The sequence below is a fragment of the Peromyscus leucopus genome, chromosome 9, assembly GCF_004664715.2.
Source record: "Peromyscus leucopus breed LL Stock chromosome 9, UCI_PerLeu_2.1, whole genome shotgun sequence".
Lineage (NCBI taxonomy): Eukaryota > Metazoa > Chordata > Mammalia > Rodentia > Cricetidae > Peromyscus > Peromyscus leucopus.
This window is the reverse complement of record NC_051070.1, coordinates 52,818,248-53,069,668: the sequence shown is the minus strand read 5'-3', so window position 1 is coordinate 53,069,668 and position 251,421 is coordinate 52,818,248. Positions and strand designations below refer to the sequence as shown.

The 251,421-nt window shown below is 45.1% G+C and overlaps 4 protein-coding genes and 2 pseudogenes across 10 annotated transcripts; all 6 read right to left on the bottom strand.

The window, feature by feature from the left end:
* Nucleotides 1–4,250: 4,250 nt before the first annotated feature.
* On the bottom strand, nt 4,251–77,002 carry Ppp3cc (protein phosphatase 3 catalytic subunit gamma). The gene is made up of 16 exons (XM_028877587.2): nt 76,712–77,002; nt 53,680–53,877; nt 52,999–53,123; nt 44,175–44,286; nt 35,575–35,720; nt 33,839–33,978; nt 29,609–29,686; nt 29,443–29,537; nt 25,971–26,096; nt 23,465–23,515; nt 12,474–12,491; nt 11,222–11,248; nt 10,120–10,198; nt 9,456–9,553; nt 5,702–5,731; nt 4,251–4,634 (listed from the first exon to the last, which is right to left on the bottom strand). The coding sequence occupies exons 1-16, from the start codon at nt 76,758–76,760 to the stop codon at nt 4,462–4,464; spliced, it is 1,545 nt and encodes a 514-aa protein (XP_028733420.1). The 5' UTR covers nt 76,761–77,002; the 3' UTR covers nt 4,251–4,461.
* Nucleotides 26,788–27,447, bottom strand: LOC119088560 (annotated as a pseudogene).
* A 19,212-nt stretch (nt 77,003–96,214) lies between the features above and the next one.
* Nucleotides 96,215–142,504, bottom strand: Slc39a14 (solute carrier family 39 member 14). 7 transcript variants are annotated; one of them, XM_028877592.2, is made up of 10 exons: nt 142,369–142,476; nt 120,216–120,294; nt 109,104–109,382; nt 106,905–107,091; nt 106,158–106,327; nt 100,836–100,955; nt 99,968–100,156; nt 99,645–99,852; nt 98,582–98,766; nt 96,215–96,881 (listed from the first exon to the last, which is right to left on the bottom strand). In XM_028877592.2, exons 3-10 carry the CDS (start codon nt 109,365–109,367, stop codon nt 96,735–96,737), a joined length of 1,470 nt encoding a protein of 489 aa, XP_028733425.1. In that variant the 5' UTR covers nt 109,368–109,382; nt 120,216–120,294; nt 142,369–142,476; the 3' UTR covers nt 96,215–96,734. The 7 variants fall into 7 exon arrangements, with proteins under 7 accessions (XP_028733425.1, XP_037064307.1, XP_037064304.1 ...); XM_037208412.1 differs by lacking the exons at nt 106,158–106,327; nt 142,369–142,476 and adding exons at nt 104,123–104,292; nt 120,766–121,301; XM_037208409.1 differs by lacking the exon at nt 142,369–142,476 and adding an exon at nt 120,766–121,271.
* A 5,084-nt stretch (nt 142,505–147,588) lies between these two features.
* Nucleotides 147,589–218,031, bottom strand: Piwil2 (piwi like RNA-mediated gene silencing 2). Its single transcript, XM_028877595.2, has 23 exons — nt 217,877–218,031; nt 215,234–215,470; nt 212,471–212,558; nt 212,167–212,305; nt 203,862–204,065; nt 203,019–203,129; nt 193,503–193,620; nt 192,754–192,878; nt 191,696–191,776; nt 191,292–191,405; nt 182,448–182,636; nt 181,693–181,777; nt 180,097–180,186; nt 178,102–178,242; nt 175,795–175,908; nt 174,460–174,648; nt 172,808–172,909; nt 171,496–171,612; nt 170,093–170,181; nt 167,812–167,917; nt 151,591–151,844; nt 150,909–151,016; nt 147,589–149,375 (listed from the first exon to the last, which is right to left on the bottom strand). Exons 2-23 carry the CDS (start codon nt 215,423–215,425, stop codon nt 149,219–149,221), a joined length of 2,913 nt encoding a protein of 970 aa, XP_028733428.1. The 5' UTR covers nt 215,426–215,470; nt 217,877–218,031; the 3' UTR covers nt 147,589–149,218.
* On the bottom strand, nt 211,707–211,795 carry LOC114698817 (annotated as a pseudogene).
* A 12,692-nt stretch (nt 218,032–230,723) lies between the features above and the next one.
* Nucleotides 230,724–235,502, bottom strand: Polr3d (RNA polymerase III subunit D). Its single transcript, XM_028877597.2, has 9 exons — nt 235,396–235,502; nt 235,020–235,189; nt 234,379–234,422; nt 233,346–233,497; nt 233,079–233,203; nt 232,101–232,269; nt 231,473–231,738; nt 231,163–231,315; nt 230,724–231,023 (listed from the first exon to the last, which is right to left on the bottom strand). The coding sequence occupies exons 2-9, from the start codon at nt 235,182–235,184 to the stop codon at nt 230,901–230,903; spliced, it is 1,197 nt and encodes a 398-aa protein (XP_028733430.1). The 5' UTR covers nt 235,185–235,189; nt 235,396–235,502; the 3' UTR covers nt 230,724–230,900.
* Nucleotides 235,503–251,421: the final 15,919 nt, after the last annotated feature.

Sequence of the window (251,421 nt, the reverse complement as noted above, 5' to 3'; positions counted from 1 at the left end):
TGTGAAAATCGAACAAGAGGGAAGTGCTTTTGGCATCTTTAGGATATAAGGGAAAGATGAAATGAAACAGAAAGGCTTTGAAAATCCCAACACTGGAGAACTTCGCCAGCACCTAAAACAGAGTGGTGGCCCTAAGCAGAAATAGCTGTCCAGGGGCAAACCTAAGGTAGGCATCCAAGAGGAAAATTTGTTCAGATTAAATCTGAAAGAGGTCAAAAACTCCAAATGAAGTTTAAAGTGAAGAAACAGTAGCTATTACAACAGACTCCGAACGAAGGCCATCCAAATGGGCCTCTGAACTGTTTGTGGTTCCTAGGGATTTGCAGAACCTCGACCTCTGCCTGCTTTACAGGGTCCTTAGGAGTGAGGGACACCACCGGTGGACTGTGTCACAATATCATCTACTGTAGGACTGACTTTGTAGGTGGGTTTCCAAAGAAAGGATCTTTTTTACCACTGGGATCTCGGGAGAGAAAAGCAGAAGATACAGAGAAAGGACAGTGGGAGAAGACAGCTACTCAGGCCTTGCCTTCCTCCTTCAGGCTTTTCTCAGGACAGTTAAGCTCCTGTCTTCCTCCACAATGCCCTCTCCCCACCTCCCATCAAGACAGGGGCTCATCTAGCCCAGGTTGGCCTCAAACTCATTCTTTTGTTTGTTTGTTTTTCAAGACAGGGTTTCCCTGTGTTGCCCTGGCTGTTCTGGAACTTGTTCTGTACACAAGGCTGGCCCTGAACTCAGAGATCCACTTGCCTCTGCCTCCCAAATGCTGGGATTAAAGGACTGTGTCACCATGAGTGGCTGAGATAAACATTTTTAATAATTTTATTCTTTTAAATTTAAAGTATATGTGCATGTGTGTGAGCTTGTACATGTGTGTACAGTGCCCAGAGAGGCCAGATGACGGTATGAGATCTCCTGGAGCTGGAGTTACAGGCAATTTTGACCCAAATGGCAAGGGTGCTGGAACCAAACCTGGGTCCTCTGGAAGAGCAGCTAATGCTCTTAACTACTGAGCCATCTCTCTAGTCACCTTTTTTTTTTGTTTTTGTTTTTTTTTTCAAGATAGGGTTTCTCTGTGTAACCCTGGCTGTCTTACAACTCACTCTGTAGACCAGGCTGGCCTGGAACTCAGAGATCTGCCTACCTCTGCCTCCCGAGTGCTGGGATTAAAGGCATGTGCCACCACCACCTGGTGTCCAGCCAACATTTTGAAAAATTATTTTATTAAAAATTTTTTATATTTACACATTTTGTGTATGCACAAAGTAGTGCCTATGGTGACCAGAGGACTAGTAGAAGTTGGTCGTCTCTTTTCACTAGTGTGTTCCTGTTAACGGAATCAGATCATCAGGCTTGAAGATAAGTGTCTTTCCCTGTGGAGCCATCTTACTAGCCCTTCATTACTATTATTATTATTATTATTATTATTATTATTATTATTATTGTTCATGAGTGCAAGCATGCTCATGCCATGGCTCATGAAACCAATCAGAGGACACTTTCATGAGTCAGTTCTCTTCTCCCACCATGGATTCCAGGGTCAAATTCAGGTCATCAGGTGCTTATGTGGCAGGTGCTTTTCCCTGCTGAGCCATCCCACTGGCCCTTGGCCTTGGAACACATTAGGCAGCTAAGAACAACCTTGAACTTATTGATCTTTCTGCCTCCACATCCCCAGTGCTGGGAATGTGGGACTACGTCATCACACTTGGCTCTCTTTTATGAACAAAGCAATCCATGCAGGAAGACCACGATTACAAAAAATGCTTTGATCTCTGTCATGAGCAAACTGCAAAATGTTAGCAAAGGTATTTAAAAAAAAATACAGATGGGGGCTGGAGAGATGGCTCAGTGGTTTAGAGTACTTATTACACTTGCAGAGTATTGGGTTCAATCCCAGCACCCATAAGGTGGCTCACAACCATCTGTAACTCTAGTTCCAAGGCTTCAGATACCTTAGACACCCTCTTCTGACCTATTTGTGCACCAGGCACACACATGGCACACATGCATATATTCAGGCAAAACATTCAGACACATAAAATAAAATAAATCCAAAAACCCCCCACAGATAAACAAGCTAAGCTTTCATTTTCCTCATGAAAATCATAAATTCTTTTTTTTTTAAAAAAAAGATTTATTTATTAATTATGTATACAGTGTTCTGCCTGCATGTATGCCTGCAGGCCAGAAGAGGGCACCAGATCTCATTACAGATGGTTGTGAGCCACCATGTGGTTGCTGGGAATTGAACTCAGGACCTTTTTGGAAGAGCAGCCAGTGCTCTCAACAGCTGAGCCATCTCTCCAGCCCATAAATTCTTAAAAAGTAAAAATTACTGTTGTTTTTATGCTTTCCTCAAACCTCCCAATATGCTGTATTATTGTTTGAGGTACCCGCTTTAATGCTAGACTCCCACATGACATCAGAGAGTTCTACAGATCTGCACTTTCCAAGCTTTGATCAAGGGTGCTCAGAATCCAACAGTCATTATAAAATTCATCAGTGAGTGCTGTGACATGGCACCTATGATCAGATTGAGCCAAAAGTGAAGCCTAAGCAGCCCCAAGTCTTCTATTAGTTAGGACATTTTTTAAGAAGTTAAAAAAGCCCAACAAGCTAGTCAGGAGTGGCGGTGCACAACTGTAATACCTGCACTCGGGAGGTAGAGGCAGGAGGATCAGGAGGTCAAGGATAGCCTCGTTACATAATAAGTCTGGGGCTGGCCTGGGCTACATGAGACCTGTCTCAGAAATTAAACCAAAGCCAGGTGGAGTGGAGCATTCCTTTAATCCTAGTACTCACAAGGCAGAGGCAAGTGGAGTTCTGTGAGTTCCAGGCCAGCCAGGCCTACATAGTGAGACTCTGTGTCAGAAAAATAAAAATCTTTGGGACAATTAGATCTGAATCCCTAATGTTGGGTTCCAAATTTTGCTAATCAAGGTTCCACAGAGTTCAGCCTAATGACCACTGAGAGATGAAGCACCAGTTATTTAGAAGTTAGTTTTCTAATTAACTCTAGGAGACCAGAAGCCTTCACTCATCTGATCCCTTTAAGAAGGTTACAAGGACCCCATTCCACTATCTAATAAGTTCCTTTTAAACATATTGACAGTAGAAAACAGAAGCATGCTAGGAAAAACAGATGCAATGCCTGACGTGATGACACAGAAGGGCAAGAACAGGTCTCGAGACCGCATGTCCTGAGGGCCTTCAGAAAATACTCCAGTGTAACTTCCTTTGCAGATGGGTTCATCTGGGATTAAAAAAACGAAAACAAAAGAATCTGGCAACACTGAAACTTTGAAAACCTCCCTTAAACTTCTGAGGGGACTTTAAGCAATTCTAAGAAAACCTCCCAGTATTATTATTTCAGTTTTCCTACTCTCCATGCTTATTTATGTGTGTCCCACGGTGCTTGTGCAACAGTCAGAGGACAGCTTCTGTGAGTTGGTCTCTCCTTCCACCCGGGGATCCTGAGGATCCAGCTCAAGTCATCAGCGTGGCCATCTCACTAGCCCACACTCATTATTACTTTTCAGGAGGAACTTTACTAGAACTCATTAAAATGAATCGATGAGTGGAGGGATAGCTGAGTAGCAGATACTCTCACGGCATGTGTGAGGCATGGATTCAATCTCATGTATCACAAACCAACAAACAAAACCCCACAATCATGGAACTGAAGAGTCTGAAAGGAAATTATTATGGAAGCCAGTTCCACCTAGATCTTAAAATCACTAGGTTTAAGTTGTTCTCTTGGAAGTCAAGTTTCCCACTGACACCTGAGGTTTTCTTCAATTGTACCAAGCAGAAAAGACACGTTGAAGTTAGCAAAGTTACAAGTCTTTTTTTTTTTTTTTTTTTTTGGTTTTTCAAGGCAGGGTTTCTCTGTGTAGCTTTGGCGCCTTTCCTGGAACTCACTCTGTAGTCCAGGCTGGCCTTGAACTCACAGAGATCCGCCTGCCTCTGCCTCCCGAGTGCTGGGATTAAAGGCGTGTGCCACCACTGCCCAGCTCAAGTTACAAGTCTTAAATGAAAGAAATCACCTCCTCAAACAAGAGAAGGGCTACCAAGTAGCCTGAGTCAGAAACCCAGGTTGAGGTTTCCAAGTCCCTTTTTTATTAGGGTAAAGTCTCCTTTATAGCGTAAGACTTCAACACATACACACACACACACACACACACACACACACACACACACACAGACAACAATTAGATCCATTCCTGAAATTAGGACGGGGATGGGCTGGGAAGAAAACAGAAGTACTTTATATATATATATTGAACATAAATTAAAGAATTTATAAAATGGTCACCTTTCTTACAGAATAAACCCGACTGAATTACAATGCACCTCCACGTTTAAGCTGTTTGAGTTGTTTCTGTTTCATTTCCAATAATAAATAAACGCGATTTGATCGCAGGGTGGGGACTCCTCTGTGCTGCACGGGCTCTGAGTCACTTCAGGGCTTTCTTTCCGTGGTCGCCCCTTCGTGCAGCGTGTGAGTGTACCATCTTCACTGGCCCATCAGGATGCCCACCCTCTCTTCGGGGTGGCATTCTCTCATTAATTCGGTCTAGACCTCGGGCTTCTTCAAAACTCCGGATCTTGGCTGGATACCCTCTGATGGCTGCAGAGAAACAAGAGGGGGGTGCTCAGTGGCCAAGTTAACACTCAGCCGAGTTTCCAAGCACACAGCAATCTCCTAAGAACACACAGGAAGGCGGCCCAGAGCACACATCTGATGACAGGCAACGTGATTAATCAGCCCTGTCCACAACCACTGCTTCCACACAGCTCAAAGTGTGGTAGAAACTGTCCTAAGAGTAAAAACTCTGGCAGAAATAAACTTGACGAAAACAGATTAGTTCTTAATTAGCTTCCACACGTGAAATGCTCAGTTCTAGGAAAGCGACACCAGGCGAGCACAGCACACAGGTCGCAGCTTTGAGCACCAGCACCCCCCTGACCATACACAAGTGGCAGGAGCACTATCTGCTCAAGACAGCTTTTCATCTTCACAGCCAGGAGCCGAACATCAGATAAAAACCAACAGCCAGCTTCTAGATCCTGCCTATCTGATCCAACTGTGAAATTTCCTTCTTGTGGTATTGGAGATTGAACCCTGGGCCTCACACATTCTAGGCAAACATTCGACCACTGAGCGATAATTCCAACCTGATTCAATTTTGTATCATCAGAGAATGAATTCCCCTTTGAATCACCTTATCTAATAAAATTACTAAATCTACAATACTGGTTTATCAATTCCAATGATATTATTTAAAATATGTCTCCATAGAAACAAAGTCACCTTAGTTTGAATGCCTTAGGGCAACTTCAGAAATGGAGCATCTAAATTCTAGTCTGCTTTCGCCTCCACACCTGCTACCCTTTTGAGTCGTTAGGTAACAAAGCATGCCTATCTGACTCTCTTAATAAAGAACAAACTACTTAAATCATGTGACTTCTGTCATCATTACCAGCTGCACAAGTTTCAGTCATTACAGAAAAAGACTTAGGACATAAACTGTGTGAAGGTCATCTGAGGAACAGGGGGACATGTGGCTACACTGAGGGCCATCTTCTCCTTTTCCGTCACAGTTCTGCAGATGCAAGTGAGTTTAGAAATGCTGATGAGGCGTTGAGACGGGTGCACAGACACAAGGGCATTCCAACAGAGTGATGTGGCCATACCTTCCCGAGCCTCTACCGCTTGTACTGTGGCTGCAAGAAGGCAGGAGCAGTGGCATGCAAAAATGAAGACAGAGAAAGGAGTGAGCCAACTGCAATGCTGCCAGCACAGACCCCCCCCCCAGCCCCCCACCAGCATACCCACCCATAACCAAAGGCATTTCTGAGTTCTAAGAAATGAGGGGATTCCTGCAAAGAACTGGAGGAGGTGTGGACATGAGGTGGGCAGAGCTAACGTTTCTAACATTTCTGGTGGCATGGGAATGCTGCTCTCTTCATTTGAAATAGCCAGCTGCTAGTTCATGTCTTGTGATCACACATCAAAATGACTTGTCAAATCAGATAATTTAACATCACAATTGTGTTTGAGTTTATAACTGCTCAGATCCTATCAGGCGAGCTGTCGCTGGGTCCTATTTAAAAATCTAGCTTCTTACTGTTCTCAAATGACTGATGTACAATCCAACTGTCCTTAACCATTTAATAAACAACAGCAACAGGGCAGTCCCTTGAACAGCTCCGGCATTTGGAAAGGGAGAAAAATAGGTTATAAGTGAGGTGTTACTTCTGGTCTGGGGTAAATGGCCAGGCACTGATTGGAACTGAGATGGGAGGTATGCAGAAGTTCACATTGATACTCATATGGCTTCTGTTCTTTGTGCAGGACAGCAGTCAATTACTAAGAAAGCCCTCTTCCCATCTCAGTGACAAAAATGAAAGCCTTTTAAAAATGAGCACCAACAGGGAAACTTCCTCCTGCCATTCTTTATCAGACAGTAACACTGTAATACACAAAAAGGTTCTAGGATACAGCTAGAATCCTGCCAACTCCTCCAATGGCAGTTTTCCTATGGAAGGGAGGAAGGCCACTCAGCAGCAAGACCAGTGTGAGGCTTTCCCCATCACTACGAGAAGGGGAGAGCTGTAAAGCTACCTACCCTCCTACAGCAATGTGAGAGCCTACATCTGCCGGCAACCCAAGTGCCTGTGTTTGCCCTAGGAAGGCTCCTGTTAAAAGCACTGCCACAGTCTCCCTAACCTCAGATGGGCCTGATTAGCCACACAAGGCAGTGATAACATCTTCTCACAGCGCAGGGCATTACTCATGCAGCTGTGAGGAAGTGGGAGTCAAACCTTTGTCTAAAATTCTACGGACAGTGCTGATCTACTTAAGAGTTTGAATTTGTGTGATAATGTATGTACCAGCACTACATTTCAAAGAAGAGTATTTTAGACTTATTTATTTCATGTGCATGAATGTGTGACCTGCATATATGGAGGTCAGAAGAGAGTGTCATATGCCCTGGAACTGGAGTTAAGGATGACTGTGAGCCATCATGTGGGTGCTGGGAACTGAATCTAGGTCCCCTGCAAGGATAACAAGCGCTCTTAACTGTTGAGCCATCTCTACAGTCAGTCCTCCAGTATCACATTTTTGGGGTTTTCATAGAACTGTTCTTTGTATTGGTTATTAGCATAGTAGTCTGAACAAGAGACATGGTAAGAAAAAAAGTCATGAAACTGTTTACTAACATATAATTCCTATACCATAAAATTCAATTGTTTAGAGTATGTAAGTCAATATTTTAATTGTTTTTTGGTTTTTGAGACAGGGTTTATCTGTCTAGCCCTGACTGTCCTGAAACTAGCTCTGTAGACCAGATCACAGAGATCCACCTGCCTCTGTCTCCCAAGTGCTGGTATTAAAGGCGTGCACCACCACCTCCCTGCTTTAGATTTATTTTTATTTTATAGGTATGATTGTTTTTCCTGCTTGTACATATGTGTACTATTTGCATGGTTGGTGCCTGTAGAGATCAGGAGAAGGTGTCAGATCCCCTATAACTGGAGTATGGATAGTTGGAAGCCACCATGTGGGTGCTGGGAATCAAACCTGGGTCCTCTGCAAGAACAGCAAGTGCTCTAAACTGCTGAGCCATCTCTCCAGCCCCTTCAGTGTTCCATTATATTGTGTGTGTGTGTGTGTGTGTGTGTGTGTGTGTGTGTGTGTGTGTGTGTGTAAGTGTGGAATTGTGTATTCATGAGCATGCCACAGCACTCATGTAGGAGGGAGGTTGAAGAGTCCTTTCACCATGTGGGCTTGAACTCAGGTCATCAAGTTTGGCAGTAGATATCTTTTATCACCCACAGAGTCATCCTGCGGGTCATAAACTATTTCTAGTGCACTCTCAACCCAATGGTCGCAGGATTTTTATTTTCACATACATGATGTATATATTCGCCTCCTCTCACCTTCATGACTGCTCCTTTTCTTGTTTAATAACTCACTGAATCTATTTAGTGCTGGCCCTCATAAACATGGCTATGAAGCCATCCACTGAAGGAAACATGGTCAACCCACCGAAGGTCAGACCCCTAAAGAAATGTGCAGGTTTTTGTTTGTTTGTTTTTTTTTTTTTAAAAAGATACGTATCCACTTTTATTTTATTTGTTATATGTCTTGGGAAATTTTCTGTGAACAGCTCTGATGAGGGTGTTTTGGGGTAAGAGGAAGTAACTTGGGTGAAAAAAAGAGAGAGAAATGTCTATATAGCTTCCTTGAAAACTTGAAAATTTACTAATCCACAAAGTTGCTTTAATCTAATTTTTTTAGGTTTTTTTGCTAGATCTTGAAAGAACAAATCTTTCAAGGGCAGCAAGAGAATTTTCCAGATGTGTTGACTTGGGATATACATGTTTCTTCACACCTTTTTGGACTTGGTCCCAATATATTTTATGCCTCTTCATTCCTGGTTTGAATCGGTGTTTTAATCAATTTAGGATTACTTATATGTTATTTCTTCAGGAAAGTCACCGACTTTCGGAGCTCATTACTCACTTACTGATAGACAGGAGCTTGTGCTCTGATGTCAATGCAACAGCCCACTGTATCAAAATATTGTACAACTTACTCACTTCTAACAGGCAGGGGAGCTGCTTCTGATTTGGGGTTGCCATGATAAAACTACAGTAAACATCTTTATGCATACCCTCTGATAGACATGCATGTTAATTCCTCTTGGACAGTCTTGGTGTGGAGTTGCAGGGTGTGAGTACAAATGTGTTTCGCTTTACTGGCCATCAGCTGGTCAAAGTGGTAGCGTCTATTTATTAGCCCACTAGCCTATATCTAGTCCAGGCCTCCACAGACATGCCAATACTCGATTTTGTCAGATTTTTTCATTTCAGCCATTCGTACGGGTATGCAGTAGTATTTCACTATACTTTAATATTCATCTTCCAGATGAGTAACTATGTTAGGTATCTTCGTAGATGTTTGCTGGACATCTTAAAATCCTCTTTGGTGAAATAAGCTGAAAAAAATCATTGAGCTGTATTTTAAGCTTCTTTTTTATTATTATTTGTTGTCTATCCTGAAACAAGGCCTTTGTCAGACATGGATAGTGTAGAAATCTTCTCTGTGGCTTGCTTTTTCCTTCTCTTAATTATGCATTTTCATAAGGGTAATTTAATTTTAATAAACGTTATTTTCTTTGAAGGTCAGTACTTTCTATCTTATTCAAGACCCTACCTACTCCAATGCCTATTTGCCACACTTTTTTCCCTGAGTTTGTTTTAACTTTTGCATTTAAATTAAAATCTACTTTGAATTATTAGTTTTTTGAATACAGAAAGAATAAGGGTCATGATTCATCTTTCCTTAGGTAAATCTCATTGCTCTAGTACAGGTTCTAAACAAAGTCACTGAGGGCTGGTGACGGGGCACACGTTTTGGAAGGGGCATCTACATACTCACCAGTCTCAATGGTCTGCTTCCCTCCAGAGAGGACCCCCAAGGGGAGTGTACCTGTGGGAGTGAGGCCCTTGAGGGTCAGCACACTCTCACTCTCCTCCCTGCAAAGGAACATGGAAGCCCTGGTTAATGCCAGGGCGCCTCAGCACACCAAGCAGTGACATCTGAAGGAGAGTAACAGGAAGGCAGCGGCAGATGAAGACAGGTCCCCTACCTGCATCTGACCCAGGCGTTCTGCAAACACTCAGACAGAGACAGTGAGCCAGTCCTTCTTTTCAACCAGAGGCACTGGTAGTCAGGCACTGGTCCCCACATTATCCCATCTGACTCTTCTAACAACATGTGAGCTAGGTCCTAGTAGAATCTCCATTTTATAGACAAGGAAACTTAAGACCCAGAGATTAAACCCAAGACAACACAGCTAAGGACAGCCAGAATTTGAACATGGGGAATCTGGTTCTAAAATCCACACTAAACATCTATGCCAGTACCAAATGAATGTTTTCCAAACACGGTTACTTTCCCATGGAAGTCTGGTTCAACCTGTACTCAACCAGAAGACTTGTAGTTCTAGCACCAGATTGCAACCTTAAAAACACTACTCTAAGCTAGCTTCTAACCTACTTTGCAAATGCCTTCATCCCACAATGTAATGACAGAACCTTACCGAAGAACCGAAAAGACCCGTGCCATTTTCCCAATGGCTCTGATTTTATTCTTGATGATCTCTTTTCGAACGGAAGTGCCTTAGAAAATACAAAGAACAAACGAGTTAAAGGGATGTGGTTAACAGGACAGCTTTTTCAAATGCAGGATGGAGTGTCTTTTGTATTTAAATTAAAGAGAAACTTAAAAAAAGAATCAAAGCCTAATTTTTAAAAAACAACCATCTGGCGGTGGTGGCGGCGCACGCCTTTAATCCCAGCACTCGGGAGGCAGAGGCAGGCCATCTCAGTCAGTTTGAGGCAGCCTGGTCTACAGAGTGAGTTCCAGGACACCTAGGCCTACACAGAGAAACCCTGTCTCGAAAAACCAAAATAAAAAAAATAAATAAAAAAAAAATCCAAGGAAGTTGCAAGGAACAAGAGGAAAACACCCGAAGAGAAGAAATGAAGTAAAGAATGAATGAAGGGGCCCCCAAAAGACATGGAGAGTCATCTATGGGGGGTGGGAAGTTTTATAGGTCTGAAATGCTGTCCACAGTGAAGGAGGAAACACAAAGACACAAACAAAGCTCACAATGACAAGCTGCTACAAGCTAAGATCTATCTCTTCTGAGAACGCTAGGTGCCACCTTTGGATGCAGGGTCTGGTCTGCCGAAGGGAGCCGCTGTCCTGAACTCAGGAAGGGCCGCTTGCCTTCTCTAATCTCCATACTCAAACCAGTTACTTGTTTCTTTGGAATACTGCCACAGATTACAAGGATGGGTACAACACTTCAAAAGCAACATTGAAAAGTTCATGTAAGACTTTATGGCCTTTTCTTACTCAAGACTTAGGAAACAGCCCAAACGTGAAAGGTAAGCTCCAGGGGTACACCAGGAGATGGCATCCAAAAGTCAGACACAGATACACAGGCTTCCCTTCCTCTCTCCCACCTCTCAGGGCTGCTGATCAAGCCACAAGCCCCCAGAAAACAGCCGTTCCCACCGAGAGAGAGGGAGGAAAGTCCCAGGAACTGCTCCACTACCAATTCCAGACGACTAGCCAACCAAGGGCGGCAGAGCAGACAGGAAGAACTCAGTTCACAGCACAGTTCAGTTGGATACCTTTCGGACAGCTTGAAATGTAGTGATCTTCAGGGAAGAGACACCAAGAAATAAGGAGATGAAGACAGATACATGGGAGGAGGGTGCGAGTTTCCATGGAAGAGAAAAAAAAATCTGAGTGAAGTGCCTGGAGAGGAGCAGGCTGTTAGCTGGGCAGCTCAGAGACTGCCTGCTCCACGAGAGCTAAATACAGACTCCTTTTTTGTCCTTTCTTCCATTTCTTAACAATTTAACCTTTCATATCAATTCCCATCTACTATTATCTACCCCCATCATGAAAATAACACAAAGATACTGTTTCTGAGACAACACAAAGAACAAAAACAATGGACAAGAACAGTTTGCAGATCTCTCAACAGAACACTGCACTGCTGTTCGACATGCTAGCACATCTCACTTTTCAGGAGACATTTTCCTTTTTATAGGTTTGAGCCTTCAGGACTTTCTGTGGCTTCTGTCCCGTGAAGGCTTTGCTTTGGGGCCTGATGCTCCTTGGTGTTCACTCATGGTTAACAAAGAGAGGGAATTAGAAGCTTCCGGAGCTGGGAGAAACAGCTGGCACCTGATGCTCTGAGCACTGCATGCTGGGCTTCTACTGGGAACTGAGTGTGTGGTTTGGTCATTTACACCCCAGAACTCCTTTGGTTTTAGAGATCAGCTCCAGACTTAGAGAAGGGACGGTTATCCCACGGCAAACAGGGTTTTCACAGCCTTTTCAAAGGTTCTCACTGTTTTGCTTGGGTGAGCTCAGTGTCCCTGCCTGCTCCTCTATTCTCAAGTCTAGCAACTGGTACTGACATTCAGCACCCCCTAGTTACTAAATAGGGCTTTAGTGTTCTCAAACAAACTAAGTGAATATTACTACTGCATTCTAAAAAGAATCTGTTACCCTGTTCCATCTCTAACATCTCTTAACATTTGATGGACCTTTCTTACAGCAGGAAAGACCTCTGGTTTGGTTTTTTTCTTTTTCTTTTTTCTTTTTTTTTTTTTGGTTTTTTCGAGACAGGGTTTCTCTGTGTAGCTTTGCGCCTTTCCTGGAGCTCACTTGGTAGACCAGGCTGGCCTCGAACTCACAGAGATCCACCTGGCTCTGCCTCCCGAGTGCTGAGATTAAAGGCGTGAGCCACCACCGCCCGGCTTGGTTTTTTCTTTTAATTAATTTTAAGGTTACCATACAAAGTGGCAGGTCTCACCCTGGCATTTCCATGCATGGGCTGTTATGTGTCTTCTAACTCGCCTCCCTCTCCACTGTCCTCCTCCAGTGAATCTGGTTTCTCGACTCCCAAAAGCTCTATCTCCCCCTTTTTGTAGACAAGTAGTTTTTACCTTTTTACTAAGCATAATGAGTTTTCTGTATTTATGCAAAGCAAACTAGTCACTCTATGATTTGTTAGGAAGCACATGCCTATAAAACTAGTCACCCAGGGCCGTCACCCATATTGCCCACAACCCACCGTACCTCTGACACCTGACACCTGCAGCCTCTCCTGTCTAAAGGATACCACTCTTTTGCTTTTCACTGGGATTTTTTTCTTCCTATTATTGAAAGTTTTACTATGCATGGATACATCCATATGCATGATAGTTTTATTGTTTTAAAAGTTATATTTACCTATTTTCTCTTTGTGTGCACACTCAGCAAGAGGAGGTCGGAAGACAAACTGCAGTTGTTTCTTTTCTTCCATTGCATGGGTCCTCAGGCCTGGCAGCAAGCCTCTTAATGCACTGAGCCATCTCACCGGCCCACTTTTCAGGTTTGGGATTTCATATAATTGAACTATTAAACATTGGCGAGGTGTGGGGTGGGGCGTCTGGCTTATTCTATTCAACATTATGTTTTAAGACTCATTCACATGTTCACTGTGGCCTATTTTTATGGTCACATATGGTTCCCCTGCAGCACTATGCCACCATTTTGTTGTTTTGTTTTGTTTTTTAAGACAGTTTCTTTACATAGCCCTAACTGTCCCAGAACTAAGTAGATCAGGCTGGCCTCCAACTCAAAGAGATCTGCTTGCCTCTGCCTCTCAAATGTTGGGATTAAAAGTGTGTGGAACCATGCCCATCCACTTTGCCACAATTTATCACCTGTACTGCAACCATCATTTGGGCTGCTTCTAACTTCTGGGAACTGCATGTGAAGCCCTTGTATGTGTTTCAATACATCTGCCTTTGCTGAATATAAACACGTTTCTGGTATGATCCCAGGATATCCGAATGCTCAGCTCTAGAGCATGTGTATGTTTAACTTGGATAACAGTTTAGCACTGTCTATTAAAGTGGGATCTACCAAATTATAGTTGTGTGTGTCAACATTCCCATTATTACAAATGCTAGCTAATACTGGACATGGCTTATTTTTAATTCTGGCCAGTCTGGTAAGTATGAAATCTATTTGAGGCGGTTTGGAAGAAAATGGCCCCCAAAAGGAGTGGCACTATCAGGAGGTGTGGCTTTGTTGGAGTAGGTATGGCCTTGCTGGAGGAATGTGTCACTGTGGAGGCAGGCTTTGAGGTCTCATATATGCTCAAGCCATGCCCAGTATCTTAGACTACTTCCTGTTGCCTGCAGAATGAACTCTCAGCTCCTTCTCTAGCACCATGTCCTCCTGCACACCACTGTGCCCCACCATGATGATAATGGACTGAACTTCTGAAACTGTAAGCCAACCCATTAAGTGTTTTCCTTTATAAGATTTGCTTTGGTCATGGTCTCTTCATAGCAATAGAAACCCTAACTAAGACATATCTCATTATGATTTTAATTTGCATTTTCATGATTACTAATGTGGCTGAATATCTTTTCACATTTTTTGTTAATCATTTGGGCATTCTCTTTGTGCTAGGCCTATTCATACCCCATCATCTTAATTGGTAGTAATTCAGTCTTTTGTCAGTGGGCCACTTGTTGGTTTATTGCAAATATCCTGTCCTTCTGGGCAGCTGGCCTTTTCACATGCTGAACAGTCTTTGAATAAACAAAAGCTCTTATCTTTACTTTATTTATTTAGGTTTTTTTGAGACAGGGTTTCTCTGTGTAGCTTTGGAGTCTGTGCTGGAACTCAATCTGCAGACCAGGCTGGCCTTGAACTCAAGTGCTGGGTTTAAAGGCGTGCACCATCATTGCCCAGCTATTTTATTTTTAAAAGATAGTTTTGTTTTATGTGTGTGAGTGTTACCTGCACGTATGTAAGATAACCACATGCATGCCGTGCCCTCAGAGGCCGGAGAGAGCTTCAGATAAGATCCCCTGGGATCAGAGTTGGATCCCGTGGTGGCAGCAACCACGTGGGTGCAAGAGCTGCAAATGTTCTTATCACTGGGCCATCTATCCAGATCTCACTATCTAAAGCTCTCACTTTAATTTATCTAATTTATTAATAGTTTTCTGAATGGCTAGTGTTTTTTGAATCCTGTTTAAAGAACTTTTTCCATTTCAAGTTAATTCTATATTATAAATACTACAAATTTCAATATTACAATTTCATTGCTTTGCATTTCACTTTTTAAAACTTCTGCTGTTTGTTAAGACGGGGGCTTTCTGTGAAGCTCAAGTTAACCTTGAATTCAGAACATAACCCAGGCTGGCCTCAACCTGGGATGACAAATGTTCATCACCGCCTTGTTCTTATTTGTCTGTTTGTTGCTGTGATGGTAGCAAAGCTAGAGATGCCGCCCAGGAACTCACAGGTGCTCGGAACGTACTCCACTACAGAGCCACACCCTCAGCCCCCTCTAGCTTTCATATCTGAATGAAATATAAAGCCACAAAAGTAAGTATTTTGGACCAATAAAATAAATTCCACCTAAGATTTTTTTTCAAAAGGGGGTGTTCACTAAGTATTTATTTTAAATGCCATTATTAGCTAGGTGTGGTGGCACACACCTTTAATCCCAAAGCTGGTGGATGTCTGACTTTAAGGCCAGCTTGGTCTACATAGCAAGTTCTAGGACAGCCAGAGCTACACAGTGAGACCAAGTCTTTAAAAAAAAAAAAAAAAAAAAAAAAAAGCTGTTCTACAATACCACCTCTGATATTAAAATCAAGTATACATGTGGTTTAAGTCTGGATTCTCTATTCTGTTTCAATGCTTATCTACCCTTGAATTAATCATTCTGATTACTGTAGCTTTACAGTAAATCTTGACATCTATAGAGCAAGTCCTGCTATGGTATTCTTTAAGCCTTTAGCCATTTCCCTATGAAGTTTAGAATCAATCAAGGCTAGGTGGTTGTGCTGACTAGTTTTATGTCAACTTGACACAAGCTAGCATCATCAGAGAGGAGGGAGCCTCAATTAAGAAAATGCCTCCATAAGATCAGGCTGTAGGAATCCTGTTAATTACTGATTGATGGGGGAGGGCCCAACCCACTGTGGGTGGTGCCATCCCTGGGCTGGTGGTCCTGGGTAGTGTAAGAAAGCAGGCTGAGCAAGTCATAAGGAGCAAGACAGTAAGCAGCACCCCTCCATGGCCTCTGCAGGTAGGTCCCTGTCCTGCTTGAGATTCTGTCCTCACTTCCTTTGATGGAGAACTGGGATGTGGAAGCATATGCTGAGTAAACCCTTTCCTCCCCAAGTTTCTTTGGTCCTAGTGTTTCCTTATAGGAACAGTAACTCTAACTGAGACAAGTTGGTACCAGAATAGTGAGGTATTGCTGTGACAGACCTGATAATGTTTTGGGGAGGACTATGGGAGGACTTTGGAATGTTGGGCCAGAAGAGTCATTGAGCGTTAAGAGCTCAGTGGGCTGTTCCGTGGGAGCTCCGAAGGTAAGAACATTGAGAGCAGTACATTGCAGAGGGAACCAAAGACTCTACCAAGACTTTGTGTGATGAATCTGTGATGTCTGGTCAGCTGGAACTGAAGAATCAGCTATGATTATGAACCACTAGAGACCAGAACCACTCAAGTAAAACCTTGGTGTTACTAGGAGAATTGATGCTGGTCAGCTGGGGTAGAAGAATCAGCTGTGATTAAGAAGAGACCAGCATTGTGGAGGTGAAATCTTCTGGGAAGTGTTTCCTGAGAGTCAGCACACAGGAGCTGTGTTCCAGACATGGACAAGATTGTCCCTTGCACTGGCAGTCGAACTTGGTAGTGTACGAGTCACCCAGGTGGTACTGGTTTTGAAGGCACGAAGGGGTCATGGAGAGCAGCTGAGGCTTGGGACTGTGAGAGGCCCGGAGAGGCCATTGGTGAAGAAGGTGCAGCCTCAGTAGCAGGTGAAGACCCAGGACTGAAGGGCTCATGCAGAGAAGTTGAGAGCCTATGAGAGGCTGTTGGTGAAAGTGCAGCCCAGTTGCAGCACAAGACCCCAGCGTTTTGGACATGCCAGTACCATGGGAAGACCACCAGGAAGAGCAGCAGCAGTGGAGTGGAGCCTGCCGGAACTTAGAAGACAAGCTGTGTGTGCTGCAGAAGGCAGAGCTGGAGAGGTGACCCAAGCCCTTTGGCGGAACCCAGAAGATCATGCGTGAATTCCAGACACTGGATATTGAGTTATTTATATTGTTGGATTTTGGTCTTGCTTGGTTCAGATTGTGACTGTACCCTGGTTCTTCCCTCTTGAGAAGGTATTAATTTAATTTTGATTTTTACAGGAGCCCACAGCTGAAAGACTTTGAACTTTTAAAAGGTATTTTGGATCTTTAGAGATTGGATATTTTAAAGAGACTTTATTTTGACTGTATTTGAATTTGTAAATACTGTGAAACTTTTAAAGTTATGTTTTATATTGTGATATTAATATTAATGTGCCATCTTGGGGATGAGAAAGAAAAGGTTCTAATTGAAAAGTGATGTTTATGTGTCAAGTTGACAAGGGGTCAATACTGGCTAGTTTTATGTCAACTCGACACAAGCCAGAGTCCTCAGAGAGGAGAGAGACGTGATTGAGAATGAATCTGTAAGGCTGGGCTGTAGGCAAGCCTGTAGGGCATTTTCTTAGTGACTGATGGGCGAGGGCCCAGCCTTTTGTGGGTAGAGCCACCCTGGCCTGGTAGTCCTGGGTTCTACAGGAGAACAGGCTGAGCAAACCATGAGGAGCAAGCCAGTTAACAGCACTCCTCCATGGCCTCTGCATCAGCTCCTGCCTCCAACTGTGATGTGGAAGCATAAGCTGAATAAAACCTTTTCTCCCCTGTTGTAGAGTATTACTTGAAGGTGTGTTACTTTTGTTTTTGTTGCATTTGTTTAACTCTGTGAAGCTGTGCTACTGTGCCTGTCTAAAACACCTGACGGTCTAATAAAGAACTGAATGTCCAATAGCAAGGCAGGAGAAAGGATAGGCGGGACTGGCAGGCAGAGAGAATATACAAAAGGAGAAATCTGGAAGGAGAGAGAAAAAAAAAGATGGAGGTGTGAATGGAGAAGCAGCCAGGGAAGGAGAACTCCAGGGGCCAGCCACCCAGCTACACATCCAAGCCACGAACGGAGTAAGAATAAGATTTACAGAAGTAAGAGAACGGGAAAAGCCCAGAGACAAAAAGTCAGTCAGGATAATTTAAAGATAAGAAAATCTGGCAAGGAACAAGCAAAGCTAAGGCCAGGCATTCATAAGTAAGAATAAGCCTCTGTGTGTGATTTATTTGGGAGCTGGGTGGCAAGGCCCCTCAAAAGAAGCAACAGCACCCGCACCACTCCCCAGGTGTCTTTGGTCATGTGTTTCATCACAGCAATAGCAACCCTAAGACAGTGGTGCCTCTGTTACTCTCCAGCCCTTTGCCTCTTGCACTTTACCAATGAACCCATTTTCTTAAAATAGGATTAGATGTACATTCTCCTTCTGTTATTTTTCTTCATTTCATTTCCCTGTAATTTAAATGTTATATAACAAACTTTTTTTTTTTTTTCTGTTTTTTGAGACATGGTTTCTCTGTGTAATATTGGCTGTCCTGGAACTCACTCTGTAGACCAGGCTGGCCTCGAACCCAGAGATCCACCTGCCTCTGCCTCCCAAGTACTGAAATTATAGGTGTGGGCCACCACTGCTCAGCTAATAAACTATTTTCTTACAGCTGAACCTAGAGATTGCACTATGAATTATTACTTAAGTATAATGCCAAAGGCTGGGGATATAGCTTAGAAAAGAACTGGTTTATCATGCATGAAGCACTGGATTTGATCAGAATTTATAGTTCCCCATACATTTAAAATTCATTCATCACAGTATTGTTTTTATAATCCACTCTTATTAGCATATGTTTTATTTATTCAAGTCCGACAAGAATCTATGTTCACATGGTTTCTGCACATGCTCTCTACTACTTTTACTCTTCATTCTTTCCTAGGTTTATAAATTTCTTTCCAGTACTTTCCTTCTGCTTAAATGCCATCCTTTAGAATTGTTCAGTATACATCTTCTGCCAATTCTATTAGTAAAAAATTTTAAGGAATAATGTGGTATCTACAAATACTTATTTCATCTTTACTGTTAAAAGTATTTTTGCTGAACGTAAGATTCTAAATTACTGGGCATGAACTTCCACCAGCTTGAGTGTGTCACTCCATTCCCCCTTGCTGCTTCAGTGAAGAGCCTGCCTGTGCAGCTTCTCCTCTAGGGGCAATCTGCATGTGGGCAGCTGCTCTCAGATCCATCTTCCATCCTGAGGACTTCCACAAGCGGCTAGGAGTTGTTCTTAGTGTCACTCCTGCTTTGTTAAGGGCTTCTTTCGTTCAAATTCGGTGTCGTCTTGGTTCTTGGAAGTTTTTCTCTCTGGATCTTTCCAAAGACTGCATCGTTCCCATTTTCTATGGTCTTCCAGGCATACATCTGCTAGGGCCTGTCATCAAATGTCTAAGTCTCTTAGCTGTTTCTACACCCTGCTTCTCATCATGATTTAGTTACTTTTATTTACTTTATCAGCCTGACTGATATTCCAGATCCCTTAGTCTGTGTTTTGTATTATCAAATTTGCTAATTTGTTATCTTATTTTTCAGTCTTATAATTTCACATTTGATACTTTTTCAAATCTGCTACACTCTTATAATTCAGTTATTTGCCAACATTTTCAATCTGGTCTTTTTTAAATATATTTTTATTATCTTTAATCTATGTATATGTAAGTGTGTACAAGAGCTTGTATCAACAATGTCAGATCCCCTTGGGGCTGAGTTACAGGCAGTAGTGAGCTGCCTGATGTGGGTGCTGGGAATTGAACTCAGAGCCTCTGGAAGAGCAGTACATGCTCTTAACTACTGAGCCCTCAACATGGTCTTTTAAGTACTTGAACAAATTAAGCCAAGGATGGTAGTGTACACCTTAATCCAAGGGCTCAGGAGGCTAAGGCAGGTGGATCTTAAGTTAGTTTGTTGGTTTTTTAAGTTTCACCTGACAAAGCCAATGTCTGTAGAATCTGAAAGGCCTATTTTTCATTTCTCTTGCTCCTGAAAATGCTTTTGTTGTTGTCTGAGACAGGATCTCACTATGTATCCCTGGCTGGCCTGAAACTTTTAAATAGACCAAGCTGGTCTGGAACACACACACTCTCTCTCTCTCTCTCTCTCTCTCTCTCTCTCTCTCTCTCTCTCTCTCTCTCTCTCTCACACACACACACACACACACACACACACACACACACACACACACACACACACACACGCTTCTGCCCCCTAAGTAGTAGAATTAAAAGTATATATATATGCCTTTAATTCCATGCGTGGTTGGAATTATTTTTAACATTTTATATGTATGGGTAGTTTGCCTTCTTTTATGTCTGTGTACCACTTGTAGGCCTTGTACCCATGGAGGCCAGAAGAGGAGTAACAGAAAGTTGTGAGTTACCGTATGGGTGCTGGGAATCGAACCTGGGTTCTATGGAAGAACAGCCAGTGGGCCTAACTGCTGAACCATCTCCAGCCCCTGGAAATTTGTTTTTAAAAAATCCTATTTCTGTTGTTGTTATTGCACATTTGTGTGTACTGGGGAGGTTTGTGTCACAGTGTGAACATACAGGGCAGGGAACAACTCTGTGGAGTTGGTTCTCTCCTGCCTTGACATGGGTTCTGGGGATCAGATCTAGGATGCAGGCTTACGCAGTAAGCCCCTTTACCCACTGAGCCATCTTGCCAGCCCTGTTTCTGGGAACCCTTCCTCTTCCTCATCTTGTATCCCCTCATCTGCTTGGTTGTTTTGGTTGCCGGCCATATACTGTATTGACAGACTGCTTGTTAAGATCTTACCCACTGTTATTTTACAGGGATACGGTCAGGTGTCCAAGGCTGAAATGATGAAAAGATGGTATAATTCCTTCTAGTTTATCCTTGCTGTTGAAGATTCGCCCTCAAGGTCCCAAATTAATAAGTAGAAACTTATGATCATGTACATCTTCCTTGGGAAGTCCTAAAACCCATTTCTTTATTTATGATTTTAGCTTAGCTACACAATGCTATAAAAAATTGCTCTTCAACTTTTTACCCCCTCCTTTGAAATTTATGAGTGTTCTAGAGAAAGAAATAGTCTCAAACCCTGGTTCAACTGTGTTTCTGTATTTTTCTGTTCTCATCTTGTAATTCTTTTCTATCTTGTCTGCTTTCATATGAATTTAAAATTATTCAAGCCAGGTGGTGGTGGCGGCGGAGGTGAACGCCTTTAATCCTAGCGCTTGGGAGGCAGAGAGAGATCTCTGAATTTGAGGCCAGTCTGGTCTACAGAGTTCCAGAATGGCCAGGGCTACACAGAGAAACTGTTTTAAAAAAACAAAAACAACTAGCTTTTCTAGCTGTCTTAACAGGAGGGCTGAAGTAGAAGTCCTTAGGTTCTATGACTTATTTAAAACCTAAGTTTTGAGACAGAGAGATGGGCTCAGTGGGTAAGGGTTCTTGCCACAGCAGGACTGAGTCAGAGCCCCAAAACCCACCTGGTGAGGAGAGGGCGCCAACTGCACACTGTGCAGTCTGGGTGTAGAAGTCAGAGAGCAACTTGTGGGAACTAGTTCTCATCGGCCATGTGGGTCCTGGGGATGGCGCTCAGGTCATCAGGCCTTTGCCAGGAAGTCACCTCACCAGCCCAAGAAATTCTTCTTAACACATAGCTTTGGTGATATTTTGTTTGTGATCTAACAAATAAAGCTTGCCTGAAGATCAGAGTGTGGAGCTAAGCCACTAATCAGCCACACAAAGGCCAGGCAGTGGTGGCTCCCACCTTTGATCCCAGCACTTGGGATCTCACGCCTTTAATCCGAGCACTAGGGAAGTGGAGACAGGAAATGATATGGCTGGGCGGAGAGAGGAGTATGGGGGGGGGGGTGGGGGGGGTGGTGGTGAACAGGAGCTCAGTCTTCTGGGCTGAGGAGTTGGTGAGGTGAGAGGTGGCTGTGGCTTGTTCCTTTGTCTCTCTGATCTTTCAGGATTTACCCCATATCTGGCTCTGGGTTTTTAAGACCAATTAGGATTCGTGCTACATATATCATAGAGCTTATAATCATTTCCATTTCTATTTAGATTTGTATATAAACTTAATTAGATCTATTTTTTTTTTTCATATTTCACCTTCCCTAACTTAAGTTCTTTTTAAATCTTCTAAACTTCCTCAAAAGATCTGGCTCCATTCAACAATCTCTGATCCAAAAAAAGGAACTCACACAAGCTGTACTCCATCTGCTCACAACCTTCCATGTAGAATCTAATAAAAATATGTTTGGGAATCTCTTCTAGATTTCCAATGGGAGCTATGCATTCTATACCATCCTATATTATATGTAATAGATAAGTGAACTGTCTTGGCACAGGTCTGCAAAGAATGTGAACTGGAGGTTTGTGATCATGTGACACTGTATTTCCAGAATCTTCCATATCCTCAGAAAGTTAGAGCCTGCCTTTCAAATCAAACCATTGGAAACACACTAGACACACCTGGCTACAATTAATTTAAACAACATCTAAAGGCAACAAATAATCCACAGTGACAGAACTGGGGGGGGGGGAGCACAGGGTTACACATACAACCAATGTTACTATACAAAGACACAATACAAAGATCTCTTACACACCAATATGGGAAGAAGCAAAACATGCATATAATCCACTATAACTAGTAATATATAAACTGATATTCACAAAACAGAATAAATATGGTCAATAAACACAAGAGAATGTGTTTATTATCATAAAGTATCAATTTTAATAAAATGTTATGTTGGGGCCAAAAAAGAACAAATTAAAAATTAGGGCTGGGGATATGGATCAGTGGTAAATGCTTGCCTAGTTTGCACAATGTCTGGATTCTAGCCTTGGCACTTCGAGTGTGCGTGCGAGTGAGTGTGTGTGTGTGTGTGTGTGAAAACTTACAGAAAAAGTGCTAGAAAAGGCATGTGAACTGTATCACAGAGAGATACAAATTAACATAGTCTTTTAAAAGGCTATCTGTATCAGATTAAGCTTTAAGTACTAACTGATATATATATATGCAATTTCTAGACATTTAACCTATAAAGAAGAAAATGTTACTCTCAGATTTTCTAATATTGCATTACTTCCTCCATAGCATATATCAGTATCTGCATTATGTTTATTCCTTGTTTGTCTTCCTTATATTACAATAAGTTTATTGAGAACAAAGGCATAAACAGTATTTGACACACATCAAGCATATAACAAAGACTGATTGTTGATAGAATGCATAATGATTTATCTGTAAGAATTTGAATTTTTTTTTCCTGTTATAAAGTTTGTCTCTGTGGCCCTGGCTGTCATACAACTTGCTCTGAAGACCAGGTTGGTCTTGAACTCACAGAGATCCGCCTGCTATTGCCTCCCGATTGCTGAGATTAAAGCGTGCACCACCACTGCCTGGCAAAAAATTGTAGCAATTTTAAAACCTGAAGTTGAGGAGGAAAAAATCTAATATCCAGCAGCATGTGTTCAGCTAGCACAATGAATGATGAACATGGACAACTACGTAACCATGAAAACTAGACTTCAAAGGAAAATGAGAATAGATATGAAGATATGATACCATCATGTCACCTCATTTTTGTAAGTAACAAAAATGAAAAAAGAAAAAAAATCTATGCAAAGACAAAGTTTGCACAGAGACACTAGCAGATATCTGAGGTGGCAGAGTAACAGTGACTATTTTCTTCCTATTTATTTCTTCCTACAGTTATCAAACTTTTTCTACAATGAACATAATTCTTTTCCAGTAAGACCAAAAAAAATTCATAATAAATGAAATCCCAATCAGAACTCATTAGTTTCTAGTTTGAATAAGAAGTTTACCTTCTGCTTCATCATCTGAAACCAAGTTCATCATCAGAGCATATGTTGAGAATATTGACCAGCATCTCTGTGACTGTATGACAAGGTAATGCAGAATGGACACGGTCAATCGGGCACTTTTAAAGGTGCATAAATAAAAATACAATCAGGAAACACTGACAGATGACTTATATATTATAAATAGCTACAAAAGTAGCATTAAAAGTAGACCATAAGGTTCAGAGAGAACTTATAATCCATACTTGTTCCTAGTGTTAGATGAGCACTGGAGAATTCTATCACAGAATTACTTGATTTTATTAGATGGCTGTTTCAGAACCTTTGGCTCAAGTATGCACAGAAAAATTGTCTTTCCCATTTTTACAGAAGTCAAGTACACAAACAGGCCTACATCCAATGAGACTTGGTTTTTATGTCTGCACTGCTCACTTGGGTCACTGTTTATGTCTGTACTGAGCTGGTGCAGCAGTGTTTCATGTCTGCATGCACTGTGCAGCAGTGTTTCATGTCTGAGCTGTGCAGCAGTGATGTCTGTAGCACCTGTGCAGCAGTGTTTCATGTCTGATGCACCTGTGCAGCAGTGTTTTATGTCTGTAGCACCTGTGCAGCAGTGTTTTCATGTCTGAGCACCTGTGCAGCAGTGTTTTTATGTCTGAGCACCTGTGCAGCAGTGTTTCATGTCTGAGACTGTGCAGCAGTGTTTTCTGTTGAGCACTGTGCAGCAGTGTTTTATGTCTGCACTTGTGCAGCAGTGTTTTCTGTCTGAGCACCTGTGCAGCAGTGTTTTATGTCTGCACTGTGCAGCAGTGTTTTATGTCTGAGCACCTGTGCAGCAGTGTTTTATGTCTGAGCACCTGTGCAGCAGTGTTTTATGTCTGAGCACCTGTGCAGCAGTGTTTCATGTCTGCACTGTGCACCTGTGCAGCAGTGTTTTATGTCTGTGCACTGTGCAGCAGTGTTTCATGTCTGCACTGTGCACCTGTGCAGCAGTGTTTTATGTCTGAGCACCTGTGCAGCAGTGTTTCATGTCTGCACTGTGCACCTGTGCAGCAGTGTTTCATGTCTGCACTGTGCACCTGTGCAGCAGTGTTTTATGTCTGCACTGTGCACCTGTGCAGCAGTGTTTCTGTCTGACTGTGCACAGTGTTTATGTCTGCACTGTGCACAGTGTTTCATGTCTGCATGGCACCTGTGCAGCAGTGTTTTATGTCTGAGCACCTGTGCAGCAGTGTTTTCATGTCTGAGCACCTGTGCAGCAGTGTTTTATGTCTGAGCACCTGTGCAGCAGTGTTTCATGTCTGCACTGAGCACCTGTGCAGCAGTGTTTCATGTCTGAGCACCTGTGCAGCAGTGTTTTATGTCTGAGCACCTGTGCAGCAGTGTTTTTTTCATGTCTGCCTGAGCACCTGTGCAGCAGTGTTTCATGTCTGAGCACCTGTGCAGCAGTGTTTTCTGTCTGAGCACCTGTGCAGCAGTGTTTTATGTCTGAGCACCTGTGCAGCAGTGTTTCATGTTATGTAGCTTGCAGCAGTGTTTTGTTGCACCTGTGCAGCAGTGTTTATTCTGCACTGTCTGTAGCAACACTGTGCAAGCAGTGTTTTTGTCTGTGATGTATGTCTGAGCACCTGTGCAGGGCATGTGTTTCATGTCTGATGCACCTGTGGCAGTGTTTTATTTTTTCTGTGCACGCTGATGTCTAATTGACAGTGGTTTTTATGTCTGAGGCACCTGTGCAGGCAGTGTTTTATGTCTGAGCACCTGTGCAGCAGTGTTTTTATGTTGTCTGAGCACCTGTGGCAGCAGTGTTTTTATGTCTTGAGCACCTGTTGCAGCAGTGTTTTATGTCTGAGCATGACCTGTGCAGCAGTGTTTTTGTTGATCCTGTGCAGCAGTGTTTTATGTCTGAGCATGTGCGAGTGTCTGTGTGCAGCAGTGTTTTAATGTCTGCTGAGCACCTGTGCAGCAGTGTTTTATGTCTGACTGTGCAGCAGTGTTTTATGTCTGCTAGCACCTGTGCAGCAGTATGTTTTATGTACTGAGGCACCTGTGCAGCAGTGTTTTATGTCTGGCGGCATGAGGCACGTGTGGAGCAGCTGTGCACATAAAACTCTAAGACAACAAATCCTGTCTAAATCTCTTTAGCACTGATGATTCATAAAGAAATAGGATAGTGACCATATTTATATCTTGATCACCCAGGACAGTTGCTTTAAATTGATATTTCGGATAAGGAAAGCATGACAGATGACTATTTCAGAACAGTTTACTGCCATTTAAAAATCTCTGTGGAGGGCTCAGTGGATCCAAGTGTTCCTGTGCAAACCTGGTGGCCCCAGTTCACTCCCTGAGACACGTGAGGTGGGAGGAGAGGCCAACTCCACGAGCAGTCCTCTGCCCTCCACACACAATCTCTGTAGAGAACAAACAAAATAGGCACACACTTCTGATAAACTTTGGGAATGCAAAGGTGTCTCATGGCTGGTCAGGAAAGAGCTGGTGGTGTTCAATGCACACTGGGATTCTCTTACCTTTTTCTCCAACAAAAGGCAAAGACCACGTGAAAACATCCATGAAATTTGGGAGCCAGTAGGGGTGTGGAGAACAGTTAAACTGCCTGATGTTCATGACATTGTTTTCATATTTCAACACTGCAGCTAAAAAATAAAAAGTGTGACGTGAGCACAGAAAACCATGGCATAGCAGCTTGTGCTCTGTCCAGCTGTGAACTGATCACAGGTTTTTCAATAATTATTCCCATTTGTAAACTCAGGACCGGTCAGGACAGCTTGACAAGTTTAAAGAATTTTGCAGGGGTCATTCTCTTAGGGATTATCACAAGGGACAAAGTTACCTGAGGAGTTCACATGACTGAAGCATGGAGGACAATTTGCTCTGAAACACCAAGGGTGTGCTGTACATGAGCTATTAAATAAACTTCCCATAATTTCCACTTACTGGCCAAACAGCTGTAATCACAGCTTCCCTCTAAGTGCAAATATCACCCACTGCACGGCATAGACTATTTAGCTAGTCATGAGCCACAGCCAAAGTTTCTCATTAACTCTCCAGAATTAACTGGTCAATTCACAGTGGGGAGCTGTAAAATGGGAAACCTGGAGCAATTTATAATCAATGTTTAAGGGTAGAGTATATAATCTCTCTTCACAGTGGATTTAAAAAATACCAGTTTCTGCTGGGTAGTGGCAGTGCACACATTTGATCCTAGTACTTAGGAGGCAGAGGCAGGCAGATTTCTGTGAAATGGAGGCCAGCCTGGTCCACAAAGTGAGTTCTAGGACAGCCTGGAACTGTCACACACAGAAACCGTCTTGAAAAACCCAACAAAACAAAACAACCAGTTTCTTCTATTCTCAATATTCTGAGATGCCTATAAACATTTAACAGCAATCATGTCATATAGGTGAATGCCTACTTGTGCCAATCTGATTTTCTGTATATTTTTTGTTTTGTTTTTAATGAACCCTGGCAAAGTTTTATTAGAGAAAGACTTTCCTGGTTTACTTTTCACCAATCTGTTCTGGCATACTTCTAATACCATCAGAATCATGTGAGTCAATGATAGCCAGTGTGCCCAATTCAATATCCTTGCCACTTTAGTCATGGATACCAATTTTGGCCAACATGGTATAGTATTCTATTTCAGATTTTCTTGGGCTGGGCAGTTGTTGGTGAGGATAACCAATTTCACTTCGCCCTGTCTAAGCATCTTCAGAGTCTGTTTGTCCCAGCACATACTTTCCACTTTTCATAACAAGTTGAAGCCTAGAGGCCATCAACTCCAGACACTTTTTTTTTTAAAATTTAAATATGGTTTTTCAAGACAGGATTTCCCTGTATAGCCTTGGCTGGTCTGGAATTTACTCTGTAGACAAGGTGGGCCGCAAACTCACAGAGATCTGCCTGCCTCTGCCTCTGGAGTGCTGGGATTAAAGGTGTGCAGCACCACCACTTGGCTAGAGACTTTTTTGTCTTTGCGGCCACCATCTTCCTGCCTCAGGTGAGGGACAACCCCCAACCAAGAGCAACTGCCAAGACAGCTGGGGAAAGCTGAGAAAGGCTTCTTTATAGTTTTAAGAGTTGTTTATTCTGCATCACCTGTGCTGTAGTTTATACTATTCTTTCAATTATTATTGTTTGGTTGGTTGCTTTTTTGGGTGTTGTTGATTTTTAGATGTGAGTTCTCTCTTTTTACTCCTCTCCCTCCTTCTCTTTCCTTCTCTCTCTCCCTATAGCTCTGGCTGTCTGGAACTCACTATGTAGACCAGGCTGGCCCCAAACTCAGAGATCCACCTGCCTCCTGCCTCCTCCACACAGGAGCCCATGCAAATGAACACACACACACACACACACACACACACACACACGAAAAGTAATAAATGTAAGACATATTTTTAAAGAGTGTCAAACTCACTTCTAATTAGAAATGCAAATCAGAACAGTATTTTTCATTAGTGAAATTATAAGGAAAAAGTATATGAAGGCCAGGCTGGGGTGGCGCACACCCTTAATCCCAGCACTGGGAAGGCAGAGGCAGGCAGATCTCTGAGTTCGAGGCCAGCATGGTCTACAGAGTGAGTTCCAGGACAACCAGGGATACTCAGAGAAATCCTGTCAAGAAGAAAAAACAAACAAACAAACAAAACCCCACCAAATGGGGAGCCAGGTATAATGGTAGATATCTAAATCCCAGCACAGAGGAGGCCAAAGCAGGATGGTGAGTTTGAGGCTGGCCTGGGCTATATAGTGAGACCCCATTTTAAAATACCAAACAAACAAAACAAAGTATCACCAAATGGTGACTTTTTTTGAGGTAATATTAGCTTATGCTAACTGTTCTAACATAACTCTGAAGTTATTTATTAGTTTTACATTTTGATTCAGGCATTATCATCTACTTTGATCACTATATGCTAAAGATCCAATCTCTTAGGAGATGAAGGCCAGGCAGCAGCTTATACTCTAAATTTATCGACTTTTGTTCCAATAAGATCTCTTTATCTAGATATGGTAGTGCATGCCTATAACCCTACCACTTGGGAGACTGAAGCATGAAGACCCCAAGTTCAAAGCCAACCTGGCTTACATAGCAAAACCCTGTCTCAAAACAAAACAAGAAGGGGGTGGGTAGGGGGAGAGAGGGAGAGGTGTCAAGATCTGTAGAGGCAGAGCAGAGTTAGATAAGGAGACTGAAACGAAGGTCTCTCCCAAGCTAAACACATGCTTTACCACAGAGCCATATCCTGTACCCCAGACCTTTTTACCTGACTGAAATTTTGTATTTAATAATATGTGTTCAAGATATAGCCCAGTGGTAGGGTGAGTGCTTCCCAAACATAAGGTCTTGGGTTGTGGTGATATATTGTGTACCCTAATAAAATTTGCCTGAAGATCAGAGAACAGAACAAGTCACTGGATTAAACAGAGGTCAGGCAGTGGTGGCACATGCCTTTAATCCTAGCACTCAGGAGGCAGAGGCAGAGATCTGTCTGGATCTCTGTGAGTTCAAAACCACGCTGGACTACAGGAGATTGACTCAGTCTAGGAGAAAAAAAGAGCCAGGCAGTGGTGGCACACATTTAATCCCAGTACTTGGGAAGCACACACACACGCCTTTAATCCCAGCATTAGGAAAGAAGTGATATGGCTGGGCAGAGAAAGGTATATAATGCGTGAGGAGACAGGAACAAAAGGCTTTTCAGCTGGAGAGACGTTCAGTCAGAGGATTCGTGGAGTTGGTGAGGTGAGACGTGGCAGTGGCTTGTTCCTTTGTCCCTCTGATCTTTCAGCATTTACCCCAATATCTGGCTCTGGGATTTTTATTAAAAGACCATTTAGCAATCCGTGTTACATTGGGTTCAATCCACAGAACCAAAAATAAAAATAAGTAAATGAACACAATAATAAAAATAAAATGCAAAATTAAACTAGAGCTCACAGTTACTAACAAATTCACATTCAAATATTGTTGAGTTTCTTTACCTTTATTGTTATAAACATCGAGGTAATTAGGGGCAGAGAAAATCGTAATGAGTGATGGAAAGCCCGTTGATTGGCTCTTCCTGTACATTCGGTACCTGGAAAAGAGATGAGAGCTCATGCATCTTTACACTCTTCAGGGGTATGTCAAAGTTTTAATGCAACTTACCCAGCATCCTGGGCTTCATGGGCTCTGATTATTGATAATAAACTGTTGTTCTGTAAAAATTCACAAACTGCAGGGTAACTGAAAAAGAAAATGAGAACATATAAGACCAGAATTACAGCAGTCATGTTTTAATAAGAATAAAGGAAAAAACTAACCACAGAGTTTTAAGATTATAGATACTACAGACTGTTGAATTTTTTAAGACTTATTTTATATGTACGAGAGTTTTGCCTGCTTGTATGTATGTATGTAAGCCACATGAGAGCCCAGTGCCTGCAAAGGCCAAAGGAAGGTGGTAGATCCCCTGGAGCTGGAGTTATAATTATGACCCACCATGTGGGTGCTGGGAACTGAACCCAGGTCTCTGGAAGAACAGTTAGTGCCTTTAACCACAGAGCCATGTCTCTAACACCACCACTGAACTTTTATTAAGAGCTCAGAAACCAGTGATTTCTATTTCAATAATACATATTACTATTAAACCTGAAGATTATGCCTTAGAATAGAATCAGTTTCTCCATCTTTTCATTTATTTTATCTTAACACTAATGATACAACTTTAATACTAATGATACAATCAAAACTTTTCTTGGTATTTTGATATGAAAATATACCACAACAGCATGGTGCATGTATGTGTACACAGTAAGTGCTACAAAATGAGTGCATGTCTTTCTTCCATCATCAAAGCTTTAGAAAAGTAAAAGAATCTACTTATAGCTTTATATGTAATAGCAATGCCAAGATAATACTATGCATAGCTATTTTAGGAGTAGATATAAATATTATAGACCACCATGTTATGTATATGAATGCTCTACTTGCATGTATGCCTGCATGACAGAAGAGGGCATGGGATCCCACTATAGATAGTTGTGAGCCTCCATGAGGTTGCTGGGAATTGAACTCAGGACCTCTGGAAGAGCAGCCAGCTCTCTTAACCACCGAGCCATCTCTTCAGCCCTAGACCACCATATTCTAATGATATCTGCATATACTCCCAAAACAGTCTTAATATTTTTACTTTTCTGGATAACAAATAGGAAGAACTAGAGAATATAAAATTATCCTGAGAGTGTATAAATGTTAATTACTTGCCTTTTTTTTTTTTTTTATTAATGTTTGTTTCTTGAATTGGGACAGTACTTGCCTAGCATGCACCAAGTCCTGGGTTCAACCCCCTAACCCACATACTAGGGATGCTACACACACTTGTGATCCTAGTACTTGGGGGGCGGGGGGAGAGAAGAATCACAAGTTCAGGTCATCTTTTCTTGCATAGCAAGTTGGAGACCAGTTTGGGACACATGGGATCCTGTCTAAAAAGAAGGGGGCAACTTTGCTTTTCACTCTGCTCAATGGAAATGTCTAATTTTCAGATCAACATTGTCACCATCACAGAACAAGAAGTCCCTGCTCTTGACTGCCACAGGGACAATAAACATAGCCATTCACAGACTATGGAGTGGGTTGATGGAGGCCCTAGGGATGAGGTAGGAAGTTGTAAAATCTTGGTGAAGCCTAAGTCCAAGGAGTCATGCCATGAGTTCCTAAGGGCTCTATGGACTCTAAGATCCCTAGCAGCCTTCAGCCACAGTATTTCCATCAATCACTTACGTGTTTCAGATGTTCCTCCTGCATAAGGACCGTTTATGGAAATACACTATAGAATCATTAACACTGAACTCATGGTTAGCGATACAACTCATACCTGACAAATCTAGCACAGACCCATTTTCTCTCTAAGTTACATCATAGCCCCAGTGTGCTCACGAACACTGGACAGCACTTTGGCACTGTGTTTGAGTACCACTGTCAACACTGAAATAAATGGCTGATAGAAAGTGCAAAAACAGTGATAGAATGCAAGATGGGGCTGAAGAGAATTCAGTGATTAAGAGCACCTCCTGCACTTGCAGGAAACCCAGATTTGGTCCTCAGCACCCACATCCATAATTCCAGTTCCAGTGATCTGATACCCTCTTCTGGCCTCCATGGACACCAGACAGACATGGTGCACAAATATATATGTGAGCAAAACACTCATACACATAAAACAAAAGAAAGGAAGATTTAGGGGAAAAAAGTCAGAGCATGACTTCTAACTTCAGCTGCATGCCTGTCCATGGGGTGACTCAGACACTGTTTGTTGTTCTGCATAGTGTATGTCCATGAATGCTTGTAAGAGCTCTGTGGGGACGGACTGGGTAACCCCAGTGAACCCTGGTGAGTGTGGGGATTCGCTGCAATTCCCATCCCCAGGCTAAGTTTTAGAAGGAGGATTTCTGAGTGGAAGGCCTATGTATTTTAAGAGGTGCTGGGAAGTAACCAGAGGAACTGTACCAAATGACATTCAGCCAACAATGCTAAGTTCTTAAGCAATGTCAAAAGAAGGAAAAGTTAAATTGTTTCACTACATAAGTCACTAGAAAGGCTAGCAGAGAAGAATACAGGAAGATTATTTTTAAAATGTTTAAAGGCAAATAAATTAAAGTTTCTTTTGTATATGTTTACTTCATTTAGTTACTGTATTATCTTAGCCAATCAGCAAGTGTTTTAGTGAACTAAATAAATGCATTATTTGTCATAATAAAACACTGGAATTAAAAATAATTTCAAACTTCCCTATTTTCTATTCTTTTCTTTTCTTTTCTTTTCTTTTTTTTTTTTTTGCTTGGCAAACCACACCAAAATGTCACATGTGAGCTTTAGGACAATAGCCAACTTCCAGGAAATGTCCTAGGCTTAGATCACAGTGTCCTGTTCATTTTTTATTTTTGTCTATACCAGAAGTTCCAAAAGCTGGAGAGCTTTTCACTATATAATATGATCCCCTGACCACCCCCTCTCTCTCTATAGGATTCCTCTATGTAGCCCTTGGCTGGCATGACTATATAGGTCAGGCTGGCCTGTAAATCACAGAGATCTGCATGTCTCTGTCTCTCAAGCATTGGGATTAAAGGTGTATACTATCATGCCTGCTCACTGTCTAGAGATGCTCAGTGGTAAAGAGTACTTCCTGCTCTTATAGAGGACCTAGGTTCGGTTTGCAGTCCCCACAGGTGGCTCATAATCATCTGTAACTCCAGCTCCAGGGGATCCAATGCTTTCTTGTCTCTGCAGGCACCAGGCACACATGTGGTACGTGTACACACACACACACACACACACACACACACACACACACACACACACACACACAAGCAAAATGCCCTCATACATAAAAAGAAATAAAATCTTTAGGTAGTGTCTAGATGATAATTAGGAACAAATAATAGATCATTTACAGATGATAACATCAAGACACTGGAAGGCAGCTGTGTTCACTATACTACACTAATGGACTAATGTCTAAGAAAACTTGAAGTGTTCTGCTTTTAAGGAACTGAACAAGTGCTTGCCCAGCATGTGTGAGGTCCTGGGTTTGATCTCCAGCACCAAAAGGGAAGGAAAGAAGGCGGGGGATAGAAAAAGAGAGGAGAGAAATAAGAGCAGAGTGATTGAGATTAAACAGAAATCTCTATACTTCATGTTTAAGATCTGAACCACTTAAGAATAATTTCATAAAACTGGGCATGGTAGCACATGCCTTTAATCCCAGTACTCGAGAAGCAGAGGCAGGTGGATCTCTGAGTTCAAAGCCAGCCTGGTCTACAGAGCAAGTTCCAGGACAGCCAAGGCTATACAGAGAAACCCTGGCTCCAAAAAAAACAAAAACAAAAACAAAAAAACCAACCAACCAAACAAACAAACAAACAAAAAAAAACCGAGGGCTGGAGAGATGATTCCGTGGTTGAGAACACTTACTGCTCTTTCAGAGGAGTCGGGTTCAGTTCCCAGCACCCACCTGGCTGGCGGCTCCACAACTCCAGTTCTAGGGGATCTAATGCCCTCTTCTGACTTGGAGGGCACCAGGCACACAGAAGTACACAGACAGACATGCAGGCTCAGCACTTATACACAAAAACTAATAATTTCCTAAGACAGATCACAGGGGGCTGGAAAATGGCTCAGTGGTTAAGAGTGTACTCCCCTTGCAGAAGACCCAAGTTTAGTTCCCAGCACCCACAATTGATGATTATGTCTCTAGCCTCCCTCTATGGGCATCTGCACTCATGTACATATACCCCCCCCCCACACACACACACATATAATTAAAAACAGTAAAAATAAGGCTTAAACCTAACATCCCAGTTTGTTTCACGGCTTCTCCTCTGAGGACCAGCTTACCTGAAGAAGTAGGAGCAGCCTCGGACAGTGTTATGGGTATAGTGCTCCAGGGTCTTCTCACTGCCATACTCCTCTGAGGGATCAGACCAAAGCAGGTCACACACTGGCCCAAAAGCAGGAGGTTCAGTAAACCTATCTAACTAGAAGACACACAAGAGCCAAAAGGGGAAACAAATCAGGAAAGCAAAAGGGTTCTTGGAAGCAGGCACGTCAAAGTCCCCTTCCACCTACAGAAATGTGTGAACCAGGAGGCAGTGGGCCCCGAAGGATGGTCCTGTGAGAGAACGGTGTTCTGTAACAGAGGTCTGTAATACCCTGTCCTGTCACTGAGACCCTGTAGAAAAGGCCGGGCCTTCTGTGCTACTCGTCACACTCTTCCAACTCCACCGTGAAATCAGCTCCCACAGACTCTTAGAGACCAATCTCAAGTTCATTTCAGTTTTCTATGGGAAACAGCGGTACAGGAAAGCTTGGCAGTCGGTCTCCACTGCTTCCTTTATTCCAATAGAGACGTTTTCTTTCAATTCTATGCAGTGGCAACACTTAATATTTGTTATTAACTTACATTTTTAGTCACTGCTGCTTTAACTAAAAACAAAAAAAAAACAATCAAAGAATATAACTACTTAGGTTTTGAACAGACTGGAACATCTGAGAGTCAAGAAGAGGGCTTCTGCTGCGTGAGAGGGGAGCCTTTTTATCACAATTGACTCATAAATGTTCAACACAAATCTACTAACGGAGAAAGGCTAGATGCTTAAAAGCCAGCACACAGTGGACCTCTTCCTGGGGAGACTGCTGTGGGCTCAGGGCCATCTTGCTTTGTATCTCTCTGTGGGAACTGAGAGAAAGTGAGAGTGAGGAGGCGCCATGAGCAGCAGCGCAAGTGGACAAGGCTGCTCCTCTTTCCTCAACCAGGAGACACAGAATCCTGGAAATAATCACAGTGTAAGGAAAATGGAGCAATCAACCCCTACCATTTAGGATGTTCAAGTCAATGCATTCAGAGCTGGCAGGGCTTGGAGGACTTCTTCACATTTCCTCATTTTACAAAGACAATGTACTCAAAGGTTAAGGGACCTGGCGAAGGACGCTTTCATGTTTCTTGCACACTGGAACGTAATTTAAAGTTTTCAAGCTGGGCATGGTGGCATATGTTGAATAATTCTGGCATATTAGTGGATGAAGCAGGAGAATTGTTTGAGTTTAAGACTAGCCTGGGCTTTACAGAGAGACCCTGTTTAAAATACATAAATTTCATATGTGTTTAAAATATATAAGTTTCAAAGTTATAGAGTAAGAATCGTATACTTTTAGTCATTATGATTTAATTTCAAGGCCAGGTGGTGGTGGTGGCAGCGCATGCCCTTAATCTCAGCACAGAGACAGAGGCTGGTGGATTTCTGAGTTTGAGGCCAGCCTAGTCTACAAAGTGAGTTCCAGGACAGGCAGGGTTACATAGAGAAACCTTGTCTCAAAAAATAAGACAAAAGTTTTAATTTTAAAAAGAGAAAGAAGTGAGAAATATATGTATCTCAAGTGTTAATAACAGTTATCCAACAATGACAAGATCGTGAGTAAGTTCGGTTTTTCTACTTCTGATTGTCTTTTCTTTTAATTTTAGCTATTTTTATATGTTATATATAATTATATATATGTTATATATATATAATTGGCTGGGATAAAGAACAAAAATTTAACAGCAGACTCTATGAAAACAACAAAAGGTTACTTACCTTCCTTATGTCATCTAAAGAAGTAATTTCAGGTGACATTCCTCCGTGTACACAGAGAAACTGCTGGTTTAAGAGAGCAGCGAGCGGAAGACAGTCGAATGTGTTCATACACGCTTCGTACACCTGCTCTGAATACTTAATCCGACCTACCAAAAGAGGACAAAGTCAAAGAACAAACAGTGTCATGCCTAGAAGTCGGAAGGTGAAGCCAGCTTAGAAGCCACTGGTTTCAGGCAAGTCTAAAGGTCCCATTCATGAGATGATGTCTTTCAAGAGTTGCAGACAAGGGCTAACAGAACTTCCTTCCCTTTCTAAAGACAAGTATTTCCTTAGATTAACTTTCTAGCTCTGTTGCCCTGGAAACCTGAAAACACAGCTGGCAATTATTAGGCAGCATCATATTACCTGGAGGGAAGCTATGGCTTTGGGCTTCTCTGAGGGTCCTTCTAGGATCCTCAAATTCTGCCAGCAAAGCTTTTACAAAGGAAGCCTGGTATTTGTGATCCATGGGGCTTCTAAGACAGAGTGGGTCCCTGCCCCACCCCATGTGGAACTGTCCCCACAGTACTGAAAACTATTTCTGTATCAAAAACCTTTCTGTTCATTCTGTTTTACTCTTTTTAAAAGATTTATTACTTTTATGTGTATGAATGTTTTGCCCATGTGTATGCACACGTATGTACACACAGGAGCATTGTAAGCTGCTATGTAGGTGCTAGGAACTGAACCTCGGCCCTCTGCAAGAACAGCTTTAGCCACTGAGCCATTTCTCAAGCTCCTTTTTTGCTCATTACTTTAAAGATGTGTAAGTAAATTATTATTATTATTATTATTATTATTATTATTATTATTATTATATTATTAGAGTTCATGTAAAAAAATGTTTGAATTGCTGGGCAGTGGTGGCACACGTCTTTAAATCCTCCAGCACTCCGCCCGGAGAGGCAGAGGCAGGTGGCTCTACAGAGTGAGTTCCAGGACAGGCACCAAAAAACTACACAGAGAAACCCTGTCTGGAAAAACAAAACCCAAAACAAAACAAAAAACAACAAAAAAAAATGTTTGGATTATTGAACTGTTTTGTATTTTTTACTTCATTATTTTGCTGTTGTTGTTTTGAGACAGGATTTCTCTATAGTCTTGGCTGTCCTGGAACTCTCTCTGTAGACCAGGCTGTCCTCTAACTCAGAGGTCCACCTGCCTCTGCCTCCTGAATGCTGAGATTAAAGGTGTGGGAATCTTAATCTTGGCCAGAGTTCAGTGACTAGGTAAGAGAAAGAGAAGAGATCCTAAAGGAAAGTGTAAACCATGGATTATTTCAAGTGAGAAGGCCTTCCATTTATGAAAATCTGGGTTTTCTCTTTGTGGCAAATACTGTGTGATTGGGGTTTGGCCTTAAGGGAATCTGTGGCTTCTTTTCACACTTTATCACAGAGGTAGATAAACCTTTTATTTTATAGCATATGCTACTTTAATATGAGCTTGGAGTTTGTAAGAACCATGTTTTGTACCTTTTTGTTTTTTCTTCTTTTTTAAAGACAGGGTTTCTCTGTGTAGCCCTGGCTGTCCTGGAACTCATTCTGTAGCTCAGGCTGGCCTCAAACTCAGAGAGATCCTCCTGCCTCTGCCTCCTAAGTGCTGAGATTAAAGGAGTGTGCCACCATAGCCCAGCACTAATTTTATACATTCTTATAGTTACATCCTTACTTTGCTATTTCAAAAGTAGATCCAGATGTAAGTATAACATATGTTCAAAATAAAAGCAAACAAAAAAATCTTTAATATATGGTCAGTGTTGGACATTTTCTCCTGAAAGTCCAAAGGCAGACTCCCTTTGTTACCAACATCAATAGAAATTCCTTTAAATAAAAGAGTCCTAACCCTGCCTATAGGTTAAGAGTTGAAGTGGAATAGTCCTCCACGCTCCACACCACCATCCAGCACTGACACCTTGTCTTTCACAGTCCTCCACGCTCCACACCACCATCCAGTACTGACACCTTGTCTGTCACAGTCCTCCATGCTCCACACCACCATCCAGCACTGACACCTTGTCTGTCACAGTCCTCCATGCTCCACACCACCATCCAGTACTGACACCTTGTCTGTCACAGTCCTCCACGCTCCACACCACCATCCAGTACTGACACCTTGTCTTTCACAGTCCTCCACGCTCCACACCACCATCCAGTACTGATACCTTGCTTTTCACCCTAACAATGACTTGGAAAAAGCCCTTAGCTTACTTCCAAATAGATGCCAGATCTGGGGAGAGTCATTCTGTAAATCAAAACAGGAGGCCAAAAGCCAAATTAGGGGAAAAGAAATTCATGGTGCATTAGTATGTGAGTAAAATAGGTGGTCATATGTTACCTTTTTCTCCCCCCCCCCCCGCCCAGGGATTAGACTGGAGACAGTATCTGTAATCCTATTTTGCCATATTTTCCTAATTTTCTGTAATGACTACATATCTATAGATGTATAGTTAGTATACATATGTATAGTGACCACAGTATATATCAGTGAGCTAATCTCCTGACCCAGCACGGTGATCAGATAAATGATCTGTAACCTAACTCTCTCAGTTTGGACCTCAGATCTGTTAGCTTTAAGCTTGGAACCTTGGGAGAATGTCTTCATTTCATGTGCTTTGGTTTTCCCAACTATATAATGAGAATGATAATCCTTACAAGTCATGATGCTGTGAGGATTAAAGTGTACTCAGATGTGTGTAAAGTGTAGTCACGCCTGGCACACAGTGGTTTAACTGAGTGTTAACCAATCATCTTCACAGAATCCCTAGAAAGGAGATACCCTTTCTATGTTCACTTAAAAGCTGAGGAAGGCAGCTGGAGGTGGTTCAGCTATTAAGAGCACTAGATGACTTGCCATAAAACCAGGATTCAGTCCTCACCGTCCACATGCCAGTTCACAACTGTCTGTAACTGCAGGTTGATGAAACAGCTCTGGGGTCAGATGCCATTTCAAACAGTACAATTAGCTCTAACGTCACACAGCACCCGACAAGTGACAAAGAACAGGTGATCTACGCACTGAAAAGAAGTCCTAGGAGGAGGCGTGGCTGTAGGAAAGAAACTGAATGACGAGATCCACAGGCAAGAAGACACAAACATGTTTCACTGTGTGAAAAGGAAGGGACACTGGGGCTTGAGGATGGCTCAGCAGTAAAAGTACTCAGTGCTCTTCCAGAGGACCTGGGCTCAGTTCCTAGCACCCACATGGTGATTCACAACCATCTAGAACTCCAGTTCCAGGGTATCTGGTGCCCTCTTCTGGCCTCTGAGAGCACCAGGCATGTATGTGGTGCACAGACATACATAGAAATACATGTATAAATACAAACACAATTAAATAAAAGGGGAGGGAACTGGGCTCAGTGGCCAGAACTGCAAGCTTATCAGTGACAGAACTCAGGCACGTTCATGTTCTTAAGCATTCTCACAAACTCTTCCTAATCAGAGTATAGGGATTGGAACCGACAGCCTTAAAAATGCTAGGCAAGTGCTCTACCAAATGGTTACCTCCCTATCCTGTGAATTTTCAACATGGGATCTTGCCATGAAGCTTAGGCTGGCCTAGAACCAGCAGCCTCCTGAGTTCTGGGATTACTGACATGTGCCACTGTGTATACCATTATTTTTAAGTTTAAATTAAACAGAATCTAAATATCCAAATTTATAATTCCTGAAGGTCAAATTAGCTGATTCAAAATTTTATTTTCATGAAAAATTAATGTCTATATTGTAGGATAAGACTTCTCTAAAATAAAGGAGAACTAATTACAACCACAGGGTCACATTTATACAAGTTTTAACTATTGCCAATAATACAACAGAATGGAACAAACTTTTATATGTAATTAAAAGAAAAGAAGGTCTCATAGCCCAATCTGACCTCAATTCACCTCCTAAGTACCGGGATTACAGGTATGCATCATCCATGGACAGCAATAAAACAAAATTTTGAAAGAATTCTAGGAAGAGTTTTGAGAATCAGCATTACTTGTAAGAAACCACAACCTGCCTAGCCACTGAGCATATATTTTCTTAATTTTTCTTTGCATTCACTAAAATGCCCTCTGTCTGTCTTTTCTCTCTCTCTGTCCCTCCCATCCCACTAGAGACCCACTTGCCTCTGCCTCCTATGGCAGGATTAAAGGGGTGCAGTGCTGAGCCAACTGAATTTCCTAGCCTAGCTGAAGAATCCTGAGGGTAAGATAAAATTCTGTCATCCTTCTAAGAGCAGCTTGATAATAATAATTAAAAAAAGAAAAGAAAAAAGAAAACAAACTACACAGCCCTTGACTTTATGAATACGCCAGTCTAACCAGGCCAATCTGCTACTTTAAATGATGCTGTTCTCATTAAGAAATTATAAGAGTTTCTGGAACTTGTCAGTAAGCTATCAAAAAACAGTTCATGAAACAACAGACTACTCTGCCTGAGAAATCTGGATCCAGAACTATGAGATGGGAACAATACATCCAGATTTCTTGCTTTCTAAGTACATAACAATAAAAAGATAGTATGTAAAAAATTATCTGTTAGCCAGGCATGGGAACACATGCCTAGAATCTCAGGAGGATAAGGCAGGAGGCTCACTGAGAGTTTGAAGCCAGCAGGGACTAAATAACAAATTTAAGGCAAGTCTGGGCAGCCTAACAAGCCCTTGTCTTAAAAACACCTCTCCCAGCCCAGCAGTGGTGGCGCACACCTTTAATCCCATTACTCGGGAGGCAGAGGCAGGCAGATCTCTGTGAGTTCGAGGCCAGCCTGGTCTACATAGTGAGTTCCAGGACAGCCAGGGCTACACAGAGAAACCCTGTCTCAAAAACAAAACAAAACAAATTTAAATCTCCCAGTATAAATAAGAATGAATGTGATGAAGGCCTGGTAACACAGGCCTGTAATTCCAGCTAGCTAGGAGATACAAGGCCAACCTGGGGAACTTAGACTCTCTCTCAAAGTAAAAAGTAAAAATAGGACTGTTAAAACACACACACACACACACACACACACACACACACACACAAATATTGATATGAGACAAGAAACGCTTCTGCCCACACTCCTTAAAAACATTAACAAGCCTGCAGCTGCGCACTCTGCAACTGATGCCACTTAGCATTAATTATATGGTTGTGATTCTAAAAGCCACAGTGGCCCATAGGCGAAATCAGCTTATCAGTGAGCACCCATGCAACACCCTATGCTTTTCCTTATATAGGAATAACATCACATTTGTACTTTAATGTGTATGCTTGCTCCAAGATTTATCTGCATCTTGCATGCAGCATTAGAAATGAAGTGGGAGACGCTCTACAGGAAACGAAGTGACTGGGCTGAAGTATATCGAGAAGCACACTGAAAGCAAACAGAGACAGGAGGTAAGAAGCTCTGGGCAAAGTAAGACGCTCAAAGCATTTCCTGAACCTATTGTTCCATCTTCTAAAAATAGTCAGAACCAATTATGGAACCAATTATGCTGATCACAAAAGAAATCTACTTCACTCTCCAGCACCAAAACCCCACAAAAGAACAAAGGAAAACTCTACTTAAAGGGGGAGAACAGGTGGGAGAATTACAGTAAAGGTTCCTTAAAAACCAAACCAAACAAGAAGCCTGCGTCTAAGCCCAATGAACTGCTGTGCACAGCCTGGCAACGCAGAGGACCCGTGTCACACCAAAACCACCACACCCACTTCACTCAGAACAGAACATCCACAGGCAATTTTCTTGCCACTCACTCAATTCTAAGTACAAGTAGCTGACTTCCATCAAGCATATTCCAGGGCCTTTATCAGCTGTTTTATACATATTATTTCATTTTCTAGGCAAAAACAGTGATGTATTAGAGAAACTGCAAAGTACTTTCCAATCTTAAAAGTAGATGAAGGTGAGAGAGTAGAAAGTTTTTTCAGACATTGGCACAGTCATTCTTTGATTTCTTTTACATCATGTGTGCACATGCACAAACATACATAATGTCACAAATATGGAGGTCACAGGACAACTTTCAAGGAATCGATTCCCTGCTTCCTGGGGATTGAACTCAGCCCATTAGGCACAGGAACAAGTGCTCAGACATCTCACTGGCCCTGCAGTCATTCTTAATCAATTGCATCCATCTGAGTTACTAGGAGGGCTTCAAAACCTATTTGTGGGGTTGGGGATGTAGCTCAGTGGTAGAGCGCCTTGCCTAGCAAGCACAAGACCCTGGGTTAGGTCCTCAGCTCCAGGGGGGAAAAAAAACTATTTGTGAGCCAGGGAAATGGCTCAGTGGGAGACAGCACCTGTTGCTGAGCCCAAACCAGAACTCAATCCTCAGAACTCACTTGGTAGAAGGGAGAGTCCATTCAAGAGCCTCCACAAAGGCAGGGCATGCTCATTCCCATGCACATACACAAAAAAAAAAAATATTTATTTATAGTGCTGAGGGTTGAACTCGGGGCCTTTCACATGCACTGAAGTATACCTGCAGCCTTCAAACACAAAAACAAAAAACTACAACAAAAGCCTGTAAGAGCCAGGAGTGGTGGCATACATCTACTCAAGAGGCTAAAGGACCTAGGAAAGTTTGAGGACAGCCTATATATAGTGAGTTTGAGGTCAGCAAGGCCTACATAGCAAGATCACATCTTTAAGAAAACAAAACAAATAAAAAGTCCTTCCAAAAAAGCCCTTCCAATACTTGGTCCCCAACTGAGTAGTTTTTAAATTAGCAGCTTGAAAAAAATTACTAAGTAGTACATAATGATGGCAAAAAAAATAATAATTTAAATAGTACTAGAGAGGATATTAAAGTAAGACCTTCTGACCCAGCACCCCAGAAGTAAACACTAATGCCAGTTTCTTCTGCACACAATGGCCAGCAAATGGTTTCTCTCAGCTAACAGCATATTTGAGCATCTCTCCAGACAGCACATATAGATCCCTCAATATTTAAATAGCAGCCAAGCATTGCTTTAAAAATATTTTGAGGGCCAGAAAGATGACTCAGCAGGTAAAGTACTTGCTGTGTAAGCCTGAGGACCCAAGTTTAATCCTGGGAACCCACATAAAGGTAGAAGCAAAGACTGGATCCACAAAAATAATCTTCTAACAGCCACACCCACACCCCAACTCCAATACTAACATTTTGTATTTAATCGGCCCTTTATTGACAATTATTTTCTGATTATAATTAACACTGACATGAACATCCTTAAGAAGCAAATATCTTACTGGTTTTCATCCATCTATCTGTGTTGGGCAAACTGCAACTTGACTCCTACTGGCTTCCACTTGGTATAATCATCCACTTTTTCTGAGTCCATGGAAACTCTGCCTATGATGAGACTCTCACTATTACACTTCCCTAGACAGCAAAGGGAAGATTCACAAGGATGGACATGGCCCAAGCACATGAACGTTTAAAGAGCAGAGGCTTCCTCCTGCTAGCTGACTATAAAAGTCAGAGACTCATTCAAACTGGGCCAGAAGAAAACCAACGCCTACACTAGGAACTCTCTATGGGACCCGTATGTCAAAAACCTGAAAGTAGTCTTTAAAAACCAAGAGTGACCCCCAAGTTAGAAGCTAGCTGGAAAAGAAAAACTTAAACCCACAGTTTTAAGGACTCCAAACAACTAGTGATCTCAGAGGAAGACTCTCACAGTCCTCACAATACCGTGATCTCAGCTGAGCAAAACTTACCAGGATCCAGACTTCTGACCCTGCTAAATGTGACATGATTCATATGTGAGCTCACTGAACTCCTGACAGTGCTTTAGCATCAGTATACAGTCTGCATGATAAATTCTGACAAGTCAAAATATTGAGCAAAGGGAATGCATGCCTGCAATCTTCACAAATATTGCAAAACTGCTGTCTAAATACTTGACACCAATTCAAATACCTACCAAGAGTAAATCTAATTTGAAAACTTTCCTGGTCATTATCTGATGGTGTGTTTATTTCAATAAGCTTCTGAGGCTGTTATGATCTGAAGAGCCTTTATTTGCAACAGACTTTAGTGTCTAAGGAAATTTTTTTTGTTCTTGTTTTTTGAGAGCAGGTCTCATGTAGCCCAAACTGACCTTGAATTCACCACGTAGTCAAGGCTGGCCTTCAATTCATAATCCTGTTTCCACCTCTCAAGTGCTGGGATTACAGGCATGACCACTAGCCCTGGCTTACTATTTAAATCTTTTCATAACTCTGACCTCTCCTTGCAGGCCCTACTGGGAAGAAGGTTGCCATTAACCCCCCATATCCAGTACAGGATGTCACTGGCAAGAAGATCCAATAGGAACACATGGAGACCAATCTATCAATCAGTAAAGTGATGTGTGTGTCTCATTCTCTGATAAGAGTAGGGGTACCTAGTTTTTCGTCTCTGTTTCTTTTAAACAGGATCTCAATCTATAGTCCGAGCTGGCTTCAAGCCTGAGGTGGTCCTTCTGCTTCAGCCTCCCAAGTACTGAGTTACGGGCGAGAGCCACCAAGCCTGGCTTCATTTTTGTATTTTGTTAAGTATGATCTTAACTGAGCATGGCAGCACATGAGATACCTAAACATTCTCCAGAGATGTATACTTACATTCCTGTTTGAAGGTGAAGTACTCTGTAAGATGCCTGCATTCATGATTTCCTCGAAGCAGAAACAATGTTTTAGGATGGTTAATCTTTAAACTCCATAAATACAGCACACACTAGGAGACACAATTAAAGGATAAATGTTCTTCATGACCATGACAATACATAAAGACAATGTGACTACATCAAAATGATGTTCTATATGGTGTATCTCACTGTAAACCCCAAGTTGAAAATGTAATCTAGCTTTCGAATGTTACCCTTAAATTTGGTAGAATAGGCTTCATAAAAATCTCTCCTAAGCATCTAAACACTGAGAACTCTGGGCACAGCTACCAACACACATACTATAGTCCTAAAATCTGCATCACTGCTTTACGATGGAAAACACTAGGACCAAGAACAAGGCAAGATTCTTAACTATCTGTCACTGTTCAGTGTTGCAATAGAGGTGTTAGCCAATATAATCAGACAAATTAAATCAAGTAAAGGCTTCAGAATGGGTAAAGGAAAAACTTAAAAGTATCATTATGTGCAGACGATATAATTGTATAACTGAAAAGAAAACAGAAAAATTAATACTAAAAGGAGCTTAAATAATAGAAGAATTCAGCAAAATAGGATATAAAATTGAATACAAAAAAGAACAAGCTTTTATATAGAAATATGAAATAGGGTACCATGGTATAAAACTTTCATTTAAAGCCGGGCGGTGGTGGTGCATGCCTTGGCGCACACTTTTAATCCCAGCACTTGGGAGGCAGAGGCAGGCGGATCTTTGTGAGTTCAAGGCCACCCTGATCTAGAGAGCAAGTTCTAGGATGGCCAGGGATACACAGAGAAACCCTGTCTCAAAAAACTAAAAAAGAAAAAAAAATTACATATAGAACAGCAACAAAAAGCTAGAGATATAGCTCAGTTGGTAGAGTGTCTGCTTAGCATGCACAAGGTTCTGAGTTTGAATCCCAGCACTCACAAATAAAACATAATGTGCCAAACCCATAATACTAGCACTTCAGAGGCTGAAGCAGAAAAATCTGTAAGGAATCAATAGTTCAAGGTCAACCTTGGCTACACAGTAAACGGAAGCAGCTTAGGCTATGTGACACATTGTCTCAAAACAACAACAACAACAAAAACCCCACAATGTCCTTAGTAGACATGGTAGCATAGGCCTGTCATCCCTGTACTCAGGCAAAGGATCATGAATTCAAGGCTAGGTTAGACTACAGAAGGAGTTCTAGACCAGCCTGGTTGCATAATAAAACTTAAGCTCATTAAAAATAATATAAAAAACTTGTGTGCCACAATATACCAGTATTTTATCACAGTCCAGAAACAGATCCACGTTCATGAATATCTGTATACAAGAAAGGTGGCATCACAAATCACCAGGTGAAAGCTGGGCATGGCAACTCATGCCTGGAGTCCCAGCAATGAGTGGGCTAAAGCAGGGGGACTGCCTTGAACTGGAGGCTAGCCTGTGCTACAGTATAAAATCTTGCCTCATAAAAACAAAAAATAAGACCACTGAGGTAATGATGAGCCTTTAAATAAACAGCTCTGGGGTCAGATGCCATTTCAAACAGTACAATTAGCTCTAACGTCACACAGCACCCGACAAGTGACAAAGAACAGGTGATCTACGCACTGAAAAGAAGTCCTAGGAGGAGGCGTGGCTGTAGGAAAGAAACTGAATGACGAGATCCACGGGCAAGAAGACACAAACATGTTTCACTGTGTGAAAAGGAAGGGTCACTGTGGCTTGAGGATGGCTCAGCAGTAAAAGCACTCAGTGCTCTTCCAGAGGACCTGGGCTCAGTTCCTAGCACCCACATGCTGATTCACAACCATCTAGAACTCCAGTTCCAGGGTATCTGGTGCCCTCTTCTGACTTCTAGGGTACCAGCCATATTCATGGTGAACCCATATACATGCTGGTCAACATTAATATACATAAATAAATAGATATAAAAAAAGAAAAGAAATTGCATGGTAAAGACAATGCAGCAAAACCTTACAAAACTACATTATTTACTTAACTCTTGACCCATTTTTAAGTCATGCATTTCCACTAATATGAAAATACTGTAAACATGCTACAACACTGTCACAGCAAAATATTGGCAATCACCTACATGAACATTTGTGCTCTCTCTCTCTCTCTCTCTCTCTCTCTCTCTCTCTCTCACCTACATGAACATTTGTGCTCTCTCTCTCTCTCTCTCTCTCTCTCTCTCTCTCTCTCTCACACACACACACACACACACACACACACACAGGCTAAGCAATACCATGACACTATAAAAAAGAATGAGAAAGACTGTTTTATCTGTTACTGGTATCTCTTATCCATGTTACAGACTGATTATAAATTCCAAAATCTGAAACTTTGTGTCAACATGATACTCCAAAGATTTGACTTTTGGATGAGGGATGCTCCACTGGTAAAGTCTATGCAAATGCTTTAGTTCCTGAAACCTCTGCAAAAAGAAACAAGCATTTCAGACACAAGGACTCAAACTATACTATGATTCCTACCTGGGTCTCTCTACCTGCCCTAGGCTCCAGCAGTCAGTTTACTATAAAAGAGTCAGAGTTCTGAGACACAAATATGGCTGTGCTTCTCCTCTCAAAGTCCCCCAACCCATAAAAAAGCAACAGCAATTAAAATAATAACCCAGTAGCTTCATAACACATTTGGAATGAACCTAAACTCCCTGGCTAGGTTTGCAAGGTCTGCCGACACCTAACCTCTGTCTGTCCCTCTGCTACGCTTCCTAACCCCCTTACTCATGACTGTGCTCACGACCCTAGCCTTGTTACTATCTGGGCCGTTCCTGCCATTGATCTTTCCTAGTGGCTATGCCCTCTGTGTAGACTGGACTCTCTACTTACCTGTGCTTGCTCTCGAAGGTCTTTCCAGTTTCTAACCAAAGGTGCTGTCTCTGAAAGTCCTGCCCTGACTGGTTCTTCCTATCTCCCTTTACCCTTTTACTCTGATTTCAGCTTCATGGATGGTAAACAAATAATATGCTCCTACCCCTCAACAGAAAATCAAGAACTTTTAAGAATTTGATTTAAGGAAAAGTCAGACATGCTATTAGACATATATCAAAGTGAGAGGACTGGTGGGTAAAAGAGCTTGCTGTGGAAGTCTGGTGACCTGAGTTCCGTCCCAAGAACTTACATGAAGGTGAAAGGACATAACCTTCACGAGATGGTCGGCCCTCTGACCTCTGCCACACACGGTAGCATGCACACCCACCCACCTCACCCCCATACAGTAATAGGTGTTTTTAATTAAAGGTATATTCAATAAGACACTAAGTTCGGCAATGTACAGAACCAAGTGGAAAATAAGCCTGTACCACTTTCAGTACAGTGATACAAAATCCAATTCACTGGGCCTGAGAGAAACTCAGTGGGTCAAGGCATCTGCTGCCTAACCCAACAACCTGAACTCAACTCTCGGGACTCACAGAGTGGAGAGAACTGACCCCTACAAGTTGTCCTTTGACCTCTATAGGAGTTCACAAGTCACCTTGGCTTCACAGTGAATTCAAGGCCAGTCTGGGCTTTCAGAGATTCTGCAACAAACAAAGTAAAAGAAACCTCAAAGTTTTAACTTTTCTAGAGCCCTTTCATATAGGCAGGTGTCCCTAAGACAGACACGCAAACAGGAGCGAGAACGGTGCCAGAGAGCTGTCACCAGGAGTGGGCGGCAGGGGCCTATGATTGTCCTTAGGCTGACCAGAGGGGCAGCACTGGATCTGCCCTAACGATTCAGACCAATCAGAGTCATCGCTGGCTTGGGATAAAAGCCTTCCTTCTTGAGTCTGAAATTCCCCTTGCAATCCCAGCCCTACTTTCTGGAACAAAACAGGGCTTTTGTTACTAAGGAAGGGGGAGGAAAAGGTGCTAAGCAACTGTCTATAAGCCTATTTACCCAACACTAAAGGAATGGTAAAAATAAATTATGGCATTTATGCCGCTAATACGCCTTTGTAGAAAAATTAATGACAAAAATGCTTTTAATATGATGTTGAGTGGAAAAGATTACAAAAGGAATAACCGTGGTAGTCCTCATTTTCTTTTTAAAATGCATACGAGGGGCTGGAAAGACGGCTCAGCAGTTAAGAGTGCTCGATTATCTGGCACTCTTAACTTATCTGGCACTTATCTGGCAGATCCAGTTCCCAGCCCCCACAGTGGCTTACAGGGGTCTGACTTCCTCTTCTGACTTCCATGGGCATTTGCACACACATTATACACAGACTTACATGCAGGTAAAACATTCATACTCATAAAATAAATAAATTAAATAAAAAAGGACTTAGAATATTAAAAAATACATATAGGGCTGGAGAGATGGCTCAGTGGTTAAGAGCACAGACTGTTCTTTCAGAGGTCCTGAGTTCAATTCCCAGCAACCACATGGTGGCATACAACCACCCGTAATGAAATCTGGTGCCCTCTTCTGGTCTGCAAGGGCACATGCAGGCAGAATACTATATACATAATAAATAAATATTTAAAAAAATACATATAAAAGATTGCAACAACCAACAAAAAGTTGAGGGCAAGGGAATAGCTCAACAGTACAGTAGCTAACAGTGGTGTGTGAGGGACTGGATTTCCTCTCCAGCTCCCGAAGAAAAATGAAAAACAGAAAGACAATGGCTGGAGAGATGCTCAGCAGGTCAGAGTGTGAGCTGCTCTTCAGAGGACCTGAGCTCACTCTGCAGCTCCCTCATCTTGCAGCTCAAAACTGCCTGGGACTCTGGCTCCAAGGGAACCTGAAACCCTCCCTGCCCCACAGGCACTTGTACACAATTGGCGTGATCTCCCACCTCCAGCCCCCTCTCTCACACACAAATTAAAAATGTTGAAATAAAATAAAAAGTTAAAACATTTTAATTATGTGTCCGTGCATCAGGGTATGGTCTGTGCATGTAAGGTGTTAAAATTCTTGGAGTTTGTTAAATTTCAGGCAGTTGTGAACCATCTGACGTGGGTGCTCGGAACAGAACTCTGGTCCTCTGACAGAGCGTACAAGCTCTTAACCACTAAGCCATTTTTCCAGCCCCCAAAACAAAAATTTTAAAGATAATGTCCAAAAACTAAAAACCACATAGTGGTTTATGCTTATACAACCTCCTAGCACTTGGGAGGTGGAGACAGGCACATCAGGAGTTCAAGGTTAGCCTTAGCTACATAACAAGTTTGGGGCTTTGGCTATATGAGATGCTATCTCAAAAAACTGGGAGGGGATGTGGCTGGAGAGATGACTCAGCAGTTAAGAGCATTTATTGCTCTTGTAGAAGACCCGAGTGCAGTTTCCAGGACCCACATATGGAGGTTCGAGTTCTCCTACAACTCCAGTTCCAAGCATCTCATGCTGTCTTCTGACCTCCTTGGGCACCAGGCATGTACTTAAATACATTCAGGCAACATTTATACACATAAAATAAAAGTAAATAAAATCTTAAAAAGAAAAAGAATTAAATCACCACTGTACCTAAAATTTTCAATTCATTTATGTTTTAAGTTATTAAAAAAAAGTTAAGTTAAAAAACCATCAAATATCAAAGTCAAATACAAACTACAATTTATTAATATTCATTCACTTAACAAACTGGGTGCCTATTATATATCAGGAGACTAGGCTAGCTCTTTAAGGTTTATTTTTATTATTTTTAATTACGTGTGTATGTGTATGTCTTTGTGCAAGAATATGTACATGAGGGCAGGTGCCCAAAGAGGAGTTACTTGGATCCCTTGGAGCTGGAGTTACAGACAGTTGTGAGCTGCCTGATATGTGTGTTGAGAACCAAACTTGGGTCCTCTGCAAGAACAGTACATATGGGACTGGAGAGATGGCTCAGCGGTTAAGAGCACTGGCTGCTCTTCCAGAGGACCCAGGTTCAGTTCCCAGCAACCACATGGCAGCTCACAAGTGTCTATAACTCCAGTTCTGGGGATCTGACACCTTCACACCAATGCACATAAAGTAAGTTAAATAAATATTAAAAAAAAAAAAAAGTACATGCTTTTACCCACTAAACCATCTTACTAGCCTCCTGGGTAAGGTTTCAATATGAAAATTATTACTGCTAATTACAGGAACACTTCTCCTATTATACAGAAAGATTTATTCAACAAGGAAACCTTTGGCAAACTCCTGCAGAGAATATGAATCTTATTCTTTCTGTGTGAAGATGGGGCTGTAACTCAGAAACTCATGTATGCTAGGAAAGTGTTCTACTGCTGAGTGACATCCTCCACCTGAAATTCAGTCTTGATTTTATCTTTACAGCCTGTTAGAAAGTTGGTACTCAGGAAATTATTGATAAAGGAAGGGGAAAACATGTAACACTATTTCCTGAAAATGGCATATAGGTACAAAGCTCACTGTGAATTTTAAAATATAATTTAGTAATTGTATCAATGAAGTGAAACTATTTAAAAACCAGGAACTAGAGCTGGAGGAGAGCAATGTCCTAGCTATTTGGAGGCTGAAGCAGAAATTCAAGACCAACCGAGCCTACACAGCAAGTTCCAGGACAGCCAAGGCTACAAAGAGAAACCATGTCTCGAAAGGAAGAAAACACCAGCTTAGGGAACATAAAGACACCTGCCTCCAAGATGAAACAAAGCCCATGTGCTGAGTGGGAGAATTCAGGCTGGGTTTAATCCCCAGCACCAAAATATAAGTAAAATTATAACTTTAAAAGTCTATTTTTAAATTACATAAGTGATAGTAATAGATAATTAAAAGTTATTTTGTCACACTTAAGATTTTTTTTTTAATTATGCATCTATCTGTGTCTGTGTGCACATGAGATCAGGTACCCATGGAGGCCAGAAATGTCTCATCTTTTCCGGAGCAAGAGTTAAAGATGGTTGTGAGCCGCAAGAAGATGCAGATACTGGGAACTGAACCCAGGTCCTTTGCAAAAACAATCTGTGTTCTTAACAGCTGAGCTATTTCTCCAGCCCCAATATTTATGTTTAATAAGCTGCTCCAGAGGACAGGGATGTAGCACAGTTGGTGGAGCATTTCCCTAGCATGCACAAAGTCCAGGGTTCCATCTTCAGCACTACATAAATATCAAGGAAGCATGACACAGGAGGATCAGAAGTTCAAAGTCATCCTCAGCTATATAGCAAGTTTGAGGCCTATCTAAGTCACATGCAACACTGCTTACATAAAAACAAAAACAGCAACAACAATACATTTCATTAAGTAAAACAATGAATAAATTATTGAAAACATTCTGTATTCTTCCCTTCTGCCTCTTAAATCATCTCATGCTAACAAACCCATAAAGAAATAAACCCAGTATAAACACCCACCCTTTTGGCCACTCCCTACTGAGATGATGTGCTGACCATGAGGAAAGCCTTCAATGACAAAGTCTAGAAGCATGACCTCCACTCACCCAGTACCTAGAGGATATCCATGAGTGCCACTGAGCAGCAGGACAAGGCACAGCAGTAAGGTGGACTTACTGTCTTAATCTACAGCGTCAACTCTTGTCCTTCTCAATCTGACACTAAAGGAATTTGAGGCAGTAGCAGATAAAACTGAACTTTTCAGATTTAGAATGTCTACTCCCACCCTCTTTTGCAGACCTGAGAATTAAATTCAGGGCCTTGTGCATGCTAGGCAAGCACCATGTCACTAATTGCATCCCTAGCTCCCTACACTGCCATTTAACTGAAGAGTAAAATTATTTTATTGTTCATTCTTTTTTTTTTTTAAAAATTTATTTATTATGTATGACTGCAGGCCATAAGAGGGCGCCAGATCTCCTTACAGATGGCTGTGAGCCACCATGTGGTTGCTGGGAATTGAACTCAGGATCTTTGGAAGAACAGTCAGTGCTCTTAACCTCTGAGCCATCTCTCTAGCCCCTTATTGTTCATTCTTCCTGGGACTTCAGAACTGACTCTTCTTTGAACACTGGGTAAGACAGATAAGTTACATTTAAGAACAATGCTATGAGAAGAAGAAAAACCTTTCTCTACCAGGAGCAAACTAGTACAGTGAAACTCTCGTGCTGTGAAGAGCACACAGCCTAAAGTCACTAAAACACTATAGAATTTGCCATCTCGTGGTTTTTCGGGGCATATTACAAACTTGATGATGACGACTTCTTCAAAAGGATCCTTTCCTTGTGGATGTAAACCCACAATACAAACAAAGCATGAATGTGCTGTAACTGCATGGCACTCAAGCATGAATTAGGTCCCAAAGTAAGTTTATGTTGACACACAAAAGCATATATTTGTTTTTAATTCTACTCGTGTTTCCATCATCTGTTTCTTAAAATATATAAAGGAATTGTCAGTTTTTATTAGCTCCACTTTATGTTTTGTCTTCTGGTGAATGCTATTGTCTGCCATGTGCAACAGGACCTGTAAGGAGCTCCGCGATGCTGGGTTCTCACAGGAAGTTCACCTAAGAGTCAACTGCAGTCTTCTAGTTAAGATTACCTAACCAGACACTGTAGAGTGAAAAGCTATGTCTGTCCCTTCTATATCACCCAGACAGCATCTTCAACAAGGAAAACTCAGCAAATACTTATTTTCAAAATTAGCTTAATACAGCCTTCCATATGACAAGTTTTTACAGGTTAAAAAAAAAAAAAAAGATTGTTTTTAAAATAAAATGAGACATTTCTCTATTAGTTAAAAGTCAAACGTAACAAAGTGGACAAATTCTACCAGTGTTCAGATCTTAATCTCATCTGTGTCGGAATGGAGAGCAGATCTTAGTAGAAGGCGATACGATAGGGGCAGCAGAGCCAGGTTAATTTTACCTCTATACTGAAATAGCCTCTGTCCACATAGTCACCCAGAAAGAGGTAGCGAGTATTACTAGGTGATCCCCCAACTTCAAACAGCTTCATCAGGTCAAAGAATTGTCCATGAATATCACCACACACTAGGGAAGAAAGACATGAGGTGAAAATTATGAATCAGAAGGAAAAGGACATTAGAGCAACTGAGACCAAGTTTAACTTTTAATTCAATCACTTTGGCTTCTGACTGGACTTCTGTATAATTAGTTACTCAGTCAGTACTAAATACCCCTCCTAGAGATATTACAGTTAATAGTGTACTTAATTTTTAAGTGTGTGTGTGTGTGTGTGTGTGTGTGTGTGTGTGTGTGTCTGTCTGTCTGTCTGTGCGTGGATATGTATTTGAGTGCAGGGGTCCACAGAAGCCAAAGGTGTGGGATTCTCCCTATAGCTGGAGTTACAATGGTTGTGAACCACAGGCCAGACACTCAGAAGGAAAATCTGGTCCTTTGCAAGAGTAGTATGTGATCTTAACCATCAAGCTTGAGCTCCTTATGTTGTTTGTTAAGGAACAAAAGTCATTCTAACCAATCTTGAGATTGCTTCAAAATTCCTAGAAATATTTATCACACTCACTTTTGTGGTCATTTCTCAAAATTAGTGCAAATCTAAGGGCCACCGTGCAAATGCATTTCATACCTGTGATTGGAGCATCCACTTCTATCATAGTCTTCTCTTGCCTCAGGATGGCAGCCCCATCATTGATTATCTTTAAGGCTACCTCCTCTTCCACCCGGCCTTCTTTTACCAAATGGTTTTTCAAAACATCTGATTTAGGTTTCCCATTCTCAAATACTTCCTTCAAAGTTAGCCGTTGGGTTGGAGGAAAGGGGACAGCTAAAAAGACAAAAATAGTTTAAAATTTTTAAAGGCACAGATAACAATCACAAACATACTTTTAAAAATAAACTAGGCCAGGAGGCAGAGCCAGGCGGATCTCTGTGAGTTCAAGGCCAGCCTGGTCTATAGAGCGAGATTCAGGACAGGCACCAAAACTACACAGAAAAACCCTGTCTTGAAAAACCAAAATAGATAGATAGATAGATAGATAAATGAACCCAATAACTTCATAGTATTAAAATAATGTGAAAAACAGTCTAAGACACTGTGTATCAGAATTGGTAATTCTAATTTTAAAACAGTCACAGTTCAAGTCATATCCCAAGTCTGTACATTTATGTCATACACACACAGACGCGCGTGCACGCGCACACACACACACACACACACACACACACACACACACACAGAATATTAATGAATGGCTGCAACAAATATATATGTTTTTATAAAGTAGATGACTGAAGATGTAGCTGAGTTGGTGGAGTACTTTCTTGAAAAGACAAATCCCTGGGTTCAATCCCCAGTATCACATAAAACAGGCTTGGTGGCTCCCATTTGTAATCCCATTGCCTGGAATGTAGAGGCAATTGGGACAGAAGTTCGAGGTCATCCTCAGATATAAAGAGAGTTCAAAGCCAAACTGGGCAATATAGGACCTTATAGCCATTTAGTGCCCACTTTCAATGTTTGACCTAACATAACTTTGAACTATCAGGTAAAACTTTTGGGCTTCATTAATTTAGCAGGCTGCTAGCTTCCACCAACCCCAAAGCTAAGACTTTCATTCAGATAACATCTAAGACCTATAACTTTGTTGTAACCTGCAACCTTGATGGCTTGATTTTTTACTGTTTTCTTTTGCAACTATAAAAAGTCCACATAACCTCTTCCACATGAACACATTATTCAGAGTGTAAAGGTTAATCTTGTCCATTTGACAAGACTTAAAATCACATAGAAGACAGACCTCTCAGTGTATCTGTGAAGGTGCTTCCAGAGAAGGCTGAGGGGGTACAACCCATCCTCAAAGTCAGTGGCACGCTCCAACAGGAAACCAAGGATAAAGTGACCCAAGGAAAAGGTAGTGTGCACCTGCCTTGCCCACCTTCATGTCTTCCCAAGCGGAGCATCTATTGCTACTGTGGCCACCAGAGTCTAGTGTCCTCAGCTTCCCAGCACGGGCTCTTCCATGGGTACTGCTAAGGCATCTAGCTCATGGACTGAGCAGCTACTGAGTTCCCAGATGACCACCACTGGCCCCTATTATATAAGTCAACCTAAGAGATCTCCTTTAATAATATATATACCTATTTTATTGGCTTTGTTCTTCTATAGAATCCTGACTATATGGAAACTGGGACTGAGAAGTGGGGCTATTACTATGACTACTTGGCCATGGGGCTCTTAGACCTCAAAAGTGGTTTGCAAGAGGAATTTAGAAGAGTTTGGAGCCATAAGCTACAAAGACACTAGAGTGCTGTATGCTGAGCTTTAATGTGGAATATGGAAAACCAGAATATTGATAGAAATCTAGCCAGTAATGTCTCAGCTCTTGAGTTCTCAGAGAGAAACAAGGACTTGACTAAGAACTGGCACAGGGCTAGAGGCCATTCACAATACATTCTGAAGGGGAAAAAATCTGGGTGCTTTTATCCTGTGTCCTGAAACTTTGAGTGAAGATGAATTAAAAGGTAATATACTGGGGCTGGATAGATGTCTCAGCAGTTAAGAACACCTGCTGCTTCTTGCAGAGGACCTGGGTTCAATTCCCAGCATCCACATGGTAGATCACAACCATCTATAACTCGAGGAAGGATCTGATGCCTTCATCTGACCACCAAGGGCACCAGGCATGCATGTGAACATATAAACATGAAGGTGAAATGCCTTTACACACAAAATAATAGGAAATAAATAGATTTTTTTTAAAGGCAATATACTAAGAATTTTCTAGTAGAGGATATTCCAAGACAGTTTAACATCCAGGCTATGGCATGGTTACTGCTTACTGTTCTTAGATCTACAATGAGAGCAGAAACATAAAAACATGCAGTCTGCTGAGGAAGGAGCATGGGCAGGTTTAAAGTTGCAGACAAGGTGGTGCACACAAAGCAGCTGTAATTACTGTAAGAGATTAGCATCACGAGAGAGGAACCTTACTTACAGTTTGCACTGGGACAACAGGAAAGATACTCAACAGCCCAGCTTATAAAAATAGAAAATCTTTTGAAAGAAGAGGCTGAACTAGGACAGCAGCTGAAGGGGTTCCCTGCTAAAAACAACCACCTAGAGAAGTGTTTCCCAGTTCAGCCACAAAGGGCACAGCGTCTACAACAGCTGCAGCAGGAGGAGGCCGCCAGCAGAACTCAGCAGCACTGTCCACGGGGGAGTGAGGAGACAGTGGAGGCTTACACCCAAGGTCAGAAAGCTTCCATCCCTGGCCTCTCTCTCTCTCTGCTCCCTGACTGGGCACAATGGGACCAGCTGCCAGCACCTCTGCCACAGCTCCTGCTGCCACATCTTCCCTGCTGTGGCACACTACATCCTCCAAGTTGATACCTGGCAGGTAACTGGTCACAGCAATGAGAAAATAATACAGAAGCAATCTGGATCTTTATTCCTAGGGTTTGATCACTCATATTTGGCTCAGAATCAACTATCTCTTATTTCCTTTGAGGCGAGAGATGGGTTTTATATTAACAGTGGGTTAATGCAGAAAATAAGAATAATAATATAGTAATAATAATAATAATGTAAAGGGGCTCTATTTAAATAAAAAATGAAATGCAAAATTTGTATAGGAGTTTAGGACAAGGCCCTGACTTGAAGGTTTACAACAAAGTAGGTCTGGCCACCTGTCCCAAAATGTCAACTTGAGACAGATTAGTGGTGAAAGGCAGGAAAGAGCTCCATTCCCTGGGGCCACATTTGGAAGGGGTCTTATAGAAATGAGGAGGAGGGACCCAGCACAGCTGAGTCTTTGCACAGCAATCTTGATCAGGGTGGTCTGGTTGGCCATTTTCTTGGTCTATCCTGCAAGGTTCCGCTGGCTACAAGGAGGTCTTTACTGCTTGAGGAGGCAACAGAGTTCTCACTGTGAGATCATTCTTACATAAGAGCAGCCTCAGTTCCCTTCATGGGGTAACTGCTCCCACTTAGTGGGGTAATGTCATCACAGTGTGACCTGCCTATAAAATTCTGGAATTTAAAAAAAAGTATCTTGAACGCCTGTGTCTTGAGTCTTGTATTTTATAGACAGGTTAGGTAAGGCTAATGAATTTTATATTAATTTAAGGCTAATGAATTTTATATCAGTAGTTTTTAGATATACACTCCTTAAGTAATCAGTATGTCTATGTGCAGAGCCGAGCAGGAATCTGACTTGAAGTTTAAGAAAACAAGAGACATACTAAATGAAGTCAGAGATGCCAACACTTTGTTCTGGCTTTAGTTACCAACTGTGCACCTACAAGTGAAGGGTTGGTGCTTTTTAGCAAAGCCATTCTTTTAAGTCCCTATATGATCATAAAAGCTGTTAAGATTCAAGAAGCTCGCTGGGCAGTGGTGGCGCACGCCTTTAATCCCAGCACTCGGGAGGCAGAGGCAGGAGGATCTCTGTGAGTTCGAGGCCAGCCTGGTCTAGAGAGCGAGATCCAGGAAAGGCGCAAAGCTACACAGAGAAACCCTGTCTCGAAAAACAAAACAAAAAAAAAAGGTTCAAGAAGCTCAACACTGATCCAAGAGGCTTGGTGGAGCATGTGTGGAGCTCTAGAGTTTGAGTTTCAACATTTAAAAAGCTAAAAAGAACCAGAGTAGGGCTGGAGAGTTGGCTTAGCGGTTAAGAGCACTGGTTGCTCTTCCAGAGGACCTAAGTTCAATTCCCAGCTACCACATGGTGGCTCAGAACCATCTATAATGAGATCTGGTGTCCTCTTTGGACGTGCAGGCAGAACACTGTATACATAATAAATAAATCTTAAAAAACAAACCCCAGAGCCAGGGTTGGAGAAACAGATCGAATGCAGCGGAGAGGGGCTGGCACTTCTAGCGCTGTGTGCTCTGGACAATCTGCACAGTTCTTTTAGTTGTTCAAAATCAAACTGGTCTAAAGAGGAAGGTCTCATGAAATCTGAAGCCATGATTTTCAAAGTTAGATAATTAGGGCGATCTCCTGAAGAAGTTTCCACTAAGAACACACACACTGCATGCAGACAGCTCTGAGCTGAAGCACAGCTGTATGGATAAACTTGTTAGTTAAATGCATTCCAGCTATCATGTATCAGGTCACCCTGCGCCTTCCTCTTTTTCACTTGTTGTTTGTTGTGGATTTTGGCAGTGCTGGGGATCAATCTAAGGCCTTGCTCCTGCTAAGCAAATCTCTATTGATTAGCTACATTCCCCAGACCTACAATTGTTGTTGTTGTTGTTCTTAATCATCCTTTTTTTGTTTTTGAGACAGGGTTTCTCTGTGTAGTTTTGGTGCCTGTCCTGGATCTTGCCCTGTAGACCAGGCTGGCTTTGAACTCACAGAGATCCGCCTGGCTCTGCCTCCCGAGTGCTGGGATTGAAGGCGTGTGCCACTGCCGCCCGGTGTTATTAATCATCTTTATTAACATGTGTATACACTTTGAAATTGGTTTTAACAAAACTGACTACAAAGGAATTAAAGTTTCCTTCCTTTTGAAAATAGATATTTTTCTTTATGAAAAGTGTGTATCATAATTTATCTAAACATTTTCTTACTGTTGGGTAGACTATTTAAAAATTTTTTACTTATTGTTACAGATTTATATTGCTATGAACATCCTTGGTTTGTTGTTGCTTTTGAAACAGCACCTCTCTCTGTAGTCCAGACCAGCCTTGAAGTCTGGACAATCCTGTCTGAGTGTGCCAAGAGCTTGAGATCTAGGCCTGGCCCACCACACCCTGCTAACTTCCTTGCATATTTCTTTCCCAAAATCTTTGATTTGTTACCCTTTGATGGATATCTGGAAGCCAAATATATCAATTATCTAATGCAACCTAACAAAATGTTCCCCAACACAGTGACTTAAAACAACAACTCCTTATTGTCTCTCACAGACTAGGGACACAGCAGGACGGCCTGTCTCTCAGCAGGGCACTAGTCAGCCCAAGGTTAGAATCACCTGAGGCTGCTCACTCACTCATCCAGTATGCTTGTCGGCTGAAGCTCAGTTCAGGTTTTTGATGAGAGTACCTGCATGTGGCCTTTCATGTGACTGAGTTCCAAGGACAAGCATCCAGAAAGAGCAAGCCAGAAGGAAGCTGCGTGGGTCACACCATAGCCTCATATGCCACATCACATCATTCCCAACTCAGACTGTTCCAGCATTCTCAAACCCACCCAGGTTCAGGGGAAGAAAAGTAGATTCCACCTACAGCTGGAGAGTGGGACAATTCTGTGAAAGCCTGAGGTCAGGGCCGGTGCTGAGGCTGTTTCCTGGAAGTAAAAGGACTGGGGCTGTGGTTCAGAGGTAGATGAAGCCCTGGGTTCAATCCCCAGTACTGCCTACCCCTACTCCCAAAGGAGAAAAAACTACAGGCCCTTGGCTAATACAGGCCCTTGGCCAATCCTTGAAGTAAAAATGTTCTTTTCATAGCCTTACAATAATTACGAATACTTACCTTTGGGTTTGGTTTTGTTTGGTTGGTTGGTATTTATTGTTTTTTAAGTTAGGGGGTCTCATGATATCATAGCCTTGGATAGCCTGAAACTCAATACACAGGCCAGGCTGGCTTCAACCCTGCTTTGATTCTCTTGTCTGCCCGCACAGTGCAGGGATTACCAGCATGCCCAGCTTACAAATACACTGTTCTGCTACATACAAGTGGTGGACCAAACTGATGCACAGTCTTGAAGCATGCTAAGTATGAAGTATGAGCTCTACCATGAGGTGCACCCCAACCCCACACATACACAAGAAACTAACACTGGCTGCCTTCTTTAAATTAAAACCACAACTTGTACTACATGATGACTCATAGAACAGATAAAGTAAAAACGCCAAGCCAAAATGTGCATCACAGATTATCAAGACCCAAGATCCATGTCCCAAGATAAGAAAAAATGTCAAAGGCAGCTGCAGCCACGAGACTCAACCTGACACTGGAGCTTTGCAATTTCTAGCAACTCTCTAGTTTACACTCTCACTAGTTCTTGCCCAGACTGCAAGCTTCTACCAGAACCTGACAGTTGCTTCTACTGCAGCAGCAGTATGTGATGAGTGCCTGTCCTGTCATCTGAGGAGTGCCTGCCCCTAACGGCCTCCCTTTCTCAGAGAATCAGTCTCCTCTGGATCTCTCTGTTTGTTGACATGTGAAATAAACCTAGCTCCCCCTCCCCTTTTCTAAGAGTTTGAGAGAAAAACAACAGGGCAATCGAACTGTCAACCTCTTGTCTCTTTTGCTCTCTTCCCTGTGGTTCACAGTTCTAGACTGTCATAGGCCCCACACCTTCCTTTACTGTTGGCACTATCAAGACCTTTACCCTTGCCCGTCATCAAATACAGAATAGTTATTCAGGTACTTGTAAAGGTAAACGATGCAAATCAAATTTTAAAAGATTATTGGTGATATCTGGCTCAGCAGGTAAAGGTGCTTGATGGATAAGCCTGGTGAGCTGAGAGATATCTCAGGAACACTCAAGCCTGGTGAGTTGAGAGCTATCTCAGGAACACACTTAATGGTGGAAGAAGAACACTGCCTGCACAAAGTTTGGACCTCCACACACATCATGCACACACACATATAAATAATATTATTTTTTTTACTAGTTTGTTTAATTGCTTGGCTATCAAAAGAAGCTGTCCCTAAACAAAACAAGCAGATGAATAAATGAAAAGGAAGCTCCAACTGATTATGGGGTATATGGAAGATTAAATACGAGTTCTTGTCCGAGTCTCTGTCTGGGACACTCCACGTGTCATCTCCAGAACCTTAAATGGTGCTATGCTGTCTCTGTCACCCAGATGACAGAACAAGTCGTTATACAGGAAATGGGCCAGCACTTGAGGTCACAATCTATATCATGAAAGGCTTGATAAGCATTTACAACCTATCAAGAAAGGGTACAGCTCTCAATGGTAAATGCCTGGTTTGAATAAAGAATGATCAGAAGTAGAGACAGCGAAAGAAAACAGAAGCCACAAACTGCATGAAATGTCCAGGACAGACTAAGCCAGAGAAACTGAACTAAAGTAAACCCCACTGTGCAGCGCAGGCGGCCCGAGCTCCAGCATTGTTCTGCAGCCTCGGACCCTTAGACAGACTCTCCACCTTCCTGATGCTGAGACTCTTTAATACTCTATCATGTGTGGTGACCCCAATCAGAACATTATGTTTGTTGTTACTTCACAACTATAGTTTTGCTACTGTTATGAATCATAATGCAAACATCTGATATGCAGACATCTGCTATGTGACCCCTATGAAAGGGCTGTGACCCACAGGTTGAGAACCACTGTCCTAGACACTCAAGACCCTACTCTACAAACTGATCTGCAACTTTGAGGGAGCTCATGCAGACTAAAGGCAAATCCATTCAAATTAGATTGTAATCACCCCCTGACTGCTAACTTTACCTCAACTCCTTTACACCTTTTACAGACTTTCTGACTTTTCTTTGCAGAGGATGACATTACTTTCCACAATAAGCTAAATAAATAAAGGTTGTTTTTCACCCCTGGTGTTCTATAGTGGTGGGCTTTATACTTTAAGGAAGCAACTGATAAAATGGATAAGAAGAATTTTTACAAAACACCTTTTAAAATTATTTAACAATATAGTTATTAATAAATAAAAAATAAATGACTTTAGACTTGTATTTCATTCCATTATAAGTGAATCAATCAACAGCAATACTAGTAATATTCAATCTAGTTGGAATTCACCTAATATTCAATCTAGTTGGAATCTGAATATTGCTGGATGTCAGAAGATAAGAAATTCACTGTTTCTATAAGACTAGAAAATTATCAAGTAGTTCGAGGTGGTAATGAGTTTGAGATTTTGAACTTATTGAAAGCAAACCACAGGTCTAGTGAGACAGTTCAGTGCCTTCCAAGCACAAGGTCTCAAGCCCAGTACTTAGAACCCACACAGAAAAGGTTGGCACATATAATCCCAGTACAGGGGGGCAGAGTCAGGTGGACCCCTGGGGCATACTACCCTGCTAGCATAGCCACTTGGTGAGCTCAAGGCCACTGAGAAAGTCTCTCTCAAGAAGGAAAACCAGGGCTTCACGTGGTGGTGCCTTGGTTTCAATGTGATGATCTCAAGCGCTGGGATTAAAGGTGTGGGCCACCACTGTCTGTCTGTTTCTCTCCTAGACTGAGTCAATCTCATTCCAGGGTGGCTTGAAACTCAGAGATCCAGACATCCAGACAGATCTCTGCCTCCCAAGTACTAGGATTAAAGTTGTGTGCCACCACTGCCTGGCCTCTATGTTTAATCTAGTGGCTTGTTCTGTTCTCTGATGTCAGGCAAATTTTATTAGAGTACACACTATATCACTGTGTGTGTGTGTGTGTGTGTGTGTGTGTGTGTGTGTGTGTATGCACAAGCAGTAAGAGATTTTAACTGCTGAACCATCTCTCCAGCTCCCAAGGATTTTTTAAAATCATAGATATTATATATTGGGCAGGGGATACAGCTCAGTAATAGAACCCTTGCTTAAGAGGTACAAGTGCCTGAGTCCTGAGTCTGATCCTAGCACCACATAAAACACACACACACACACACACACACACACACACACACACACACACAGAGAGAGAGAGAGAGAGAGAGAGAGAGAGAGAGAGAGAGAGAGAAATGTAAAACTATTTTTTTAATTAAGGAGCATCAAAAAATAGCACAAATCTCTTCTAATCCTACCAATTAAAATGACCACTGTTAATATAATAGATGCATTTTTTTTGTTACTGAAATAACAAAATCTTTTATCTTTCTAAAGCAATCTACTTATCTCCACACAGAGGGGCTGTTTGTCTTTTTCTTTCAGACTTTCAGTTAAATTTCTCAGTAATCTATCAATACCACAACCTCATTTTAACCAAAGTAAGTTATCTGCATGAAATCTGCATCAATTTTATAGTATAGCCTCCAGAACTACTTTTTAAAATAAATTTATTGTTTTTTATAGTCTGTAGATGTTTACAGACTACTGTGTCTGACAATTTTTTACACATGTATATACAAACAATATACAAAACATTCCCATCGCCCCCCAAATCTCTTCCTCTAGAAGGAATTGTGGTTTACACCTGTAACCCTAACATAATCCTAGCACTGAGAAGGCTGAGGCAGAAGGCAGAATGATTGGGAAAGTTTTTGGCCAGCCTAGACTAAACAGCAAGACCCTATCTCAAAAAAGTAAATGAATAAATAGGGCTGGAGAGATGGCTCAGTGGTCAAGAACACTTTTCAGAAGACCAAGTTTGGTTCCCAGTACCCATTACGGGGAGGTTCACAATTGCTCCAGGGGATCGAGCGCCCTCTTCTGGTTTCCTTGAGTGTGTGCATGCGTCCCAAGGGATTACAAGTGCTAGCCACCAAAGCTGGCCTTTTACAGGAGTGCTAGTAGTTAACCCACTGAGCCATCTCCCAGCTTCCTACTCCCTGATACATAAATCAGAGCATTATGCCATGGGCTGGAATGAAAATAACCTGAGAGATCAGTCATGTCTAAGTGTAAACAACAACAATATAGGCAGAAAAGGACAAATAGTTCAGATACAAGATGCAAAGTAACAGGGAAGTGGTTATATGGTATAAACCTGAATCCAATCCAATTCTTACAGACACTAAAAAAAAGTCAACTATTATTAAATTATTTTCAACATTACTTCGCACCTGAGTTACACTAAAAAAAACTATAAGAAACTTGTAGCTCTAGTTTAAAAGAGAGCCAAGATAAAACGAATAAACCATTGCATTTACCTTTCTGGTGTCAATTTCAGTATGTGAAACAGGACATAAACTCACTGAAATAATGGGGCATTTTATTCTTCTGTCATCTTCATCCAGATGAAGATTACTGACCTCCTTAATTTTATTTAACAGCAACAGACTTGATCAGGCACGAATCGGAAGCATACCCTTGTAAGCCCAGCACTGGGGAGCGAGAGTGGTAAGGATCAATCAGTTCAAGAGCCTCAGCTACTTAGCTACTTTCAGGCTGCCCTGGGCTATGTGAGACTCTGTCTCAAAACAAACCAACAAAAACACAGCAAGCTTAGAGAAATAAACCCACTGGCCACAACTAACATCATCTTCCTTACTAATGAAAGCTAGGAAAGATGTGTGTGGGTCACACTCCATTTCTTTATGAAGCTTCGACATCACACTTTCATCTCCTACAATTCAAGTCCAGTCATCCAGTATCATCCTTTTAAAGGCTGATAGAGTACACATTACTAACACAAACACTCAATACCTAACAAATCTATGTTTCTATTTCCAGCCTAGAATTCTGGGTAATAATGATATTTGTAAAAGGGAAGTTCTGGAATCTTTGGTAAACAATGAGCTAGAAGGATTTTCAAAGTAAAATCTAAAATGCCAAGGGAAAAACACTAGGGAAATAACTACATTATTGTTAAATAATTACATATTTATCTACTACTATCTCACTGTGTGGTGGCACATGGCATATGTAAGATTAACACAGGAGTCTCCCTTGAAGAAGCTTATAATCTAGTTAAGTAAGATAAAACAATTCACATAAAACAAGATAGAAAAGACCATATATGGCTGGGCAGTGGAGGCACACGCCTTTAATCCTAGCATGTGGGAGGCAGAGGCAGGAGGATCTCTGTGAGTCTCAGGTCAGCCAGGTCTACACAGCAAGTTCTAGGACAGCCAGTGCTACCCAAAGAAACCCTGTCTCGAAAAACCAAAAAAAAAAAAAAAGAAAAAGAAAGAGAAAAGAAAATACCATGAATGATAGCACATGCCTATAATCTTGGCACTTGGGAAGCAGAGGCAAGAGGCAGACGCAGGAAGATCACCTCAAGTTTGAAGCCAACCTGGCCTATGTAGCAAGTTCAAAGCCAACTACCTACCGAAGAGTCGACCTGAAAACAAAACAAAACAGAAGCTATAACCACAAATGTGACGTTCCCAAGTGCAGAAGACCACACACCGGGCCTCTCAGCACAGTGGCAGTACCACCACTAGTCAGCCTAGGACAGACCGTAAGCACGGGAAATTATATAGTGAGGGAAGAACTAACGATGGCGGCAGAAACTTGAGCTTTAGGGAGCACCAGATTCATTTATGATATTAAAAGAAAATCTGTTTAGCTGTCCTTCAACTCTTGCACAAAAATAAAAAATAAGATATACTAAAGGGGAGAAAAGAAAAAATTCCAGACACATATGTAATACATTGTATATATGGAGACTTTACATTTTTTTAGATCTATATTATTTTACATGTATGATGAATGTTTTGCCTGCAGGTATGCATATGTACTATGGGTGTCCCTGGTGCCTACAAAGGTCAGAAGAGGGAGTTGGATCCTCTGAAACTGAAGTTATGAATGGCCATAAGCCACCATGTGGGTGCTGGGAATCAAACTGGGGTCCTCTGTATACAGTGGTACAGCAAATAATATAAATACCACATGCCAACTGTGTAAATATAAAATATTCAACCTTTCCATACCCATTTCAAAGATTTAATTTAAATATTAATTTATTTATTTTTGATTTTTTGAGACAGAGTTTCTCTATGTAGCCCTGGCTTAATTTCATTTTTAATTATGTGTATGTGGGGGGGGAGTGTATATGAGTGCACCAGACATCCTGGAAATGGAGTTATAGGCGGTTATAAACTGCCTAATATAAGTTCTGGGAATTGAGTTGGGTCCTCAGGAGGAGCAGCCAGTGCTTTTAACCACTGAGCCACCTCTCCAGTCCCCATTTCAATGAATTAAAAAAAAAAAAAAACAAACCAGAATGCATCTTTCCCCTACAGGTTAAATAGTACCTTAAAGTGGTATGTTCTTCTCATGTGTATATAACTTTACTAATGTGTATTTTGATTTGTTATACAAACATCTTTTTATCTAAGTTGTACTATACTGTGCATCCTTTTGCAACTTACACTTTTAGACTAACCAAGGCTTTCAACACTTCTCTGGAATGAGGCCAAGGCACCCTTGTTTCTCATTCATGGTTTTTGCGAACTCCACAGGAAACCTAGCTTTTAACCACCTGTCGGTTTTGTTATATTACTTTACAGCACTTCCAATTCAGAAGCAAAATCTTAATCAAACCAGACTTACAAATGACTCAAACTATAAAATTGAATTTTTGGTGGGAAAAGTTACTGGTATTGCTGTAAAGGAGAAATATTATAAGAAGTTTTATGTTGCTGGTACTGTTGAATAGCATTTTATTATTTTACATATGTAAATGCTAAGCAACTCGTCAGCCACTGAGCTAGGCTCCCAGCCCACTGATCTGCATCTTGATTGTGCTGTTCTGTAGGCAAGATCACAGAAGTAAGCAAGGCATATGATGCATAGACACACACACACAAACATACATGCACACACACACACACACACACACACACACACACACACACACACACAAATAACTACCTCTGGATTTATGCAATGCCACCCTGTTGTTTAGGGTATAGGACTTGGTGGTGTGTAAAGTTGACACTATGGCAAACTGGGACTTAGAAGAAGGGTGGGGGGTCTTCTGTACATTTTCTTGTAACATTTGTGTATAATTATCAAAGTGAAAATTAAATTTAAAACTAAGTTTTTAAACTAAAGTACACGGAAAAAAATTCTGCAACCTTCTTGTCATCAAATTCAAGCTGTGGTGCTATAATATAAACCTAGCATCTAAACAGAGTAAGTAGTATAAGCAAATAAAAATAAAATCAAATGAGGCAGACCTGCATCAATGAGAAAAGGCCATATTGGAGATGACCACTTTAATCCTAAGGTACAAAGATAGATCTGAAAAGCTACGGGCCTATAGGTGGCTATTTTTAGATTACTGTATGTCCTTACCCTCATGGACAGGAGGATTTATCTAAATAGCTATCTCTGTTCACCACAAACAACTCTGCTTCATCTCTATTTTAAGCCAGCAAACCTGCCCTACATTTGCATGCTCCTTTCCTAATCTACTCACCTGTCTTTCCAATCATGAACTATTCACTACTGAGGAGGTTGGATTAAATACTGAAAATCATATGTTCTTTTTAGATTCTTACATAACTTACTGGGACAAGAAATTTACGTCAGTGACCCGACAGGAGTTCTTGGGAGACCATTCCCTCTGTTCTGATGCTCACAGAATTCACTGTCAAAAAACAGCTAAGAAGTAGCCCTTCTATCGCTAATAATCAGTGACAGTTAACAGAAACAATAACTTTTTTTCTAGAAGGCATAGGAGAATTTTATGCACTTAGGAGGCTAAGACGGGAAGATAATGCATTTGAGGCCAGCCTGGGTAACTTAATGAGATGCTATCTCAAAAAGAAATAAAAATCAAAGGAGGGACTAGAGAGATGGCTCAGTAGTTAAGAATGCATATTGCTCTTGCAGAGGACCCAATTCCAGCCCCAGCACCTACACTCTGAGTGGCTTACAACATTAATAATTCCAGCTCCAGGGATCCATTACCCTCTCTGGACTTCACTGACACACTCACTCACTCACTCACTCACTCACTCATTCACTTACCCTCCCTCCCTCCTCCCTCCCTCTCTCTCTCTCTCTCTCTCTCTCTCTCACACACACACACACACACACACACACACTGAAAAATAAAACAAATCTTTAAAAAGGAAGGCTCCATTGAGTGTTACAGGATATTAAGTAGATGTAGTTATTTGGATAAGGTGTTTGATTTTCTAAGAACTGGGATTGCTGGGAGTAATCTCCCATCTCTGTAATGCCTGTAGACACCTCTAGCACTTGAAAGGCAGAGGAGGCAGAAGGCAGGAATATATTAAGTTCAAGGCCAGCCTGAGATACATAGTGAGATCTTGTTTCAAAAAGCCAAAGACAAAAGTCGGCAAGATGGCTCAGCAGGTAAAGGCTCTAGCTGCCAAGCCTGGCCACGTGAGCTCCACCCTAGTAATCCACACGGTAGGAGAGAACCAATTCCTGAAAGATGTCCTCTGACCTCCAAAAGCATGGCCCAGCCTTCCTGTGTGCACCCCACCACCACCACTAGCAAATAAATACATTACTGTAACCCTGTGAGTTTATTTCAGTCACCCAGATATGCAACATCAACCTCCTTTCTATCTCAGACTCTGCACCCTCTGACCAACAGCTCTACAGTGATACCGTGTTCTCCATAACAGTGTAGGGTAGTCAAAATAACCAACTAGGGGGTTGGGACAGCTCAGTCAGTAAAGTGCTTCTTTGAAAATCTCCATCTGATCCCCAGAATTCATGCAAAATGTCTGTGTATAACTGGTAATCCCAGCACTAGGGAAACTCTCTAGGGATCGCTGACCAAGCCAGTCTAGCTTAAGGAGAGACCTTGTCTCAAAGGTTGATGAGACTTCTTTCTCAGGATACCTGAGATTTTTCTCTGGCCTCCACATACAGGCAAACCACACCCACATACACCCTGTAAACACATGAACTTCCACATAAAACAACACAATATTAATAATAATAAAATATTAAAATAATAACTTTATGCCGGTCAGTGGTTGCCTACACCTAATGCCAGCACTCAGGAGGCAGAGGCAGGCAATGAGCTCCAGGCCAGCCTGGTCTACAGAGCGAGTTCCAGGACAGCCAGAGCAGTTACACAGAGAAACCCTATTTCAAAAAACAAACAAACAAAATTAATAACAATAACAATTTTGTAATAGCCTAGAGTGACCAAGTCCACCTTTATTATGCCAACCTACCTCACCTTACTTTTAAACAAAGCCTAGCCATCCATAGAAAAATGCAAATTAAGACTCATCTTTTTAGCCACCGATCATAACCAAAGTTTAAAAGATTATCAATTTACAGAGTGTGGGAGTAAACCTTTCACACCAGATGTGGTCTAGTTTAGTCATCCACTTTTTCACAAGCATTAGTCACAGGCAGCTCCATGGTCCTAATGTTCTGTTACATTTTGGGGAGGCTATTAAGTGCTATACTCTGTGAGTACATTCCAAGCAGTGTTTAAGCTTCTAAATATAATCAAAAATGTGTGCAACATAGTAAGAATTCATCAATACTTGTTTATGAATAGACAGATTTCCAAAATCCTATGTATACTACGAAAAAGACACTTCACCATTCTTCTTCTGAAGTATTTTAAGTTGAAATCTTTGCGAAGTGAAGGAGAATAAGGTTGGAAAGCACAATATATTGCTTTCTTTATTTCATATGCCAGTTTACACAGAACGGGTTCCCTGTCAAATGTCATCAAGATTTACAGTTAACACCCACTTCTGTGTTGGGGCCTCAAACATGCTAAGCAAGCTCTACCAGTGAACTACACCCCCAGCCAAAGAGTAACTTAATGAGTAACTGCTAGCATTTATTTACTAAGTGCCTGCAATGGGAACTGTGCTAAGCACTTCCCATACACTACTCTTTGAAGTCTGAGGTCAGTACTAGCTCCTACTTTAAATCTACAGCAAGCAATAGTAAAGAAGAAAAGCCACACAGGCTGTAGTGAGCAGAGCGTACTCTCTTTCCTATACTGCTACCCAGAAATACAGGTTCTTATAGTTTCACTTAAACATTTCCTAGGTCCAAGTCATGAGCTAGACACTGTATTCCACTTTAAGGAGTCACACTTATTGTCCCTGAAAAAAGTTTAGTGTGAAATATTTGGGAAGGGAGAGTGGTACTCAACAATGGACCCAGGATTACATGCATACTAGGTAAGTGCTCTACCACTGAACTACAGTGTCTACATCCAACACGAAAACACTCCCAAATGTTTGTAAAACTGGGGCTGGAGAGAAAGCCTGGTGGTTAAGAGCACTTGTTGCTATTGATGAGGACCTGGGTTCAGTTCCCAGCACCTACAAATGTGGCCCGCAATGATCTATGACTCCAGTTCCAAGGGATCCAACACCCTCTTCTGGGCACACATGGTGCACATACATACATGCAGACAAATGCTCATACTCATAAAATAAAAAGAAATGAATCTTTTCCAAGAGTTTGTGGAGCAGTAGATTATTGGTGGGAGTTCACAGGAAATAATAGCCAGCAACAACGGCGGAGGTGGTAAAAGCAGCATCTGATACACACACATACAACTTATGGTGTGCCTGCCACTGCACTTTGGAGAGTATTAATCTTTCCAATTACCTTCTAAGTTTTTCATTATCCCTCTTCTAGACAAGCAAACTGCCCAACTGGTTTGTTCATGGCGTGCAGCCACTTACTAAAAGGAAGAATTTGAATCCAGGCAAATCTGACTTTGGAGCCATGACCTAAAGCCATTTATTTTATTTTATTTTTTTTGAAACAGGGTTTCCCTGTGTAGCCCTGGCTGTCCTAGAACTAGTTCTGTAGACCAGGCTGGCCTGGAACTAAGAGAGATCCTCCTGCCTCTGCCTCCAGAGTGCTGGGATTAAAGGCCTGCATCACCATCACCCAGCTAAAGCCATTATTCTTTACATACAGCCATCTAGTAGAGGAAAAAAATTTTCAGAAGTTCTCTCAGCTCAATCTTGAAAGATAAATGGATGAGGCAGGTTGTAGGACAAATTCTACATGGAAGTAATGCCCAGTCACAAATGCAAAACACCCAGGGACCTACGAGCAGTGGTTAATAAGTTGGAGATGTGAGGTGTTGAAGAGGAAGTGGAGAGGGAGGTTAGAGAGGTTTAGCATGCAGGGCGATACTGTTCACCAACTCAGAACCTATCCTTCAGGCAGGAAGAACTCATGAAAGAGTCCAAGCTTGAGAAGAGTTCTTGACATTAGTCACAGATCCTGGACGAGCATGGAGAATAAACAGCTGGAGCAAAAGGCCCTCAATGGATGAGGAAGCTGAGAGAGGGATGAAGCAGGCTATTCAGAAACCAGAAGTCCAGTTTCCCTCAGCTGGTGGGACCTGCTCTGCAGCGAAAAGGAGAAGAGCTGAAATGACTGTTAGCTTGTCACTTGAGCCAATTCCTACACTGGTAAGTGGTGTGGCTAACAGAACAGGAAGTAAGCTTAGAACATCCTTTCTCCTCTACGCATGAACAGCTTTTAGTTTGTTTTGTTTGTTTGTTTTTGGTTTTTTGAGACAAGGTTTCTCTGTGTAGTTTTGGTGCCTGTCCTGGATCTTGCTCTGTAGAGCAGGCTGGCCTCGAACTCACAGAGATCCCTGCCTCTGCCTCCCGAGTGCTGGGATTAAAGGTGTGTGCCACTGTCGCCCAGCTTCATGATGTTTTAATATCTATCCTCAACCATTTTCCTTCACTCTAGTCTCTTAATAAAATAATAAATTACCACTGCACATCATTTATGTAATTTTTAAAATTAGGCTGATAAGACTATTTTTAAATATATCAAAATAACTTGCTACCCTTTTTTAATTTTTTAAATGTTTTAATTTTATTTTATGTGTGTGATTGTTTTGCCTGTGTGCATGTATGTGTACCATATGCATGCCTGATGCCCACAGAAATCAGAATCAGATGCCCTGAAACTGGAGTCACATGTGGATGCTGGGAACCACGCCTGGATCCTCGTAAGATCAACAAGTGCTCTTAACTGCTAGGCCACCTCTCCGGCTTCTTAACAGACTCAGTCAGTTGCCTCGAACCCTAATCTGTACTTCACCGCTATCTCTGGCACTTCTGATTTACCTGCTTCTCTTTCATCTCTGGTGAAGTGCAGATGTTTCTCCATGCATTAAAACTTGAAAACTGTTACATTCTACAAATGTTTGTACCATGAGGGCAGTAATGAGACTGTGAGACATGCTTTCATTTCCACTAGTCATTTGGCAATTAAGTAGCTCCAAATAAGACACTCCAAAATGACTACAAGTGACACAATTAGCTGAATAATTCTCTTACATATGTAAATCTAAACATTAAATTTTTTTCCAAAAATGTTAGCCTAAAGGAAAAGTGTTCTATTCCTATTACCAAATATGGCCTAAGAAACGGCTTTAATTACTTGTCTCTTTGAGTCCTTATTATTTCCCTCTTAACTCATCTGGTAACGTAGAAACTTTATAGTAAAAGTGGTTGTAAGTTATTAGACTGAGCACATAGCTCAGTGCCACAGTGCTTGCCCAGCAGTCACACAACTCAAGGCTCTATCTCCAGAACTAAAACAAACAAGTGATAATGTTGCTTGTAGAAAGCTGTACCATCAAATGTCTAATATAAAGCTTTGGTCACACCCAATAACATAGGCTAAAGAGAGCAACTTATCCCCACTCACAAAAAGAACTAGGTGTTTACAATGTCTGAGTTCTATTCAGATGCATGAATCTCAATAGCAACAACTTCAAGTGTCTTAAGGTTTGCAGTTATTATTGACTACAACTGCAAATCAAGCCTGAACCAAACCCTGCTGGCAAGCACAAGCATACACCCTAAGTCTTACTTACATTGGAAATTCATATAGGAAGAGGTTTTTCAGGATTGGTATTGTGCTACCCCCACTGAAAACTTAAGGTGCCAATGTAGCAGCTAAAAGACTTTCAAACCATGCTCATGCCGTCTGCAAACTTCATGGAAGCATTTCTGTAAAACTACAATGTTTATGTTAAAATATGAAAGATTTGTCTAATGAAAGCTTTAGTGTGTGTGATCTGTTTTCTTTTTAATTCAAAATTCCCAGGAAATGGAAATGCAGGAGAGTATTAATAGCAGCTGTTTCGGGCATGAAGTTTTTGTTTTCTTCTCTTTCTGCCTTCCAAGTTTCATGATTAGCAGGGTTCAGACTACATAAAAGAGAAAAATACTTAAAAACCCCTGTGACATAAAAGAGGATGACACCAAGAAAAAAAAAACAAAAAAGACCTCCAAACAAGAAAAGAAACTTGAAAATGGGGGAAGAGGATTGTTAAATGGAAATATCTCTTAACTCAGTTATTTGAGTTCCTAGTTCTCTGCCCCAGATGCTAGCAGCAAGACCCCAGTTCAGAGCCTCTGCCTTAGAGGTTCATCGAATTGTGACTTTCAAAGCAGAGAAACAAACGAACAGTTAGGGGACACTGTAGACAGCACTTAATGAGTTAGATCCTAAGAGGTTTTAAACATAAAATAAGCTGCAGAAGAAGTCAGCCACCAGACAAATGCTGGACAGAAGTTTGCCTCTTCACCCACGGACAGGAGTCCACTCACATAACCTCTGCATTTTGAAACAGGTGTTTCCAGGCTAGGATGAGGCTGTTTCGGTTTGGGTTTCTCTGTGTAGCTTTTGGAGCGTATCCTGGAACTCACTCTGTAGACCAGGCTGGCCTCAAACTCTGCCTCCCAAGTGCTAGGACTAAAGGCATGTGCCACCACCGCCCGGCTCGGTTTGTTTTTTAATCCTGTTATAATTTAATCTGCTTCCTAACTTTGGTGGTTTTCAACTGCTAATGAATTCTCTACTAACCACATATGTAGCTAGAGATCTAGCAGGAAGTTAGGTATGATGGCACACACCTGTAATCACAGTACTTAGGCGGTTGAGACCAGAGGACTTCAACAACTTGAAGGCCAGCCAGGGCTACATAGCAAGACCAGGGGGCAGAGGGATTGATTATGCAACTGCTTTCATGTTTCTTAATCATCTTTAAGTTTCCAAAGTCATTTATATGATGCAGGCTAGACAAGAAAATTACTACAAATGAGATTATTAATCAGAAACAAGTGTCAATAAAAAGGCAAAGTAAAAAGCCAGATGTGACATCAAATGTCTTTGACTGAAGCCCTGGGAGGCAGAGGCCAGCCTTGTCCACATAGTGAGTTCCAGTCATGGCTAGCTGCACAGTGAGACCCTGTCTCAATAAATCGATAGATAAAGTTATGATGACAGGTGGGCTGGAGAAATGGCTCTTCTGTTCCAGGCTGAGGCTCACAACCAAAGGATAAAAATATTCAAATGAAACCCATTATTTCTGATACTAACCGAAAAACACTACTAGTACACACACACACACACACACACACACACACACACACACACACACACAAAAGGCAACTCCCAAACTAAGGCCCAGAAGCCAAGAGTAAAGCAGGTTTTCTACCCCCTTCAGTTTCAGAAAGCTGCATTCAAAGGACATTCAAAATACAATCACGCCCACCCACCCACTCTTCTTCAAGATTTGCTCTCACAGAACAATTAAGTAGACTTTAAAGTTAACAGGAAATAACACAACCAAAAATACCGGGTGTGGCATCACCTCTGACACAGCTTTGGAGCTGTGAATAAACGCAGACAACTGTCCAGGCAAAAGAGCATCAGCTCAGGACCTGGAGGCCAATACAATAAGCCTTTCCTGCTCACACAGTCGTGCCTGGCTTGCTTTCCTTTCCTCCTTTCCTTCCTTCTTTTCTTTTTTTAATAATGGGATCTCAAGCTGCCCAGACTAGCCTTGATCTCACTCTGTAGCTGAGAAAGGCCTTGAACTCCTGATCCTCGTCCCTCCGCCTCCCCAGCCCTGGGATGACTGGCATGTACCACCATGGTTGGTCTCACACCCAATTTTGTTAAAAAGCAACTTCAACTATTTCAAACTCTAGAAAACCCAAGAAAAAAGTTACCCAGAATCCAACATTGCTGAGGTCAAGTGATTACCCTAAAGTTGTTTTATTTATTTATTTTTGGTTTTTCGAGACAGGGTTTCTCTGTGTAGCCTTGCCTGTCCTAGAATTCACTCTGTAAACTAGGCTAGCCTCGAAATCACAAAGATCTGCCTGCCTCTCCCTCCTGAGGACTGGGATTAAAGTTGTGTACCACCACAGATCCAGGACATCCAGGACTAATAGAAAAATCCTGTCTTTAAAAAAAAAAAAAAAAAGGCTTAACCTAGGTATGTAGTTTTTCACCTGTAATTCCAGCACTTACCACTGTGATAGGAGGGTAACCTTGAGTTTGCCTGGCTGGACAACAGAACAAAACTCTGCTTAATCCCTCACACACAGAGAGACACACAGGTCTTGAAAGTATACAGCATGCGGTAATTTGTAATTCTGCTAAAGAACAAGTTTGTATCCTACGCACGAACACTTAGCTGCAGACAGACCTAGCAATAAACAGCACCTACACTTTAACTGCCTTTCATTCCACTTCTGCTTAAGGGTAAGAAATGGTGGTCATTTTAAAACGTCCTGTGTACATTATGGTGGCGATAACTGGTACAAAAGAGATGAGATGAAATTCTGGAAGGTCTGGTCTGAGGGTGCCACTAAGCCTGGCTCAGACCTCATTTACCCTGACTTGACACGGAATTCAGGTTTAACTGGTTCCCTTGCCTACTTCAGCTGAGAAAGAGGCGTATTTTGACAGAGAAAGGTACTAGAAAGAAAAGGGCGGATGAAACACTACGGTGGTACAGTGGTGAGAAGTCATTTTAATGTAGGAGGAAACTGCCAACACCCTTACACAGTTGGCTGTACTGGTCATAGTAACCGTACAGTTCAGAAATTAATGTACATAATGCTCCATCAGAAAAGGTCGTGTGAAGTGATTGGTGTATTAAAAGAGGCATATCTCCTCCTTACGGGTTAGATGCTATGAAGACTTACACTAAAGCGGTCAGGACACTTTAGCTGTTAAAAGACTAATCCATTACATGAGCAATTACTTAAATCCCTAATGATACCAAATTCTAAGGACATAAGTCTCAAAAATACCGTTATGTACTGTTCGGCAAGGCAGATAGCCAACATTTATGACATTAATACTGTCCTTCTCTCTGTCAGCACGCAATAGGCTCCCCCCTTAAAAAGATTATCACTACTAATCTTTGTTTCCTTTCTTCTAATATCAAAATGAAATGGGGGAAGAAGGTATTTTAATAGTTTTCTCCCACTGTGATGAAAACCACCTCGCCCAGAAACAGCTGGTCTAACATACTACCTTCTTAGAAAACAGTGCTTTCACACCAACTATGATTACGGAGAGAGGAGGAGGTCTTACAGTCGGACAATAGAAGCACATGAATCAGTGGTTATGTTTGACAGGTCCTATTGCCTAACGGGCAGAAACTACACCATAAAATCCTGCAAGATCGAGAAACAAGCATTTTTATAGTTTCTTCTTCCAATAGCAATGAAAATAAGATATAACGGTAAGACATCTCAATCGGAGGTTATTGTTCACCAAGTTCCTACAGCCAAAGCGAAAACAGAGAAGTCCACATGTCAAGAAACCGGTAAGCCCCTTAAAAAGATTTGTGTTACGTTTCTTTTAGTAAAAGCAGTGACTTGTGATATCTAGAGAAAGTGGGCCAAACGTGCACAGTATACCCACCACACCCCTCAAGAAAAAAAAATTGTAAGGGTTAGGCAAGGGGCTGTCAAGAAAGAGCTGAGCCGAAGGAAAAAAAAAACCGACTGGGGTGCGTCAAGTGAACTCTCTCTGCTCACACAACCCCAGACCGCGTCCCTAGACAGAAGCCGAGGCAAAAGGAATGAGGAGGGAGCGCCTGGATGCTGGGGAGTGGATGGCGGGCGCGGTCGCTCTACCCACCTCCCGCTAGGTACCCGTCCAGCAGTCACCGAGGACGCCGGCGGCCGGCCGGCCGCCCGGTCCTCCCCGCGCCCTGCAGCGCCTCCCGCCGCTGCCTCCATCCCCGCTCCTCCTCGAGTCCCCGAGCCGTCGCCCGGCGAGGGCCGTTCCCCGCGGCGCGCTCGGCACCTTTGATGACGCGCTCGGTCGTGGAGAGCTGAGGTTGCTTCCCGGACATGGTCTCCTCCCGGCTCCGGCGGCCCACAGGACGCGAGCCGCCGCCTTCCTCCCCAGCGGGCTGCGCTCGGCGAGCCGGCAGCCACCGTGCCGGGCCCCGGAATACGGGGCGTCCTCGGACGGCGGCGGCCGCGGCGCCGCTCCCTCCCTGCGGCGGCGGCGGCGGCGGCGCCCGCGGCTCGGCGGGGACGACCGCGTCGAGAGCGACGGCGACCGCGGCTGAGGGGACACAACTAGGGAGACCGCGGCTGCGCGCGGCCAGGGCCCCCGCGTGCGCGCCTCCGCGCTCACAACTTCCCGGCGGCCCCGCGTGCCGCCGCCGCCGCCGCCGCTGCCGCGCTCTGCGCACGCGCGCCTCCCCGCTTTCCGCTCTGGATCCTTTGCTATGCTACCCGCGGTCAGGGTGGTGTTGGGCGGATGCTCTTGGGCTGGTGCTGGCCACCCTTAACCCCGACCTGGAGCGGCTCAAACCAGCCTCTGGGGCTCCAGAGGCAGCAACGATCTTGGGGCCGGCCGGCGTCCTGACTCTCGGTGGTACCGAGTCTGTGTCCCCCCATCAGAGAGAGCCCAGTCTTCTCCTTACCCCTGGGTTCCCCACCCACTTTGTCTCCAGAAGAAATTATCCATTCTACCCCGCTCCTCGGATTACTCTCTCCCATTTTCCAGCCCCCAAACCTTGAAACTCCCTAAGTCAACTTTGTGTTTGTTGCATGCAGCTTGTACCTGGTATCCTAAAGACCTTCGAGCCCATCCTAGTTATAGTCCGGCACTTGGGAGGATGGGAGGGACTGTTTCTACTTCCAAGAGAAAGCAGTGACTGACTTCTAGGACTCTAGCCTAGACCTCCTTGAGGAAGGGAATTGACTTCTAACCGATCTTTCCTTAATGGGCCACCAGCCTACTGGACGCATTTATTCCACCGTGGTACAGTAACACCGCATCTGCCTCCCCATCGCGTCTGTGTGCGCGTGCGTGTGCATTCGTGTGTGTGTGTGTGTGTGTGTGTGTGTGTGTGTGTGTGCATGTGGCTGCGTGAGGTGTTTGCATTCGTGTGTGCTAGTGGGCTCGCCCATACTAGCGCAAGTGGAGGCCAGAGATCGAGGTTGGGTGGTCTACAGTGGCCAATAAGTTAATCACACGTCGCTATGTAAATTAAAATTTAAGTAGTTCAGTTTCCTTCTGTGTACTGGCCACATTTCAAGCGCTGGCTACATTATTGGCTGTGATAGGACATTTCCATCATTGCAGAAAATTCATTGTTTTGTTTTGGGGATTTTGTTTGTTTTGTTTTTTGAAACAGGTCTCGAGTCACTCAGGTTGGCCTAGAACGTGATATGTGGCCAAGAATGATCCTGAACTACTACTGATCCTCCTGCCTCCACCTCCCAAGAGGATATGTACCACCATGCCCAGCCATTGCAGAAAGTTCTATGGATAGCTTCTCGCTAAGCGATTGCAGGGTAAAGACTACGTCTTCCCTAGTATAGATTCATTTACAGAAAGAAGGCCTGGAGATATGAACTAGAATCAGACCCTGCATTGTCTCTTGAGGTTTTGACCTAAGATCTTTCACAGTAAGGCACACTTGAGGCAGGAGTACTTTGGGGAATAAATAGAATATGGCTTTGTTTCCAAAGAGCCTGGTTTCAGGCTTCCACAGCAAGAACGGTTGAGATATTTTAAGAAAGTTCTCCATTAGAGAAGCAATCAGGGTGCCATATCTCTGTCAGTCAGGCTCTGAAGGATGGCATTTGCTAACACTCACAGGACTGCTAAAAACAAAGTTTTCAGAATCTGTAAAGCACTTTAAAATCATTTCATATGCTCTTGTAAACAGAGGCTAAGTGAAGTGTTAGTAGATAATTGGAATACTGTCTTAGGTAATGTTTCTTTGCTGTATTAAAACACCATGATCAAAAGCAACTTGGGGAGGAAAGGGTTTATTTCAGCTTACATGTCCTGGCCACAGTCCTTTTGAAGGAAAGTGAGGTTCAGAAACTCACAGCAGGAACTGAAACAGAAGCCACTGAAGGAGTGCTACTTTCTGGCTTGCTCCTCACAGCTTGCTCAGCCTGCTTTTTTATACACCCAAGAACTACCTGCCCAGGGGTGGCACCACCCATGTCAATCACCAATTAAGAAAATGCACCGCCCTCTGGCCAATCTGGCAGGGACACTTCCCCAGTGAAGGTTCCCCCTTCCTAAATGACCATAACTTGTGTCAAGTGGACATAAAACTAGCTAATACAAATATCTAAAAGGCTAAAGCCTAAGGATCCTCTTGGACCAACAATATTATATTAACAGAGGAAGAAAATAAGCATACAGATGTTGAATAGATACTGTCATGGAGAACTACAACTTGAATTCAACTCTGCCCTTGTATTTTTGTTTAAAAAATTTTAAAAAATATTATCTATCTATCTATCAGCATTTGTATGCAGTGTTGATGATTGATAATATATTTTTATGATATATGGCCATAACTTTAAAAAATTAAGCTGGGGGGTTGTGGTGCACACCTTTAGTCCTAGCACTCGGGAGGCAGAGCCAGGCAGATCTCTGTGAGTTCGAGGCCAGCCTGGTCTACAGAGTGAGATCCAGGACAGGCTCCAAAACTATACAGAGAAACCCTGTCTCAAAAAAAAAAAAAAAAAAAAAAAAATTACAGGGCTGGTGATGTAGCTCAGTAGAACAGCACTTGTCTGGAATGTGCAAGACCCTGGGTTCTATTTCCAGCACCATGAAAAAAAAAAAAAAAATAATCCCAAAGATACAATTAAAGTATCTTCAATTTCTGGTGCTCAGTGCCCAGTTTCTTTCTTATATAGTCTATTGCGATTGTTTGTATCCGTATTCATTTAGCCAGGCATGGCGACATACACCAGTAATCCCAGCACTTGGCAGGTAGAAGCAGGAGGATCCAGAGTTCAAAGCCAACCTAGGTTACAGAGAGCCTAACAACAACAACAAAAATAAATAAATAAAAATAGGGCTGGCAAGATGGTTCAGAGAACTGGTAATGATACCTGCAACCTGAGCCTGGGAATCTGAATTGTATCTCCAGAATCCACAAAAAAATGTAAGCAGAGTAGCCAGGCAGTGGTGGCGCATGCCTTTAATCCCAGCACTGGGAAGGCAGAGCCAGGCGGATCTTTGTGAGTTCATGGCCAGCCTGGTCTAGAGAGCGAGATCCAGGAGAGGCACAAAGCTACACAGAGAAACCCTGTCTCGAAAAACTAACATATATATATAGAGAGAAACTCTGTCTCACCACCCCCCCCCACAAATGGATACATCTACATACACATGTAGGTATGTGTACAGAATTCTGTGGTATATTAATATGTATTTCTTATGGCTTGAATATGAACTGCCTCTGTAAGGCTCATATGTTCGAAGCTTAGTTCCCAGACAGTGGCACTCTTTTGAAAGCGGGTGGAAACTTTAGGGGGTGCGCCTATCTGGAAGAAGGAGGTCAATGGTAGACATCCTTTGCGGGGCATATTTGTAGTCCTCTGCCTCTGTTTCCTGGCTGCCATGTGGTCAGCAGCTCTCTCCACGCTGTGTTTTGCCTCACCATGGTCTGGAAAGAACAGAGCCAGCCAACTGTGGGTTGAAACCTCTGAAACAGTGAGGCCAAGGCGACCATTCCTCCTTTAGGTTGTTTTGTTTGGAAATTGACCACAGCAACAAAAATAATAGCACATTATATATACAAATATTCATGAATGTATGTATTTATTTACTTGTTTTTACCCATATTAACAGTGACATACTGTACCATGATTGTGATGGCTATTCTTGATCATCAACTTGACTACATCTGGAATTAACTAAAACCGAAAAACAGAGAGCACACCTGCGAAGGATTTCTGCTTAATTTGAAGTTGGAAGATCTACTTCTAATCAGGATCTTGGAGGAAGGAAGACTCACCTTTAATCCAGATCTAATCTGGGCCACACCTTCTGCCAGTAGCCTATATAAGGACATGGAAGAAGGAAGCTTTTGCTCTTTCCTGCTTGCTCTCACTTTTGCTAGCAAGTCCATTCCTTCACTGGCATTAGGGCCTACTTCTTTAGGCTTCCAGCATATACTGAAGACCAGCTAAGACATCCAGCCTCATGAACTGAACAACTACTGGACCTTCTGTTCACAGGCAGCCAGTGTTGGATTAACTTGATCACAGCCTGTAAATCATTCTAATAAATCATATATATGTGTGTGTATGTGTAAATATATATATACATCAAGAAATTCACTCTATAAGTTCTGCTATTCTAGAAAAGCTTGACTAATACGATGGTGTATAGGTTGTATTCTAGAAGTTAATAGTTTATCAAATCAGTCAACCACAAATGACAAAGAATAGACTGAATGTGGCAGCACATTCTGTGGAGGTACATAACTATCATCTCAGCAGTTGGAAGACAAAGGCAGGAAGATCAAGAGTCCCAGGCCAGCCTGAACTACACAGACCCTCCCTGTCAAAAAATAAATAAATAAAATATTGATTAGCTAGCGAAATGGATGGATAGACAGATAGATAGACAGATAGACAGATAGATAGAAAAGAAAGATGGCTGTGGTGGTTTGAGTGAAAATGGCCCCCATAGGTTCATAAGGAGTGGCACTGTTAGGAAGTATAGGCTTGTTGGAGTGTGACCTTATTGGAGGAAGTGTGTCACTGGGGTTGGCTTTGAGGCTTCAGATGCTCAAACAAGGCCCATTGGCTCTCTCTCTTCCTCCTGTCTTCCAGTTCAGATGTAGAACTCTCAGCTACCTATTCAGCACCACATCTGCCTGCATGCCATCATGCTGATAATGGACTAAACCTCTGAACTGTAAGCCAGTCCCAATTAAATGCTTTCTTTATAAGAATTGCTGTGGTCATGATGTCTCTTCACAGCAATAAAACCTAATACAATCAGAGAGCTTGTCACACAGAAAAATCAAGTATTGTTTTAAGAAAACCTCTGTTTTCTATTATTTTTTCCCCTTTTTTGTTATTGTTTTTGTTTTGATGCAGGGTTTTATTTATCCCAGTGTGACCTCAAACTCATGATGTAGCTGAGGATAACCTTGTAATTTTATTGGAAAGATTTATTTCATCATCATTTTTTTATAATTATTTGTATGCTCCATTGCCTGCAGAGACCAGAGATGTTGGACAGTATAGTGTTCTGTCTGCATATATGCCTGCATGCCAGAAGAGGGCACCAGATCTTATTTCAGATGGTCGTGAGTCACCATGTGGTTGCTGGAACCTCTGGAAGAACAGCCAGTGCTCCTAACCTCTGAGCCATCTCTCCAGCCTGCAATACACATTCATAACCCCTAGCCATCATCTCTCAAATCCCAAGCCATCTCTTTAGACCCTGAACTTCTTTTTAAATCCATTTTATTAATATTTTGAATTGCATTTATTTATTGTGTGTATGTATTTGTCCATTCAAGCTTCACTGCACACAGATGGAAGTCAGAGGGTAACTTACAGGAGTTGATTCCAACCTCTTTCCTTAGTGTTGGTCCTGGGAGTCGAACTCAGGTCATCGGGCTTGTTAGCATGTGACTTATCCACTGAGCATCTCAAAGTCCTGACCTTAGCTTTCTGACCCTCCTCTCCTTCTCTACTCCCTGGGTGTGTCATGCACCCAGGTTGCTGCCACCAAGTTTCTGTGGCTGTAGGATGGAACCCAGAGCGTTGTGTGTGCTGACTAAGTACTCCACCAACGGAGTTATTTCCCCAGCCCTCAAGAAAACTTGTTTCAGTTCTAAAGATTGAGGTATAATTTGAACATAATATAAATTCACCCTTGTTTTAATAAGGGAGCATGTGATTGCATGAAGTACATGAAAGAAAAAAAGAATCTATATAAAATTAAGAAATTATCCCGCATAAAAAAAAAATCTAGCCCTAATGAAGGCCTGTAGATGCTGACACCTCTTCCGTGTGCACATTTATCAGCTCAAAATAAATTTAGCCAGGCAATGGCAGTGCACACCTTTAATTCCAGCACTCGGGAGGCAGAGGCAGGCGGACCTCTGTGAGTTCAAGGCCAGCCTGGTCTACAGAGTGAGATCCAGGACTGCCAGAGCTACACAGAAAAAAAAAAAACCCTGTTTGGAAAAAACAGAAACAAAACAAACAAATAAACTTAGTCCAGTCAGATGTAGTGGTGCACACTTGTAGTCTTAGGACTTAGGCAGAGGACCAGGAGTTCAAGGTCATCCTGACTACTTATCAAGGTTGAAGGCAGCCTTGGCTATGTGAGCTCTAGTCTCAAATAGCAAAACAAAACAAGTCAGTAGTCGAGTATTTGACTGGTGTAACAAGCCCCAAGTTGGAGTTAGAGCACCATGAAAACAAACAATGGAACTAAGGATGTGGTTCAGTGGTTGCCTACCCTGCAGGAGATCCTAGATTTGATACACACACACACACACACACACACACTCGCCTAGACAAAACCAACTCAGTGATTTCAGATAAGGCTTTCCTAAGCACAAAAGTAATTAAAGTAATAAAAGCTTACTATGTTTGACTACTTGAAAAAGATAAACATAATTAAAAGGCATAAAACAAGAACGTATTTGTGTCTCATCTGTGAGTATAAAGAATTCCCCGTTTTAAGAAACAAAAACAAAAACAGCATCGCACCGCAATACAAGTGTAGAAAAAGGCCAAGACCAAAAACTTCATATTTTTAGACACAGTGGTGTACAGCTGTAATCCCAGCACTTGAGAGGTACAGAGAGAAGATTCACCATAAGTTTGAGGCTTATCAACACAGCGAGTTCTAGGCCAGCCAAAGCTACATGGTGATAGCCTGTCTCACAACAACAAAAATCAAATGAATAAAGTGTTGGGGAGATGCTTCAATGGGCGAAAGAATTTGCTATGAGAGCATGAGGACCAGAGTTCAAATCCCTGGCCCCCAATTATAAAAGCTGGGCATGCTACCTGTCCCTATAATCCCGACACCGACGGTTGGAGACAGGAAATCCTGGGAACTCACTAACCTGCTAGCCTAGCCCAAATGGCAGGCCAACTGTAGTTCAGTGGGACACAAGAAAGTAAGGAGCACTAAAGGAAGACACTGAATGTCTTCTTTTGGCACCCACATGTACACATTCAATGTATACACCACATACACACACATACACACACACACATACACACGTACACACACAAACACACATGTCATATGCACACAAAAGAAGAAGAAAAATAAAAATACATAAAGTACTAAAATTTAAGAATGGGACCTGGGCAGGTGGTGATAGTGCCTGCCTTTAATTTCAGCACTCTGGAGGCATTGACAGGTAGATCTCTGTGAGTTTGAGGCCAGCCTGGTCTACAAAGTCAGTTCTAGGACAGCCAGAGCTACACAGTGAAACCCTGTCTTGAAAAACCAAAAAAGAAAAAAGAAAGAAAGGAAAAAAGGAAGAAAGGAAAAAAGAAAAGAATGAGACCTATTGTGGAATAGTGTTTTAAGATGTGTTACATTTGTTTATGCTGTGGAATATTTCTTTAATGATGCAAAGATGTGTTGCATTTTTTTAAGTTTCATTAGTTTAACTCTGTAAAGCTGTGTAGCTAGAGTTTTCTGGCCTTGCCCACAGTTAGGACAAATCTTTGTCACCTGCCAGTCCCACAGCCGCTCAGACCCAACCAAGTAAACACAGAGACTTATATTGCTTACAAACTGTATGGCTGTGGCAGGCTTCTTGCTAACTGTTCTTATAGCTTAAATTAATCCATTTCCATAAATCTATACCTTGCCACGTGGCTGGTGGCTTACCAGCGTCTTCACATGCTGCTGGTCATGGCGGCAGCGGCTGGCAGTGTCTCTCTGCCTCAGCCTTCCACTTCCCAGAATCCTCCTCTCTCCTTGTCCCACCTACTTCCTGCCTGGCCACTGGCCAATCAATGTTTTATTTATTGACCAATCAGAGCAATTTGACATACAGACCATCCCACAGCAAAGCTGTGTTACTTTGTCTAAAACATTTGATTGGTCTAATAAAGAACTGAACAGCCAATAGCTTGGCAAGAGAAAGGATAGGTGCAGCTGGCAGGCAGAGAGAATAAATAGGGAGAGAAATCTGGGGAGTGAAAGATCAAGGAACGAGAAAAGGAGAGGAGGACTCCAGGGCCCCTCCACCCAGCTACACAGCAAGCCACGGAGTAAGAAGTAAAAAAAGGTATACAGAAATAGAAAAAAGTAAAGCCCTGAGGCATAAAAGGTAGACAGGTTAATTTAAGAAAAGCTGGCTAGAAACAAGCAAAGCTAAGGCCGGGAATTCCTAAGAAAGAATAAGCCTCTGTGTGATTAATTTGGGAGATGGGTGGGGGCCCCCCCAAGAGCCAAAAGAGTGAAAAACAAACAACTACAGGCACCAGCCTGGTAGTCCAGGCCTGTAATCCCAGCTACTGGGGAAGATGAGGCAAACTAGAAAGGTCCAAGTCGGCCTGGGCTACAAAGGAAGTTGAAGGATACCTTGAACCACTCAATGAGACTATGTTTCAAAATTAAAAGCAAAGAGAGGGCTGGGGGTGTTTCTCTGCGGTGAGCACTTACTGTAAGCACCTCTATTAGAATCCTAGCACTTGGATGGCTGAGACTGGAAGGGGAGGAGTTCAAGACCAGTGTCAGCCACATAATGAGTTCAAGACCAGTCTTGGATGTAAGAGCCCCTGTCTCAAAAGACGGGACAAAAGAAAAACAAACCAAGGCAAGAGCTGTATTTCCAGCACATGGGAAACAGAGGAAGACAGCAAGTTCTCGGCCAGCCTGGGCGGCACAGTGAGATCCTGTCTCAAACAAACAAGTAGAAGATTCATTGAGCTAACCACCACCCATGTCTCTTTCTTACTTTCTGCATGGGACAAAAATGGCAAACACATTTGAAATGACCAAGATTAACATTCAGCTGTATGTGATGATGCATGCCTGCAGGCCCAGCCCCTAGAGCAGGTGTTCTCAACCTGTGGGTCGAGACCCCTAGGGATGGAATGACCTCTTCACAGGGGTCTCCTATCAGACATCCTGCATTATGATTCATAACAGTAATAAAATTATAGCTGTGAAGTAGCAAATAATTTTATGCTGGGGGCGGGGTGCTCACTACAACATGAGGAACTGTATTAAAGGGGTGAAGCATTAGGAAGGCTGAGAATTGCTGCCCTAGAGGCTGAAGCAGGAAGGTCAGGAAGTCAAAGCCAGAGCGGGGTGTAGTGGGTATGCCTACAGCTTTGGAGGAGGCAGGTGGATCAGGAGTTCAAGATCACCCTCAGCTAGATATGGAGAAGTCTGGCCTGGGCTACACTAGATTCTGTCTTAAAAAAATAAAAGAAAGAACAAAAGAGTTTGAGAGCAGACTAAGCTACATATTGAAAACTTGTTTCCAAAAACCAAAAGGGATTCATGTTTCTCTGGATTTCTATTAATTACTTTAAATTTAGGTTTCCACCTCAGGGCTTGTGAGACTTGGAGTGTTCCCCTAGGAACTCCCTAATCGCTGTATAAATCTTAATTAATGACCTCTAGAAATAAATGATTTTGAACTCCTTCAATTTAAGGAAAGAATAAGGAGTCACTGTTTCTACTGCTCTGTAAAACTAACCTGGCTTCACTTTCTATTTATATGAACCCATGAAGAACTCTGTAGAAACTAGTAAAACAAGCATTTCTAATGATTTTTTTTAAAATGTGCATTGGTGTTTTGCGTGAGGGTGTTGGATCCCTTGGAACTAGAGTTACAGACAGTTGTGAGCTGCCATGTGGATGATGGGATTGAACCTGGGCCTGCTGAAAGAGCATCCAGAGTCCTTAATAGCTGAGCCATCTCTGCAGTCCCGCAGACAAGTGTTTCTAAAGAGCTGCACAGTTGTTTTGTAGTGCATAGCCTGGGATTGATGTGGAAAGTACTACATACTGCACGGTGTATGCACACGTATGTGTGGGTGCAGGTGCACATATGCAGGTGTCTACACAGAAGCACCAGGAAGCCATTGTGTCTTTTTCCTATCGCTCTCCACTTGTGGCGGTTTGAATAAAAATGGCCCTCATAGGCCCATAGGGAGTGGCACTATCAGGAGGTGTGGCCTTGTTGGAGTAGGTGTGGTGTTGTTGGAGGAAGTGTGACTGGGGTGGACTTGGAGGTCTCAGATGCTCAAGCCAGGCCAGTGTGTCACAGTCTCTTCCTGCTATCTGCAGATTCAGATGTAGAACTCTCGGCTCCTTCTCCAGCACCATGTCTGCCCACATGCCGCCATGCTTCCCACCATGATGATAATGGACTAATCTCTGAACTGTAAGCCAGCCCCAATTAAATGTTTTCCTTTATAAGAGTTGCCGTGGTCATAGTGTCTCTTCACAGCAACAGAAACCCTGACTGAGACACCACTTTATTCCTTTGAGACAAGGTCTCTAACTGAACCTGGAGCTACACTGGCAGCCAGCAAGCTCCAGCAATCTCAGGATTTGAATTCGGGTCTTCCTGCATACACAGTAAGCACTCTTACTGACCCATCTCCCTAGTGCTTTTTGTTGTTGTTTAACTTTTCTTTAAAAAAAAAAAATTCCTGAGTACCAATATAGGTTCTTTTTTTAATTTAATTTTGAAATTGTATGTGTATCAGTGCTTTTCCCACATCCATGGATGTGTACCATGTGTGTGCCTGGTGCCCAAGAAGGCCCAAGGATGGTGTTAGATCCTTTGAAACTGGAATTATAATATGTTATAAACTGGGAGTCAAATTCCATCCCCTGCAAGGGCAGCAAATTCTCTAAATGCTGAGCCATCTCTCCAGCCTAATATTACTGTTTGCAGTTAGGGAACAAAGCACTGTTTCTTTAAGGCATCTTTATAAGCATGTATCTACACTTTGTTCTAATATATCCCCTTTATCCAGTTTACTTTTTATTTTGAGGCAGGATCTTCCTAAATTTCCTTGTCTGGCTTTGAATTTACCCTGTAGCCCAAGCAGGCCTTAAACTTCCAACCCTGATTGCCTTGGCCTCCCAAGTAGCTTGGATTATAAGTCTGCACCACCAGTCCATGTTAAAATATATATGGTGGAGCATGCCTTTAATCTCAATACTCGGGAGGCAGAGGCAGGCAGATCTCTGTGAGTTTGAGGCCAGCCTAGTCTACAGATTGAGTTCCAGGACAGCCAATGCTACACAAAGAAGAAACTTTGTCTTGAAAAACAAAGAAAAATAAAAAGAATTCTACATATATGTGTATTGTAATTAGAAAAACGTGTATGTGGTGTATATATGTGGGGAGTTGGGGGTCTCATGAGTCCTGGCATGAGTACAAAAGCCAGAAGAGGACACCATAATCTACCTTAGGTTTTAGAGATGGAGTCCATTAATGAACCTGGAGCTAGGCAGGCAGCCAGCAAGACCCACTGAACATGGGCCATGCCAGTAATTCCAGCACTTGGGAGACTGAGGTCAAATGTTAGTGAGTTTGAGGCCCACCTGGACTGTACACTGAAATCTTGTCTTTACAAAAAAGAAAGAAAGGCCAAGAGGTGGTGGTGCACGCCCTTAATTCCAGCACTCTGAAGGCAGAGGCAGAGGCAGGAGGATCTCTGTGAGTTCGAGGCCAGCCTGGGCTACAGAGTGAGTTCCAAGAAAGGCACAAAGCTACACAGAGAAAGCCTGTCTCGAAAAAACAAAAAAACAAAAAACAAGGAAGAAAGAAAACCAAACCTATTTAGACAATTCTAAGAAATGAAAAATTGAAGAAAGTTCTTCCAATTGGTAAACATATATTTGCAGGTTGATATTCCGGCTGTTGTTTCTGGGGTTATGTGAAAACCTTAGCGGCATGTTATCCACTGGTCTCCTGGGAGAAACCCATGTATTAGTTTGCTTTCTGTTGCTGAGATAAAACAGTGACCAAAAATAACTTGAAAAGCCAAGTGTGGTGGCTCATGTCTTTAATCCCAGCACTCCAGAGGCGGGCAGATCTCGATGAGGTGGAGACCAGCCTGGTCTACACAGTGAGTTCCTACACAGGCCAGCCACTGTCTGGAGGAGTTCCTTTGGCTTACAGGTTACAGTTCATCCTTGAAGGAAGCCAGGTCAAGAACTCAAGGCCAGAACTTGGAAGCAGAAGCGGAAGCGGAGACCATGGAGAAATGCTGCTTACTGGCTTGCCTCCCCAGGCCTGCTCTGCTACCCTTCTTATACAGGCCAGGTCCACAGGCCCAGAGATGGCACTGCCCATTGACAGTCTTAGTGTCAAGTTGACGAAACTAATCCATAGAACCCCTTCCCTTCATGGACTGTAGCCTGTCAACTTACTCCCCCAACAGTTCATTTTTATGTATCGCAGATATTTGTAAGAGCACAAAGCAGCTCTGCCATTTTGGCTTCAGAGGCTCAGGTGCTAACTCCCTCTTCCTGACATGCTCTGAGTCCCATCGACTTCACCAAGCCTGGCACGGCTCCTTTCCTCTGAGGACTGTTCCAGTTAGGGCAGCCCGGGCTTCTTGTACATCCTGACCTTAAGCCCACCAAGCTTCTACCTGTCCCACCTCTTGCTTCACTGGCCCTTTTAGCTCGAAACTTCTTCTTCTCTTAGACTTTCACAGAGCTACAACTCAAATGTCCTCTGTGCTGGGCCCTTCCCTGAGAGCCAGCGGGAGGACCCAAGTTTGAATCCCTAGCACCCAAGTAAAGTGTGCCTTGTAACCTCAGCATTGGGGGTGGGACAGGAGGGGGTCACTGGGATTGCTGGCTGCCAGCCCAGCTCCAGGCTCCAGGCTCAATAATGGACCCCATCTCAAGAAAATAAGGTAGACGGTGATGTTCTCTTTTGGCCTCTGTACTCATGCAGGGATTCATGATCCCCTAAACACACATACATACACCACACACACATACACCACATACACACACACACACACACACCCCAAAAAAAATCCCAAATAAACTATCATTCCTAGGAAAGAAAAATCTAAATACCAGTCCTTCACTATTCACTCATTTTCATAATAAGAAGGGCAAGAATCAGTCAACCAAAACCAAAACCAACCCCAAAGCATATACTACTTGGCCTTATGCTATAAACTGTGACCTGGGCCTTGTGTCTAGGACACCACAGACCACAGCTTCAAAGAGTCTGCTATGTGAACTGTAAGGTAGAGGGAGCAACCGAGAGGACAGGCATGATCAAAGCACATATTCTGCTGGGCGGTGGTGGCACACACCTTTAATTCCAGCACTCGGGAGGCAGAGACAGGCAGATATCTGTGAGTTCGAGGCCAGCCTGGTCTACAGAGGAAGATCCAGGACAGGCACCAAAACTACACAGAAAAACTCTGTCTCGAAAAACAAAAACAAACAAACAAAAGCACATATTCAATGCATGTATCTGAATGTCTCAGCGAAATCCACTACTTTGTACAATGAGTAGAGACTAATAAAAAAGACAGTTGCAGGGCACTTGAAAGAATCTCCTGTTTGGGGAAGACATGATGAAAAAATTTTTTTTCTTCCCTATTAGCATCTATAATTCACTAATTATATATTACACGCGCACACACACACACACACACACGCATGCACACCAGTCAAACTCACTATGTCCCTAAGGCTAGGCCTTAAATTGCTGATCCTCCTGCCTCCACCCCTCAAGTGTTGCAATGCTGGAATTACAGACCTGGACTCCATATCCCACCAGAAAAAATACATATTTTAAGAGAAAACACCTCATTTACAATGACTTCAGCAGAAGATTTGTCAGGGGCCTCCACTGAGACGACCTCATGCGTTTGTGAAAACTCAGGTGGACCCGGTTTATTTGTTCAAAACCTTAGTGTTTGGAGTATCTATGAGCAAACCACAGGTACAGAAGTAAACCCCAGAGCCCAGCAGAAGAAGTACTTCTTGGCTTATGATTACCAGGGTCAGAGAACTTCTAGTTACCCCTTAACTGTAATTGATGCGACAACCATCCTGGCCGCCTACCTGCTGCCAGGGTCAAAGACTGCTGTTATCCCAGAGGACTAGTCTGTTGATTCACTTCCTTTCAAAGGAACCGTGGAAACCAATTGGTGAGAAAGAGGTAAGAAGAGGCTGTGATGTTGAAAACACATGGATCTCTGATAAGCCTTTGCATCTTTCCCAACTGCTGCTGTTTTTCCAAATATATATAAAATTATGATTTCCTTAGGCTTAATTTTTTTTAGGGTTGGCTAGGGGATGGAGAGTGTACTCTCTTGAAAAAGACCTGAGTTCAGTTTCCAGCAGCTCACAACCAGCTCCAACTCCAAGCGATCTGATGCCCTCTTGTGGCCTCTGCGAGCACCTGCATCCACATGCGCAATGCCCACCTCCCACATACACATAATTAAAAATAAAAGTCTTCTAAAATTACTTAAAATTTTATGTGTATGCATGAGTAAAAACACTTGCCTGTATGTATGTGCAGCATGTATGTGCAGCATGTATGTGCCTGGTGCCTAGTGCCTGCAAAATCCAGAAGAGGGTGTCAGATCCCTTGAAAATGGAATTGACTGTGAACCACCTCATGGATACTGGGAAACAAACCTGGATCCTAACCAGGGTGCCCCAGATTGTTATTTATTTAGAGGTGAGGGGGGCACTCACATACACCATAAGCACTTTTGTAGAGGTCAGAGGATAACACACAGGGGTTGGTTCTCTCTTTCCATCATGTGGGTGCCAGGGCCTGGCTCAGGTCATCAGGTGTGGAGGCATGCCCTTTACCTCGAGTCATCTCACTGGCCCATACATACACACATGCACACACACACACACACACACACACACAGACACACACACACACACACACACACACACACTTTTAAAGCTGTCTGTAAGACACGGATTGTAATTTGATGTATTCCAGAAGAATGAAGACATTGACTTTCAATGGGTATTGTATAGGTAAACCATCAGTCTTCAGGAGTATGTGTATCCCCATGCGAGACCACAAAGTGCACATGCTCTTTAAAATAGGCATTTGTTTTTCTAATGTTATGACCTGTGTCCACATGGAGCATCTTTGCCATTTCTCAGAATGGATTTTGCTCAAATCAGACCTGGGTACCACTGACTAGAAACGCAGCAGTGAGGAGGGAAGCCTAACGACTTACTTCCGCAGACATGTCCAGTTTTAGTGCATTTCAGCCCCTCCCCCAACGGGCTTAGCTGGCTAAGAGTATTACAAAGAGATGTCAGCGGTGACCGTTCTAATCATCTTAAAGGCCTGTTTACTCCGGGGCCCATTGTCTCCGGTGCCATAATTTCACCTCTTTTAAGTAAGTTTCTACATGAACGTGGGCCAGATGAGGAGACAGCAATGCCATCCCTCAGAAACCAAACCCAGCCTAGGAAAGTGGTAAGAGCACGTGGAGGAAGAGTCCCAGAGAAGGGATCGATGCCAGGGCTGCGGCCCACATCCTTTGTGACACCACCAGCACACGTGCTGAAAATGAATGCAAATTAAAAGACCAACGGGAGGGGCTGGAGAGATGGCTCAGTGGTCAAGGGTCCTGGAGGGTCTCCCGAAAGACCCAGGTTTGATGCCCAGCACAACTGTTGGTGGCCCACAACCCTTTGCTACTCGGGTCCCAGGGGATCTGATGATCGATCCTCAGGCACTGGGCATGCAGGAGGTACATAACATGTACATGCAGACATAACACCCATTCACACACACACAAATAAAGACCAATATGATCTGTGGATGCTCTCCCAGGATAGGTGGCTTTGCAGAGCTATTCTAAGCTTGGGGGGGGGGGGCAGGGATACTGTTTTGCCTCAGGCTGGGGCTTAGAGCAAGTCTACTACTGCATCCCAGCACCACCAGAATAAATCTTAATGGGCTCTTGCTGAAATCTTAAGGTGGCGGGATACTATTAGAGGGTTCCATTTGTTAATGAGCCGACTCTGATACTCGGGATACTGCTAGTAACTGCTGACAATTCACTGTAAGATCTTAAAAAGCAATTTTTAAAATGTTTATTTTGTGTGCACTGGTGTTTTACCTGCACGTATGTCTGTGTGAGGGTGTAAGATCTCTTGGAACTGCAGTTACAGACATTATGAGCTGTCGTGTGGGTACTGGGAACTGGACCCGGGTCCTCTGGAAGAGCAGTCAGTGTTCTTAACCCCTGAGCCATCTCTCCAGCCCTATCACACTATAAGATTTATTCCTCAGCAAACTATAATGAGATCTCTGGGTAACCATTAGCATACGAGTCCCCTGGAAGTGTCTCACCCAGTAAGAGCTAAACCAGAATGGTGTGACATTTAAACACCACTTCAAGAACCTACACAGAGTAATTATCCATAAAAACAGCCCCTCATTTTTCAAAAAGGGGCAAGATGGCTCAGTGGGTAAGGTTGTTTGTCATCAAGCCTGATGACTTGAGTTTGATCCCCAAAAACCGCATAGTAGGAGAGAACTAATACCTGTACACACACCCTGGAATGCATGAGCATGCCTACTCAAACACACATGCACACAATAAACGTGACGAAAAATAAAGGAAAAGTAACATAGAGTTCTATACAGAACTCTATACATACAGTCTTTACTCTTTCCAAGGCCTCATCCACAGCTACGTCCTTTGTTCCTGAGTTACACACTTGACCCAAAGTGAATCATTTTAAAAAGAAGTGTATTATGGGACATACGAAGTCCCTTCTAAATTCCCATATGCAAAATATAAGCCAGACCCGGCAAAAACCCTTTGTAAATCAGCAACACACGATCGCCACCTTGTGTCAGGGATTCTTCATTACACCCCAGATCCTCAGGCCAAAGACCACACTTGGGACTCTTACCAATTCTTACAGAATATAGCTTTATTTATAGAATCTTACAAATAAAACACTTACAGTCCACATGACATAAGTTATTTTATTTTCTAATTCTTCTCATAACACCTGAGTTATTTTAAAAAATACTGTGATGGAACTGTAAAGGGAACTATGAATAAAATCCTCTTTCTTTTTGCAAAAAAATCACCCAGCTTATCTGCATCTCTTTGGAAGAGGGTTCACTAAAGCTGGATCCTAGGCGACCCAAACAGAGAACTCGTTTAAAACCCAGGGTGAAGGGTTACTGAAGAATGCTCCCCTGCTGACACCAGACACCAGACACTAAATATTGGGGTTAGGGGGGGTGACAAAGGTGAGGTCAGGGATGAGGTGCGAAGTGACAGGACCCTGTCCCTGGCTAAGGGCTCCTCTGTGTGACAAGTACTTTCCCTGCTAGTGTTAGCAGGGGGCAGGAAGCTACAGGCAATAAGGCCAGAGGGGGAAAGTCTGCTAAACAACCTACCACCCCTTGGACTTCTAATATGTACAAATGCTTAAAACAGCAAGTTCAACATTTGACAGTCAGAAAGATTCAGTGGCCACAATTTCAACTCGCTGGGCAAATCTGCTGCCAACAGCCACAGATAATCAGATGGACCGGAGCACCCCACCCCCTGAAGAATGAGGCTCCAGGATTTCCCTTTAAAGGCAGCTGTCTGCACAAGAAAGTTCTCGAGTTCCTGTGAAGTGTGCATGGCAAGCACCCATCTCATGTTTAAAACTATTCTTAAGCTCTTCTAAAGCCACCGTCCTCCTTCAGCATGAAGGGGATTTAAGGAATAATAGCATCTAGAGGGGACTCTAAAATTAAATTCTAGTACACAAGAACGTGAACTAAGCAGAATCTTCCAATCTTTTTTGGGGGGGGTGTGGTGGTGCTGGGAATGAAATTCAGGGTGTCACACACACACTAGGCAAAAGCTCTACCGCCGAGCCACACCCTCAGCCCACACATAAAAGAGTACTAAGTTTTATGTTTTTAATCTTCATTTTGTCTGGCTGACACAGGAGCTCACTATGTAGCCCAGGCTGGCCTGCGACTGATTCTCTATGAAGCCCAGGTTGGTGCAAAACTTGAGCCTCCGACCAACTCTGCCTCCTGAGGGCTGAGATTACAGGTGTGAGCACCACACAGTGCTCAGTCTTAGAGTTTGAGTGTCTATCTCTGCTAGCTCCTGACGTGGTTGTCGGAAAAATAAAACAGAAAAGATAAAGACTCTTCAAACAGTGACAACGGTGAGGACGACGATGACGATGACATGAACTATTAGATTCTAACGTGGAAGGAATTGGTTCTTTGGTAAAACTGGACCCCAATCCTACCAGGACTTGGTCCTGACATTCAATCTAGAACCGTGATTGCTGAAGTTTCCTCTTCCTCCTGCCTCTCCTCAAACCCACCCAAGGCAAGAGAGGTAAGTGCGGGAGAGAAACTGAGCAAATCTCTGTGTCCGCGAGGTGTGTTGTCAGGGTTCCTGGTTGCAAGCATGTTTCCCCAAGAAGAATGGACACATATATACATACACATGTGTTCATATGTGTATGTATATATGTATATATATACGTATGTGTATGTGTATATATATGCTGTTTTTAATGGACAGTTTTCCTGGGTAAGAACAGAAAGACTCAGGTGTTGGCAATGAACCAGTACTGTCAGCCATGCAAACAATGGCCCCTGGGCTGTGACTGTGGGCACCACTAAGAAAGGCTCCGGGAGAGACTGGCTCCCCAAAGTGGCTAAGGAATCTGCGTTATCAATATGATAATAATATATGAATTCACTTAGTGAACCTGGAGATTAGCTCCCCTGGAAGCCAGAGTTCTGAGGAGGGGGCTCCACAGTGTCTGAGGCCGGCCTGTGGTGTGAAATGTCAAGCATAACCATCCGTTTTTCCGGAGCCAAAGAAAGCGAGTTACACTCAGTTCAATTCAGGCTTCAATCCTGTTGCCTGGGACCAGGGAGGAAGTGGTAGCTAGACAGTGTTGCCCCTTTAAAACTCACCGGCAGCAGTGACGTCCGCAGCCCTGACCTCAAGGTCTGACCTCAAGGTCCAGAGTTCCTTGGTATTCAACTATTATTTCTGCAATTAACAAGTCCTAAGTCTGGTCAGCACTGACCCCATTTCTGAATACCTTTGTCACAATAAGGCATAACAACTGTGTGCCGATTCTGCGTCAGGTTCACCTAGGCAGAAGGCTAGACCAGGGGAGATTAATTTGTGCAATTTCCCCACAAACATCTTAAATGTGCTCCTAGTGAGGCATCTAAAAAGTATCTAGAAAAGGAAGCCAAGAGGGTGTGTGTGTGTGTGAAAATCAGGGCGAAGTGGATTGATTTAGTGCAGACCTCTTGCCACTCTGGAGACTGTCCACAGTGGCTCACCTGGCTGCCTGTGTGACGCAGATGCTGCATACAACCAGCATCCAGCATCCTAGTGGGGGCCAGAGCGCACCAAGGAGACAGGACATCCACCACTAGTTCTACCTCCTTGTCACTCGAGGTGATCCCCTGCCTCAACTGCTCAGAATGCCAGTCTCTTTCAGAGATCAGTTAACTGAACAGACTGAAAAAAAACCAAACAAACCAGGATTCTTATCTTCTGTCCTTTCTCTGTAAAAACTCGAGAACCCATGTCAAGATGGACTGACCTGAGGTCCAGGGTACACACATTCAGAATCACAGGCCCCCAAAGCTGGAAACCACCCTGATATTTCTAACTAAACCATGACCATTGGCTTCATCTTTACATTGTAAAAGATTCAACATCTCTCGGTGCTTCCTCCGAGAGAAAGAGATAGACGAGGGTGACCAGAAGGAAAAGGGAGGTGTGTCCTACGTGAGGCATTTCAGTTCCAGAATCACACATGGAAAGGGTCGGGGAGACGGTTTGAGGCACTACCTAGAGATTCCCGGGGCAGGTTCTTCCTGGGACAGGATATTTTGAAACAGCTGACATCTGAATGCAGGCAGTCTGTGCCAGTGTGTAAAGAACTGCCTCCTCCATGATGCTTCATGGATGCTGAGTCCTCAGGCCGGGGACGTAAGGCCCAGAGTCTGATGCGAAATGCCACTGGCTCCCCGGGGGGCGGGGTCCTACCCAATCTGAATCTGCCCTGAGTACATCGTGAGGACCAGCATGATGGAGAAGCCGGTCAGGAGGCCAAGATTCTGGATGACAAAGGGGACCAGGAAGCTGTTCTTCCTCTCATCCTCTTGACAGACCTCGTTCATCTCTGGGAACTGAGAAAGGAGAGAAAAACGTGAGGGTTACAGTTTCCGTTATCATCTTACCAGCTGTGGTGATTGGGGCAGGTTATGGTTTGAATCCACCCCACCACCACCCTCCAGTTTCCGGTGGTGGTGTTTTGGAGGTTCTAGTGACTTCTCTAGAGGAAGTAAGTCATTGGGGGCATTATCTTTGGCCGTTCCCTGTAGCTCTCAACAATATGGCTGCCGGAACCGGGACCGGAACAGCGCCAACACCAATTGCCACATCAGCATGGATTGGAGGAAACCTCACAAGCCCCACACATAGATGAGGAGTTCTAGGAAATGACTACTCAGACTTCCCCAGGGATGAGCCCTCCAGTTGGATATCCAATACACATTATACATACAAGCAACATGAAATGGACTCAGCAGTTTGTGTTTGTGTGTACATAACATATATGTAATATATATATATATATATATATATATCAGTAATAATTAGAGAGAAAGAGGCTATGAATTTGAGAAGGAGCAGGGTGGGAGAAGGACACCACAGGAGGTTTGGAGGGAGAAGGGGCAAATGATGTAAATACAGCACTCATGAAATTCTCAAAGAATATTAAAACTTCAGAAGAGACAATGTTACCATTATTTGTGATAGACAGGTTATAAGTAATGTTCTTTCTCTTTCATTCTTTTCTTTTTGCCTACACATTACACCTTTTCTATCAAATTTTTAATAAGGACCCTGGACCGAGCACAATCAATTTTCTTTAATGACACGATAACAGAAGGACCAAAGTTCTCCCTTTTAAAGCCAATGATGGATGGGCTGGAGAGATGGCTCGGTGGTTAAGAGCACTGGCTGCTCTTCCAGAGGACCTGAGTTCAACTCCCAACAATTACATGGTGGCTCACAGCCATCTCTAGTGGGATTTGATGCCCTCTTCTGGTATAAAGGTGCACATGCAGCTAGAGCTGCATATACATAAAATATACATATGCATAAAATAAACAAACGTAACAACAAAAACCCCAACCAATGACTCACTGGGAGAGTAGGTTCCACCTGCATGCCTAGCACCCAGAGGCTAAGGCGAGGCTACAATGACTTCAAGGCCAGCCTGGGCTAAAAAGCGAGACTCTTGTCTCAAACACAAGAAACTCTAATGCTGCTTGAAACTGTTGATTCTATCATTTTAGATTTTTACAAGTGTGTTTGATGTGTATAGACATTTTGCTTGCACATATGTCTATGGACCACATTAGTGCTTGGGCCCTCGTAGGACAGAAGAGGTTAGATCCCCTGGAATTGTAGCCTCAGATGGTTCTACGCCACTACACGGGTGCTAAGAATCAAACCTGGGTTTTCTTCAAGAGTAACCAGCGCTCTTAACGGCGGAGCCGTCTCTCTGGCCCCAAATTGTTACATCTTAAACCAGCAAATCGTGTGGTATGTGAAAGAGACCTCAATGAAGCTGTTATTAAAAATAAAATAGGGGCTGGCAGGATGGCTCAGCGTGAAAGAGAATTTGCTGCCAAGACTGAGGACCTGGGTTCGACCTCAGGAACCCGTAAGATAAGGAAAACCAACCCCCACAAGCTGTTGCCCACAAGAACGAACTCACACCTACACAAAAATCAATGTAACAAGAATGAAAAAGCAACCGTTCTAACTTGTGCCCTGTCCCTCCGATTCAAGAGTCAATCATAAACCACGGCACACTTACCATATCAGCCAGAGCAATATACAAGAACATTCCTCCAGCCAGTGCAAAAATCCAGTTGGCAGAGAAATGACTTCCAGCCAGGATGCCAAAGGCCAGCCCCACATAGCAGCAGCAAGCAGAAAGGAAGTTGAAGAAGAGAGCCTGCTGGATGCTCATACCAGCATTGAGCAGGATAACGAAGTCTCCTACAACAGGGGCGAGAATGGGAAGGGAGTTGAGCCAGGACACGGAACACTAATGCTCCAACTACGGAGGAAGCGTGGGTTAGAATCCAGGCTCAAGGACGGTCCTGGGATGAAGGCACCTCCACCTTCCATCTCTGGCTATGACCTCCCGGCACAGGGGCCGGAAAGAACTCACAGGGTTTTGAAAGTCCAGAAATAACCAGCAGTGGCCTCATTGCTCCCCACCTAGAGGCTGGAAATAATTCACAGGCTCTTAAAAGGGAGGACCCACTAGCCACGGCCTCGTTTCTTTTTCGACTGACGGTTGAACTAAAAATAGCTCCCTTTCTTCTAACGGGTGGTACAAAACTGAGAGAGGGAGATGTTAGTCACAAGCCAATGCATGCCCAAGTTAGGACCCTGAGTTATCGCTGAGTCTTAGTCCTGGCTTCTCAGTCTTCCTCTGTGAAACTACATGCATCCTTAAGCTTTGTTTTTCATTCGCCTGCCACACTTGAGCTGACTCCCAGCTTCCGCAGGATGAAAAGGTCATATGAGATGATCATCTTCGCTGAGTACCAATAGCGTATGGCACCTGGTAAGCCCAACATTTGTTTGCTAATAATCCCCTTGAGGATTCTAAAAGGCGGGTGCAGTTATTAACCACACTACACAGGTGAAAAAATTAAGCCACAGTATATGGGGCTCATGGAATAAAATCTTCCTGTAAAAACCTTCACCATTCTAAGCTACGCCCTAGTCAACTGTTTTAATTTGGAAGTTGGTCGGAACACGGTTGAGGCGGAAGAGGGGAGAGGCAGCAGGGAGGAGACCCAGGAAGGGTGTCTCAGCCAACAACTGAGGCAGCTGGCCCAGAGGGATAGGGAACGTGCACTCACCCAGCTCGTGTGGGAATTCCTCACAGAGAATGGCCACCGACGTGCTGATGCCTTGGAAAACAGACACAGTGAAGGAGGCGCCAATAGCCAGGCCGTCGATGAAATTGTGGAGACCGTCGCTCAGGGTGATCATCCAGGCCAGGGTACCAATGTCAGAGTACCGGACCCCTTTGAGCCAGTAGCAAGCACTCTGGGATGCCTGCAGGTCCTATGGGAAAGCACATCTCAGTGGACTTGAGATTACAGGGTGGCTCCAGTAAGCCTGACTCAAAGAGGCCACGGCTTCCTGAAGGCTGCTCCCCCGGGAGCTGACGGCTGCTGACCTGCACAGACATCGAGCCTACGATGACCTTCTCGTCCACGCCGGGTGCCTTGCCATCCAGGTCACTGTTGCAGTGCTGGGGGATCATGTGATCCAGGTCCCCGTTCTGGAGCTTCTCCGTCACACCCTCCTCCTGGTCCTTCTTGGAAGGAAGAGTCTCAGAGGCAAAATGGTTATGCCCATGATGGTGCTGGAGAACCGAAAGGGGATTGGTGTTACTGACCAAAACCACCAGCCCAACGCAGTCCGTACCCGCTCAGAGGAAGCATGCTAAGGCCAGGGAGATCTCATTCCCACATCCAAGGAATCCAGCCGGCCACACACGGGGATGCGGGGAAACGGTTGTATCTGAAGACTTGGACATGAAGATAAGGACTTCCTATCAGACAAAGAAGTAGTCTCCCGATGTCACTGGATCCAGTGAGGTGACCACTACTCTCAGTACTTAAGATTCCTCCTTCAAGAGGGCCACTTCACTCAACTCTAGCAGGCAGTGACCCCATGCCAGGCACCGGAGGCCTCTTATGGGAGCTACACTAGCCAGCGCTGTTCCTGGGGCATGTCACCAAGCCTCTTTATTCTCCTCTATGCAGAGACTGCCAGGCTTGCCCTGCAAGTGCCTTCATGCACTGAGGCATTTCACTGACCCATGCCAGCATTTATTTATTTGTTTGTTTGTTTGTTTTTCAAGACAGGGTTTCTCTGTATAGTTTTGGTGCCTGTCCTGGATCTTGCTCTGTAGACAGCTGGCCTCGAACTCCGAGATCCACCTGGTGGCTACCTACCAGTGGTTTTTTTTTTTTTTTTTTTTTTTTTTTGAAGTTTAAGAGTTTTCCCCCAGCTATTCCATCACTACCCCAGGGTCTCACCTCATTTTTCTGCTTCAGGAGCATCTTCAGGATCTTCTCTGTAAAAAAGAAAAGGTAGAAGCCCCCAAACACCACCGCAGACTTGGAGACATAGTTGTCCTGAGGGTTGAAACCAAAAGCCTGTGGGCCCAGGAGAAGAGAGTGAGTGTAAGTAAACAGCCTTTCACCTCTCCCTGTCGCCTGCTTTACCAATCTCTCCGCTCTAGGAAAGAGGCAGCCCGGGGAGCTCTGCTGTCTGCACATTCTCTTGCCAGCAAAAAAACAAAACAAAAAAAACAAAAACAAAAACAAAACCTAATCTTGACATTCCCCGATGAGCCAGCACTCGCTGGGTGGGTTGGGTATTCTCTGCTGATACAAAAGCAGACCAGCTTTAGGATTTCCTGACCCTGGGGTTTGGAGCCAAGACCTTACGCGTGCTAAGGTCTACCGCTCTACCACTAAGCTACACCTCTGGCCTATATATCATGATACGAACCATACATATATGACATATACGATTTATTTATATGTATGTGTCTGGGTGTTTGCGAATGTGCGTGTGGGTGGCCATGAAGGGGGCATCAGGTCACCTGAGCCTGGGAGCTGCAGGCATCTGTGGAGCCATGTGGATGCTGGGAACCAAACTGGTCCTCTGAAAGAGCAGCAAGCATTCTTAACTGCTGAGCCATCTCTACAGCCTCGAGCTAGGGAAAAGACACTGCAGGTGGTTTCTACTTTTTTGTTTGTTTGTTATCAGTCTCTTTTGAGACAGGATTTCATTCCATAGCCCAGGCTAGCCTCAAACCCATGGCAATATCCTACTCAGCCTCCTAAGTGCTAGATTATAGGTGTGAGCTACCACACCTCGCTTGGCTTTCCTTCCTTTCTTCCTTCCTCTTTGACTAGGTCTCACTACAGAGACCATGCTGTCCCAGACTCAGACATCTGTCTGCCTCTACCTCCCCAGCCCTGGGGATTAGAGGCTGCTTTTCTCTTTTAATGAGAACACTGCCTTAGTTTCTGTCAGTATTTAGCCACACAGGCACTCAGTCATCAAATCCCACATTTAAAGGGAGGCCACTGGCGTTTATTTTTGCCTCATCTAGTGTCCCTGGTTGATCTGCCCATAAACACAATGGGAAGTGGTTTAGTGAGGATTGCTAAAAAGGGAAATCCATTCCTGCTCCATAGCAAGAATTGCAACATTTTCCTGACCACAGAACCTTGAAAGGACCACAAACCAAAAAATTGGGCTTCGTCCCTGCAGGCATCTATCTTGGGGTGGTTTAAAGCCGGTTCTGCAGTTTCTGCAGCTCCGGAGGATGAGGCAGGAGGATCCCGGAGCCCAGGAATCTAAGGCCAGCCTGCCTAACAAAGATTCCATCTCTTTAGAATATAATAAAAAATACGTTTGAAAAGAATGGAGTGAAGGTGGTATTTCTTTGAGTTCCTTCTGGAAACTTCACTTATTAAATAAGGAAAGGAGAAGAGAATTCATTGACACAGAAGACACGGGTAGCCAGAAACTAAATTCGGCTCCTGGTTTATGGTGCCAAGTGTCCAATGGCCTGTTTGTCTCTTCTCTACCGGAAAACAGGCTCACAGAAACTCCATTCCCAGAACTCAGGTGGCTGAGGCAGGAAGACAGAGCATTCGAGATCATGGAGTGAGATTGCCTCAAAAAATAAACTTCAGCCAGGCGGTGGTGATGCACGCCTTTAGTCCCAGCACTCGGGAGGCAGAGGCAGGCAGATCTCTGAGTTCGAAGCCAGCCTGGTCTACAGAGTGAGTTCCAGGACAGTCAGGGCTACTCAGAGAAACCCTGTCTCAGGGTTGGGGATTTAGCTCAGTGGTAGAGCGCTTGCCTAGCAAGTGCAAGGCTCCGGGTTCGGTCCTCAGCTCTGGAAAAAAAAAAAAAGAAAAGAAAAGAAACACTGTCTCAAAACATTTTAAAAAACTAATTAATTAATTAATTAATTAGATTAAATAAATAAAAAGACCTCCAACTCTCTCTGGGACATGACAGAGGCAGAATCTGATCCTACTGAAGGGGAACCCCAAAGTCCTTTGGGTGTTTAAAGTACCACACTTAGTCACAGCCCTCTAGCAGCATCTTCTAAGAAACCTGGAGGGCAAATGCTAAAGAAGTCCCACATTCAGGTGAGCTCTCCTGGAGAAGAGGTGCACCCTGGGGGAAAAAAATGTGAAGGAAAAGAGCCAGGAGGTGAGGTGGGACTCAAGAGCACGGGACTCAGACTCGTGGGCCCTGGGCTTGGGGCAGTGGCCTCCCGTGCAGGTCAGACTCTGTGGGTAAAGATGACTAGGTAGATAGGTATCACAGCTGCTCCACTGGGAACACAAACCAATACTGTGGAAAACAGTGTTCTCAGAAGCATGTGCAAACCGTCTCTTGCCTTTGCTCAGGCCTGTCAGACCACCTACAAAGAAATGCCTTGTGCTCAATCATAATTAGCAGCTCTGCTGAAGGCATCTCACTAAGTCAGATGGAATGTCTCTGAAGCTGACTACTGAGGCTTGAAAACATCGGCTCCCTCCTCTTCTGTGAAAGATCATCCACACGAAGGTGCCACAGACATGCTGTTTCCTTTGGATGTCCTCTGCCCTCAAGCTCCCTACCAAAGAGAACTGGGTTTCTACTGAGGCCCGTGGATTCTGTTGTGGTTTTTGTTTCTCTGAATTGAAGTCTCCACACTTGAGAGTCAGAGCTACATTAGCTTCTTTTTCTTTTTCTTTTTTATTAAAAAAAAAAGTGTGTGTGTATGTATATATGTATATATATATTTTATGTGTATGAGTGTTTTGTCTGCATGCACCACAAGTGTGCCTGGTGCCTGCAGAGGCCAGAAGAGGGCATCCAATCCCCTGGAACTGGAGTTAAGAGTTTGTAAGCTCTGTGTGGGTGCTGAGACTCAAACCAGGGCAGGTCTTAACCACTGAGCCATCTCTCCAGTCCCAAGACACTGGCCTTTCACTTAACAGCCCCAGCACTTTGGAGGCACTCGTGTGCCTTTGAGGTCAATCTTACTGTTTGCCATTTTGTACAAAGAACAGAGAGGTGAATGGCTGGTCCAGGGTGTAAAATCTGGAGATAGAAAAGATGGGGTTTCAACCCAGCTCTTTAACCTCTCCTAGCTCCTGCCTTGGTCCTAGCTTTTCCAAACGGAAAGCACCTTGGGAGCTGGTCCCTACGCCTTCCATGCGAACGGAGGGGCCTCCCCCTGTGCTGACTGTCCCCTAGCAGACAGGGGGGGTGCTTTGGGGGCGAGTGCTGCAGCTTGCCATACCTCGGGGATGAGCTGGAAGAGGGCGTTGGAGTAGAGGGTTCCAATCGCCAAGGCTATGAAGTAGAGCAGCAGCCTCTTGTAAAAAGTCTTCTTCATGAAGGGCACCACGCTGGCCCCCATGAGGGAGCAGAGGGAGATGACGGTAACGCAGAGGAGACCGTACCCCCATACTGCCAGCCCACCCAGGACAGGGAGCAAGGCAACCACCGTTAGGGAAAGGAGGTGGAGAGGAGAGTTGTGGGTATTAACGAAGGAACCCGAAAAGAAAAGCCAGAGACAAGTAGGGAGGGAGAGAGAAACAGGAAACTTGTTAGTGATTCGAGTCTGATGCAATTTCTTCAATCATTGCAGGAGGGTATGAGGAGGAATTTGAGGTGGCCTTGGAACCCTGTGACTACTGTCCCTGCTCCTGAGGTGGCCGGGTCATACCCGCCAGCTGGTGTGACTGGCAAACAGGGCGGGAGGCGGCCTCATCACACACACACACTGCGTGCCCAGGACCAGCACAGACTGTGAACTCAAGGTCTTTTACCAGGGCACGAGGGCAAATGGGAAGAAGATGTTTGGGGTGTCGCTGGCTTTGCCTCTGCATACTGAAGCCACGTCGCGGAGGCACACGTGACGCTGCCCACGGATGGGGTGGTCTGGGGAAGGTGTAACAAAGTCACGTGCAGGGCGGGACAGGTAAGGCTCGGTGCCCATCAGGTGTGGCTTCTGAACAGTTGTGTCTGTCTGTTCCTATGTGCTCTGGGAGGGACCCGGTGTAGAAAGCGGAGTTCCAAGGCCAACCCATCATTGAAATCTATTTCAAAGGCATTTTCCAAAGGTGACACATTCTGGGTTGTGAGCTCAGCCCTCAGGAGGAGGCAGCACAAAACCGTACCAGGATGGCAACCCTCGTGCGACCCGAAGGGCGCAACCCGGACAGTGGCAGTAGTGCCGGCCGAGCGGGCAATGAATCGTGTCATTTCAAATCCTTAAAAACAATTAGTAAATTCAATGGCTGGAGCTGAAAAAAAATAGCCCAAGATGAGGTCTCCCACGAGAAGAACTTCCTAGGTCCACGTCAAGTTTTGAAACTGTTAAGGGAGCTGACCTTAATTCAGTGCTTCCCTCGTGTAGAAGGAGGAGGTGGGTGGGGCGTGACACCTCATAGGGAAGCTTTCCTGGGTCAGTCTCTCGGTTGAGGAGAGCTGGGAAGCCAATGACATGAGGTTTTATGAACGCCTTCACGCCACCAAAGGGGTCAACCAGGTAGCTACATACTAGTTCTCCAAGAGTAGCACGTGACTGGGCTGAAAAAGGGCAGACTGTCAACTTGGGTCTCATTTTTGCAGCTCCTCAGTGATGACAATTAACAAAACAAAATTACTGGACATTTAAAAACAGTGGGTGAGTTACCAGGAAGTCAGACCTGTCAGGGAAAGATCAAGATGCAAGGTACCAACGATTGAGCTTCCCTCTCGTGTATCGAATTTGTTTTGGTGGGAACAACATATTTGCTAAGTTGCCCAAAAGCTGTGATCCTCCTGCCTCAGATTTCCAAGTGCTGCCACAGCTGCCTTGATTAAAAATCGGGGCTCACGCTTTTGAGGCCAGTTCTCCACACGGCCGCTGTAACCCCCCCTTCCTCCCGCCTCATTTCTCGTGGACGATCAAATGGAGTCCACACATGAGCAACCCCACGATTTCCCTTAGGATACAGGGCCTGCCTTGGACACCGCCCCCCACGAACTGCAACTTTCCTTTGGATGCCTATAAATGGGGGTTCTGGTGTGCAGCCAAAGGAGATTCCCCAAGAGGGGGGCACAAATGTTAAGAACCTTGCATCTGATGTCACCCCGAAGAGGCCAGAGGCCAACCTGAGTGAGCAGAGGAAGGAGAGAAGGTATTGGACCCCCTGATAGGAACGGCAGATTCATTGTCTGGGGCGGCAGTTATTGGGAGCCTTAGAGCATAGAGGGAGGATGTCAGCCAGAGGAGGGCTCGGCTGGGGCGGCCCGGGAAAGGTGAACGCGCGTCTGTTCTACTGCACCTCTGGGATGAGCTGGAAGAGTGCGTTAGAGAGCAGCGTTCCAATGGACAGGGCGATGAAGTAAGTGAGCACACGGCTGAAAAACGCTTTCTCCGTGCACGGCAGGACCAGGACTCCCAGGAGAGAGGCCAGGTTAATCAGTGAGACACTGAGGAACCCAAAGCCCCACACTGCGGAGGAACAAGAAACAGACGAGGGCCTCCATTACTGAGGGCGGGCGCTTCTGCTGCTGAGCGTGATCTAGGCACATAGAGGTCCAGCAGCCCCTCAGGAAATGTTGGGTGACTCCATCTCTCGCTAGGGAAGCCTCAGAAAAACAATGTCAAGGTTCCTCTTTTAGAGGAAGAGACTCAACATGGAGGGGTGAATACCATGGCTTAGACAGCACATGTACTTATGACGGCAACACGTTAGGTCTGGTAGCTCTTGCTGGCTATATAGGACTTCTGAAAGGCACCCAAGGACTCAGACAGGGTGAATCCACTCTAGCTAGAGGGGCGGTACTAGGAGGTGGGGATAATGAAGTAGCCAAGGGAGGTCATAAAGGTTGGTACTCTTACAGTGTAATGAAAACAAAGAGTTTAAAAAAAAACAAACAAACATATTCACATGCTGGCCAGGGCCCAATGCCCTGTGCTCACCAGCCAGCCCACCCAGGGTCTGGTGATGAACTGGTGGAACAGTCTGGTGCACGTGTCAATTATCCAAATCTACCCTCACTCCGCTCCCCCTCTCTTCCTTACTTACCTTCAACGGCACTAGGCTTCCCCTCCTCTGTCTGCTCGTTTTCCTCGTTCTCCTGGTTTTCTGAGGTGCAAGCCCTGGAATCCAACTGCTGGAGAATGGTGGGGCAGAACTCGCGAAACTCACTCATCCCGATCTGAGACCGCTCACTGAAATTGTGGGCAGCAAAGAGGTCTCCCGAGCTAAAGCACTGAAACCAGAGGAAGAGGCGGGAGGGCTCTTAGAACCTAAAAGTCGCGCTGGGCCCTCTGAGGAATAAAGAGAAAAAAACGGACGCGGCCAAACTGCAGAGACTCTGGAGATGCATCTCCAGGGACAGAGGAGTCAGGAATCCCTGCACTTGAAAAGGTCAGCCACCAACATGCTTAGTACACGCAGCTGAAAATGGACGCAGGAAGGAGGTTTGGGGACATTCAGATCCCCAGGGGGACCTTCATTAACCTCAGCTACTTGGGTGGCTGAGGCCGGAGAACTGCAGCTTCAAAGGATGTCTGGGCGACAAAGCAAATTCAAAGCCGGCCTGAGCAGCTCAGCAAGACCCTCGCTCTAAGCGAAGAGAGAATACAATCAAAAGAGGTCGGGGGATGTAATTCAGGCATGGCGTGTCTGCCCGGCGTACGCCTGGAAGGTCCAGGTCCAGTCCTACTGGGAGCGGGGTGGCAGTGGAAGACACGCTCCCAATCACGTGACCAGGGTGTGCGTTCAGAAAAAACTGGATTCTATCTGCAAACCTGATGTCAAAATCTGGCTGCAGGTTACAACAGCTCAGGAGATTATTCTGCTAAAATGCAAATTCTAGAAACTTCTGCTGGAGTATGGACGTGTGCTGGCTAGCAGTCACAGGCCCCCGCCGTGACCTTGGGGAAGTCTTGTACATCATGGGAAATTGAACTTGAGAGTCTCCCCACGCCCTCTCTCTGTGCATCCGTGCGTGCGTGCACGTGATGTGCACACGTATTCAAGAGGCCGGGAGAGGACGCGGGGTGTCCTATCCTTCTAGTCTCCCTACTTTACTCCCTCGAGACAGTGTCTCTCATTGAACCTGGAGCTAGGCTGGCAGCCAGCGGAAAAGAGCACTGCCATGACAGATATTTCACCTGGGTGCTGGGCATTCAAACTCGGGTCCTCAAGCTTTCAAAGCAGGGGCTCTTACTACTGAAACACGTCCTGAGCCCACACTACCGTTTTACTAATTGCTCTTTATTCACATAAACCACAGTCCTGTGCTTTTATCAGGGTCTACCCATGAGAGCCAGCCCTCTGGGAATGCCTGCAATACAGGTTTTTAGACCAATAAAGTCTAAGTCCTGCACTCTGTTGACCCCAGAATACTGCTGCAGACCCTAAGGCCCATGTCCAAGTCCCCGACGGCAGGCCTGCCTCTTAACCCACTGCCCACGTGGCACCCTCGGCCTCCTCGGTGATGCTGACACTGGTCACACTTGAGCAGCTCTGCGTGCATGCTACACGGTGCCCTGTCCACTTTCTCCTTTCAAGCCCCAGCCTCTTCATCCTTCTGGGTGTGGCTTCAGCATGCCTCCGGCCCAAACCCTCAACTATGCTGGCACCCTCACTTCTCACAGACGAACCCCGTAATTACAGCGCGGCCCACAAAATGTGGTACTCTGCTTTCATTCCCGCTAGATGAGCTCCTCCCTAAACCATGGTAGGCAGGTCCTCTGCAGAAGCAGCCAGCGCTCTTAACCACTGAGCTCCCTGACGGTGACTTGTGTTTCTCCACTTCCCACAATGCTCTGGGAGGAGCAGAACAGAAGATTAGGACTTTGCTGGCTGACTCCTACTGGGCTGCCACCAATAGCCCCTGATTCCAAGTAGCTGTGATAATACGAAAGAACACAAAGCCAAGCGCTAGAAGGCCCGAGTTTTAGCCAAAACTAGAGCCGAGATGAGTAAAAATCTGAGTCTCAGCCCCTATCCCAGGAACCCTTATGAAGCCACTTCCCAGAAAAACAATCCCTCTTGCATCTGAGGCGCATCTGGCGTGGTGTGTGAATAGCAAACTCTACTGCCTGCGCTGTCCTGGGAGCCATGGTTTGCGAGCGGTGAGTGACCCAGGCGCGGCAGGAAACTAACAGGCAGGTAGGTGGTCAGGAGGCCTCACTGGACCTGCAGAATGTGTCGATCCCAACAAAGGTGGGAGCTGACCGCCACCGAGGCCTACCCGACAGAGAGGAGCCTTACCGTGGAGAGGTTCCTGTGTCCTTCCCTGGGCTGGGTAGCATTATCCCGGCCTACTCCCACATCCAGGTGGTTGAGCAAGGCCTTCAGCTGTGGCAGGGTAAGGCTGTCATTCTCCCCATAGCGGTTCATGAGATTTTCCAGGAAAGAGGTGGCGCTGAGGGCTGGCATGGCAGCGGAGGAGGCGTGAGTCTGGGGGACCGTCCTCCATATACCAAACAGCACCAAGAGGAGGCAGCCAGGGAGGGCTGGGTGCAGGGGCTTCATGGTGACCAAGTACACCTAGAAGAACACAAAGCCAGGTGAGGGCAAGGTCTCTATCTCTTCCCCCAACACCCAAGTGACTGCCAACTCACCACCCCCGTGCCAAGGACCAGGGTCCCCTTCCCTCAGACTCTGAGTAGGACAAGCATCTAAGTGTGACGTAGTCTCCCTCTCCGCCTGCTCCACCTGGCTTTGGCAAAATCCTTTTGAAGGGGTAAAACGACAAGAAAAGGGACATGTGCCTCCCAGCATGGAGGAGGAAGGGGCAGGAGGATTAGGAGGAGTTCAAGGCCAGTTTCAGCTACACCGTGAGCTTGGACTATAGAGGAACCTGTTCCCCCAAAAGGGAGATGTAGGGATGGAGAGCTTTCTTTCTTCAGGTGCCCAAACTCCTGTAAGAAACCCTGATAAAACTGAGTCCACACACACACACACACACACCCCAAATGGAGAAAGGGGACTAGTTGGGAAGAGAAAGGGATTCAGTGGGAATGAGACAAGAGAGGGTCCTAGAGAGTGAATAAGATCAGAATGCATTATATACACATATAAAAATGTCATAATGAAACCCATTACTGTGCGTAATTGCGTACAGTAATGGGTTTCATTATGCTAATAAAAATATTGTGCTAATAAAAATTTATTATTATTTTAGGTGTTTGGGTATTCTGGCTGCATCTCTGCCTGTGTACCATGTGCATACCTTGGTGTCTCCAGAGACCAGAGGAGGGCATCATGTCCCCTGGCACTAGAGTTATGGACAGTTGTGAGCCACCATGTGGGTGCTGGGTCCTGTGTAAGAGAAGCCAGTGTTCTTAACCACCGAGCTGTCTCTCCAGCCCCTAATAAAAAGTTTCAAAAGGAAGAAAAACAGCCAGGTGGTGATGGCACATGCCTTTAATCCCAACACTCAAGAGGGAGAGGAAGGCAGATCTCTATGAGTTTGAGGCCAACCTGGTCTACAAAGTGAGTTCCAGGACAGACAGGGCTACACAGAGAAACCCTTCTCAAAAAACAAAACAAAGACCCAACAGCAAAAACCTAAAAGAAAAAAACAGAAAAAAAGAAAACAGAAGAAACGCTTATCATCTCTGTCTAATATTGAGAACACATATTCGAAAGCCCAAGCTGGGGGCGGCAGCACATCCCTACAATCCCAGCACTCAGCAGGCCAAGACAGGCCAGTCACAAGTCCGGGCTACACAGTGAAACGTCATTAAGACCGTGCAGCAAACTTAGAAGCTCTAGGTGCAGAAAATTTCCTAAGTGAAAAAAAAAAAAAAAAAAAAGCCCTGGTTCTATGTCCAGAACTGCAAAATACAACACAAAGACTTCGTGTTCAGGGACCAAATCACAGAATTTATCTCTTTCTAGAATTTACGTATTTCAGACTTCCAGAATTTACTCTAATCAATGCAATTTTAAAAATAAGATAAGCAGCAGCTAGGGGCTGGACAGATGGCTTAGTGGTTCGGAGCACTTGTTGATCTTGCAAGGGATCAGGGGTCAGTCCTCAGTACTCACAGGTCAGCTTGAGCCATCTGTAACTCCAGTTCCAGGGGATCTGGAGCCCTCTTCTGGTTTCCATGGGCTTACATTCAGTATACTTAACATACATGCAAGCAAACATCTATACACATAAAATAAATAACCCTCACAGAGACCCACCTGCCTCTGCCTTCCTCCCAAGTGCGGGGACTAAAGGTGTGCGCCACCACCGTCCGGCTATAATATCCAATTTTAAAGTAGAATTATTTCACACAGTTAAAAACTTCACAAGGAACAAAGAAATATGAGAACTGGTTACGATTTTCCTGTTAATCATTTACTTCCCTTAGTCCAGTTATACCTTAATTAGTGACATCAGCACATTAGGAACGCCAGCCAGCCCAGCAGAAGTCTATCACTGTGATGGTCTCCTCCCTGGGGAGGTGGAATCCAGCACCAAATGCTTCACCACATACTGCTCCACCTCTGTCTAAAGGAATAGCGTCCCATGTCTAAAGGAACAGTATCTCCATGTCTAAAGGAACAGTGTCTCCATGTCTAAAGGAACAGTGTCTCCATGTCTAAAGGAACAGTGTCTCCATGTCTAAAGGAACAGCATCTCCATGTCTAGAGGAGCTGCATCTCCATGGCTAAGAAACAGGCCTGCCTGAACCCTGGCCCTGCTGTTTGAATTACCACACCGTTGCTTACAAGAGAAAAGGCATTGGGCAAGTCACTCAGCCTCAACTATCTCCATTTTCTCATCTGTAAAGGCAGTACCCATCTCACAGGATGACCGACCCTCAAGATTTTAGGGCTAAAGTGATGGCGAGGCCCTTGTCACTAATTACCTGAACTAAGACACTCGAAATCTGGCTCTACCCGTTCAGACTGGCCTGAGTTGCACAGTGAGACGAAAGGAAGAAAGGAGGAAGGCAGAAGAGGAAGGGAGATGACCACCCCTGGAGAAAGGCGAGGGACTGCAGCTCAGCCATAGAGCACGGGCCTCACACGTACAAGGCCCTGGACGGGATCCCTAACACTGGAAAAAGAAGAGAGGCTGGGTGTGGTTGTGCACACCTTTAATCCCTGGGGAGGCAGGTAGAGGTAGATGGATCTCTGTGAGTTCGAGGCCAGCTTGGTCTACATTGTGAGTTCTAGGACAGCCAGAGCAAATAGTGAGACCCTGTCTCAGAGAGAGAGAGAGAGAGAGAGAGAGGGGGGAGGGAGGGAGGGGGGGGGGGAGACAGAGAGAGAGAGAGAGAGAGGGGGGAGGGAGGGAGGGAGGGGAAGAGAGAGAGAGAGAGAGAGAGAGAGAGAGGAGAGAGAGAGGAGAGAGAGAGAGAAATGAGAATGAAAGAAGAAAAAAACAAAAGCTAACCAGCGAGACAACAAACACCTGGCTATAATCATTCAAAGACAAGATTGCTTTGCCAAATTTGATTTTCAGTTCAAACATGAAGCTTTAACAAAACTGTTCTGAGACCCTGTCATTGCCTTTACATCAACTAAGACTCACAACTCCTGTATCCTGTCAGTCAGTCACATAAGTCACAACACACCTGAGGGTACTCTGGCTTTAGACCCCACACATGGGACCCCAAAGCTGGGGACAAAAAGAACGTCATTCTTCAGTCAGGAGGCAGAAGCAGACAGATTTCTCTGACCTCGAGGCCAGCCTGCTCTATATAGCAAGTTCCAGGTAGCCAGGGCTACAAAGTAAGACCCTGTCTGAAATAAGTTAAGTAAACAAATAAATAATTTTCTAAGGGTTGCTCTTTGGTGGAATATACTTTCAGCCATACAACAGGAAGGACCAGACAAGGGCAAAAAAAAAAAAAAAAAAAAAAAAAAAAAGGCAGTCTGCAAAATGATTCTTTTCCAACTCAGTACTCTGGGTTCACCACCAAGAACCAGGTTAATCTATGCTTTGTGGAGTGGATCTTAGGCAAAAATTAGACTAAAACCCACTTCAAAAGATGTTGTTTGACTGCCATGGTAGCATATGCCCACACTCCCAGGATTTGGGAGACCAAAGCAGGTGGGTGAGGAGTTAAGGCCCAGCCTCAGCTACACAGTGAGTTCAAGGCCAGCCTGGGCTACAAGAGACCCTCTCTCAACAAAGAAAAATGGAGGGAGGAGTGGAGACTGGCCGTGAACCGTCTGTGCTCTCTTGGCTGTCAGCACGAGGGCTGGGCGTGCGAGGGGCAGAGGTCTAAGCAGGACCTAGTTAAAGGAGCCGTGGTGAGCAGCAGTTAGTCAGCCTTTTCGCAGGGCAGATCTTGTTCTGCCTCTGACACTGACTCACTGCTCCCTTTCAAAGAAGCTAGGGAAGGTATCCCTGCTCAACAGATAAGGAGGCTGGGATCAGGAGCCTCGCAAATAGATCCAGTGGCAGCAAAGTCAGGAACTGAATTTTTCATGGACCGAAGTCAGGTCTGAAAGACATCCAAGCCCTGGCATCCAGTGGGGGCCCCGGCACGAAGACAGAGAGTCTGTGCCCTGGACGCCATGGAGAACCACGGAACTAACTCTGCAGGCCGCTGCACAGAGACCTGCCAGGTTCCCAGTGGGGACCCTAGATCCAGGCTGGGGACGTCCTGAAGATCTGGGGGAGGACAGCCGGGGTGCTGTCGAGGCCGGGCTGTCTTACAGGGCTCCTGCTGTTGAATCCTCGAGGAGAGCCCTGTTCCTACTTCAAATACCTTTCTCAAATTTTCCTTCATCCAGCAACTTCAAAACACGACTAGAAAAGGAACAAAAGCCCTTCAAATGTGGGCGCCACGGCGTGATTTTACTTTGGCAGCTCCACCTGGGTGGGCATTCAGGTGGAGGTTGGCATTTACGATGGATTGGTTTTCTGGTGGCCTAGTGGCCCCTTGATGCCTCCCATGGCTTTGAGGGCATCCTGCAATGCTAGACAACTGGCACCTTCTGGCTGTGCCCTAACACAAGCCTGGGGCCACCCGGGTTTCTCCAGGAAACCTCTTCTCTCTCCCTCTGCTGGCACGGTGGCTCCCTTCTCTAGAAAACACTGCTTTGGGCTTTGCAGACGAGACAGTGTCAGGGCTCTGAGGTGCAGGCCAGTCCCTGCAGGTGGGAAGACGCAGTGAGCAGAGTTCTGTCACCTGGCCCAGCCCTTGAGCTCATCTCTCCGGGAGTAACGGAGTCTAAACACAAGGGGGCCCTCAGGAGTCCTTGTCCGGAGTTCTAGGAACTGCTGAGGGCGCTCCAAACTCCAGTGACCCTGGCCTTTGGGTAAGCATGAAGGGCGCTTTCTGCTCCGGCAGAGCTCTTGGTTGCCCCCCCCCCCATAAGGGGAAAAGTGTTTCTACAAGACTCTTTGAAATCAGCCAGGTATGGTGGCTCACATTTGTAGTCTGAGCGCTTGGGAGGTGGGAGGATTGCTACTGGATCTACACAACTGAGTGTGAGAGCACTCTCTCTCTCTCTCTCTCTCTCTCTCTCTCTCACACTCACACACACACACACACACACACACACCCCAAAAAGCAAGTAAATAACAAAATCCAGGTACCTTGGAGGAAACAGAGAGGCAGGAAGCACACACAGCTCTTACCAGAGACCCTCACTCTGGCCTCAGGGGAGCCCCTGCAGTCCTCCCGGAAGTGCTAGGAAGAGTGGGGCAGGGGCAAGGCTCTGGTGTGTGGCCACTCAGGCCAGGCCCCGCTCACTAAAGAGCCTCTGGAGATTCCCCCCCCTCTGACCACTGGGCTCAGGGTCGAAGGAAGTTATCCTAAAGCCTCGGGTCCGTCCCCAAGCACTAGACCACAGCCTCAGGGGAACACAATATATAAAAGGAAGTCGACGTGACACTCATCCTAGAATCCTGGAGCACTGTGACGTCCCCTTGCCATCCTCAGTCTCCTAAACGGGAGTCCTGCTGACCGTCACCCCCTCATGGGGTCCGGAAGCACCTACAAACGGCAGTTCTGTCTGTCTGCTGGCACACGGCGGCACTGGTTACGGGGTTCAGTCTTTCTAGACTTAACCAAGCGAAGGGAAGCACTTGCTTTACTTTGAGGTAACTAGGTGGTAACTTGCCACGCTGTTCAGTCAAGAAGCTGACCACTGAGGAGGAGAGAGCAGAAACCTGAAGGACCGTGGAGTGGCCAAGCCTCCCTTCCCTGGTCCCGCCAGCTGGCCAGGAGACCCACTACTCCGTACGCAGACTCCCCGGAGCATGGCCATTAACACAGACACACAAACACACGCACACAGGCTCCGACACAAACTTGGCCAAGGCAAGAGTGTTTCCGAGGCCACCGAGAGGTAGGTAGGGGTACTGATGACCCTTCCCCTCCCTTGTCACACGGACGACTTCCTAGGTGACCAGGCTGAATTGCAACCTCATCTAATCTCGTTTATCTCTGAGGACAGGATGCCTGAAAGGCCAGAAGTTCCATTTCAGGTGGGCCAGCCAGAACTGGTTGGTGCTAAGATGGCTGCCAGAGTGACCGGACAACCGAAGTCACTACAATTCCAAGTGTCTGCTGAATGACACACCTCCCAATTGCCTTAACCGTGACGAGAAGGCACGCCGCTCTCCTCCTGCAGCCCCAACCGTGACAACCTAAATGATAGGCCATTTCTCACCAACTGAGGGTTATGGGGACAGCTCCTGGAGGGATGGGGGAGAAGAAACTGGGACAAGGAGATCTGCCTCTCTCTGGTAGAGGGGCTCCAACATGCACACCGACCTGGGGTCACCTGCCAGTTCCAGGGGAGTCCTCCTCCTTCCAAGAGAAGTGGGAGGTACGCTACCAAAATAGACGGAACCACATCTGCACTACAGGGAACATTCAGAAAAATCCCAGAGCAGAGGACAGAGCCGCCTTCCTGCCTCGCTTCCATTCTCCAGGCCCGGAGCACAGACCTGAACACCCTCTGTATGCCTGGGGGAAGCGGGAAACAAGTCAGCCACACCGGGTGGGAAGAGAGCCCGTTTCCTATTTTAGGGACAAGGAGCATCAGGCAGACACAGGCAGAGCCAAGCATACAGGCACCACAGGATCTAAGGACGACGGTTCTGTCCATTGCCAGAAGAGAGGGCCACCAGATAACAACAGCATTTGTGAGAGAGACGGAGGCAGGAGAGCCACGAGTTCTGGGCCAGCCTGGTCTCAATAGTTAAACTCTATCTAAAAAAAGAGAGAGAAAAGGAAGGGAGAAAGGAATGAATGAATGAATGAATGAATGAAGGAAGGAAGGAAGGAAGGAAGGAAAGAAGGAAGGAAGGAAGGAAGGAAGGAGAGAGAGAAAGGAAGGAAACAAATTATAAAATAGGCCCAGGGAGATAACTCAGTCCCAGCACTCAGGTAAAAACCAGTCAGGTACACTCCAGATTCAGGGAAAAACCCCTCAAAGAATACTGCAGGGAACAACTAAGGAAGATGCCCAGCATTGACCTCTGGGCTCCAGACACTCCTACACACACACACACACACACACACACACACACACACACACACACACACACGAGGCATGTGCCCAAGTATACATGACACACACATGCAGAATGGAGATAACAGCATACAAAAAAAGGAAAGGCAGGGAAAGAGGAACCAAATGGTACCACTGAGGCACTAATGGATTATAGTTGTCAGAGAACCAAATTTTGCCAGTAACTCAGATCAGAAATACCAACAAAGGAAGCTTGAGAGGACCAATGTAAACGGGTGAAAAACAGTCATGAAAGCAGCTGTGGTAAAGACGGGCAACACAAACTTCCCTGAGAAGAAGGGAAGCTACACCTGAAGACTGAAGTAACCCCTGCCCTCCAAAACTGTTCAAGACAGAGACACTGCCTCCCTCAGACAGAGAACTCAAGGACCAGACAGGATTCTCCCAGGATTCATAGACTTTAAAAACAAACAAAGCGGGGCAGTGGTGTGGCGGCAGCGCATGCCTTTAATTGCAGCACTTGGGAGGCAGAGCCAGGTGGATCTCTGTGAGTTCGAGGCCAGCCTGGGCTACAGAGTGGGTTCCAGGACAGGTACCAAAGCTACACAGAGGAACCCTATCTCAAAAAAACAAAACAAAAACCAAAAAGGCTTTGGGGCTGGAACAGTGATCAGGGGCTAAGAGCACTTGTTGCTCTTGCAGGACAGGGGTTAGATTCCCAGCACCCACATGGTAGCCCACAATCATCTGCAACTCCAGTTCCAGAGAATCCAACACCCTCTTCTGACCTCCACAGGCTCTTGCGCACACACACAATGCACACACATTCACACAGGGCAGACATATATACACATAAAATAAACCTTTACATTAAGGTGTAGCGGGGAGGTCTTGGGAGGTAGCCCAGGCAGATTTGGAATTCATGGTCCTCTGGCCTTGGCTCCCGAGGGGAGGTGTATTGATGTGTACCACCATGCCTGAGTAAAACGGTTTCTACATGGGAGTTTAATTCTGACAATCTCATCTTCCCTATAGGAACATTAGATATTAAAGATAAACAGGAATGTCCGCACTACTCTCACAGAAAAGCCTGGTGGTGCACAACTCTGATCCCAGCACTCAGGAAGTAAAGCAGGAAGATCAGGAGTTCAGGACCAGCCTTAGCGACATAGTGAACTTGAGGCCAGTATGGGTTACACGAGACCCTTTCTGGAGGAAAAACAAAAACATTTTCCTTGTTGAGCCTTGAAGCTCAGGCTTATAATCCCAACTACTTAGGAGACTGAGGCAGGAGGATTATGAATTCAAGGGAAGCCCGTGGGCCACAAAGTTGAGTCCAAGTCCTACCAAGTATATTCAAGGTTGATTTACTCAACCTATTTAAAAAAAAAAAATAAATTTTTTTTTTTTAAAGTGGGGATAGAATTTGGCAATAAATTGCTTGTCTAGCAACCGTGAGGTCCTAGGTTCAATTCCTAGAAATTGAAAAAGAATTTTTTAAAGTATTATCCCTTGCCAAGATATAATTAAGCTAACAGGTAGAGATTCCCAAGCATGAAAGAAATTCCCTTGACAGGGAAGAAAACTTTACAGTGAAATGTACCCCCTCCCCCACCCCGGGGGAGGGAGAGTTGAGGGGGGTGCAATAGAGTCCAGGGAGTAAGGAAGACAACAGGCCCTCAGCCTGGTGCAAAGACCTGAGTTCAATCCCCAGAACATATGTAAAAATGCTGGTTGTTGGGGCTGTAGGGATACCTTTAGTTAAGGGCACTTTTTCCTCTTCAGAGGACCGGTGTTCTATTCCCAGTACCCACACAGCAGCTCACAACCATCTGTAACTCCAGTTCCTGGGATCTGTGCCATCCTCGGGCCTCCACAGGCACCACATGGTACACAAACACACAGGCAAAACACTCGTATACATAAAACAAAAATAAATCTTAAAATTTTTTTTTTTTTTTGGTTTTTTGAGACAGGGTTTCTCTGTGTAGCTTTGCGCCTTTCCTGGAGCTCACTTGGTAGCCCAGGCTGGCCTCGAACTCACAGAGATCCGCCTGCCTCTGCCTCCCGAGTGCTGGGATTAAAGGCGTGCGCCACCAACGCCCGGCAAAAATTTTTTTTGAAAGAAGTTGATTGTGGTGGGGCCCAACTGTAATTCCAGCACTCACACATCAGGAGAGAGGCTGAGACAGGAGAACCATTCAGTAGCTCATGGGCCAGCCAGCCTGGAGCACCCAATATGCAGACCCAGGAGACCCTGCCCCAAGCGGAGGGAGAAGGAAAATGCCGTCCTCTGACTTCCACAACGGCACACGTTCACATACACACAAAAATAATAAAATAAATTTTTAAAAAGGAGAGAATGCTTACAAAGGCAGAAACCAGGGGTAGAAGAAATCCTTAAAAAACCAGACAATCCAATAATGTAATTAGCATCATCAGGGTGTGGGTGAAACGAGATGGGGGCAGGGTGGTAAGGCAAAAGTCCTCCTTTGAAATAGAGCAAGAGTCAATAGGTACTGTCTAAAGAGAAAACAAGTCATTATGGATGACTCACAAACAATTAACTCTGCTGAGAGAAAATTAGCTCTTGCAAGTAACATATTTCTTTAAAACTTAATAATTCCCTTCAGTTTACTGCAGTTTCTGCTGCTGCTGCTACAGTCAAAGAGATGCGAAGCGTTCCCACAGGAGTATTTACATCTACTTTTCAATATCCATTTGTATATGAATATGCCTAGAAGGATATTTGGAATATTAGAAAAAAGACAATGTATGCTTTTTTGTTTGTGTGTTGGAGAGACAGGGTCCTTCTACATAGCCCTGGCTGTCCTGGATCTCACTATATACACAGGCTGGTCTTCAGCTCTCAGAGATCTGCCGACCTGTGCCTCCCAAGGGCCGGGACTAAAAGCATGCACCACCATGGCCCGGGAAGAGGGTGGATTTTCTGAGGCCCGGAGTTGATTTGGTTTTGCTTTGTTCTGCTTCAGTCTACCCCAGGAAGTGATGTTGGGACGCAGTGATGTCACAAAAGACAGGAGCATCACCAGGGAGCAAAGCCTGACTTCCTCCTTCCTCCCTAGCTCGCTCCCTTTGAAATGGTCTCTCACACAGCCTAAGCATCCCTCAATTGATATGTAACAGAGGCTGACCTTGAACTCCTGATGCCCCTGCCTCCGCCTCCTGAGTGAGAGGCTTCTCAGAGCCACGGGGATTTATGCAGTGCTGGGGATCAAACCTAGGGCCGTGGGCATACATACTAAGCAAGCTACACCCCAGCCCAAACTTTCCAAGTATGGCATAAAATCTAGAACCCTACAGACACACTTCACTATAATATCCTCCATATTTATGGCCCAACTAACAATGACACTGTCACCTGTGTAAACCTCAGTATCCAAAATTAGAAAGCTGGCAATTACTCCTTTTTCCATGTCCCTTTATGGAGGTGAGGGCCTCACATACTCCAGGCAAATGCTCTACCCACCGACAGGCTATGACCTCAGCCCAAGCTGCAGCCTTAAAGCCCTATATTCGGGTAAATACTGTCTCTGGAGCTTACAGAGCTTTAAGGAAAACTATCTGTGATCCCAGTTCAAGCACTGCCTGGGCTACAGAGTAAGTTCAAAAACAGCCTATGCAACTCAGCAGGACTCTCTGTCGTAAGACCCAGGTGAAGTGGTACATACCTGTAATTCCAAGCATTTGGGAGGCAGAGGCAGGAAGGTCAGGAGTTTCGTTAGGGCCAGCCTTAATCATTATATATGGAAGCTAGCTTGGGCTACAGGAGATCCTTTCTCACCTCCACTTCCCCCAAACGGACCCTCCCCCCCCAGAAAAGAGGCTAAAAATGTCCTAGGATTGACCCCCCACACTCCCCACCCCCACAAAGAAGGAAAGGGAAAGGGGGGGGGAGGTGACAGAGGCAGTGCACACCTGTAATCCCAGCTCTCGGCAAACTGAAGCAGGGGGATGACTCTGAATTCACCGGCAGCCTAGGCAACCGAGGGCGGTCCTGTGAAACAGAAGTGAAAAAGAGGAAAACTCTCCTGACTCCGTCCCTTTGCACTCACCGACTGAGCGTGGTCCAGAGCCCACACACACCCAAGACAAGCTATCCTGGGCCTCCACCCAAGTACAGCTAGGACACAGCGTGGCTCGACCACAGCCTTACTCACCCGGACCAGGCACTCAACGGTCACTCAATGGTCGTATTATTCCAGTCCCTCCCACGGAACCACTTTACAGTTCCTGGTTCCTATTCCAGGCCCTGAGCCTCAAGCTATAGCATGCCAAAGGCCACCCAGGATGGGAGACTTCCACACAGCACAAGAGGGGCAGGGGCCTACTCCTTCACCCCAAGAAACCTCAGGGGGAAGGATGGAAGAACACACACACACACACACACACACACACACACACACAAAGAGTCAATGGTAACCCAGAAGCAGGGAACAAAAATCAGAACCAGTAGCCTGGGACTCACCACACACACGTCTGCTGATCTCCCCTTGTGTGTGTCAGCACAGTAGAGAGGAGGTTATAAGGCTAGAGACCAGTGATCAGGGCCTGGGGCAGCCTCATGGGCTGGAACAGGAAGGCGGTTTTTAGCCCCAAGCTGAGCCGGAATGAGTTTAATGACGGCCAAGCCCAGTGTTGGAGCCAGGAGGCGGGAGGGGAAAGCATACTTCAGAGCTCAGGGGCCACCAGAACTTTCCAAAATTTCTTCAGGCAGCGGAGACATGGAAGGGGCCCCGGGGAGCGGCCAGCGCTTCCCGCCAAAGCCTGGGCAAAAGCTGCTCCTATTTCCATCACCTGTCCATGACCATTTCCCAGACACCCGATTGCAAAAGTGTGGCCTGTTGTTCATGACTGTTTGCCAGACCACAGTGTCCTACGTGTGGCCTAAGTAACCAACGTGGTGCTCACTCACATCTCTCACTTACATCACCTGCTTGAGCCAAGGCTTCCGGCTTGTTATTCAGGGTCAAATAAAAAGCAAGGCCAAGTAACTAAATCGTAAACGCTTTTTCTCACAAGCATCTCAATGACCCCCTCTTCTAGGGGGTCACAGCCCACTCTTAGTCCCCCAACTATTTTGGATGCTACTATATTTCTTTGTCTTTCAACAAGTCTGTTTAGGGTTGGGGATTTAGCTCAGTGGTAGAGCGCTTGCCTAGCAAGCACAAGGCCCTGGGTTCGGTCCTCAGCTCCGGGGGAAAAAAAAAAAGATGAAAAAAACAAAAAAAAAAAAAAACAAGTCTGTTTAACTAGATTGTCATTCATTAAAGGCAAGGAGGGTCGTCTAGCATCCCTTTGTCAACATGAGTCTGGCATGGTGCTGGGTACACTCAGGCTAGACGCAGAGAATTTCTGATCAAGGATGAGAAGTTTAACCTCCTGCTGTACCAAAATCTACAAGGCCCCTACAGCCCAACACACCTTTCTACAGACATTCTATGTCCCTAGATGTCCCCACAGATGCGTGTCTCTGTCAGACATCTGTTTTCCTTCCTCTAAACCTTTCTCTTATCGTAAACACACACACACACACACACACACACACACACACACACACACACACACACACACCAGCACAAATGTGCAAGCACGTTTGTTTTGTCTTTTATTTTTCAGAATAAACCATGTAACCCTAGCAGGCCTGGGACTTCATGCAGCCCAGGCTAGCCTTGAACTCAAGGCAATCCTCCTGTCTCATCCTACTAAGTGCTGAGGTTATGGGTAGGCACTGTCACACTGGGTACTTCTCTTACGTTAAATAAACTGAAAAGCTAGTTTATACTTATCGAACCTAAAACAGTCCCAGCCCAGCACACACCAGCTCTCAAAGAGAAGGAAAAAAAAAAGGAGTTCAAGCCTGACTTCAGCTACCATAGCAAGTCCACATTACATGAGATTGTCTCAATAAATAGAGACATAAAAAGCAAGTACAACAAAAACCTCTCTTAGCCTGAGTTCATTCATTCAAGAAATGGTCACTTCCTGCCCATGACCAAGAATAATGTGAGTCCCTGGTATGTACCTTCCCTCACACAACATGGAAGGTAAGTCCCGGCCAAGAAACTCAGCAGTATGGCAAAGCCAAGAATAATGGGCAGCTCAAGGGTTACCTGGCCATACTGAGCCCACAGAGATCCCACACAGAATGTTAAACAGCCTGGAGACTCATCGGAAGGGCTGAAGAAACGACTCTGAGCTGAGCTCCCAGGGCCTACTCCCAAGATCGTGTTGCTGAACTATGCTACAAGGGGCTGCTACTCGGGCATCTGGTAGCTATGGCATTAAGACATCCCTGCCAGGGAACCATTTCAGGGAAACAGATGTCTATCCTAGGGGGGAAAAAAAGGCCCAGCCTCTTCCCACAAAACTGTTACACATGTGCTGAGCACATCTAACTGGCAGAGTCTGAGTCACACCGGGAATTTTAGTAGCACAGGATCTCTGAGTAGAGTCTGGTTTTGTTTTCTTATGCAACGCTGAGGCTCTAACCTAGCGCCTCCACCAGTGAACTACACTCCCAGGCCATGAACGTGTATTTTTTTTTAAAGATTTTTATTTTATGTGTATTTTACGTGTTTGCACGAACGTTTGTCTGTGTGCCACGTGTGTGCCGTGCGGTGTGCAGTGTGTACAGCGCGCTGTGCCTGCTGAGGCCAAATGAGGGCACCTGATCCTCCGGGACTGGAGTCACGGATTGGCTTCGAGCCACCATGTACCTGCTGTGAATGGAGCCCAGGCCCTCTGAATGAACAGCTTGTGCTGTTAACCACGGCGGCCTCTCTCCAGCCCCAGGAACGTGTATTTTTGATTCTCTACCCGTAGGGAACAAGTTAATGTGTGCCCCACCCCTGACAGATAATGGAAAACATAACAGAAGAGCAGCCTGGTGTCAGAGGCCAGGAGGGCTCCCCTAAAAGAAAGCCCAGAACCCCAGACCATGTAAAAGTAAGCTGGGGAAGGGAAAAGAACAGTCTATGAAGCTGTGGCCATCCTCAGGAACTCAGTGAAGACAGAGCATCTAGAACTTGAAGTCCACGGTGGTTAGACACACAAAAGGCCACACAGGGGAGAGGATGACAGGCTAGAAATATGGGCCTTGAAGGACTCAAGGAAACATCTGATTTGGCTGTGGTGGGAATCAAACTCAAGAGTCTCCAGCATGCTAGGCAAGTGTTCTGCCATTGAGCTATTTTCTTTGTTTGCTTGTTTGATTGTTTATTTATTTTTGATTGTTTATTTACAGTCTTACATTGTAGTCCAGGTTGGCTGGGAACTCAACTACGTAGCCTAGGCTAGCCTCGAACTCCTGGCAACCCTCCACCATCCAAGAGCTGGGGACACGAGCCTAAGCTACTAGGCCTGACATCCACATGTTTTTCATACATCCGCCTGCCTGGCTGCATCGTGGAGACTGGGCCGGAGGCAGGCAGAGGAGGAGCAGGAGATTAAACAATGGGCTACCATAGACGTCCAGGTGGAGACACCACCAGCTTGGCCCACAGGGCAAAAGTTCTTTGTGTTGGCTTCAGACCTAACAGCAACCCAGGCTATTGTGCAGACCTCCGAATTCTGCAAGCAGAATCAGAAAAGAGACCACCCCGAAATTCAGGCTAAGACAAGCCGGCTCAGCCGTCCTGCTCCAACAGGTAGGTAATTTAAGAAATGTGCACTTCAGCTCTGCCGTAAAACAAACCCCAAGGGCCTTTGGCGGCACTGCTTGGTGGATGGCCAAGACTACCTGCCCCGGCACCCTATCCCCAATCTTACAAGCCAGTTCAAGCCTGTGTCCTCCTCAAAGGCTCTGGCTGGTCGGTCTCCACAGCTGAGACACCCTGGCATCCCATCATTAGCTGAGGGAAGTGTGGTTTTTTTTTTTTTTTTAAAGTGTATAATCTTCAACTGAAAACCTGCTGGAAGGGCAAATTCCCAGCACCACCTCTAGGTAAACCGGAAACTCAGCTGGCCCAACTGTGTGAGTTTTCCTTGGGGCTCTGGCAATGTTCCAGGACACTAAGGCCCGAGGCTTGCCACCCTACTTCCATGAAAACCAAAGGGGCAATAAAAAAAGGACCACATGGCCCTTTCCACCTCGCACCCAATCTTCCTGACTGGTGACTGCTCACTGCACACCGCCTGGACACCCTGTACCCATGGGAGAGAGGGCTACTGAAGGAAGCAAAGGAAAATACTTATTTCCCAACTGGGGAAGAAGGCGGCAGAAAGAGCCAGAAATGACATTCACCAATCCTAACCTTCTCCCACTTACCCAGTCTCTTGCATAGCATACTCTCTGGCCAAGGTCATAACCAGCCATCGAGTCATTGATTACTAAGATGTAAGGCTTTCTCCCACATCCTCTGGCTTCCTCAGTGCATGACCACAAACCAGAGCATCTTGCTTCCTAAGATCCCAGGCACCAAACAGAAACAACCCAGTCTTACTGCCCCTCGCTCTAGCCGCTTGGACTCTCCTTCCTCACTTCCCTGCCTGGCTTCGCCGCCGCACCCCATCCCACCCCCCCCCCCCCCCATTTGATAGTCAGGATTCTCTCCCTTTAGGATCCAGCCTGCCTGCCTGCCTTCCACCTTTATCTGCTATTATTCTTTCTGGGGCTCTGGTCTCCAAGCAGAATGTCACACACAGATACACACACACACACACACCACCCACTTCACTCCTGCGCCTTCTAGGCCCACTCCTCTGGACTCAGAAGCCTGATGAGGTGTGAGAAAGCTACATGTGCATGCTCACCGTACCCACAAGATGAGGAGGAACGAGAGGGTCCTGCAGAATTATGTCACGACTCCATCCCGTCCTCCCCAGCACTGCCTCAGCCCATTCTCACCTTCCTCTTGGTCTCAATGTCATGGCGCCTAGAACGACGGGCGTATATTTCAGGTTAACTGCCTTGGCTGTTTCTCAACAGTCCAGGAGGTTGGCAGGCCCTTCACTGAGCACTTGTATACAAAGTATAAGGGAACATGCTTCTATGCTCTGGCGTAACCGCACCCTCCCTAGGCACGGCAGAAAGTTGAGACTCCACCGCGGAAGCACTGGGTAAGGTCACGACGGACAAGAGAATCAGCACAGCAGCATCTTCTGGAAGCTCCCTGTGTTAAAGGGGGCCAAGGAGACCATGAAGACTCTGGTCCTCCCCCGACCCCTGACATTTACCCATCTCAGTCCTGACCAGAGCTCTGCTGTCAAGTTCAAGCACAGATGGAGTCCAGAGCAAAAGCAGGCAAGGTTCTGGTTCATCTCACAGTAAGCTGCAGATCAGCACAGGCTGTGAATGAGGTCACATGAGCAAAGCTGCAGATCAGCACATGCTATGGATGGGGTCACATGAGCAAAGCTGTAGATCAGCACATGCTAAGGATGGGGTCACATGAGCAAAGCTGCAGATCAACACAGGCTATGGATGAGGTCACATGAGCAAAGCTACAGATTAGCACAGGCTAAGGATGGGGTCACACAAAGCTGCAGATCAGCACATGCTAAGGATGGGGTCACACAAAGTTGCAGATCAGCACATGCTAAGGATGGGGTCACACAAAGTTGCAGATCAGCACATGCTAAGGATGGGGTCACACAAAGCTGCAGATCAGCACAGGCTGTGGATGGGGTCACACAAAGCTGCAGATCAGCACATGCTGTTGACACACTGCCATCTCCAGGCAATATGGTACAAAAATGAGTTCCCTAACAGGGTAGCTATTTATGCATGTATTTCCACTGCCTCCTCGACCTCCCACAAACTGCTTGCCTATTAAAAAAGGATCAACATTCTAGCCAGACTTAAAAGCTTACTCTTCCAGCCAACACTAACCCTAGCTCCGGTTTAGGTAATTTTTAAACACGGAGATGAAAGAAATAGACATTAAAACAGTTATAGGTGCTGGAGAGACAGCCCACTTGTTAAATGCTTGCCTTGCAAGCATAAGAACCTGAATTCAATACCTAGAACAAGGGGGCTGGAGAGATGGCTCAGTGGTTAAGAGCCCTGGCTGCTCTTCCAGAGGACCTGGGCTCAGTTCCCAGCACCCACATGGCAGCTCCCAACTGTCTGTAACTCCAGTTCCAGGAGATCTGACACCATCACACCAATGCACATAAAATAAATTAAAAACAAACAAACAAACAAACAAAAACCTAGAACAAGTGTCAAAAGAGCCCAGGTGTGGGGGCATGTGCTACAGAGGTGGGGACAGGTAGATCCCTGAGGCTCTCTGACCAACCAGGGTAGACTACTTGAGAGACCCCCATCCCCTGGGGGGGGGGGGACGGGTGGAAAGAAAGGAAAGGGCAAAGGCTGGGAATGGCTCAGTGGTTAAGAGTGTATACTGCTTTGCAGAGGAACAGAATGCTGCTCCCAGGACCCACATTGAATGGTTGAAAAATCACTCCAGCTCCAGGGTGTCTAGCACCCTCTTCTGGCCTCCACAGGTATCTACACACCCATGTACACACACACACACACACACACACACACACACACACACACACATACACATAATTAAAAATAAATAAAACCAGCCAGGCAGCAGTGGCACACACCTTTAATCCCAGCACTCGGGAGGCAGGTGGATATCCATGAGTTTGAGGCCAGCCTGGTCTACAAAAGGAGTCCCAACGCAGCCAGAGCTGCTACACAGAGAAACCCTGTCTTGAAAAAGCAAACAAACAACAACAACAAAAAGAGTGGGGACACCTAGATAACAATTCCAGGTTGTCCTCTGGCCTCCACACACATGTGCATGCAAACACATACACTGGTATACATATATACAACACACCAAAGAAATTAATTATAGAGGTACCAATCATCAAAAAGCCTATAGACAACCCAAAGTCCCACCCCCCCCCCCCCCCCCCGCCCCCAGAAGGAAGGTAGAAAACCTTCAGGAATTTCTCAGGACAGAACTGGATGTGAGTGAGTGCACTCAGAGAGCTTTTAACAACATGTGTCCACTGAGTGCAATTTATAAGAGACCCCTTCTAGGAAGACCTGAAGAGCCTGTCTGAGTCTGGAACACTGCACTGGAAACTTCTGGTGCCAAGAGCCCAACTAAGTTTTCATAGTAACATCAAAGGAACAGGAGGAATTGGAGAAGAAATGTTGACATGTTGGTTTTGAAAAAAAAATCTCTGACCTGGCCTTCCACCGGGTATGTACCTACAAATACATACAAACATTAATCAAAGTAGTACTTCACCAGACTGATTACATAATGTTCCTGGCTTTAACCCAGTTAATGTTCTCTCAGCAAAACTGGAATGAAATTCTAACCTTTTCCTGGGCTTTAAAAGTTACTGTGTTCAGCCAGACATAATGGTTCACGCCTTTAATCCCAGCACTCAGAGAGGGAGAGGCAGGTGGATCTTTGAGTTCGAGGCCAGCCTGGTCTACATAGCAAGTTCCAGGACAGCCAGAGCTGCTTAGTGAGACCCGGTCTCAAAGGAAAACAAAACAACAGGAGATTGGGCGATAGGTAGGTTCAGGTAGGTCCCTCCCCTCCCCACATCTCAGAACAAAGTGCCCAGGGTGGCGGCCATCTGATGATCTCACCAAAAATAACATCTCACTTTCCCCTCATGGTAGGGGAAGTGTAAGGAGCCCCAGTGCTGTTTCTAGAATTCCTCAGCAGCCCACGGAAACTCTGAGTTTGCCTCCCATTACGCACACAACCCCTCAATGTGCCGACTGCGCGGCATGCCTGGGGGAGGGGCTAGAGTGGCTGCCCGGAAGAGGGAGTGGACGGTAACAAGGTCACAGCCGCGCACGCGCGCGCGCGCACACACACACACACACACACAGAAGGCAGCTCACAGTGGTCAAGGTCTCTGTCATGGGTCTGCTGGATGTCAGAGGGTGTCAGGAGAGGGAGGTGCAGAAACAGGAACACAGGGACTTTGTTCCCGGGGCTGGACAGGCTGTCCCACGGGGCATTTTGGTCAGCTGCCCGGGGCCTGGGGGGAGTGGGGTGATTGTACTTTTTGCACCTTTCTGGGAAAGGGGATGGGAATAGTCATGGCTTGCTGCCCTGGAAACGACCCAGGGACCTGGTTATCCTGAGAACTTGCCCGGCCTGTCACATGGAAAGTGTCCCAACACTGGGAAAATAGCACAGGGAATACCCACAGGCTAGAGATGTTCTCTGGACCAGGGAGGGCAGAGCAGGGGTCCAATCCACAGGGAACAGAGCCAGCCTCCCCAAAGGCCACTGAGGCTGCAACTAGCCCCCAAGCTTTGTACTTAGTTCTCTAAGAAAACACGTGTTTGTACGGGCTGGCAAGGGTACCCTCTGACTTCCAGGAAAGGCCAGAGAAAGCATCCACAGTAGAGGGCTCTCCTGACTGGCAGAACAGTTTGGGCTTCCAGTAAAACACACACACACACAGAGAGCTGGCTAGGTCAGCCACCCTCCCTAAGAGGCCTCTATCCCTGGTGGAGAACTGGCAGCCCCTCCTGCCCCACCCCAGCAAGACACGTGTACAAACCATAAGAGATTAAAAAGGGTCTTACCAGAGTGGGTGGAGAGTGAGATCCAGGAACAAGTTAGCAGTCAACAAATAGTTATTTTAGTTCGGTAACAAGGACTGAACCTATGGTTTGTGCATATGCCAGGCCAGCACTAACCACTACATTATGTTCCTAGCCCTCTTTTTATTTTTGAAGACACTGTCTCATTAAGTTGCCCAGCCTGACCGCAAACATAAGACCACCCTGCCTCTGCCCCGAAAGTGACTGGCATTACATGCCTGTGCCATCAGGTCCAGAAACAAATACTGGATAAAGGGTTAAGTACCACTTACTCAAGAGTCTCGTAGAGACCAGGTCGTAGCCTCCTGCCTCCACCTCCAAGGATGACAGGCATGTGGCTTCACAAATGCTAGGCAAGCACACTATCATGGAGCCGTATGTGCATCCTTCTGCATCTTTAGCACATTTCTTTTTTTTTTTTTTTAATGTCTATCTGTGTGTAGACTTAAGTGCCACAGTGCACATGGGAGTCTGTCCTCTCCTTCGCCCTGTGCCTTCCAGGGATCTAGCTTGGGTTAGTTACCACATCTGGAGACAAGCATCTCTACACATTCACTGGCCTTGCGTTTTATTTTATTTTTTTGACTCTCCGGATGACCAAACACTCTTAGGTTTGCAAACAGTTATGTTTTTGTTTGCCCATTGCCTACTCTCCCCTCGCCTCGTTTTTGCTGAAATACAAGCATCTCTTTCTTGGTGCTTTATTTACGAGTGCATTGCTGAGGCCAGAGAACAGCTCAGGTTAGCTTTTTTCCTGCTTTCCCAGAGGACTGGTGTTCGATTCCCAGCACCCATGTTGAGCGGCTCACAACTATCTATAACTCTAGCTGAATGGGATCTGGCTCCCTCTGCTGGCTTCTACAAGCACATATCACACACACACACACACACACACACACACACACACACACACACACACCCTTGGTGTTTAAAGAATCTGTGCCCCTTATTCCAGAAAAGAAAAAAAAGATTCATTGTGTATTAAACTTTGTCACATGTTCAAATGTTTTCCTAATTCCTTTTTAATTTTGCTCAACTGGAATTAGCAACATAATATTCTATCTTCTTTATGTATTTATTTTCATGTACACGTGTGTGTGCTTGTATGTGTTCATGTGCATCATGTGCATGCAGCAGCCCATGGGGGTGTGGTACTGTATCCACTGGAACTGAGGTTGCAAGCAGTTCTGAGCTACCATGTGGGTGCTGGGAATCAAACCCAGGTCCTCTGCAAGAGCAGCCAGCGCTTTTAACCACTAAGCCATCTTTCCAGCTCTGGTGACAGACACAGTTATCAGAGGTCAAAATACAACTTCTCTTCAAGTGTCTGCTTTTACTAGCAGGATTAGAGGAACTTTCTCCCGGCCAGGCATGGTGGGACACACCTGCGGCCTCGGTGCTTGGGAGCAGAAACCCCGGAGATCATCACTAAGTCTACACAGCAGGCTTCCGGCCAAGCAGGGCTCCAGAGAGACTGACTCCGGAAAATAAACAAACAACAACAGCAACAAGAGCTTCCCACTATGTGATTACAGCCAACAGGAATGTCTTGCATTTAAAAACTTCCATCTCGAATTCACCCAGAATTTAGTTTGGCCTAAGAGAATCTATTTTTTTTTCCTTAATAAATAGCTAGTTACCCCAATATTCCTAAAGCACAATTTACCTCCTTTCTAAAGTTCAATGTGGGGTTCAGCATCCGAGAATCAGGGTCTTTGGGACCAAACTTAAATCATCAGGCTTGATGTCAGGTACAATTTTCCCACTAAGTCATCTCGTCAGTCCCTCAAATTTTTTTTTTCCTTTTCTTGAGACAAGAACTCTATGTATCTCTGGCTGTCCTGGAACTCACTATGTAAGCCAGTTGGCCTCAAACTCAACGGAGATCCATCTGCCTATGGACTAAAGGCATGCACCACCACAGTCTATTTTTTTTTTAAGTTTTAGTTTGAGATATGAGATAGGATCTGGCTTGCTTATTAAGGCCCTAGATTGAACCCACCCCCTTCCCAGTTCCACCCCAAACAGACCAATCACAACCCACCAAAGACAGCAATCTAAAACTACAACAGCAAGGATTGTTAAAATGAAGGTAATGGCCGGGCGGTGGTGGCGCACGCCTTTAATCCCAGGCGGATCTCTGTGAGTTCGAGGCCAGCCTGGACTACAGAGTGAGTTCCAGGAAAGGCACAAAGCTACACAGAGAAATGTCTCGGAAAATAAAAAAATAAATAAATAAAGGTAATGCCTGTAATACCGTACATACAAAGGTTAAGAGTTAGGAGGCCCAGCAAGATGGCTCGGTGTGTAACAGTGCTGGGACTCAAAGCTGGCGACTGGGTTCAATCCCTGTTGCCCACACAAATGGGCAAATGGTAAGTGAGCTCTGATCTCCACACATGAGCCATGGCAAATGTGCCCCCCTCCTCGTGCACACATATGTAAAATAATGCTAAATAAAAAGAAGACTTAAGAGTGCTCTGAGCCACACAGACCTCTCCCTGAATCCTAACTCTACATTATATCAGCTTCAAAGATCTAAGTCAAGACTCAAGCCAACAGGACTTAGTTACCTTGTAGAGAAAAGCAAAGGCTGTAACAGTCCCTCCCTCAGGATAGCTGAGAAAAGTGAGGTAGGGAATATTACATATAATACCTGCTATCCAGAAACCACCCCATAAATGTTAATTAGAGACAGAATGAGGTGGGCGAGAGAAACGAAGAAGGCTTGGAGGTACAGCTCAGAGCCAGAGCACTCAGCCCCACCCTGCACTTCCTACAGGGACACTCACACTCAGTGTCCTTTGCAGCCATTGGTACTGCGGAGCATCTGGTCCAGAATGCCATGCCTTCAGGCCCGAGGGACTCTCTGCTGCCGCACCAGGGAGCCCGGGGGCCTAGGCTTGGGCTCTGAGCCAGAGCATCCAGTCTGGCACTCTGCCTCGGGGCTGAACAGAAGTATCCTCCGCCCTCCTCCGATTTACAAAGTTCCCATGAGCGAATGTACCAAATCACCTCTATCTGAAACCTCAGAATGGGATCTGAGTAGGAATGGGGCCTGCGTTGCTGAAGTCAGGTGACGATCTCCAGAGGGAACCAGTGTGGTATCTGGATGGGTCCCAAATCCAGTGACTCTTGTCTTTGTCAGAGAAAGGAGGTTGTATGAGGGCCGAAACAGAGGCTGAGGTAAGCACACGAGCCCCAAACCAAACCCCACCCCGCCATCACCACCTACCCCCAGCCCCCGAGCCCCCACCCCGCCAAAGCTGGAAAAGGAAAGAAGGATTCTTCTAAGAACTGTTGGAGTAGAGTCTCACCCACACTGGATTTCAGACTTCTGGCCCCTGGAATTTTGAGAGAATAACACTACTGTTGTTTGAAACTACCAAATCTGTGGCAACTAGTAAGAAAAACTAAAACTAGGTAAACACTTTGGTGCTGGAATCAAAGCTGGATCACTTTAGTAGTGTTCTAGGATGACTCCGGTGACCCTGGCTTTATTTGTGGGCAGAACTTGTAAATGACATGGCACCCCTGTGCTTGCGCTGCAGCTGGTGGTTGACACATAGGAAGCAAGAGTGGTGGACGTACTCACCAGCACACAGAAAGTAAAGTTAGGAGAATCAGGAGTTCAAGGTCATCCTCAGCCACATAATGAGTTCAAAGCCAGTCTGGGCTACAGGAGACCTTGCCCCAAAAGTAAAAAGGGAGAGAAAGACCTGGGCATGTACCTTCGTCAGCAGAGTGCTTGCCTAAGATTAGAACAAAAAACAAAAAAAATGTGGCTTCAATCCCAACAACAATGGAGGTGGAGGCAGGAGGATCAAAAATTCAAGGTTTGAGGCCAGCCTATGACATGTGAGAACCTGTCTAAAAACAAAAAACAAAAACCAAGAGAGAAGAAAATGGGAGGAGGGAGTTTCTAGGAACTGAAAGTGGTCCATGACTAGCAGCCAGAGGAGGGGAGGAATCCATCCTGATGTAGGATGCTGACTCCTGATGTAGGATGCTACAAGGAGCTGACTCCTTCCCAACCTTGCCAGCCACCCTTCCGGAAAAGAACTGTGGTTGGCTCCTCGATTTTAGCTTTGTAGGACCCTCAGCAAAGGAGCGAGTCCATCAGTTGCCTAGCCTGGCCAACAGAGATGGACAATCACAAAACATGTTGTTCTTCGTGCTGCACTACCATGCTTGTCTGTTTTCATAGACAACACCACACAAGTGTGGCAAGCTCTGCTGCAGCGGGGTCTCTGAGCTCCTCCCTATTCTAGAACTTCCATTAGCCCACCCTACTGACAATGCTAAGCACAGGACCACCAGAGCAGAGCAGAGTGGGTAGGGAGAATGACTATGGCTGTTGTCCACAAGTCCTCACCCACGTGTCCATTCTGCCCTTTAAACATCAGGACACAGCATGTTCTGAGTTAAAATAATTCTGAAGCTACGACACTAATTAACAAGACTGTTGCTTAAGACAGATGCCAAGCTAGGCACCTGTCACGCACCTACAAGCCCAGCACTGGGGACACTGAGGCAGGAAGATCTCTGAGCCTGAGACCAGCCTGGGTTAAAGAGAGACCCCCATCTCAGGATGAGAACTTAGGGGAACGGGAGGTTCGAGCTGGAACAGAGACAGAGTGGGAGAGCAAGAAAGAGACACCATGATAAATGAAGACATCATGGGAATAGGGAGGAAGAGGGTGCTAGAGAAGTTTCCAGGAATCCACAAGGATGACCCCACCATTGACTACTGGCAATAGTTGAGAGGGTGCCTGAGCTGACCTACCCTGGTAATCAGATGACTGAATACTCTAACTGTCATCATAGAAACCTCACCCTGATGGAAGCAGATGCAGAGATCCAAGGCCGGGTCCCAGGCCCAGCTCCAGGAGTCCAATCGATGAGAGAGAGGAAGGATTCTATGAGCAAGGGACATCGAGACCATGATGGGAAAAAGTTCAGAGACAACTAGCCAAACTAGTGGAAGCACATGAACTATGGACTAATAGCTGAGAAGCCTCCATGGAACTGGATAGGTGAGACAGCTGTTTAGCTTGAACTATTTAGAAGGCCCCCAGGCAGTGGGACCAGGACCTGTCCTTGGTGCATGAGCCAGCTTTTTGGAGCCTAGTGTCTATGGTGGGACACTTTGTGCAGACTTGGTGCAGGGAGGAGGGGCTTGGACCTGCCTCAGCTGAATGTACAAGGCTCTGCTGACTCCCCATGGGAGACCTTGCCTTGAGGAGGTGGGAATGGGGGGTGGGTTAGGAGGAAGACTGGGGAGTGGCTGGGAGAAGGGAGGACAGGGTAATCTGTGGTTGGTATGTAAAATGAATAGAAAAATCTCTTAATAATAATAATAATAATAATAATAATAATAATAGTAGTAGTAGAAGAGTGAGACTCCCATCTCAAAAGACAGATGTGGACTGGGGGGATGGTACAGCAGGTGAGGACACTGGCCCCAAGCCTGATGACCTGAGTTGCACCTTCAGAACCCGGAAGGGAGGCAAGAACCGGTTCCAGCCAGCTGTGCTCTGACCTCTGCACAGGTGTGCGCATGAGCACACGCAATCAATGCAAAAAGAAACAATTTAAACAGATGTGGCAGCTGCTTACCATCTTCGACGCTGAGCCTACCCACTTTGCGGAGGTCCAACTCAAAAGTATAGATCGCTTTTCCTTTTTCCTTTCCTACCTCTTCTTTGCATACCAGCCAAAACCTAAGCAAACTTGGCCTGAAAACCCAGGCTGTTTTTTTCTGAAGACCCTCCCCACGGCTGTTGGAAAATCTCTACAGCTGCAATGTCCAAAGACCTGAGTTTCTTCCTCTTCTCCTTCCAGCAAGTGTCTGTTTTGTAGCTCAATTGTCCTGTTTTTCTCTCAAATGCTAATAAAGTGGTCCTTGCGCTGTAAAAGGAGGGAAGGAAAGCTGGGAGGGAGGGGAAGGGAGAGAGAGAGAGAGAGACAGACAGACAGACAGACAGACAGATGTAAGTGGCAGAAGGAGGGGGGCGGTGGTGTGAGGGCAGAGTGGGACAGTCAGAAGGGACGATGTCAGCGGCATCCACTATATCCTGATGCCGCTGTAGGCACGAACGTCTGTGCTCGCCGGGGACACTGGCTTCTACCCTCTGGATTCTGTCATGGAGAAGGTCATCAAAGTCAAATCTACAGTCCGCAGAGAAGTGTGTGTTTCGGTCAGTGTCGAAGGGGAGCGCAGTCAGCAGATAACCTACAACCCGACATTCTGACAAGGGTTGAGTTTTTCCATTGTTGAAGAAGGAAGGTATAAGTAATGGGAAACACTTAAAAAATAAAGTGAAGGTATGGTGGTAGGCTGAAGTAAGAGGTATCAGTACAGACATGGTTTAAAATATAAACAGGGGGTTGGGATGTAGCTCAGCTAGCATGCATGAAGCCTTGGGTTAAAGCCTAGGGCTGAGTAAAGCAGACGACTGTGTTCCCAGCAGGATCAGAAGTTCAAGGTTATCCTCAACTATATAGCAAGTAAAGGCCAGCCTTGGCCACACGAGACCCCGCTCAAGATGCTTCTAAATCATACAACAGACAGAGGCAGACCCCTACGGGTTAGCATCATTATACACTTCCCGCTTTGTCCGCTGAAAGGGCCTAGAAACAAAGGCAAGCCCAGGAGTGATTAAAGGCATGCCTGCCAAGTAAACCTCAGTCTCTCTACCAGGCAGAAGTGGTTGATTCTAGGGCTAAAGAGGGAGGCGTCAAGATGAACGAGGACTGTCTTGTGACATTAAAAAGGTGATTGCTGGGGGGTGGGAGTGGGGAGAGGGGGCTTATCCGAAGAGCAGGGATGACAAGGAAGCTCTTAAAAGCCATTCGTGGGGCAGGGACAAGACGCAGCTCCTCCTCACATGTGTGCTCCTCCTCACATGTGTGCGGCCCTTGGTTCAATTGACAGTACCACAAAAGGCGGGAGGGAACGGGGAGAGTGAGTCATAAATAATGACCGTGAGATCCTAGCCAGAGAAAAAGGCTAGCACAAGAGAAGGGTCACTTCCTCCTTCCAGCAGAATCTCAACTAATAAATGCAGCAGGAAAGAGGCAAACAGAAGCATTAGGCAAACACCGTGATCACTCCAGCAAACAAGAGCCACGGACGGACGGACGGACGACGGACGGACGGATGCTCCAGGGTGATGGTACTAGGAGAAACAGGACTGTACAGTCTCAGAGCACTGCCTGTGCTGGCAAAGGGGAAGACAGTAACTTCTAGGTGAGCTGCAGCACACGCCAGTTTAACCAAGGTATCAGTAAACGTCACAGGCACGGGCCTCTTCCCGCTCCGCTGAATTCTGCAACAAGGGCTGATGTCTCTGTGTGGGAGCGGCACCGGTGTGTGTCCCGGGCCTCGGCCTGAGATGACCACAGAGCAGAAGGTGCTTTTCCTGGGATGAGCTGACCTGGCTCCATGCCACCTCTCCTCTGTCCTCCCTAGGTGGTAAAGGAGATCCTAGGTCCATGATGGTCCCTACGCTGGGCCCCTGGGTCATGAAAACTCACTGGAGGGTAAACAAGATCACTCAGCAAGTCAAAACGTCAGCCTGCAAGCCTAACATCCTGAGTTCAATTCCAGAACCCCCATAGAAAAATCCGGATAGAACGGTGAGTGTGTGATGGCATGCGTCTGTAATCCTAGCATTGCTGCGGTAAGATGGGAGACAGAGACAGGGGAATCTCCCAGAGGCTTGCAGGACAGCTAGTCTGGAGTATGCAGCATGGGCAGAAACAAAAAAAAGACTCTGCTTGCAGAGGTGGAAAGAAGAACAGCCCTGAAGCTGTCCCCGGACCTACACACACACACACACACACACACACACACACACACACACACACACACACACCGTCAACATTCTTGGACAATGTTCTTGCTCAAAATGCATGAGCACAATCTAGAAAAGATCAGGACACCTATGTCAGAGACTGGAGGGGACACTAAGGAAAAATATCAACTCAGTGTGATGTGTGCACACCAGACTCTGAACACAGAAAAAGGATATTAGTGTAGGCACTGTGACACATTAAAAAGGCTTACGGTTTATGATGCTATGTCAATATTTGATTTCCTGGTCTTGGTAAAGGAAGCCCCAGGGAAGGAAATCTATTCCTATAACTGTTTAGTACATCTAAAGTCAATATCAAACGTTTAAAAAAATAACAGCTGGGTACGGTGGCTCACCTGTAATCCCAGCATTCAGGTTGATCACTATAAGTTCAAGGCCATCTGGGCTACATATGAGTCCCAGGCACGAGGTCCTGCCTCCGAAGGAAAAGACAAGACCTGAATACTACTCCATCTTCAGGGAATCTGACACCCTCCACCTGCACCTCCACAAGCACACACATAAATTGAAAAAAAGAAAAAAGAAAAGAAATCTCCAAAATAAGTAAATAAAATGAAGTGTAATGGGAAACGACACCCAACAAGCCCATTATGTAGTGGCGCGCAAACATCTGTAACTCCAGTTCCAGGGGAACGCTACGCCCTCTTCTGGCCTCTGTGAGCACTGCATGAAAGAGGTGCACAGACATACATGAAAGAAAAACCTTCATACATATAAAATTATTATTTTCTGTGTAACAGTCCTGGCTGTCCTAGAACTCGCTTTGTAGGCCAGGCTAGCCTCGAACTCACAGAGATCCACCTGCCTCTGCCTCCCAAGTGCTGTGACTGAAGGCGTGCACCACCACCGCCCGGCTAAAATTAAATTTTTTAAAGTATGAAAATGAATAACCTACATAAGTTACAAAAGTAAAAATAAAGAATTACAAATTTAAATTAGGTGTTACCTAAAAGACATAGGATTCTAAATACAGTTTGCAAATGTCATTTTTTAATGAATGCTAACTAAATTTGAGGCTGTATCTAACCTTTTGCATAGGCTATAGTTATCCATTTGCGTAGGAAATCCACTTCACAAAATTTATCCTATGCGGACATGCTTAGGAAGTGCCACTTGTGTGCAGAGTTATACCTTGCAGCCCCATATGTAATGGAAAAATGAGGAAAATTCGGGAAGGTTAAGGCAGATGTAAAAGATGACAGCGCTTTCACTAAGGAACACTACTCAGCTGTAACAGAGAATGTGAACACATGCGACTGAATGGCAGGGTGCTAATAACAGCCGCTAGAGAACTGGTAAGCAATGTCTGAAACGCTTCCTAAGAACCTTCATTTTAAAAAGGCAGAGTGGGGCCGAGCGGTGGTGGCGCACGCCTTTAATCCCAGCACTCGGGAGGCAGAGGCAGGCGGATCTCTGTGAGTTCGAGGCCAGCCTGGGCTACCAAGTGAGCTCCAGGAAAGGCGCAAAGCTACACAGAGAAACCCTGTCTCGGAAAACCAAAAAAATTAAAAATAAAAAAAATAAAAAAATAAAAAGGCAGAGTGGGGAACAGGATGATGAGTGCTTTCATTTTTGACTGTAGTGAAAATTATTTCACGGAGAAAACAAAGAGGACTGGAAACGCACCTCACTGGCAGAACACTGCCGAGTGTACACAAGGCCCAGGGTTCTGTCCCCGGCACCACAAACCAAGGAAAGCAAGGGATCACAGGTGACGCCTTCTCTCTGGCACCTGGATTATCTCCTCCTACTTCCTCTCTCTCTGCCTGGAAGTCCCGCCTATACGTCCTGCCTCGCTAATGGCCGTGCAGCTTTTTATCACATCCATCACAGAACTACACCTCCACACAGTGTACAGATACACAACACGTAGGTGTGATTTTTGTATACAATCTCCAAGCCTAATCAGGAGACTAAACCAGGGTTTAGTTGTTGTAGGAGGCAGTGTCAGCCTAGCATAACGGGAGCAGGTGGACCTAAATGAGCACAAATAGACTTTTAAAAAAATATTATTATTATTCCATTTATTTTATTGGACTGGTAAGATGATGACTCATAAGTCCTTGGTCTCTATTTATGCCCACGGACACACACATGCACACCAAGTCAATAAATCACGTAATTTAAAAACAAAACAACAAACAAAAAAATACCTGTGGTTCAAGGGAGGAAACCCAGGACTTTGTACATGCTAGGCAAGTGTTCTACCACTGGGCAACACTCTTACCTCCCTCGTTTTCTTTATGAAATAATTAAATAATAATAAAAGCAGCCAGGCAGTGGTGGTACACACACCTTTAATCCCAGCACTCAAGAGGCAGAGGCAGGCGGATCTCTATGAGTTTGAGGCCAGCCTGGTCTACAGAGTGAGTTCCAGGACAGCCAGGACTGTTACACAGAGAAACCCTGTCTCGAAAAACCCCAATAATAATAATAATACCACTCCACTCAGAGCTATACTGACTACATACTCTCACCCCCTTAATTCACAACTTTCAATGGATGTTTTTATAATAATATAGAACTCCCTGAGAGTTCTAGGGCTCAACCATAATACAATTAGGAGCATCACTTTATTTCACCAAACTCTAGGCCCTCCTGGGGCTGTTCTGGCAGAAAGTTAGAAGGCTTGTGAAACTCCGGTTACCATGGCTAGGCATGGGGGCTCCCCTGCCAGGCCTTCTGGCCTGATATAAACTGGAAGGCCCAGTAGGGGGCTCTGCTTCCCCACCTGGGCTGGGCCCAACCAAGGGCCCCCTCTGGAGACTCCATGGCAGTCGGGGGTTTGGAGTTCTTGGGATGGACAAGCATGAGGCCCTGGCTGGCACCAGTCCCGAGTTAGCAGACTCTGGACTTCTTATCTCCTGGCATTCTGACAGCCGCCAGCATGGAGGTCAGAGAAGGCCCACTGTAGACTCTAAGGGGGGGGGGGGGTGACAGCATGACCCTTTCCTCCTTCCCGGCTTGTTGTCTTTGAACCCTCTCTTTCCTCCAGGGTCTGCAAGAGAAAGAAGTACGCGGCTTCCCCAGACCAACTACTAAGGCAGAAGCAGAAACCTCCTCCCTTGGTCCATCCAATATGCTGAGCAGTAACTGAGCCCCTTCCCAGTGTTTCAAGGAAAACACAAGATTATCGGTCAATTCACCATACTTAAGGGGCGGGGAGCAGGACACTTCTTTGGTGTTCCCCAGCAAGGCTCTGCCACTCGCAAGCAATGTGACTCTGGGGATACCAACTAACCTCTCTGGATCCAGTGTCTTTAAAAGTCACCCCAGATAACAAGCCAGCCTGTGGTTCTGCAAAATGGCAGGGTGTTACTTTCTTCAGGCATTAAGTGGAATAGAGAGACTATAACTGGTAGAGTTGAGTGAGGGGACCACATGCAATACCTTCCACCCCACGAGCAAGAGAGGAAGGGAGTAGAAAATCTTTGAAACCAGGACCCATCCTGTGACTGACAAGCATCCTACACACACAAGGGCGCTGTGGGGGGTTGGGGTGGAGTCCTTCCTGGCCATCACTAAACCCTGAGGAGGAACAGACTCATGGCAGAAAAACACCTATTTTCCCTAAGATTGCCCAATGGATCTGTGAGCTATTCCCCGGCAGGCCACAGAAAAGCAGTCTCCCCAGGAGGACAAGGGACACTTTATATCCTGCTAAGAAGGAGACAATTCACCTTATGTCTGCCTTCCAACCATCCTTCCAACCTAGCCTACTTGAGCTGCTGAGACTCTAAACCCACAAAATGGTGGCGCTACCAAGGCGTCAGCCACATTCCAGACATGACCACAACGTCCCACCAGGCGGTGAGAACAGACTCACTGTTGGACAGAGAACCACCCAGCTCCAAAGACCCGAGTACTCCGCCACTGTGCCCCACCTCTAACAGGGCGCCCCCTCCTCTAAACTGCTCCAACCAGCAAGGAGACCTCTGGGGTTGCCACCTAATTCTTCACTCCCCACTGTCTTCGCCTGAAAGGCAGAGCGGGTGGCCCGCGAAGGGTGCAAACCAAACACTGACCAAGGGACCTGGGCTTTCGGCATCAACACTGAGTCTGCGACAGAGCTCTGGGTCCCCGGGAGTCTGTAATTCTCCTCCTCTTGTCTAAATGAAAGACCAATTACATAGCCTCCCTCAGTCCTCGAGTTAGCTGGCTGCTTAGCCAATTTCTGGGTTCTTTTAATCCCCATATTGGGGCCTCTGTACTGTCCAGGTGAACAACCAAAAGACAAATATGGCAGCAAGAAGTGTTCTGGCATGGTCCTTCTGGAAAAACCCATATCCTGGGTCAATTCAGTGCCTCTGGTCACACCAATAAAAGTCACACGAAGAGGACCCATCTCCTGACTGGCACCACTGGCAAAGAGCTCACCTGAGTCACCAACAGAAAAGGGACTTTTAATTCTAGTTGTTGAAAGTTGTGATTCTGGCCATTCCTCTGGCTGCTTGGCCAAGGAGGCATGTTGGAACCGCTCAGTGTTTAAGGGTTGTTTTCATAGGTAAGGATTATGGAATTGTACATAGTTCAGATCAACAATTCAGGCTGGCCTCAGTACTAACCTGAACACTCCCCCAAGGTCGCAGACCATGTTAAGAACAGGCACTGAACAGAGGTCAGGGTGGCTGGCTACTCTGGGGCCAGTTTCCACTATCCCCTAAAATCAACAACCCCAGCAAGTACTGTATCCCAGTGACCGGGGGCTGGCTGGGTAAAAAGGACTCATGCCACAACTTCAGATCCAGAGGTTGCTTCCTTCAGGAAGAAGTGTTCCGCCAAAGTTGCTCATGCCCTACCCTTCCATTTAGGTCACAGGAAAGCACCCTGTCCCTTACCAAACCAAACTCAGAGTCATCTTGAACACACAGGACACATTAGCTATTTGGACAAGTCCAATCAGTTTGGAATCTGGGCCCGGGGAGATACAAGATTCTTAAAGCTGAACCCACAACTGAGAGGGGCACTTTTCTGGTGTGATCCCACTTCAGGATCACAAGGTGAATCTGAATGGCTATTTGGGCCATCGTCCTAAAACTCCAAGAGGGAGCCGCGGGTAACCAGACCACCTAATTTGGTCAGTCCCGACCTAAAAGAGTCCAAGAGCCATTCCTGCCGTTAGCCAAGTGGGAAATCAGCTCGGTGCGTCCCTAGCGGTTCTCCATTCCGGCCCAACCTAATCAGAAGAATTGGGCATCACTCTTCAGCCGGAGGGTGGCCTGGCAGGGGGCAGGGAGGAGGGCACACAGGTTCCTGGAATGTAAGGTCCAGGCACCGGAGCCACAGGCGAGCAGCCGCCACCGCAGAGCATCCGATCTGATCATCTACTCCGCTTCCTCTGCGCTCTGTGTCCCGGGCTCTAAAAAATCCATCTCAGCCTTTCCGCGCAGCTATCGACCTCTCCGGCGCCCTTCTCTCGCTCAACACATCCCAGGCCCTCTAGCAGAAGGGACAGCTCTGTGACCTCCTTCCTCTCGCCACCGTGGCACGGCGATCAGGTGCCACCAGGACCGGGCTCGGGGAGTGCGCGGCCTCCTGAAAGGATCCCGGTCCTCGGTGTGCCTGTGTCCCCAACCCCCACCCGGTGTCCCCCAGCCAGGAGGTGCGCGGGTTCCCATCCTGCGTGCGCCCGCTCAGTCCTCACCTGCAGTCCTCCAGCCGGCAGTCGGACCCGCGCAGCCTCACTAACCAGGCCCCGCGGCAGCCGGCGACACAGCCACTGAGTGGGTGCGTCCCCGCCGACAGCCACGCGCCCCCTCTCTGCGTCCGGCCCCCGCCGCGTGCGCATGCCCGGCCATATACCCCGCGCGCGTCACCGCAGGGCCCGCCCCCGCCTGCCGCCCCGCCCCGCTCCCCAGGGCATGCCACGTGGGGCGGCCAGGGAGCAGCGTCCAGTTACCCCAGCCAACCTGGTCCTCTAACGCTATGCATCCCGGGCTCGCATCCTACCTCTCACGGCCTCATCCACCCTTCCTCTCGAATTCCATCCTTGACTCTCAGAGGCCCCGCCGGCTCCTCTATTCTCTGGAAACCTTCCATCTGTCCTTCTGTGCCCTTTGTGGGAAACTCTCACAGCCTGGCCTCCACCCTGAAGTGGAGTGCCCTTCTCTTGGTAGGCATTTGTGTTTTAACACTGCTGATGAATCTAAGAGGCGTCTCTCTGTTTTCCCCCAATTCTAAAATGTTCTCTAAGCAGGATGGAGCAACCCATAGCCTGTGTTTCCTTTGCATGTCTCAGCCAACCAAAAGAACCAAAATGTCTTGTCACGATCCAAATAAAAGATTATATTCACATTTCAGATTTTTTCAGATTTTCGCATCACTTTCTCGCAGTAATCAGATTCCTAAAGAGTCAGTCCAGCCTTAGGTTTTGTTTGAGGAATGTCTCGGGAGGGAGTCTCTTCCCTGTAGGAAAGACCTATTGTGTTGGGTGTCGAGCCTCGGATATGCAAATTTCTTGAGAAAAATAAACCACCCACTAAACTCTTATTGTTCTATTCAGCGGGACGTTCTTAGGATTGTTTCCTCTATGGCTTAACCAGCTGTCACCTGGGGCTGGAAGACCCAGTGGCTAAGTCCTTTCAATGGCACAGGAGCCAGTGAATACCCATGCTTCTGTCCTGGCACAGGGAAAGTGCCCAGCTGCCTGGAGTAGCTCTAGATTAGTGCGGTAGAGACCGCATCCATGTGTTGGGGAAAGTTCCCTCGAGAGGGAAGTCATGGGAAAGGAACCCAATGTTCCTAGAACAGGTGGCAGCAAGGACCCAGTGCTCAATGGCAGCTTGCTCTTCAGGGCTGCCTAGAGAAAAAAGGGGAAACACTCTAGTGGGTGGTGGTGGATGGGGGGTAACAGCCAGTCCTGGTGCAGACCTATCATCTCAGCTACTCTGGAGGCGGGAGGATCTCAAGTGCAAGACCAGCTGGGGCAATTACGTGAGACTCCTTCTCAAAATAAAAGGTAAAGGGGGACTGGGTACATGTTGGTCCAGTGCATGCCGAAGCCTGCATGAAGCCATGGGTTCCAGGACAGCAAAACCAGGTCTGGCAATGTACTCTTCTAATTCAGCACTTGAGAAGTGGAGTCAGAAGGATCACAAGTTTAAAGTCACCCTTTGGTCTCATAATGAGTTTGAGGCCATGCCTGAGCTACCTCTGTCTGTAAACCGGTTGTGTCTTGCCTAGCATATACAAAAGATAAAAGTACAGAGGCCAGTCAGATTCTTCTGGTCACTCTGTGATTTTCTAAAATTCAGTTATCTCCACTCTGTAATTACAGTGCTCCAGTGGGTACGGGGAGAGCTGTGATAGCCCTCTCATTTACTTTCTGAGTGATTCTGAGGTAATGATTGCTCTTGCAGAATTTCCTCCAGAGCCCCTTCGACTCTGTAATAACACTGACTATTTGTCTTGGTTAAACTTAGAGTTTTTCAGACATTATGTCATCCACATGGGACTCCAAAGTGCAATGGGCTGTAGGAAAGGTCAGTCTCCCATCAGGCCTTTCCTCGAAGGCCTATATAAAAAGAGTGAGAAGCCCACCTGGAGAGAAGGTATCAAATACTTCAAATACACAGATCTCTGAATAGGAGGAAGCCCCTAAGTACATATCCCACAGGACTGCACGCAAGGTGTCAGTACCACAGCTGCGTCAAGTGGCTGTCAAAGACTGCGCGGAGTCCTCGGTGGGAGCTGGCCACCATGTATGCAATGCCAGCCCTCGGTCTGTGAAGTAAGAGAGTCAAGGGGTCAAGGCCAGTTCAGCTCCACAGTGAGAGGCCAACCTTGGTTACCAGAGACCCTGTCTACAAACAAACAACAAACAAACAAGCAAATAGAAAGCACTAGCGGGAAAGAGAAGAGTGAGGGACACCCCATCTCAGGGCCTATCTGTGTGGCACTGTCACTTGTTTGTAGAACTGTCAAAGTCCACAGGGGCAACTGGAGGAGTTGATAAGCTATCTCAAGCTGATAAGCTATACACAAGAGAAATACAATTAATCATTAACATAGCTTAAAATCAAAAGGTCCTAAGTCTCTGTATCCGCCCCCACAGACATTTCTTCAGGAGGCATATCCTGATTAGATGTCATACCCTGACTAGGTCCTACCTTGTCCGTGACAGTGATGTTTACCACACATAGTAACAGTTTGAAGCCTGGGTCCTATGTCATAACCCGTGTCCCTGCCCCCCTTACTGTATTGTCCCCCTTTTTCCTCTCATCCCTTCCTCTTAGTAAGTTTCCTGAGTGTTCTGAAGTATATTTGATCTATTCTTTCAGACTTTTCAGAAACCCGTATTTTTAAAAAAGCTATATACTTGGTGTCTCACAATCCTCTGTAACTCCAGTTCTGGGGGGATCTGATCCCCTCTTCTGGTCTTCATAGGCACTGCACACACATGGTGCACTTCCAGCATGAAGGCAAATCACTCATACATGTAAAACTAAAAATAAATAAATAAATCATAATATAGTGCCACAACTCCAGTATAAATAATATACCAAGCAAAAATTCCATAAAACAAGGTCTAAGAGTATAGTTCCTTTGGTAGAACATTTGCCTAGCATGCTTGAGGCTTTGGGTTCAATTTACAGGACCACAAAACAAAGGGCCAGGCATGATGGTCCATGCCTTTAATCCCAGCACTCAGGAGGCAAGAGTAGTCAGATCTCTGTGACTTCAAGGCTGGTGACAAACTCACTAAATATGATTTTGTGACCATTATTGGCTTGTGATCTACAGAATTAATATGACTTATGGAACTTGGATTTTTCCCTTGAGAGCATTTCATTTCTAATACGAGCTTTTTATTATTACATTTATCTGTTTATTTATTGTATGTACGTGTTTGTTTGTACTTGGGCACCATGACATGTGCGTGGAGGTCAAAGGACAACTTGCGGGGAGTTGGTTCTCTCCTTCCTCCATGTGGGTCTCAGGAATTGAACTCTGGTTGTCAGGCTTGGAAGCAGGTGCCTTTACCCACTGAGCCATCTTGCTGAGACCCAAGTATTTTATTTCTATCCCTAACCTTAGACCTTAACCTGCCTTGATAAGAGATCCCAATGGGTACCTGAACCCCGTAATAGAGCAGTTTGCACATAGCAGGTTCTCTTTAAATATTTGTTGGCCTGGCTAGCAGCTCCCTGGAGATTGGATGTTGGGCAATATTTAAGGGAAACTGACATGGTCATGGCCCTGCCAATATATGCAGACAGATTTCCTGTAGGAGGTGTGAGGGAACAGCCCTGCAGGAGAAGCCAAAGAAATGAGACACCCATCGTGTAGTGTGGGGGGTCTGGCTGAAGACTCAGAAAGCCACATTCCCGAGTCAGCTGTGCTGACAGGACAGGCAGGGGATGAGCAGGGCAGACAAGACTCCTCATCCTTCCCGTCAGTTCTGAACCATATTGGTTTGGCCAAGAGTCCACAGCTTTTCTCCAGACTATTAGATTAGTTCATTTCTCTGGTTTTTTTTTGGGGGGTGGATTTTCTGGTTTTGGGTTTTTTGTTTTTTGTTTTGTTTTGTTTTGTTTTTGTCTATGTTCTGGTAGGACTTAACAATTTAAGAGGATCAGAGAAAACAGGACGGTGTCCCTCACCTCAAATTCAGGCTGAAGGACCCAAGGACCCATGTGTTAACACCCTGTGCTGCCAGGCAAAGCTCAGTTGCTGGCCAGAGGCCTCAGCTGTGAACCGCATGTAAGCTCCGATCCAGTCAAACAAAAGGGCAACTGGGAGAACACTCGGCTCTGGAGTAATTGCCAGTGGGAACTCTGACTGGACAAACAAATGTTACCAGTATTCCATAACCTTTTTTTCTCCATGCTTTTGGTAATTTGATTCTTCTTATTCTGTTTTTGTTTTGGTATTTATTTTAGGTGTATGAGCACTTTTGCCTGCATGGACAGACATGCACCAAATACACATTTGGTACCTGCAGAGGTCAAAAGAGGGTGCTGGATTCCCTGGAACAGGAGTTAGAGAAGGTTGTGAGCATGTGAGTGCTGGGAACCTAAGCCAGGTCCTCTGCGGAGGCAGCCAGTGCCCTTCACCTCTGAGTCATCCCTCTTTTCATTTTTTTTACGTTTATTTTGTGTATGGCAAGATGCTACAGTCAGTGTGTGGAGGTCAATGGACAACTCAGGGGGAACCAGTTCTCTCCCTCCACCATGTGAGTGCAGGGACTGAACTCAGATGGTCAGGCTTGGTGGCAAGTGCCTTCACGGACCGAGCCATCTCACTGGCCACCCCATTTATTCTTCACCAGTCTAGCTAAAGGTCTGCCCATTCTGTTAGGCTTCTCAAAAAGACAACTTATGGCTTTGCTGAGTTTTCTCTCTTTTTTTTTTTTTGTCTTCTATTAATTTCTGCTCTGACCTTTATTTTTAGATTAGCTGGGTATGTGGCACACACCTAAATGTAATTCAGCTGGCTCCCGGGGAAGCTAAGGAAGAAGGACCACTTAAGTTTAAACATTCAAGATCAGCTTGGTCAACACAGTGAGACCTCCATCTCAGAAATTAATTTTTTTTACACACTGTGGCATGTGTTTCTCCCTGCCTCCCTATATATAGTAAGTAAATGTAATTTTTAAGAACTTTTTAACGATAGAGAAGGCACTTGGAATTGAGCTTACTGGCTCCCCGTGAGCTGATGACAACTGTTAAGACCGACAAACAGCTCAGGCTCATACACACAACTTCAGTGCCTTACTGTCTGATCCCCAGACTGCTCAGGGGAACCACATGGCTACTGGTGGTGGTGCTGCTCTCGACATGCAGAATAACAGATGAATAAATGCTAACTTGTGCTTCTCTCTGAAGAAGAAGCATTATCGCCATTTAATAAACAAACCGTATTCTTTCAGACACAACTACACACATAGATGGTTTTTATTTCACACTACAGGGCTCAATTACTTGGCACTGAAACTGAAAAACAAGGCAAGAACATCAGGTATAGAAAAGCACAGACATTCTGGCATTACGTTACGTACCTGCTCTACCTAACGATAAAGAAGGGCTAGAGACGGCAACTTCTAGGGACAAACCTAAATACTTCCAAAGAAATCCAAGAAGTAGAATTTGTTCAGCTAAAGACCCATTTTTCAGTCTGTTCTGTTTAATTCTGTGGCTTTTACATTTCAGATCTCAGCCTAGCCTTGGTCACAGACTCCAAATAAAACCAGGGGTGCATTTGAAGAAATTTGAAGATTTTGAAACAGAAGGGAAAAAACCACACAGAAAACCAATGTTTCCCCCAAACACTGAAGCCCACAGGCCTGAGGACAACTTCTTAGATGGCTCACTCAAGTGAGACATCACATTTGTCCAAGCCAACTTTGGGAAGGAAGCCTGAACCTGGATTTTGAAAATTTCAAGCAACATCAGCCCACAGCTAGAAGAAACTCTTGCAAAATCTCATTTACAGACATTTGTAGAAAAAAATCTACACTCCATCTATAATGTTCCTAGGCTGAGTCCTTCTCATGTCTTCTGATCAAATTAATGAAGATCAGTCACAAAGAGCAAAGGTGTGTGTGTGTGCATGCATGCTTCTGTCAGGGGCTGAAAGGTGCATGTGCATGCATGTATGCATCTGTCAGGGGCTGAAAGGTGCAGAGAAGCAGCTTTTGCTGGCCTCTCAGGAAGCCAGGGTAGCTGTACTCACACCCCTGGGACAAGTGGGTTCAAGGGCTCAACTGTGCCTTGTGCTGGTTTAACTGCGTGTCTTTCACACATGCTCACAGCTGCGCTCTCTGAAGCACCATGCTGCACAGGCCTTTCTATAGCCCTCCCCAGCTGCCCAATAAAGTAACTCTCTCATTTAGATGTCTGCAATGACTTCCTGCCACTTCTGGCACCAGAAATAGGATGGTCCTGTAGGCATGACCTCCAGGTATCACCAATGCTCACGCTGCCTTGGGGGGCTATTTTTTTTTTTTTATCTTTACTTATTTTGGTAGGAGGATTGCTGAGGACTGGACTCGGGTTTTACATGCTAAGTGCATGCTTTATCACTGACCTGGCCCCCTAATGCTGCATTCCTGATGCTGCGTTTCGCACAGGAGCAGCCCTGCTGACACCACTGTGCTCTACAAGGGCAGCCATGCAGCCTGCAGCTGGTACCTAGAAACTTGCTTCCTTGACCGACAGCAAGGTTTGGTTTTGTTGTGGGCTTTTGGGATGGGGGTTTTGTTTTTTGAGACAGGGTCTCACTCTGTAACCTTGGCTAGCCTGGAACTCACTATGTAGCCCAAGTTGGCCTTGAACTAAAGATCCTTCTGCTTCAGTTTCCCAAGTGCTGGGATAACAGACATGCACCACCACACTCTACTGTAATACCAGGGTTAAAAGAACAGAAATCTAATTCTACAAGGATGGAGAAAGAGAAAATGCCAACATAAAGCCCACTGCCGTTTCTGTTGATTCTGTGAGAGTGAGCAGAGCTGGAGTCCAGGTGCCCCTTGTAGCCAGTGTCCACGCTGCCAGTTACAGGAAGAACAAGTTCTCACATAGCTGGATGGCTGGTTCATGATGCAGAATCTGTCCAGACAGGAAGGCTAGCTTGTGGGCATACTTGCAAGGAGCTGGAACTCGGATAGTACCAGGCCAATTCCAGTACATGTGGCACAGTTTGAAAGTCAACCTAAAGTTAGGATGAAAATGTGTTAACACTTCCACCTTCACCTAGGGGTGGGCAGGGTTTCCCTCTCTTGGGGATACAACACACAGCACACTCACCAACAGGAGTCCAGGAGTCCTGGAAACCTAATGCCATTTTCAGGAACTATTGGTTTTTTATTTGCTTGGTTGGTTTGTTTTGGAGGTACATGCTCTCAACTATCTAGCCTAGGCTGGCTTTGAACTGCCAGGGATCTTCCTGCCTCAGCCTCTCAAGTGCTAGGATTGTAAGTGTGAGCCACTAGGTCTGAGAGAGTAATCATTTTTTTAAATCTGGAATTGTTTACATTTCCACTTAAGCCAAAGGACAGGTACCTTCTCATTTTAGTTATTTCCCTTTTTTTTGTTGTTTTTGTTTTTAATTAAAAAGGGGGGGGGGGCTGGAGAAATAGCTCAGCAGTTAAGAGCACCTGCTGCTCTTCCAGAGGACCCAGGTTTGGTTCCCAACAACCACGTGATAGCTTACAACCATCTCTACCTTCAGTTCCAGGAGATCTGATACCCTTTTCTGGCCTCCACAAGCATCAAGCACACACATAGTGTACATATATTCATGTAGGCAAAACACTGTACATGTAAAATACAATACAATAAAAGAAGAAAATCATCGCAAAGGGAAAACTTATTTTGTCTACAGGAAAAGGCTAAAAGGGCATTTACCAGTCAACTGGGTCAGTACATCATAAACATGGCTATATGTCCTAGTCATTTGCAGTGGTTATCTATCTATCTTTCCATCTAGCTAGCTTTTTGAGATAAGGTCTTGTTATATAGTTGGGACTGGCCTGGAACTAACCATGTCCTTCAGGCTGGTGATTCTAGGTGATTTTCTGGCTTCAGCCTCCTGAGTGATAAAATTATAAGCACGTGCTACCACATGCAGCTGGAGCAGTCTGTTAAAATATAAATGCCCGTAGGCATGGTAGTGTGTCCTGTAATCTCTGCTACTCAGAAGGCTGAGTGTTAGGAGCATGACTTTTGTTCAAGAGTTTGAGACCAACCTGGGCAACATAACAAAACCAGTGCTTTATAACACACAGGAGTGAAGGCTAGCGGGCACCCACATTTTCTTAAAGCTCTTCAAGTGATTTTAATATAAAACAGGAATACAAATCACTCCTCAAAAAGATAACTACTATATCAAGATCTGGGAGAGTCAAGGGGTATAAAATACTGCTGCCCGGTTCAGTTGGTGAAATGCTTACTGCACAAGTGAGGACCGGAACTCAGTTCCCAGCAACCACATGGTAAGTGCATGTAATCTCAACACCAGAGACAGTCCTTGTCTAACTGGAGTTCTAGATCCCAGTGAGAGATACTGTCTCAAAAATCAAGGTAGACAGCTGCTGAGAAAAGACACCTGACGCTGATCTCAGCCTCCAGACCTGTGTTCATAAGAACACACACAAAGGGAATGCTGTCTTGAGGGACAGTGACTCACGACTTAGCTATCAGTTGGGACAAACAGTGAGAATGAGTACATTTCTGACAGGCTCACCTCTGCATGTGATCGGGGCTCAGATTTGCAGTGTTCAGGACACAGATGTAGTGTGTAGGTATGCCACAGCCCTGCCGCACATGATGGGCAAGAAGGTAGAAATCCACCCTAGCAAAGAAAGCACCAACAAAACTTTTTTAGCTCAGTGGTGGTAGAGCGCGCCTTTAATCCCAGCACTCAGGAGGCAGAGACAGGAAGATCTCTGGGAGTTCGAGACCAGCCTGGTCTACAGAGCCAGTTCCAGTACAGCTAGGGCTACAAAGACTCCCTGTCTCAAAAATAAAAATTTTAGGCCTCTGAACAAAGCTTTGTGTGCCTCATGAATGCTAGACAAGGTTATATCCCCAGTAATAAAATGTGTGTGTATGCCGCGCGTGCGCATGTGTGCGTGTGTGTATGTGTGCGTGCATGTGTGTGTGTGTGTGTATGTGTGTGTGCATGTGTGTGTGTGTGTATGTGTGCATGCATGTGTGTGTGTGTGTGTGTGTGTGTGTGTATGTGTGTGTGTGTGTGTTTGACAGAGATGCGCTTGTGTTCATGCAGGACTATTACTCCACCACTGAGCTCAATCAAAGCTTGCTTTCTTCAACACCCCAATGAGGATTCCATTCTACACCTCTCCAGGAATATTCAGGCAACAGGCAACTTCTCCAGTTTACTCTTCCTCATCTTATCTACTTACCACTCACAGCTGGTTATGGTATGATCAACCACAGTCCCAGGGGAGGGGGTCACAAAGTGATCAGGAGCGGCAAGGTACAGATTGGTGCTGATTTTCTTCTGAACCACAAACACCACCATCTTGGGGTGGTAGTTCTCAAAAGCTTCAAAGCACTTCTGCAGCTGAGGAATCTCATAGTTGGCAACTGTCTTCAGCTGGCCATCAGACACTCCATCTCGGTAGACCACGATCTTCTCTGGGAGACAGTGGTTCACCTGCAATGACAGCTGGAGGAGGTGACTCCAAGGGCCCTTGGCTCAAGGACCACAGTGAAAAGCTCACAGTCATTGTACAGGCTGGAGTCTGGGCAGGTGGGCCCTGTAGCAGTTAGCCCAAAGCACATGACTGCCAAGCATGCCATTTCTAGATTTGTTCAGAGTGGCCAACAGGCTTGATACAGCCGAGGTGCTATAAAATATGAAGGGAAACTCGGCAATGAGTGACATGCTCCCAGCCTACCCTCAAAAAGAGCTAAAGCCGTTAAAAGGCAATGTCAGGAACCTGACATGGTGCACACATCTGCAGATCTGAAAGGCCGAGACAGGAGGATCACCATGAGTTCTAGGGCACCTGGGCCATATGGTGAAATCTTGTCTCTGGAAAAAGGAAGGAAAGGAGGGAGGGAGGAAGGAAGGAGGGAAGAGGAAGGAAGGAGAAGGAGGAAGCAAGGACTCAAAATTTTTACAAAGATAATGGCTAGAAATGGTAAGTCAGTGTTTATCTGACTTGGATTTAATGCTGACATCTGTCCAGAAAAGAACCCAGAAGTGTTAAGGAAGGTCTAATACATGAATTAAGACTCAGATTTTAACACACAAGTAACATCCCAAGTTGCTGACCGGTGACAGCTTCTTCACTGAATGTCCCCTGACCAGTAGAACATCAGATACACTTATGATACCTAATAAAGTAAGTGGGTTCTCACTGCACCAGCCCTGAGAGTGCATTTGGTTACATTCAGTTCTGATTACAATTTAATGTAGGTTCTTGTCCCTTAAAAGATAAATCACGAGTAAAGCTTAAATACTCATTACATTCTGTAAAGACGGCTCTATAAGAAAAGTTTATCTCAAAAGACTCTTCCAAAAATGATCTTGCTGAGCATGGTGGCTTGTAATCAAAGCTGTCCAAAGTCCAAGGCAGGAAGACTGCTGTGAATTTAATGCCAGCCTAGGCTACACAATGAAGTGCAGGTTAGCCTACGTTGTGGGTAAACTCTGGTCTCAAATTTCCTCCCTTCAAGTATCTTTTTAAAGTTGTCATTCAATGTTTCAAGCTAGGTGGTGATAGTACATGCCTTTAACCCCCACACTCCAGGGCAGAGGTAGATGGATCTCTGTGAATTCAAGACCAAGTTGCCTACATGTTGAGTTCCAGGGCAGCCAGGGCTATATAATGAGACCCTGGTTTCAAAACTTTTTTTTTTTTTTTCTTTTTTTGAACATTTCTCTTGTCTTTCTTTCTAACTCTTGGTAGCACTCTCAATACAGAATCGTGCTTCTCCGATGCTGGTTAAACTCCACCCCCCTTAGATTTTTTATTTTTTATTTTTTTTTTTTATTTTTTTTTATTTATTTTTTTTTTTCCCCTTTTCTACAGCAGACACCATTCAAAATTTACAATTCAATTAATAATCTAAAGATCATCTTAACCTACACTCCACCCTGATGACTAAAATTAAAAAAAAATTTTTGAACACTCAAACATTTCAACATTTACAAACATCTTCACAATCACTGGAGCTACTATCCAGTCTGTGGTACTTTTTTCTGCCTCTCATCTCCCCCCTTTTTTTTTTAATGTAACAGGACTTCAGTCCCCTCCTCTTAACAGTCTTGTATACAGAGTGACTGCGAGGTCTCCAGGCCCTAAAGCAAGGTTTCTCAGCCCCAGGAGGCCAGTATTTGGAGATGGATGAGTGTTCACTATAGAGCTGTCCTGTGCTCTGTACATTCTGTGTTTAGTGCTGTCCCAAGTCTCTGCCCACTAAATGCCAGCAGCACTCTCCTCCAGTTATAACCACAGCTGTCTCCAGATGCAGCCCCAGTGGGGAACTACAACTTTAGCCACAGAGCACACACAAAACTCAGCCACACTCAGAAGCTGATGTGCTGTGGGAAGAGGGGAGGTGACTCGGGAGAGCAGATGTGCCTTTCCACATATGCAACAGAGGAAAAACACGGGACTTGGGGTCAGGAGTGAAAGACCCTAGCCCTTCAGGCTTACACTCCCAAGCCTCAGGAAAAGAGAAACTTCAAGCACCAGGAAATGAGAAACTAAAAATCTAGTTCCAAGGGCAACCTGACTCAGCCACTACTCAACCACCCCTGCCACAATGTAACAATGTAAAGAGATTTCTGTTAAGAGATGTGCTCGGGAATCTGGATGCAGACATCCATGGCTAGGCCCTGGAGGGAGCACCGGGAGTCTAATTAGCGAGAAAAAGAGCGTTATAGACGAGAATTGTTGAAACAAGTGGATAAAGCACAGAAAAAGCAAAAATGAAAAATAACTAGAACAAAGGCTGAGGGCAGCTAGATCAGGCTCTGAATAGTGAGACAGTTGATTGCTTGATCTGTGGGACATCAGCAGTGTACCTGGCTCATGCTGGGTGTTTGAGGGGCTGGGGGGGGGGGGGGGGGGGGGGGGGGGGGGGGGGGGGGGGGGGGGGGGGGGGGGGGGGGGGGGGGGGGGGGGGAATCTTGCATTATGTAGAAGAATAGTATGTAAAAAAAAAAAAAAAAAAAAAGATGTGCTCAACTGTGACTGGGATAGCTGCAGGTGTTCCAGGAAGGACCACTGTGACCTTTGTGTAAACTCCACTCCTGCCCTAATACCCCCCTTGAGGTTTCAGGAAGAATGTACATGCGGACGTGACTGTACCCACTCTGTGATCAGGCCATGAAATTGTATGGGAATTGTAATCTTGTGGGTTTTGTGGATTTTTCCTTTATAAGCCCTTATGGGGCTGCAGTAAGATGCGGCTCTTGCTCTTAGGAGCAGAGTTTGCCCTTCTGTACAGAAGCTTAATAAATCCTCATGCTTTTGCATCAACTGGACTGGAGTCTGGGTTCTTGGGGCACCCACTTGAGACCCCCAGATTTTGGGGTCCAGCAAGGAGCTCTGCTGAGTCTGACTCCACTGCTTCTTAGCTATGGCTTCAAATTCTGTTCCTGTTGAAAAACCGAGTCAAACGATCACCTCACCACGTTCTCAAGGCGGAGAGGAAAGAAGTTCTATGTACATATTTAGGTAAACACACTGGCTGGGGAAGTGACTCGGTGGGTAGAGGGCTTGCTTGACAAGCATGTTCTCCAGGGCCCACATAAAAAGCCAGGGGCAGCAGCCTTGGGAGCAGAGACAGGAGACTCCCAGAGACTCCCAGCCCAGCCATGCAGCCCAACAGTGAGCTCTGACCTCCATCAGTCTCTCCATCTCAACAATAAGCTGGAGAGTGATGAAGACATACACACATACACCACACACACTGGCATATAAGATGATGTATGGTTTAACATATAAAAATATATAAAGGCTGTAGAGGCTGGGTGTGGCGGTGAATGTCTGTACTTCTAGCACGTACAATGCTGAGGCAGGAGGATTGTGAATTTAAGGCCAACCTGGGTTACACAGCCTGAGACCCTGTTTCAAACTAACTAACTTTTGTTGTCAAAGTTCAGACCAAGTTAGGTCAGGACAATAATGAAGTGAGTGGAGTGGAAAAAAGTGGGAATCAAATTCATCTGAAGTGTTTTCTGCCACTACCTCGGTGTTCAGCCTGTGCTAACCTGTCAGTGAGTGAGTGGCACCAGACTATGTTAGCTTCCAGCACAACTGAAAGACCAGCTCCCAGCTATGGACTTACACCTCGTCAACAACGTTAACATTCTCTAGGTCACCTAAGTCTGTCCTTGCTGTGTAAAGTGATAGTCGAGGGAAGGATCTCTATGTAAGGTCAATCACAGGCCTAAAGGAGAACTGCTAAGTGTATGGTGTAGAGCCCATCAGTGCTCTGGACACATGGCACACTAAATGGCCAGGAGAGCACCATCTCAGTGCTCCCGGCACTGGGCAGCTGGCAGGGTCCAGTGGGCAGCACAGCGGCTGAGATGAATGCTGTTTGACGTAAGGCTCCACTCATTCACAAAAACGAGTGTGTCGTCTCCACTAGACACGTGCCATTGCACTGCCTCGGAACACTGCAAAACTCATTTGTCTGTCCTCTGGAGACAGGGCCTCATCTAGTGCAGGCTGCCCTCCAACTCACTGTGTACCTGTGCCTGGTCTAGAACTCTTAGTCCTCCTGTCTCTATTCTCTGCTCTGCAAAACTATTTTGTTAACATGCAAATGCTCTTGGAGTTCAAATGAGACCTGGGAGCCAGACACACAAAGCAAATCTCCCCAGCACTGCAAACACCATCAAAGAGGAGTAAGTAACACACTGCTGGCCGGAGTTCAGCTGCTACGTGCTTACCTAGCATGCTCGGAGCCCTGGGTTCCACCTCTAGCACCAGATAAAACCCAGGTGTGGCGGCGCATGCCTGCAATCCTAGAATTCAGGAGATGGCGGGAGCAGGATCAAAAGTTCAAGGCCAGTCTCAGCTACAGAGAGTCTGGTGGTCAGCCTGTGCTGCCTGGAAACCTATCTCAAAAAGAATAAAAGGAAAAGAAAACCGCTATGGGAACAGAAGAGTGCAAGGGGGAACACTGTGTCAGGCAGCCGGAGCGGGGAGTGTAAGACGAGGGGCAGTAAGGCCAGCTGTGGCTGTCGGAGGCACGACACTGGAGAGACGTGTAAGGTTCCTCCACTGACAGACTGCGGGAACAGGCTGAAGAGAAGAAAGGGGCTGTCATGAGATCCCTTCAACTTAGGACCCGAAATCCCAGTACGGGAGTGGGGGGTGGGGTGAGAGGTGGAGCTGAGGCAGGAGGCCTTTGGGGCTGGCTGGGATGGAGCTCATGGGAGAGTGTTTGCCTAGCACATGCAACGCCTTAGGGTTCCATCTCCAGCAGCACAAGAGGGGCAGACAGGAGTCAAGCAGGTTCCCCTTTGGACAGCAATTGTTTGCTCAAGATAATGCTGAACCCCAACCTCCTCCCAATATGTAAGAAAAGGGAAGCTGGAATTGAAATACAGAAACAATATTGTCTCACTGGCCACAGGCACTTCCCTGTTCTGCTTTCTAGGATCAGATGCTCATCAAAAACACCCAGAAGCTGGACATGGCAGCATACCACTTTAATCCCAATAGTTGAGAGGCTAAAGCAAGAGAATTTGAGGAGGCTCAAAGACACGCTGGGCAACATGAGACCTACACAAACATAGTGACTCTCTACACAAGACAAAATAAAAGTTCAAACCAACAAAAGTGGGCCAGCCCCAGGTTCTGTCCGCCACAGGCTGAGGGCACCTCTGCAGCAATTTCAGGTTGCAGCAGCCAGAGCTGAGGCAGAACTGTTAAAGCTCAAGTCAGTAGCAGGTCAAGCCAGCTCAGGGACTTAGTCAGGAGAGAGAAAGCTGCAGAGGCAGGTGTAAACTGTTTTGATTTCCACACGCAAGTGGTAGGCAATGCTGGTACTCAGCCTTGTAAAGCTGGAGTGGCCAGGAGCACACATGTAGACCAGGCAGCTGGACATGAGTGCAATGAACTGGATGTGCCAGACGGGATTCTCAGGATGGGCTCTGTGGAAAACTTCTCTTCTCTCCTGCTGGAGACCAAACCAGGCAAGCACTCTGTTGCCAAGCTTCCTCCCCAGCATATCCCAAGACATTTCCATGAGAAATTTTGACATAAATTATAATAGCACTTTGCAGTATAAATGATGTGTGGTATTACAGTAGACTCTTAAGTCAGATATTTTAGTCAATTGCAAACATGTTAAAAAAAAAACAGCACTGGTCTCCAACTTTAGTAGTTGCCACCTTTCATTTTAAACACCATTTATTCTAATATGCATTGAACTTAGTAGTTTTGTTTTTGTGACAGGGCCTCAGGTAGCCCAAGCTGGTTTCAGATTCTGTATGTGGCCGAGCATGACTTGCCACTTTTGTGCATTGGTGTTTTTTGCCATGGGTGTCAGATCCCCTGGAACTGGAGTTACAGACAGTTGTGAGCTGTCATGTGGATGCTGGGAATTGAACCCAGGTCCTCTGGAAGAGCAGGCAGTGCTCTTAACCACTGAGCCATCTCTCCAGCCCCGACTTTCCACTTCTGATCTACCTATTTCCCAGCTTACAGTTATTTCAACTTCATACATTTCCTTTCTTCCCTCCTTCCCTGTTTCTTCCTTCCTTCTTCACTAGCAGGGACTGAAGCCAGGGCTATGTGGTAGGCAAATGATTTACTACTGAGTTATGAGCCTGGCCTTCTTTTACTATTTGAAACACAATCTCACTAACCTCCAGCATGGCCTTGAATTCACACAGCAGCCCAGGCAGACCTAGAACTCTCAGTAATCCTCCTGCCTCAGCCTCCTGAGTGCTGGGATTACAGACATGCATGACTATGCCTGGTCTCCCATTTCTCTTTAGCACTGAGTAAGCTCCTCATTGTCTGGGTATGGCAGTCATTTAGACATTCACCCACCACAGAGCACACTGGCTGCTTCCAGGTCTCATTGAGCACGGAGTAAGCATCCAGGTAGTTTACTGTGGGCTCCTCGTTTTCAACTTATTTGGGAAAATATCAAAGAGCAGAACTCCTGGATTCTGGGGGAAGTTTTATGTTATATTATTACTGTTTGATTGTGTGATGGCAAATGAGTGTTCTGACGGCTCTGCCCAGCATCTGGTATTCCCAGTGTCCTGGACCACTGCGCCATTGCCACAGCTGCATGGCAGGTCAATGTTGGTTTGCTGTGAAGGTTCTAAGGGCATGGTCGATGTCTTTCTGCATGCTTACTTGACATTGGTGACATTCTTTCATGTCAGCTCTGGTCTTCTGTCTACTTTAGAGGAAGGAGAAGAGCAGTGAGGCAGGGCCTTCTTAGCCTTAGACAGGACCTATGTAGCCAAGCCTTGGCTGGCCTGATACTGATTATGTAACCAAGGCTGGCGTCAAAGCTGAGGCAAAATCCTTCTCCCTTAGCCCCATGTACTAGGATTCCAGTGTGTACTACCACGCCCAACTGCTATGTACCACTTCCTCCACTCCTGGACAGACAGACTTCCAACACATGACACAGCCCTCTTGCCTCTGCCTCCCAAGTGCCGAATTACAGACTGCAGGCATGAGCCACCACAGCAGGCCATTTTGCCTCTTTTAATTTTTAGTTATTTATTTTGAGACAGGGTCTATGTAGCTAAAACTAGCCTCCAAGTGTGGAAGGACTGCCTCAGTATCCTGAGTGCTGGGACTACAGCTATGAGCCACTGTGACTTGTATAAAATGAAAAAGTAGCTGGCTGGGTTTTTGCATCTTTAGAAAGAATACTATTTTGTCAATTGTATGTATGTGTCTATGTGTCAATGTGTGCACACATTGTTTTAGGTGCCCATGGAGGCCAAATAATTCAGCTCCTGTGGCACTGGAGTTACAGGTGATTATGAGCCACCTGATCCAGGTGCTGGGAACCAAACTTGGGAACTTGTGCTGTGGGATGTCTTTCTGTATGCTGTGAATATGTGTGGCTCTCACTGGATAACAAATAAAGCTGTTTTGGCCTATGGCAAGAAAGCTTACGCCAGGTGGGAAATCCAAGCAGAGATACAGAGAGAAGGGTGGAGTTGGGAGAGATACCAGGCCATCGCCAAAGGAGCAACAAGATGCCAGCAGATTGGTAAAACCACAGCCACGTGGCAACATATAGATTAATAGGAATGGGTTAATTTAAGATGAAATAGCTAGTTAGCAGGAAGCTGAAGCCAGAGGCCATACAGTTTATAATTAATATAAGCCTCTGAGTAATTATTTTATAAGCAGCTGTGGGACTGCAGATGGGAGAGATTCATCTGGACCTCAGGGCCGGGCAGGACTGGAGGTTACAAACTTCGGTCTGCAAGAGAAATGTGGACTCTTAACTACTGAACCATCTCTCTAGCCCCGGGTCTTACACTTTAAGCGCAGGTGTGTGAGGTACTGTGAGCTAACTTCTGTGTGGTGAAGGCTGTGCCAAGATTATTACTTTTTTGCATGTTTCAGGCCAACTGTTCCAGCAGCATTTGTTAAGGACTTCAGTCTCCCACTGCCTTGTCTCCATCTCCTTAGCAAAAGTTACGCCACTATACTTGCCCAGTGTGTTTCTGGGCTGTTCTTTTCCCTTAACTCTCTGCTTATCTTCCCAGGAGACTCACACAGTCCCAATTACCACAGCTTTATGGTGAGGTGTATAACTTCTGTAGCATCAGTCTTCAGACTGTCCTTAGGTATTATGGTGGCTAGCCTGTGTCTTAGAATAACTTTGTTGATGTCCACAAAAGAACTTGCTGAGATTCCACTGACTCTGCCATTATAGCTGGGAAGAACTGACACCTCAATTATGTCAAGTCTACCAATGAACAAGGAATTCTTTTTATTTCTTCATCAGTTTAATTTCCACATGTGAATCTGTCTGTCTTTCTTTTTTTTTTTTTTTTTTTTTTAGACAGGGTCTTATTATGTTGCTCTGGCTGTCCTGGAATGTACTATATAGGCCAGATTAGCCTTGAACTCATAGAGATCTGCCCACCTCTGCCTCCCAAGTGCTGGGATTAGAGGCCACACATCTAAACACCACAGTCAGATTAAAATTCCAGTCTGTCAGTAGTTACAGTGGAAATCAAATTTTAATACATGAAGCTGTGAGAGCACTCAAACCATACTGAAAACATAGCTTCCTATCTTTTTAAACATTTTTTAAGATTTATTTTATATGTATGAATGTTTTGCCTGCATGTATTCGTGTTCACCATGTGTGTGCTGCCTGGTGCCCACAGAGTTCAAAAGAGGATGTCAGATCCCTAGAACTGGAGAGAGATGGTTGTAAATCACCATGTGGGTGCTAGGAACTGAACCTGGGTCCTCTGGCACCGAGACAACTCTCCATCCCCAACAGTTTCCTTTCTTATAGAACTGAACTTTAAACAAAACGACACACATCATTGCCATTAAGACTAAAAGTGAAAACATTTAGGAGAAATAAACCAGCTTCCTTTCTTTACTGCATTAGTTGAGACTCCCAGTATGAAGCTGCAATAAACAGAAACTGGAAGGGCAGGAAGCTACCTTTGTTTGCAGTGAAGCATGCTTATTGCTGCTTAGCAAGGCTAGGTCAGAAGGGGACTTCAATCTATGTGATAAAAAATATCCAGGTCCTCCATGAAAAACCTCTACATTTAGTGGCACCACACTCACGAGAAATGTAAACTGCTGCTCCCCTCTAAGATGAAGAATAGTAGTGGTTTCCCCTTGACTGTTATTACCAAGAACCACAAACTGGGAGGCTCCAAACAACAGACATTTGTTATCTCACGGTTCTGAAAGCTGCAAGATGAAATCAAGATGTAAGCAGTGGGCTGAGGCTGTAGCTCTGTGAGCAGAGTGCTGACTTAGCAGGCACGCACGAACCCCATGTCCGACCCCCAGCACTGCATAGGGTATGTGTGGTGGGACACTCCAAGAATCCCTGACCTTGGGCAGTAGAGGCAAGACAACCAGAAACTCAGCATCCTCCTTGGCTGCACAGAGTCTGAGACCAGCCTGGGATTCATGAGACCCTTTTGTTGTTGTTCTAGGACAGGGTTTCTCTGTCTGTAGACCTGGCTGGCCTGTCTCCCAGGGCTAGGTTTAAAGGTGTGCAGGGCACCAGGCCTGGCTGAGACCCCCTTTTAAAAAGTGTTTAAAGTGTCAGTAGGGTCACGCTTTCTCTGAAGGCCCAGAGAAGAGTCTGGTTGCGACCTCTCAAGCTTCCAGGGCTATAGCTACAGCACTGGAACTTCTGCATTGCTTTCCAGTGGAGCGTGGGCTGGGGCTCCTCTGTGTCTCAGCACTCCGTCATTTCACACGGAATTCTCTCTGCATCTGTGTCCAAGTTTCCCTTAGAATAGCAGGCATAGCTGGATGTGGTGGAGCACATCAGGACTTCTGGATGAGACAAGGGAATTACAATTCAAGGCCAGCCTGGGATATGGGGAGTTTGAGATCAACCGAGTTACACAGAGAAACCGTACTTCCATACCCCACACTCATAGTCACAAAACAGTAGCCTAGGCTGGCCTCAAACTCAAGGTTTTCCTGGCTCAACATGCTTGGTGCTGGGATTATGGACATGCCTAGCTCAGCATTCATCTTCATCATAATAAAATGTAACATAAGAATGTCTTGTACTTTTTCCTCATAATTCAAAGACTTAACATTGGAATGTTGTTTGTTTCTTCCTAATCATGAGCTAATACGCCACCACTGTCATGGATTCCAGAGTAGACTCCCCACAAATATATCCAATGTGACACTGCATGATTTTAGATGTTATGTAGTCATTTAAAATTACCCTCATATCTATTACTTTTACTGTTGCTTATTCCTTTAACATTTCTTTTTATTTATTTATTATGTATACAGCACGTATGACTGCAGGCCAGAAGAGGGCGTCATATCTCATTATAGATGGTTGTGAGCCACCATGTGGTTGCTGGGAATTGAACTCAGGACCTCTGGAAGAGCAGTCAGTGCTCTTAACCTCTGAGCCATCTCTCCAGCCCTCCTTTAACATTTCTATCTTTTACCTAGAGTGTCTTTTGCCTGTGAACAATGTTGTTTTTAGTAGTTTACGTGGGTGTCAATCTGATGAGGAGGGCATCTCCACTTCCCATGTCCCTGCATTACTGGAGTCATTTGAGGTGGACATGAGATCCAGTGTTGGTGGTCAGTGTCCTTCAGCACTCTGAAGTCACTGCTCTCTACCTTATGGCTGCACTGGTTCTGTTGACAAATTACCCATTAATCCATTAAGGATATAACCTCTTCTTTGCTCTCCCAATTTATGTCTATTTTTATGCTTGCTCCCAGCAAGTTTTTATAATGTGTCTAACCGTATCTCTGCACACATATACATAAACACATACACACTCATGCACATACACATAGTTTCATCTCCTGGGATCTATTGGACTGTGTGTGTATGTAAGACACACACATACAGAGACAAAAAGACAGACAGACACCAGGTCTCATTAGGCTGTACAGGCTAGCCTTGGACTCAGGATCATCATGCATCTGCCTGAGTGATGAAATTACAGATGCACCATTGTACCAGCTGCTTACTGGACTTTCTGAATCAATGACCAGACATACTGTCTGCTACAGAACAGTCTTCTCTGCTGTCTTCTCAGATACTGCTTTGGTCCTTATGTTTTTCTGCTGCCTTGCATATTTTAAAACACGCTATTTTAACATTTTAAAATACACATTAAAAAATACACATGAGGAAGAAAAAGGTAGTATGGAGTTAAAATACAAAATACAAGCCAGGTGGTGATAGCACACGCCTTTAATCCTAGCATTCGGGAGGCAGAGCAGGTGGATCTCTGAGTTCGAGGCCAGCCTGGTCTACAGAGCGAGCTCCAGGACAGTCAGGACTACACAGAGAAAACCTGCCTTGAAAACAAAACAAAACAAACAAAAATACATATAGAAATACATATCTGAGGGGCTGGAGAAATGGCTCAAGAGATTAAGAGCATTGACTGTTCTTCCAAAGGACCGGGTTCAATTCCCAGCACCCACATGTCAGTTCACAACTGTGTGTAACTCCAGTTCTAGGGGATCTGACTCCCTTACACAGATACACATGCAGGTAAAATCCCAGTGTACATTAAATAAATAATTTTTTTAAAAAAGAAAGAACTATCTGTTGATCTCCCTGTTTTTTTAGCTCTTGCATCTCTGTGCTTTAGTCTGATTATTTTCTTCCAACCTTTCTTCAGCTGTATTTAAACCACTGCTGCTACCCATGGCTCTGGACGACTGCATCCCTGTGAACCACTGCTACCCATGGCTGTGGATGGCAGCATCCCTGTAAACCACTGCTACCCATGGCTGTGGATGGCAGCATCCCTGTAAACCACTGCTACCCATGGCTCTGGACGGCAGCATCCCTGTAAACCACTGCTACCCATGGCTCTGGACGACTGCATCCCTGTGAACCACTGCTACCCATGGCTGTGGATGGCAGCATCCCTGTAAACCACTGCTACCCATGGCTCTAGACGACTGCATCCCTGTAAACCACTGCTACTCATGGCTCTGGACGGCAGCATCCCTGTAAACCACTGCTACCCATGGCTGTGGATGGCAGCATCCCTGTAAACCACTGCTACCCATGGCTGTGGATGGCTGCATCCCTGTAAACCACTGCTACCCATGGCTCTGGACGACAGCATCCCTGTAAACCACTGCTACCCATGGCTCTGGATGGCAGCATCCCTGTAAACCACTGCTACCCATGGCTCTGGATGTTTTGCTGGATGGCAGCATCCTGTAAACCACTGCTACCCATGGCTCTGTGATGACTGGCGAGCATCCTGTAAACCACTGCTACCCATGGCTCTGGATGGCAGCATCTCTGTTCACCCCAGGGAGTGATATCCTACCTTGCTGGGTCTCAGAATGTGACTGCTTTTTTTTTTTTTTTTTTTTTTTTTTTTTTTTTTTTTTTTTTTTAAAGATAATGACACCAACACAGAGGTAAGAATGTGTGAAAATCCATTTACAGGACAAAGAAAGACACCAGAAGAAATCAACCCCACTGCCACCTTCACCTCAAAGCTCTCACCTCAGGAACTGGGAGGAAACACATGTAATTCTTCAAGCCCTTCACCCACGGTGCTTTGTTATAGCATCCTTAAAGCACTAACACACCTGTCTATGGAGTGTACAATCTTAATTATTGCAGTTTTCACTTCTAGAAATTGTGGATTTCATAGCTCCCAGTTCACTGTCCAAATTCTTAGTGCTTTTTAGAAAATCTCTTTGAAGATACTAAGTTGTTTTTATTTATTCATTCATTTTATTCTTTTTTTTGACATTGATTTATGGGGGGGGGCAGATGCATGTTTCAGATGCGCGCGCGCATGCGTGCGCGTGCATGCATGTGCATACGTGCGTGCGTGCGTGTGTGTAGGCAAGCTATAGGAATAGGTTCTCTTCTACCATGTAGGTTCAGGGATCAAACTCAGATGGTCAGGCTTGTGGGCAAGTGCCTTTACCCCTATCTGTTTGAGACGAGGGTCTCCTAAACTGTAATCCTCCAGTCTCAGCCTCTGGAGAAGCTGGGGCAACAGAAATGTGTCACCACACACAGGGTATCTGATCAATTAACTCAATCTGTGAGTTACTCAGTTTCTTCTCATTTTCTCTCCTCACACCCTGGGTACTTGTGGACTACTCACTGGGATGATGTCATTTCCTGCTGAGGACCTTAGTGTCTGCTTCTGCTAAGGCAGCAGTCACAGCCCACCCCATCCACACTGGGGGAAAAGGAGTCAGAGTTCATTTATCTCCATTTTTTGTATTTGCTTTAAGCTTGGTAATATTTGGGATTCGCAGCCTGAAGAGTGGGGAATACATACACTCAGGACAGGCACATGGAGGGGCCTCAGCTTTAGTTTTGGCCCTTGGAGCCTTTCTCTAATGCTGAGTAACTTTCTAACTCTTAGCTGCATGTCCTTGGGGAAGGCACCTAAGAACCCTCACTTCTCTGCATTTCTGTTTTTTTGTTTGCATCTCCACTTCCTTATTCTTCTTCTTTCATTAGCTCTTTAGTTAAACTGAAGCACACTGGGCATAATGACTCACATCTATAAATCTAGCCCAGATTAACAGTGATTTCCAGGGTAACCTGAGCTACAATATACCACCTCAGCTCAAAAAACAAGCAAACAACAACAAATAAGGAGAATGGCATATGTGTGTTCCTTTTTCAAACCCAAAAGCCAAATACGACGTCCACAATAAGCAAACAACAGATAACGTGGGTTCTGGAGTGATCCCTTTAAAGATCTGGAGGTTTTCCCTGGGTACCTGAGTACAGGCACTGACAAACTGGAGAACATCACGATCTTGGATCAGTAGATAAAATTGGAAACTTAAGATAATTCAAATGTGACTTCTCATGGCTCTAAGGACCGTGATTAGCTTACTCCAGTGCTTTCTTTTCCCATCTGCAGCCTTGATCCTGTGGTGACTAAAGATCAGCCATGACCACGGGATGGGGAGAAGAGGCTCACAACACCTGAGGAAATCCCTCAAGTTGGGTTTGGTGGTACACACTTGTAATCCCTGTACTTAGGCAGCTAAAGCAGGGCAATCACAGACAGAGTACAGCCTGGGCCACACAATCAACTCAAAACAGTGCGAACCTTGCAGCAACTCTGCCCATTCATTAGCTATTAAGCTATCTGAATAGAGGCATCACAGGCTGCATACAAGTCAGGCTATAAACATTACAGAGTTCAATCAATCAAAAGGTCAATTAATCAGCCCACCACACCTATGTATGCATCCCAGTGAACTTCTGGGTAGCACGGCTCAGGTTATGGTTGGCAGTTCTCCACATGCCTTATCATATCTTGGTGCCAGGAAACCAAGTGCTCTGCTTTCACAGGAGAGACCTACTGACTATGTTCCCTGTCTAGTGCTTCCTGACTCGGACGGTGCATTCCTTCTCCTAGCTGACTTGAATCTGTATCTTTTTCCTAAAACAAACCCCAAACATGGATATAACAGCTTTTATTGAGTTCTGTGTCCCTTCAGTGAATTGTCAAAACTGAGCGCGATTTGGGGAGCCACTCAAACTTCCAACTGGCAGGCCTTCCTTCTGAATTGGGATAAGCTTAGGTAAAGTTCATTGTTCAGCCCTAGATCCTTGTATCAACAATGACATTTCTGAATTAACATTTGCTAGAAAAGCCTAAGATATGAAAAATAGGACAGACACACATAAAAATCAGGAGACTTCCATCCAAAAAACCAGAAAAGGTAAGCATAAACAGATGAGAGGAAATCACCAAAGAAATGAATAGAAAAAAGCCACTCCCAAGCCGAATATGGTAGCACTTGTGAGGCAGAGGAATGTTGACTTTTATGAGTTCAAGGCCAGCCTGGTCTACATATGGAGTCCCAGGACAGCCAAGGCTACATAGAGAGACCTTGTCTCAAAACAACACAACAACAAAAGCAAACAAAAACAAAAATCCAGTGAGAGGTTTAGGAATATAGCTCAGAAGTAAAGCATTTACTTAGCATGTGCAAGGCCCTGAGTTTGATCCCAAACACCACCAAAATAGAGAAGGCTGGGTAATGACAGAAATAACAAACCCAAGTTATCAAGATGGGATGACCAGTAAAGGGGACACAATGAAGGACTCTGGGAGAAGAGCACAAACCAATCATTTCAGCGAAGGGAGGGAAGAGCAAGGAGAAAATAGGAAAGTGGCACAGAGGTCATCTTGGAGTGAGGTCTGCAAGGAAACAGGAGTAAGAAAAGAAGTAACAGAGCCTGGGGATGAGTTACCACGCCATTTGCATCTTCTTAGCCACAGAGTCCCTACTGTCTAGCATGTGCAGGACACTGCGGGAATCTAATTCCATAAAGAAACCAAGTGGGGTTCAGAGAATGACTTCAGTCACATGGAATCCTAAGTTTCCTGTTGTCTACTCCCTGTCCCAAGCCCCACTGGCCCCAACGCCTCCTTTCATGTCCTGGCCAGCGCAAAACTCAGAACCTGGCTTGCTCCCTCTTTTAGACCTCTTATCAGTTTAATGACAGCAATCCTCCATGGGTAGCTTTCTTTGAAATTATGAGACGTGTGATTTACAGTGCAGCTTTTGTTCTAAACCAAAATGAAGAGTCAGCAGCTAATAATAGTCATAAACAGTTGAGTAAATTAGTAAGTCTTAATTGCTGAAGTTTACCTCCAACTCAGCCAGCAAGGGCATGGGAATTCTGTCTGTAGGCACCATGGTCAACCAGGCAGATGTGAACTGACCACACCAGGGTGCAGTGTCGGGCTCTGAAGCTGCTCTACAGCAGACCCCTGACACAGGACACTGAGCTCTCTACTGGGTTCCACACTGAGCTCTCTACTGGGTTCCAGTTCTTTCAGAGATTCACCTTTGATTTCCTCCCGCCACACCAGGTTCCTGCTCAAAATTTAATAGGTAGCCCTTAAAATGCAGAAATGTTAGGATTTCTGGTCTCCTCACCTCATAATACTTTTTCAAGGAGCCCACCAGGCAGAGCTTCAGGCTGTCCACAATTTCCTGATGTGGCATCTGGAACACCACCCTCGAATACCATTTGGTGAGTGTGCTAGGCAGGTGCGGGGGTGGGGGAGGGAGAGACAGAGAAGACAGTGAGCAGCCTCTCCCACACAGGAAAGCCTGGTCTGCTGTGCACACACAAGATTCCTTTTGAACCAACTCAACACATATATCTACCTGCCAAATGCATTTGCGGGGTCAGTACAAGCCTGACTGAGTTCCGTGCCCACACCCATGTGGAAGTAAAGGAATAACTGACTCCACCACGGGGGTGGCTCTGTCGTCCAAACATGTGCCATAGCCCCAATACCACACACACACACACACACACACATACACACACACACACACACACACACATACACACACACACACACACACACACACTAGTTAATACCAATTATTATTATTAAATAGCACAGGGAGATACATGTAAGCAATATTCAGAAATTTTTATAAAACTTTCAAAATGTGTATGATTATGAGTATTTCCTACAAAACTGCTTCCAGTAGAAAGGGTGATAACTTGATAACCACTGGCACAGGATTATTAAAATAGTCAATTCAGTGCAGAGCAGAGCTCAAGAGAGTTCCTCATATTGATGGGGGAAATATCCAATATCCAATACATATTGGATATAAATATGTAAATAAACTGACAAGTTGAGGGGGTGTGGCTCAGTGGCAGAGCACTACACACAGATTGAAACTGATGAAGAGTGTGCACGGTAACATCCCATTCCTATAAATAAACACACATATGTGTATTGGCTCACATGTACAGTTACCCTCAGTGTAATATTTTAGAAAAATACATCATCTAGTGATGGGACCTCCTCAATCTGTGTAAGCTTGCTCTCTGATGTTCATTCCATAAAACTGTATGCTTCATGAACGTGCATGAGAGAACATGAAGGTCCATCTGCATCAAACCTTTGGTGACAGTTAATGAAGGATGAAATTTAGAAACTTTTGCTTTCTAAATTTCTACAGATATGTGCAATGAGAATACCTTATTTTCATAATTATAACAAATAATAAAACCACTTCAGGGGCTGGACAGATGGCTCAGCGTTTAAGAGCACTGGCTGCTCTTCCACAGGTCCTGAGTTCAGTTCCCAGCACCCAGATGCGCACATCCATCTCTAGTGGGATCTGATTCCCTCTTCCGCTGTCCATGAAGACAAGTCACTCACATACATTAAATAAATAAATTTAAAACACACTTCACTGGGGCCGAGGAGAGGGCTCAGTTGGTAAAGGCTCGCTGCCCAAGCAGGAGGACCTGGCCTGAGCCCCAATACTCCTGTAAAAAGTGGGCCTAGTGGTGTGTACTAGTAATCTCAGAGGCAGGAGGCAAAGAGTGGGCCAGCCAATTTAGCAGAATTGGCAAGCTTCAAGTTCAGTGAGAGAGAGATCCTGGTCCCCAAAATGGGGTGGTGGGGACATAGAGATGGCTCAGCAGCTAAGAGCACTGGCCGCTCTTCTGGAGGAACTGGTTTTGATTCCCAACACACACATGGCAGCTCACAGCTCTAACTCCAGTTCCAGGGGACAAATGCCCTCTTCTGACCTCCTAAGCTTGGTGTGGTGGCCATGTCTTTAATTCCATCACTTGGAGGCAGAGGCAGGCAAATCTCTGTGAGTTTGAGGCCAGCCTGGTCTATAAAGTGAATTCCAGGACAGCCAGGACTACTAAGAGAGACCCTGTCTTTAAAAAAAAAAAAAAAAAAAGACAACTAATGTTGACCTTTGGCATGAGAAACACACACATACACACACCTTCCACAATGACAATTCCATTTCTTTTTTTTCCCCCGAGACAGGGTTTCTCTGTGTAGTTTTGGTGCCTGTCCTAGATTTTGCTCTGTAGATCAGGCTGGCCTCAAACTCACAGAGATCCACCTGGTTCTGCCTCCCAAGTGCTGGGATTAAAGGCGTGTGTCACTGCCACCCAGTCGACAATTCCATTTCTAAATAGGCTAGTAACACAAGATGCTGGCAGTCTCTGTCCTTGTTAAGAGCTGCAGAGTACAGGGAGCAGATCCGTGCCTGATAAGTGTGGCGATCCCATTGCAAATACAGATAGGAGAGGACAGAAGAAAGAACTTAGTGCTTCCTATACTATGACACAGAGTGCCCAAAACTCATCTGACGGATTTATCATAACATCAGGCATCAAAAGGAGGTAGTCAACAGTAATATAACTGTGACTATTACTTACAGATTTATGCTGGCAACAAAGCCAACCACAGAGCGCATGCCTCTGCTGGGGTCATGGTATACATCCATCCCGATCACCATTAACTGTTTCTAGGTTGATAAACAAAAACACAAAAGCAAAAGTTCAGACCCAAGCAATACATTGCTCTACCTTTATTATCTTAACTTCAAAGCAACCTCCCTTAAAATTTACATATGAAAACAAGTTCTATTCCCATGGGGTCTTCATTTATCATGGTATCTCTTTCCTTGCATGGGAATAGGAAGAAGCAGAGTGCTAGAGATGTCCCCAGAAATCCACAAAGATACCTCCACAATAGACAATAGGCAATGGTCGAGAGAGTGCCTGAGCTGACCTACTCTGGTGATCAGATGGCCAAACAACCTAACTGTCATGATAGAACTCTCATCCAGTGAATGATGAAAGCAGATGCAGAGATCCACGGCCAAACCCCAGGTGGAGCTCCAGGAGTCCAATCGGTGAGAGAGAGGAGGGATTATATGAACAAGAGATATCAAGACCATGATTGGAAATAGCACAGGGACAAATAGCCAAACTAGTGGAAACACATGAACTGTGAACCAATAGCTGAGGAGCCCCATGGAACTGGACCAGGTCCTCTGGATAAGTGAGACAGTTGATGAGCTTGAACTGTTCGGGAGGCCCCCAGGCAGTGGAACCGGGACCTGTCCTTGGTGCATGAGCTGGCTTTTTGGAACCTAGGACCTATGCTGAGACACTTTTCTCAGCCTTGGTGTAGGGAGGAGGGGACTGGATCTGTCTTGGCTGAGTCTATCAGGCTGGGCTGACTCCCCAGGGGAGAACTTGCTGTGGAGGAGGTGGGAATGGGGGGGCGGATTGGAGGGGAAGGCTGGGGAGTGGGAGGAGGGAGGACAGAGGAATCTGTGGCTGATATGTAAAATTAAATTAATTATAAAATAAAAATATTTTTTAAAAAAGTTCTATAAAAGAAACAGAAAGACTGCAATCAACTTGACACTTTCTAAACACAATAAATCCGTCAGATCTAGACCAGGTCAGCAAGTATTTGAAGAACAAATGAGTAAATCTTCAGGCTCTGTGAGCTGAGCATCTCCCTAGGAACCTTGTAACTCTCTGCCTTTTGAGGGCCACAGTGGTTAATGGATGCAACCGATGCTGTGTTCCAGTCAACGTGTACTTGAAATACTGAGAACCCAAAGAAGACAATCTTCAAGTGTCAGAAAATGTTGACCGTCACTTTTTCACCACTTGAAGATGTCAAGTACATGCTTAGCTCATGGTCTGTCTAGGAACATGCAGCAGCCAGCTGGACCCGAATCCACACTGAGAACAGAAAGGATGACAAGAGGGGAGGATGGGAAGAGCCAGACACAGAAAAGACACATTTCAACATCACTCACCAGTGGAATATCTACTCCCCAGAGCTCACCACCCAGTTTACAGTTCATCTGCAGTAAAATTTTCTGAGCCACACTCCGAAGCCTGGTGGGTTGACCGATGGTTCGGACATTGATGACCTATAGTGACAGGACCAGAACATCACCAATCTCTCAGGAGATGTTAACAGTTCTAAAGCACTAGCATCTCTTGGCTCCATGCCCTCCCTACCTCTGTCCTTTCCAACAAGGAAACCGAAATCAGAGGATGCTCAACTCCCTCCCATGCAATGGTGCGGTGTCTGTACAGATACCCCACACCCTCCCGGTGCAGTGTCTGTACAGACAGATAACACACCCAGTTCCGGTGCAGTGTCTGTACAGATCACACTTCAGTTGTCTGTTGTGCATGTGCCCCACACCAGGTGCAGTGTCTGTGTGCCCCACACCCTCCCTGCAGTGTCTGTGTACCCTCCGTGCAGTGTCTGTGTACAGCCGCCCCACACCCTCCCGGTGCAGTGTCTGTACAGCCGCCCCATTCTGGTGCAGTGTTTGTGTATAGATACCCTATACCCTCCTCTACACCCAGATCACCATTATTTTTAGGACTGAATGTAATCACTATGTAAATAGCTGTTATCCTGTATTTTTTAGGGAATAAGCACAAGGGTTTCCCTTGTGAGTCTGATGAGCTCAGTAGAGGTCTAATTTCTTTTAGAATGTTTTAAACTGTGTTTGATGAATCAGCTCATGCAAATCCACAGACAGGCCAGGCACGCTTGTGTAATAAAACACTTTATGTCTGTGTTGGGGTTGGGGGAGGTAGAGACAGGAGGATAGGAATTCAAAGTCATCTTTGTGCACACAGGGAGTATGAGGCTAGTCTGGGTTACATGAGGCTGTCTCAAAAGACCACATATACTGAGGGCTGAGTATATTATATTTAGGAAACTTGAATTAACATATGTCTGTTAATAATTCTATTTCTAGGGTCACTAGGCATGTATGTGCATAACACACACATGAACATTCAAAAATTTTCATCTTATTCAGAGTGTTATTTTTATAGCTCCTTTTGGAAAAATTTCTTCCTTTCTCAGAGTGAAGCCCACACACCCAGGGTGGTCATGGGGAAGCACCCATGGATTGTGAGGAGCAGAAAGCTCTCACAAGAGCCACCTGTTGCTGCTGGCTCCTCCTGATCAGAACCTCGCAGCCTAAGGCTCTCCCCATACTGGTCTCTAACGCTATTTCAGCTTCTGGAGCTTTAGGGGCCCTGAGCTGGGACTCCTCCACCGCCACCTCCTCCCCCGCCACCTCCTCCCCCGCCACTCACCTGGGAGGGCACTGGGGACTGCACACAGCACAGCTTCTTGATGGCCCCATAGAGATCATCACGTGTGCCCATGATGATGCAAACGACCATCTGTATCTTCCCCTAGAGGAGAGCAGCACACACTGTCAGGCTCTGATCACTCTGGGGACGTTCATGGGACACAGATATGGTAGACAGAACTGAAAAACAGATGGTGGGCATTCCAACCAGGAACGCCCTTTGAATCTGAACTAGCCTTTGGCTCAGAGCTGCTGTTCATGGACAGGTAATATACTCCTAACATCTAGAGCTGGCAATGACTACTACTGTTTATTTATTAGGCGGCTTCAGATTCTAGATAAGGACCAGGCTTGGAAGTAGACTAGGGTTCTAGGACTACTCCTCTAACTTCTCTCAATGACTTTCCTGAAGGTGCCAGACCACAGACTTCAGCTGAGGAAGCACGGCACGTAGCACCACACAGATGTGTGCAGAGTCAAGTGCAGAAGGGACGAAGCCAAGTCCACAGTAGCTCGTCCTCACCTTCCATCTAGGGAGAACAGACACTGCCAGCACCACACCTGGCAAGAGCCTCTATCTCCAGGACTCTTAGCCAATGTCAAAACAGAGGACCTTCCAAGACTGGGTATCAAACAGAATACCACAAAGCTAAGAGACTCCAACTCTAGGACTGATCTTCCCAGAACAATCAACTCACCAGACTCTTGGGCTCATGAGATAATTATTGCCAAAAACTTTTCTTCTCCCTCCATCCTCTCCTTTGTCTTCCTCCTCTGCTTACAAAGGGCTAGAGAGATGGCTTAGTGGTTAAGAGCACTTGCTGCTCTTGCAGAGGACCTGGGTTCAATTCCCAGGACCCATGTGACAGCTCATAATAGTCTGTTCCAGGGGACCTGGACGCCCCCCCTTTTTTTTTTTTTGGTTTTTCAAGACAGGGTTTCTCTGTGTAGCTTTGCGCCTCTCCTGGAACTCACTTGGTAGCCCAGGCTGGCCTCGAACTCACAGAGATCCGCCTGGCTCTGCCTCCCAAGTGCTGGGATTAAAGGCGTGCGCCACCACCGCCCGGCCAGGTACCCCTTTTTTTAGCACCTCAGGTTGCTGTGAACAGACTGTGAACAGACATACATGCATGCAAGACACTCATACACATAAAATTGAAAAATATTTTTATTTACAAGGAGATAAGAAGGCAAAGTCTGGAAACTGGGACGGGAGTGCTCAGACCCAGTGTTCTGATCAGTTATCAGGATCAGTTAATGTGTCTACGGTCAAGTTCACCTCTAGGGCAATTTGCATCCTGGCCCAGACCATTCTGTTACAACTCAGAACTTAATCCAGAAGACAATACTTGGCCCAAGTAGTTGGTTCCTGAGCACAGCATGTTCTACAGATAATGAACTAAGCCAGCTGTTCTTTCATTCAATTTCATAAGGAAATGGCTAGAGAGAGAGCACACAGGAACACATGAAAGCCAACATAGAATGAGAAATGAAAATGACCAAAGGACATGAAGAATAGAATTTAATGTGAAAATGAGGAGGACATGGGCTCCAGGCATCACTAACAGACTGACAATCCAGATAATTTAAAATTAAGCATCCAAGTACTTTCAGATATCTTGTAAGTTTACTCCAATGAAGTTACTTTATTACCTCAACTCCCAGAAGGGACTGAATGGTCCTGATGTAGGTCTCTATTCGGTCATCCTTCAGTTCAACCCAGGCTGGGGGGCTTATGCGGATGCCAATGGGTCCAGCTATCTTCTCCAACATGTTAACCAGTTCTCTGGCCTGGTCCATTGCTCTCTTTGGGTAAAAAAGTGCCCAGAAATGCATGGGAATCTAGGAACAAGCACATGGTGTATTTAGACTGTGGAGGTTTTCTAGAGAGAATAAATGACTTTGTACTCCCTCTGTTTGAGTCCCTCTGCCTTATATAATTCCTATCATTCTCACAGACTTATAAACTTGGACAGTCTTATAATGGAATACTATACAACAATGAAAATGAAGATCTACTAACATACCCAACAATGTGAATGAAACTCATAAACACAAGGTTAAAGAAAGCAGTCAGGCATAAAAGACTGTTCACTCTCTGAAAAAAAAAATATATATATATACACACACACAGGCAAAAGAATATATACTCTTGCCAGTTCAAGACAGTTGTTATTCCCAGTGAATGGGGGCGGTAATAACCAGGAAATATAGTGAGGGGGTTGAGTGTACCTATCAATTTCTGTTTCTTAGCCTTTGGTGTTGGTTGTAGAAAGTCTATTTAGCTTGCAAAAATCAAGTCATACACTTCTAAGTGTGCTTTTTCTTTAACTATACTGTATTTCTTTCTTCTTTTTCTTTCCCTTTTTTTTTTTTTTTTTGTTTGTTTTTTGAGACAGGGTTTTTCTATGTAGCCCCGGCTGTCCTGGAACTCACTCTATGGACCAGGCTGACCTCAAACTCAAGAGATCCTCCTGCCTCTGCCTTCCAAGTGCTGGGACCTTATAAGGGTGTGAACTACCACCACCCAGCAACTATGTGTATTTCACTAAAAGCTTTAAAAGTTGATATTTTCCATATATGACCACAAAGACCAAGTTGGTCGAAAACATCCAGAAATAACTGTCTACTATTTTATACTTTGAGGCAAATAACTAACATCTAGTTGTCTCTTAGGGGAGGCCTGTTTTAATTTGACTTCTTTCATGGATAAAAATAAGCCTGGGGATTCCCAGGGTCAAAGGGGAAGGGAGAGAAAAGAAGAGCAGGTGACGGGCTGACACCAGACGAATCACCATGGCAACGTATTTCCTTCTCTTCAGCCTGTGGTCAGACAGGGCTTCCCTCCAGCACTGTGCAGCTGGAAGGCCTTGCTCGGAAGTCACTCAGTGGAATTCAGGTGGTACATCCTCTCAAAGAAGACACCGAATCACCCATTTCCACACTCTTGGGGAATATTGATTCTCCAGCACTTCAGGAATCACTCACAGTCAGGATGGAAGCATCTCTGGTCACTTCCTTAACCCAGTTCAGGTCCTCAGACGTGACAAATGAAGTATTCCTTAAGTTAATCCTCTCCATTGGTAGAAGACGACCTTCAATCTACACAGAAAACAGAGTGCCTCTGACATGGAGCCAGCTACAGCCTCTTCAACAAACACTGGCACTACTGCCTCTGCAGCCCACTCAGCTCACACGGGACCCACTACAGCCCACCCCGTTCCTTTCTCCTTTATAGGTACTCTTGCTGGCCTCCAACTTGCAACTTGGTAGAGCCGAGAGTCAATGCCAGAATGATTGTCACCAGAGCCCAAGGTTTCTACCACATGACCTCTGCACTGTGCCTCAAGACTGCCCAAAACTAGGTCGGCAGGTTTGGGAGGAAGTGCCTTTACCTGCTGACATCCCTGCCATCATTTCCTGATAAAAAGTTTTTGTCTGTATATTGTAATATGTGTGCAATTGTGTGTGTGTGTGTGTGTGTGTGTGTGTGTGTGTGTGTGTGTTGTGTGTGTGTGTGTGTGTGTGTGTGTGTGTGTGTGTGTTTGTAGGCCAGGGTTCACAGCAGGTGTTGTTCTCTATTGCTCTCTGCCTTATTTTGACACAGCTTGTCTCCCAGAGCCCAGACTGTCTAGACTGGCTGGTCAGTGAGCACTGGGAATTTGCCTTACTGTACACAGTGCCCACCTGGTGTGAAGTGGTGCAGATACACAGCACCAGGCACATCTCTTTATGTGGTGCTAGGGACTGAGGAATTGAACTCAGGTCCTCATGCTTAATGGTACGGCAACCTAAGTTTGATCCCCAGGCCCCACGTGGTGGAAGGAAAGAATCCACTCCTGTAAGCTGTCCTTCTGACCTCCACATGCATGCCGTGGCACACTCCTGTGTACATACACACAATAAATAAAATGTAACCAAAAAAAAAAAACACCCTTTTTTTGTTTTTTCAAGACAGAGTTTTCTCTGTGTAGCCTGGCTGTCCTGGAACTCGCTTTGTAGACCAGGCTGGCCTCAAACTCACAGAGACCTACCTGCCTCTGCCTCCCTAGTGCTAGGATTAAAGTTGTGCATCACTACCACCTAGCCAAAATTTTTTAAAAAACAGAGAAAAAGAAAGGCACAGAACTCTAAGAATCATTTAGTTTAGAGTTCAATCTCCAGCACCACAGAAAACTGCCTAAAACATTAAACTAGGGCTGGCAGGGCTCAGCAGGAAAAGGCACCAGTCTGACTGAGCTTGATCCCAACCACACAAGGTAGAAAGAGCTGATCCTTCATGATGTCCTCTGACCTCCACACAGACACTGTCTGTCTGTCTGTCTGTCTGTCTGTCTGTCTCTCTCTCTCTCTCTCTCTCACACACACACACACACACACACACACACTAGATAGATAGATAGACTGACAGACGTGAAACAAAAATGTTAATTAAAATAATGTAAGCTGGGCAGTGGTGGTTCAAGCCTTTAATCCCAGCACTTAGGAGGCAGAGGCAGGCAAATCTCTGTGAGTTCAAGGCTAGCCTGGTCTACAAAGTGAGTTCCAGAACAACGAGGACTACACAGAGAAACACTGTCTGGAAAAAAAATAAATAAATAAATAAATAAATAAATGTTAAAAATAATCTGGCAGCTGGAGCTTGGTGGTACATTCTTTTAATCCCAGCACTCCAGAGATATAGGCAGGTGGATCTCAGTGAGTTAGGGGCCAGCGTGGTCTGTACAGCAAGTTCCAGGTCAACCAGGACTACACAATGAGATCCTGTCCCAAAATAAATCTGTGCTGGAAAATTAAAATAAGGACAGTTGTAAATTAATGCTTTGCTTGCTTGCTTCCTATTGATCAGAAATTAGTAGCTCTGATCTTTGGGAAATACAGAGGAGAAGTCTGCAAATGAAGCTGGCTGGTTAAGTCAAGGGAAATCCGGATACTATGACTGACATGGGAAACAAGGTGTAAGGATAAAGCCAAGGGGCTGGAGAGATGGCTCAGCGGCTGCCCTGCCAGAGGACCTGGGTTCAGTTCCTAGCACTCACACGGTGAGAACTTACAACCATCTCTAATTCCAGCTATCTTCTGGCCTCTGCAAGCACCAGGCAGGAATGTGATGCACATTCATAAATGCAGACACAACACACACATAAAATAAACAAAATGCAAATAAACAAAACCCAAAACAAACCTAAATGAAGAGCAATGCAAACCCCCAGCTGGGGACAAGGGAGGATAGCCTCTTGCCTCACAACTCCAGGCCCCGGTGCGGCGGCTGCCACTCAGGCATCTCCGGCTCACCTTGTGGACATCTTTCTGCAGACTGAGCCCCCAGCGGGTCAGCTCATTGTTGGCTGTATCATTTTGTGAAATTCTCTGCAGCAGGCATTCCAAAGCAGTGTGGTGCTGTTTAGGGCTCAGGTTAATCTGCTGAGTCAAGTCCTGGACAGAATTAAAAAGTAAGATAGCAAGTTCTAAGCATTACTCCCTCTAGCAGGCAGCTAATGAAGCCCAGTGGTATGAAACCTCATCAGTGGTGAGCAACTCATGAAATCAGTGGAAAACGTCAAATATAGCCAAGGGCTTTTGTACATACTTGTAAGGAATGTGAACGAGGTACATGGAGAAAATTTAATAACAAAATTAACAACCTTCAGAAGCCTCTGTCTGTCTCTCTTGCTGGGCTCATGCCTTTAATCCCAGCACCTGAAAGCAGAGGCAGGTGGATCTCAGGGAGTCCAAGGCCAGCCAGGGATGCATAGTGTGACCTTGTCTCAAAATAATTTTTTTTTTTTAAAGTTACTGACTCTGCTCCATGACATCTGATTTCTTTTGCAAGGCATCTTATGAATTTAAAACTCCTAAGAGAGTCTATGAACAGGAATGAAGGAGGCTTAATTACACCTATTTAAAATCTGGGGAAGAAGTCGGGGGAGGGCTGGGGTGGAGAGCCATACGTTTATGCTAGGGCCAAACACAACAGGACAGTAAACCATACCCTGAATTAGAACGTCAGCACCACCATAGGGTTCCCACCTCACACCCAAAAAAACTTGCCCCAGTATTGCCACATTATATGTGTTTTGAGGAGTAGTTAGCAGGTTTGTATGAGGAATAGGGGTAGTTAACAGGTGTGTATGAGGAATAGGGGTAGTTAGCAGGTTTGTATGAGGAATAGGGGTAGTTAACAGGTGTGTGTGAGGAACAGGGGTAGTTAACAGGTGTGTGTGAGGAACAGGGGTAGTTAGCAGGTGTGTATGAGGAATAGGGGTAGTTAGCAGGTGTGTATGAGGAATAGGGGTAGTTAGCGGGTGTGTATGAGGAACAGGGGTAGTTAACAGGTGTGTATGAGGAATAGGGGTAGTTAACAGGTGTGTATGAGGAATAGGGGTAGATAGCGGGTGTGTATGAGGAACAGGGGTAGTTAACGGGTGTGTATGAGGAATAGGGGTAGTTAACAGGTGTGTATGAGGAATAGGGGTAGTTAACGGGTGTGTATGAGGAATAGGGGTAGTTAATGGGTGTGTATGAGGAACAGGGGCAGTTAGCGGGTGTGGATGAGGAAACTGGATCAAGTAAGAGTTCTCTGTGCTTCTGAGACTCATGAACCACGCAGCTGCTGTTCAGAGTCTCTAGAGTTCTAGAGATATCACAGATCATAAAGTCATTAGGTCGTTGGGCGTTGCTGAGAGGGAGCTTTGACCTGCACAGTAGGAGCTGCACGTAAACATGAAAGAACTCTCTCACAGGGCCTTTCTGCTTCCTCAGGCTCTCTGTAAGGCTACTCAAAATCTTACAAATCTGTGGGTGTGGCAGACAGAAAGCACAGAGCAGCCCGTGGAAGGCAGCAGTGAAGGTCTGGCTGCCGGGAGGGCCTGTGGAGCTGAGCTGATGCTCCCAGGCCTCAGCTTCACTTCGCATCTCCCTAGTCACTGGCTTTGGCTTCCTTCTCCTCACATAATGATGATTTAGAGAATCACTACAGTAATTTGGTGTTCCTAAGGAGTCTCATTACAGTTACATAACCAGTTAACGTCATCAGCTTACTGGGGTGGGGGGAAGGCCAGGGCTGTTCCTTTTCACTTAGATCCAGTGTCTGCACTGTTCGAAAGAACTCCAAAGCTCGTTCTCAGTGGTAAAGTATGTGGCTGAGATTCTACAGAAAGGAAAGGGAAGCCCAGAAGAAGCGCTTGCCCAGGGAGTCATAGCTAGAACCTGACCTGTTTCTAGCTCAGGCTACTATCCCAAAGGTGGCTACTCAAAGCAGGCACCTCCCCCAAACAGTGAAAGTCCAACCTTCATGGCCCTGAAGTCCTTCTTCATCTTCTCAGGGATCCCCGTCATGAAGGAGAGCTCGGGCAACAGCAGGATCTCGCCCTTCAGGAGCTTAGGCAAGAAAACAGGAGAGCGGGGGACAGAGATGGCATCCGGGCCCGCTCGAGGTGGGTGCAGGTCTGCACTGACAAACCCACCACTGAGGGAGAGGAGAAGAGGACAAGGGACAGTGCATGTGTTCACCCCTGCGTGTCCTCTGTCGCGATACAGCTGCTGCTGTGTTAGGTTAATGGGGGCGGGAGGGGACTGTCACAGAAGAGGGAGTAAAGTTAAAAAGCAACAAATTTTGGCCCTCCTCAACACAATGGCAAGATGACCTGTCTGGCAAGATTTCCTGCTCTGGGGATCCTCAGCAGAAGACGGGTGTGTGTGTGTGGTGGTGTGTGTGTGTGTGTGTGTGTGTGTGTGTGTGTGTGTGTGTGTAAAGAGAAGGCTCACCGGTCAAAAACACTTGTTTGCTTCTGCAGAGGAATGGAGTTTGGGTCCCAGAATCCATACACTGTCTCACAACCGTCTGAAACTCCAGTCTCAGGAGCTCAGACACCTTCTCTGACCTTAGTGGGCATCAGGCATGCACATGGTGCAGAGACATACAGGCAGGCAAACATCCACACACATAAAATAAATAAACTGAAATGTTTTCTAATTAAAAAAAAAAGATTAAGAACTGTGTCAAGGCAATTCTCTGGGCCCTTCTGTTAAAATAAATGTCACACTTTCCCTTTTGAGCCTACAGATTTGCATCTGTTTTTTAAAGATTCATTTTTATTATTTTAATTATGTGTATGTGTGGGGTGGGGTATACACACATGAATCCAGGCACCTAGAGGTCAGCGGTGTCAGATCCCCTGGAGCTGAGTTACAGGCAGTTGTAAGCTGCCTGATGTGGGTGCTGGGAATTGAACTCAGGGTCTCAGGAAGAACACTTTGTGCTCTTAATCACTGAGTCATCTCCCAAACCCCCCAAAAACTCATTTTTTTTTTTAAAGGCAGGGTCTCACTACAGAGCTCTGGCTGTCCTGGAACTAACTATGTAGACCAGGCTGGGGTTGAATTCAAGAAATCTGTCTGCCTCTGCCTGTCTCCCAAGTGCTGAGATTGCAGGCATGTGCTACCATGCTCATGTTTTTAATCTCTCTCTCTCTCTATTTTTTAAATGTAAGAGTGTTTTGCGTGCATGTATGTATGTACCTGATACCCACAGAGGCCAGAAGAGGACTTCATATTCCCCTGGAACTAGAATCACACACAACTCTGAGCTGCCATGTGGGTGATGAAAATGGAACCCAGGTCCTTTTGAAGAGCAGCCAGTGCTCTCAACCATTCTATCATCTCCCAGCCCCAGTTTTCACCTTTATATACAGGGAATTCTTCTTATGCCTTTAACCTAAATTGTCATTTGGGTATTTAGCTCCTCCTGATGTGGCCTAGCAACTCTGGCTAGAGGAAAAAGCTCCACCACACTGCACACATGCGCACATGCGCACATGCATGTGGGTGCACATAACAAGTGGACAACAGGACAGAGGACTATTGCTGGGAGCGAAAAGCACTCACCGTGCCGTGGTTATTCTGTCTCTCACTGGGCCTGTGGATGAGCAGCGGCTGGTCATCTTCCTTAACTGTGATCCCGTAGTTTTTGCTGAAGTAGGAGAGAATAAGAAACAGTCCCACCACCCCGACAACCACCCCTGCAGCTCTTACCAATGCTACTGCAGCTTACAGTTTGCACAGTCCCCTCACTGAGAATCCATTAGGTAATAGACAAAGAACAAAAGCTGTAAGCCCAGGAGAGAAGCATGTGAAAGATGCACTGGGGTTCAGACAATACCACGGGAAAATAAAAGTCTAATAAAGAGTGGAATTTCGCCGGGCGGTGGTGGCGCACGCCTTTAATCCCAGCACTCGGGAGGCAGAGCCAGGTGATCTCTGTGAGTTCGAGCCACCTGGACTACCAAGTGAGTCCAGAAAGCGCAAAGCTACACAGAGAAACCTGTCTCGAAAAAAAAAAAAAAAAAAAAAAAAAAGAAAAGAAAAAAAAAAAAAAGAGTGGAATTTCACTTCTCTCACCAGACAAAATCAACAAGAAAAATACAATTCATAGCCCAAAGTTCATTTATGTGGCTACTGCCAAAAGAACCAACTGTAAGAATAACATATTCAGGCTGGACCCCACAGACAAGCTCATTTGGCCTCAGGTGTTTAAGGATCTGTAGTGTCAGGTACCATGACATTAATAGTACTCAATGTCCCAGAGACTGGGAGAACACATCACGCCCCCACCCTCAGCCCCAAGTGAGCCTCTCTTGTACCTGTAGTACTCCAGGAATGTGATCTCCTTCCCATCTGACATCACAAAGCTGTCTTTGGGGGTCTTGTTCCAGTCCACATCGTCGATGCGGTAGGTGCGGTTGTTGTAGCGGGTGATGACGATGCTGCCGACCAGAAGCTTGCTACACTCGTCCTGGAAGTGCTCCTTGTTCTGCTGGTAGATAGCATGCCTTTGGGAAAGAGGCGAGAGGCTGTGGGTGGCATCGGTACACTCAGGGTTATAAGAAAGGGACAGGGGACTACCCATCAAGGAGGTCAGGGTCTAAGGCTGTGATCACAGCTTTGACTCCTTATTAGTTGCAGTCATGATGTAAGCCAACCTCCTTTAATTTCATAGGATTTATTTTTATTGTTTTAATTATACGCATGTGGTGTGTGTATATCTACATGTGAGTATGCACACATGAGTGCAAGTGCCCAAAAACCCCAGAAGCATCAGATGCCCTGGAACTGGAGCAAGTGCTCTTAACCGCTGAGCCATCTCTCCAGGTAACCTCAACTCACTTCCTCTTTCTGAAACATGGTCTTCCTATAATGTAGCCTTGGCTGGCTTGGAACTTACTATGTAGACCAGGATGGACTTGAATTCACACAGATTTGCCTACCTCAAGAGTCCTGGGATTAAAAGTGTATGCCACCACACCCAACTAACTATTGGGTTTTTTTTTTTTTTTTTTTTTTTTTGGTTTTTTGTTTTTAAGCTAAGGTACCCCAAAGAAAAGCCACTTGTGTTGTTAAAAAAAAAAAAAAAATGCTGGGCAGTGGTGGTTCACACCCTTAATCCCAGCACTCGAGAGGCAGAGGCAGGCGGATCTCTGTGAGTCTGAGGCCAGCCTGGTCTACAGAATGAGTTCCAAGATAGCCAGAGCTGTTTCACAGAGAAACCCTGTCTGAAAAAAACAAAAAAAAAAAAACAAAAACAAAACTCCAGGCCAGAAAGACAGCCTAGTGGTTTAGAGCACATATGATCGATCTTACAGAGGACCAGGTTCAACTCCCAGCATGTAATATGGAAGCTCACAACCATCTGTAACTCTAATTCCAGGAGATCGGACTCCCTCTTCTGGCCTCTGTGGGCACTGAGCATGCACACGGGGCACAGATATACACACAGGCAAAACACCCATAACACATAAAATTTTAAAAATTTTAATTAAATCTTCATGACCTCCAACTAAAACAGTGGAAAGTTCTGTAATTTTCCATAATTTTTATTTTAAACCACAAGCTAAACAGTATGTGTGGGGCCTAAAACCATTACTAAATGGTTTAGAGCACGGAACATCTATGTCTCATAGTTCTGTACGGTTGCTCCAGCTCACAGAGAAGCCCTTCTTTGAGATGTGCTTACAGGGTGAAAGGATTTGTGGGCTCCTCTAGTGAACTTTAAATTGTTGGCTTAATCCCTTCTTACACCAATCTAAAGCAAAGCGGTGACTTGGTGACATCAGTGCCTGCATAGTGCCTCTTGGGCTGAGGGGTGCTTTCATTTCAGCATCATCAGTGAAGCACCCCTAGAGAGGGCTGAGAAGAGTGGGGGACAGAGTTAAAATGTGTCACCCTGAGGTTATCAACTACAAAAAGTTTAAAATATTGGTCTTTTCATACCTAAAACGATACACACAAAAATGTTTTATTAGAAAAAATTTTACACATATAAAAATATGGATAATTTAAAATCTAAATAAATAATAATAATAATAATGCCCTTTAATCCCAGCACTTGGGTGGCAGATCTCTGTGAGTTCAAGGCCAGCCTGGTCTACAGAGTGAGTTCCAGACAGCCAGGGCTACACAGAGAAACCCTGTCTCGAAAAATTAAGAAAAAAAAGTGCCACTGAGATGTGTCAGTGAGTGAAGGCACTTGCTGCCAAGCCTGATGGCCTGTGCTGGATCCCCAGGGTCCATATGGGTGGAAAGAAAACTGACTGCTGCAAGCTGTCCTTTCTGACTTCCACATGCATGCTGAGCGTGCACACACACACACACACACACACACACACACACACACACACACACACAAATATATACATAAATATATAAAATGTAATTAAAGGCAAATAAAATATAATAAAAGAATAAATGGATTTATCTTTATCAAACTGAAAACTTTTATGTGCCAAAGTGCTCTACAAAAAATAAGGAGCCAGGCAGTGGCCCTGCACACCTTTAATCCTAGCACTCGAGAGGCAGATCTCTGTGAGTTCAAGGCCAGTCTAGTCTACAAAGTGAGTTCCAGGGGAGCCAAGGTGAAGAGGGGGGAGAGGGAGGGATGGAGAGGGGGAGGGGAGGGGAGAAGGAAGGAAGGAAGGAAGGAAGGAAGGAAGGAAGGAAGGAAGGAAGGAAGGAAGGAAGGAAGGGAAAGGGAGAAGAGAAGAGAAGAGAAAAGAAAAATAAGGCAACTAGGCCAGGTGTGGACATATCTTTAGTTCTATCAGGAAGGAGGCACAGACAGGCAGATCTCTATGAGTTCGAGACCAGCATTATCTACGTAGTAAGTTCCAGGCCAGTCAGGGCTACATAACCAGATCCTATCTTAACAAGAAAGAAAGAAGGAGGGGGGTTGGGAGGGATGGAGGGAGGAAGGGAAGAGGTGTGCTGGCTGGTCTCATGTCAATTTGGCACAAGCTAGAGTCATCTGAAAGGAGAACTTCAATTGAAAACATACCTCCATAAGATCCAGTTGTAAGGCATTTTCTTTTGCTTCATTTCTTCTCTCTCTCTCTCTCTCTCTCTCTCTCTCTCTCTCTCTCTCTCTCTCTCTCTCTCTCTCCTTTTTTGCTTCTCAAGACAGGGTTTCTCTGTGTATCCCTGGCTGTCCTAGAACCCACTCTGTAGCCCAGGCTGGCCTCAAACTCATAGAGATAAGTCTTCCTCTGCCTCCCAAGTGCTGGGATTAAAGGTGTGTGCCACAACCCCCAGCTGTAAGGCATTTTTTCAATTACTGACCAATGGGGGAGGGCCCAGCCCATGGTGGGTGGTGCCATCCCTGGGCTGGTGGTCCTGGGTTCTATAAGAAAGCAGGCTGAACAGGCCATGAGGAGCAAGCCAGTAAGCAGCTCCCCTCCACGGCCTCTGCATCAGCTCCTGCTCCAGGTTCCTGCCCTGTTTGAGATCCTGTCCTGACTTCCTTTAACGGTGAACAGTGATGTGTAAGTATAAATCGAATAAGCCCTTTCCTCCCCACATTGCTTTGGTCACAGTGTTTCATCATAGCAATAGAAACTCTAAGACAGGAAAAGACAACTCATATGAGAGAAAATATCTCAAACTATGTATCTGACAAGATATCTATATCTAAAATACACAAATCTTAGAATTAAAAAGTGCACTTTAGGCACTTGAGAGATTGCTCAGTGGTTAAGAACACTGTCTGCTCTTCCGGAGGACCCAGGTTAAACTCCCACCACTCACCTGGCAGCTCACAGCTGTCTAGAACTCCAGTTCAAGGGGATCTGACACCGTCATACAGACACAGATGCGGGCAAAATACCAATGCATGTGAACCAAAATGAATACAATTTTTTTAAAGATCTATTTATTTATTTATTATGTATACAGTGTTTTGTGTGCACATATCCCTGCAAGCCAGAAGATCAGATCTCATTACAGATGGTTGTGAGCCACCATGTGGTTGCTGGGAATTGAACTCAGGACCCTTGGGAGAACAAGCAGTTCTCTTAACCTCTGAGCCATCTCTCCAGCCCCAAAATGAATACAATTTTTAAAAGTGCATTTTTAAAATGGGTCAAAGATCTAAATATTTTGCCAAGATACACAAATGGCCAAAAGGTACAGGAAAAACTGCTCAATATCACTGATCATACGGGAAATGCGATCAAAGTCACAGCAGAACTCACTTCTCTACAAAGGTGGTTAGAATAAAAACAGATGACAGCAGGGGAAGCCGCAGGGAAACTGGACCCTTCCAACACCACTGGTAGGAATGTAAGTGTTGTGGAATATTAGTTTGAGATGTCTTCCATTGTTTATGCTGTGGAATATTTGTTTAATGATGCAAAGATGTATTGCAGTCTTTTATGCTGCATTTGTTTAACTCTGTGTAGCTGTGTTACTTTGCCTGCCTAAAACACCTGATTGGCCTAATAAAGAGCTGAATAGCCAATAGCTAGGCAGAGAGAAATAGGTGGGGCTGCCAGGCAGAGAGAATAAATAGGAGAAATCTGGGGAAAAGAGTAAGGAGTGAGAAAAGGAGGAGAGGAAGACACCAGGGGCCAGCCACACAGCCAGCCATGGAGTAAAAAGGAAAGAAAGATATATAGAATAAAGAAAGGTTAAAAAGCCCAGATGCAAAAATGTAGTTAAAGAGAAACAGAAAAATATTAGTTAGAAAAGCTGGCTAGAAACAAGCCAAGCTAAGGCCGGGCATTTATAAGTAAGAATAAGTCTCCATGAATTTATTTGGGAGCTGGGTGGCAGGCCCCCAAAGAGTCAAAAAACCAACACCACATAAGAAATGTCTGTCTGTTCTTGGGTTAAATAAAGGATTAAAATAGTGCACATGGAAATGACAACACACCAAGATCTGAACATGAAAGTTCACAGTCAAACAGTGAACACAACAAGTATCCCTCAAATAGCTCAGTAATCACGGCAAGGCCGGCAAGGTGCCTTAGCTTATCCACCTGAGCTTGATCCCTGGGACCCATGTAAAGGTGGAAGAAAGAACCAACGCCACAAACTTGTCCTCTGACCTCCAAACCCAAGCAGCAGACACACCTACAAACATACTGCATGTACACACACATTAGTAAATAAACTATTTTAAAGATGACTTAAAAAAAAAAAAAAAACAATTGGCGTTGGAGAGATAGATAGTTCAGTGGTTTTCCAGAGTTCAGCATCCATGCTGAATGGCTCACAATCTCCTAACTCCAGGTCCAGGGGACCTGACATCTTCTGGTCTCCATCAGTACACATACACAGCATATACAAATAAACATACAGATGTAAGAAAACTCATACAAAAGCTGGTCCGTGGCTCAGTGATGGAATGCTAGCTTAACATGTATGAGGCCTTGGGCTCTGTCTCCAGTCACAAAAACAATAGTAACAATATAAAAAAGATCAGACATACACTTATTATCTCAGTCTTCCTGGGTCAGGAATTGAGTCTGCCTGGCAAGGCAGTTCTTACAAGGTTCTAAGGCAGCTGTAGCCACTCAAGGCTGAATTGAACAAGATGTGTTACTGACATCAAGAAGTGAGCACTCTACAGGGCTGCCCTGTGACATGGCCGCTGGCTTCTTCCCCTCACAACCCCAGGCAGAAAGCACCATCTTTTCCTCCCCTACCCTCCCACATACTTTATAATCAGGATGTGTGGGAGAGCCCCGCCCACACTCTTGTGGAGGCCTATGCCAGGACCTCACAGACCTCACAGCATCATTATTAGGAAGTCTCTCCTTGGCCAAACTCTAGTCAGGCTCTTAACCAGCCCTCCACTTTCACCACTGAACTAGATTTTAGCAAGAATCCAACTGAGTCAGTTTAGCCAGAATTCCAGCCTTGATAATCTGATTGCCTTCCATATCTAATCAAAGCCTTCATTCCCATCATCCCCCCAGGTGATGTCCTCGGCCTGCCACAGCAAGAATCCTCTCCATTCTGCTTGGCTAGAGTCCCTCCCTGTGGTGTTCCCTGTCAGTAACCCCCTTCTACTCTCCCCTACCCTGTTATTGTTTTACACATTCCCTGTCAGTAACCCCCTTCTACTCTCCCCTGCACTGTTACTGTTTTACACATACCCTGTCAGTGACCCCCTTCTACTCCCCTACCCTGTTACGTTTACACATACCCTGTCAGTAACCCCTTCTACTCTCCCCTACCTTGTTAATGTTTTACACATACCCTGTCAGTAACCCCTTCTACTCTCCCCTACCCTGTTATTGTTTTACACATACCCTGTCAGTGACCCCTTCTACTCTCCCCTGCACTGTTATTGTTTTTTACATTCCCACTTCCCAAGTCGGATGTGCTGGTGTGTGTCTGTAGTGCAGCCACCTTGAGGGCTACTGCGGAAGGACTGCTTGAGCCCAAGGAGTTTTAGTTTTGGAGTCAGGGTTTCTCTGTGTAGCCCTGTCCTGGAACTCACTCTGTAGACCATGCTGGAGCTGGCCTCGAACTCAGAGATTGGCCTGCCTCTGCCTCCCAAAATATGGGATTAAAGGCGTGCGCCACCACTGCCCAGCTCCAACCCAGAGTCTGAGACCAGCCTAGTAACCCAGCAGAAGCCCACCTAGAACAGTGCCACTGTGCCTTGGGGTCGTCATAGTGGAGTCCATCCCTCCCACCAATGGTCCTCACAAAGTCCACCTTACCATTCCTGAACAAGTATCACAGTCTTTTTTTTCTTTCACAGAAACGAAACTAGATAAACTATAGCAAAACTTCTGAAAAGACAAAAATTAAGAACAGTTTTAAAAGCAACTGTAACACAGGCAGCTGACTTGTGATACAAACGATGTAAGCCAGAAGATAATGGAATACAGACTTGAGGCTAGAAGAAAATATCTACCAAGTGCAGAATTTTAGTCTAAAAAGCAAAGTAAGCATCTAAATTCTCACCAGCAAATCCTAAACTAAATGACATACTATAGTGTTACTTCAGGCAGGAAGGAAACTACTCCAGAAAGAATCCTAAAATGCACAGAAAGGAACAAGTAATATTAGAGGAGACTACATGGAGAAACCTGCAGGAGACTGGGCCAGTTGAAACTGCGTCATGGAAGGTGAGGGCCACTCTCTCATAGAGTTATAGGAAGTTGAGCTAGTTATAGCTAGTGGGGAGGGGCCAGCGAGGTCCCACCCTTCTCTGAGGAACCAAGGGCAGGCAGCTGGGTGATGGATTGGAAGCGTTTTCTTTAGTGGTACACAGCTCCTGGTCAATCAACACTCACCCACACTCACATGAGCAATCCTAAGCTGCTGAGTCACAAAAACTATGCCCAACAAAAGACTGCACATGACAGGAGAAGAGCGACTGGTGGAGAGAGGCACGGAGGAAACAGGGGGGGGGGGGCAGAGGTAGATGAAAGGGGGGGGCAAGTGAGCTCAAAATGCAGCACACACACGGGAAACAGCATGAAGCCGCCATTGCTGAAACTAGTGTGTGCTAATAAGACAACAAAAAGAACTGTTTGGGGACCTTCCAAAAGGACGGGAAGCCCGGTGAAGATGATGCTTGAAGACTGAAAAACAGAACTCCACATGGCCCTGCTCACTCAGTGGTCAGGGGACGGAAGGCAGCAATGCTCCAATTCTGAGGGAAAAGAACTTCCTGCCTAGAACTTCACTCAATCTAAGGTAAACACCTGAGGCCCACAGCATTTCCATCCCTTCTCCAAGGAGATAACGGAGGCCACGGCCTGCACCAGCACAGGAGAACACGGAGGCAGTGTTAGGTCTCCACCTGACCGGTGGGAGCATCAGAAAAAAGGTGGGGGTAGCCCAGCCAGCTGGCACCAGTACTCGGCAGACACTGCAGATGGACCTGAATTCCACTGGGATGATCATTAAATCAGTTACTGAGAATGCAGCAGCAACAGGTAACATTGAACCCACTGGGTAAACCTATTTGCTCGCTACCATTTAGAATCATGTAAGTTATTCCTGGGTAATGAAAAAAATCTATTTCTAAAGACTGAGTTGCTCCGACATCTAGGAAAATAACTTCTCTTTGGCCATTTCCTGGGTCTGTAATAACACAAAAGGTCTGGAGGATGAAGTGCCCAGACCAGTAGCAGGGTCCCCTGGAAGCCATAGATTTGATCTAGAGCTGAGTGGCTTTGTACTACAAACATACAGAGGCCAGCCTGGACCACCGTGTAAGTCCCAGGCTAGCCTATGATACTAAAATAAGACTGTCTTATTTTAAGATATAGAATAAGACCGTCTTGGGTGCTGGAGAGACGGCTCAGAGGTTAAGAGCACTGGTCGCTCTTCCAGAGGTCCTGAGTTCAATTCCCAGCAACCACATGGTGGCTCACAACCATCTATAATGAAATCTGGCGCCCTCTTCTGGCCTGCAGACATACATGTGAGCAGAACACTGTATACATAACAAATAAATAAATCTTTAAAAAAAAATAAGACTGTCTCGAAAGTACAAAAAACAACCAATCACCTCAGCCTGTATATGATATAAGAGGGTGATGCATGACTCAAGACTTAAAAACAGGGCTCAGAAGAAGAACTAATTTGATCTCACCCACCCAGGAATTAAGACTTCTTGGAGAACAGCAGATGCCTACTCAGATGCTCATCTCACTCGACTTCAGGAAAGAGCACATTCTTTCAGCTCTCTGTTTTGTTTTGCTTTGTTTTCTGAGACAGGGTTTCACACTGTAGTTCAGGCTGGTCTGGAACCCTTTATATAGCCTAGGCCAGGCTTGAATTTGAGGTTATCCTCCTGCCTCAACCCTGGGGGAGTCACCATACCTGGCTTCAATTCTTTTAATACATTTTACCATTAAAAATCCTACAGAATAGAGCCGGGCGGTGGTGGCGCACGCCTTTAATCCCAGCACTTGGGAGGCAGAGCCAGGCGGATCTCTGTGAGTTCGAGGCCAGCCTGGCTCCAATTGTGAGGCAGAGCAGGCGGATCTCTGTAAATTCGAGGCCAGCCTGGTCTCTAAAGCGAGTTCCAGGAAAGGCACAAAGCTACACCGAGAAACCCTGTCTCAAAAAAACAAAAGGAAAAAAAAAAATCCTACAGAATAGAGTCCACCCTGTCCTCCGACTACCCATTTCTGAACTTCAGAAAGTCATCATCGTGTTAAAGGTGGATCCCACCATTCACTCACATGACATCCAGCACAGAGTCATTCCGAATGACTTTATGAGAGACATCAGCAAGCAGGAAGAGACCTCCATCTGTCCTCCGGATGCTAGCTGCGTAGCCGGGCCAGATCTGCAACCTGAAGTGAGGTGTTTCAAGAGCATCAGAGCCACAGAATTCCATGCCCCTACTTGACACAATACTGATACTGCCCTTCCCAGTAATAATGAGGAAGCCCTAGGGGGAAAACATAACCAAGTCATTATCAGTACAAATTTACTAAAAATATAAACAAGCAAAAAGATTTAGTTGATTAAATTGTACTTACTACCATAAAACACTGGTGAAGTTTATGTCCTAAGTATAGTGGCCATAATGAAGTTTCTTTCCAGAACATTCAAAAGTGAAGGAGGAAAAAAACCCACCAACCTGTGTTGCTGTAGTACCATGGCACTTGTAGGGTCGTAGAAGTTTCTCCCCACAAGCTTCATATCCAAAAGTTTCATTACCCTGAAATAAACACGAGAGGTGAGTTCCTTTCTCCTTCTCAGTACTAGGGGTGGAACCCAGAGCCTCATATTCGCTAGGCAAGCACTCACCAGCTAGCTGTATCCCAAGCCTAACAGAAAAAGCTCTTTCAGCCTTAGCTATGGCTTCCTCTACAAACCTGAAGGTACAGAAAAGTTTTTGTTTTGTGCATAATGTAGCCTATGTTTAGAATCATCTTGTAAAGCTAGCAAAGCGTCCATCTGGAGTATGTTCAAATGACTGAAGGCTCTCTTGGTACCCACCTCGCCAAACACAGGGCCATTTCATAGGCTCATTACATTACTGTTCACCATGAACTAAAGAGAATGCACATGAACTGTTCCCAGCGAGGGCACTGTGTATGCTCCAGCAGCTCACTTTAGGCTCTGGTTTATTAAAGGAGAGGTAGTTTGGGATGAACACTTGTGCAAAATTGAGAAACTCTCAAAAGAAGATAAACAATTGTAAGCCACATATAATTCTTTGAGTCTAGAAAATATCTCCCAGCAAATGTTTGTACTCTGAGAAGCCCCTTCACTCCTAACACTATTAAATAAACAATATTGACATCTGTTTTGGCTGCATATGGTTGCTCATGTCTGTAATCTCAGCATTAGGGAAGTTGAGGCAGGAGGATCAGGACGGGCAATCCTCAGCTACATATCAAGTTTGAGATTGCCTTAGTTACATGAAATTCTATCTCAAAACAAACATCTGGTCTGAACATTCTTAAGCTCATCCAAAAGAACCCATCTGCTACTCAGCTACCCACAGGGCTAATTGCAGGGCCCCAAACCTGACCTGTCAAGTGAGAGAGAATTCTTGAGTGAGCGGATGCTAAGGCCACTCATTACGTGCTTCCTAGCCCACCCACAGACACCGTCGCTGTGTGCAGCACCATCCACATTTCCAGGGGGGCGAGCCTTCCTCCGTGCACAAGACCGCAGCGGCCCCCTTACCGTCGGAAAACCACATTGTAGAAGGGGATGCACAAGTCAGAGCAGGGCTCGAGAATCTTCGTCAGTTCAATCTTGACATTGATCTCGGCATCATCGGTTTTTCTCTGGCTTTTTAACTCAACAACCTAACAAGTAAATATACACGAGTAACTAGAAAGGACAGATGTGAAGCCTTAGCCCTAACTCACCGAGTTCTAGAGCCCAAAATGTAGCTTCTACTTCCCCCTTATTTTGCAGCCAGTGCTGGCAAAATCAGTGTGGCAATCAATAAATAAATACACAAATAAAATTCAAAGTTGAAACTTTAAATCTTTTTATTTTAAATTCACTTTATATGCATGTACATGTGCGCCATGTGTATGCAGGTGCCCAAGGCGGCCAGAAGAGGACTCCGGATCCCCTGGTATTAGGAGGATGATTGACAGCCACCCAGTACGGGTGCTAAGAACTGAACCTGGCCTCTCTGCAGCAGCTCTCCACTGCTGAGCTCTCTCTCCAGGCCCTGAAGTTGAAAATTTGAGTGATGATTTGCCACAGAGTCCCAAAAGCTTCCTACCACTCTGCCTATGTGAAAAGTTACTTCTTAAACTTAAGTGGGGGGATTTATGCTGTGTTCTGCAGAAGTGTGCTTTCTGTCTAAAAATGGGAAGGTTCAAGTCACATGCCCAGGAAGTCTGTACTTCACCACCACTCAAACCATCAGAGCATGCAGGAGTTTCACCCACGCCACAATCTCCACTGGGTCTCACTTGTTGAAGCTTAACAGGAAGATAGAGAATAGACCCATCAAAAGCAGTGACGTTTCCTGTGACAGCTTGATGGTCCTTCAACATGCCAAACCTCATGCTTTTGCACTCCACATTGGGGCTGCAAAACAACAAAGGAGATTTTAGTTCAGATTGACGCAAACAGCGATCTTTACTACAGCTGTTCAGTAAGTAGTCTACTATTTTGAGAAGCAGGTTTTTTGTAACTGCACTCCACCTAGTGGTCACATTTATAATTACACAGCTGACTAAAGAGTGTGTCTCGAACATACCTGCTTGGGTAGAAACATTAGAAATTGTAATCTACCTGCAATTCAGCTATGTGAGAGGCTGAGGCAGGAGGATCATCGGTTTAAGACCTCACTGGATAACAGAGAGACCTGGAAGGAAGGAAAACAAAACAAAAAAAAATAACCCATAATTCGAGATAGCTCTAGCTTCACACGTCATGTATATCCTTCTAGACATCAGAGCATATATCAGAATACTAAGAGGCCATGTTGTAAGTATCTAAGGTTTCATAGGACCATACAATCGTGCAACTCTGCTGTCATAAGACAAAATCAGACACAGCATAGAGACTCGGGAGTGTGGCCAAGTTCCAATGAACAAGCTGTGGGCCAGGCCTAACCTCGGACTGACTGTGGTTTGCCAATCCCCGCTCTGAGTCTTCAGAGGCACACATTTTTAAAGCGCTTTTTTGTTTTTTCAAGATTTACGTTTACTTCTGTGTATATGTCTGTGTCTGCAGAGGCCAGAAGAGGGAAGCAGATTCCCTGGAGCTGAATTATAGGGGGTTGTGAGTCACTGATACAGATGCTGGGAACTGAACTCAGTCTTCGGCAGGGGCAGCAAGAGTTTTTGTGGTGGTGGTGGGTTTTTGTTTTGATTTGGTTTTTACCTCTGAACCATCTCTCCAGCCCCTAAACTGCTTTTGTTTTTGTTTGTTTTGTTGTTGAGACAGGGTCTATACAGACCAGGCTGGCCTTGAACTCAGAGATCCACCTGCCTCTGCCTCTTGAGCGCTGAGATTAAAGCCATGAACCACAATACCCCACCATAAGGTATTTTTGAAAATGACACTTTAATCATTTTTCACCCATGGAAATTTCAACTTTGTATTAATTTAACAAACTGGCAGCTTAAAAAAAAAATCTAACAGCTACCTTATACAATGATTGTTCCACTATATCACACTAACATACAATCTTGTTCTACAACTATAAAATGTGAATAAATCCAAGACTAATAAAGGATCAAGTATGTTCAAATATAGGAAAACTTAAAAAAACCAACATGTCACCCTAAAATTAAATACTCACATTAACATTTCTCCTCAAAAAAAAATTCTTGTATGCAGGTTGAGTTACCTTGTGCCAAATGCTTAAACCCAAAGTGTTTTGGATCCTGGAGTATTTGCACGTACATAATGAATTATCCTGAGAATGAGACCCAATTCTAAACATGAAACACACTCATGTTTCATATTACCCAGTCCAAAGGTAATTTTATTTATTTATTTTTTATTTATTTATTTTTTTTTTCCGAGACAGGATTTCTCTGTGTAGCTTTGTGCCTTTCCTGGATCTCGCGTTGGAACCAGCTGGCTCGAACTCACAGAGATCGCCTGGCTCTGCTCCCGAGTGCTGGGATTAAAGGCGTGCGCCACCACCGCCCGGCCCAAAGGTATTTTTATATAATTTTTTTTTTAGGTCTGGGGATTTTTCTTTTGTTACTGTTTTTTTTTTTTTTTTTTTTTTTTTTTTGAGAGTGGGTCTTACTCTGTAGCCTTGGCTGGCTTGGAATTCCAAGTTAGCCTTGACCTCATGGAGATCAGCGTGACTCTGCTTCCTGAGTGCTAGGATTATAGTCATGCACCACCATGGCTGGCCCAGATTTGTTTTATGGATGAGTCTTTCGCCAAACTGGTATATGGACCACATGGGTACCTGAGGACACTGAAGGTCAGAAGAGGGCTGGATCTCCTGGAACTGGTGGTACCAACGTTTGAGTCACCATGTGGTGCTGGGAACCAAACTTTGACCTTCTGTAAAAGCAGCAAGGGCTCTTAATCACCAAGCCATCTCTCTAGCCCCTTATATGATACCTTTTAACAATCTGGTAGATGAGTTTCACGGTGTGTACTTTTCTACATATGGCATCAATTCCACATTCAAAAACTTCAGATTCTGGAGGATTTCAGGTTTGGGACTTTCAGATCAGGACAATCAACCTACACTTAGAGCAACATTCTGCCATTTACCTCGCTGCTCCTGTTCCATGCGGAAGCTACAGCCTAGTGTACCGCATCAGCATTTTCCACATTATCAGCGTCTTCTCAATTACCTCACATCACCTTCACACTGTGGCTCCAAAAGTCCCTGGGCTAGATGGATGGCTCGGTCAGGAAGGTGGCTGACACCTGCTCTAGCTTGCTTTTCTACAGCTATGATAAAACACCAGGACCGAAGCACATCCAGGGAGGAGATGGTTTGTTCCAGTTTACAACTCTCAGGCACATTCCCTCACTAAGGGAAATCAGAGCAGGAACTGAAGCAGAAGCATGAAGAGTCCAGCTTACTGGCTTGCTCTCCACGCTTTCTTATATCACCCAGGACCACCAGCCCAGGGATGCCACTACCCTCAGTGGGCTGGGCCTCTCTCGTCAGTCACTAATCAAGAAATGCCCTCCAGACTTGCCTCTGGCAATCTAATGAGGGCATTTCCTCAGCTGAAGTTCCTCTTCCCAGCTACCTCCAGTTTGTGTCAAGCTGACATAGAACAACCCAGGATAACACTCAGCGTGAGGACCCAAGCTTGACGCCAGCACCCACGGTGGCAAACTTGTGGTTCCAGTGACTGGGAGCAATACACAGGTGGATCCCTGGAACCTGCTGGCCTGTCAGCCAGCCTAGCGGAATCAGAGCTACAGTCCTCGTGAGGGAGGCCCCCGTCTTTACTGACCACCACGCAGAGCTGCCCTCTGTACCTGTGTGCATGCTCACACACAAACACCATCAAGACTACCTAAACCTCTAGTCCTACAAGTCCATGGCTTTTCCATGGCCCAATCAATGCAAGAAACCCTTCCTGCTTCATGAGAATTTGCCAGTCACTCACAAAGAAAGCTCTTCCCTGACACCCAGCCCCGCACTCATGGTCCAGGCCAGGCCTGCTTCAGGGCTCCTCTTGGTTGTCTCCTCCTTGTCCTGGTGGAGATCTTCCTTTTGTTGTTGTAGTTGTTGTCTGGTTGGTTGATTTTTTGAGACAGGGTTTCTCCATGGAGCAACCTGGCTGCTCTGTAGACCTCCAGCTCTACAGCGATTCTCCCGCCTTTGCTGGGATTAAAATCCTGCTGCCTTCTTCCTCACTCTTTCCAGCTTTTGAAATGAGTGGTGGGTTCTTGGGCTGTTCTCATGGCTTACGTTCTCCCTGGTTCCTTTTATCTTGGACATTTTCTCTGTAACTCTAACAGTTTGTAGAAGACCAGTAAGGGTAGGCTGAAAGCAGATCAAGTATTCTTTTTCTTGTGGCCAAAATCAACCTTGTTGTCCTCATCCAAGCGGACCCTTTCTTTCTCTGCTCGTTACAATCCTTCTGGGTCATTTCCCTCTGACCATCACTTTCTTCTCTTCCACTCCATTTCCTCCTCCTCTACCATCACTTAGTAGCTGTCCTTCAAAACCTCATGCTTCTTAGTAAAGCCATTTTGGAAAACAGTATGCTCTTTAAAAAAAAACCCTGAAAATCGGGCTAGGAGATGGCTTAATTGGTAAAGTTCTTACACCTTGCACGCACAAGGACCCGCATTCCACACTCCCACCCCAAACCCATGTAAAAATACAGGGCATGATGGCATCACCTTGTGTAGGCACGGTATGTGTGTAGTGCCTGTGGAGGTCAGAAGAGGGTGTTTACATACAGTGTTAGAGATAGTTGTGAGCCACCATGGAGATGTCTGGAATTGAACACAGGTCCTCTGAAAGAGCAGACAGTGAGTTTAACCACTGAACCATCTCTCCAGCCTCCAAAGCATGTCCTTGTAGTCCCACAGATAAGAGGATCTCTGGGGTCTACTAGCCAGCCAGTCTTCACCTAATTGGCGAAGTTCAGTCCAATTAAAGACCTTGTTTTAAAAGATATGAATGGCTTTTCCTGAAGATGACACCTGAGGTTGTTTTCTGGACTTCACATGTGTGTACATATGAACACTTACATACACATACATATGTTTATAAAAACCTAAAACTACGTATGACCCAGTAATCCCACTTTCAGATATAGACCTAAAAGATCTGCAATCAATTATTTCCACAAACATCTACAAACAAATATAGATTTACTTTAGTAATTTCACAATAGCCAAGACACATTCATCAGCATGTAGACACAGAAAATGTGAAATGTACAACAGAGTTCTATACCATATCTTTTACTGTTTTCTGAAAGCTCCATGCATGTATATAATGAATTTTAGTAGTGTTCACCCTGAGTACCTTACCCTCTCCCTCTTCAGATAGAACCATTTTTTCTTAAGAAGTTCCCCTTCTGAACATGGGCAGAGACACACACACACACACACACACACACACACACACACACACACACACACACGCCCGCTTGACCAGAGGCCACACCAGCTGCCAGAATTCCAGGTATGCTGCCTACCTTCAGACCTCTCCCACTCTCTCGGTGTTTCCGAAATCTCCTTTCCTCTCCTCATTGCCATGCCCCTGCCCCCAACACAGGCAGAGACTCCCTGCTCAACCATGCTGGCCACCAGAAGTCTAGGTACGCCACTTTGAGATTCCATCTTACACCTGTCAGAATGGCTAAGATCAGTAACACAAGTGACAGCTCTTGCTGGAGAGGATGTGGAGCAAGGGGGACACTCCTCCATTGCTGGTGGGAATGTAAACTTGCAAAGCCACTATGGAAATTAATATGGCAGTTCCTCAGAAAATTGGGAACTGATCTACCTCCAGACCCAGCTATACCACTCTTGGGCATATACCCAATGGATGCTCCATCCTACCACAAGGACACTTGCTCAACCATGTTCATAGCAGCTTTATTCATAATAGCCAGAACCTGGAAACAACCTAGATGCCTCTCAACCAAAGAATGGCTAAAGAAAATATGGTAGCCAGGTAGTGGTGGCTCATGCCTTTAATCCCAGTCCTTGGGAGACAGAGGCAGGTGATCTCTGAATTTGAGTCTAGTCTGGTCTACAGAATGAGTTCCAGGACAGCCAGAGCTATACAGAGAAACCTTGTCTTGAAAAACCAAATGTGTGTGTGTGTGAGTGTGTGTGTGTGTGTGTGTGTGTGTGTGTGTGTGTGTGTGTGTGTAATGTAACATATATATGTTCTTATTTTAGCTGGTGGTGGTGGTAGTGGTGGCAGTGGCAGCAGCAGCACAGGCGGATCTGTGAGTTCAAGACCAGCCTGGTCTCCAAAGTGAATTCCAAAACAGCCAGGACTGTTAACATATAGAAATCTTGCCTCGAAACCACAAACAAACAAAAACAAAACAAAATGAAAAGAAAATATGATATATTTACACAATGGAGTATTGTTCAGCTATTAAAAGAATGGCATCACAAAATTTGCAAGCAAATGATGGAACTAGGAAAAAATCATCCTGAGTGAGGTAACCCAGATCCAGAAAGACAGATATGATATGTACTCATTCATGAATAAGTGAATATTAGCTGTTAAGTAAATGATAATCATGCTACAATGATGGAACTAGGAAAAAATCATCCTGAGTGAGGTAACCCAGATCCAGAAAGACAGATATGATATGTACTCATTCATGAATAAGTGAATATTAGCTGTTAAGTAAATGATAATCATGCTACAATCCACAGACCCAGAGAGGCTAAGTAACAAGGAGGGCTCTAGAGGAGACTTAAGGATCTCCCTGAGAAGGAGAAATAGATTTTGTGGGTGGAAGAGGGGTGAGTGGGGATGGGAAAAGGAAAAATCAGGTAGGATGGGGATGGATGGAGGGAAAGAATATGGGGAGAAAAAATGGAATTAGGAGGGCATTTGGGGGGTGATGTGGAAACCTAGTGCAGTGAAAACTCCCTGGAATCTATGAGGGTGACCATAGCAAGGACTCCTAGTAATGAAGGATACAGGCCTGAACTGGACATCTTCTGTAACCAGGCAAGGCTCCCAGTGGTGGGACTGGAACATCAACCCAGCCACAAAACCCTCGACCTACAATTGTCCTGCCTGAACAATGTGCTGGGCAATGGTGGTGCAGAACTTATGAGAGACCCACCAATGGCTGGTCTAATCTGATGCCCACACCAGGAGAGGGAGACCATACCTGACGCTGCCTGGATGACCAGGAGTCGGAGGCTGGAGAGCTCAGAGACACAAGGGAGAATAAAAAACGATTGGGAAAAAAAAAACAAACAAACAAACAATGAAATGATTCCTAGTGATGTTCTGCTATACTCATAGAAGAATGCCTAACCCAGCTGTCATCAAAGGGGCTTCCTCTGGCAGCTGACAGGAGCAGCTTCAGAGACATATGGCCAAACACTAGGTGTAGAGAGAGTCCAGGTTGGAGTTCTCCATTGGGTCCCTCCCCTTGTAGCTTGGGGAACCTCGTGGAAGAGAGGGAGGAGGAACTGTGGGAGCCAGAGGAGTCCAGAACACTGAGAGAGCACGGCCAACAGAATCAACTAAGCAGGGCTCCCAGGGGCCCACAGAGACTGAAGCGGCAATCACGGAGTCTACGCGGGTCTGCGCCAGGTCCTCTGCATGTATGTTACAGCTGTTGGCTTGGTCGGCTTGTTATTTCTGTGGGACTCCTGATGGAAGGAGTGGGGGGGTCTCTGATTCTTTTGTCTGCTTTTATGACCCTTTTCTTCCTACTGGGTTGCCTTGCCCAGCCTTGATGAGAGGCTTTGGGCCTAGTATTATTGTATCTTGTGCTGTATTCAATTGATGTCCCTGGGAGGTCTGGTCTTTTCTGGGGTTGGGGGTGGGGTGGGAGGAGTATTGTATGAGAGAAGAATAAATTTTAAAAGTGTATGAAGTGTATTAATGCTTAAAAAAGTCATAATCCAAAATAAATAAATAAAACTAGTAAGGTTTTTCTGAATCCTAATAGGAAAAGGAAAAAGAAAAGTCCCCCTCTTACTTTCATATATTTTTTAAATTTTTATTTTATTTTTATTATGTGGCTGCGCATGTATATCTGTGCACCGTGTGTGTCTGGTGCCCAGAGAAAACAGAAAAGAGTGTCACATGCCCTGGAACTAGAGTTACAGATGGTTGTAGCCGCCATGTGGGTTCTGGGAACTGAACCCCAAGTCCTCTGGAAGAGCAGCCGGTGCTCTTAGCTTTGGCGCTGTCTCGCCAGCCCCCATCCTTTGTGTATGATCCACTGAGTTTCACTGAGGTTTCTTGCATGATGTTATTTACTAGAATACAGGCAACCGATGAAGAAAATTATGCCCTTGCCCAATGACCATCAACTACCAACTGTCTCTCTCTCAGGGAGGGATAGGGCCTCATCAGCCCCTCCTCCATCCATGATAAAACATTACCAGGCCCAATCTTGTGATGTTCTGCAAGATGACCCAGCTGCAGTGAGTTCATGAATGCAAGGGCTGTGCCACGCGGAGAAGTCTGTATTTTGTTTCTTCCTATCCATACTTCCTATCCACGGACTCTGACATTCTCTCCATCCCTCTTCCATATTGTCATATGAGGCTTGGTGGGAGGGATATTATTGTTCCATTTTGAGCTGAGCACTTCACTATCACTTAATTCTTAACACTATGACCAGTTACGATCTCTGTATCAAATACATACATATGAATGAGACAAGGTCTCACTCTGCAGCTCAAGCTAGCCAAAACTCACTATGTAGCCAGACTGGCCTTGAATGAAAGACAATTCTGCCTTGGCCTCCAAGTGCTGGGATTACCATGATGTGCCCATACCTTGCTTCTACAGCTGTAAAAATGAACTCTGTCATTTGCAGTATGGATGAGTCTATAAGACAGTTTCTTAAGTGAAATTAGCCAGACAATTACTAGAAGATCTCACTTACAGAGATGGCTCAGTGGTTAAGAGCATGTACTACAGCTGGGGGGCAGTGGCTTATGGAAAGAAAACAAAACAAACAAACAAACAAACAAAAACAAAAAAAAAAAAAACATGCACTGCTCTTGCAGAGGACCTGAATTGTTCCTAGAACCTACATCCAGTGGCCCACAGCTGCCTGTAACTCCAGCTCCAGGTGGATCTGACATCTCTGATCGCCTTGTGTGCTGCACACACGTGCACATCATCACACACAGACACGTAAATAGTGGGATCTAAACTCATACAGACTAAGGCAACGGGGAGATGGGGGGGGGCCACCAAGGCGGCAGTGCTCTGTGACACAGGAGGGTGAGCCTCAGTGACTACAGCATGTGACATACTGCTCGAGGGGACCGTAAACCTCACCACAAGTAGATGACACTACAGTCAGTCAGTCAGTGTCACCATGTCACACAGGAAAACACGATGTTCTCTCCAGTTACAGTAACTGTCAGAAAAACACAGGTTTCCATCTTCACATTTCTTCAAATGTATTTCAAAGCATTTGTTTTTCATGATTCCAGCCAACAACCTCTAGAGAAAGGCTTTCCTATGATCTTACAAAGAGAACATAAACTACTATGAGCCCTTACGCTTAAAACTTAGGGGAAAAAATCCTAAAATGTTGCTATAAAATTAAAGTTCTTTTCTTTGATTTCAACCCTAGTTTATTTTATTTTTATTATTTTAATCATTTGTATGTGTGTGTGCTATGGCTGATGTGGTGTTAGATCCACCTGGAGCTGGACTTAGAGCTGCTTGTGAGCTGCCAATAAGGGTGCTGGGAACCAAACTCAGGTCCTCTGCAAGAGCAGCATAAGCTCTTAACCACGGAGCTGTCTCTCCAGGCTGACAGCCTTGAGTTTAACCCTGGACTGTCACTGGAGAGACATGAAATGTTGATGATGATCATGTGTGTATAGGAAGATCCAGGTTTTTGAGTTATGGATCTTATACAAGTGGTAAAAGTTTAATAAAAGGAATAAAAATTACAAAGGATGAGCCAAGAGATCATGGAAATGTGCTGAGTGTTGCTCAGTAGTGGAGCACTTGCCTAGCTTGTGTGAGGTCCTGGGTTCAAGCAACAGTACAGCCAGAAACACAGGAAAGGCCATGGGAGGAGCCCGGGCAGACCACAGGCTCTGAGCTTACAGTACATTACTTCCACTTTAAATCCATTTCTAGCCTCACACCATGAGCCTGTGCCTATGAAATCAAAACCTGAAGTTGGAAAAGAGCTAACGCACACAAATACTAACTTGAACTTCCTCCCAGAACCTTGAGTGCAGGTTACTGTGAGTGCAGGTTACTGTATGGGGAGTCGTCGGTCCGGAGCAGCTCAGAGGAGTACTGAGTACCTCCAGGGAAACACAGTTGTACATACCTGAAAGTCACATGATACTGATACACTGCTTCATTATGACACTGGATTTTGATGAGGTTCAGTCCTAAAGACTGAGGGGTTCCTTTTGATCCTTGCTTGATCAAAAGCTCTCTGGAAAAGAAGGAAAGAAAAGCACAAGCCAGGCATGATAATGAACAACTTAGTTCCATCTACTCTGGAGGCTAAAACCGAAGATCCCTTGAGTCCAGAAGTTCTCGTTCTCTCTCTCTCTCTCTCTCTCTCTCTCTTCTCTCTCTCTCTCTCTCTCTCTCTCTCTCTCTCACACACACACACACACACACACACACACACACACAGCACATACCTCAACAACCATCTGACCAGCCCCCATCAACAAGGAAAAGACTGAGAAAATATTTTTCCCATTTACAGATACACAAACTGGGAGTCAAGGTGTATAAATGCAGCCACATCTAATCACATAGCAAAGTCACCCAGGCTGCCCTACAAATAGTGCTACAGTAACCAAGGCCAGCTACCTAAGGACACAGAATCCTTCCACAGAGAGAGATGAGGGGCAGTTAATACTCCTCCTAGGTGACATCCTTATCTTCAACATGACAGCAAACTCTCAGTCTGATGTGAAAGGGACATGACAAGCCAACTGTTTCTATTCACAGTTAAAACCATTGTACTTCTTCTGGAATCTCTTCATCTATCTCTCCTCTGTCAAAAGACAAACACTCCAGCCCCCGTCACCCCAGAAGAATGTGGACTCACAGAACTGTACCCACAATTCTACCCAGCAGCCTGAGTGCAGGCTGCAGAGGCCCCTCTTCCTCCACCATCCCTCCGTTAGAAGAGAAGGTGACCCTAACTCACTTTTCCTTTCGTTCCATAGTCAGGACTGGAGGGGGATCTGCAGAGTGCAGTGAGGTCGGAGACAGGGCTGGAGGCTGGGGCAGCCGTGGGGGATCCCGAGCGGTCAGGCCGAAGGCACTGGGAGATTTCTCCACTCCTCGGCCTATACTACTGGCTGCTCTTCCCAGTGGTACCAAGACATCAGAACTGCCTCTTCCCAGCATTCTGAAATGAAAAAGAGACAAATCGGGGCTTGTCTGGTCTACACAACATCTAGACCATCCTCTCAAGTGTACCACTCCTTTCATTTTTAGAGACTAGCTGGGAGCAGCAGGAAGAGGCCTGTGGGCCGGCCTCTCCACCCCCACCGCTGCCACCCACTGGACCTGTAACCTACAGGACCCACTCTGCCATGGAAACCCACCGAACCCATCATCCTCCCCTTGGCCAACCACCCCCCACAAAATCAGCAGCCCCTAGAGGCACAAGCACCAACTACTTCCACCATTTGGAAGAAGAGCATCCTCCCTGTGAACAACCCTCTCCAGCAACATCAGCAGATCCTATACAAAGCGCCACCCACACCAGCTGGCAGAACAAGCACAGGCAAAAACTACACCAATTAGAAGAGCAGACCCCACAGGTACAAGTAAAACCCACACTAGCCAGAAGAACTGGACGATATGCTGGATCTAGACACCCAAACCGCCACAAATCTCAGCTGAGACACCCTACTCAACCTGACAACCCGCCAATCATCAGACCCCTTGGCCATTCAGGCCAAAAGACAATAAAGGAAACAGACAGTAAAGGAACAAAATATCCATCCAACAAAGACATCACAAGAATCAACACCTGTTCCTATAATTATCCCAAACCCAGATGGGTAAACAGCAGTATAATACATTCAACAACATAAAGACCAATATGGCACCACCAGAACCTAGTGATTCTACAACAGCAATACCTGAACATCCCAACACAGATGAAGCAGAAGAAAACGACTTTAAAAATAACTTTATGAAGATGTAGAGGCCCTTAAAGAGGAAATGAAAATTTTCCATAAAAAATCCAGGAAGCTGGGCAGCAGTGGCGCACGCCTTTAATCCCAGCGCTCGGGAGGCAGAGCCAGGCAGATCTCTGTCAGTTTGAGGCCAGCCTGGTCTACAGAGTGAGTTCCAGGACAGGCACCAAAACTACATGGAAAAACCCTGTCTCAAAAAAACCGAAAAAAAAGAAAAAGAGAGAGAGAGAGAGAGAAAGAAAGAAGGAAATCAAGGAAAAGATAAACAAAAAATTGAAAGAAATCAATAAATCCCTTAAAGAAAAAAACCATCAAACAGGTGAAGGAAACAATTCAAGACTTGAACATTGAAATAGGGGCAATAAAGAAAAAAATAAACTGAGGGAATTCTGGAAATGAAAAATCTGGGTAAACAAACAGGAACTACAGATGCAAGCATTACCAACAGAATGCAAGAGATGGAAGAGAGAATTTCAGGCACTGAAGATATGACAGAGGAAATAGATTCATCAGTCAAAGAAAATGTTAAATCCAAAAAATTCTTAACACAAAATATCCAGGAAATCTGAGACACCATGAAAAGACCAAACCTAAGAATAATAGGGATAGAAGAACAATACCAGTTCAAAGGCACAGAAAATATATTCAACAAAATCATAGAAGAAAACTTTCCAACCTAAAGAACAGCATGCCTAGGAAGACACAAGAAGCTTACAGAACAGCAAATACACTGAACCAAAAAAAAAAAGTCCCCTTACCACATAATAATCAAAACACTAAACATACAGAATAAAGAAAGAATATTAGGTGCTGCAAAGGAAAAAGGCCAAGTAACATATAAAGGCAGACCTATCAAAATTAAACCTAACTTCTCAATGGAGACTCTGAAAGCCAGAAGGTCCTGGACAGATGTTTTGCAGACACTAAGAGACCATGGATGCCAGCCCAGACTACTATACCCAGCAAAACTTTCAATGATCATAGACAGAAAAAACAAGATATTAGACAAAACTAAAAAATTACAGGCGGTGGTGTTGCACACCTTTAATCCCAGCACTCAGGAGGCCAAGGCAGGCGGATCTTTGTGAGTTCGAGGCCAGCCTGGTCTACAAAGCGAGTTCCAGGAAAGGCACAAAGCTACACAAAGAAACCCTGTCTCGAAAAACCAAAAAACAAACCAAACTAAACTAAAAAATCAGTTAAAATGATTTAAACAATACCTATCCACAAACCCAGCCCTACAGAAAGTACTAGAAGAAAAATTCCAACCCAAGGAAGTTAGCTACACCCATGAAAACACAGGCAATAGATAATCTCACACTAGCAAATCCCAAAGGGAAACACACACACACACACACACACACACACACACACACACACACACTACAACAGCAACAACAAAACCAAAAAATAGCAGGAATTAATAATCACTGGGTCATTAATATGTCTTAATATCAATGGACTTAATTCACCTATAAAAAGACACAGGCTAACAGAATGGATATGAAAACATGATCCATCCTTCTGCTACATACAAGTAAAACACCTCAACCTGAAAGAAAGATATTACCTCAGAGTAAAGGGTTGGGGAAAGACTTTCTAATCAAATGGACCTAAGAAACAAGCTGGTATAGCTATTCTAATATTTAACAAAATAGACTTCAAACTAAAATTAGTCAAAAGAGATGGAGAAGGACATTTCATATTGATCACAAGAAAAATCCATCAAGATTAAGTCTCAATTCTGAACACTTATGCCCCAAATACAAAAGCACCCACATTTGTAAAAGAAACATTACTAAAGCTTAAATCATATATCAAACCCCACACACTAATAGTGGGAGACTTCAACACCCCACTCTCACCAATGGACAGGTCTGCCAGACAAAAACTTAACAGAGAAATAAGGAAACTAACAGATGTTATGACTCAAATAGACTTAACAGACATCTATAGAACATTTCACCCAAACACAAGAGAATATACCTTCTTCTCAACACCCATGGAACCTTCTCTACAATTGACCATATACCCAGTCACAAAGCAAATCTCAACAGATACAAAAAAAAAAAGAAAGAAAGAAAGAAAGAAAGAAAGAAAAAAAAAAAGAAAGAAAGAAAGAAACTTGGAATAACCCCCTCTCTTATCTGATCACCATGGCTTAAAGTTAGAATTCAATAACACCACAAATTACAGAGAGCCTACAAACTCACAGAAACTGAAAAATGCTCAACTGAATCACTACTGGGTCAAGGAAGAAAGAAAGGAAGAAATTAAAGATTTTCTAGAATTCAATGAAAATGGACGTACAACATACCCAAACTTATGGGACACTATGAAAGCAGTGCTAAGAGGACCATTCATAACACTAAATGCCTACATAAAGAAGTTGGAGAAATCTCACACTAGCAATTTAACAGCATACCTAAAAGCTCTAGAACAAAAAGAAGCAAACTCACCCAGTAGGAATAGATGTCAAGAAATAATCAAATTGAGGGCTGAAATCAATAAAATAAAAACAAAGAGAATACAAAGAATCAATGAAACAAAGAGTTGGTTCTTTGAAAAAAAAAAATCAACAAGATAGACAAGCTCTTATCCAAATTAACCAAAAGGCAGAGAGAGAGCATCCAAATTAGCAAAATCAGAAATGAAAAAGGAGACTAACAACAAACGAGGAAATCCAGAGAATCATTAGGTCATACTTCAAAAACCTGTACTCCACAAAATTGAAAAATCTAAAAGAAATGGACAATTTCCTGGATAGGTACCACATACCAAATTAAATCAAGACCAGAAAAACAATTTAAACAGACCTACAACCCCTAAGGATATAGAAGCAGTCATTAAAAGTCCCCCAACCAAAAAAAGCCCAGGGCCAGATGGTTTCAGCACAGAATTCTACCAGAATTTCAAAGAAGAGCTAATACCAATACAATAGAAACAGAAGGAACATTGCCTAACTCTTTTTATGAGGCTACAGTTACCCTGATAATCAAACCACACAAAGATGTAACAAAGAAAGAGAATTACAGACCAATCTCCCTCATGAACACTGATGCAAAAATGCTCAATAAAATACTGGCAAATCGAATCCAAGAACACATCAGAAAAATCATCCACCATGATCAAGCAGGAGGGGGTGGATCAACATACAAAAATTTGTCAATATAATCCACCATATAAACAAACTGAAAGAAAACACACACACACACACACACACACACACACACACACACACACGATCATCTCATTAGATGCTGAAAAAGCCTTTGACAAAATCCAACACCCCTTCATGATAAAGGTCTTGGAGAGATCAGGGATACAAGGAACATACCTAATCATAATAAAAGCAATATACAGCAAGCCAACAGCCAACATCAAATTATATGGAGAGAAACTCAAAGCGATTCCACTAAAATCAGGAACAAGACAAGGCTGTCCTCACTCTCTCCATATCTATTCAATATAGTACTCGAAGTTCTAGCTAGAGCAATAAGGCAAAAAAAAAGGAGATCAAAGGGATACAAACTGGAAAGGAAGAGGTCAACTTTCACTATTTGCAGATGGTATGATAGTACACGTAAGTGACCCCAAAAATTCTATCAGGTAACTCCTACAGCTGATAAACACCTTCAGTAATGTGGCAGGATACAAAATTAACTCAGGACTGGAGAGATGACTCAGCAGTTAAGAGCACTGGCTGCTCTTCCAGAGGTCCTGAGTTCAACTCCCAGCAACCACATAGTGGCTCACAATCAATCATTCATAATGAGATCTGGTGCCTGCTTTTGGCCTGCATGAGACATATAGGCAGAACACTGTATACATAATAAATAAATCTTTTTTAAAAAATTAATTCAAAAAATCAGTAGCCCTCCGCACTATACACACATACAGATTCAAATGGGCTGAGAAAGGAAATCAAGAGAAATTCTGAAAACAAGACAGTACCTTATACTATAAGGCCACAAGATAACTATAACATAATATAAATATCTTGGGACAACTCTAACCAAACAAGTGAAAGACCTGTATGACAAGTCTTTGAAGAAAGGAATTGAAGAAGATATCAGAAGATGGAAAGATAGATAGGTAGGATGACCATAGTAAAAATGACAATCTTACCAAAAGCAATCTACAGATTCAATGCAATCCCTATCAAAATCCCAACACAATTCTTCACAGACCTAGGAAGAACAATACTCAACTTCATATGGAAAAACAAAAAACCCAGGATAGTTAAAACAATCCTGTACAATAAAGCATCTTCAGGGGCACCACAACCCCTGACTTCAAACTCTACTATAGAGCTATAGTAATAAAAATAGCTTGGTATTGGCATAAAAACCGACATACAGACCAACGGAATCGAATTGAAGACCCTGACATAAATCCACACACCTAAGAACACCTGATTTTTGACAAAGAAGCCAAAATTGTACAATGGAAAAAAGAAATAATCTTCAACAAATGATGCTGGCATAACTGGATGTCAACATGTAGAGAAGACTGCAAATAGATCCATATCTATTGCCACACATAAAACTCAAGTCTAAGTGGATCAAAGACCTCAACATAAATTCAGATACACTGAACCTGATAAAGTGGGAAGTAGCCTTGAATGTATTGGCACAGGACACCACTTCCTGAATATAACACCAGTAGCACAGACACTGAGATCAACAATTAATAAATGGGACCTCCTGAAACTGAAAAGCTTCTGTAAGGCAAAGGACACGGTCAATAAGACAAAACAGCAGCCTATAGAATGGAAAAGATCTTCACCAACCCTATATCTGACAGAGGGCTGATCTCCAAAATATATAAAGAACTCAAGAAACTTGACATCAAAATAACGAACAATCCAATTAAAAAATGGGCTACAGAGCTAAACAGAGAATTCTCAATGGAAGAATCTCAAATAGCCAAAAGACATCTAAGGAACTGTTCAACATCCTTAGGCATCAGTGAAATGCAAATCAAAACAACTCTGAGATACCATCTTACACCTGTCAGAATGGCTATGATCAAAAATACTAGCTATGTCAAAAAATGACAGCTTATGTTGGAGAGGATGCAGAGCAAGAAGAACACTCCTCCACAGTTGGTGGGAGGACAAACGGGTACAGCCACTTCGGTAATCAGTATGGTGGTTTCTTAGAAAATTTGGGAATCAATCTTCCTCAAGACCCAGGAATAGCACTTTTGGGCATATACCAAACGATGTTCAATCATACCACAAGGACACTTGCTCAACTATGTTCATAGCAACATTATTCATAATAGTCAGAACCTGGAAACAACCTAGATGCCCCTCAATCAAAGAATAGATAAAGAAAATGTGATACATATACACAATGGAGTAATACAATAACATGAAATTTGCAGGCAAATGGATAGAACTAGAAGAAATCACCCTAAGTGAGGTAACCCAGGCCCAGAAAGACAAACATGGTATGTACTCACTCATAAGTGGATAATAGATATAAAGCAAAGGATAACCAGGCTACATTCCATAGACCTAGAGAAACTAGGTAAAGGAGGACCCTAAAAGGGATGCATGGATCACCCTGGAAAGGGGAAATAGATGAGCTCTCCTAGGTAAACTGGGGGTGGAGAGTGTAGAGAGGAGGGGGTGGGAAATGAAGGATCGGATGGTTGATTTGGGGGAGGGACGGAGAGGGAGAGCAACGAAAGAGTTATCTTGATAGAGGGGTCCATTACAGGGTTAGGGAGAAACCTGGTGCCAGGGAAACTCTCAGGAATCCTGAAGCATGACCCCAGCTAAGACTCCTAAGATTACAGGAGAGGATGCCTGAACTGGCCTTCTCCTGTAATCAGATTAGTGACCACCCCAATTGTCATTGTAGAACCTTCATCTAGTAACTGATGGGAGCAGCTGTGAAGGTCCACAGCCAAGCACTGGGCAGAGCTCTGGAAGTCCAGTCAAATAGAGGGAAGAGAGATAGGAGCAAGGTGGGTCAAGATCATGACAGGGAAACCCACAGAGGCAGCTGACCCAAGCTTGTGGGAGCTCAGGGACTCTAGATCAACAGCTAGGGAGCCTACACGGGTCTGACCTAGGCCCTCTGCATGTGGGTGACAGTTGTGTAGCTTGGTCTGTTTGTGGGGCCTCTAGCAGTGGGACCAGGATCTGTTCCTGGCACATGAGCTGGCTTTTTGGAATCTATTCCCTACGGTGGGATGCCTCACACAGCCTTGATACAGGAGCTTGGTCCTGCCTCAACTTGATATGCCACACTTTGTTGATTTCCATGGGAAGCCTTACCTCTTCTGAGGAGTAGGTTGGGGGCGGGGGTAGAAAGGAGGAAGGGGGAACAGGAGGAGAGGAGGGAGGGGAAACAGTGATTGGTATGTAAAATAAATAAAAAATTTAATAATAAAAAAATAAAACTGGCTGTGAAATTCATTACTGAAATGATTTGGTGGAGTGCAGGACAACACGGGAAGCCCCCAGGAGTGCAGGGCCCACCACTTGATTCAGGGGATCATTACTGGGGTCTATTTAACCCCACAGCCATCAACGACAAGCCGCTTCTCGGCTATCATGTCTTCAAATTCATGTGCATTAAACTTAGTGAAGCATGGATCTTCCTTGAGGTAATGGGTCATCTGGTGGCCAGGGAACTTGAACTTGGCTCTACACAGGGCCTCAATAACATATTTCTTAATCTGCAGTTTGGTGTAGATGGACAGGATGACCTGGTCATTTGTGAACCCTGGCCATGGCCCTACAGCTTCCCAAAGGCACCACACATACCTGCTGGAGCCTAGATTGGGCACAGCATTGAGATCAGAGACATGAATAGCCTCCACAAAATTGTTTCCAAGGTCCCTTGGGTAACCATGTCGGTGACATGGTACACGCACTCCCAAGGAAGCTGCTCTTTGTAACCATTGCTACCATTCTTTTCTTGAAGGGGACACCCAAAGGGGCCCAAGCTCAGCCTTAGAATTCTCTTAAAATGATGACCCAATCACTAGCCACTCTTGGTATGCCCTCTCAAAGCCATCTTCCTAGGCAGAATTGAGGGGAATGTGACTCATATGTTACCATCAGGGGACCTTCTGAGGAGTCAAAAGAAGTTGTGAGGTGCCCAGTGGTAACTATTCTCCTTCCCCAATGACTTCCTGGGTGAGCAGCCACCAACTATCCCTGGGAGACAGCCACCATGGACACTCAGCTTGGAAATGCTCATCTGAATGGTAACACACCTGTCCCAGAGCTTCTCTTTGCATCCTACACTTGAGGTTACAGGACAAAGTGACTTTACCTACCTACTCCAACCAACTGAGGCCTCTGCCAGCTTGCTGTCCCCAGCTGCCAGTATCGAAGGATCAGGCAAAGAGGAACGCGGTTCTTCTCTGTCTTTGCGGGCCATGTTAGCAGACAAGCCTCGACCTAAAACACCTCTACCTGCAAGAGCCAAACCTCAGCTGTTACTGTGAGCTGAGCATGTTGTACAGTTAGGTTTCTGAAGACAAACCATGTGGACATAAGACCCAAGCCATACAGGCCTCCACAGCACAAAAACAAAGCAACTACATATGCCCCCCACCTTTCCAGTTGACTCCCACATACCTAAAGAAGGCGCTTCTCGTTTTGAAGGGGTCCGGAGGGCTGTATCAAGGCCCATGCCACGGAACATGGACACCAAACCCACAGACTCCTAGGGAAAGGTAATTATCAAGGTTATCCTAAGAAATGGATTGGAAACAGTAGCTTTCTAAACAAAAATCACCTTCTTCAAATCCTATCAATGCTATAAAAATCAGAGATACCGGCTGGTGAGATGGCTAGTGAATTAAAGGCCTACTGCCAAGCTGAGGACCTCAGTGTAACTCTTGGGCCCCACGTGGTGGAAGGAGAGTTGTCCACGCTGTGTCATGTGTACATGTGCACACTCAACACACACACACACACACACACACACACACACACACACACACACACACAGCATAAATGCAAGTATAAAAAAAAACATTTCAAACAATGGATAAAATTCTTCATAAAACTTTTCAATACTTATTACCACCTCTTAGTAGACTTTAAAATAAATGTAGTTGGGTTAAAAACTATGAATTTAAGGGGCTGGAGAGATGGCTGTGCAGTTAGGAGCACTGGCTGCTCTTCCAGAAGATCAGGGTCCAATTCCCAGCACTGAGGAGGCAGCAGGAGACCCAATGCCCTCTTCGCCTCCGCTAGCACCAGGCACGCACGTGGTGCAGACAGACGTGCAGAGAAAACACCCGTACACAGAAAATAAGAAACACATTCTCAAAGAAGCTTATGAATTTGGCTGGGCTTGGTGGCACAGAGCACTCAGGAGGCAGAGGCAGATGGATTTGTGAGTTTCAGGCCAGCCTGGGCTACACAGTGAGTTCAAAGGACAGCCAAGGCTAAACAGAGAAAGCCTGTCTCAATAACAACAGTAAAAACAAACAAAAACCACACAATGGTGGATAGTATAACAAAATGCTACAAAATAGTTGTCTGTTTTTCCACGTTTTTAATTTTTATTTACTTATTTGAGGTATGGTCACACTATGCAGCCCTTGCTGACCTGGAGCTATGTAAACTGGGCCGGTCTTAAACTCACAGAAATCCACCTGCCTCTGCCTCCTTAAGTGCTAGGATTAAAGGCATGTGTCACTACCCCAGTTACTTCTTTATTTAAGTTTTATTTTTAATTCACACATATGACTGGCTTTGCCTGCATGTATGTATGTATGTGCACTCTGTGCGTGCTTGGTGCCCGTGGAGGTCAGCAGAGGGCATCAGATCCCCCACTACTGACACCGCAGGCCGTCATGACCCAGCATGGGAACGGAAGAGCAAGCAAATGCTCTGAACTGCTGAGCCATCTCTTCAGCCCTGGTTTGGTTGTTTGGTTGGGGGTGGTTTTATTGTGAAATTTAAACGTATTTAATTTTTAAATTTTAAAATATTTTCTATCTTTGTTTATGCATTAGTGTGGCTGTGCATATGTGTCCACAGTGGGTATATATGCAAGTTGGAGGACAACCTCAAGAACGGGCCCTTGTCTTCCACCTTGAGACCGGTCTCTTGTTTGTTTGCTGGTGCCTACAGCAGGCTAGCTCATCTGGGAGCTTCTGTGGATTCTCCCATCTCCACTTCCCAGATCCCTGTAGGAGTCACGGGATTACAGACATGGGAGACATGTAACTGTGCCACTGTGCCCAGCTTTCCCATGGGTGATGGAGATTCCAACTCCTTATGGTAACACAGCAAGCACCCTACCCACTGAGTCTTCTCCCCAGCCCTTTCCCAAGTCTATTTCCTAGATAGCCAAGGTAAAGGGGAACAAGAACATTGGTTCATCAGCTTTAAGAAAAAAAAAAAGATCATTGAAGGATATCAGAAGTTTAGGGTTTTGTTTTTTGCTCTTTTTTTTTTTAATAAGCTAGTCTCAAACCTGCTATACAATCAAAGATAAATACTGAATTTCTGACTCTCCTTTCTCCACCTCCACAGTGCTAGGATTACAGATTTGTGCACCCACACCTGGTTCACAAGGTGTTGGGGATCAAATCCTAGTGCCATGCATGGTAAGCAAGCACTCTCCCGACTGCGCTTCATCCTCAGTCGTCCCATTTCATGTTTTTTCTTCTCTTAAACAATATCCACTGAAATCTGCAGCTGCACTGCTGTGGTAGTCCTCAAAGTTTGCTCTTACGCCAGTTAGAACTGCTAGGTGAATAAAGGCCACATACAGAGCAAAGCATTTCATCTGACTAAACATACAATATTGCTGTTGGCCTTCTTATAAAACCTTGTACCTAATCCTTCCAACTCTTCTTAGAATAATCATAACTCCATTATCTATATGCATTCCTTATCCTTGACATATTAATTATAGATGAACATTGTTCTTAAAATCGCCATAAAATTGGGAGATTAAACTTGCTCACACTACAGCAGCAACGTTGAGGATCCACTTCATCGTCAAGGAATTTTTGGCAAGGGATTTTTGAAAGGAAGAAATTGAACAATTATTACCTCAGAGGGAAGAGTTGTTGCCAACACTACAAAGCTAATCAGAGTAGAATCTGAACACTCAGAAGCAGCAGTCTGTTGTGTTTAAACTCAACTATATATGAAAGGATGAAGAAAATATGAAGAAATGAGAGGACAGAGGACTGAAGCTAGGAACCAGCCTGAGGCACCCAAGTCCATCTAGTGCTTATTTTCAGGCACTTTCTCTAGGACTTGAATTGCACGACCTCAAGATGCAACTACTTGTCAAAAACAAACAAAACAAAAGTAACAGCCCTTGTTTTATAGAAGCATCCTAGTTTCCTAAGCCCTCTGAAGTGGTCTTACCTTTTGTACTGGCTGGAGCTGTGGGCTGGATTCCTCTGGCTTTCTAAACACAAGGCCTCTGCCTGTAGGTCCTGCCCTACCCCAGGCTGAGTCCAAAGGTCTAGGAGCTTGTGGCCAACAGCCTGGCATCCGAACACACTGAGATGGATGGACAGGGGTGGGCCCCCTGAACAATGGCCGGACAGGATCCATCAAGAGACTGTAGAAATGACTGTTGATTCTCTTCTGATTAATTACCTGCCAGCATTTTCAAAGGATTAAAGATACACCATCTATTGTAAATAGAAGCTTTTCTGATGAGAGTTGAGAGATGTATTAATCCATGGGTGTAATAAGTCATTAGGAGTCTGTTCAATTCTATGTCCATTAAGCAGAATGACAGCAACAAGAATCTACCCTACGGCCTAGGATCTGTCTAGTCACATGTTCTTGGCCCGACAAATGGTGCCAGGCATGGCTTTCATCTTGTGCAGTGGAACTTACATACAATTAGAAAGTAGTTACTGCTCAAGCCATATCAGCTCCCAGCATGGAGGGTAAGTGGGCACGAAGTCCCATCCCTAGCCAAAGAGCTACTGGCAATTGATAGCTGGGGGTGGGGTGGGGAGGGGTCACTTTTCTTCAGCATTATAGCCTCTAGTAAACCGACCATACTCCAGGAAAAGGCCACACATCCAGGAGTACATGGGTCGCACAAATTGGATTTGATGGGTGCTTTTAAAAAAAGAAAACAGAACACAGGTTGGGCAGGTAGGGAAGGGGGGTAGTTCTGGGAAGAATTTGGGGGAAGGAACGAGTACAATCATAACACATAGGTATAATATCCTCAAAAAACTAAAAAAAAATTAAATTCTCACTGCTTGCCTTTCCTTTGCTCCAAAAGAAGTCAGATTAGTGACAGCACCAGTCTCCTGTAACAGATTCACTTCAAAGGTTTCTTTTTTAAATTAAATTTTTTTTTTCCACCGGGAGGCAGTGAGTGAGTGAGTGAGTGAGTAAGTGAGTGAGTGATTGATTGATTGATGCACGCCTTTAATCCCAGCACTCGGGAGGCAGAGGCAGGCAGATCTCTGTGAGTTCTGGGGTCAGCCTGGTCTACAGTGAGTTCCAGGACATTGAGGGCTATAGAGAGAAACCCTGTCTCAAAAAAACAAAAACAAATTTTCTTTAGAGGCAGGGTCTTGCTGTGTAACTCTGCCTGCCCTTGAATGCTTGACAATCCTCCTGCCTCATGCCCCCAAGTGCTGGGAAAACAGGCATGTGCCACCACACCTCTGATTTTTAAGAGAGGGTCTTGCTGTGTGGCTCAGGCAGGCCTTGAACTTGCCATCTTCCTGTGTGCTGGGATTACAGGAGTAAGTTCCCATGTCTCATTAAGGATCCTATTTGAGCTAAGAACATTCTAAGCACCTCCCACTAACTAAAGCCTTCCTTGAGTTTGTCTATCTCAACAGCCTCTCTGGAAACTGTCCACCAATTAACCACCTATTGCAGAAAAGAACATTTTTTATGTATGGGGATGATTTTGGTTGTGGTTAATACCTCTATACCATAAAATTACTGTCAACAAATATGTATGATTTTTGCTTTGTTTTTCTCCTATGTCAGCTCCCCCCACCCACCCAATCTATAATTGCATTCTACTCTACTCTGTTGGGTTTAGTTGCTTTTCTGAATCTTTATCCAGTTTTTTCAAACACCAGCAGGACTGAGGTCTCCAGGGAACAAAACCTTCCTGCTTTGAGCTCATACTACCTGCTGACTCTCACAGGCTCCATTTAATTCCTTCCCTCCCCAACTAAGGAGGGATGAGCCCTGAACCTATCTCAAACCTATCAGGCCTCTTCAAAATCATTTTATAACTTACAGACTTCAAGACTCACTCTGTAAGGGCTTCTTTCATTGTCCTGACCTGTTCCTGATCCTTGAAGAATTTTTTTCCCCTTTCTTTCTTTTTTCCTTCCTGTGCTGGGGATCAAACCCAGGGCCTTATGCACGTTAAGCATTCATTAGACCACTGAGCTACATACACTCCAACCTCAGGAACCTTTTCTGAGCTTTTGAAACCCTGCCTGCACTATTAGCTACAGAGAAATCCAGCCACATGTAGAAAGAAGATAAGACACTCTACTCCTCAGTGCTGGTCCAGATGGAAGTAGCTTTTAAGAGCTTCCAAAATCCTTTGCGCTGAAGTACTACTGTCTCTGGTACTATAACAGCTACTAAGGCCTTCCATTATCAACGACTACAACAGTCCTGCCCTTTGTCTGCTAAAACGGCTCCTTAGTAGCTTGCACTTTTTGCCACACCACCCTAGCGTTACCTAAGAATCTGAAAGTCGGTTGTCTAACTGGTATATAGGTAGTGGTGCTATAATACAGACCTCTGGGATCCTTTTTACCTTCCTATGAACACATACACGGATTCGTACTCCTCCTCTTCCAGAAGGTCCTTCCTTCAGGTGGGATTCCTCACTGGGTTGGCTCTCGCACACTGGCCAGTGAAGGATCCTGGACCAGGCCTTATCGTCTCTGCTTCTCCACGTGTGCCCTTTGGGCTGGATGGAGCACTAGGCCTCAAACCCAACCCGAGGCCAAGTCCTTCAAAGTGAATCCCCACCCGGGGTCCCCAAGAGCAAGATACCTTTCGACCAGCTGGGCTGTGGCCAGCCGCGCCTTGCCTAGACTTCTTTTTAGGTCTGGTGCCACTGAACCCCGAGCGAGGGCTCGTCCTCCTCGAGCCACCTGGCTTCCCTCCTATTCCAGGCACCGCGTTCCTCCCACACACTCGGCCTGGAATAACGAATTCTAGCCCGCCCTGCCCCCCAACCCCACCCCACCTCGTGCTTATGGGGGAGGGGCGTGGGGTAGGAGCTAAGCCAAGGGGCGGGCCCTGGCCGGGAGCGCTCTGCGCACCACCAGGAGCTGGAGCCAAAGCCCATCGAGCCGCATGCACCAGGGCGCCCTGACCCTCCTGGCTGTCCACATCTGACTCTGGCCTCTCACCTGGCCTCGAGTCGTCAGGGCCCCGAAGCACGATGCCTTGGAAGACCACCACCTTCACCACCCGGACCCGCCACTTAAAATGAGCCACGTGCCCCCAAGTCCAGATTTCCGGGTCTCCCTGGCCCAGAAGCTCAGCCCATTGGCCAGACAACATGCCGCTCCTAAGGCTTCGCCACCTCATTGGCTTGCCCTTTCAAGCGGCCTTAGCTGTGTGGAGGTTGATCTCAAACGGGTGCTAGGGTTAGTTTTATAAAGTGTGTTGGGGGCGTGGGTGGTCCTGAATCCCTTTCAGTGGGCTGCTCCTGTAAACAAGTTTAGTTAGTATGTTCCTGTTGACAGTGAACCTGCGCTGTCCTCCCAGCTTAAAGGGCTGTAAGTGGTAGGTGGTAAATAACAAAGCTTGATACAGGGCTGTAGCTCAGTGGTAGAGCGGTTGCCTTGTGCAGGACTGAGGAGCTCACCAAAGCCACCACAGTGGGGGGGGGGCAAACTGTTCTCCAATCCTAATGAAGCCGCAGCTCCCTATCCTGTTTGGAATACTGACCAAAGCTTTCATGAACGATCCACTCAATGCACAGTTGCTTAGGGAAAGGATTCAGAGTCTTCCAGATGAAGTGTGACAACAAACAGCAGTTCTTTGAGCACACCGGATTGTGCCCCAAACAAGCAGCTTTCATTACAAAGGATGTAGATTGGGTTCCTTAGCTTTTCGGTGTTGAACCAAGAGTAGATGGCTTCAGTACAGTGCTCGCAAGTAACCTGTACACGGTTGAGTACTGTTTGACCAAAAGAAAAACCCACACAATCTTAGTGTTGATTGGAGATAAAGATGGGAAACATTTGGAACCATCAGCATTTGTTAAGATTCTTTCCAGAGCTAAGCACTCCCTCTTGCGGTTTATATTCACTGTTGGGGCACTAAAGTTGCTAACTAATGCGTCATGTTCAGGGTAGCAATTTTTAAAAGGCACACACAAATACAGCACTTGTCTAGTGTATGCAAGGCCCTGGCTATAATCCCCAGCACCTCCCCCCAAAAAACTCTTTTTTTTTTTTTTTTTTTTTTTTCGAGACGGGTTTTCTGCGTAGTTTTGCGCTTTTGAGCTCACTTGGTACCAGGTGGCCTGAACTCACAGAGATCGCCTGCCTCTGCCTTCCGAGTGCTGGGATTAAAGGCGTGCGCCACCACCGCCCGGCCCCCAAAAAACTCTTATAACGCACACACTGTCTTTCCAGGTGCATGCCCACAGAGAGGTAGGGGTGCTTGAGGTAAGAATGTATTTAATTTACAGCAGTCATTCTACAATGAAAAATATATAAAACAAAATATATATGCAGTGACTGACTTGTCAAAACAGCACACACATATTGTCTGAAATAAAGTATTTTGAATTAAATGACAGCTGATGAATATTTTTTAACTCAGAAAAGTCATAACTCCATCAGGCTCTAGAACCTAGGCATGAAAATGGGTCCATAAGTATATATGGTACGGCTTTTCCTAAACATTCATGGCTTCAAATAATGTGGCCCGTAAGAACCATGGATTCTGACTTTACTGTTGTTCTTCAGAAAATAAAATCATGAAGCCACAGCAAGACTGAGCACAGGGAATTACATTACCCCTCTGGCCCAGAAAGAACAGGAGATTCCATGTAAAGTAGACATAGGACTTCAATACCTTAGGCAGAAGTAAATACAAATCTTTCCAGGAGAAACACACCCATAACCTAGTCCCCAAAGCTCCCGCATAAAAGGTGTTAGCAAATATAAGTCCATACAAAAGAATAAAAAATACAAAGCATTAACAGACAACAACAAAATCCAAAACTGGGCAAGAGATTTGAATGGACCAGCAAGGGGGTGTGTGGTGCCACATAACTGCAGTCCTTACACATGGGGGATGAGGGGATTTCCAGTTCAAGGCCAGTATGGGTTATACAGCAAGACCCTGTCTCTAAAATAAAGAAAACTGTTGTTGGCTGTTTTTTCTCTTTTTGGGGTCCCACCACCCAGCTCCCAAATAAATCACACACAGAGGCTTCTTCTTTCTTATGAATGCCCAGCCTTAGTTTGGCTTGTTTCTTGCCACTTTTCTTAACTTAAATTATTCTGTCTACCTTTTGCCTCTGGGCTTTTTCCTTTTCTTCTGTATATTTTACTTTCACTCTTACTCTATGGCTGGCTGTGTGGCTGGCCCCTAGCATCCTCCTCTCCTTGTTCTCTCGTTCTTTTTCTCCCAGATTTCTTCTTCTATTTGTTCTCTCTGCCTGCCAGCCCCACCTATCCTTTCTCCTTCCTCCTATTGGCCAGTCAGCTCTTTATTAGACCATCAGGTGTTTTAGACAATCACAGTAACACAGCTTCACAGAGTTAAACAAATGCAACATCAAAGAATGCAACACATCTTTGCATCATTAAACAAATGTTCCACAGCATAAACAAATGTAACACAGCTTAAAATAATATTCTACAACAGAAAACATATTTGGGGCCAGCAAGCTGACTCATCTGGTAAAGGCAACTACTACAGCTAAGACTGATGACCCAAGTTCAACCACCAGAACCCAAAAGGTGGAATCAGAGCTGGAGAGACAGCTCATGGCTAAAAGCACTGGCTGCTTGTCCAGAGGACATGACAGACACCCTCTTCTGGCACTTCTAGTCTTCCTGGAAACTGCACACACGTGGTATACACCTCTACACATAAAATGGGGGGGTGTCAATGATGCAAGGTGAGGACAGACTCCCGAAAGTTGTTCTCTGACCTTTACATGCCTACCATGACAGGTGCCCATCCACGTACACACATAAATAAATGCAACACATTTTAAAAACCTTTTCACCAAGAGGAGGAAGAGGAAGAGAGGGAGGAAGAGGAGAAGAGGAGGAAGAGGAAGAAGAAAGAAGAGGAAGAAGAAAAGAAGAGGAAGGAGGAGGAGGAGAAAAAGATATGATAAGCCAGAATGCCCTACTCTAATTCGGTCCAGCTTACCCACTCTATTAAAGGTCTGAACAGAACATAAAGGCTGAATTTCCCCCAGCTAAAAATGTTCTCAGCTGGGTGGTGGTGGAGCATGCCTTTAATCCCAGCACTCGGGAGGCAGAGGCAGGCGGATCTCTGTGAGTTGGAGGCTAGCCTGGTCTACCAGGTGAGCTCCAGGAAAGTCGTAAAGCTACACAGAGAAACCCTGTCTCGAAAAAACCAAATGTTCTCTTGTTTAACAGCGCGGTGGTGGCGCACGCCTTTAATCCCAGCACTCGGGAGGCAAAGCCAGGCGGATCTCTGTGAGTTGGAGGCTAGCCTGGTCTACCAGGTGAGCTCCAGGAAAGGCGCAAAGCTACACAGAGAAACCCTGTCTCGAAAAAACCAAAAAAAAAAAAAAAACAGCCTTCAAACTGGGGTATCAGCTTTCTCCTGCCTTCAGATGCAAACAGAAGCATGTGGTCTTCCTGGGTCTCAAGCCTGCCAGCTGCTGGACTACAGTTATCCCATTGGTTCTTGTCACTCGCCGTCTTTCCAGCTCCCCTCTTCATCCTTATTAGAACCCAGAAAATCATGAAAAAAAGAGCCAGCCCTGCCAGTGACCCAAATGTCTTGCTGCTGTAGCTTAGATATGATTTGTTCCCATAAAAACTCATCTTCCAATTTGATTTCTGGATTGGTGAGATGGCTCAGTGGGTAAGGCCACTTACACCTAAGCCTAACAGATGCCAAGGCCCCACGTGGAAGAAGGAGAGAAGTGACTCTCACAGCTGTCTTCTGGCCTCCACATGTGTGCTGCAGCATGAGTGCACCCCAAACACTAGATGTAATATAAAAAAAAATTAAACAGAGAAATCTGATTTCTAATATGGCTAGTTGAATAGCCCATCAATACACTCTTAGTTTCTCAAGTGGTGTAGTTTTTTTTTCAACTTCATAAAGCAAGCCTGGTGTCTCTTGGTTTCTCTTACACATATGCCTCTATTCACAGGTCGACTTTACCCCCATTATCTGCCTCAGTGGACCTCCATAGAACCCCAGAACTGTAAGCCAAAATAAGCCACTCCCCTTCAGTCCAGACACTCTTCTACAGAAACACAAACACTAAGATACTAGCTCTGTGGATCCCCAAAAGGGAAGTTGATGTTATCTTAGTCTACTTAGCTCAATGCCTACAGCTGGGCAATTTGCAAGGGAAATCAATTTACTTCTCGAAATTTTGGAGGCTGAATGTCCAAAACTGAAGGGCAGTGTCTGGTGAGAGTCTGCTTGCTCCATCTTAACCCAGTGAAAGACATCACATCCAACACATGAGATAAGACAGGGAGAGCCAGAAACCAAACACACACACACACACACACACACACACACACACACACACACACACACACAGAGAGAGAGAGAGAGAGAGCTCCCTTTTATGATATTATTATGAATCCATTAACATACTTAACCTATTATAAATGGAGTCAGAGCCCTTATTATCTAATACCAAAAAAACCCTATGAGCTGACAAACTTAAAAAAAAAAACGAATCTTTGGGGGGGCTCATTCATATTAAAACCGTATCATCCAATCTTTGACACCCTCTTGGGTCTACTAGCTCACTATTGTGAGCTCTTAGGTTCTACATGAATCTGAGAGTGGAGTCTTGGTGACTTCATCACCTCTTATGGCTCCCCATTTCCCAGTGCTGTTCCAGTGATAGTTAAATGTCATCATGAGTTTTCAAAGGGACATTCAACAAAATCAAAGGTAGAGTCAGAAACTGATTTGAGTTGAATTCTGAGGAGGCCATTCTTTGCCCACAGTACCAAACGTCTATGTATAGTGAGCGGTGTTCTCTCACAACCTTGAAAGGCTAGTGAGCCTACTGCCAGCACAAGCTGTCTTTGTTTGGCTGAAAACGTCTACAAAGTTGGAAACCATGGTTAAAATTATTTTCAAGAGCCACAGTGGGGTGTCTCAGTCACCTCACTGAACTGGGGCAGCAAGGACAGAACCTGAAAAAGGGGCCCACAATAGTGAGCTAGCAGCCTCAAGAGTGTCAAAGGTTGGGTGATATCATGGTATTATGGTTTTAATATGAAACGACACCCCCTCCCACCAAAGCCAAAGGTTCATTTGTTTAAAAAAAAAAAAAAAAAGGTTTAGCTGGGCAGTAGTGCACACCTTTCATCTCAGCACTTGGGAGGCAGAGGCAGGCAGATCTCTGTGAGTTCGAAGCCAGCCTGGTCTACAAAAAACGTATTCCAGGACAGCCAGAGCTGTTATACAGAGAAACTCTGTTTCAAAAAACCAACTAACCAAATGAACAAAAAAAAAAAAAAAGTTTGTCAGCTGATAGGGATTTTTGAAATTGGAACATAAAGAGTCTGACTTCATTAATCATAGGTAAATATGTTGATGGATTCATAATTCAATAGCCCTACTGGGAGGTGCTGGAGGCTTGGGAGGTAGAGCGTAGTTGGAGGAAGCTAGCCATTGGGGGTGTGTCTTGGAGCTGGAAAGAAGACTCCGCAGCTAAGAGCACTTGTTGCTCTTGCGGAGGATTCAGGTTGGATTTCTAGCACCCATACAACATGTCACAGCTGTCTGTAACTCCAGTTCCAGGGGATCTGGCATCCTCTCTGGACTCCTTGAGTCCAGACATGCACATGGTGCACTTAAATACATGCAGGCAAAACACTCACATACACAAAGTAAGTAAATAGTTTAAAGAAATAAAAAGTACACCTTCTCTTAGTCCCTTCCTGTCTCTGCTTCTCCTCTGCCATGAGTGGGCTCCTCTGCCCCACTACATCTTCTCACTGTGACATTCTCCCAAACTACACATCCAGAAACAACGGAGTCAGCTGACCTGGACTGTGATCTTTTAAGTTCCTTCCAACTGTTTCTGGTGAATACTTGTCACGGCAATGAAAGCTGACACAGAAAAGTTCAAGGGCCTCATGCTGTGCTGTGTCTCCCTTACAAGAGACAGTTTATGTATTTATTTATTTATTTATTTGATCTCACGTATTCTAGACTGGCCTTGAGTTTAAGGCTAACCTTGAACTTCTGATCCTCCTACCTCTACCTCCAGAGTGCAGGCATTATAGGCATGTATTATCACACTGTTTACAAAGCGATGGGAATCAAAATCAGGGCTTTGTTCATGCAAGTCAAGTATCCTATCAACTTGAGCTACATCTACAGCCTGCCTCTCCTTTTTTATTTTGGATTTTTATAGAGTTGCACTATATCCAAAACTGGCCTGGAACTCACTATGTAGCCCAGGTTTGCCTTCAACTTGCAGGAATCCTCCTGTCTCAGACTGTTTAGTGCTTGGATTAGAGGTATACGCTACCACGCCTCGTTGACAGTTGAACTTTTATTAGTTGTGGTTGGGTCTGTGCAGTAGCAGCCTGTGCATGTGAAACATGGGTCCTTTAGCTGGTGCCAGTCTGTGGTGATGGGTGTGCTGCCAGGTCTAGGACACAAAGATCCAAGTAGCAAAGGTGGCCATCTGAGAGGTACAGCTTCAGCCCATGCCAATTTCAATTGGTTCATTAGGGAATGAACCTTCACTATGGGCATCTACATGACTGACCCAACTGGTTCTATCAGCTTCTAACCATGTTTCATGGTTCCAAAAAGGGAACTCTCTAACCTGCCAGTCTGTAGTTTTCCAAATGGCAGACCAAACAGATAGTCTATTGTCGGCAGTCGGAGTCAGTAAAAATAGTATTGGCCAGTGCTATGAGAAAAGCTTTGAGTGCTGTCCACTGAGTGGAGCAAACACATCCATTTTCCATTCCACACATCTGGTGAGGACGCTGCTACCATAACAGCCCTTGGGAACACCGCTGGTGTCAGCACTGATGTCAAACATCAGTGAAGCAGGGTCTGGCATATAAGGACACCTCTGTGAACTGGGAGCGTCATGAGCCAGAGACTTTGCTTCGGGCTGTGGGGCAGAGGATAAATTTTACCAAAGGGACAACCCTCCTCCCAGCCCCCCATATTAACAGAGCTGAATGCCAGGCCAGCGTACTGCAATACACTGTAGTACTGTGACATGAAAGGCTGGGTAGGCCCTTGCTAGATGTTGGATCTGAGTTAGCCCACCTCAAAAGGGGAATATCTGTCACGAGGCCTTGAAAAGGACAAGCTGGGACACTCTGCCAAGTGTTTTTTTTTTTTTAATTATGTATGTATGTATATGTATGCATATGCCATGGCACGTGTGGAGGTCAGAGAACTACACAATTGGTTCTCTCTCCTACCATAAAGACAGGTCCCAAGGATTAAACTTAGACATGAGGCTGGACAACAGGTCCTTTACCCACTGAGGCACATCACCACCACCCCTACCCCAGGTGTTCAATTTTAATGAGAACCTAGAAGCAATCTTCTTCTTTTTTTTTTTTTTTTTTCCCCCGAGACAGGGTTTCTCTGTGTAGCTTTGCGCCTTTCCTGGAGCTCACTTGGTAGCCCAGGCTGGCCTCGAACTCACAGAGATCCGCCAGGCTCTGCCTCCCGAGTGCTAGGATTAAAGGCGTGCGCCACCACCGCCCGGCTTCCTAGAAGCAATCTTAAGAGTTGTTTTCAAAAGGGTTATGTCGGCTGGGTGTGCTGGTACATGCCTCTAATCCCAGCTGAGACAAAGTGAGGAAGATCAGGAGTTCAAGGCCAGCTTCTTCTACATAGGAAGTTCAAAGCAAATCTGAGTTATATGAAAAAAACTACCTGTTTCCAAAGACAAAAAAAGACATGTAGTATTCCCATCATAGGAGCAGCAAAATCCCAGCCCACCATAGAACCACCACCCTATGGAAGCTATGTCCCTTAATCATGCTATAATCAGCAAAGGGCCAAAGACTTAGTTACTCATGGCAACCATTAGGATTGTGGGGTCCCAAAGATGCAAGCACCAAGTCTGTACGAAGCAACTTCCACCTGCCATGATTCCTTTGACATTTGTGAGTACCTGTGACACATTAGTGGAAAAGAGTACTGTTTGTACACCCACAAGGGAAAACCACAAAGCAGTACAAAGCTCAACCCACAGGGTTAGCCTGGCCCTTTCTTCTTCCTGGAAGAGGGAGGGATTTTACAGTTGGATCAATTTTCTCACACATTTGCTTAGAAATGTAGGTGTTGACTAAAACACATGCAGTCTGCACATGATAGTTATTTCTTGAGTCTTTCAACCAGAGCTACTGGCTGCCTGTTACGTGCAAGAAACTATCTTATGTACTAAAATATCGCTCATGTACAAGATTCATCCATGCTTTAAAGTCATATTCTAATGGGGATATCAGATAAAGTCCAAGTATCACGGGTGACAAATGCCGTAGAGAGAAGGGAGGCGGGGAAGAGGACTAAAAAGCCAAGCCTTGCCATGTAGCCTAGACTCGCCTGGAACTGGCTAGTCTCAGTCGCACGCCCTCTGGCTGCAGCGTCCTAGGGGCCAGCCAGCAGCAAGAGGAGAGCACCACACTTGAATTTGCTAGTTTATGTAGAGCGGCTGGGGAGTCTCAGAGAACCAAGGGATTTCAGAAATAAGACCTCGAAACACCTGGGGAAAAGACACGGAGAGAAAAAAAAGTGCAGCCTACCCACAATGCCACATGGTAGCAACAAGGTCTGTGTAGCTGAAGTGGATAACTCAGGAGACTGGGAAAGAATGCAGAAACCATAGGAAGGTTCCATGCCTTCTTATAATTATGAATAGACTGGCTTAGTTAAATCTTGATGACCACAGTGTCTGCTACTGAGACCTATCTATTTCATACTCAATAAATTCTTTACTTCCATTCTAATTTAAAAGCAACATGGTGGGGGGAGGAGGACTGGAGAGATGGCCCAGAGATGAAGAGCACTTATTCTTGCAGTAGACCTGGGTTTGGTCCCCAGCACCCATGTGGTGGCTCACAACCACCCACAACTCACGCTCCAGGAAATCTGACGTCGTCCTCTGACCTCCGCAGACACCAGGCATGCACTTGGTACACATACATCTTTTTTAATAAATTAAAAGCAAACTAGAGAGCTGGGTAAAAGTACTTGCTGCACTTGATGACCTGAATCCCATCCCTGGAACCCCTGCTTAAAACAGCAGCAGGGCTGGGCTGTGGCGGCTCACGCCTTTAATCCCTGCACTTGGGAGGCCGGGGCAGGTGAATCACTGTGAATTCAAGGCCAGCCTGATCTAAAATTGAGTTCCGCCGGGCGTTGGTGGCGCACGCCTTTAATCCCAGCACTCGGGAGGCAGAGTCAGGCGGATCTCTGTGAGTTCGAGGCCCCCCTGGGCTACCAAGTGAGCTCCAGGAAAGGCGCAAAGCTACACAGAGAAACCCTGTCTCGAAAAAAAAAAAAAAAAAAAAAAAAAAAAAATTGAGTTCCAGACAGCCACGAATACCGCCCCCCCCCAAAAAAAACTATCTCAAAACAAACAAACAAAAACCAGAAACAAGAGATCCTGTATCATTGATTGGCTTGATCAGTTTGGGAGGCAACTAGGCAGTGGGACCAAGTCCTGTGCTCATTGCATGAGTTGGCTGTTTGAAACCTGGAGCTTATGCAGGGACACTTGGCTCAGTCTGGGAGGAGGGGACTGGACCTGCCTGGACTGAGTCTACCAGGTTGATCGCAGTCCTCGGGGGAGGATTTGCCCTGGAGGAGGTGGGAATGGGGGGTGGGATGGAGGTAAGGGGAGGGGGTGGGAGGGGGAGAATAGGGGAACCCGGGGCTGATATGTAGAACTGAATGGTATTGTAAAATAAAATAAATAAAATTTAAAAAAGAGATCCTGTATCAACAGGGTAGACAGTTGAGAGCTGACTCCTAAAGATGTCTTCTGACCTCCACATGTTATGAGCCCCCAACTCACACAAAGAAATCCTTTTAATTAAAAAAAGTAACACTTATACAAGAACAGCTATGGCAACCACAGTCTTCTTTAAAAAAAAATAAGTAAAATAAACTAAGTGAGGACGAGTGATTTTTTTTTTCTCCCCAAGGATACTCGTGGAGTTGAAGGCAGTCCCAGGCCTGACTGAAGTCTACACAGTCGCTTACACCAAGAAATGAACAAGTCTATCATTTTTTCTGTTTCTAACACAATATATACACACACAGATGCAGGTAGTAATACATTTGCATTCATTTGCACCCGTGTATGAACTGCCTTCCCACCCCCACCCCCCGTTATTTGCACATATTTGTTGGTAGAGATGGATGCTTTGCTTTAGAGGCTCAGCCAAGAGAGCAGACTTGCCTCTCTTCCCAGCCCTGTGCCGATGGGCTCTCTAACTCGTGCATCTGGAACCTAGACAGGTGGTGAGAACCGACAGTCACGAGCCGCACCGTTACGGCATTTTAAACGTGAAGTGAGTACACAGGTGTTACTCGCTCTTCTTGGAAGACTCAAAGAACTCAAAAGTTTCTGCCCGTGGTTGTGGCAGGCCTGCAATGAAAGCACTCAGGAAGCTGAGGCAGGGTTGAAAGTTGGAGGCCAGACTGAGCTATATAGAGAAATTGTCTCAATTAAAAAAAAAAAAATTCTCAAAGAACTATGGATTGCAAAATAGCTAACATCTAAAGACACAAGGTCACTGGGTTACTCCAAAAAAAGGAGGAGGGCTCTGAATCACAACAGAGGATCCCAGAGACGCAGTACACCAGCTATTGAAAAGCACAAAGGGCTGGAGCCAGAGCTAATCAACGCTGTCTTAGACCCGACAGGATTTCCATGGCTCCGGAGGAGCCCTTCCCTCCCATTCTCTATGAAGACTGACCCACGACCCAACAGAAGGGAGATGGGCTTTTGGTTCCGGGACAATGGTGTCACTAAAGGGTCAATCTCTTCACACAGCTGGCTGGGCAGCCTGAGAGGCTCGGCAGGAAAGGCCCCAGTGGTGCCCAACAAACCAGACAAAGGCAACCTGGCAGTCCTCACTGAGTCTGGGGTCATCAGTGTAGATGCCACATGCTAAGATATCAGCAGAGGAGAGCTCCGATTTGAAAATGCCACAGGCCTACTGACAGGGAAGCAAGCCATGTTCTTCTGCTCCCACAAAGGAAGCAAGGTGACAGGCAGCACTAGGAACGGCAGTGGGAAGCAGACAGGACATGCTGAGCAGCACACCTGCTGATGTTAGGAGGCAGAGGGAACTTCTCCAACGCCAGCCTTCTAAAGCCCAATCCACCAAGCTTGTTCCGCTATTTTATTTTATTTTGGTTTCTCGAGACTGGGTTTCTCTGTGTAGCTTTGCACCTTTCCTGGATCTCACCCTGTAGACCAGGCTTGGCCTCGAACTCACAGAGATCCACCTGCCTCTGCCTCCCGAGGGCTGGGATTAAAGGCGTGCGCCACTACCGCCCGGCCTGTTCTGTTATTTTATCACTACTGAATGTAGTGTGGTGGGAATTCTGTGGCACCAGATGTTTCTTCTTCGAAATACCTTTATAGAAGTTAATCGACTGGCCACTCATTACAGGAGAGTAGGCCTCAGCCCACTGTACCACCTAAAGGCCTGAAGGTGCCAGAAGAGGCCTCTAACTTCTTTCAGCAGGAAGTCCAACAGGAAGCAGGTGGCTAAGAGTGTAGGGATAAGAGGTCCGGAAGAGCTGACATGAACACGCACTCCATCAGCCCAGGGTGGGAATGGGATGCAGCGTAAGGATGGACGAGGGCTGGGCATTGCGGCTAGTGCACATGCTCCAGGTCCCAGGCTCAGCACCAAAGAACAACAACAAAACAAAAATAAATAAATAAAATAAAAATAAAAAGCAATGAAGTCACAAAAGTAGGGATGTGAGCCGGGGCATGGTGGCTCACGCCTTTAATCCCAGCACTTGGGAGGAAGAGGCAAGTGGATCTCTGTGAGTTCAAGGCCTGCATGGTCTACAGAGTGAGATCCAGGACAGGCTCCAAAGCTACACAGAGAAACCCCTGTCTCAAAAAACAAACAAACAAAAAAGTAGGGATGTGAGCAGAAACAGTTACTTCTTCAGAGTATAATGTTCATTTGTTTACTTTAGTAAATGACTCAAACAAAGGAAAAGGAAACTAACATTTATTGGGGCATATACATATCATGTATGCCTGGCCTTGTGCAAGGAGTTCTCAGCTACAATATTCCATTTGATCCTCACACCAACCTGTGAGGTAGGTTATTATCCTCCTGTTTGTCGGATGAGGAATATGAGGCTCAGAAAGGTTAGGCAGTTTGTTCAAAAACACAGAACCAGAAACCAGTGAGCTGGAACTGAGTCCCAAGTCTCAAACTCTACCCCTAGTCTTTCCTACCTGCTGGAACCCCTCCCCTTCCTATCCCCATAGCCCATGGCTCCCCAACAAGAAGTCTGCCCATCCTACCTTGGGAGGATGCAGTCAGTTGTGGGGATTAAGACATAAATAAAAAATAAATAGCAGGTCAAGTCCCAGCAGTGAGGATGTCCCTTCCATACTCATGCTGTGGGAAGGTCACGGTGCCATTCACAGCTGCTGGGGGTGGGGGTGGGGGCTGCAGCATGGGCCCTAATCGGGAGAAACTGGAACCGCAGCTGCCAAAGGCTGCAGTGGGTGGGCTAACCGGGTCCCTTCTGGGCTGCATGGCTTTGAGAACAAAACGTCTGGAGCAGGCAGCAGCCGTGGGCAGTCACCATCCTCCTCCATCTGTTCATTTCACCGGTGTTTGTGATCCAAGAGGGATTCAAAATCGGGAGAACACACAAGTTTGTGCTTCACATGTCCCAGGACTGTCATCTCCCCTGTCCTGCTGTCTCCAAGGCCCACAGACACCAGCTCCTGCCATTCAACAGAGACAGCAGTGAGAACCACGCACCCAACTCGGCCCTCAGTGCTGGGACCCAAGAGTCCCCCTCACTGCCTCAGCACAGGCCGCTTAGTACTTCCCAAAGCCTCTCCCTGGCTCCCAGGGTCTCACCTGCAGGAAAGAGCAGGTTGTTCCCATGGTCACATCCAGGGTCACCTTGCCCAGGAGGAGCTGCACCTTCCCCGATTTTCGGATGAGCAGCTTGCCCACTTGACCCTCTGTCAGGTCAGCCAAGGTACAAGCGTTCTCTGCCAACCTAGCTTCCTGTGGAAAGGAGACAGACACTAGGCAACAACTTTCATGAACGAACCCCATTCTGTTTCCCAAAGAGAAATGCATCTGCAGCAGAATTCTCTGCAACAAGGACTGTGTCCCGGAGCTATCAGCCTGCAATTCCCCCAGAACTCGCTCTTGAGCATACCCGGTCTTTCTCCTGCTTTATGACTACCATCTGTCCATCCTCGCCCTGCACCTCTGTCTTGATAGGCTTGATGTCCTGAGTGGGTGGCTGCCCAGGAAGGGTATCAGGCAGCTGAAGGAAGAGCAGCTCCTCGTCCTTGCTGAGGCTCAATTCCCTGAGCAGCTCTGCCACAGACACGTCCTTCGGGAGACCAGGGGTCTTCCTGGCTGTTTTGGAAGGGGCCTTCGCCTTGGCCTCCTCTTCCTCATCCCGTGGCTCCTCTTTCACTGCCCAAAGTGAGATAAAGGAAAAGACATCAAGTAGCCACCCACCACGCCAGCTCACTGTTCCCAACCCTTCACACCCATGCATCCCACCACTGCTCAGCCAGGAGGCTGGAGCTGCCAGTTATAAAGAGGAGCAAGAAAGAAATTCAAGAGGTGTGCAACTTAGCTCTAAGACGGGACAGCTGAGGCTGAGTGTACTGCTACACAATGACATGTGAGCTCTGGGGAGAGAATCTGTCTTTGTTCTGTGCCTATACTTTTGAGTGGGAATGAAAAGGAGGCGATGGTGAGCAGCAGTCTTGGAGGTCATGTGAGGGCTTCTGGGGACCGCTAGGGGACAGAAGTGAGCTGACACAGGCTACCTTTTACAGAAGGCACGTCCACTTCCATGTCTTCTTCCTTGGGGCCAGCTGAAAAAGGCTTAACATCTGGCTCTTCACTCTCCTCCTTAAAAAGCCACCCTGAATGAGCCAGTGGCAACTGCACGGGCATGTTCCGTGTGTCATTCTTGAGCCCTGGGTCATCGATGAACTACCAAAGAGTTGAGTCACACAGAATGTCAGCATATATGTCCAGGTCACAGTCCACTTCAGTACCCCTCTCTCTTGTAACCAAAAGCTCCAGCACATCAGTGAGCCCTGCACTCCCTGCCCTGGCTCCCTAGAAGCCTGTCTGTTGTGGAATATTGCTTTAACTATGCTAAGATGGGCTGCGTTTGCTCCCTCCATTTGTTTAACCGTGTAAAGATGGGTTGCTCTCCCTGCCTAAGGCACCTGATTGGTCTACTAAAAAGCTGAACGGCCAATAGCCAGCCAGGAGAGGGATAGCTGGGGCTGGTGGGCAGAGAGAATAAACAGGAGAAATCTAGACTCGGGAGAGAAGAGAATGAGGGAGAGACAGAGGGAGATGACAGACAGCCAGACAGAGGAAGCAGGACAAGTAGGACATACAGAATGAAAAAAAAACATAAAAAGCCTTGAGGCAAAATGTAGATGAAAAAGAAACAGGCTAATATAAGTTATAAGAGCTGGCCAGATGGTGGTAGCGGCACATGCCTGTAATCCCAGCACTCAGGAGGCAGAGGCAGGTGGATCTCTGTGAGTTTGAGGCCAGCCTGGTCTACAGCATGAGTCCCAGGACAGCCAGAGCTGTTAAACAGAGAAACCTTGTCTTGGGGAAAGAAATGAGAAAAAAAAAAATTATAAGAGCTAGGGGGGCAAGCCTAAACTAAGGTTGAGCATTCATAACTAATAAGAAGTCTCCGTGTCATGATTTGGGGGCTGGGGGCTAGGGGTCTGAGGAAGCCTGCTCCACCTGTCCCCCAGGCTCCTGGTACCTACATCATCCTTCTCCAGCATGCGCAGGATCTGCTTGGTCTCTTCGTCTGTTTCTCTCTTCTCTTTTTTGATGTTGATGATATGGGAAGGTCCCATGTCCGACATATCCACTGTCTTATCCCAGTTCCCTGTGGGAAATCATCCTATTCACTAGGGATAAATAAGGAAGATGGCCACAGCAAGGAAAACCAAATTGGGAATGGAGAATTCCATTACTCTGCCTTCTCAGGCAGTGTGAACTGAAACCCAGAACGGATCCCTTCTGGGTACCTTTTTTTTTCATCATTTCTGCAGGGCCCTGCTCGAAGATAGAATGGGACTGGATCACTTCCGGGCGGCCACGCCCCCGCCCGTGACCCTCACGTTGGCGGTCTCTGTCCCGCTCACGCTTTTCCTTCTTCATGGTTACATCTTCCTTCGGTCTGGAAATGAGAACAGATAAAAGGGTCTGCCTCAGAAAACTAACCCTCCTTGCCCACTCCGTTTCATCCACCTGAGCAGAGTTCGTGAGGCAGTAAGTACATCAGGGCAAGCGGAAGCCAATCCCTTGCCGGAGCCTTTTCTTCTTTCGTAAGGCAAGGCCTTTCATTTCCCTTTACTTTACCTTCTTGTCCAAACTGTGGGGTTTTTGTTTTGTTTTCCACTGCCTGAAAGCAGAAAGGCTGGGACGAAGAGGAACTTGAGAAAGTGAGGAGCTCAGCCCCACCTTAGCAGGATTACAAGGTGGCCCAAACAACAAGAGCTGGAGCCTTCTGGATGGTTGTGCGGCCCCTGAAGTTTCCTTTTCCTCTCCTCTCCTCCATTTCCTTCTTCCCTCAGGTACTCTCTGCCATGTGTCCATTGGTGCAAAAGAACCACCCTGTCATGGACTAAAATCTCCAAAACCTTGAAATTTTCCTCTCTATAAATTATCTCAGCTATTTTAATAATTTAGTAATTAATTAATTTAATATTTAATAATAAATAACTGTAATCAGTTAAAAAAAAAAAAAAGAAGAAAACCTCTAACACAAAGTGCCTTGGAGCCAGGCATGGTGGTGCGCACCTTAATCCCAGCACTCAGGAGGCAGAGGCAAGCAGATTTCTGTGAGTTCTAGGTCAGCTAGTCTACAGAGGGAGTTCCAGGATATTGAGGGCCATGTAGAAACCCCGTCTCAAAAACAAATGTGCCTCTACCTAACCTGGGACAAAGGGAGAACCATCAGTTCTACGCTAATGGCATAAATTAAAACTTCTGAGCCACACACCTAATTACGAATTCATAGCAACACAGGGTAAGTAATCATTAGTCTTAGCCACTTACTCTTCTTTGATCTTCCGACTGATGATATTTGGGGTGAAGGTTTTCTGAAAAGTAAAATAGAGTAGTGTTTTCAAAGTGCTCAGTTTCACCTGGGAAACAGTTCTGGAAAGGCTTAGAAAGACCGATCTGTCAGCACTCACAAACGGATGACACAGTGGACAATTCCCAGAAGCACCCAAGGCAAAGCTAAGTGACTTTATTCCGTGTCATTCTGCTTTTTCCTTTCAGACCTAGTCATTACATCTACAGTTTTGTACATAATGGAAGAGGGCAAAGATCAGCTAAGGTCACTCCTATGAGTCATCACATACTAGATCATTAGTTTCAGTACCGGCATCCACAGAGTTCTGAACACTCAAAACTGCCAGAAAAGCTTACGGCTGCCTGACTTCCGTGGGATTTTTAAAGGTGTCCAAACCTAAGAAGCCCTTCTGAAGGTCCTGAATTAACTAGGTTCCCTGCCTTTTAATTGCACGTGAAACCATCTCAGTATTTGGTACCAGCACCTTGACTTGAAGGTCTCCTGAGAGGTTAACATGCCATCAGGGACACTGCAGGCCCTACAAGAACATCAGCAGTTGCATCCCTACGGCCTGAAACTCAAGGTATTTGGGTTTCTGTACAAACAGGCTCGCAGGTACCTTCTTGACTCCGCCAAGAGTGAGGTCCCGGGAGCGAATGGAGGGAAGGCGGCCCGGCGTAAGGGGGGGTGCGGGCCGTCGGCCGATCAGCCCCCGGCCCCCAGAGAGAAGGGGTCGCGGCCCTCCAGGATTGCTGGGCTCGCCCGCCGAGTTTCCTTCCGACATGGTTCCTGGGGGAAAATGGGTAACGAAGTGACTCCACGGGCAGGACGCGCGGACCCGGGGCGGAACCCCACCCACGTGGCCTCCCGCCCCCCCCCCCCGGTCCGTGCGTCGCTCTCGCCGCTCCGCAGCTCCTCCCCGTCCCACGTGGCGAGGCTTCCCGGAGCGCCCCACCTCCCGCCACCGGCCCTCTTCCCGGGACCGCCGGACGCACCTGCGCTGAGGCTCCACGCCGAGCGTCAACGACCTCACCTCCGACACGACCCGCCACGGGCACCTGCTCTCCCCGCCGGGCGGAAGTCTGCGTGGCAGGGACCGGGCGCTGCCATCTTGCCCTGGGGCGGAAGTGACATCAGAGGGGCGGGACCGGACCATAGTATTTATCCGACGGCGCCTCGCTGCCCTCCGCCTTCTCTTCCCGGTTCTTCCCGGAGTCGGGAAAAGCTGGGTTGAGAGGGCGAAAAAAAAAAAAAAGGATGAAGGGGTGGAATGGGAGCTGCGGCGGGATGTGACTCGTGGGGGCGTGTCTCGACCCTTGGAAGGGAGTGGAGGCGTGGTCCTCAGGGTGGGTGGTGGGGCTCCAAGGTCGCCTAGCTGCTGAGTGTGGAGTCCCACCCCACACTGCTTAGCTTCTGGGAGCAGTGGGGTCGCCGCCCGGGATGGGGCTGGGGACAGAGTGGCCTCAGGCAAGGCTGGCTGCAGCTTCTCCGCGTTGACCTTGGAGTGGTCACTGTACCTCCCGGTCTTGTCCTTTGCTCGGCAGCGCCTTCCCTTGCCCTCCCCTTGGGTCCTGGGGTGTGTCACCTTTAAACGCAGCTGGGGCAGAGCAGCCAGTAGCTCTTCTTGGCTTGGCTTGGCTTGGCTCGTGACTGCTTGGCCAAAGTCTGGGGAGTTGGGTTTGGTTGTTTGATTGGTTGGTTGGTTGTTTTTTGTTGTTGTTGTTGTTGTTTTTGCTTGTTTTAAAACGACCCTACTGTGTAACCGTATCTGTTCTGGAATTTAAGTAGACCAGTCTGGCTTCGAATTCGAAGTAGTCCTGCCTCTCTACCCCCTCAGTGCTGGGATTACAGGTGTGCATCACCAATCCCAGCTGAAAAAAAAAAAAAAAAAAAAATTTTATGGTGATGGATGGTTGTAATTTAATCCGGAAAAAAAAAAAAAATGTTCTTTAAAGTTACCCTCCACCGACCCCCCCCCAATATGAATAAAAAACTGTAGCAACGTTATGTATTACTAGGGAAGGAAAGTATTCCTGCTAGAATTCCATTAACTGCTAGTATTAAAATATTTGTGATGTACTGTTACATTGTGCTACAATACTGTATCCTTTGTTGGTGTCTAATGATTATTGGAAGGGTACAGTTTATCTATTTCCCTGATTGGGCACTTCATTTATATGGGTATTTCCTTGTAAATAACAGTAGTGTACGTTTGATACATTGAACTTTTTGTTTGTTTTCTTTTAGATTATATCCCTAGGAAAGAAAATGTGTACATTTTAAAAGTAAGTTTTGAGGTCATACATATGCAGTTATTTAAAAAAAAAAAAAAAAAGGAAAGAAAAAATGATGTGGAGAGGCAGGCATGTTGGTACATGCCTGTAAACCCAGCACTTGGGAGCAAAAGCAGGCAAGTGTCTGAGTTCAGACCAGCTAGGCCTACAAAATGAGATGCTGTTTCATAGGATGATGATCATGATTGAGGATGATGGTGACAGCGACAATGTTGCATCAGAGAGAGCCCAAGTTCTGTTTCCTTTGTTGCCCCAGTAGTAAGATCTAGCACTTACCTCAAAACCAGAATACTGACATTTCTACACTCATGGCACACGTTCTCAACAGGACAGGAGCCCCTGTAGCTGCCTTTGTAGATACAGCCTCCCTACTGCTGAGCCTTCTCTCCCCACTCCTCCCACCACTAATCTGGTCTCCTTTTTTTTTTTCTTTTGTTTTTCCTGGCTATCCTGGAACTCGCTCTGTAGACCAGGCTGGCCTCTAAATCAGAGATCCATCTGCCCCTGTCTTCCAAGTGCTGGGATAAAGACGTGTGCCGCCACCACCGCCTGGCCAGTCTCACCTTCTATAATTTTGTTATTTCATGTGACTTGCTTTGTTGTCGTTGAGACACAGGGTCTTACCATGCACCCCTGGCCGAACTGAAATTCACAATAGAGACAAGGCTTTACTTCCAGTTCACAGAGATCCATCTGCCTCTGCCTCCCCAATGCTAGAATTAAAGGAATGTGCCATCATGCTCAGCGTTTGTGGCTACTTTTTTTTAATCCCCATAATTCTGTTTCTACTATCCAAGTGGTATGTATCATTGGTTTGTTCTGTTTCCGCTGAGTATCTATGGTTTGTTTAGCCCATCCTTTGAAAGACATCTGGGTCATTTAGTCTGTGGACACTATGAATAAAGTTGCTGTGAACAAACTTGCAGCTTTTTGTATAAATACAAATTTTCATTTCTCTGGAAGGAGTGCACCCAGTGATTTGTATGATTGATGATTAATTTTGGAAAAACCAACAAACTGACTTTTATAGTGGCTAGACTATTTTTGATGAGAGTATTTTGTGGTTCATCATCAATACTACTAAATTGCTTTCAAAAATTATTTGCACTAGAGGGCTGGAGAGATGCCTCCTTGATTAAGAGCATTTGTTCTTGTTCCCAGTTCCCAGAGTGGTTCACAGCTGTCTATAACTCCAGTTTCAGGTGATCTGGTGCTCTATTGGCTGCTGGGGGTACCAGGCAAACTCATAGTACGCATGCATACATGTGAGCAAAAACACTCGTACACATAGAATAAGAACAAATAAATCCCTTTTTAAAGTATTACTATTTGTAATAGCCAGAACCTGGAAACAACCTAGATGCCCATCAACTGAAGAATGGATTAAGAAAATGTGGCACATATACACAATGGAGTACTACTCAGCAGAGAAAAACAAAGCATGAAATTTGCAGGCAAATGGATGGAACTAGAAAATGTCCTGAGTGAGGTAACCCAAACCCAGAAAGACAGTCATGGTATGTACTCACTCATAAGTGGATACTAGATATAAAGCAAAGAACAATCAGACTACAACCCACAGAACCAGGGAGGCTATATAGCAGGGGGGACCCTAGGATGACTGTGGCTTATAGTAAGTTTTGGTTTTATTCAATCACTGGGCAAGCCTCAGTGAAACATTTCACTATTAGGATAAGAATTTGTACTGTATCAAACTGATAACAGAAAAATAAATTTAAAAAGGTGAAAAAAATATAAAAAAAAGTACTGTGCTAGCTGGGTAGTGGTGGCGCACACCTTTAATCTCAGCACTCGGGAGGCAGAGGCAGGTGGATGTCTATGAGTTTGAGGCCAACCTGGTCTACAGAATGAGTTTCAGTACAGCCAGGACTGTTGTGCAGGGAAACCCTGTCTCAAAAAAAAACAAAACAAAAACAAACTAACAAAAAAGTACTGTGCTAAGATGCATCACTACTAAAAATGTAAGAATAAAAATGGAGGGCCTCATGGATCCCCACTCCTCTCTGAGGACTTTCCAGGAAGTTAAAAGTTGATGGGAGGAAAGGAAAGACCTGTTTCTTCAGTGGTGTCGTGGTAAGATGCTCACGTTCCCTTAAACAGCCCTAATGCAGCTCACTGAATCACATGCACAAATACAGAAAAGCAGAAGGGCAGCTAGCTGGGAAGAGGAAGAGGATTAGTGGGATAGTGTGCTGCCTAGTTCTATGTTAACTTGACACAAGCTGGAGTCATTGGAGAGGAGAGAGCCTCAACTGAGAAACTAAGATCAAGCGGTAGGCAAGCCTGTAGAGCATCTTCTTAGAGACTGATGGGAGAGGGCCCATTATGGACTGATGCAGAGGTCACGGAGGAGTGTTATTTATTGGCTTGCTCCCCATGGCTTGCTTCACCTGCTTTCTTATAGAACCGAGGACCACCAGCCCAGGGGTGCCCCTAACCACAATAGGCTGGGCCTTCTCTCATCAATCACTAATTAAGAAAATGTCCTATAGGCTTGCCTGCAGCCTGATTTTTTGTTGTTGTTTTTGGTTTTTTTTCGAGACAGGGTTTCACTGTGTAGCTTTGTGCCTTTTCTGGAACTCACTCTGTAGCCGAGGCTGGCCTCGAACTCACAGAGATCCGAGTGCCTCTACCTCCCGAGTGCTGGGATTATAGGCGTGTGCCACCACTGCCCGTCTGGAAGGAGGTCTTAAATACAGGCTTACAGCACAATGGGAGAACCCCTGGAGGGCAGAAGTTCACGATCTATAGTTTTTTGTTTGTTTGTTTGTTTGTTTGTTTGTTTGGTTTTTCAAGACAGGGGTTCTCTGTGTAGCTTTGCACCTTTCCTGGATCTCGCTCTGTAGAACAGGCTGGCCTCGAACTCACAAAGATCCTCCTGCCTCTGCCTCCCGAGTGCTGGGATTAAAGGCATGCACGACCACTGCCCGGCCACTATCTATGTTTTACAGTCTTGCATCTAAGCTGTTAACACCCATTATGCAGAATACATAGACAAGGAACTTCCCTTAAGCATTCAGGAGTGTGGAGCCCAGCAGGGAATTAGCATAGGGAGGATATCAAGGTCATGGTCAGCAAACAAGGCAACAGTTACCCTAAACAGGAGCCAGGGCCTACAGGTCCCCCTTTTACTAATAAATGAGCTTCTGACTTAGGTTGCATGGGACATCAGCAGGTCACCTTACCCATCATGGAGATGCCTGCCCAGGCCACACAGGCGCTCTGTCTTAGGTTGGTGAGCGCCCCCCTGGCATTATCCATCTTTGAATACTCATTATCATACAGGCTTAATGTGTAAGTTGCAGAGTTAACTACTGCCAAAGATCTCAAAGTGGCGCTGGGCTTGCAATCTGTGTGTTCGACACAGAAAAGACCAACAGAAGTCCTAGACCACCCATAGCCAGTAGACTAAAGGCAACTGAGCCTTTCCCTTCCTTAACGAGCCTTACTGCAAATTGGAGTCCTTGTAAGATGGTATCCCAAAAGCAAATAGGACTTGAGTTTATAAATTTATAACTTTCAAAGCCAATCGAAATGTATATAGCTATTGAATTAAATTTATCATGCCCAATGGAATGAAAGATTAACTAACTGTGGTAGCTACTTTTGCTGCCAAGGTTTCCACTGTTGCAGCCTGATCTTATGGAGGCATTTTTTCAACTGAGGTGTCCTCCTCAGATGACTTTAGCTTGTTTCAAGTTGACATTAAACTAGCCAGGACAGCCACCATGCCTGGTTTATAGAAATGGAACCTAGGACATTGTGCATACTAGGCAAATTATCTTACCAGCTCAACAACATCCCCAGCCATATCTCTGCCATTTGAGAGATTGCTTTCTAACAGTGATTATTATAATCTATCTAGGGACTTTCTCCAGCCTTCCTTTAATTAAGCTAACAGACTCTGAGCACGTTGTTCCCATCTCTCTTCATTTTCTCCCAAAGATTGAGGGCTAGATTCTTTCATCCAGCCTCAATGGGACCTTGGAAGTTATTTTTAGCTGAATCCTGTATAATGAATGTGATTCCAGGAGACCTAGTTTTGTGATTAGTAACCTCTTCCATGTTATGTTCATGAATGTCATAGTCAAGACGATCATCATTCTTACTGATAAGTAAAGAAACTAACAAACACTGGGGAATCTAAGGTTGGTTTGGGAAGTTATAGCCAGATTCTGTTAAGAACCACATGTCTGTGAATTCTTAATGGGTATCAGAAATACAAAGTGAGTAAGAAATCTTTAAATACATATCCTTAAAATAAAAGGAATCTGTGGTATGAGAACACTGCCCAAGTTCAAGCTGTGACTTGTTTTCTGTGTTATTTATCCTAATCCCTTTGCTTCCCTTGCGGGCGGTTAGTTTACTGGTTTCTCCTTGTTTGCCTGGACTTCGAGACACTCAGTCCTCAGGGTCCCATCCCGCCCCGCCCCCTTCCCCACCCACCCTTTCCCCTGTACTTTCTCCATTATCATTATCTAGCTGATCTGCTTCATATTTATATTACTTTAATTTTTAAAATTGATCATGACTGTGTGAGTGTGGGCACACGAGTGCCCATGGCGTGAGTGTGAAGGTCGGAGAACAACTTTCAGCAGGCAGTTCTCTTCTACTGTTCGCTCTGAGGAGCTCAGGTCAGGCAAGCATACTTTTCTCTACTGAGCCACCTCCCCTGCCCTGATCCGTTTCCAAGGAGACACTGTATGCATTTCTCAGGGCTCCAGCAGGGAAGTCTCTTAGCCCCACATATGTGTATCTGTCCTTCCACACTGCCACTTGGATGTATGCTAGGCATCTGTGGTGGTTTGAATAGGTTTGGCCCCCACAGACTCACGTGTTTGAATGCTTGATCCATAGGGAGTGGCACTATTAGGAGGTGTGGCCTTGCTGGAGTAGGTGTGGTGTGGGAGTCTGTGGGAGTCCAGCTCCGACCTGCTCCCACCTTTAGAAGGGTTCTTCGGTGGAGGAGTAGGTTGGAGCTGGACTCCCAGCACACTCCCACAGTGTGGCATTGTTGGAGGAGGTGTGTCACTGGAGACATGCTTTGAGGTCTCAGATGTTCAAGCCACGCCTGCCCAGTGTGGCAATCTCTTCCTGCTTCCTGTGGATCAAGATGTAGAACTCTCAGCTCCTTTTCCAGCATGATGTCTGTCTGCACACCGCTATGCTTCCCGCCATGATGATGATTGACTAAACCTCTGGACTGTAAGCCAGCCCCGATTAAATGCTTTCCTTTATAAGAGTTGCAGAAAAAAAAAAAAGTTGCTGTGGTCATGGTGTCTCTTCACAGCAATAGAAACCCTAAGACAGCATCTAAAACCTAGGGCTACATCCAAACTTTAGATATTCTATTACAAAGTGGTCCCGATTTACTAAATGGCAACTATGTCCCTCTAGTTGTTACATCAAAAATCTGCCTCCAACCCCACAGTGGGGATTGAAAGCAGGACCAGAGGCATGCTAGGCAGCTCGTATCTCTAACTCAATGTAAAAACCCTTGCAGTTCTTGACTCCCTTTTCATAGACTCCCTTACTACATCAGCTTTTCTAGATTTTTCCAGAATCTTACCACACATCTACCACCTTTCTGGTGCTGGCCACCATCACTTTACTTCACTAGTAACTTCCTGCCTGGACTCCCTTCCAGATGGGCCTCCTGGTCTAGTCTCCACAGCACAAGTGACACAGTACCCATCAGGTCACATCTGTGCTTAAACTCCCCAGTGGATGCCTATTTCAGAAGAGCAGCTTTAGGATGGCTCCCTGGCCCAGCATAATCTGGTTATCCAACCACACACTCTCGCTGGCCTCCACTCCCGAGTCCCTCTCTGGCTGTTTCTGCTACTCGAGGCCCAGCTGGAACATATCTGGCAGGCTTCTGCTTCAGGGCTCCTGCACCTTCTGCTTAGAATGCTCTTTCCCCTTAGAATGCTGCATGGGATCCTCCCTCCCTTGATTCAGGTTCCTTATCCCCCAGTCACTTTCACACAGAGGCCTTCTCTGGTGGCCTTACTTAAAATTGTAAAACAAAACAAAAAAAAACCCTCCTCTGACTCTATTTCCTGACTTATTTTTCTGTCACCTCCAAACAGGCCATAGCATCTGGCTTGTTTATATAGTGTCTGTATTCTTCCCACCAGGAAACAAGCCCTATGAGAAGAAGAATTTTGTGGAGGTGAGGTGGTTGTCCATCACCTATTCTTCCTGCCTCAAACAGTGCCTGATACATAATGAGTGCCCAATAGACCTTTTAAAATGAATGGATGACTTCCAGTTTGTGCTGAGACTACGGAGCAAGTCTGGCTGTGGATAGAAATATAAAGGTGGATTGTTTTTAGGAGGGAAACTTAACTCTGACACCATTCATGTAAAAGCCATCTGGGGCCTGGGGCAGGTGCAGGTGAGTAAAGCCATTGCCTGGCATACACAACCCCTAGGTTTGATTCTCCAGATGCACAGAAATAAACACATACATAGATAAATGCTATTTTTAAGTTATATTTTCATATTTTCTCTCTCTGGCTCGAAATACTAGGATCAAACCTAGGGCTCAGCTGGGCGGTGGTGGCGCACGCCTTTAATCCCAGCACTCGGGAGGCAGAGGCAGGAGGATCTCTGTGAGTTCGAGGCCAGCCTGGGCTACAGAGTGAGTTCCAGGACAGGCTCCAAAGCTACATAGAGAAACCCTGTCTCGGAAAAAAAAAAAAAAAAAAAAAAAAAAAAACCTAGGGCTCAATGTTTGATCGGTGGTAGTGGTGTGTGTTCCTAAATATATAAATACAGCTTGTTCAGTCTGTATAATGTATGTTTTCAATTCTGACCATTTGGTTTTTCTGTTGTTTGCTTGTTTTGAGACAGGGTCTCTCTATGTAGCCCTGGCTGTCCTGGAACTCTTTATGAAAACAAGGCTGGCCTCAAACTCACAGAGATCTGCCTCTGCTTCCTAAAAACTGGGACTAAAGGTATGCAGTACCACACCTGACCTTGACCATTTGGTGTTGAATAACAGATTGGTGTACTCTTCCCTGGGAAAGACTATTTCTCCTTCTCTCACCATTCCTTAATTGGGTCTAGTTCTTCGTCTGGGTTTGGGGGCTCATGGACTTGCCCTCTTCCATGTTAGCACGTCAGTTGGTGTCGGCCTTGTTCAGGTCGTGTTTAGGCAGCCACGTTGGTGAGGCTGCATGGATGTAGCTTTCTCACTTTCCTTGGAGGCACAACTTCACCGCAAACTCCTGTTCCTCTTAGAGTCTTTCCGCCCACTCTTCTGCACTGAGCCCCGAATCTCAGGCACAGGAATTGTGGATGGATCAGCCGGTACTGGGCTCCACAACTGTGTTTTGATCAGTGGTGGGTTTCTGGGTGGTTCCCATCTACTGCAAAGAGAAATTACCTTGTTGAGGGGTAAGAACTACACTTATCTGTAGGTGTTAGGATAAGTAATTAGAATGTAGTTAGGGATTAGGCTGGTTTAGTAAATTGGTGGTTATAGATTCTCCTCCAAAACCCATGACTTCACTAGCTCCAAATAGCTTCCAGTACCAGGCATTAGTTCCCTCCTGTTGCGTGGGCCTTAGGTCCAGTCAGAGAGCTGTTGGTTACCACCAAGGAATGGGTATCGACTGCTGCACCCTTAGGGTTACTGTGCCATGGTCGTTTTGCTCCATAGATGTCATGGCTGAGTGGGAGCGTTGGCTGCTTCCCTCCTTTGGAAGCTCGTGTGGCCTTCTGGTACCATGAAGGCTAGTCCTCAGAGAGGAGACTTTCAGGACAGATCCAGCCTGGGTCCTGTGGGTCCTGCATCCAAAGTGCACGGTGTCATCAGTGATGGGGATTTAACTTTCCAGAGTGTCTTAGTTCATGTTCTATTGCTGTGAAAAGGCACCATGACCCCTACAACTCTCTCTTTTTTTTTTTTTTTTTTTCCTTTTTTAAGATTATTTATTAAGCATACAGTGTTCTACCTGCATACATGCTTGCAGGCCAGAAGAGGGCACCAGATCTCATTACAGATGGTTGTGAGCCACAATGTGGTTGCTGGGAATTGAACTCAGGACCTCTGGAAGAGCAGCCAGTGCTCTTAACCACTGAGCTATCTCTCCAGCCCCAACCCTTTTAACTTTTATAAAGGAAAGTGTTTAACTGGGGCTTGCTTACAGTTTCAGAGATCTAGTCCATTATCATCAGCATGATGGCAGACATGGTGCTGGAGAAGGAGCTGAGAGTTCTACATCCAGATCGAAGGGCAACAGGAAGAGAGAGAGCCACTGGGCCTGGCTTAGGCTTTTGAAAGCTCAAAGCCCACCCCTAGTGACACACCTTCCTCCAACAAGGACAACCCTACTCCACCAAGGCCACACCTTTTGAAGTAGTGCCACTCTCCGATGACTAACCATTCAAGTACATGAGCCTATGGGGGCTGTTCTTATTCAGACCGCTATACAGAGGCAGGATTTCTTTTTTAAAGTTGCCCTGATTAGCAACAAACTTGTGATCTTCCAGCCTCAGCCTTCTGAGCGGTAGTGTCACTAGGCCAGCTCATTAATGTTCTTTATTAATTATGAAAGATGCCGTAGGGCATCTAAATGCAGTTTCAAACAGTGAAAGTAAGTGAGCAGTGCTCATGAACAGCCTTTCCCCTCACCTCTCTCTCACTGAAAGTACAACTGAATGAACAAGGTGCTTTATGGATGTGTGTGCTTTGTTGGCTCATGGGATCCCCAAATTCAGCCTACCTAGAAAGAAAATCTATCTGTACATTTTGATTTTATAAAGTGCATAAGCAGTGTTAAGACTGTAAGCTTGAGGCTGGTTACATGGCTCAGCAGTTGAGACCAGATGCTGTTCTTGCAGAGAACCCAGGTTCAGTTGCCAGCACATACACGATGGCTCCCAACCACTTGTGAGGCACATACATACACACAGACAAAAATACTCATAAAATATGCTGTGGGGTATCTCTCTGTGTGTTGTGAATATGTGTTGCTCTGGTTGGTTGATAAATAAAGCTGCATTGGCCTATGACAAGGCAGCTTAGAGGCAGGTGGGAAATCCAAGCAGAGATACGGAGAGAAGAAAGGAGAGGAGAGAGAGACACCAGCTGCCGCCAAAGGAGCAGCAAAATGCTCGCAGGCCAGTAATGCCACGGCCACATGGTAATTTGTAGATTAATAGAAACAGGTTAAGTTATAAGAGCTAGCTAGCAAAAAGCCTACCATAGGCCATATAATTAGTAATTAATATGAAGCCTCTGACTAATTATTTTGTTTGTTTGTTTGTTTTGTTTTTTTGAGACAGGGTTTCTCTGTGTAGTTTTGGTGCCTGTCCTGGATCTCGCTCTGTAGACCAGGCTGGCCTCGAACTCACAGAGATCCACCTGGTTCTGCCTCCCGAGTCCCGAGACTAAAGACGTGTGCCACCACTGCCCACTGAATGATTATTTTCTAAGCGATTGAGGGGTTGTAGTGCCGGCCTGGCAGGCCCAGCCAGGACCGGAGAAACCTTCCGGCTACAAAAATAAATACATCTAATGTTTTTAAAGACAGGCTCTTTCTATAGTATATCAGACTCTGTATTTACTATCTATCTCTCTACCGTGTAGAATATAGTCTTTGCATTCAGATCTGAAATTGAATCTAGTTTTCTAACTTTGGGGCTGGGCCTTCTTTCCATTTCCATCTCAGTTATGAGGTTGATGAATCAACCTCTCAAGTCTGCCTTCTACATCACATGTCTGGCACTATGTCTTGGTGCTTAATAAGTGCCTTTGTTATTATCGAAGTCTTGGCTTAGGTATAATGTTTAACATGGAAACTTCCAACCGTGCACAAAAGTGGAAGAAAACAGCTCATTAGATCTCCAGGAGCCCACTCTTGTTTCAGCTCGATGACCACCCACCAAGGTCACTGTGGAAAAAACCATATGTAGTACGTTGTTCATTTTTAAATATTACAATATATGTTTCTAAAGAAAAGGGACTTTAAAAAATAGCTACAAAATCACTACAGAGCTGGAGAGATGGCTCAGAGGTGAAGAGCATTTGTTGTTTTTATCTTGTTCTTGGGAGGACCTGGCTTTGGTTCCCAGCATGCACATGGTTGCTCACAACCACCTGGAGCTCAAGTTCCAGGGGATCTAATTCCCTCTCTGACAGCCCTGGGCGCTACAGACACACAGTGCACAGACATGCATGCAGGCAAAAACAAACACATAAAATAAAAATCTTAAAAAACACAACTAGCCGGGCGGCGGTGGCGCATGCCTTTAGTCTCAGCATTCAGAAGACAGAGCCAGGTGGATCTCTGTGATTTCAAGGCCAGCCTGGTCTACAGAGCAAGATCCAGGACAGGCACCAAAATTACACAGAGAAACCCTGTCTCAAAAAACAAAAAAACAAAAACAAAAACAAAATTAAAAATTAAAAAAAAAAAAACCCAAAATGTTATCATCAGAGCCAGTGATTCCTAAATATTACCAAATGTCCAGATAAAGTGGTGGTGCATGCCTTAAGGCCTACAGAGTGAGTTCCAGGACAGCTAAGGCTATACAGAGAAACCCTATCTTGAAAAAAATCAAAACTATAACATATCAGTTCCTACAACTGTCACATAAATGGGTTGTTTTGTTTGAGTAGTTTTTTATTATTTATTTTTATTTTATGTGCATTGATGTTTTGCCTGCATGTATGTCTGTGTGAGGGTGTCGTATCCCCTGGAACTGGAGTTACAGACAGTTGTGAGCTGCCACATGGGTGCTGGGAATTGAACCTGAGTCCTTTGGAAGAACAGCCAGTGCTCTTACCTGCTGAGCCATCTCTCCAGCCCCCTGGGTAGTGTTTTTGCTTTGTTTGCTTTGGTTTGGTTCTTTTGGGGTGGGGAGGGTTTCAGTGACAGGATCTCATTCTGTAACCCAGACTGACCTGGAACTCAAGACAACTCTTTTGACTCAGCCTACGTGCTGGACATATGAGCCATCACATCTGGTGATCTTTTAAAAATTTGTTTGTTAAATCTGTATTTGGATAGCTTACTTAAGCTTTCATATTTATTAAAAGTGTAAATAAGGCATGAGAAGAAATTTTGTCAGAAGCACGTTCACTACAGTGTTGTTTAGAAGAATCAGATGAGTAGAGGATTCCAAAAGGGACCCAACAATGGAACACAAGACAGCAATTTAGATTGTATCATTAATAAAAGGGTATTGTTAAGTCAGAAAATCAGGTTCCAATCCTTCCTCCTACTTTTGGTAATAAACCATGTGCATATATCATCTACCTATTTCTGTTTTTTGTTTGTTTTTTGTTTTTGTTTTTCAAGACAGGGTTTCTCTGTGTAGCTTTGTGCCTTTTCCTGGAACTCACTCAGTAGCCCAGGCTGGCCTCGAACTCACAGAGATCTGCCTGCCTCTGCCTCCCGAGTGCTGGGATTAAAGGCGTGTGCCACCACCGCCCGGCTACCTATTTCTGAAAGATGGGAAAACTAGTGATTTTAATTCCCTCTTATTTTTTTTTTTTTTAAATACAGTGTTCTGCCTGCATACTGGAAGAGAGCACCAGATCTCTATAGATAGTTGCTGAGAATTGAACTCAGGACCCCTGGAAGGGCAGCTGGTGCTCTTGACCTCTGAGCCATCTCTCCAGCCCTCCTCCCATCTTAATTTTTACAATGAAGTACTCACATATTTCTACAGTGACCGTGTGTGGCTTGTGTTATGAAATAGTTATTAAACTAATGTATAGCTGGCTAGGCATGGTGGCACATGCCTTTAATCCCAGCACTTGGGAGGCAGAGGCAGGCAGATCTCTGTGAGGTCAAGGTCTATAGAACGGGTTCCAGGCCAGCCACTGTGTCATAGTGAAACCCCATCTAAAAGAACAAAGAAGCCAGACAAAAGATAGCACAGGCGCATCTACTTGATTGTTTGGTGGATTCCCTATACGCAGCTAGTTATACTTGGCTGTGCTTTGTTCTGACCATGCCTTTCCCTCCTGCTCTGAGAGGAGTCCTTGTGAGGCATGAAGAGGCATGAGCCATAAAGGGTTGCGCCCTCACCTGCTCATCTGGCTCACGGGCATACAGCTACACAAAGGGTCATTCATGCGGCTGCTCTTCACCACCACGGAGGCTCATGATCTCAGGCAGACTTCAAGTGCCATCTTGAGAAGGTGGGAAGCATGCATGGTTCAGGACTGTTCCATTTAAAGGAAGGGAAACCGAGTCACAGAGAATCTGCCTTTTCCTCCCCTGCTGCCCTTCAGGTTGGTCTTGGGGTTTTAGGCTAGACAAATGAAACTGTTCCTAACTGGGTGGTGATGTCTCAAATCTCTTCTGAGTTTCAACATCTTAGTGTGGGCGTGCGAGGGGCAGGGCCCCGTGTTTGGCCAAAGGGATGCTTAATCCTGCCCGTGTGACACACCACTCCACATTCTGTGGTACATGATCTGACCAGACTCGCTCAGGTTCTCACGCCCATTTAAGGAAAGGCCGGGCTTCTGCCTGGCTTTGCACCCTGTGGATTCTTCATTCTGTCTTCATCACCCGTAGCTGACCTTTGCCACCAATAAATACAGACCCCAAGTCCCTCTCTGTGCACGTCCCTTGATGCTCAGCTCACACCTTCTGCTTTCTGGGGTCCTCACTGCAGGATCAAGGGGCATCTGCTGTTCCCACATCTCTCCCTTTCTACCCCAACACCCCTTCTCATTTGCGTCTCCTGTGTGCTCTGGAGTTGGCGACCTCTCTTCCTGCTCTGAATCCTTTTCTGTACCCAGAACTTAGCTGGACACCATCTCTACGCACTGACGGGGGTTAGTTCCAATATCTCCGCAGGTGCCCAAACCAGACGATGTTCAAGTACAGCATGGAGTCTACCTGCAACTTACGTGCATCCTCCATAATTTACTTCTACAATCTAATCCAATCTAAATATTATGTGAGGTTTAAGAGATAAAAGTCTGGCCGGGTGGCGGTGGCACACACCTTTAATCTCAGCACTTGGGAGGCAGAGGCAGATGGATCTCTGAGAGTTCGAGGCCAGCCTGGGCTACAGAGTGAGTTCCAGAAAGGCTCCAAAGCTACACAGAGAAACCCTGTCTCAAAAACAAAACAAAACAAGTCTGTACATGTTCAACACAAATACAATTAAATCAAATTCTATGTAGCTCAGGCTGGCTTCAGATTCACTACGTAGCTAAGGATGATCTTGAATTCTGATCTTCCTCTGCCTCTGTCCCCCTAAGGTCTAGATTGCAAGCATTCATTGCCATTCCTGGGATGAGCTTTGTGCATTCTGGGCAAATGCTCAAACACTCAAACACTCTACCAACTGAGCATCCCCACAAATTCAATACTGGAAAAAAAAAGTTTTAAATTTTATTGTATGTGGATGGCTGTGTTGCTTGCATATATGACTACTGCACCTGTTGTGTGACAAAATTTTTCCTGGGAAGACAAAACACATACATCTACTCACCCCAGATAGGGATCTCATGACAGACCAAAGTATGGATACCACCAGAGTCCAGTTTGGTGAACCGATGAGTTTTATTGGGGTTACTCACAGGAATATGGGTGAGGGGTTACTTGCAGGAGCAGAAATGGTTCAAAGACGGCTGTATCACCAAAGCCCACCCCAGCAGAACAGCTTGCAAAGCCTGCAGGCAGCTTAGCAGGTTGGAGCGTGTCCTTTCCAGGTTCCTCTGTTGGCCTAAAGCTCTTCCAGAAGCTCAGCTTTTTGCAGGCAGCTGGTCTGGTCTCAGCAGCTTCCTGGTTTGTCTGAGCGTCTTCTTTGCAGCTCAGCTTTGCTCTTCTGAGAGGAAGTCTCGGCTTCTATTGTTTACTCTGGCAGAGAGGAGCCTAGTGAATCTGGTCAGTTTCAGGGACTTCCTGGATTTATTTTGAGTTGTTTACCTTCCTGCTCAAGGAGCTCCCCTGTGGGATGGAATGTTTCAATCTTGGATGAAACTGTTATACAACAACACCCCATGTGTACATTGTGAGCCGAGGGCATGGGATTCCCCTGGAACTGGAGTTACAGATGGTTGAGAGCTGGGAATAGAACTTGGGTTCTTTTCAAGTGCTCTTAACTTCTGAGCCATCTCTCCAGCCCCTAAAAACATCTTTTTTTCTTTCTTTCTTCTTCTTCTTCTTCTTCTTTTTTTTTTTTTTTTTTTTTTTTTTTTGAGACAGGGTTTCTCTGTGTAGCTTTGGAGCCTTTCCTGGAACTCACTCTGTTGCCCAGGCTGGCCTAGAACTCACAGAGATCTGCCTTCCTCTGCCCAGGCTAAAAACATCTTTTTGATCCTTGGTTGTATCAGCAGATGCAGAAGGGCCAACTAAAGGCTCCTTATTCTTTAAATGTACCCTCTGAATATCCCTCCTACCTCTCCTAGAAGACTGTGGGCTCTTTGCAGGGCAAAGACTGCCACCAGCGATGAGAAAGATAGCAGCTCTGACTAAATGACAGACACTTCTGCCAAGCCCAGAGCTAAGTGATTTACATAATGATCTCACTCCACGATAACAATAAACCTGTATTATCATCCCACTTCACAAATGAAGAAACCAAAGCTCAGAGGTTAGAGTCCCTTGTCCGAGGTCACCCAGCTAGAAAACCATAGAGCTGAAATCATTTCCATTTCCCCCAGACTACAAAACCCTGTGCTTTTTCATCATGGTATCAACTCTTGGTCACCGTTGCTTCGGTCAA

Excerpts from the sequence above, each read along its gene's own strand:
- Ppp3cc (XM_028877587.2), bottom strand. The coding sequence starts at position 76,760 with ATGTCCGGGAAGCAACCTCAGCTCTCCACGACCGAGCGCGTCATCAAA. Across the intron at positions 35,721-44,174 it reads CTTCACCTTCAAACAGGAAT|GTCGGATTAAGTATTCAGAG; the intron begins GTAAGTATACAT and ends CTCTTTTGGTAG. Across the intron at positions 4,635-5,701 it reads AGCGGTAGAGGCTCGGGAAG|CCATCAGAGGGTATCCAGCC; the intron begins GTATGGCCACAT and ends GTTTCTCTGCAG.
- Polr3d (XM_028877597.2), bottom strand. The coding sequence starts at position 235,184 with ATGTCGGAAGGAAACTCGGCGGGCGAGCCCAGCAATCCTGGAGGGCCG. Across the intron at positions 231,739-232,100 it reads GGACGTGCCTTCTGTAAAAG|TGAAAGAGGAGCCACGGGAT; the intron begins GTAGCCTGTGTC and ends CACTTTGGGCAG. Across the intron at positions 231,316-231,472 it reads TAAAGCAGGAGAAAGACCGG|GAAGCTAGGTTGGCAGAGAA; the intron begins GTATGCTCAAGA and ends TCCTTTCCACAG.
- Slc39a14 (XM_028877594.2), bottom strand. The coding sequence starts at position 109,367 with ATGAAGCCCCTGCACCCAGCCCTCCCTGGCTGCCTCCTCTTGGTGCTG. Across the intron at positions 100,956-106,157 it reads TCTTCCAGCTCATCCCAGAG|GCTTTTGGTTTCAACCCTCA; the intron begins GTGCAGTAGAAC and ends CTGGGCCCACAG. Across the intron at positions 99,853-99,967 it reads TAGGCTCGATGTCTGTGCAG|GACCTGCAGGCATCCCAGAG; the intron begins GTCAGCAGCCGT and ends GCTTTCCCATAG.
- Piwil2 (XM_028877595.2), bottom strand. The coding sequence starts at position 215,425 with ATGGATCCTGTCCGGCCATTGTTCAGGGGGCCCACCCCTGTCCATCCA. Across the intron at positions 212,559-215,233 it reads AGCTCCAGCCAGTACAAAAG|GAGTCTGTGGGTTTGGTGTC; the intron begins GTAAGACCACTT and ends ACCTTTCCCTAG. Across the intron at positions 175,909-178,101 it reads TGCAGAAAGATGTCCACAAG|ATTGAAGGTCGTCTTCTACC; the intron begins GTGAGCCGGAGA and ends TTTTCTGTGTAG.